The 210,953-nt window shown below is 40.6% G+C and overlaps 4 protein-coding genes across 8 annotated transcripts; 2 read left to right on the top strand and 2 right to left on the bottom strand.

Annotated features, from left to right (window-relative positions):
* Positions 1–7,047: 7,047 nt before the first annotated feature.
* On the bottom strand, positions 7,048–19,373 carry LOC124260709 (glycoprotein-N-acetylgalactosamine 3-beta-galactosyltransferase 1-like). Of its 3 annotated transcripts, none has more exons than XM_046694995.1 (4): positions 19,289–19,373; positions 10,753–10,929; positions 8,889–9,538; positions 7,048–7,590 (listed from the first exon to the last, which is right to left on the bottom strand). In XM_046694995.1, exons 2-4 carry the CDS (start codon positions 10,895–10,897, stop codon positions 7,465–7,467), a joined length of 921 nt encoding a protein of 306 aa, XP_046550951.1. In that variant the 5' UTR covers positions 10,898–10,929; positions 19,289–19,373; the 3' UTR covers positions 7,048–7,464. The 3 variants fall into 3 exon arrangements, with proteins under 3 accessions (XP_046550951.1, XP_046550952.1, XP_046550950.1); XM_046694996.1 differs by having other exon boundaries at positions 19,285–19,337; XM_046694994.1 differs by lacking the exon at positions 19,289–19,373 and adding an exon at positions 18,957–19,047.
* Positions 19,374–78,262: 58,889 nt separating this feature from the next.
* LOC124260717 lies at positions 78,263–90,896 on the top strand. 3 transcript variants are annotated; one of them, XM_046695004.1, is made up of 2 exons: positions 78,263–78,304; positions 89,645–90,896. In XM_046695004.1, exons 1-2 carry the CDS (start codon positions 78,278–78,280, stop codon positions 90,518–90,520), a joined length of 903 nt encoding a protein of 300 aa, XP_046550960.1. In that variant the 5' UTR covers positions 78,263–78,277; the 3' UTR covers positions 90,521–90,896. The 3 variants fall into 3 exon arrangements, with proteins under 3 accessions (XP_046550960.1, XP_046550961.1, XP_046550962.1); XM_046695005.1 differs by lacking the exon at positions 78,263–78,304 and adding an exon at positions 78,311–78,557; XM_046695006.1 differs by lacking the exon at positions 78,263–78,304 and adding an exon at positions 86,903–87,049.
* Positions 90,897–97,834: 6,938 nt separating this feature from the next.
* LOC124260716 lies at positions 97,835–99,055 on the top strand. Its single transcript, XM_046695003.1, has one exon. The coding sequence runs from the start codon at positions 97,835–97,837 to the stop codon at positions 98,822–98,824; it is 990 nt and encodes a 329-aa protein (XP_046550959.1). The 3' UTR covers positions 98,825–99,055.
* A 5,921-nt stretch (positions 99,056–104,976) lies between these two features.
* LOC124260719 (ATP-binding cassette sub-family A member 2-like) lies at positions 104,977–210,734 on the bottom strand. The gene is given in 50 exon segments (XM_046695007.1): positions 104,977–108,835; positions 112,656–112,856; positions 113,312–113,341; positions 113,343–113,459; positions 115,493–115,697; positions 116,698–116,801; positions 117,381–117,515; positions 118,704–118,845; positions 120,405–120,511; positions 121,116–121,187; positions 122,667–122,787; positions 123,257–123,389; positions 123,795–123,918; positions 124,898–125,045; positions 126,263–126,378; positions 126,885–127,059; positions 127,890–127,953; positions 128,921–129,032; positions 130,073–130,178; positions 131,926–132,118; positions 132,370–132,981; positions 133,286–133,451; positions 133,453–133,586; positions 134,497–134,811; positions 135,583–135,768; positions 137,247–137,443; positions 138,596–138,676; positions 139,412–139,653; positions 140,720–140,790; positions 141,639–141,818; positions 142,515–142,719; positions 143,308–143,458; positions 144,208–144,398; positions 146,036–146,150; positions 146,769–146,872; positions 147,642–147,817; positions 148,332–148,593; positions 149,770–149,898; positions 150,674–150,937; positions 151,496–151,660; positions 152,501–152,563; positions 153,674–153,775; positions 156,025–156,120; positions 157,693–157,917; positions 157,919–158,080; positions 160,565–160,686; positions 161,713–161,873; positions 166,227–166,338; positions 191,506–191,599; positions 210,384–210,734. Coding segments are annotated over 50 exon segments (7,581 nt in total). The 5' UTR covers positions 210,450–210,734; the 3' UTR covers positions 104,977–108,808.
* Positions 210,735–210,953: the final 219 nt, after the last annotated feature.

Here is a 210,953-nt window from a genome sequence, read left to right as displayed (position 1 = left end):
TATCCTGATCAGTTGCATGTTTTACCATTTGTGGTTATACTTTTATAATAAATGCACACCTTCCATATCATTTTTGCTTTTAGCCACTTCTTAAGAAATTCTTGGAGTTATTTTACTTATGCTTTAGTAACTATTAAAAACCTTAAAGACCGGGGCGCAAACGCCCCAACCCCCCGTGGGTTACCAAATAGTCTCCCATCTGCTACCCCTCAGCAGTGAAGATGTTATCAGCCCGTGAATGACAAGGCTGTAACGGCTATGGGTATACCTGGCAAGAGCCTGGCGATGTCAAAGGTTAACCTTGGAGTTTACTACTAGAATATACATGTGCCTTATAGTAAATGTCCCTTTCACTTCATATTTTGATGACTAAAGAGATTAATTTGATCATCATATATGAAACATCAATTTTACTTATATTCTGAATATAAAATCTTCACAAAGAGATGTCAGCATCAGATAAATGGACAACCCTAGCCCTACACAGCATGGTGTCAGGGTGTGTGTGTGTGTGTAGGGGGTGGGGTGGTGGTTTGTGCATTTTCCCAGCCTGCCTGAAATATGAAACCCTGAATGAAACATTTCCCCCACTCCAAGGCTTGTTTCTATGGAAACGCACCTCCTCTGGCCACCTGACTGACACAGTGGGAAATTCAAATCTGGATTTAAAAATGAGAAATATATTTTCAAAATGTATGTTTTGTAGACTCTCTGCATCCATACTTTTTGCTGTGAGTCTTCACAACATACTTCTTTATACTATGACTTAATATCAGCCTGAACTGGTAAGTCAGTTTTGTGACATTTAATGGAATGTACTTGAATACTACATTGCTTTGCATCTAAAGACAGCTTTGACAAGGCAAGGAGGCCACACCCCATCTGTGTATCGGTTTGAACCCCGGCCTTTAAAGGCAAGCGTTAACTTGCCTGCAGGGTGGACATACTGTCTATATAATATTATAACGAGTAGTATTATATTATTTGATAACGCCAATGTTTGTGTTATGAAGTTACAGTGTCATTAAGGACTGGACACCACTTACAACAATGTGCAGATATTATGCTGGTCATGTATGTACAGCGCGATGTGTTGATATTCGTCTCTCTCCCGGGAATGGTGAGTGAGTGAGTATGGTTTTACGCCACTTTGAGCAATATTCCAGCAATATCACGGCGGGGACACCAGAAATGGGCTTCACACATTCCCGGTAATACGTTTGTTCAGAATTAGGACACCAAAAAGCCCCAAAGGAATTGTCTGTGGCAGAAGTGAAACAATTACATAGTTTAGTTGGAGTAAAAAGCCCAAACCGTTAGAAACAAAACAACAACAAAAACAACTAAACAAACACATACATGAAAAAAAAAATAATAATGTGTTACTAGTGACGCACATGCACATGCTCCGTAAATTAAAATTTTAGTTTTGAGGTACACAAAAGGCGCATGGTACCGTTTTAATGGCTCTCACAAAACATTTCCTGTTTCCCCAACCTCGGCGAAGGATAAAATGTTGACAGAGTTAGGGGTCATGCTTTGAAAAATATTTGCTTTTCGCAAGATAAATAGACGTTTCAAGTGACCGTTAGGTGTATAGTCTCATAATATAACTTTAGGATGAAACATGTGACGTTAATGCTTTTGTTTTGGACATTCATTGGCTGTCTTGATGTCATCGACCTGTCAACCTAGGTAGCGAAGCACTTGTAAAATTATCCGTGCGCTCTCTGTTCTGATGTCGCAAAATGGAATGCTGCTGCTTTTTCTCTGTATTAATTTGGAAGAAATGTATTCAATATCTTTTTCCCCGATGCACTCTACACCTCTATGCCCTTTTTATTATATCAAACCAGAAGGCAACACTTTTGAGGATTAGGGACCGTTCATGATTTATGGCTAGATTTATGACACCAGAAATGGGCTTCACACATTGTACCCATGTGGAGAATCGAACCCGGGTCTTCGGCGTGACGAGCGAACGCTTAAAACCGATAGGGTACCCCACCGCCCCCTCTTCCTAGCGCAGGTCAAGCAAAGCTTAGCACCGTATCTACATTTCCGAGAAGGGTTCATTACGTTAAATTCATATCCATTTCCATATCCAGTCTCAGGTGGTATTTTAGACCAGCATCTAGTCACTGACATGTACATATTTTACAGAAAACAACTTTTTAAATGAAAATTAAATGGGGTTTGCGGGGGCGGGGTGGGTGCGCGCGCTCCTCCCTCCCCCCGAATTTTTCCCGAGGAGCATTTCCCACTTACAAGATAAACTTCATGTGTTGGCCAATTTCCGTGTGTTTTACGGGAATGAGTCCCCGTGCTTCAAAATACTCAATAACACCCAAAATTTGGCCAACACATGATGTTTACCGACATTGTAAACACTAGAGTAAACCAAAAGGCCCACACGGGTTTAACTGTCCGCGCTCATTGACATCGAGTACGGGTACAGCAGTGAAGTGTCATCAGCTGGCCGTTTCAGCTGGTTCCCATGGTATCATCTGGAACTGCTCATTTGTGACGTCATTCCGACTTTGCTCTGACTTGTTTGACACATGTCATCGTAGATCGATGCTCATGATGTTGATCGCTGGATTGTCTGGTCCAAATTCGATTATTTACAGACAGCCGCCATATAGCTGGAATATTGCTGGGCGTGCCGTAAAACAACAATCAATCAAGTCATGCTGCAGAACTCGCTCCATGTATATTGTAAAACATTGAGCCAATGTATGCAACGAATAGACACAGCCCACAACAGAAATAAATGCTTCACAATGTAAAATCACAATGTAAAAATTATTCATTGTACACATTTCAAACAAGGACAGCGTTCTCTCTGTATACATTTCAAACAAGGACTGTGTTCGCTTTGTACACATTTCAAACAAAGACACAGCGTTCTCTCTGTACACATTTCAAACAAGGACAGTGTTCGCTTTGTACACGTCAAACAAGGACAGTGTTCGCTTTGTACACATGTCAAACAAGGACAGTGTTCGCTTTGTACACATGTCAAACAAGGACAGTGTTCGCTTTGAACATTTCAATCAAGGACAGCGTTCGCTCTGTACACATTTCAAACAAGGACAGTGTTCGCTTTGTACACATGTCAAACAAGGACAGTGTTCGCTTTGTACATGTCAAACAAGGAAGTGTTCGCTTTGTACACGTCAAACAAGGACAGTGTTCGCTTTGTACACATTTCAAAGAAGGACAGTGTTCGCTTTGTACACGTCAAACAAGGACAGTGTTCGCTTTGTACACATTTCACACAAGGACAGCGTTCTCTCTGTACACATTTCAAACAAGGACAGTGTTCGCTTTGTACACGTCAAACAAGGACAGTGTTCGCTTTGTTCACATGTCAAACAAAGACAGTGTTCGCTTTGTACATATGTCAAACAAGGACAGTGTTCGCTTTGTACACATTTCAAACAAGGACAGTGTTCGCTTTGTACACGTCAAACAAGGACACTATTCGCTTTGTACACATGTCAAACAAGGACAGTGTTCGATTTGTACACATTTCAAACAAGGACAGCGTTCGCTCTGTACACATTTCAAACAAGGACAGTGTTTGCTCTGTACACATTTCAAACAATGACAGCGTTCACTCTGTACACATTTCAAAAACAAGGACAGTGTTCGCTTTGTACACATGTCAAACAAGGACAGTGTTCCCTTTGTACACATTTCAAACAAGGACTGCGTTCGATCTGTACACATTTCAAACAAGGACAGCGTTCGCTCTGTACACATTTCAAACGAGGACAGCGTTCGCGCTGTACACATTTCAAACAAGGACAGTGTTCGCTTTGTACATATGTCAAACAAGGACAGTGTTCGCTTTGTACACATTTCAAACAAGGACAGTGTTCGCTTTGTACACGTCAAACAAGGACACTATTCGCTTTGTACACATGTCAAACAAGGACAGTGTTCGATTTGTACACATTTCAAACAAGGACAGCGTTCGCTCTGTACACATTTCAAACAAGGACAGTGTTTGCTCTGTACACATTTCAAACAATGACAGCGTTCACTCTGTACACATTTCAAACAAGGACAGTGTTCGCTTTGTACACATGTCAAACAAGGACAGTGTTCCCTTTGTACACATTTCAAACAAGGACTGCGTTCGCTCTGTACACATTTCAAACAAGGACAGCGTTCGCTCTGTACACATTTCAAACGAGGACAGCGTTCGCTCTGTACACATTTCAAACAAGGACAGTGTTCGCTTTGTACACATTTCAAACAAGGACAGCGTTCGCTCTGTACACATTTCCAACAAGGACAGATTTCGCTCTGTACACATCAAACCGAAACACGAGTCTCATTACCCTATTGAGAAAATGACCTACTTTTCAACCGATCCGAATTTTCCTGTGTGAAAGTGAAAATAGACATCACAAACAACTATGGTTACACTGAATTCCAATTCCTTGTTTCATGAAATAATGGCATTTACCAATGAATTTTAATTTTAAACTTTAATAACATTGTATTTCTATATTTTATGGCGAGCTGTAGCAACATGACCTTAACTAAGACGTCACAGGCGGCTCCAGTTTGATGAGGTCGTAAACTGATTCACAATGCATCTGGCTCTCTGGTTACACCTGTTATGTGTTTTGCGCTTATTCAGTATAGTTCTGTTAGGCACAATGTGATTGATATAATATCAAGTCCGTACCAGACCGCCAAACGTTTCTAGCGGCAGAGCCTCGTTTTGAGATTTTCACGATTTCCAGGTTTCTGTTTGTCAGTGCTCGCTGCACGACATGTTTGCAAGGATCATAAGGAGCATAGCGTCGCAATATACAAGTGCTTAGATGTATCCAATAATACTGATTAATATCTATGAATCCAGCTGAATGAATGGTCTCAAATTCTGGAGTGGTTATTGTACTGAAGTTGCGCAATAGGACGGAACCCAATCAACAGGAAACGAGACTGTTGTGTAATCAATGTTTTGACTTGTTCAAAAAAGCGTAGCGTTCGCTCTTTGTACACTTAAACAAAGTCCAGCGTTGGCTTCGACCCTTGCACTGCTAATACGCAAAATATTTATATGTCTGTAACACACTGTAACACTTAACAATGTAATGAATCACGCGACATGTAGTCATTGGGAAATATAAACAGCTGACGTGATTTCGTTCACTCAAGGCCACTCGCTTCTGTAATTACTAGTACACAATAACAGCCTAGATGCTATGACGATGTGAACCATGCATAGCTTCGTCTAAAAAACGTTAGTGCATTTCTGCCCCCACCCCACCCCATGACATTGGTGAACTATAGATAAAGACGGCGTAAAACCATATTCACTCACGCACTCACTCACTAAAAACGTTAAAAAGCAACAACGTCACTCACAACGTTCAAATTTCACACTGTAAAAGTGCCATCATTAATCCACATTTGTTTTCTGATGGTTAATATACCATTACAGATTCACTTTTAAAATGGAATAGAAAATTAATTGTTTAGCTAAATATTCCACATTTGGGGCCAGCAATCCAAACACAAAAATCGGAGGAATGACAAATTCCACTCTCCTGTAGTTCAACTATATCCTTCTCATCCTATCTATATTTTTTTATTACTAAAACTATTACTAAAAATAATTCTAAGATAATAATGTGAAGATGCGGGTTAGAACTGATCTTCAGTAACCATTCTTGTCGTAAAAGGCGACTAAAGGGATCAGGTGCACGTGGTCAGGCCCGCTGACTTGGTTTACACGTCATCGTATCCCAATTGAGTAGATTGATGGTCATGCTGTTGATCACTGGATTGTCTGGTCCAGGCTCGATTACTTACAGACCGCCGCCACATAGCTGGAGTATTGCTGAGTCTGACGTCAATTAATCAATCAAAATCAATCAATAAATTCAATAAATTAATCAGTACCATGCACTATATATTATCCAGGAACAACAGTCAACTCAGAAAAAGCAGTTTAATTTAAAGTCACATCCGGTGACGTGCGTTCTCTAATATACATATTAAGGTCCAGACATTAATCAACAATTATTTACCATATATATTGCTCCACCGTTCACAGACATCACTCTCATCCAATATGTGGCACTACGATGTCTCTTTAAATGTAGCACGGGTCCAACAAGGTGGCCTTTTCTTTGTAGCACTTGATGGATTTGATGAGTTCCATGTTATCCCTTGCATCAAAGACGGACTGGTTCCAGGGCTGTCTGCATGGACCAAACATCCTCTATAACCCAGGGTGATGTAGCTCACCTTAAACGATAAATACCCTGAACCCCATTACCATCATTTCGTCGCCGCCTTCACAGAATTTCTTTCGTTCACCATGTCCATCTCGAGTAGGTACATTTAACGTCGTGTCACTGTCTTTTGTGATTGATTTGAAATACGTAAGATGCAACAAAAAAAAAAGAATAAGAAAAAAAGGTATGCTAACTTAACTTAATCAATACGTGTAGATCGAATGCTTGTACGTGGAGTTACGGGCAGTATATAATGATCAGTGAATGAGTTTCAGTTTTATGCCGCTTATAGCAATATTCCACCAATATCACGGCGGGGGACACCAGAAATGGGCTCCACACATTGTACCCATGTGGAGAATCGAACCCGGGTCTTCGGCGTGACGAGCGAACGCTTTAACCGCAAGGCTACCCCACCCCCTCTCTTCCTAGCGCAGGTCAAGCAAAGCTTAGCATCGGACCTACATTTCCGAGATGGTTCTTTACGTTAAATGCATATCCATATACAGTCTCAGCTGGTAGTTTAGACCAACACCTAGTCACTGACATGAACATATTTTACAGAAGAAACAACTTTTTAAATGAAAATTAAATACAATAAAAGGAAGCCCAGAGACTTTCTTCATTTTCAGAAGAAACTGTGGCAATGTAGACTGCACACATTCTAGACTTGCATAGGCTGTATTTGGTGCATTTTCCATTCAGTGTCTGTATGACAGACTGCTGGCATATTATTTCAGCATTGTTTTAATGACCGAAGCAAAAACGATAAAATGCCAAATGGGAACAAATGATTTGAACATCGTTTTAATTCTTCGACCGGTTTCTTCTGACTGACGAGCGGACGTTTTAACCGCAAGGCTACCCCACCGCCCTCTCTTCCTAGCGCAGGTCAAGCAAAGCTTAGCATCGGATCTACATTTCCTTTGTTGTTTGTTTACGTGAAATGCATATCCATTTCCATATACAGTCTCAGGTTGTATTTTAGACACACATCTAGTCACTGACATGTACATATTTTACAGAAGAAAAATAAAAATAAAAACATCTTTTTAAATGAAAATTAAATACAATAAAAGGAAGCCCAGAGACTTTCTTCATTTTCAGAAGAAACTGTGGCAATGTAGACTCCACACATAAATATATAATATATATAATTCCCTGGACACGCGAGGATGGAAACCGAGAGATCGCTGCTCTAAGTTAAGACTGTCCCACCATCGCCAACATGGTGAACATGGTATAAGTAGAACTCAACCGCCTTCATGTTACGGCCTTGAATGTAGTGAAACGTCAGGGGAAGATCACTGATGTTCATCGCTCCCTGTAACAGACAACGTATGAGTAAGTGAAATTTGTTTAAAGCCACAGTCGGCAACATTCCCTCAATATCACGGCAATCGCTAAGTAATCGCATTTTGAAGCAGTTACTGACGGCATGGGATCCGGATTAGAATTGATCTTCAGCTTGTCGTAAGAGGCGACTAACGGGATCGGGTGGTCAGGCTCTCTGACGTGGTTGACACATGCCATCGTATCCCAATTGCGTAGATCGATGTTTGATCACTGGATTGTCTGGTCCAGACTGGATTATTTACAGACAGCCGTCATATAGCTGGACTATTGTTGAGTGCGGCGTAAAATTAAACTCACCCACTCACAACCATACACGATTCGTGATGAAAATAATCTTTTCCCCTAAAACAACTAACCAAATAAAGAAATGTTCCTTTTCGACCCAGTACAGACCGATCGAGCTTCTAAGCCAATATGTTCCCCGGTGTAAAAGAATTAATACATACGTGTTTCTCTTAGATCCTGTATCAGTGATACCACATGCCAAATTTCGAAATCTTTTATTGTACCAATGGTATTCCTAATGCATCTTGGTTCTGCTCAATCAACCGTATCCCCTTATTAGGGATATTGCTGGGGCCGCCTTCAACTTCAACCCTTACTGTCTCACTAAGACCCGTGAAGATTTGGTTAGGATCTTGATCTTCAGCAGGTGAGGTGAAATTGGGTTTAACTTCGTACTTGAGAATATTTCGCTCATATGACGTCGTGCATGCGTGTGTATGTGTATGTGTATGTGCGGCTGCTTGTACTAGCCCAGACTGAAGCTGGTTTTATAGTGCTAGCCCACTGAGATACTATGCCGCAGTGAAGCATGAATACCCCACTCAGACACATTATACTGACTCCGAGCTGACCAGTCCTTGTTGTACCCATTAATGCCAAGCGCCAGGCAGGGACCAACAAGTACCATATTTTAACGTCTTTTGGTATGACGCGGTCGGGGACCGAACCCGCGACCTTCTGCTCTCCGGTGATCTTCAGCAACCCATGCTTGTCGAAAGAGGCGGCTAACGTGATCTGCTGATCAGGCTGTCTGACATGGTTGACATGGTTGACACATATCATCGTATCACAGATCGATGCTCTTGATAACTGGATTGTCTGGTCCAAACACGACTATTCACAGACCGTCGCCATATAGCTGGAAAATTGCTGAGTGTGGCGTTAAACAACAAACTAACCAAACGTGTTTATGTATTAGCAATACATAGTGCTAACGGCAAACAACAAACAAACATATTGCTTCACTTGCTCTATACTTACAGTTCTGTAGCCATAGGCAGACACGGAGTTGAGGTATTTGTCCCCAGCTTCCATGTGGGTGAGGGGGTGGTAGGCGTGGAACCGGGTCCTATTCTTCTCATCCAGCGTGTTGACCAGCTTGACCCCCAAGTTGTACATGCAGTGCCCCATAGCCACGTCCTCGATGCCCCTGTGATATGGACACGCCGTCTGATTCCTTCCACGCTCACCAAATCTTTTCAAAGCCTCTTTACTCAACACATAACCGGCACCTCCGCTGTTGTATCCTTGGGGTGTGATTCTCGAAAAAGTAGCTCCGAAATATAGTCCCCGATTCTTATCAAACTTGGACAGGTAATACTTGAGATTGTCAACGATGACATATGTGTCATCGTCCGCCTTTAGAAACCAATCGGCCTGGTTGAAATAATGTTTATAGACGTAGCGGAAAGCACTGAAGGTTTTGTCACTAAGATGGCGCCGTCCTTCTGAAACGTTGAGGCCGATGACGGACAAGGCTTTATTTTCTACCGAGCTGAAGAACAGGAGTACGTCACATCTCTTTCCCCACGTCTCTCTGACGTACCTAGCCTTCTTCTGCAAATTGCTGGGCATCGTCATCACCCAGCATAGAAGACGGACGCTGCTCAGACGTTCCGCCACCGACCTACCTGAAACATGAAGGTCATGGTAACGTCAAGGACGTTTGTTGTTCAACGCCTCGCCTGCCAATCTAGGGCTCGTAAGTAGATCACGGCACTTCCCGAGACCTTAGTACTTCCGGTGACAAACAATGTTTTTAATACCTTTCCGAATGGTCTCATGGTTGTCAGATCCTTCCATGAATACTAAATTTCCGATTTAACCATCCCTTAATTAGCCAAATATTACGACTGTCAACAGCTGTGACGGCCAAGCATGGTTGTACACTTGGTCCGGTCTATTAAAGTCATATCTGGCGGTCGCGCAATTTAGTTCCAGAACTGGTTCTTGAATACACGTTTATCACCGGAATTCTGGTACCCGAAGTAAGCTGGGCCCCGTCTCGAGAGCTGGCGCGCGCAAAATGAGTCGGGAACAAGCTTAGTACCGGAAGTAGCTCCTCGCGAGACTTGCAGGCCTATTTCAGCCATACCACGCCGGCCTGTACAAAATGGAGTCTGGACGAGAAATCCAGGGACTGACATCATGAGCATCGATCTACGCATTTGGGATATAATGACATGCATCGATCAAGTCAGCGAGCCTTGGTAGCCCGATCCCATTAGTGGCCTCTTAGGACAAGCAGGTTGCTGAAGGCTCATTCTAATCCGGATCTTATGCAGTTCTCTACTTTTCATATAGGAAACAACAGTGTCACGATAATGTCGACCTCTTGGGAATTTAAGCGAATGAATGCTACTGAACGACGTGGTAAACAACGATTTCAGTGGCGGGTGTTATATCAATTGCTTACCCCAAAATTTCCCTCATTCCTATTCTTTTGTATATTTTGGAAAATGAGCCCAAGTAAAACAGAAAAAGAGGGTCAACAAACGTTGAGCCCAATAGTTTGACGGGATTCAAACACACTGACTTGCGACCAAGGAGGTCTCCAGCTGGCAGTATTCCAAAACAAGTGTAATTGCACATGTCCCACCCCTCCTCTCTAAATAGACCAGAGAAGATCCGGGTGAGAATTGGTCTTCAGTAACCCTTGCATGTCGTAAGAGGCGAACAACGGGATTGGGTGGTCAGATGGGTGTATGTTTGACACATGTCATCGTAACCAAACTACGTAGATTGATGCTCATGCCGTTGATCACTCGGTCGTGATCAACAAACTCCCCTAAATACCCCCCGCCCCAATTTTATCTTGACATGCACCCCTCTCTCCCACATTTACCTCGCTGACACGCCTGAAAGCCACTCCGATCAAAGCTTGTTAGTAGCGTCATGTTTTTTCGGAGGGGGCTGGACAGTAACACAGCCAGTGACGTCACAATCACCACCAGGCAGATCACCACCCCTTGCATCCATTTCATTGTCATGTTGTACAGTGGGGGAGTGGTACACCATCAACCTGAAACATAGCAGCGTGGCTGTGACTCAGTCAATAATGGCCTCGGAGTGAGTGAGTTAGTACGGTTCTACGCGATATTCGGCAATATCACGGCTGGGGACACTGGAAATGGGCATCACACATTGTATCCAAATAGGGAATCGAACCCGGGTCATCAGCGTGACGAGCGGACGCTTTAACCATTAGGCTACCCCACCGCCCATGCAATACATAATGTGACTGACTGACTGACTGAGTTTGGTTTTACGCCGCTTTTAGCAATATTCCAGCAACATCACGGCGGGGGACACCAGAAATGGGCTTCACACATTGTATCTATGTGGGGATTCGAACCCGGGTCTTCGGCGTGACGAGCGGACATAATGTGAACATCCTCCTTATGCATTATGCATATCCAGACGTATTTAATCATTTTGTTTCAATCCACTGACTTAAGAGGTTGCGGATAGACAAGAGATATAGGTCGTGGTATGGTTGGAATATTGCAAAAAGCGGCGTAAACCCATACTCACTCACTCACTCAAATAATCATTCACTACTCTCTCAAATAATAACGAAAGACGTCTTAACTGAAGATAGTTTGTCTTAGAGTGAGTGAGTATGTTTCTACGCCGCTTTTAGCGATATTCCGGCAATATCACGGCGGGGACTCCAAATATTATCTTCATACATTGTACCCATGTGGGGAGTCGAACCCGGGTCTTCGGCGTGACGACCGAACGCTTTAACCACGAGGCTACCTCATCGCCAAGTTTAATATAGGAGGCATATTACTGATTGTGATGTTAAATATCATTTACAAATTCTAACAACATGTAAAATACTGAACATACATTTTAGCGAGAAAATGAAATGTACAAGGTAACAGGAGTAATCACTCAAGGATGTCATGCAAAGGTACGATGCGTGACTGTCACGTGCTTTCCGTTGGAAGCAAGTCCCATATCTAGAATTGTGATTGCAAGGGTACTTTTCAGCCTCGTCCGACACCACGTCTCAGAAAATATCAAAATTTGCTGAGGATCAGGTTGTTGGTAATATAGGAATATCGCCTAAGAAATACACATTTATACATTCTAGCTCAAAGTGATTGGGTAACAAGGACCCTAAGGACCCCAGTACCTTGATGAGCACACTCGGGCCTGCAGAAGGTGTACACAATAGGATCGGACTTCCTCCTCACGGACGTCGGGTCGTTGATGCCCACTTGCTCCGCGTAGAGTACCCAGCCTCAAGACCTCAACCCTATCGAACACGTCACAATGCCACGTCATTCCGCCAACTTTCAGCAGAGACCATATAATAGACGGACGGCCCTCCCCAACAGTTTATCACTAACCATCAGCGCTACGGCCTGGCATGTAGCCGATACACATCGACAACATATGCGCAGACATTCGCAAATGAGCACTCTGGTAACCACGTAAACCAATCCCCTACCCAGAGCTCCATGCAGCCAACCAATCTCCTACCCGGAGTTCCATGCGGCCAGCCAGCATAGTACCTCTGCCACAGGCCAGAAAGATGTGACGAATCGTCACATCTTGCACCGTCCATTCAATATGATGTACATATTTCTTAACTCTTTTATTTTTGACGAGTCTACACATCTAATTAAACATCTTTGATAGAATGGTTTTGTTTCAATGAGAAAATATCCTAAAATATATATGTGACACTATTTCGATTTGCGTAGCGATCCTTTGTTTACATAGGTTGTACGGCTCCACGTGCTGTCATCGAAGCCGACGGAGAGCAAACGATGCAGCCAGTTTGATATCCAATATGTACTGTCATAAACATTGCTGTCGTAGTTGTGGAAGAATATATATATAACAATGTAAAACGTTATAAAGAGCGCGCCGGAAAGCTTGCGTAAGGCCAGTCTCTTCTTATTATGAATATGCGCGTTTGTTTACAAACAAGAGAAAAGTCCGGTCACGTGATATGCAAATTAGCCTGTGGCAGTGACGTTATGCTAAGTCATCACTGCCCCGGAGTGTCCACGTAAACAATATTGCGTAATATCCGGGCCGAGATTTAATTCCCTTAGCGGGATTTCACCGGCTGCGTTTGACAGTTAAACATTAAATGGACAGCTCCAATAAACTGAGTACAATAATCATAATTTTTATCTTATCTCTCATTTGTACATGACAACATCGCAGAACATGTATCATTCGCGAAATGCGTGTCGTCATAAGCCTGGAATATTTGTTTCAACATTTGGCATGGCCATGGACGACTTAATTCATTCACTGGGATGACTCCGACTTGGACCTCGATACTTTACTTTGAGAATTTACAGACTACGACAGGACACAGAATATAAACCAAAAATACAAAAATCAAACTAACCCAGTCAGGTAAAGGCAGTTTTAACATTACAGTTGCCAATATCCCCGATGCTCGCTACGCGTATCATCACATGGCTAATCTCAAGATTTACTTGCAAGTATTCGTTGGCACAAAACGGGTGTGTGGTCGAAGCAAGCCCTCTGGTTGGTTGATGTTTGTAAAGGAGACATTTACATTAAGCCAAGCAGTCGATGAAAGTAAAGATTCCCGCGAATTTATAAAGAATGTGCAGATTTGCAAGCGTTGGCCAATCAGAGGACTTGCTTCGACCACACCCCTATTGTGTGCGGACATATCGTCATCCATTTGTGTCAAGATCGTTTAGTTGAGAGTCCAAATCGGTTTTCAATCGGCTTGCAGAAATAACAATAAAGAATTGGTAGGTGTCATGAGTGTTGTTCGATAGGCCAATCATCATTACATTACATTAAGTTTTAATCGATTGCATGCGATGGTAGCGTAGCGATCAGCAACGCAGTCGGGTAGGGTGCAACCTAGAAGTGTCCGGCCCAACGAAACACGATTTCACATTATCCAAGAGCGTTAATGTTTTTATAATGCCAGTTTGGGGCTAGCAGTGATTATGCTTTGGGCCGTACGGAGACAATTGTTTGTTTTTTTCAAAGGGAAGCCACTAAATACTAAAATCACTTTCCTCCGAGCCCATGAAATATTCGTGTTAAATTAAACACAACATCACACGTTCTTACATGAACAATGTATTTATTGTAGAATAGGACCATAGATCTATATGGACAATCATGTATTACTAAATTCAACCATTTAGATATTCTTTCATTGAAAACACAGTAAATATGAATTTCAACTGCTGCAAATAAACTCTAAACTGAATTTGAAATTGAGACTTAAGACTAAAGAATATACTAATTCATTAAAATATTAAAACATGATAACTTATAAACTTGGTGCAACACAAACTGCACAGTTATGTTGTCCATTTAGGATTTAGATTGTGAATGAAAAACATAAAATCATACAAATCTGTACGCAGTCTAAAATACATTCGTAAACTGATATTTAAAATATCCATGAAGTGAATTATACATTGGATTTTAATTTCCATAACTTCTTCTCATGTAATTTATTACATATTAAATTTGATCATTTGCGACCCTATGATGGATGCATCTCAGTCAGGTTCAATAGTTGGTCAAGATCTGATCCAAATTGCAAAATATATTGTCCATGCTCTGCTAAAAAGAAGACAAGAAGTGGCCAAAACATCTAGGCTCTAATCGATAGCCTCCATACAAGTACAGAGTTCAAAGAAAGCTACATTCAGACATTTTCCAGATGGACATTTGTGGCTTCTCCCGGGCATAGGGTATCTGTGGGTTCATCTCTAGAGCTGAAAAAAAGGAGATACACAATATTAATATTAAAGAAAAAATAATATGAAGTGTTCTAAATACGTGTTAAAATTATGCAATAGTTGGTTGCCAATGCTCTTTCAAACAAGGTCTATCTACTTACACAAGATGGGAATATTGTACTTAATAGAAGGCTCTTTGAGTAGCCCTTCCGATGAGTGCCGATGAAAACTTTCTTTTTCCTGGGCATCTACAAAACAAATGATAATTTTATGATATAAATATAATGTTGAATAATGAGTTCATTTTTATTGTTGCATAAGACAGGCTGTTGGTACTGTCTAAGCCCAGGTAAACTCATAATCAAACTTCATTAGGAAGAATATTATTTATTGTAGTCATGATAAACTAAGGACCTTTTCTACAAACATATGTTCACAATGAACAATAATGGAAAAAAGTACATTTATTTTCAACCGATTAGGTGAATGAGATTTTTGTAGAATGATTTAAATATATATTCGGGTCATATTAACAAACAAAAGGAATATTATGTCGTCTGCTACAAGGTAATTGAAATGTTCAGTATACGGCGCAAATATGGGTTTACGTCAAAAATCATAAAAAATAGGATACTGATCGTAGCCATATATATTTGGTACCAAGCAAAAGAGGAAATCGCCGTGAATGTTGACATATTTATTTTATAAATGCTAGTAGTAAACTATTCTTGTGAAAGCGTGCGAAAATCAAGTGTTGTGGAGTAAATATTTCGGAAAACATCATACTTCGTCGCAATATGGAATAAGGAATTACGCGACCGCCACAGACTTAAATGCCACTATACCAATCTTTATCTTATCTGCTTTTATTACACCCCGGTAACTAAGGATTTGTATTGAGAATTGTTTCATCAGTAGGTACAGTCCTTTTATACAAAAATCGTACACAGTGACAGGTGACAGTTCTAGTTACAATCATTTTATACAAAAATCATACAATCAAGTTTGTATAATTGTGGATCGTCTAAGCTTGAGCAATTAGGTAAGTCGGTGCTATGGGTAATATTACTTGTTTGGGTTCATTTGGTTTGTTTTCATAATAGCACCATATCATTCTGGGTAACCAATAGGTAGAAACATTCATACATTATTATACAGATGTCATGCCTAATACAAGCTTGTACATGTTGATAGTTCACAACACATCAATCTTCAAACATGAGTAGGTACATTCAAGTATTACTGTACAAAGATTATAGATTGTATACATTGAAGAGCCATAACACATCAGACCATGTTGTGTAATGGGTGCCCGTTTACTCCACATTCGTCTGGCTGGTTTTTCCAAAAAAGCGATGGAGGATTTTAAGGACAAAATTAAATTTCTAATACAGATTATGGATATAAATATGTATATCTTTTCCCGTCCGTGAATCTGCACATATTGTAATTCACTATCTCAAAATTCTACTTTAAGCAAGTTGAAGAGTCATGACACATCAGTCCATATTGTAAGTAGTGGTAGCCATTTGCTCATACATTCATTTATTTGGTTTTTCATTCTAGCAACATATCTCTCAACTTGAGAAATATATTTCAAGGTAGCAATAAAGGATTTGAAAGATAGAGATTCATTTCTAATACAACTTATATATATATATCTTTTTCCGGCCAAAAGAATCTGGTTCACCAGTTTGAAGTTTGCGGTCCCCTGGATACCAAAGAGGATGGATTTAAGATTAAGCTATATCTCATAACACAGATGTTGTCTCAAAAATTGTTCCAGATTGTACCAAAATGACGAACCTGTGGACATTCAAAATATACATGCACGATCGATTCGTTTTCATTGTTACATCTTTGACAAATACTATTTCGATCAACTTCATTTTAAATAATTCCTTTTTGGTGTATATAATGAGATGCAAAAATCTATATTGGAAATCTTGTAGCTTGATATCTCTACAGCATTGTTTAGGAAGGCTAAATATTTCCTTCCAGTTTAAGTCAGTTAAGAACATTTGTTGCCATTTACTACAGATAATAGGAAGATAAGTATTTTGCACAAGTATATCATATATCTTCCGAGATCCCTTTGATGGTTTAGTCCATTCCATAAGAAGTTATTAATCCTAAGATCGTAGACAAATATAGGTTTAGAATTGTCTATGACATTTATCCATTCTTTAGGGAGGTTACTAACAACTCGATGATTGTCCAAATAAGTACCCTTGAGGTTGAATTTTTTTCAAGTCTACAAAGGATAAGACTGACTGACTGACTGAGTTTAGTTTTACGCCGCTTTTAGCAATATTCCAGCAATATCACGGCGGGGCACACCAGAAATGGGCTTCACACATTGTACCCATGTGGGGAATCGAACCCGGGTCTTCGGCGTGACGAGCCAACGCTTTAACCACTAGGCTACCCCACCGCCCACAAAGGATAAGAGCCCGTTCTCGTCACATAGGTCTCTTTATAATGCACTCCTTTACAGAACCAGTTTTCTATAATAGAATTTGAGTCTGTACACTGGTGAGTGAGTGAGTGACTTTAGTTTTACGCCGCTTTTAGCAATATTCCAGCTATATCACGGCCGGGGACACTAGAAATGGGCTTAACATATTGTACCCATGTGGGGAATCGAACCCGGGTCTTTGGCGTGAAGAACGAACGCTTTAACCACTACGCTACCCCACCGCCCCTCTGTACACTGGTGGTTAAACCATATCGGTTCAGCTAGAATAGCCTGAATATCTCTTGCATCTGTCAAATGAGACCTATAGTATTTACTCCAAATATATATCAAATCCTGCCAGTAGGGGTTATCAATTTTACAAAGTCTGTAAGACGGTACATGGGCAACCATTTGAAAAAGGAGTTTTAAAGGAAAGTAGCTATTATAGAGGTTCTTAAACATGCTTTTTTTTAGGATACTGAGCTTTAGCGATGACATAAACACATTTATATCTACCATTCCCAATCCACCATTCTCATAGCTTCTTGTCAAATTCGCCCGTTTAATTTTATCAGGTTTAGAGTTCCAAATAAACTTTATAAAAATTGAACTTAGTTCATCAACAAATTCTTTGGGTGGTTGAGGCAAAGCAGAGAATATGTGAACAAGAGTAGATAATGCTAAAGTTTTTATCACAGTTATTTTTCCAATTAATGTCAATTTACGTTTACGCCAATTTGCTAATAATCTCTTAATGTTTTCTAGTCTTTTTCTGGTGTTGATAACCCATAGTTTTTCTAAATTTGCGTTTAGTTGAATACCAAGAACTTCAAAGTCACCATGAACCCTATCTAGATTAACATCTTCGCACACTTTAATATTCTTTCCAATCATTGACCCAAGCCATATTGCCTTAGTTTTGTCTGAATTCATTCTTAATCCTGAATAATAGTAAAAACTTTCCAATTTGTATTGAGAATTAGTAGCCGTTATTGAAAATCAAAATCGGGACTTTCACCGATTTTACACCTCGGCCATTGTTCTCACAGAACAACGAGCACACATGACAGTATTTATCAAATACAAAGACAAATATATGCTTTAGCACCCCTAATAAACCTCAGATGCACTGTTGCAAAAATAAGTATATACATGAGAATAAATGAAATTTTTTTACATCTTACCTTTGCGAAATCGATGACTGAAGCTTCCGAAGCTGCGCAGTACAAGCCTTAGCGCTGATGGTTTTGCGCATTGGCTTGAGGGCCGTCCCTCTATCATATGGTCTCTGCTTTCAGGAACTCGGGAATGCTATTACTGAAGACGATAACAATCTTCCTTGGCAACCATTCGGACATTTATGAGGAGAATGAAATAAAAGAGCCAGGCTGTCGTCGGATCACGTGGATCTCACACTGAGAACTATTGTGCATTTTTCACGCCAAAGACCCGGGTTCGATACCCCCCATGGGTACAATATGTGAAGCCCATTTCTTGTGTCCCCCTCCGTATTATTGCTGGAATATTGCTAAAAGCGGCGTGGAACCATACTCACTCACTTCTCTTGACAGGTGATCTGACTGATCGTTGGTCAAATATTATTTGTTGGCATTGCGTGACACGTGTCACGTGATCACTTTCACTTTTTAACATGGTGATCCTTAGCAGCTTTTGAGTAGTATATGTTAAAGATGGACGTTTGACAGTCGTAGCGGTAATGAGAAATAGTAGCCCGGGATCCGGTTCCACAAAGCGGTCTTAGCGCTAAGGCAGTCGTTATTCCCACACTTAAACCTAGACCCATGGTCATGGTCAGCCAGACGACAGCTCTTACGTAACTGTCTTCTGCTAAACAAACACAATCAGACAAAGCTGAACCTGAGGAGTTTGCATAGTCCGTGCTGTCGGTGGCAGGTGCTCGGAGGAACGTGGCATGGGTACAGGGACGAGACAGCTGGACCTGACTCGCTGTCGTCTGATCGTTCTGGTATACAGTTTACGGTTCACAGGAATGCCCCATTGTCTTATTGAGCAGTCCCTTCTAAGCATATGGACCCCGTTTTAAGCGACAGACCACCGTGATATACCGCGTTCTCGGCGTGTATTGAATGCACTATTTAACTTTCTGAACCGCCATCATTTTAAAAATAGTGACATTGTTTAAAGGCCACATCGATATACATTCGGCCATGAGTGATATAACTACCTGCCTGGAATTCTTCAACGTTGCATTTTTCTTCAAACGCTTGAGCAGCCCTGTCACCCGTCGTGACGTCAGTCCACAGGACACACATGTATAATCCTCGAGAATTGTCAAGTCCATGCGCGGTCTGTGAATGAGTGAGTGAGTGGGTAATAGTTTTTATGAATACTGATAAAGTATCAAAATACAAAAAACAACAACCCATCTCTAGTCCACCACTGTATTCAGAAGAACTTTTTAGAGAGATGTACATTCAACTATTTGTGAGTGAGTGAGTGAAGGGGGGAGGGAGCGTGCAATTGTTGAAAACCTACACGCTGGGTCGCCTCTCTGGTCAAGCGGACAGGGAGTCTGCCAAGTCAGTGATTTCGATCCCATGGAAGGCTTCAAACAAATCTGCGTTAAAAAGCTGATACTTGTTCTTTCCCTGTCTGGTAGCGGGCATTTAGGGGATTAAACAAGAAGTGGTCGGCCTCATTTAAACTGTGCCTTTGTATGTCATTCGGCTATCACCAAAACCTATGGAAACGTAGAAGGGCATTGTCGTCTTTACAAAACAAGGATACCCGTGAAGGTCCGGGTTAGAATATTGATCTTCAGTAACCCATGCTTGTCGTAAGAGGCGACTAACGGGATCGGGTGGTCAGGCTCACTGACTTGGTTGACACATGTCATCGGTTCCCAATTGCGCAGATCGATGCTCATGCTGTTGATCACTGGATTGTCTGGTCCAGCCTCGAATATTTACAGACCTCCGCCATATGGCTGGAATATTGCTGAGTGCGGCGTAAAACTAAACTCACTCACTCACTACAAAACAAGAATAAAGTGTCAAAATCCGCCAAAGCACGATGATCCGATGGCGCGACATTTTGGCCATTTGTCGCATTGTCGTGCTTTGAAAGATATTTTGGGTTTCACAAAAGGGCGACAATGCGACATCACTGGATTGTTTGATCCAGACCCAATTATTTACCAACTGCCGTCATTTACCTGGATTACCGCTGAGTGCGGCTCCTTTAGCCTGCTGAATTAATTTCAGCATAAGGCGTTGTAAAGAAGATGGGTGATTTCAAACAGTCGGCGTGTCATTAAATTAGGGACAACTAAAAAAATATTTGGCACATTAATACTAAATAGAAAAATGAACATATTATTCAAAAATATCCTGATAATTTCAAACATACAGAGGTTTATGACAAGGCAAATAGAAATAATGTAAATTTTCCTGAATTTACCTGAATTACTTGATTGACAGTGGAATGCGTTTCATATAAGGAACCTGAATAAATCGTTAAATTAGCGCAAACCGATTTCAATATTCTTATTTCCGATATCTCATAATTATCTGACTTAAAATTCGTATATTTGTATCGGCAATCATCAGCGCGAAAACATTTCTGAAAAAAAATAATCGAAAACGTTCATCACATAATTATTCAAGTGGATTACGTTTATTCCAACGTGTAATGAAAACTGCAGAATAAAATATATCATTTATGAATATTCACAAGTCCTTATTTCAGGTGTTATGGTTCATTATTTTCGACACAAGCCCACAGAAAACCAACGTGTTACACGTACGAAAAACAAACATGGCGCGCTTCGTCCAACATAAACTATTTATCTGTTTGATTGGCATTTAGAAACATTTAGGAGATAAACGTACTGTGTTCTGAAATTTATCTCCATTCTACCATACTCGATTTAAAATGGAACTTCTTCGTTCTGCGGAAGACACTACGTTATCCGGCATGGGTCGAGAAGCGATTTGAACTCATCTGTGAAGGGAGTGGTAGGTGCCGTTCGTATTTTGTTTAACACTGCCATTTAAAAATTATTCTGTCCAAAGAAAACAAACTACTGTTTATTCAATGCAATAATGTGATACCTAAGAGCTTGGTTTATAGAATCCCAACTTCACAATACCGAAACCAGCCTATTGTTTTGTGTGCCGTGTTACTCTACCCCCATGCCTACACTATAATGGAATCGTCTGACCTACTTATTTACTTGGAAGTAGCATTCGTGACCAACTCGTGTTATTCCGGGACAAGCCGAATAGCGGCTCGTGCCCCACTGGAAGGATTTCATATTGGCGCATGAACATCAGAACTACTTGAAACAAGAACGATAACTCTATCCCTGTTTGATTCCAATGTTTCTAAAAATCACAGAAGCACATATACATTGTATTGTTGTTGTTTTGGGGTTTTATTTACTTATTTATTTTAAAGAATTAAACCTCTTTGATACAACTAAAAGGAGAAAACATATAAGTTAAAGACATATTCTAATGTAATTATTACCAGCTGTTCACTTTATATTTCCGATTATGTTCATTTTCTAAATAGGGTTTAATCATCACAAATTGGAAATGTTTTATTGAATATACAAAAAACAAAATTTCAGCTACATTAAATCCCAAAGCAGATACTCAAAAATGACTAACATATTTCTCAAACTGAAGATTCGTGTAACCTTGCTGTCACACCCCAGGTGGAATTTCAAATGAAATCGCTGAAAAAAATATGAATGACCAAAAACAGACTAAAATATCCCCAGAGCTATTAAATATAAGCCCAATGTTAAAGATTACGGTTGATTAGTTACATACAAATACGATGTTATTGTTTTGAAACTCGTAGCGATTATAATTACATGTCCTAAAATTGGTTGAAGCGCACGTACAATCTCCATAACAAGCCCCCGCAAGATCGTCAGAAATACACTCAGTTGGACCCATGACAGCAGTTATGTCAACAAACGCACGTGCGTATATTTGAACCTTTCGCCGTCAATCGCATGATTCTTATTAAAAACTTCATGATAGGCAGCAAAATCCTTTTAGCTACGTTCTTTGTACTTTCAATATGACGATATATATTTTTCATGATTCTTTAAACAATGACATAATGCCATAAACGATTTAAGTATTCGGGATTATTTTTATCAAAGCACCGCGCTCATTTACGCGCGTTCTGATTGGTTTGTCGTATTTTCGCACATAATAAGTATCGAGTTGGGGACCATTCGTCACTACTCGCCCCTTTCCGTAAACTCCAAGAAGACTCGTCCCCTACTCGATACTTGTTATGTGCGAAAATACGACAAACCAATCAGAACGCGCGTAAATGAGCGCGGTGCTTTGATAAAAATAATCCCGAGTACTTAAATCGTTTATGGCATTATGTCATTGTTTAAAGGATCATGAAAAATATATATCGTCATATTGAAAGTACAAAGAACGTAGCTAAAAGGATTTTGCTGCCTATCATGAAGTTTTTAATAAGAATCATGCGATTGACGGCGAGACGTTCAAATATACGCACGTGCGTTTGTTGACATAACTGCTGTCATGGGTCCAACTGAGTGTATTTCTGACGATCTTGCGGGGCTTGTTATGGAGATTGTACGTGCGCTTCGACCAATTTTAGGAAATTTATATATAATGGCTACGAGTTTCAAAACAATAATATCGTATTTGTATGTAACTAATCAACCTTAATCTTTAACATTGGGCTTATATTTAATAGCTCTGGGGATATTTTAGTCTGTTTTTGGTCATTCATATTTTTTTCAGCGATTTCATTTGAAATTCCACCTGGGGTGTGACAGCAAGGTTACACGAATCTTCAGTTTGAGAAATATGTTAAAGTCATTTTTGAGTATCTGCTTTGGGATTTAATGTAGCTGAAATTTTGTTTTTTGTATATTCAATAAAACATTTCCAATTTGTGATGATTAAACCCTATTTAGAAAATGAACATAATTGGAAATATAAAGTGAACAGCTGGTAATAATTACATTAGAATATGTCTTTAACTTATATGTTTTCCCCTTTTAGTTGTATCAAAGAGGTTTAATTCTTTAAAATAAATAAGTAAATAAAACCCCAAAACAACAACAATACAATGTATATGTGCTTCTGTGATTTTTAGAAACATTGGAATCAAACAGGGATAGAGTTATCGTTCTTGTTTCAAGTAGTTCTGATGTTCATGCGCCAATATGAAATCCTTCCAGTGGGGCACGAGCCGCTATTCGGCTTGTCCCGGAATAACACGAGTTGGTCACGAATGGTGGGGGACGAGTCTTCTTGAAGTTTACGGAAAGGGGCGACTAGTGACGATGCGACGGAAGAGTGACAGTGCTGCTTTGGATTCCTTGGAATATTGTTTTCATCTCTTCGGACTGGATTATGGCCAAGCTTTTTCAAAGCAGTGACAGCCTTGCGGGGAAGCTAGCAGAGAACAGATTTCTGGTGGTTCAAGTTTTGACATCTATTTTTGAACGATGCAACAGGACATGATGGAGTATGAGTGCCATAAATTTGGTGTTTCGCCCGACCGTTATCTTGTGAATTTCCCATTCTAAACGGAAAGAAATATACCATTTACAAGGTAGGCAAATGTTTACCAACGTTTTGCTGTTATTTTTTTTGTATAGATAGGGATGCATTTTTACAAGGCTTACTGATTTATAAGTTAGATATTGTTTGTTTATGTTTGGGGCTGTGGGTTGAATTGAGTTTGAATATTTTTATAATAGAAGGTAATATTATAGTGAGTTTCACTAATACTTGTGGAGGAAAAATCATATTATTGTATTTTTCGAATTTTAATAAATGGTTTATAAGCATTTACATCACGTCTGTTGTGTTGATATTAGTCATGTTGGTGGTCAAGCTGAAGTAGTGCGGCAGTGTTGTATACGTGCGCAGTGAAGCGCCGTGAAATCAGACGCATTTTCAATCCAAAATAGACCGATCCAGTCCCGGCCGATAAGCCCCGCCCACTTCGTTTTTGACGTTAGGGGGGACAACCACTGGCAAATCACAATGGCGTCACCGCCGGCGAAACGTTACGTGATTGCGAGCGTTGTTGGTGAATTCTGCTTGTGATACTTTGGTATCCGTCGTTTGTGAATGTTATTTAAAGAGGCAAGTTATACGTGTGTGATTTTTAATATATTTTAGCTGGCAGATTACAACTGGCGAGTGAAAATGAGTTACATGCCCGATGAAAAAGCGTCTCGACTAGCTGCTGAGACTGTAGGAAGTGTAATTTCTTTCGAATCAATTAATCTATCTGGCAATTATTCACCTCCGTCACAGATATTAGCAGGGGAAGGATAACTGAATTTTGTTGTTTGGGTTTATAATTTTTAAAAACTCGTGAACACAACCACATGTTCATGTTGCAGATCGTTTCGGTATCTATAAAAAGATTATCAACACTGCGCGTGGCGCCTTTACTTATCCGTTGGCGTTGTTCAAATTTAGTTCAATAATCTGAAAACATGGGTTTCTATCTTTTAATGAATTAAGAGAATGGTAAATAAAAAGCAGAAAATATTTCCCGTCTATTACTTCATGCACCTTATTTGTCTGTACAATTAATGTAAACAAATCAATGACAGCATAACCTATTTGATCTTATTTGGAAATCTGGAAAAGGTAATTGGGCTTGTAAACAATATGTTTCCATGGACGTATCTGGACATACCCAGAAGCAAATATTCAACAGCTGATCTGCAGCAACTCTCAGTAAAGTTTCTCTCTTCAAAATCTGTACACCATGATAAAATGACGCTGAATATAAGGAAATCATTTTTTTAATCATCATTTCCATTTAATTTTTCTATATGTACTTTGTTGTGGAATCCTAATTTACATACAAACTTCCACAATACTGGACTTCATGAACTGCCAGCGTTTATGTTCAGGTATGTCACAGCACCAGAACACAAAAGAAGATCCAAGATACTGTTTGCACCTGTACACTAGCTGACCCATCTTCCAGAAATAGGAAACATGTGATGCAAAATTTTGGAACAGAGAATCCACAGTTATCCGAACAATTAACTAGCATTGAAATAGAATGTTACACAAAATACAAATGTAGATCTATTGTTTTTTCATCAGAGATGTTTAACTGCTAACTACTAAATAAGGTGCAAAGAATATATCCTATGTTCAAAGCCTTCTGTCAATACAATTACATATTGACATTATTGCTTCTTAATTAAACAATGATAATCTTTGTTTTATTAGATCTGAGACCATATCCCTAGAGGACATAACACTGATTTTGATCTATTTCCTTTTCTGAGATACTTACTGGTGTCATAAAAATTATAATAAAGTTGATTCAAAATTTGGTAAAAGTCATAACAAAGGTTTAGGAAAACAGACTTGAAAATGCTCTGAAGCGTTCACCTCCTACAAACCAGTGTGCAATTTAATATGAAGCTCATTTTGCAAATAACCCTCAACAAACCTTGAACAATTTGTCCAAATCCACCATCTTAATAAACACTAGCTTTGGCTCAGTCTTCAAATTTAAGTAACCTCCTAAAAAACTTATGATTTATCAGAAGAATTACATCAAATATGGGTTAAATATATGTTTCAATCTTTATTCCGTTACATGAAAAGTCACCTGAGATTTTTGTAAGTTATTCTGTTCCAGGACTGGATAATGCCTGACCAGGGTTTGACCAAAACGTAGCCTTTGCTTTTTCAAATTTTCTGGATGTTGAAATAACTTTAATGAGTTATGATACTAGCAATCACTTTCAGAATTATCTTATTAGTAAATGTAGTATTTAAAAAAACATCTAAAAGCAGGAGCCAAGAAACTAAGTTAATACCAAGTGATTGTCCTGCCATGATATGTATGGTGTTTGTTTGCCTAGTTCTGCCTTAAAATCTAAAAAATCTGATATGTCAATCAGTTGAATAATTATTTATTATTGATTAGATTATTATTAATTTTATTACCCTTCCATGTTTACTAAAAACAGCAAGATTCTTAAAACACCTTGCTATCATTTCCAGTGAATTAATCAAAATTACAGTTGTAATATTACTCCTAAAATGTACCATTATATGTGAATAATTTATGTGGTAACAAAACTTCAAATAATGTTCTCGTAATTAAGATATACACTTTATTTCACTCCTATACTTCAGAAAGTCACTATTCTTCTCACATAGTTTTCGTATTCGATCTACATGGAGGAAGGTAATTCAGTTCAAAGTCCCATGCAACTCTTTATAAAAAATCTGAAATATTTAAAGCATGGTTTTATAGGCACTCATATGAACTAAATTTGATTCTTGGATATTTAAGAAATATAACGTTAAAGCACTCGGACGCAAGCGTCCTCGTGCTTTAACTATAATAGTTCAGGGCAAAAGTGTGTTTTATTACACTATACATGGTGGTAGAGCGAAGTGTATTTCTTTTCTAAGATGCCAAATTTAATACTTTCTAAAGATAATTACGATTAATTTAAGGCAGAAAACAAACGACGGTGTCGGTGACCTAAATTAAGAATCCTCGCACAGGGCTAACTGGCGCGCTGTTCTATTGATGTGTCTGCCCCCTACGTTAAGACGAACGTTACCAGAAAAAAAACTAATGATAACAGTTTGATGACGGTTTACGTTCGGATTAAATATCTTCTCTGAATTATTTTAATTACATCTGTCATTAACGTAAACCATATGGGGCAATATGAACGTTGCATTTCTACTACCAGCGTAAGTTTAGATCAGTACATCCAGAGGAAGTTGAGTAGTCAAGCGACATTCCACAATTGCATTGTGGGAATGTAAACATTACGAACGTTACCGTGTCGCTGAAAACTTGTGAGTCGAAATGACACACTTTAACCGTCGTAAAACATCAACGTAATGTTTCCGCCAGTGATGTTAGCTGCGTGGAGCAACAGCAAACCAAGAAACTGGATGCAACGGAGTAGTTTACTGTAGGAGGCCGTACGAGGCGATGACAACTGACATGCATCGTGACGTCGCTTACATTGTGACTTAATGTAAAATGGTTCGATTACGAGGGGTCACACTAGAATGGCGCAGTGACGGGATAACGTCATTCAATTGTTACGTCATCAAAAAACTATACCTTTATTGTCCAAGATATTTTTATGGATTAAACTTCTTTTTAATTTCTCTCACAACGTTTCGAGACCATTCCAGGTCCCTTCATCATAAGTTCACCTGATGAAGGGACCTGGAATGGTCTCGAAACGTTGTGAGAGAAATTAAAAAGAAGTTTAATCCATAAAAATATCTTGGACATCAATGTACAACTTCTAAATGCCACTGAAAGACATCAATATACCTTTATTGTCTGATAATGTATTTTTTTTTCGATTGTTCTAACCGCTAGGCATCTTAGAATGCATGATAGGCAACTGCTGACACTGACAATATTTCCGTTTGAATAAAAAATATTACTCCTCGAATATTTTGCTCTGTTAACAAGATACTGTAGGCCTTCAGATTGTGCTTATGAAACTTAAAACATCCTACAATGTGTGACAAATTGAAGAATATCTAAGAGCGAAGGGGACAATATCCGCCACATTGTTCTTTCATGTAACAAGTTTTGCTATTTCGGTTGACCCTAACCGAAATGAAGATTTGTTTACATTGTGTCACGGCTTTCTCGCCTGTCTCATTTGAGCTTTATGGCGTACCAACTCAATGCCTAGTAGTGACTAAAAACGTTTAGCAAAAACAATTTTGTAGGTACAAGAATTGTCCGTGTTTATAACACTTGCAAAGTCTTAAACTGCTATTTGTTGTCATCAATTGGTAATGAATTTGCACATGTGCAAAAGTGTGGAAATTCGTGCAAATTCTCATCAGCAGGCAGACGTAGGTTTCCTGAACGATGGTGCAGACATTTAACTGATCGTTAGGCCTACTGCGTTTCTTGATCCGCCTCCATTTTTGTTGTCTTGGCCGTAATGGTTTTGTTAAGGTACACATCAAATCGCAGCAATATGTAATAAATATAGCGAGTGTAAATGGCATAATTCGAAGCACATCGTTCGGATGCATAAGTCTGACAAATCCACACAGCGCGCCCGGCCTGCTGATTGGCCAAATTTGACGCATGCGCCAGTTTTGATTGACAGACTGGATCGGTCTATTGATACCGTGTCTGATTTTATTGATTGACCAATCAAATTCCAATCTCTCACGTAGCCATGGTAGAATTTAACACGAATCACTATTCAAAATGATTAGCTCATAGGAAAAAAACATTGTGTTTATGACTATATACCGTAATTGGCATATCACGGAACCGGTTTGACCTTGTATTCTCCGGTGACCCGGAAACAGTAGTCGATCAATACACCCATGCACGTTTCACGGTATCTTTTATTTGAACATTTTGTTGATATTAGGACCACCACTTTATTCTACACTGAATATGCAGATAAGAGGCATAATAATTAATATAACTGTGAGGCATGTTGATGCCAGTTTTGTTTGTTTTTTTTTCACTTTGTTCGACGCAACAACGTTTACAAACATCGGCCTCAACAACAGGTGCGCGGAAATGGGCGTGACAAAATTTGTGTTTCAAAATAACATTCATGCTTTTCTTATTGTGACAAAATATGATGCATGACGCATGTGTATTATATTATATACTAAAATATAGTATCGATTATAGTTTCACGTGAAATTAGGGATTATTTAATAAATTGAGTGTTCATATTACGGTGTATATGTCTCACTAAAGAACAATTAGAATTACATATATCAATTTATGCAATAAATTATTATCCTTGGTGAATACTGATTATAGATCTGTAATGCTTAATGTTTCATAGCTAAGATACATAGCGTTCATTGTTCATGTCAGTGAACGCTATGTATCTTAGCTAAATGTTTCACAGCTGGTTACAACTTTAAATATTTCCATAGATTTTCACTTATAGTCTCACTTAAGAACAATTAGAATTACATATTTCAATTTATGCAATAAATTATTATCCTTGGTAAAAACTGTTTGTAGATTTGTAATGCTTAATTATAATGTTTCACAGCTGGTTACAACTTTAAATATTTCCATAGATTTTCACTTATAGTCTCACTTAAGAACTTTGTCAACTTTGTGTGCAGACTCTCTCAGTGTTGTCGACCGCCTCCGTGGTGTAGTGGTTAGAGCGTCCGCCCGGAGAGCGGAAGGTCGCGGGTTCGATCCCCGACCGCGTCATACCAAAAGACGTTAAAATATGGTACTTGTTGGTCCCTGCCTGGCGCTCAGCATTGAAGAGTACAACAAGTACTGGTCGGCTCGGAGTCAGTATAATGTGACTGAGTGGGGTATTTATGCTTCACTGCGGCATGGTATCCCAGTGGGCTAGCACTATAAAACCAGCTTCAGTCTGGGCTAGTGCAAGCAGCCGCACATACACATACACACGCATGACTGAACGTCATCATATGAGCGAAATATTCTCAAGTACGAGGTAAAACCCAATTTCACCTCACCTGGGTGGGGCATTCATACTTCACTGCGGCATGTTATCTTAGAGGGCTAGCACTATAAAACCAGCTTCAGTCTGGGCTAGTACAAGCAGCCGTACATACACATACACACACATGATTGCACGTCATCATATGAGCGAAATATTCTCAAGTACGACGTAAAACCCAATTTCACCTCACTTCCGTGGTGTCACAACCCCTAGTGTACAACACAGGCCCTCGAGTCTTTGCGAGGATTAAGATTTTTAAAAAATATATAGAAATTTGAGATGACCCCCGACTTGAAATGCTTCATTGTAAATGTACTGTGAAACATTTAGAGTCGGGGGTCATCTCAAAAACAATATTTTTTTAATCTTTAATCCTCGCAAAGACACGAGGGCCTGTGGTGTACAGTATACAACCCTGTGCACTTAAAAGAACCCACGAATCTATTGGTATATGACCAGAAGGTGGCCACATGAATACGTGCAAACACCTAGTTGCGGGTACAGCAACGTGCAGTGAACTTGGACGAAGTACTGTGACTATGTGTCCCAGTCCACCCAGCTGTGAATGGGTACCTCGTTAGGATGGGAAAGCCGCAATAACTCAATGCGCCTTGTGGCTGCAACATTTGTATAATCTCCAGGGAGTTTAGATTGATAATACTTTGTGCCGTCTGAGACTGACATCAAATGATCGAGGGAAAAACAAAGCGCCTTTGAGCAGGTGATCTGGATATTGGCGCTATATAGATATTATATAAAGAATAATAATAAAGTATTTGATATTGTCGTTGCCACACATATCGGTTGTCCCCAAAAAGTGAAATCATGTGAGTATTGTCAAATTCAAAACAGCATGTAAAAAAAATGCAGTGCCATGTGGGAAAACTCACTTATTTCAGTCTATGCTCAATGTGGCCTCCATCTTCCTCTACAACTAAACGAAGCTGTTTCTTCCAAGCAGAAATGGTTTAACGTATTTCTTCCACCGATATCTCCTCCCATGACATAATTATCCAGTCCTTTAACGCCTGCTCGGTCAATTTTTCTCTCACTACTCGGTAAACTTTCTCCTTTAGAGAGTCCAATATGGCATTGCATTTTTTACATGCTATTTTGAATTTGACAATACTCGCATATTACAATACGAATCTCTTAGATATTTAGTAGACTTGTTGATGATACCCTAGGGTTACTCTGTGAAAACTTTTAATAAATTCGGTTCATCTATCGCTGAGAAAATACTTGTCAAAAACCGGTTCACTTTTTGGGGGGACACCCGATATATGCTATAAAAAATCCAAATTAAAATCTCAATGAATTAACTCCAAACTGGGCAACAAAAACATTTATTGCAGGGCTCGATTTTGGGAAAGGAAACCTATCTGCCCCTAGTGCCACCTTACATGATTACCTTGATGCCTGAGACAAAAACAGGTTGCACCTCCAGCTCAATATATAATTATCTATTACTTGTGGTTTTGATATTGCTGATTCACAGCATCATATTACAACAAAATTATTCTGGGTCTGGTATGATACTTTTATATTACTTCATAAAATGTCATGACGTGAAAAAAGGGTCATTCACTGTCAGTGTAATCATTGCTCCAAGCCAGTTTGGGACATCAGTCTGTTTCCCTGATGAAGTCTGTTTTTAACAGCAAAATATGAACATGCACAGTGTGCGAGTGAGTATAAATATGAGGTTACATTTTGCAGTTTTAGGTTGCACCAGTGCAAATTCTAAATCGAGCCATGCACTGGGTCACTTGACCAGTAATTATTTTTTTATAAATGGACACACGACAAACAATGTGAAAAACTAGTAGGTAGAATTAAAACTTTGAAAGCTCTGCTTTTTGAGGCAACAGAATTATTTCAATTCTGCTTCTACTTGGAGAACAAAAGATGTGCTGTTTAGGTGTTTTAATGTCTAAATAAATACCGATTTTGAGTGAAATGCATTCACACAGACTATGGCTATATTTTTATCCCGAAATCCATTTGCATTACATTCATACACCTAGATCTGGTTTCATCCGTTTCTGTGAAAGGAAAAAAGAATTCATGCATGACATCTTCAATCACCAGAATTGTCCCTGTGACGATAGACACATAACAATATTATGTTATTGTTATGACATACTGACATTTTATAATATCTCCCGTGTCAGAACATTATTCGAAAATCATCGACCGCGAAATCCACTACGACTTCGAATTTGTGAAAATAACGATTTACGCACCGGCGGCAATATTGGGCGGACAAAATATACAACGCAAGCAAAAAATGACAACTTCTGTTGAAAACAGCGAACAGTAACCTATTGAAGGTGATTAAAAAGTTAATTCAATTATATATTTGGATTTTACGGGAATTTGAATCAATTTGGAACATGTATCGATGGTCGTTTTCCAACTCGTGCATATACCTCCATGAGTGCCATGCCGTGCGTGCTTCCGGTTTCATCAAGGGTGGGTACAATTACAAATATTGTGATAATATTTGATGATCTGCAGTATTTAGGTATTGGGTCGTTTTCTTTGAATGTAATAAGGCGTATTTTCAAACATCCTTCGTGTCTTGTCACCTAAAAATACCGCGAGTTTGGCCACGCCCTGACGCGTCACCTACGGCTGTCAACAATGTCAGTGTCGGAAGGTTTATCAAACAAAATTATTATAAACGCGATAAATAAGATAATTTTGTTACAAAGACAATAATATGTACCTAATCAGACCATTTAATTAATTCCAGCGAAAATAGTTGGATCTATCAAATGGATGGGACAATTTTTCGGCATCACGATGCATGCATGTGGAGTTGTTTGTTTACCGCCGTAGCCATGATCGTTCCTATTCATCCAATCGGTGATGTAACATTTAGATTGTTTTTATTTATAAATAATTAAACCGAAAGTTACTAATTTTTAGAAAATGGTAAACGTAAGTGTTTTCTCTTCACCAAAAAACAAAAATATTGATCAAATTATAACAAATATTTCATTATTATATGATGAAAATATTAGACTGAAGTCAACAATGGCCGTTATTTGCGGCTCTGTGCCGAGAAATTTGGCGAACACATTTTTAATTCGCGGTCGTTTCGTGTTAAGGTACATAAACTAATTGAAGATTATATATTTAAAAAGCTGAGAATTAATTCATTCCATACATAATTCAAAAGACACGTAAATCCGACTTGTTGAATATTTACTGCAAGTCTTATTTGGCGATGTCATTATGCTGCTGTCCTGTCGAATGGGTTAGAGCGTTCGCCCGGAGAGCGGAAAGTCGCGGGTTCGATCCCCGGCCGCGTCATACCAAAAGACGTTAAAATATGGTACTTGTTGGTCCCTGCCTGGCGCTCGGCATAATGGGTACAACAAGGACTGGTCGGCTCGGAGTCAGTATAATGTGTCTGAGTGGGGTATTCATGCTTCACTGCGGCATAGTATCTCAGTGGGCTAGCACTATAAAACCAGCTTAAGTCTGGGCTAGTACAAGCAGCCGCACATACACATACATACGCATGCACGTCGTCATATGAACGAAATATTCTCCAGCGCGACGTTAAACCCAATTTCACCTCACCTCACCCCACCTGTCGAATGGGTTCGACAGTAGCATTGAGAGGATTAAGCAACAAGCAAACAAAATCATTCGCAGTCCAATTTGAATTCTACTTCCTCTAACACTAAACATGATCAATGTCCATCCAGATACAAATACATTTCGTTTTTTGGCTGAGTAGTGCGGACTCACTCGTGAATTGGTCTTCAGTAACCCGTGTTTGTCGTAACAGGCGTAGCGGGATCGGGTGGTCAGACTCGCTGACTTGGTTGACACATGTCAACATTTGCCAGTTGCGTAGATTGCTCATGCTGTTGGTCACTTGATTATTTACAGGCCACCAACATATATCTAAACCATTGCTCACACGATATGATCTAATTACTTTTCCAATAATCAACCCGTGAAGATCCGGGTTAGAACTGATCTTCAGTAGCCTAACCCATGCTTGTCGTAAGAGGCGACTAACGGGATCGGGTGGTTAGGCACACTGACTTGATTGACACACGTCATCGTATCCCAATTGAGTAGATCATGCTGTTGATCACTGGTTTGTCTCCCCTCGTGAAGATCAGGGTTAGAATAAACCCATACTTGTCGTAAGGGGGTAACTATCGGAATCCCGTGGTCAGGCTTGGTTGTGATCGATTCTCATGCTGTTGATCACTGGATTGTTTGGTCCAGACTCGATTATTTACAGACCGCCGCCATATTACTGGAAAATAGCTGGGTGTGGCGTGAAACTTAACTCACTCACTCACTCAGTGGTGCAAACTACAATGTGCAGAATCAAAATTTTGACACAGTTCACTATTTGCTACGAGGGAGGACTTAAAAGAGAGGAACAGCCAGCACAAGTGCAGACAAAGTCATTGATTCATTAACCTGTGCTGTGCCATCTCCATCCTTTCTCGAACACCCCTCTCTTTGCACCCCGCCCTCGTAACAAATAGTGAACTGTGTCAAAATTTTAATGATAGTTTGTTAAACAACTTTTTTATTTTTAGGACATAAATTCTGGAAAAAAATCACACAGTTGGTCTGATGTTTTGATTATCATCAGTGTTTCATTGAGTACTATATGTTTAGTAGTTTTCGAGTTAGATTGCAATTCATCGGTCCGATTTTGAGCCAACGGACTATACTGATATAAACGCTGGGTTGGGCTTCCTTCCAGCGGCATTGTCACTACACAGTTTGTGCAGACGTTTCTGCAGGTCATTGCGGTGAGACCCGTGAAGATCCGGGATAGAAAAGGTCTTCAGCAACCCATGCTTGCCACAAAAGGCGACAATGCTTGTAAGAGGCGACTAACGGGATCGGGTGGTCAGGCTCGCTGACTTGGTTGACACATGTCATCGGTTCCCAATTGCGCAGATCGATGCTGATGCTGTTGATCACTGGATTGTCTGGTCCAGACTCGATTATTTACAGACCGCCGCCATATAGTTGGAATATTGCGGAGTGCGGCGTAAAACTAAACTCACTCATTGCGGTGAGTTTGTGCTGGAGGAGTTCGTGGCTGATTCCGCATGGTTCTGGCAGTAGGGTCCTTACATCTTCAGGAAAGTTCGAGGTCACCCCTTGCACGCCTCTGGATCTGGCAGTAGGGTCCTTACATCTTCAGGAAAGTACGAGGTCACCTCTTGCACGCCTCTGGATCTGGCAGTAGGGTCCTTACATCTTCAGGAAAATACGAGGTCACCTCTTGCACGCCTCTGGATCTGGCAGTAGGGTCCTTACATCTTCAGGAAAGTACGAGGTCACCTCTTGCACGCCTCTGGATCTGGCAGTAGGGTCCTTACATCTTCAGGAAAGTACGAGGTCACCTCTTGCACGCCTCCGGATCTGGCAGTAGGGTCCTTACATCTTCAGGAAAGAGCGAGGTCACCTCTTGCACGCCTCTGGATCTGGCAGTAGGGTCCTTACATCTTCAGGAAAATGCGAGGTCACCTCTTCACGCCTCTTGATCTGGCAGTAGGGTCCTTACATCTTCAGGAAAGTACGAGGTCACCTCTTGCACGCCTCTGGATCTGGCAGTAGGGTCCTTACATCTTCAGGAAAGTTCGAGGTCACCTCTTGCACGCCTCTCGATCTGGCAGTAGGGTCCTTACATCTTCAGGAAAGTACGAGGTCACCTCTTGCACGCCTCTGGATCTGGCAGTAGGGTCCTTACATCTTCAGGAAAATACGAGGTCACCTCTTGCACGCCTCTGGATCTGGCAGTAGGGTCCTTACATCTTCAGGAAAGTACGAGGTCACCTCTTGCACGCCTCTCGATCTGGCAGTAGGGTCCTTACATCTTCAGGAAAGTACGAGGTCACCTCTTGCACGCCTCTGGATCTGGCAGTAGGGTCCTTACATCTTCAGGAAAGTACGAGGTCACCTCTTGCACGCCTCTGGATCTGGCAGTAGGGTCCTTACATCTTCAGGAAAGTACGAGGTCACCTCTTGCACGCCTCTGGATCTGGCAGTAGGGTTCTTACATCTTCAGGAAAGTACGAGGTCACCTCTTGCACGCCTCCGGATCTGGCAGTAGGGTCCTTACATCTTCAGGAAAGTACGAGGTCACCCCTTGCACGCCTCTTGATCTGGCAGTAGGGTCCTTACATCTTCAGGAAAGTACGAGGTCACCCCTTGCACGCCTCTGGATCTGGCAGTAGGGTCCTTACATCTTCAGGAAAGTACGAGGTCACCTCTTGCACGCCTCTGGATCTGGCAGTAGGGTCCTTACATCTTCAGGAAAGTACGAGGTCACCTCTTGCACGCCTCTCGATCTGGCAGTAGGGTCCTTACATCTTCAGGAAAGTACGAGGTCACCTCTTGCACGCCTCTGGATCTGGCAGTAGGGTCCTTACATCTTCAGGAAAGTACGAGGTCACCTCTTGCACGCCTCTTGATCTGGCAGTAGGGCCCTTACATCTTCAGGAAAGTACGAGGTCACCCCTTGCACGCCTCTGGATCTGGCAGTAGGGCCCTTACATCTTCAGGAAAGTACGAGGTCACCTCTTGCACGCCTCTGGATCTAGCAGTAGGGTCCTTACATCTTCAGGAAAGTACGATGTCACCTCTTGCACGCCTCTGGATCTGGCAGTAGGGTCCTTACATCTTCAGGAAAGTACGAGGTCACATCAGCGTAGATTTGGCCAGGTTTGTCTTTTGTCTGAGCTGCTCTTCTCTTCATGGACAGACGCTCCATTGTGATATCTGAGCTTCATCAGGAGAGTGACTGTGAGGCTTTGTCATCTCTGGATTGCCATTTCCTGGGTTAGTCCACAGTTGGAGAGTGCAGGTATCACTAGACTTGCGACTACATTTCCATACAATCTTGGCTTTTCGACTTGCGTGTTTGGTGTACATATGACCATCTAAATCACATGATCATCGGTGATCAGTAAACACACTAAGACACTAACAACTGTTTTTTCTACAGATCAAAGGTCAGTTTAGATATTTAATCCGGGAGTACATCATGATGTCGTTTAAAAGATCAAACATCAATTAAAAAATCAATCACGTGATTTCTTCATGGTTTTTTTCAATCTTTGATCTTGTCAAAAATAACTAAATCAGTTTTTATTACAAAGGGACTTTTTACCCAGGACATCTCTACGGGTCCTTTTTTACCAAGGACCTTTTTACCGAGGAACTATCCACCGATAATCATCTGTTACACGTGTAGGTTCAGCAACAAGTTGTATGAAGTTGTAAAACATTTGCAAATATCCAATTTTGTCGTTGCATCTGTTAAGTATATTAGCATTAAAGTCACCTACTGCTATAATTTCAGTGGCGGATCAGCTCTTTGAGAAAGGGGCGTGTGTGTGTGTGTGTGTGTGTGTGTGTGTGTGTGTGTGTGTGTGTGTGTGTGTGTGTGTGTGTGTGTGTGTGTGTGTGTGTGTGTGTGTGTGTGTGTGTGTGTGTGTGTGTGTGTGTGCCCAGTTCATTTTCACGACAGTTTCAATGCGCACCCTGCATCCCACCCCTCTCTGAATCCGCCTATGCATTTTAGCGTTTTTATCAGCAGCTTTCGCGACTGATGCATCAATTAAGCCCCAATGATAGTTCCTGAGGTCCCCTTGAAGACCAAGTTCTGGGGAAGTTGAGGCGAACCACGGCAGAAGAATGTGGATCCACTTCCACACACAGGGTCCACGTTCGACAGACCATATCGAAGGGTGGCACTTAAAGATTACATCCATACCCACACCCTGTAATACGCGCCGTTGGTGACGTGATTGTTACTGGAGTGTTATGGGGAATACAACGGATTGTTATGGGAACTTCAGTGTTGGGTAGGTATTTACTTTAGCTCAGGAAAAGTTTATTTCACTTTTTTTAGTCGTGAAAATGCACTTTAGTGTAAACATGGTGATACATCTTTACGGAATGGTCGGGTTTTTTTTGCATTAATCATGGCAATTTAATGTTTTAGGCAAAATCGTTGCTGATTTGTTTAGACTCAATGTCTCTTAATGAAAAGAAAACTTAAAATATCCTAATGTGGAGAAAATAATCCATTGAATCTTAAACCATTGAAAACTTTAATCAATATTGTTTGACAATTTCATATCATACTAACACTTATGATTGTTTTAGTTGATGATAATTGATATTGATTAGGGGAGGGTGTGATTGTTTGGTAACGGATTGTTACTAGGTTAAGTTTAACCGTGTTCCGGACTGTGAATGTGCATGTTACGGGCTGTTATCATGGCAAGTAATGTTAAACCATCCAAAAATGTCTTTAGCTCTTAAACATTTAACGTTTTGTCAACAAACAGGTATTGCTTTGTACCAATTATTAGTGATTCAATTATAAGTGAGTGAGTGAGTTTAGTTTTACGCCGCTCTCAGCAATATTCCAGCTATATATGGTGGCGGTTAGTCTCTCGTACAGACCCTGAAGCAAATATATCCAAGAAAGCCCACGCAAGTCTAGAAAATGTGGCAAGTCTAGATTTCCACAGCTTCAGCACTTTCCACTTTTGTAATATAAACAAAAGAATTGCAAAAATAGTGTCAGGCACAGCTTTGTGTAGTCATACACAGTAGTGGTTGTCCGACTAATTGAAATAATCGAAGATTGGTCGCAGTGACTAAACGACCAAGCAATCGATCATGTTTTCTCATAATCGAACACAAACAATTCTGGAATACTTGTTTTCATTAACAGTATTTTTCACAAGGCTGGTTTTGTCTGTTACATTTCATAAGCACTACAAGCTCATTCCAAGTCAAGATTGAATTTATCTTAAAGACTCCAAGAAATTTAGGTTCCTAACATACTAGTCACCCTTTAAAGATGTGAAGTTTTGCCCAAAAAAAAACCCCGAAGAACTACATGTTTTTTCCTTATTTTTTTTTGTGCATTAACAAATTTCATAAATGACGCTAACCAATTATTTTCGATGATTGATCGGTTGTAATGAACCAATCATAAATTATGAGATTTTAACCAATTCCCAACACTAATACACAGTGGACTTTGTAGATGTGTAGGATGCTTCGACAGAATGGCTGATCTCTGGCTGCTGATTAAACTTTGGATCGGGATGTCCATTGTATCCGAGCTTTATGTAGTGACATTGGCCTTTGATATGTCTTGCTGCAATATCTACATGTGATGTGATGTGATGTCTGAATGCCATAACGAGGAAGGTGTGGCACAGAAGGGCTGCCATGGTTTTCGACAAACTGGCAGGCATGTCCAATGATGTACTCCATCATGGTTTCTTTGTCCCCAACTGGACCTTCATATTCTGGTTGAGGTTTAGCATTTATGGATTCCATATGGAAGTGATGAAGGCCACCAGCAATGATGTAGGCAGTTGTAACCTTATCCATAAACTCTGAAGAGGCGTAGTAGTTATCATGGGGATCTGATGGTACATTCCTTGAAATCATTTTATTTCTGGCTGCGTACAATGTTCCAATTGAGTTTGATGAGTATGTATCATTAAGAAGGCTCCAAATTACTTTAAGAAACTCTGCCTGAGTGGAATTCTTCTATTTTGGGAATTAGTCCTTGAAGTGGTTTTGACGGTGTTCTGCCATTTGATTTGCCAGTCTGAGCTTGTTTATGTCTCTTAAACGTAAGGTAGTCCCCACCACTCAGAACCTTCGTGGCTTTTCTGTCAGCTTTCCCCCTCGTGGTGACCAGGAACAAATCTGTGAATAAACTCACAAAAGTCAGTCATTTCATCATTATACTGTTCGTTCTTCTCCAAAACGCCAATATTTAGTCTCTCTGTCTTTTTCCGCACTTCCTTCATGTATTTATGCGATATACATGGTGGCAAAACTGGTTCAAAGACGCGAAAACAGGGAATAAACTCAATCCACTTCTTTGCGACAATATGGGCAAATTCCATGATCAGGATAGACCGTTCCCTTGGGCCAGGCAAAAGTGTGGAAAACTGAATTAATTTTGCGTCTTGTTTGAGCTTTGAATCATCAAAAGTGTTCCCATCAACTCTGTTCTTGTAAGCACATATTTGGAACATGTGCAGACTTTTGTTCTGGTGTTTTGAAGACATAAACCTTACTCTTGTCTAAAAGTCAACATTGTCACCTACGAAACAGTAACCTGGATGCATCCTTCTCCTATGTGCATCAAGTGCCTTTTGCTCCTTGTCAAGATGAAGTAGTGCATTTGCAGAGACCCCATGTTTTGCCACATACCTTTCTGCTTCTGAAACATTTTGTAAGTATTCACGTTCAAGACTGACTGACTGAGTTTAGTTTTACGCCGCTTTTAGCAATATTCCAGCAATATCAGGGCGGGGGACACCAGAAATGGGCTTAACACATTGTGCCCATGTGGGGAATCGAACCCGGGTCTTCGGCGTGACGAGCCAACGCTTTAACCACTAGGCTACCCCACAGCCCCTCACGTTCAAGAGGACCATCAGCTTCACATTGAGTTTTCCACTCATTTATGGTCACATCCCATTTTCCAGATAGATGCTCTATATAAGATATAGCTGTCGAATAACTTGTGCTGTCATTTGTCACACACGGTCTTCTAAATGCAGATTTCTTTGCTCCACCTTTCAGAAGTATAATGCTTGTTAAGTGTTGCAGGCCATTCAGTTCCCGGTTGTAAATAGATAACAGTTTTGAACCAGCTGAAACTATTGCAGGAAGCAGAGAATGTTCGTCCTTTGTCTTATTTCTTTGCAAAGAAGGGTTTGATGCAAATATTTGTAGAAGTGTCCAGTATGCTGGCGCTTTCGTTTTCCATTCGTTTGCAATAGCTTCCCAAGATAGGGAAGATTAGATGCAGTTGTAGTCCTTAGAATCGAAGCTTCTTTCTTGGAAGATAGTGCAGCAATTTCTACCTGAATTACACCACATTCACCTCTTATTATGTCAGGTTTCAATACTTCTGTACCCAATATTAAAGTTGACAGATTTCTGAAGTCGGGAGCAGTAGCCGCAAGTGCCAAAGTACATAGGGGATGAAGTACTGTCCTCTTGAAACCATCAGAAGTAATTGTTACCTGAAATAGAGTACTGTTAAATATATACGGGTACTATAAAATTATATATATTTGTGGTTAGTTTTAATAATTCAAACAAAATGAAATGACATCATATCATAAATAATTGAAAGACATTTCCTATTTGCAGTCATGTATTTGCACTGAAATATTGTTAATATATTTTATACATATACATTCTTTTCCGAATAATTTCCTGTATTCATTGATACTATTGTTCTCAATAAAATGATCTTCAAGTAATTGAACCTTGTTTCAATAATACTGATACCACGATCCTATCTTCAGATCTCGATTATCTCTCTTTTATCAATATATATTTATTTGCTTTGCACTGTCGCAAACCTTGGACTTACATCGTGATGTTAGGAGAAGTGAAAGTATATATAACACTTATTCATGAGGTTGACATGTGTAAAACATACAGTCACTTCCTGGTTACATGGAAAGGTTTTAATCAGTCAGGAATAGGAATAAGCCATGTGACAACAAGCACGTTGTTATTAAAACTAAAGCAATTTACCAAAGCTATTTAATCTTGTAACACCATTTGCCGTATTAATTAAGCACCCTGTTATGTAAATAAAGGAATGGGGCTCATATTTAGACTACAAACAAAGTGTTTGTTTTTGATGTAAGATTCCATTTTTTAGGAGACGAGATTTTCTGTGTTCACTCAAGCTCAGTGAACATATTATTTATAATTCGACACAGTATAATAATTAGCACATTAATAGTCATCATAACTTAGAACTCATTTGAAATGTGTCACAGATAATCCGGATCAGCAATATACAAATGAGTGAGTGAGTGAGGGAGTTTACTTTTACGCCGCACTCAGCAATATTCCAGCTATATGGCGGCGGTCTGTAAATAATCGAGTCTGGACCAGACAATCCAGTGATCAACAGCATCAGCATCGATCTGCGCAATTGGGAACCGATGACATGTGTCAACCAAGTCAGCGAGCCTGACCACCCGATCCCGTTAGTCGCCTCTTACGACAAGCATAGTCGCCTTTGTGGCAAGCGTGGGTTGCTGAAGACCAATTCTACCCCGGATCTTCACGGGCCATATACAAATGAAAACAAGTACAGTCAAAATATACAGGAGATTATACCAAATATAAATATGATGGAGGTGTGTCGGGTATGAGGAATAACCTACATGTTCATATACACTGTAGTGATCAATTTTATATCTTTTTGTCTGTTTAATAAAATCATGAAATTATGCCAGAATCTTTTAATTAATGCTTGCATTTTTCATGAATTTGCATAGAGAAGAGAAGTGAGGTTAAATCCCATGGTATAGAACTATGAATTTCCTCTTATTGTGCTTTAATTTAAATTATTTTGCAATATCCCCCTATAATAAAATAATCATAAAAGCTTCCTATAAGTAATTTCCAGGAGAATAAAAAAATATGTGAGATAATGTTTTCAGTGCAAATGAAATATTTGTCTGACACTCTATGACAGTAAATATGCCATAGTATTGATGGTTCCAAACTTCCATCACAACAAAATGGGTGCAATTTTTACAAGTTTCAAAATACGATAATATACTTACTCTGACTGAGTCAGTATCCCTGGTACAGGTGAAAGAAGGGGAAGTGTCTGTTTCATCCAAGATTTCTGATCTTCTTTCCTGGAATAATGACTTCCTGAGCGAATCCCTTGATTTAGAATCGTCTTCGGATCTCAGTCGTGTTGTGACTTCAGTTCCACAGGACTGGTACAAACCGATGGCAGTCTTTTCAAAGGATTTCACAAGCCGGCACAAAGTATTGTCCATACGAGTGACCTCACGTAAACATAATCTACACACAGTATGTGTGGAACATTCCCTGTTAACTGTTACTTGTACAACCTTTTCAATCAGAAGACATGGCTCTGTCTTAGTACTTCCAATAAACAGTTTTCTCCTGTTCGATGCGACTTCAATCAAACTGCCACATATAGTGCAGACAGATTTCGATTTGGGAGAAATATTAAGAAGAAGAGAGACAAAGTCTAAGAGAATGGCGTTTAGTCGTAAGTTAGAAATATATACGTCGCTTGAGACAGAACACAATAACAGATCAATAAAAAGGGGGAGAGTTACCGAACTGTATTTACCGATACTTTTCCAATCATAATATTCATGAGTGGTGGGATGGATATAGGATTAACGAATCAAAACGATGGGTTGAAACATGTGATCAGGACCGGGCCAGGCTAGAACCATATAGAAAGATAGGTTTGGCACTGAGCGAGTGGTGCGCGCTTTTAAGTGACCGAAGCCAGTCCACGTCACTCAGTTGCCTGTGTGGTACGAGCCTATCCTGTCTGTTGATGAAGTTGTAGTTAGAGATGGACAAAGACAGAGTAAAAACTATGTGAGTATAAACTTGGTGTTGCGTTTATCTATGAATGTATGTGGGCCAGCACATGAATGTTATGTGGCTAGTTGGGAGTCACGGTCGTCCGACCCCTCACTCCTTGACTTAGCATCCGGCAACGGACCAAGCAAGTGGAGCGAACAGAGCTACCATCTCCCCGAACAATGTGGAACGACCATATTTAATAGGTAACTGTGGTAGGGTTTACTGAAGCCCAAACGCCAGTTACGACAGTATCACACCCTGTAATACGCACCGTTGGTAACGTGATTGTTATGGGAATTCCGGAGAGTTATGGGGAATACAACGGATTGTTATGGGAATTCCGGAGAGTTATGGGGAATACAACGGATTGTTATGGGAATTCCAGAGAGTTATGGGGAATACAACGGATTGTTATGGGAATTCCGGAGAGTTATGGGGGATACAACGGATTGTTATGGGAATTCCGGAGAGTTATGGGGAATACAACGGATTGTTATGGGAATTCCGGAGAGTTATTGGGAATACAACAGATTGTTATGGGAATTCTGGAGAGTTATTGGGAATACAACGGATTGTTATGGGAATTCCGGAGAGTTATGGGGAATACAACGGATTGTTACAGGAATTCCGGAGAGTTATTGGGAATACAACGGATTGTTACAGGAATTCCGGAGAGTTATGGGGAATACAACGGATTGTTACAGGAATTCCGGAGAGTTATGGGGAATACAACGGATTGTTATGGGAATTCCGGAGAGTTATGGGGAATACAACGGATTGTTATGGGAATTCCGGAGAGTTATGGGGGATACAACCGATTGTTGTGGGAATTCTGGAGAGTTATTGGGAATACAACGGGTTGTTATGGGAATTCCGGAGAGTTATGGGGAGTACAACGGATTGTTACAGGAATTCCGGAGAGTTATGGGGAATACAACGGATTGTTACAGGAATTCCGGAGAGTTATGGGGAATACAACGGATTGTTACAGGAATTCCGGAGAGTTATGGGGAATACAACGGATTGTTATGGGAATTCCGGAGAGTTATGGGGAATACAATGGATTGTTATGGGAATTCTGGAGAGTTATGGGGAATACAACGGATTGTTATGGGAATTCCGGAGAGTTATTGGGAATACAACGGATTGTTACAGGAATTCCGGAGCGTTATGGTGAATACGGATTGTTACAGGAATTCCGGAGTGTTATGGGAATACAGCGGATTGAATACTACGGCCCTGCAATGCCCTATTGTCCGAGTGAGCAGAATATGGACCCCATTTTGAGCGATATACCACCGTTATACCGCGTGTATTGAAGCCACTATAAACTTCCTGAACCGCCCTTATTTTAAAAATAATGAAATACATGACATTGTTAAAAGACCACATCGATATACATTCGGCCATGAGTGATATAAATACCTGCCTGAAATTCTTCAACGCTGCATTTTTCTTCAAACGCTTGAGCAGCCCTGTCACCCGTCGTGACGTCAGTCCACAGGACACACATGTATAATCCTCGAGAATTGTCAAGTCCATGCACGGTCTGTGAATGAGTGAGTGAGTGGGTTATAGTTATTATGAATACTGATAAAGTATCAAAATACAAAAAAAACCAACCCATCTCTAGTCCACCACTGTATTCAGAAGAACCTTTTAGAGAGATGTACATTCCACTATTGGTGAACTGTTGAGTTAGGGTAATTTTTACTTATGAAACAAGCCCTGAGCACTCTGGTTTTTAATATAATATATCAGAGTATGCATTTGCTATATATTGATAATGTTTGCATGATAACCCTGGTGATATTAGAATAGATGAAATATTTGAAATATGTCAATAATCATAATTTGATATCAGCAATTGTTCAGCCAGATAGCAGTTAACTAGTTTGATTAAATTCTGCCAAGGACTCTTTTTGCTTTACTTTATTATATACTCTTTATAAAGTAGTAAGGGAACCTGAACTTTCAATTTGGATAGGAAGTATAAGCGTTAGCTAGCATTTCAAAGACAGACATCTTATGAACGCGCCACCATTTCTCTTTATTACCACCCCTAAACACAACGCATGAAGGGCACGTGCACAACGCAGTAGCCCCATGCACGTGCATGTGGTGTCATTCTTGATTTTGACGGTTTTCAAGGCCATAAGGAAGTGCAAGTGGTGATGCACTCTCAAAACATTCATTATCATCACATCAACCTTGATTGACTCCGATATATCTCCCATTTTTTTCAATCGTAAATTAGAAATGAAATTCCCCTACTGTTTTTAAAAGTATACATTACAACAGTGCATAAATACATAGTTCAACACATAATCTTGAATTTGGGAGAATTCGCTCAGAATTTGTTGACTAATACTATTTTGATATATTACTAACAGGTTCCAAAACTGATTATCTTACCTCACACATAAATGTCGTTTTCTGATTGGCTGAGCCAATCAATGTACCCCGCTTGCAATCGAGTAACATTTTCTACGTTACCCGCTGGGAATGCCAAACTATGGGAATTTAGTAGTGTTTTGGCTGTTATCGGTATTGGCTAATTGCCTAACTCTGGTACTCCTTATTATGATCCGATACCCGTGCTTCAAACAGTTCAAAATTAACATTGAGGTGTTCGGCAATATAAATACGTTGTTCACCGGTCCCTCGGGGCCCATGGGTTGATGTACCCATCTATGCTTGCTTATGTTCTCCTCGCCCTTCGGGCTCAAAGAGCATAAACAAACATGGAGGGTACATCAACCCATGTCCCCCTCGTGACCAGCGAACAACTAACAATGTACCCCATTTCTCAACCCACACCACCCCCAACCCCAGATAAAAGTACATTTTTCTGACAAAACACCGGTACCCTTTCCTTTTCATGAGTGTAGATAACCGGCCATTGGTGTGATTTGTAATCAACTTCTCGATTGCATCACTCAGATGTGGCCACACCATGACTATTGTTATAGTGAGTGAGTGAGTGAGTTTAGTTTTACGCCGCACTCAGCAATATTCCAGCTATATGGCGGCGGTCTGTAAATAACCGAGTCTGGACCAGACAATCCAGTGATCAACAGCATGAGCATCGATCTGCGCAATTGGGAACCGATGACATGTGTCAACCAAGTCAGCGAGCCTGACCACCCGATCCCGTTAGTCGCCTCTTACGACAAGCATAGCTGGAATACTGAGTGCTAAACAACAAACAATGTTCACAAACACTAATAATACCAATGTATTTCCAATAACAAACTTAAGTTAAACGACAGCAAGACAGAGGTTCTTCTTGTGGGTACAGACACCAAACGAAAATCTATCTCTGAATCTTCGCTTCGTATTGGTGATTCATCAATACCATTTTCTGATGCAGTGAAAGATGTTGGTGTCTTTCTAGACTCTAATATGACAATGGACAACCATATAGAGCACACCTGTAGAATCTGCTTCTACCACCTGAGAAGTATTGGCCAGATTAGACATTTGTTGACTCAGGAAGCCACTAGCCAGTTAGTCAGGTCTCTGATTCTGTCCAGGATTGACTATGGCAACAGTTTGCTTATCAACATAAGGCAAGATCTACTCATGAAGCTTCAGAGAGTACAAAATGCCTCAGCTCGGCTAATTCATCGCTGCAAGAAAACATCCAATGTAACACCAATATTGATGAATCTCCACTGGCTCCCAGTACAAGCTAGAATCGAGTTCAAAGTGTTATCCCTGACCTACAGCTGTTACCATGATGTTGCACCAGGATATCTGAAAGAACTTCTCCAGAAATATACTTCATGCAAAAACCTGAGATCCAATGATCAACTTTTATTTACCATCCCCAGGACCAATCTCAAATCCTTCGGCCAGAGATCATTCTCATTCTGTGCTCCTTCTGTCTGGAACTGTCTTCCTTTTGATATCAAAACCTCCCCATCTTTAGTTGTCTTCAAGTCCAAACTTAAAACCCATCTCTTCTCTAAGTACTATCCTTGATACCTGCGCTTTGAGCAACCGCAACGGATGGAAAATAGCGCAATATAAATGCACTTATTATTATTATTATTATTATTATTAATATATACTGTATATTTTAAACGTACAGAACTCAAGAAATATTTTGGATGATAGACAAACAACCTCAATGTCATTTCATCATGTTTGAAATATGTGTAAAAGCGTAAAAACTTCTGCCATTTCCATCACGTTTGGGGCATGTTTTTTTCTATGTCCACAAGGGGCATTGTGGTAGCCCAGTGGTTAAAGCGTCCGCTTGTCACACCGAAGACCAGCTTTCGATTCCCCACATGGGTACAGTGTGAAGCCAATATCTTGTGTCCCCCTCCGTGATATTGCTAAAGGCGGCATAAATCTAAACTCACTCACAATATTTCCATTAATTTCAATATAAAACGTATCACTTACAATGCATTTATTCAGCTGTTCAAGGACCGTTATGAATACATGGGAATACTTAATGTATTATTAACACTCATTCCTAACGCTGGTCACATGCATATGCCTATGTTCATAGAATCTAACAATGCTAGACTATATTTCAAACCTGGGGAAAACTTGGAAATGCGATATTTAATGCACCAAATGTATATTTAGGATTACGCTTTCTCCGTGCAGTACAGATTCTAGTATTTCTGGGTGGTTGAGTCCCATCAGCGATCTAACCCACTCAGCCACTGCTTTTCCCACTAAAATGGAAGTCTCACAGCTGATAGGCATAGATCACGTAATTTAAGTTGTGTTTCCCACCACACCACGCTACACCACACCAGACGACACTGCACCACACCACGCTACACCACACCAGACGACACCGCACCACTCCACACCAGACGACACCGCACCACACCACGCTACACCACACCAGACGACACCGCACCACACCACGCTACACCACACCAGACGACACCGCACCACACCACACCAGACGACACCGCACCACACCACGCTACACCACACCAGACGACACCGCACCACACCACGCTACACCACACCAGACGACACCGCACTACACCACACCAGACGACACCGTATTTCACACCACGCTACACCACACCAGACGACACTGCACCACACCACGCTTACACCACACCAGACGACACCGCACCACACCACACCAGACGACACTGCACCACACCACGCTGGCACCACACCAGACGACACTGTATTCTCACACCACGCTACACCACACCAGACGACACTGCACTCACACCACACCAGACGACACTGCACCACACCACATGCTACACCACACCAGACGACACTGTACCACACCACGCTACACCACACCAGACGACACCGCACCACACCACGCTACACCACACCAGACGACACCGCACCGCACCACTACCGAGAGGGCACCGCACCATACCACACCGCACTACGCCACACCACACCAGACGACACCGCATCACAACACACCACACTACACTACACCCAACCACACCACACTACTCTACACCCAACCACACCACACCACACTACACCCAACCACACCACACTACTATACACCCAACCACACAACACTACACCACACCACACTACACCCAACCACACCACACTACACTACCACCCAACCACACCACACCACAACACACTACACCACACCACACTACACCAGGCTACACCACATCACAACACAACACACTACACTACACCCAACCACACAACACTACTCTACGCCCAACCACACCACACCTCACTACACCCCACCACACCACACTACACTACACCCAACCACACCACACTACACCACACCACGCCACACTACACCCAACCACACCACACTACACTACACCCAACCACACCATAACACACTACACCACACCACACCACACTACACCAGAGGACACCGCACCACACCACACTACACTACACCACACTACACCACAACACACTACACCCAACCACACCACACTACACCACACAACACACTACACCACACAACAACACACTACACCACAACACACTACACCCAACCACAACACACTACACCACAACACACCACACTACACCACACCACACCAGACTACACCACACCGCACTACACCACACTACACCAGAGGACACCAGAGGACACCACACCACAACACACTACACCACAACACAACACACTACACCACACTACACCCAACCACAACACACTACATCACACCACACCACACCAGGCTACACCACACCGCACCACACCACACCACACCAGAGAACACCGCACCACACCACACCGCACCACACCACACCACCCTACACTACACCCAACCACACTACACCACACCACAACACACTACACCACACCACACCAGGCTACACCACACCGCACCACACCACACCACACCGCACCACACCGCACCACACCACACTACATCCAACCACACCACACTACACTACACCCAACCACACCACACTACACCACACCAGGCTACACCCACACCGCACCACACCACACTACACCAGAGGACACTGCACCACACCACACCACACCACAACACACCACACCACACCACACCAGGCTACACCATACCGCACCACACCACACTACACCAGAGGACACCGCACCACACCAAACTACACCAGAGGACACCGCACCACACCGCACCCGTAATACCACACCGCACCACACCACACCGCACCATACCACATCGCACCACACCATGCCACTCTACACCACACCACACCACACCACACCAGACTACACCACACCGCACTACACCACACTACACCAGAGAACACCAGAAGACACCGCACCACACCACACCGCACCACACCACACTACACTACACCCAACCACACCACACTACACCACACCACACCACAACACACTACACCACACCACAACACACTACACCACACCACACTACACCTAACCACACCACAACACACTACATCACACCACACCACACCATACTACACCACACTGCACCACACCACACTACACCAGACCACACGCACCACACACCACACCACACTGCACCAACCAACACCACACCACACTACACCTACACCACACTACACAAATACACTACACCACACTACACCACACACCACACCAGGCTACACCACACCACACCACACCACACCACACCACACCGCACCACACACACACTCACATCCAAACCACACCACACTACACTACACCACACCACACCACACTACACCACACCCAGGCTACACCACACCACCGCACACACACCACACCACACCAGAGGACACTGCACCACACCACACCACACCACACCACACCCCAACCACACCACACCACACTACACCACAACACAACACACCACACCACACCACACCAGGCTACACCACACTATACCGCACCACACCACACCACACTACACCAGAGGACACCGCACCACACACACAACCACACCAGAGGACACCGCACCACACCCAGCACTGCACACCAATACCACACCGCACTACACCACACCACACCTTACCACATCGCACCACACCATGCCACTTACACCACACCACAACACACTACACCACACAACACACACACTACACACCACACCACACCACACCCAACCACACCACAACACACTACACCACACCACACACACACACCAGGCTACACCACACCACACACCACACCACACCACACCACAGAACACTGCACCACACCACACCACACCACACTACACCACACCACACCACACTACACCACACCACACCACACCACACCACACCACACCACACCACACTACACCAACCACATCACACACCACACTACACCCCACACCACACCACACTACACCACACCAGGCTACACCACACCGCACCACACCACACTACACCAGAGGACACCGCACCACACCACACCACACTACACCCAACCACACCACACCACACCACACCACACCACACCACACCACACCACACCACACCAGGCTACACCATACCGCACCACACCACACTACACCAGAGGACACCGCACCACACCGCACCCGTAAACCACACCGCACCACACCACACCGCACCATACCACATCGCACCACACCATGCCACTCTACACCACACCACAACACACTACACCACACAACAACACACTACACCACACCACACTACACCCAACCACACCACAACACACTACATCACACCACACCACACCAGGCTACACCACACCGCACCACACCACACTACACCAGAGAACACCGCACCACACCGCACCACACCACACTACACTACACCCAACCACACTACACCACACCACAACACACTACACCACACCACACCACGCTACACCACACTGCACCACACCACACCACACCACACCGCACCACACCACACCACACCGCACCACACCACACTACATCCAACCAAACCACACTACACTACACCCAACCACACCACACTACACCACACCAGGCTACACCACACCGCACCACACCACACTACACCAGAGGACACCGCACCACACCAAACTACACCAGAGGACACCGCACAACACCGCACCCGTAATACCACACCGCACCACACCACACCGCACCATACCACATCGCACCACACCATGCCACTCTACACCACACCACACCACACCACACTACACCAGATGACACCACACCACACCACAGCAGATGACATCGCACCACACCACACCGCACCACACCACAGCAGATGACACCGCACCACACCACACCAGACGACACCACACCACACTACGCCAGACGACACCACACCGCACCACACCAGACGACACCACACAACACCACACCACACCACACCAGACGACACCACACCACGCCAGACGACACCACACCACACCAGACGACACCACACCACACCACGCCAGACGACATCACATCACACCACACCACACCACGCCAGACGACACCACACCACACCACGCCAGACGACACCACACCATACCACACCAGGCGACACCATCCACACCACACTACACCGCACCGCATCACACCAGAGGACACACACCACAACACACACCAGACGACACCATGACGACACACATCACACCACACTACACCGCACCGCATCACACCAGAGGACACCACGCCAGACGACACCACACCATACCACACCACACCACGCCAGACGACACCGCACCACACCAGAGGACGCCGCACCACACCACACCACTCCTCAGCACATTACACCACACCACACCGCACCACACCGCAGCACTGCACAGCACCGCACCACACCAGACCACACCACTCCTCAGCACATTACACCACACCGCACCACAGCACAGCACCGCACCACAGCACAGCACAGCACCGCACCACACCAGACCACACCACTCCTCAGCACACCGCACAGCACCACACCGCACCACAGCACAGCACAGCACAGCACACCACAGCACCGCACCACACCCGACCACACCACTCCTCAGCACATTACACCACACCAGACGAAACCACACCACACCAGATGACACCACACCACGCCACACCATGCCACACAACACTACACTACACCACACCACACCAAACCACTCCACACCACACCACACTACACCAGACGACAACACACTACACCGCACCATACCAGACGACACCGCACCGCACCGCACCGCACCGCACCGCACCGCACCGCACCACGTTTAGACTCACTTAAAGCACTCACTATGTGTTATGCATATATATATATATATGTTACATCGAAGATGGATTTTCCACTAATTGGGGGAATCAACAAGGATCATGCATCAAAGTTCTGAAAAGCATGTGCAAATATCGTGCATGTGAACAGCTGCGTTTTGGTGTAAGGTTTTGTTAAGAATTCGCCAATTTTCACCGAGTTTCGACATTTATTGAACTCATGATAATAATCTTTTCAACGTTACGAACTTGTTGTACAATGCATCAGTGTAAACAGTACCTATACACAGTATAGACTATTTTGCAAAATCTAGTTTAGAACAGTTGACTGAAGTAAGTGGCTGCATTTACACCAGTGAGTCTAAACTTTTGATGGGTATTATATATTGATATTTATTTGATACATGTAAACTCATATGTTGGTCTTCTTGAGTAAATAGAGTAAAGTTTATAATAATAATAATAAGAAGAAGAAGAATATCAAAATTACACCGTACCAAACTAGTCAGCGTATTATTTGATTGGGCCATTGATCTCTGTATGCTTGACCATATGTTACTGATCGTGAATTTTATTAAACGGTGTTGTCAAAACGTGCATTTCATGTGTCATGATGTTGTGCATATACGGTGACATGTATTGAATATAAAATTCATCATCGTTATGCACACCCAGAGGCTCTTCATAATAACTGAATTCATATCACAGGACTATAGCATAGCCTTTGTCTTAATACTTTACATCACTGATCATTATATATAGGATATTTATATAGCGCACATATCCACGCACTAGTGCATGCTCAAAGCACTGGTATTTTTTCCCTCGATCATTGGATGTCAATCTCAACGGCACATCGCATTATCAATCTCAACTCCCTGGGGAGTATACAACTCTGCAACTCATTATGGGGCGGTGGGGTAGCCTTGTGGTTAACGCGTTCGCTCGTCACTCCGAAGACTCGGGTTCGATTCCCCGCATGGGTACAATGTGTGAAGCCCATTTCTGGTGTCCCCCGATGTGATATTGCTGGAATATTGCTAAAAGCGGCGTAAAACTAAACTCACTCAGTGATCATTATATACAGTCTGTAACTACACGTACATCTGATCTACACTTATTGATTGAGTTAGCATTTCTAACTTCAGACCGCCTCCGTGTTGCAGTGGTTAGAGCGTCCACCCGGAGAGCGGAAGGTCGCGGGTTCGATCCCCGACCACGTCAGACCAAAAGACGTTAAAATATTGTGCTTGTTGGTCCCTGCCTGGCGCTCGGCATTAAGGGGTACAACAAGGACTGGTCGGCTCGGAGTCAGCATAATGTGTCTGAATGGGGTATTCATGCTTCACTAGCACTGTAAAACCAGCTTCAGTCTGGGCTAGTACAAGCAGCCGCACATACACATACACACGCATGCACGTCGTCATATGAGCGAAATATTCTCAAGCACGACGTTAAACCCAATTTCACCTCACCTTACCTCACATGCATTTGATCTACACGTTAGCATTTCTAGCTTCAGATATCTTTTTTTCTTCTTTTATTTCTTTATTTTCTTCTGCATCTTTAGTAGGAAAAGAGAGGCCTTTAACTGTGTACATCATCATTTGATATTGATGATCCCGTGAAGATCCGGTTTCAGCAACCATGCTTGTAAGAGGCGACTAACGGGGTCAGCGAACCTGACCTGTTTGACACACGTCATCATATCCCAATTACGTAGATCGATGCTCATGATGTTGATCACTGGATTCTCTGGTCCAGTTACAATAAGTTACATGCCGCCGCCATACAGCTGGTATATTGCTGAGTGCGGCGTTTAACAACAAACAAAACGACCAGCCAGCCAATCTGATTTTAATGACCGAAAGACTCAATACAGGCTAGCACACTACCGCCTATCTGTCACCGCTCTGCAAAGTAACCTCCTCGTTTTTCGCAGGTGTACGGACAGCCTGTTTCTCGCAGGTGTACGGACAGCGTGTATGTGCATTCAAGAAAGGCACTGAATACTATCGGCGGATCGAAACATCCAGTGTGTTATATCACAACTACTTGCGCCCACATGAAAATATTTGACGTTGGTCTCTGGAAGGCGTGGTTTACCAACAGTATAAGAGAATATTTGGATATGACACGGGTAAGTACTAGTGACAATATTATTGTGCGTTCCAATTGGTGGTGGTGGTGTAAAACGCAACTCACTCACTCAATTTCCATTTGTGATTGAGTAAGGTTTTTGTCGCTTTTTGCAGTATTCTAGCAACATCTCGACGGGGGACACCAGAAATGGGCTTCTGAACTTGTTCGAGCAGGTCTTTTGTTGTACAATATGCTGTAACACTGTATTGTTGAGAGTCGTGTCCACCAGATATTACAACCTTATACTCTGCAAAAATATGACACGTGTGAAATAGGTGCTTGTGATTGTTGTAAGTTCCGACTAAACACGTTATAATAAACATATCACGTTCCACGACTGCAACATCCCGAAATCTCAACATATTTTGAACGTCATATTAGCAACAAGTGATATTCGTCTTTAAGCACGTTTAAAGTACATTTGTTACAAACTAATTCTTTATATGGGACAAGTATCTTTGAAAAACGTTGTTTTTGTATATTCAAGTTATGTGATTGGCATCGGAATTTGATCAACATTCGCATAAGATCTTTGCTTAATGCGCCACAGGAAATATACAGTTCAGGTTCAAGAAGTGACTTAAATGTACTATAATTTACAAGAAATGATGAATTTCTTATTTTACTATTCCAGTGTTGTATATTAATATCTATACAGCGTTGTTTGAACTCACACATGAAGTGATTTACATCGCCACAATCTTGGGCTAACCAGACATAGGAGAAACCTGTAGTAAATAGAAGCATTCGAACATGTGAAACCCAGTTTAGGCCTCCGTTATAATCATAGGCTTTCATCATCTTATAACAGGCATTCGGGTATCTATTTTGGTCCATACGAATAATTCGGCACCAATATTTAATACTAGTTCTCAATACAATTTGCATAACGAGTTTTATCTGGCTATTCCAAAGTTTCGAACCACAGTTCACAGTTCTTTATCTATGACTGCGCTTATATATGGAATAATCTCTCACCCACAATAAAATGTACCATTTCATTACCATCATTTAAATTTTAATTATCTGAAAAAATGATAAAAGTCCTAAATATTTCCTATTTGGTGAAAGGAAGACTAATATTCTACACATTCATGTAGTTATGTAAATGGTGATCTTATCCGTGTCAGTTTATCTGAAAGTAATTACACCCAGTAAGCGCAAAAAGCGCCGGGCCTCTGATAAGCGCAGCTCACTAACAATTACGGCAATTACACCCAGTAAGCGCAAAAAGCGCCGGGCCAGCTCACTAACAATTACGGTAATTACACCCAGTAAGCGCAAAAAGCGCCGGGCCAGCTCACTAACAATTACGGCAATTACACCCAGTAAGCGCAAAAAGCGCCGGGCCAGCTTCACTAACAATTACGGTAATTACACCCAGTAAGCGCAAAAAGCGCCGGGCCAGCTCACTAACAATTACGGTAATTACACCCAGTAAGCGCAAAAAGCGCCGGGCCAGCTCACTAACAATTACGGCAATTACACCCAGTAAGCGCAAAAAGCGCCGGGCCAGCTCACTAACAATTACGGTAATTACACCCAGTAAGCGCAAAAAGCGCCGGGCCAGCTCACTAACAATTACGGTAATTACACCCAGTAAGCGCAAAAAGCGCCGGGCCAGCTCACTAACAAGTACGGCAATTACACCCAGTAAGCGCAAAAAGCGCCGGGCCAGCTCACTAACAATTACGGTAATTACACCCAGTAAGCGCAAAAAGCGCCGGGCCTCTGATAAGCGCAGCTCACTAACAATTACGGCAATTACACCCAGTAAGCGCAAAAAGCGCCGGGCCAGCTCACTAACAATTACGGTAATTACACCCAGTAAGCGCAAAAAGCGCCGGGCCAGCTCACTAACAATTACGGCAATTACACCCAGTAAGCGCAAAAGCGCCGGGCCAGCTCAATTAACAATTACGGCAATTACACCCAGTAAGCGCAAAAGCACCGGGCCAGCTCCACTAACAATTACGGCAATTACACCCAGTAAGCGCAAAAGCGCCGGGCCAGCTCACTAACAATTACGGCAATTACACCCAGTAAGCGCAAAAGCGCCGGGCCAGCTCACTAACAATTACGGCAATTACACCCAGTAAGCGCAAAAGCACCGGCCAGCTCACTAACAATTACGGTAATTACACCCAGTAAGCGCAAAAGCACCGGGCCAGCTCACTAACAATTACGGTAATTACACCCAGTAAGCTTAAAAAAGCACCGGGCCAGCTCTACTAACAATTACGGCAATTACACCCAGTAAGCGCAAAAAGCGCCGGGCCAGCTCACTAACAATTACGGTAATTACACCCAGTAAGCGCAAAAAGCGCCGGGCCAGCTCACTAACAATTACGGCAATTACACCCAGTAAGCGCAAAAAGCGCCGGGCCAGCTCACTAACAATTACGGCAATTACACCCAGTAAGCGCAAAAAGCACCGGGCCAGCTCACTAACAATTACGGTAATTACACCCAGTAAGCGCAAAAAGCACCGGGCCAGCTCACTAACAATTACGGTAATTACACCCAGTAAGCGCAAAAGCACCGGGCCAGCTCACTAACAATTACGGCAATTACACCCAGTAAGCGCAAAAGCGCCGGGCCAGCTCACTAACAATTACGGTAATTACACCCAGTAAGCGCAAAAGCGCCGGGCCAGCTCACTAACAATTACGGCAATTACACCCAGTAAGCGCAAAAGCGCCGGGCCAGCTCACTAACAATTACGGCAATTACACCCAGTAAGCGCAAAAAGCGCCGGGCCAGCTCACTAACAATTACGGCAATTACACCCAGTAAGCGCAAAAAGCACCGGGCCAGCTCACTAACAATTACGGCAATTACACCCAGTAAGCGCAAAAAGCGCCGGGCCAGCTCACTAACAATTACGGTAATTACACCCAGTAAGCGCAAAAAGCGCCGGCCAGCTCACTAACAATTACGGCAATTACACCCAGTAAGCGCAAAAGCGCCGGGCCAGCTCACTAACAATTACGGCAATTACACCCAGTAAGCGCAAAAGCGCCGGGCCAGCTCACTAACAATTACGGCAATTACACCCAGTAAGCGCAAAAAGCGCCGGGCCAGCTCACTAACAATTACGGTAATTACACCCAGTAAGCGCAAAAAGCGCCGGGCCAGCTCACCAACAATTACGGCAATTACACCCAGTAAGCGCAAAAGCGCCGGGCCAGCTCACTAACAATTACGGCAATTACACCCAGTAAGCGCAAAAGCACCGGCCAGCTCACTAACAATTACGGCAATTACACCCAGTAAGCGCAAAAGCGCCGGGCCAGCTCACTAACAATTACGGTAATTATGACCCAGTAAGCGCAAAAGCGCCGGGCCAGCTCACTAACAATTACGGCAATTACACCCAGTAAGCGCAAAAGCGCCGGGCCAGCTCACTAACAATTACGGCAATTACACCCAGTAAGCGCAAAAGCGCCGGGCCAGCTCACTAACAATTACGGCAATTACACCCAGTAAGCGCAAAAGCACCGGCCAGCTCTACTAACAATTACGGCAATTACACCCAGTAAGCGCAAAAAGCGCCGGGCCAGCTCACTAACAATTACGGCAATTACACCCAGTAAGCGCAAAAAGCGCCGGGCCAGCTCACTAACAATTACGGCAATTACACCCAGTAAGCGCAAAAAGCGCCGGGCCAGCTTACACTAACAATTACGGCAATTACACCCAGTAAGCGCAAAAAGCGCCGGGCCAGCTCACTAACAATTACGGTAATTACACCCAGTAAGCGCAAAAAGCGCCGGGCCAGCTCACTAACAATTACGGCAATTACACCCAGTAAGCGCAAAAACTATAGCATAGCCTTTGTCTATTTACTTTACTGATCATTATGGGGCGGTGGGGTAGCCTTGTAGTTAACGCGTTCGCTCGTCACGCCGAAGACTCGGGTTCGATTCCCCGCATGGGTACAATGTGTGAAGCCCATTTCTGGTGTCCCCCGCCGTGATATTGCTGGAATATTGCTAAAAGCGGCGTAAAACTAAACTCACTCACTCACCTACCTTACAAGAAATTCCAACATGGATGTCGTATTGGCCAGTAGCAAGATTATTAGACAATTCAATTATTTCAATTAAAAGTGGATATTTAAAAGATAAATCTTCCATAGCCTTATAAGGGGGTCTGGAAAGATTACATAATGATTATATTTAGGGTGTTTATTAATATATTTAAGAGCTGTTAATATGGCGGTTGGTTCTGCTGTTAGAATAGAGCTTTTATTTGTTAATCGAGAAGATATTGTTCTGGTACCAGTGACATAGCACCGTCAACCTCTGCCGCCATCCTTGGATCCATCTATGAATATAGATTTGTACGTATCATATGTACTTCTCAGTTTATTAAATTCTTGTCTATACTGTAAATTCATTTGTTTCGGATTTCTTGAATGTGGCCAATGTAAGGTCAACTTGTGGTCTCACTAATTGCCAAGGAGAAGAAGAATGTTGGTAGGAAAGAGATATATTTTGTAGGTCATTGCCAGCATCTGAAAGGAAATGTTTGATTCTTATTCCTGGAGGCGGAATAAGAGAAGACTTCTTGTTATACAGATCTTCATAGGGGGACATTAAAGACACAGTTATATGCAGGGTTGGACTGATTAGAATATAGTTTAGTGATATATTGCAAATATAGTTGGTTGATACGACGTTGGTTAAGAGAAGGCTGCTTCAACTGACAATAGAAGTAGCAGATGCATATATACAAAACGTTGCAACTGTATAGCAGTTGCAAAATGTGTATATTTTTACCTAAAATTATTCAGATATTTCTCAACAAAGTCGATTTTATATCTCTCACACTTTGTTAAAGTATTCACGTTATAAGAGACTGGTTATCGGCAACTTGCGTAACTGACAGCTGTCTATGCCGCCGTTATCGCCCATGCCGCTGAAAGCCTAACTCAATATACCCTCCAGTGTTTGTAGTGACCGCTCCGGCCACAACTTAATGGTCAAATATTCACGCCTGTACACGCTTCATGTACACCCATGGAGTAGCTGTATATCACTCCATATTTTGAACTGGTTTAAGGATATTTATTTGTCAAATATATCATTGCTCATCTGTTACTGTTATGTTACATTTACCGTACATCCGTACAGTACAGTACATGTTAAGGAACACCGTACAGTACATGCTACATGCTAAGGAACACCGTACGGGCGTACCATATTTAATGTAAAGGACGCCCCTATATTGAAACATGGTCGCTGTTCAAGAATGGTGTAATGTTTGATGAGTAAAAGATCACAATAAATGAATACAGATCATGTTAAGTCAGATATTATTAGTACAGACATGCAGTTGTTAACTATAACTATATAAATGTTTGTACACCTTCGTTACGGTAGGACCCGTGAAGATCCGGGGTAGAATAGGTCTTCAGCAACCCATGTGCTTGCCATAAAAAGGAGACTATCTTGTCGTAAGAGGCGACTAACGGGATCGGGTGGTCAGTTTCGCTGACTTGGTTGACACATGTCATCGGTTCCCAATTGCGCAGATCGATGCTCATGCTGTTGATCACTGGATTGTCTGGTCCAGACTCGATTATTTACAGACCGCCGCCATATAGCAGGAATATTGCTGAGTGCGGCGTAAAACTAAACTCACTCACTAACTCGTTACGGTAGAGGTACCTTGCATTGAGTTTAACTTAATTGATAATGATGTATTATATAGTAATGTTTATGTGTTTATTCTACCCTTCTCAAGTGCATCAATGACATTTATATCATTGTGGTTGAATGATTTTGTATGACATTGAATCCATATATTAATAAAAGAGTCTGACCCTGGAATCCTTCTGTTTGTATTAAGGTGTGGAGATCCCTCCCGGCTAATTCCCCAATTCTAGGTACGAAGTAGTTTGGTCATAAGCCAAGCACAACTTCAACTGTTACAAATCTTACAATGTACACGAGTGGGTTTGAGGAGTTGTTAATGTATGGCATGACGATGAAAGTCGATGCAACGTGTTACATATGGCTTCACAAACTGAACTGGCTATTAAATTTACTGATTTTCCTGAGGGAATGTATAATGCTGACCCTGCACCATATGGCACCCCCCTCCGCATGTCATGTACAAAATCAATTACGCCCCCCCTTCCGATAAATTCAAAGCTTAATCTTAAACATATTTTTATGTACAAAATTGCTGACCCCCAAGTACGTGTGTGCACAAAATTGCTGCCCCACCCCACCCTCCCCAGAACAAAATGGGTGACCCCCCTTAAAATCATCATCACCCACCATAGCCATAAATTATGAACGGTACCCTAACTGTGCAGAACTTTTAAATCGTGATCATTTGCTGTTTTGGCGCATCAGCTGAAGAGACGGTCAGAGACAATAGAATACATTAATAAAATGTTATATTTGGACTTTGTTCTAAATAAAACAGTTTACAATTTATACAATTAAGTAAACTGTATTTTGATTTCACAGCCCAGCAGGTTCTTCGAATCAGACCAGGGTATGTATTTTATGTAAGAGGACGGGTTAGGACAAGTACGAGTACATTATGATAGTTTTTATCGATAAAACAGATCTTGTGATGTCACTTTTAGTTCATTTCCACTGGGGATGCATTCCACGTTAGCCATCACGCCGAGGACCCGGGTTCACTTCCCCACACAATGTGTGAAGCCCATTTCTGGTGTCCCCCGCCGAGATATTGCTGGAATATTGCCAAAAGCGGCGAAAAACCATCCTCACTCACGCACACATTCAAACAAACAAATACATAGGAAATAATTTACATTAAACAGACATAATTACCGTATTTACGGTATATTTTTGCAGCAATATCTACGTTAGAATATGTTTTCTTCTAGTTGTTGTGAAGTCCATTTCTGGTGTTCTTCGCCATGATATTGTTGGAATATTGCTACAAGTCAAAACATTACATAACACATTCGTCACTACTCGCCCCTTTCCGTAACCTCTCAAGAAGACTCGTCCCCCACTCGATACTTGTTATGTGCGAAAATACGACAAACCAATCAGAACGTGAGTAAATGAGCGCGGTGCTTTGATAAAAATAATCCCGAGTACTTAAATCGTTTATGGCATTATGTCATTGTTTAAAGAATCATGAAAAATATATATCGTCATATTGAAAGTACAAAGAACGTAGCTAAAAGGATTTTGCTGCCTATCATGAAGTTTTTAATAAGAATCATGCGATTGACGGCGAGAGGTTCAAATATACGCACGTGCGTTTGTTGTCATAACTGCTGTCATGGGTCCAACTGAGTGTATTTCTGACGATCTTGCGGGGCTTGTTATGGAGATTGTACGTGCGCTTCAACCAATTTTAGGAAATGTAATTATAATCGCTACGAGTTTCAAAACAATAATATCGTATTTGTATGTAACTAATCAACCTTAATCTTTAACATTGGGCTTATATTTAATAGCTCTGGGGATATTTTAGTCTGTTTTTGGTCATTCATATTTTTTCCAGCGATTTCATTTGAAATTCCACCTGGGGTGTGACAGCAAGGTAACACGAATCTTCAGTTTGAGAAATATGTTAAAGTCATGTTTGAGTATCTGCTTTGGGATTTAATGTAGCTGAAATTTTGTTTTTTGTATATTCAATAAAACAATTCCAATTTGTGATGATTAAACCCTATTTAGAAAATTAACACAATTGGAAATATAAAGTGAACAGCTGGTAATAATTACATTAGAATATGTCTTTAACAAATATGTTTTTCTCCTTTTAGTTGTTTCAAAGAGGTTTAATTCTTTAAAATAAATAAGTAAATAAAACCCCAAAACCCCAAAATGTGCATTGTTTTTAGAAACATTGGAATCAAACAGGGATAGAGTTATCGTTCTTGTTTCAAGTAGTTCTGATGTTCATGCGCCAATATGAAATCCTTCCAGTGGGGTTCCTTCCGAGTCGCTATTCGGCTTGTCCCGGAATAACACGAGTTGGTCACGAATGGAATGCAGCCTTCCGACACTTAAAATCGTGTCGAGTCAATGTCAACTGAATAGAGCTTGCTAGTGGGAGAGATATGGTAATCCCAGTGGTAATTTAGGTTACTCACGCTTTGAAATTAAATGTAAAGTAGGATTGTTAAATTGAATTTGCATACATTATCTCACACCTTTAGCAGTGTGTTCACATTGGAATGTGTGTCTCGAGGTCAAAAGTTTTCTAATTAGCCTCTAGGCTTCATGAAAGATAAATGATTCTAGCGGGAACAGCATGGTGCAGGATCTAATTAATTACCTCTCTAACGAAAGGGATTAGCAATGCAGCCATGTAGAGTCCGAAGTGACCTCGTTATACGGCGATTAATTTTGGCATTCAAACAGCATAGTATAAGGCCGAGACCAATCTAATTTTTCAGTACATTGTAATTATAATACATTCGTGGAATATTCAGTTTCATCAGAGACCATATAATATGGTCTCTGGTTTCATACTGTGTAGATCACAACTTGATGAAATGTCCTGGCTGAGTGAGTTTAGTTTTACGCCGCACTCAGAAATATTCCAGCTATATGGCGGCGGTCTGTGAATAATTGTGTCTGGACCAGACAATCCAGTGATCAACGAAATGTCATGAAATTATTGGTGATAGTGGTCACCGAGTTGTTCGCTATTTTGAAACGAAAAATAACATTGGGCTTACATGACTGTTTTGATAGTGGTCAATGTGTATTAATCGCTGTTTGGATATGAATAACAGTTACCTATAAATTGTATGGTTTCTGGGTGATGTTGTGTAGCTATCGCTATTTTACATTTTGAAGGTGTTGCTATTTCCGTAACATTAACATTATTGACTGAGAGGAAATGATTAGATTAATTTTATTATTAATTCATTTTACAACAAGGGATTTCTGAATATATTTCTTGAGGTAATGTTGACAGGGGATGATGGCTGTTGATGCCAAACCGGAGGTTTTTTATTTAGTATTTTGAACATATGTCATGAACCGAATAACTCGTGAAGATCCGAGTTAGAATTGATCTTCAGCAACCCATGCTTGTCGTAGAGGACGGATTGTCTTTTTAAAATCTGAAGGGGCGGTGGGGTAGCCTAGTGGTTAAAGCGTCCGCTTGTCACGCCGAAGACCCGGGTTCGATTTCCCACATGGGTACAATGTGTGAAGCCCATTTCTGGTGTCCCCCGCCGCGATATTGCTGGAATATTACTAAAAGCGGCGTAAAACCAAACTAACTCACTCACTCATTAACCTAATGTCAACTTTCAGTAAACAGTTCTTGCAGCTCGATAACTTGGAGAATCAATTGATTTCGTCGTTGGTGAACAAATATGGGACCTCCTCAACTGACAACTGCTCAAACTCTTGCAATGGCCTTCAGTGACTAGTCAGCATTCCGCATGCCAATAACCCGGCTCTGGCAGACATTATATTAATCAACCCGACTAACATGGATTCACTCACATACTGATCTTATTTCATTTCGTTAGTGAAAACATTTTACATTTTGTAGAAAACCCGTGTCTTAATCACTTTATACAACAACACCGTTGTCACAACATCAAAGGATTTTTACCTTGACCCAAAGGTCTAACGTACGGGACCCCGTATATTTGTTATCATCCGTCGACTATCAGCCGATTGGCCAGAAAACGGCATTACCATAATCGTTCCACTAGGGATGATACATACTTCCTCAGAATCAGAAGACTTAATCCGCTCACGTCAAGTGACGGGTTAATAACAGAAGTGCTTCCACGTCGTCGTTTGGCAAACGGAACCGTCCGAAATCGCCTTAAACAGGCTGTTTAGAGAGACAGACGACTCTAGCAGACGTCCGTTGTTATCCCCAGAGCACAAGGCAGCACGACACGCTTCTTGTAACTGGAATGTGACGTCATGGGGAAGGATCCACTGGTTGGACGAACGTCGATTTCTTTTGAATACATGACACGTTTTTATTATTCTCCGCCGCGCGTTAATGTAAGCGCGAAGCGGGGAACATAGTATCAGGCTCCGCCCGTTCGTCTGTCCGTACGAATTGGAACATCTTGACTAGATTCTTTTCATATTTGGTACCTAGGTTCATCACAGTATGAGAAAGGTCCCAGTCAGGTTTGGTGACCTTGATCTTCATTTCAAGGTCACAAGGGGACTTTAACGTCAAGAACCCTTCACTGGATTTTCTTCATATCTGACGCCAAGCCTCATCTAGGGAAGGCGCGGGGCCCAGACGATTGATTTTGGTGACCATCACGTAATTTTCAAGGTCACGGCGACTCTCTGAAGATTTCAGCATGTTAACCTGCATGTTAAGATTGCCAGCAAGATTAAAGCGGTTAAAGCGTCCGCTTGTCACGCCGATGACCCGGGTTCGATTCCCCACATGGGTACAATGTGTGAAGCCCATTTCTGGTGTCCCCCGCCGTGATATTGCTGGAATATTGCTAAAAGCGGCGTAAAACCATACTCACTCACTCACTCACTGCAGTTCGATGACCGTCCTCAGCATATAGGCCAGTCTTCAATGGGCCAGTGCCAATGCTAGGTCACATCGCGCTCGTGCCGTTGGTGATTTCTGACGTCAACAGACGGTTGCAAGTCGACCATGGCCCGTCCATGTTGCATCTTAATCCATGTTGCATCGCAGAAGTATATGGGTCGCAGATACGCAAGAGAGATCCTCCCGTACACAATCTTGATGTGAGGTGAGGTAAGGTGAAATTGGGTTTAACGTCGTGCTCGAGAATATTTCGCTCATATGACGACGTGAATGCGTGTGTATTTGTATGTGCGACTGCTTGTACTAGCCCAGACTGTAGCTGTTTTTTTCAGTGCTACCTCACTGAGATACCATGCCGCAGTGAAGCACGAATACCCCACTCAGACACATTATACTGACTCCGAGCCGACCAGTCCTTGTACCCATTAATGCCGAGCGCCAGGGACCAACAAGTACCATATTTTAACGTCTTTTGGTATGATGCGATCGGGGATCGAACCCGCGACCTTCCGCTCTCCGGGCGGACGCTCTAACCACTACACCACGGAGGCGGTCACAATCTTGATGTATTGGAACAAATCCTCCATCAAGAATCGAACGCATTCGTCTCATACAGTCAATATGGAGACGCGTCAGGGATGATATAGCATTTGGCGGAGGTTGCAATGGAGATATTGGTTATAGATACTTATGTAATTTCTAGAGGAATTTATGCCAGAATCTTGAACATGACTGCACTTGTTAACATCATACGGCCATAGTTATTAGCATTACAAAATGAGTAGATTTTATAGCCATGTTTGTTTCCTTGAATACTATACAGGTTTTCGTTCTTTTTGCGTTTATATGAAAAAAATTATTATCCCCTGAGGGTCAGTTTATCCAGATAGTAAGTTAAATTGAGGTTTGGATAAGTTCCCTTGGCATGATCAATGATTCTATGAAAAATAAGTGGTGTTGCGATACTTTTGTGCATGAGTATAAATAACTGCCAGGATCGACTGCACATTTTCTGTTATCACTAAACAAACAGCGACGACACGAGAAAAATGTCAAGGTCACCTCGCCCCACTGGTGTGTCACGAAGCAAACACATTTAAAGGCAAACCTTCCCCCGCCGCGGCCCCGACCAAACAACCCCCGGGAAAGAGCCACTCGGAATCCTAAGTGATGGTAGTTAATTATAAATAAATAAAATAAATAATTTTACCCAAACCAAAAATTGAGGTGATGTGATCCGAACAAGTTGAGGAGTAAACCGTAATTATTCGTCACGCTGAAGACCCAGGATCGATTCCCCACATGGGTACAATGTGTGAAGCCCTTTTCTGGTGTCCCCCGCCGTAATATTGCTGGGATATTGCTACAAACGGCGTAAAACTAAACTCACTCACTATTTATATGTGATCCATTCGTGATAAAACGGGCAAACCTATACTCTTGATATACATGTAGCTCTTTTTTTAATTCTGAAGGGGCGGTGGGGTAGCCTAGTGGTTAAAGCGTCCGCTTGTCACGACGAAGACCCGGGTTCGATTCCCCACATGGGTACAATGTGTGAAGCCCATTCCTGGTGTCACCCGCCGTGATGTTGCTGGAATAGTGCTAAAATTCACTCACACGATTTGAGGATTTGATCACTTCTAAATCCTGCTAATTACCACAAACTATTAGCAGAGTTAACAATGATGAACCATCCCATATGTTCCATGATATTTGATAGCTAAGTACCCCTAGGGCATCACAAGAGTAATCAGCTATTAGCTCGTCACTCGTGTTTCATGTCAGGTTTAAAGATCACATAAACCCTAGGGGGTACAAATACATAAATCACTAACTGGCATCGTTATAAATGAAACCCCGTCATTAAAACTACTCATTTCGACCTTTAATTGACTTAAATCGACCTTTTTGACAACAGTGCACAATTCTCACCCGCGAACGAAATTTCAACCAATCAGAGCGGCGCGTCTCTGTGACGTCATATGAGGAATAGCTTTGAGGGCCGATGCAGAATTCATCTACATTTTAGGGGGTAAATTATCTTGTTTACAGGCTTGTATAAACCTGAAATCGTGACAATTGATGTGGAAAATGAAAGCTATATGTTCTCACAATCTACTGTCATTTAATTTTGTCTCCTGCTTTGCCTATTTTCCGAGTTAAAACTTGTTTTCATAGACGATTCTGTCAAAATCGATTGAAGTCGTTAGGCCCTATTTGTATAATGACTGATCCAAATTGATCCCATTTCTGTGTTTTTTTACCTCGATATTTAATCATGTCATGTAAAAATCTGTTTGTATTCTCAAAACAGTGTCGGCCCATAAGTTCTCACATGCAATACAGCAATTAATACTCCCTTGTTGTAACCCGTGTTAGGTGGTGTAAACCTACACATGTTATTTGTCATCATTCACTTGATGGTCAGTTAATGAATTTATAACAGGTATAATTAGTGGTAACACACTTAGATTACCCGACAAAGGTTCCCATTTGGCATTTCTTGTGTCTGGAGTAAATATTCAACATTATAAAGATCGATCAAAGGATTAACCGATAAAACGCTGATTGATTAATTACTTTTATCTTACACAGCGGAATTGTCAAAAGGTAGTGTTTATGTATGTAGATTTACTAATCTATACTGAATACACTCTGTCGTGTCGGTGTCTGCGTAAAAACAACGTCCTTCTTTCAAAGGATTAACCGGCAATACATTGATTGATTGCCCATTATTGGCTAACTAAATTACTGTTTTTAAAGAAAGGCGGACATTATGCAATTAGTTGCCAGGTGTGCTATCTTGGGTGACCAATGAGACTATACACCAATACCTGAAAAGATTTATCACTTTTTCGTATATTAAACTGTTAAAAGACGCATCATTTGGAACAGTTTTGTGGATATTAATGGATACTTTCCTCGAACAAGGTAATGGTCTGATATTGTTCCTATAACTTTAATCTGTTTTAATTTAAATATTTGCATTTTGTTTTTATTCATTTGTCGTAACATTCAACAGAATCATTGTTTTCGCCGTGAAGTGTAATGAGACAGACAACACTAGGGTGTGTGTGCGAATTATGATTCACATTGGCAAACTATAAAATGTCTAGATATTACAGTTCTGTTATATATTCACTATAAGTATCACTAGATCGTCTGCTTTTTATTTAGTTTCAAAATGCATACAAGTATGATAATAAACTAATTAGGATTATAAGACCAAATATAAAGACGCACATTGACTAGTATCTACATACTGGTGAGTGGACATTAACCATGTGAATGTAGCAAGAAATTTATCGCGCAGTATTGTGACTTCGACCCCCACCTCGCTTCCGTGGAAGAAATCGTTATGTTATAAGTTGTGTCATGCAAAATCCGTTTGGTTATGATTTCAATACATATTTAACTACGAGTAGAAAGTAGTTTTGATTTTCTAACTTGATGAAAACAAACTATAATCTCATTAATTCTAACAGACTTTACGATTTTCAAAAATGGGGGCGCCCTGTCGGGAACATCCGCCAGTCTGAGGATAAATGCTATTTAGGTTTGTTTTCACCGAGTTACAAAATCACAACTACTTTCTACTGGTAGTAAAATATGTATTTTATTGATGGCCAATGGGATTTTGCATGACATAGCGTATAACATAACAATTTCTCTCGTGGAAGCGAGGTGGATGTCAATATAATACTACTTACAATATTATTGTTACTTCGACCACAACCTCACTTCCGAGGAAGAAATCGTTATGTTACAAGTTGTGTCATGGAAAATCTTTATGGTCATCAATCATATGCATATTTTACTACAACTAGTAAGTAGTTTTGATTCTGTAACTTCCGTGAAGCGATCTGAACACAAGTAAGATATCATTTCAGGCTTCCACAACGCTCGCTTCGCACTCACAAACATAACCCATTTAGCACGAACTGCGGGGTCCTGTGGAAATCTGTGCATGGTGACACCATCGCCCGACCCCTAGGAGCAATTGACGACAAAGCAACGATTCGGCATGTCGTCGTTGATGTCAAGAAATCATCAAAATGATGAGCGTGCTACACACTTTCTATACAACTAACTGAAAATCGTTCCTCATATGACGTCACGGCAGTGCTCTGGCGACAAAGTTACGTAACCTGTCTGTGGTTTCGTTGACGGGCGAGAGGGAAGCAGGCGACTTTGGGGCCACTTTTAATCGCTCGGTATTAATTAACCACAAGTTTTTAAAGAATAAATTTGGTGTTCCGCATGAGACTAACTACAAATCTTTCATATGTAATGGTTAAAAGAGTAACAAAAAACTAAGTTTAGTGGTTCTTTAAGCACTATCATTAATACTTGCCCGATATATTCCGACATGGAACTCCAGATTCATGTAGCACAACAATAGAAACATTCTAGGTTCAGCAAAGTTTTATTGATTACCTTTCTACGCTCCTACTTACAGTGTTTGGGGGCGGTGGGGTATCCCAGCGGTTAAAGCGTTCGCTCGTCACGCCGAAGACCAGGGTTCGATTCACCACAAGGGTACAATGTGTGAAGCCCATTTCGGGTGTCCCCGCCGTGATGTTGCTGGAATATTGCTAAAGGCGGCGTAAAACTCACTCACTCACACTATAACAGTGTTTAACGGTGTGGCCAGGAATGGGTGTGGTTGACTAACGCTTAGTCTCTGAATGTATAATTTTGGCTGTAAGAAGTAAACCCATTTAAATTGAAAAGGAGCCCCAGGGAGACCAGAGATTCAGAACCTGGGGAAATCTAGACTTGCTTCATTTAGGGCTTTAGCATTGCAGGGAGGGCTAAGCTGTAGGGAAAATAATGTAGTTAGACTGTGAGACAGACTATGAGAAAGGCTACGGAATGCCTTGGGTGTTGGCCTAGACTAACTTCCTCTGAATATATATAATTTTGATGTAAAGAAATAATTCCATTTTCATTGAAAAGGAGCCCCAGTGAGATAGGAGATTCAGAACTGAACCTGGAGGAATCTAGACTTGCTCCATCTGGAGCTTTAGCATTGCAGAAAGGGCTGGGCGGAAGGGAAAATAATGTGGCTCAGGGACTGAGACAGACTACACTCATTGAATACCTCCTCGAGATCTGTCATCATGATAGGCTTAAGTAACAGTAATAGCGCACACATATCGTCACAATATTAATAGTCATCAGGAGTGCCAGTCATTTAGACAAACACATAGTCTTGGAATATATATATAATTTTAGTAGAAAGAAACAATTCCTTTTAAACTGAAAAGGAGCCCCAGTGAGAAGGGAGATCCTGAACCTGGGGAAATCTAGACTTGTTTTATTTACAGCTTTAGCATTGCAGACAGGGTTGGACAGAAGGGAAAATAATGCGGTTCAGGGACTGTGAGACAGACTAGAGTTGACATGGTTGGACCGGAGATCTTTATTAATGAAGATACATGGTCAGTTTGATCAACATGCATGTCCTGTTGGTAACGAAAGGACTGGTCAGTTTGATCACCACGCATGTCTTGTTGGTAACGAAAGGACTGGTCAGTTTGATCACCATGCATGTCTTGTTGGTAAGGAAAGGACTGGTCAGTTTGATCACCATGCATGTCTTGTTGGTAACGAAAGGACTGGTCAGTGACATTCGGCACATAACAATCACTTTAATGAAGATACATGGTCAGTTTGATCAACATACATGTCTTGTTGGTAACTAAAGGACTGGTCAGTTACATTCGGCACATAACAATCACTTTAATGAAGATACATGGTCAGTTTGATCAACATACATGTCTTGTTGGTAACTAAAGGACTGGTCAGTTACATTCAGCACATCACAATCACTTTAATGAAGATACATGGTCAGTTTGATCACCATACATGTCTTGTTGGTAACTAAAGGACTGGTCAGTTACATTCAGCACATCAAAATCACTTTAATGAAGATACATGGTCAGTTTGATCACCATACATGTCTTGTTGGTAACTAAATGACTGGTCAGTTACATTCAGCACATCACAATCACTTTATTAATGACGATACATGGTCAGATTGATCACCATATATGTCTTGTTGGTAACTAAAGGACTGGTCAGTTACATTCAGCACATCACAATCACTTTATTAATGACGATACATGGTCAGTTTGATCACCATACATGTCCTGTTGGTAACTAAAGGACTGGTCAGTTACATTCAGCACATCGCAATCACTTTAATGAAGATACATGGTCAGTTTGATCACCATACATGTCTTGTTGGTAACTAAAGGACTGGTCAGTTACATTCAGCACATCGCAATCACTTTATTAATGACGATACATGGTCAGTTTGATCACCATACATGTCTTGTTGGTAACTAAAGGACTGGTCAGTTACATTCAGCACATCGCAATCACTTTATTAATGAAGATACATGGTCAGTTTGATCACCATACATGTCTTGTTGGTAACTAAAGGACTGGTCAGTTACATTCAGCACATCACAATCACTTTATTAAGGACGATACATGGTCAGTTTGATCACCATACATGTCTTGTTGGTAACTAAAGGACTGGTCAGTTACATTCAGCACATCGCAATCACTTTAATGAAGATACATGGTCAGTTTGATCACCATACATGTCTTGTTGGTAACTAAAGGACTGGTCAGTTACATTCAGCACATCGCAATTACTTTATTAATGAAGATACATGGTCAGTTTGATCACCATACATGTCTTGTTGGTAACTAAAGGACTGGTCAGTTACATTCAGCACATTGCAATCACTTTATTAATGAAGATACATGGTCAGTTTGATCACCATACATGTCTTGTTGGTACCTAAAGGACTGGTCAGTTACATTCAGCACATCACAATCACTTTATTAATGACGATACATGGTCAGTTTGATCACCATACATGTCTTGTTGGTAACTAAAGGACTGGTCAGTTACATTCAGCACATCGCAATCACTTTAATGAAGATACATGGTCAGTTTGATCACCATACATGTCTTGTTGGTAACTAAAGGACTGGTCAGTTACATTCAGCACATCGCAATCACTTTATTAATGACGATACATGGTCAGTTTGATCACCATACATGAACTGTTGGTAACTAAAGGACTGGTCAGTTTTCTCAGTTGAGACAAGTGAAGCGGTCGTCTGCCACTTAGACTAACGCTTAGTCTCTGATGATATGTAATGTTGACAGTAACACATCAACCCATTTAAATTGAAAAGGAGCCCCACTGAGAAGGGAGTTCCTGAACCTGGGAAAATCGAGACTTGCTTCATTTACAGCTTTAGCATTGCAGACAGGGTTGGACAGAAGGGAAAATAATGCTGTTCAGGGACTGTGAGACAGACTAGAGTTGACATGGTTGGACCGGAGATCTTTATTAATGAAGATACATGGTCAGTTTGATCACCATACATGTCTTGTTGGTAACTAAAGGACTGGTCAGTTACATTCAGCACATCGCAATCACTTTAATGAAGATACATGGTCAGTTTGATCACCATACATGTCTTGTTGGTAACTAAAGGACTCGTCAATTACATTCAGCACATCGCAATCACTTTAATGGAGATACATGATCAGTTTGATCACCATACATGTCTTGTTGGTAACTAAAGGACTGGTCAGTTACATTCAGCACATCGCAATCACTTTATTAATGAAGATACATGGTCAGTTTGATCACCATACATGTCTTGTTGGTAACTAAAGGACTGGTCAGTTACATTCAGCACATCACAATCACTTTATTAATGACGATACATGGTCAGTTTGATCACCATACATGTCCTGTTGGTAACTAAAGGACTGGTCAGTTTTCTCAGTTGAGACAAGTGAAGCAGATCTCCGTCTGCCACTTAGTCTCTGATGATATGTAATGTTGACAGTAACACATCAACCCATTTAAATTGAAAAGGAGCCCCACTGAGAAGGGAGTTCCTGAACCTGGGAAAATCGAGACTTGCTTCATTTACAGCTTTAGCATTGCAGACAGGGTTGGACAGAAGGGAAAATAATGCTGTTCATGGACTGTGAGACAGACTAGAATTGACATGGTTGGACCGGAGATCTTTATTAATGAAGATACATGGTCAGTTTGATCAACATGCATGTCCTGTTGGTCACTAAAGGGCTGGTCAGTTACATTCAGCACATAACAATCACTTTAGTGATGAAGATACATGGTCAGTTTGATCACCATACATGAACTGTTGGTAGCTAAAGGACTGGTCAGTTACATTCAGCACATAACAATCACTTTAGTGATGAAGATACATGATCAGTTTGATCACCATACATGAACTGTTGGTAGCTAAAGGACTGGTCAGTTTTCTCAGTTGAGACAAGTGAAGCAGATCTGCGTCAGCCACTTAGACTAACGCTTAGTCTCTGATTATATGTAATGTTGACAGTAACACATCAACCCATTTAAATTGAAAAGGAGCCCCACGGAGACCAGACATTCAGAACCGGAGGAAATCTACATTTGACTAGACTACACTAGCGTGGGATATGTAGTAGACTAAAGCTTAGTCCCTATATATGTATAATTTTGAAAGTAACAAATAAACCCATTTTAATTGAAAAGGAGCCCTACTCAGATGGGAAATTCAGAACCGGAGGGAATCTATCAGAAGCTGAGGGAAGCTAGACTTGCTTCATATAGGGCTTTAGCACTGCAGTGAGGGCTAGACGGTAGAGAAATAATGTGGTTCAGGGACTGTGAGACGGACTAAGAAGTAGTCTTTCCCGAGTTAAGCTGTCTGTGTGGTCGTCACTATAGGTTTCTTCAGACTGCTCTTCTGGAACTGCTCGGCTGGTATTGTCCTGGGCTTAGATTTTCGAAGCTCTCTTAGCGCTAAGATAGTCGTAAGTTAATGTATGGCACTTACGACTATCTTAGCGCTAAGAGAGCTTCGAAAATCTAAGCCCTGGTCAGTGTTCAGTGACCTCCTGTGCCTCTCTGCTGACTTTGATGATGATGATGATGATTTGGAGATTTAACGGGCGCTTTCTGACTTAATGCTCATCACGCACGCGGCCTCCAGGCTATCTCGTGTTTGATTGACAGAGGAGTGATTTGACCGAAAGATATGGCAACCTGCCAGGAGCGTTAGGGTTGTGTCATAGCGACTTATACAGGACAGTCATCGTCCAAATATTTCTAAAGACTAAAAACTATGTAGCCAAGTCATGCAAGACTTAATTGTAATTATTTATATGACGCTAATCTGCATTCTTAATCCTTATCACTACCGCAGTGTACATTGTCTTGTCAGCCACCCTGTACCACTCTGTACGATCTGGAAGGTCAGTTTTGATAAGTATGTTTGGCACTTTTAGAAGACATTTTGTCGCTATGGAAATCAAGGGCAGATCATTCAACTCTGGATGACCCAATATATTGCAGAATCTGAACCATATCGCGAGACACTTTCCCGGTATACACCGGTTTACCGGTAATATTGCATAACTCTAGTTGGGGCGTTTCTGTTTCAATGCAGTGTGTGCATTTGTCTGTTTGGTGTTTTTAATTTATTTTATGTAGATGGGGATTTAATTTTGTGTCATCTGTTTTTAATTTGGTTATATCCCAGTCAACGCGTTTGGATATATGGTATTTTAAAAACAGTTTTTGAGTGGTTTTGGAGTAGATATGTTAGTTTAGAATTTGAATTTAGGTATATACTTTGCCACTTTAGGTGGATATTTTGTTTTGATGGGTTTTGGATTTCTTTTTTAGATAATAGTATGTCTGACCTCATTAACGGCGATTTCTTGACTAATTGTGGCAGTTGGGTAGTCTAATGGTAAAAGTTTCGCTCGTCACGCCGAAGACCCGGGTTCGATTCCCCGCATGGGTACAATGTGTGAAGCCCATTTCTGGTGTCCAACGCTGTGATATTGCTGGAATATTGCAAAAGGCGGCGTAAAACCATACTCATTCTCTCACTAGCCTTGCATACAGATCCACGCGAGTCTAGAATATGTGGCGCGTCTACATTACCAGAGTTTCAGGAATGAAGAAAGCCTCAGGGTCCCCTTTCACTTTATATTATGATTATAATTTAGGAACCGTTTTTCTCGGGAAAAATATGTTCACTTCAGAGACTAAATGGTAGGGGGTCTACAAGCCCGTTTGTCAAAAAAGACCACTGAATGCATTCGTGACCAACTCGTGTTATTCCGGGACAAGACGAATACGTCCGGGACAAGCCGAATACCGAGATTACGGAAAGGGGGCGAGTGGTGCCGAATGCACTGAATGGTTCATTCGTCACCACTCGCCTCTTTCCGTAACCTCGCTATTCGGCTTGTCCCGGAATAACACGAGATGGTCACGAATGTGAATGGTTGGTACAGGACCGTTCACAATGACATTTTCTCTGCCGTTTGGAATATGTATAATAAATCCTGATATTCGGATCAATTTGAAACCCGAAATGTTCAATCTCCATTTATGATCACACCTTCAAAACTTATGGTTCATGAAGCCACAGCTGTATGTGCCAATATCATCTTCCATACAAAGCCTAATTGGTACCACCTTTGAAGCATAAAATATTTTTTCATCGAACTATTTTTCTCGTTGCTTTCAACTATTTTTTCGTTGCTTCGAGTATTTTCTCGTTGCTTTGAGTTTCTATAAAACCAACCCTTGAAATGTAGAGCATTTACTCGTTGCTTCAAGTTTTGGTCAACAATTTAATATGAAGGAACGAGAAAATAATTAAAGCAACGAGAATATAGGCTACTCGAAATTAACGAGAACATACCCAAGCAACGAGAAAGTAATGGAAGTAACGAGAAAATATTTGAAATATTGAGAGAATACCCCCAAAGCACCAAAAACCAAAAACCGAAGCTACGAGAATTGTCGCTGAAAAAATATTTTTTGCTACGAAAGTGGTAGCATTAGGCTCTTGTACCTTTAGGCATAGAATCCAACAATTCCAAACACGAGGAAAGGAAACAAAAATGCCTTCTTTTAATGCAGTGGTAAGTAAAGTCAGTGATTGACAGCGTAACGGAAACTGTAAATAATCGGTCCCATGCCAAAGACGTACCCAGATTGGAATGTACATGTATTTCTTCACGTGACCGATACAATTATGAGTGAGTGAGTGAGTATGGTTTTACGCCGCTTTTAGGAATATTCCAGCAATATCACAGCGGGGGATACCAGAAATAGGCTTCACACATGGAACCTATGTGAGGAATCGAACCCGGGTCTTCGGCGTGACGAGCAAACGCTTTAACCACTGTGCTACCCCACTGCCCCGACACGAATTAAGGCTGTTCTCGGACCACGTGGTGAAGTCCCCAACATAGTGCTGTCAAACCTACAAAAATGATCTATTGATTGATTGTTGTTTAACGCCGCACTCAGCAACATTCCAGATAATCCAATGATCAACAGCCTGAGCATCGATCTACGCAACTTGGACACGATGACATGTGTCAGCCAAGCCTGGCCATCCGATCCCGTTAGTCGCCTCTTACGACAAGCATGAGTTTACTGGAGACCAATTCTAACCTGGATCTTCACGAGAGGGAGACAAGCCAGTGATCAACAGCATGAACATCTATCTACGCAACTGGGACACGATGACATGTGTCAACCTAGTCAGCGAGCCTGATCACACGATCCCGTTAGTCACCTCTTACGACAAGCATGGGATGCTGCAGATCAATTCTAACCCGGATCTTCACGGGTACCAAAATGAACGGGGTGAACCGGCATTCGACCCCACAATGATTTCTAGCGTACCAAAGGCACGCACAATTGCGCCTGTTTAAAAACTAAATGAAAATTAAAGTTAAATATCGAATTAATATTAGAATGTGTGGGAGTAATATAAATGCAGTTTACCTCGAAAGGAGGACGTAAGACAGATACCGGGAAGCAGGACAAAGTTACAGATTTATTATGGTGAGAAGGCCCACCTATCTCTCATATCATGTCACGTTGACATTGCAATCATATGCATCTAATCTGGACTTATATAAAGACGGGAACATATACTCATGCCAATAATGGTTGTCAACCCCCTCCCCACCCCCTCTCCAATTAAAAACATTGAAGGGGTGACAACCATTATTGGCATGAGTATATATGGACGTCAACTTCTGTGCTATACGGAGTCTCAACGTTTCAGGGTTAAGTGAGGTAGCCTAGTGGTTAAAGCGTCGCTCGTCACGCCGAAGACCCGGGTTCGATTCTCCACATGGGTACAATGTATGAAGCCTATTTCTGGTGTCCCCGACGTGATATTGTTGGAATTGTGTTATAAGCGTCGTAAAACTAAACTCACTCACTGACTGGCACTGTGTAATCATCACTGACTGACGTTTCGGAGTATATTCTTTATGCAAGAGGCAGTACATAAACTGGCTCCTTTGTCCGCCTGACCATCCCTGAACCACATTATTTTTTCCCTTCTGCCCATGATGATGATTTAGGGTTTTACGTCGGCTTTTGGCTGTAGCCTAGACTAACAACTAGTCTCTGAAATGAACATATTTTACTAAAAAAAGTTCATAGTAAAAAAAAAATATAATGAAAAGGAGCCCTGAGACTTTCTTCATTTTCAGAAGCTGAGGAAATCTAAAAGCTGAGGAAATCTAGACTTGCCACATTTTCTAGACTTGTGTGGGCTTTCTTGGATATATTTTCAGGGTTCAGGGTCTGTACTAGAGACTAGCTGTAGCCCTTCTGCCCTGTTAATAAAGCAGGTCGAGATTTACTCAGGTTCTGAGTCTCCCATCTCTCGATTTCTGAGTCTTCTGTCCAATTTTAATGGACGTATTTGTTTCTGTCAAAATTAATTAGAGACTACGTGTTAATCTAATTGTTTTTTGCAAGTGCGTATTCCGGGAAGAACCAGGTGACACTTCCGTGACACTTCCGTGTCACTACGATTTACGATCTCAGCAGGGAGACCACATGTGTGACTCCTAACGTGGAAATGATGTAATGTCTTTCAGTCACAATGTACTCTGATGAATGCACAGATCTCGATGGCGGTTTAATGTAAGTGTTTCGCTAGGGCTGAGCTGGATTCGTTTACGTCGTCCGGTTGCCCCATCTATCTCGGTGCCTCGCGCTTAGCTTTGCAAACACTGCCAGCCAGTGTGCAGCGTGACCGAGTCGGCGCACAGTGCCCAAATTGGAATAGAATTCAAAATGGCGACGGGGAGCAGACGATAGGAAAAGGAGTACCAGACATTGGTAGTTAGGACTTGTTTCAACTGCAGCTTCGTGGGAATTTCCCCATTCTGGAAAGGTTAGCCCGAATTCTATTACGTTCTGTTACATATGTTACTCATAAAGTGGCCCATGCTATGTTTTTATGCCCGTCAAAACAAGTGTGTACGCTTTCCTGTTTGGAAGCGAGATCGCTGGTGAGAAAGGAGCTCCAACGTGGGGTGATGCTGATGAGGGAAAGTCATCCGATCGAATAGTACACATCACTCCCAGTGGTATAGCTGTTGCTGTCTTTAAAACTCTAATATCCCCGTTGAATGCTATGCCAACAACTGTATTATTTCCAGCGATTACACTTAAATCACGCATAATATTCATAGATATCGTTTTTAACGTTAATTGTCAAATATGTTTAGATACCATACTAGGCACGTCTTTGAATACATTGTACCAGATGTGGGTCTAATATAAATATTATTTTCATCGCCATTACACAATGCATGTCCGTCCGTAACACACTCTGCGTTACAATTGGACAGTATCTTGGCGAATAGTTTATCACACTTCCTCATATACACTCCCTTCCGCTCAGCCCTTTAACAGTGCGTAATCTGTATGAACATAATGTTCCTCAGACACAGGGTGTGTTATCATCAGAACATTCCAGCCTCTTTTTAGGTACCTTTCTTAAAGCTTAAATGAAGTTATTATGTTCAATCGGTGTTATGTTTTCAGAGACTAAGCGTTCGTCTCCCGATCCATGTCAGGCGCCTGCCTCTGCGCTTTTGTTTCACTATAACGCGCCCTTATTAGCCAGCCGTTCAGGTTTGGCAGCATCCTCCCTTCTCGCCGTTCATTTCCCCGAACGCGTTCTTGAATCAATAATGACAGACAGAAATCATCTCTCCTCTCACTTCAACCTTTTCCCCCTCCGAATGCGGAGTCCGGTGCGTTATTAAATGACAGAAATTTGTTTTGCAGGTTTTAAAAACCCACTCCATTAAAATCAACTTGGTGTTGTTTTTCCAATCAGTTAAGCTTATTTTGTCACCCCGCCATTAACGACCCTCGGATCATTAGATAGTCAAAACATGTACCTAGCTTAATCATTAAAACAAAAGGGGTGACGGGGAAGCCTAGTGGTTAAAGCGTCCGCTCGTCACGCCAAAGACCCGGGTTCGATTCCTCACATGGGTACAATCTGTGAAGGCCATTTCTGGTGTCCCCTGCCGTGATATTGCTGGAATATTGCTAACAGCGGCGTAAAACCACACTCACTCCTTAAAACAAAAACTGATATTGCTGTCATATTGCTAAAAGTGGTGTAGAATCAGGGTTATTCCCGCTCACCCAGCCCTAGGTATGTTAATTAATGGATTAGGATAAGCACAATCATCAACCAGATGAGAGCGAGATCTCTGCATGTCCGGTCTTGTCTCTAGTTCGGTTTTGTCCCGATTTTGACAGTCCAATTCTGACAGCGAAATTTCACACCTCTGTAATTGATGTAGCCAGTTTTCCCATTAAAGGTGTGTGCTATAAAATGTTTAAAGAAAATATAAGTTTTGAAAAATACCTTTATCTACCAAAAAACGTCTATTATCCAATCTTGAAATTTAGAACAACAAATCACAACTTACTAGTTGAAACCGGACGCTGGTCTGATACCCCAAGAGTGGAACGTTTGTGCCATCTATGCAATTCCCCGGCGGTTGGTGATGAGTTCCACTACCTGTTCAGGTGTGAAGCCCTTCTCCAGCCGCGGTCTATACACATACGTAAAGATCTCTACGAATGGCCTAATATGTTCAAGCTAAAAAAATGTTTATCTAGCACCAGAGTAAAAATGTGAAAGACCTGTCTAAATTCATTAACATCATCTTCAGACTAGTTGCAGCTGCATGAGAATATTGCTAACTTACTTTGTCATATTTCATTGAAAATTTCACTATATATATATGTATTTACCTTATATTGCTGTCATCTTGATTGATTATATTATCATATGCGAATTTTGTATTGTACTTTTCTCATGTACCACCGTTGGTGGTTTCTCTTGAGAATAAACTGTCTGCCTGTCTGTCTGACAGTGAGCTTACCGGTCGTGCCAATTTTGACAGTCCTCGGCTCACACATGTTAATCAATCCCTGATTAGCCAGTGATTGTGGCACCTACTGTAGGAGAAGGTTCGGATACGACTAAAAACTAAGACTAAAACAATACAGACGGCCGCCATATAGCTGGAATATTGATGAGTGCGGTGTAAAACTAAACTCACTCACTCACTCACCCCTAGTTGCGACCCTGTCGCTGTCTGCCACAGGGCCCGGCGACAGTTGCCAATCAGCAATTGTCCGAATTGTGAACCTGACGTTATTTGGGGGTCAAATCAAACAGTCGGCTTACTAAACCGACGGCACTGCCAATATAACTGTGGCATTAGAGACCCTCAGATAATTAGATGGTCAAAACATGTGCCCAGCTGAATGTCATGCAGTTACATAATATATGATCTAGTCTGTCTCACGGTCGACATGCCTCAACAGCAGTATCACCCTTCTGCCTAGCCCTTTCTGCACCCCTAAAGCCATAAATGAAGCAAATTTCGATTTCTCCTGAATCTCTTATCTGACAGGGGCTCCTTATCATTTTAAAAGAATTGTTTGTTTCTGTCAAAATTATGTATATGGTCCTGCACGCAGTTATCCCTTCAAAGGTAAAGCAGTTTAGCTGGTCGAACCACCACTACGCTGAAAAACATCACCACAGTAGACAAATTCACTGTATATCTTATAGGGATATATTTCGGAATATTCAGCCTGCATCTTTACATGTAACATATTGCAGGATTGGATAACTGTCAGGTTGGAAATGAGAACTGTTATTGTCTGGTAGACTAAGGCTTAGTCTCTGAATATATATAATTTTGATAGTAACAAACAAGCCCATTTATATTGAAAAGGAGCCCTAGGGGGACCAGAGCTTGAACCTGAGGAAATCTAGACTTGCTTTATTTAGGGCTTTAGCACTGCAGAGAGCACTTGGCAGTAGGGAAATTAATGTGGTTCAGGGACTGTGAGACAGACTAATTGTCTGGTTGCACCTACTGCGATACAACGGGATGGTGGTTAAAGCGTTAGCTCGTCACGTCCAAGACCCGGGTTTGATTCCCCACATGGGGACAATGTGTGAAGCCCATTTCTGGTGTTCCCCGCTGTGATATTGCTGGAATATTTTTAAAAGTGGCGTAAAACCATACTCACTCACTGCAACACAATGAAAAAGAAAAATGAAAGTTATAAACGTTTTCCATCCTATTTACTTGTTTATGATGTTGGTTATGTTGAAAAAAATAAGCGTTAGAATTCGATAACATTGGTTCGAATCACTGTTTGGACAATAATATAAAAAACAAAAATCCATTGTTTTTGCGACCGTATATTGTTTTTATATGTTACGGGTAACTTATATTTCAAATTTGAACGAAATTGGTGAAGAAATGGATTTTTTTAGAAAATTCTGCCGCTACACTCATTACATAAATGTTGGAAGTTAAGTGTCCAGTGTTCAATAATCTTTTGTCCAGTGTTAGAGGTTACATATTGGAAGTTACGTTGAATGTTAAGTGTCGGCTGTTGGAAATTACATTGAATGTTACGTGTCGGATGTTGAAAGTTACGTTGAATGTTACGTGTCGGATGTTGAATATTACGTGTCGGATGTTGAAAGTTACGTTGAATGTTACGTGTCGGATGTTGAATATTACGTGTCGGATGTTGAAAGTTACGTTGAATGTTACGTGTCGGATGTTGAAAATGACGTTGAATGTTACTTGTCAGATGTTGAATGTTACGTATGGGATGTTGAAAGTTACGTGGAATGTTACGTGTCGGATGTTGAAAGTTACGTTGAATGTTACGTGTCGGATGTTGAATGTTACGTGTCGGATGTTGAAAGTGACGTTGAATGTTTCTTGTCAGATGTTGATTGTTACGTATGGGATGTTGAAAGTTACGTTGAATGTTACGTGGCGGATGTTGACTGTTACGTGTCGGATGTTGAAAGTTACATGTCGGATGTTGAATGTTATATGTAGGATGTTGGAAATTACGTTGAATGATACGTGTCGGATGTTAAAAGTTACGCTGAATGTCACTTTTCGGATGTTGGAAGGTAATTGCCAGTGTTTAATAATCTTTTGCCAGTGTTAGAGGTTAAATAATTAAGTGTTGAAGGTCTCAAGTCCATTTTGGATAGTCACAAGTCTGGTAAAGACGTCATTCACATTCTTTCCGCCGTTTTTTTACTTGTAAGGCCCGATGAAATCCGCTATGGCTTTTCCGTGGTTTATTGATTTTTGTACTGATTTTTTTCGCCTCCATTTACAAGATAAGGAATAAATACAATCCTACGTTTGCTTTTCAACTGACAAATTCAAGAAGCTAACCCTTTGTGTCACTGATAAGACTAATCTCACTTGATGAAAGCTGTTTTCCGTTAACCTCCTCTTTTTCAATCCAAGTTAACAATGAGGCATGGGAGTGCTGTGCGACAGTCTTGACACTACTGTGCTGATAAAGCTCTCGTTACGTTGTCACCGCGCATTCATTTCCTCACAGTGTGTTCTGAGGCTCAATGTGACTAAGGAGACGGCTGTGCGTGGCCAGTGATGAACAGCATGAACATCGATGTAGTAAGTCAAGCAAGTCAGCCAGCCTGACCACCCCACCCCGTTAGTCGCATTTTATGACAAACATGGGTTGCTGAAGACCAATTCTAATTATCCCGGATCTTCACGGGTCGGTCTCAGGTATGAATACAGGGGTAGTTCGCTACTGTTTTCCTGCTTTGCCTGACATTATTATGCTGATTTAAGAAAAAAATATATCCCAATAATTACTTAAAATGTAATACGTAATCTTGCGCTTTATGTAAAACATGCTGTTATCCTTAGAAGCAATATCTTATCTGAACTGTAATTTCTTTTGTGAAATGTCTGTAACATGTGCTGTATATATAGACGGGCAAGATTTCTGACAGACGGTCTAAATTTACAGCTTGCCAGTCCGACGGGCGGGTAAAAATTGCAGACAACATGTTCCTAGTCTGTCGTACAGACCCAGTCTAAGTAAACTTAGGCTCGGTATTCTTCGTTACACTGTTATACTGAGTCTAACAAAACCTTGTGGAAGGTCGCGTCAGGTAACCTTTCCAATTGACCAATCAGAAAACACAGCTTACCAAATCGCGAAAGTGGACATTCGCACATACCTTTTGAACTTTTACCTCGAAAAAGTTTGTACCCGAACGATTCCGAATGCTATTTTCCGTACGATCGGTTCCTAGTAATGCACACCACAGCAGTGAGTAAACATTCGCTGAAAATAGCGTTTTGTCAGTATTCAAGCATGTCAACTTGCGGAAATATTAGCTAATTATAACCATGTCAACAGAAACCCCAAGTAATCTTTTTGACTATCTGCTTTGGGATTTAATGTAGCTGATTTTTTGTGTGTATATTCACTAAAACAATTCCCATTTGTGATAATTAAACCCTATTAAGAAAATTAACATAGTTGGAAATATAAGGTGAACTGCTGGTAATAAATTTACATTAGAATATGTGTAACAAATATGTTTTTCTCCTTCTTTTAGTTGTATCAAAGAGGTTTAATTATTCAAAATAAATAAGTAAAAAAACCCATCAAAACCAACAACCTAGCAATACAATGTACATGTGCTTCGGTGATATTAAGAAACTTTGGAATCAAACAGGGATAGAGTTATCATTCTTTTTAAAGTAGTTCTGATGTTCATGCGCCAATATGAAATCCTTCCAGAGGGGCACGAGTCGCTATTCGGCTTGTCCCGGAATAACACGAGTTGGTCACGAATGACACTTTGTAAGTCCTTCAGTAAAGGGAATCGTGGATACTTGCAATCTCTCCAAATGGGTATATGGTTTACATTCTGAATTCAACACGTTTAGGTAATCTGTATCAATATCTCGGTCTTGTCATTTGTCATATCGTTTTGTATATAAATTGGAGTATTTTCGGCACCAATATTATCATATACTAGTATATTTGTCTTGACAATGAATTATGAATCTGAATGCTGAAACGATTTAATGAATAATAATGAAATAATGGCCATTTATAAAGCACCTGTTTCCACACACTTGTGCATGCTCAAAACGCTAACACATTATTACCCCTGCTAACCCAAGCAGCCAGTGAGGCGCTAGAAGGTTACAGTCACATGATTTATCCCACCGGGTACCCATTTTCTGCTGGGTTAACAGAGGCAATTTAGAACAAACTCCGTTGCCTAAGGTGAGACCACATGTGTCACATGTGCTTTGTTGTAGGGCCCGAAGTCCTAGAAACACTCAGGATTCAAGCTGCCGAGCATGGTCACCCATCCAAACCAAGACATGAGTCCCATAAACCAATTCAGACAATGACCTACTTTTCAGCCGATCTGAATTTTTCTCGTGTGAAAGTGAAAAGAGACACTACAAACAACTTTGGCTACACGAAATTCCAATTCTTTTTTTTCCGTCTTCTTCTTGTTTTCTTTAAAGAAGGAAAAAAAGAAAGAGGATGGTGAGGGAAAGTGAGAGGTAAGGGTACAGAAGAGAGAAACTTACTATGTTAATCTGAAATTTAGTCGTCTTGAAAGAGACATAACCATATTGTTTTAAAGTCAGAGTGGGGTTCCCCGAAAATATATTTTTCCAAATGGTAGTGGTTTTTTTATTAGGTAGAAGAGTTGTTCAAAATTTAAATCTGCGGAGGAAATTCCAATTCCTTGTTTCATAAGAAAATGGTATTAACAAATGAATTTTAATTTCAAACTTTAAAAAAATCGTATTTCTATATTTTATGACGAGGTTTAGGCAGCGGGACCTTAACAAAGACGTCACAGACTGCCCGTTTGATAAGGTCGTAGAATGATTCACAATTCATCTGGCTGACTGGTTACACCTGTTATGTGTTATTTGCGCTTATCAAGTGTATTTGTAACCAGCCATTGGCATTAATCCGATCTTTTTCTTGTTGAGTCAAAACATAGTATCACAATTAATGGCGTGCACCAATTCTGTGATTCCCAACAGGTGTTCAGATAATACAATTCTACAAGTAATGTATCAATTTAACTACTTTGTATCTGTTATTCATGGACCCAAATGTGAGCCGATTTTACCATATTAAATCTGTTAAATGAACTTAAAGTACATGTATGTTGAATTATGTCATGACACTTGCATGTATCTCCAAATACCGAAAATCTAGATTTGCAAAAGAAAATAATTTCTTCCATTTTGTTTTCGCACAAGTATCAAACTGTCTGGAAGGTTTTGATAGATGTATTAATTAGCTGAAGTGAATTGAAATAAGCGTGTTACGACAATTGCCTGAGTTTTGAGCAATTGAAAATGTTCGCGGCAAAAAGCTCCGTTTCAAGAAATGTTGCATGTTGATTTATCACCCTCACCAATGCCCCGTGGCGCTAACCCGTGACAAATGGCTTGTCAAGGACGTACATCCCTGCTCGCAATAAATCATCTCTCAGACAACCTACATGGCTGTGATCACGCAGTCCTGTAACATCAGAACCGGTGCCTGTCCTTAAATGTATGTTGTCAGTATACGTTGCCTGGATTCAGTTATAATCAAGATGTTGTTAAACTGTTTTTCTGTTTAACGCCGCACTCCGCAACATTCCAGCCGTATGACTGCGGTCTGTATATATTCGAGTCTGCAGGGGCGTAGCCACCATTATAAAAAAAAGCCCGGGCTTACACATGATTGTTGCTAAAAAGGTTGTGCAAGCCGTCAATACTGTCTACATGTACATGAGGGGCAGTCGTGTCAGTCTCCAGTCAAACAAACATCCTGTTTACAGCTCGCTGGCGTCAAGCAGTTGACAATACACTGACAACTGGAGGCCAGCCCTGATAAGTTGTTCATTGTTACATATGCATACATATACATGCATATGGTTGTCATTTGCAGGTTTTATAAATTTGGATAAGTAAAATACCTGATAAGTAAACACTTTTTGGCGAGTCCCTTGACATTTTACTTATCAGGTTTCCACTGTATATGTAAAGCTTTGCAACCTATCGGGCTTACACGAAAAAATTTGGCTTGCTACCCGCCTGGTCTGGACCAGACAATCCAGTTATTCACATCATGAGCATCAATCTTCGCAATTGGGATACGATGACATGTGTCAACCTAGTCAGTTAGCCTGACCACCAGATCCCGTTAGTCGCCTGTTACGAATAGCATCGGATACTGAAGACCAATCCTAACCCGGATTTTCACGGGCACTCCCGACCTATGCATACTTCTCTGCCCGCTGGTATTTTGTCCCGTGTTTTTTAGATGAAGTACGGTTGTTGCTCGCGAGGCTCCGTTTGCGAGAGGGTTGACTTGACACGCTCCAGTGTAAGACACGTGACTGTGAATACAGCGATCTTGAACTTCTCGTGAAAAGCATGTGAGGGTCCTTGTCAAGGACTTACCGCCTCTTTCATTCGTCACTGGACCCACAACTAGGTCAGTAAAATCCAACTGTTCCTTTCCAAACCCATGTTTACCCACAGAATTAAATCCAGAGCATAATTCCAAATGATCTAAAGATTAGGCTGTGTTCACTTCCCTTATGACCCGTGAAGATCCGGGTTAGAATTGATCTTCAGTAACCCATGCTTGTCACTCAACATATTTGTGTCTCCGTCCTCCTTCAATCACTCGGAATAGTATTGAATGAGTGAGTTCAGTTTTACGCCGCTTTTACCAACATTCCAGCAATATCACGTCGGGGGACACCAGATATGGGCTTCACACATTGTACCCATGGTGATAAATATCAATGTAACTCGGAATTACCAACCTACCCGGTTTTGGTATACTCGAATGCACATATGTCATAATCTTATAACAAGTGTTTATTTTAATCAATATTTTAGAGGCGGTGGGGAAGCCTAGTGGTTAAAGCGTTCGCTCGTCACACTGACGGACTGAGTTCGATTCCCCAAATGGGTACAATTTGTGAAGCCCATGGGCTGCTGAAGACCAATTCTAACCCGGATCTTCACGGGTTCAGTAGGGGAGGCAATTAAGCAAGTGCATCTGGTCATGTATAAGAAGACGGTATGTTATTTTACCAGGAGTCATGATTATAACAACCGTGAAGGTCCGGGTTTGAATGAACCTTCAGTAACCCATGCTTGTCGTAAGAGGTAACTAACGGGATCGGGTGGTCAGGCTCGTTGGCCTGGTTGACACATGTCATCGGTTCCCAATTGCGTAGATCGATGCTCATGATGTTGATCACTGGATTGTCTGGTCCAGACTATTATTTACAGACCGCCGCCATATAGCTGGAATATTGCTGAGTGCCGCGTGAAACTAATCTCACTCACTCACTCATGATTTTAACAAAGCAAACATAGTATTACGAGAAATTTATGTACATTAGGGCTAGCTATCGATATATACCACAGAGATCGATAATCGTTAACTAAATATCGATCAATCTATATCGATGAATATCGGAAACGTAACTTTGAGCAAAAATGCCAAAAATATATGAAAGAAATGAATATATTTCACATCACTGATAAGTGATGACATATTTTTGCATGGATGCAATACAGCGTCCTGAACATAATTTAGACGCGTCCTTTAACAAGCTGCGGAGACCGCATGGAAACCGCACGATCTCCATACGAGCTCTGTACGATCTCTGTGCCACCACCATGCAGGTTTGCCTCGTCCCGTCCTCAAGGACAATGTGAACACAAACGTTGAAGCCCGCCTATATGAATCGCTCGGTAAATCGTAGACTATCGTACGGCGCCCGTGGCTCGTATCATCCAGGCCCAGGGAAGATAGCAACCTACTTGAACGAGAAACTGACACAATTAACCATCCACGGTGGCCTCTGACACTCTGGCACGTTGTGGAGAGGTCGGTCCGATTCCGCGAAAATCTCAAATTATAGAGTATCGAAACCGCCATAATAGAATTGTATAAATCCGTTAGGTTGGGACTGATCGCGCGAAACTCTATAATCACTGAACTGTAAAGTTATGCTGAGTTAATCCGGACACCAGCTGATACGGACAACTTTCAAGATGAAGCTTAATTAAATAACAATACAGGTTGTGTTTACACTTAACATTTATCATCAAACGTTCAACTGGAGTAGTGAATGATCCAATTGCGTATACGGACTTTGTGTTTTCATTTCAACATTAAATTAAACGTAGAGTTTGTGTTTTCATTTCATCTGGGAGTAGTAGCCGTTTCTCCACATAGTCCAAGGAGATGAAGCAGAAGAACTAATTTTCATCTTCACAACCGACAAGAACCTAGAACTTTTGAGTGAAGCTGGGAAGATAATAGGAAATCAAAACTTTCGGTTATGTAATTCATGAAGACTTGACTTGTATATATACTGAACAACATTAGAAACGCACCACACTAAAATGCACCGACGATGCTCAGATAATATATCATGGGTACATTTCATATTTCGTATTATATGGGTGGTGCGTTTCTAATGTTGGTCAGTATATGTTACAGGGAATGTGTGTAATGGAACACCCTGAAAATCAGTAATTTCATGAAATCCCATGACATTTTAGGGAATACATGAAATCCCTAGGGGTCACAGTGATTTCACGAAATCACTGACTCTTTTAAAGATTACGTGAAATCCCCGGTTTCACACATTCCCTGTAACATATATACGGCTGTCAGGGAAGGCTCCCTCATTCTGCCTCCGCCGAATAAACGCCGACAACTCATCAGCCTTCTCTAGAACTGATCTTCAGCAACCCATGCTTGTCGCAAGAGGCGACTAACGGGATCGGGTGGTCAGGCTGACTTGGTTGACACATGTCATCGGTTCCCACAATCCAGTGATCAACAGCATGAGCATCGATCTGCGCAATTGGGCTACGATGACATGTGTAGACCAAGTCAGCGAGCCTGACCACCCGACCCCGTTAGTCGCCTCTTACGACAAGCATTGGTTGCTGAAGGTCAATTCTAACCCGGATCTTCAGGAAACAGTGACTCGTTTGATACATGTTAACAAAAAGGAAGTGCCCTGTATGTATAACCTTTGTGTTAATGTTTCAGATGGTGTCCCTAGCTGTCTGCAGGAGAATTGGCCTTGTCTTCCTGGGCATAGCTCTTGGTCTGACATTGGCCGTCTGGCGTGGAGTCATAAAACCACCCGCCACTTTAATGTCAGCAGAATGGAGCCCAGGCACTGTCATCCATGGCACCCAAAGAACCTTTCCAGACATAGACAGCCTCAACATATCACAAGCCGAAAAAGAGACAATACGAATTTCAAGCTGCGTGTCTAACTTTGCCAGTTTCAGGGCAGCCTATAACTCCGTAAATCGACCCAAAATGGAGATAGATCGTGTTGAAAGCCATTCCTATCTTACAACTAACAGTCGAGTGTTGGAAGTTGGAGGATACACTGGAGTAGATGCGGACAAACTAATCAAGAGATACAACCCTTATTATCTGGCTCTCGAACCCGTACCCCGCTATTACAAAATCTTGGAAAAACGCTTCAAAGATAATCCCAAATACAAACTTTTTAAATTTGGACTGGGTAGGGAGAACAAAACCCTGTTTCTGAATATAGATTCGGATGCCACGTCACTGTTTCGGGCCAAACAAGCGTCGAGCAAAACCAAGACGGAGGAAGCACATATTCATGAAATCACGGGCTTCTTTAAACATATTGGTATGTCAGCAAACCCCATAGACCTGATCACAATCAACTGTGAGGGGTGTGAATTCGAGCTGCTTGAACTGATAACAGCATCCGAAATAGTAAAGTATTTGAAAAACATCCAGTTTCAGTTTCACCTTGACCTTCCAGGAATAACCAATCAGGAGGCTCGTTACTGCGGGATCATGACATTGTTGTCCAGGACACACAGACCTACTTTTCAGTATTCCTACATATGGCAGAGCTGGAGACTGAAAATTTGATTTCACGGTTTCAGATTATTAATCGATCTTGGGTTTAGTTTCTTGGTACAGATACATAAAAAGGTGGTGAATATTTAATTTATGATTGAAGTGTGTGTCCACGTATTAATACTGAAAAATCCATTCAGTATGCTGCAATACAAACACTGCAAGTCCATGTCAGCCCAATATTTCAGTTTTCAATTTTTGTTGTAGATTTGTCAAAATACCTAATAATTCAATTCATAGCATAATTATTTCTTCGCCGGGGGCATTTATTTTAAATACGCGTGTGTAAGTTCATATGTCTTAATGGGCATGCGATCATGAGGGATCATTGTATGTATGTGAGGTAATCCTTTCTTTCATTTCTAAAAATAAACAGAAATGAACTGAACTGTCTGCATGGGTTAGTGATTTTACTGGTGCTTCATGGTTTCACAGAAGGGTTGGAAAGTCGTGTTGCTGTGGCTGAAATTTACACCCTGTCTATGATTTATTGGGAGAACAAACTTAATTATGTGTGTATGGTTTACATTTTAGCTCTAAATATTTGTGTTTTGTCTGTCGTGAGCTAATGTTGCTTAAGAACTCCTGTTTGACGCAGGTGCTGATATTAGACAATTTTAATGAGCTTCAGATGGAACCGATTTCTTAATTATTTGATTTTATGTTTTGTTATCGAGTCTCGACCAGACAATCCAGTGATGAACAGTATGAGCATCGATCTGGATACGATGACATGTGTCAACTAAGTCAGCGAGCCCGACCACCCGTTCCGGTTAGTCCGCTCTTGCGACAAACACGTGTTGCTGAAGACTAATTGTAACCCGGATGTTCACAGGTTTTAAGTCTTGAAACTGTTGGATATTAAGATTTTCTATTTGATAAACTATATATGGCATGTATCGAATCAACGGTGGTAGTTTCGGTATAAGACGTCAGCGGTACAGACATGTTATATGACGACGGCTGTACAACCACGGTATAAGACGTCAGCGGTACAGACATGTTATATGACGACGGCTGTACAACCACGGTATAAGACGACGGCGGTACAGACATGTTATATGACGACGGCTGGACAACCACGGTATAAGACGTCAGCGGTACAGACATGTTATATGACGACGGCGGTACAGACATGTTATATGACGACGGCTGTACAACCACGGTATAAGACGTCAGCGGTACAGACATGTTATATGACGACGGCTGTACAACCACGGTATAAGACGACGGCGGTACAGACATGTTATATGACGACGGCTGTACAACCACGGTATAAGACGACGGCGATACAGCCACGTTATCATTATAATAAGAGGTCTGCAATACATAAATGTTATAAGACGACGGCTGCACAGACCATTATATGACGACGGCTGCACAACCACATAAGACGACGACTGCACAGTACGGTAGCACAACCACTACGGTATAAGACGACGGCGGTACAGACATGTTATATGACGACGGCGGTACAGACATGTTATATGACGACGGCTGTACAACCACGGCATAAGACGACGGCGGTACAGACATGTTATAAGACGACGTCTGTACAACCACGGTATAAGACGACGGCGGTACAGACATGTTATATGACGACGTCTGTACAACCACGGTATAAGACGACGGCGATACAGCCACGTTATCATTATAATAAGAGGTCTGCAATACAAAAATGTTATAAGACGACGTCGGTACACAGGGTAAAAGACGACGTCTATATAAGACGACGGATGCACAACCACATAAGACGACGGTAGCACAACCACGGTATAAGACGACGGCGATACAGCCACGTTATCAGTATACAAAAACAATAAGTTTCTGCTTTAAACAGGACATGACTCCAAAAGATTCATGCACTAAGAAACCAGACTACAGGAAACATTTTGTCGGTTTGTCGCTCTTGTATTCCTTGTTTACATCGCCATATTTACACTGCGTTATCCAGCCTTCACCTTCACCAACTCCAAGCCTCGCTTTCAAACCGGAAGTGATGGCGAAGTGTGAAGAAGGCCATATAAACATGGACACGTTTGTGGTGTTGTGTGTGTAGTAGAATAGAAAAAAAAGACTCAATGCTGGTTCAAACCAAACAAGTAAGCCAGTACTACAGAAAGGTGTTGTGTGACAGAGTGAGTGAGTATGTTTCTACGCCGCTTTTAGCAACATCGCGGCGGGGGACACCAAAAAACTCATCGAACCCTGGGTCCCGTTCCTCAAAGCGTACCCATTTGTGTGACAGAACCTGTCAGTAGAATTACAGAAAACTTGAACTATTTTTCGTTCGACGTTCCGACTTGTTTTGTATATCGAGAATCCACTGTTTTGATCCACAAAAAGAGCAAAATTATTTGAAATGTCTGGATTATGGTTCATTGTAGATATACACTGATATATTAAGTAATCACCAGTCACGGTGTTACTTCGTGTTTGTTTCGACATCAGATTTGCCTAGAATGTTTCTGAACTTGCAAGAAATACAGTACATCTGTGATACGTGGATGATTCTGACACGCGGCGGTCCCTGCCTGGCGCTCGGCATTAATGGGTACAACAAGGACTGGTCGGCTCGGAGTCAGTATAATGTGTCTGAGTGGGGTATTCATGCTTCACTACGGCATGGTATCTCAGCGGGCTAGCACTATAAAACCAGCTTTAGTCTGGGCTATTACAAGCAGCCGCACATACACATACACACGCATGCACGTTGTCATATGAGCGAAATATTCTCAAGCACGACGTTAAAACCCAATTTCACCTCACCTGAAACGCGGCCATCAGAATCGTTTGTGAAAGCAAGCAATCTGATATCCAGATTTCCGCCATATTGCTTGTTGTGAGACGCCTAATACATCATATATCTTTCACACTTAGTAGAGCCAAATGCGCAGACATTTTAGCATCTGTCTATTTCACTAATACCAAACGAAATCAATGTTCAGAAAATTGAAATGCATTGACAGAGATCTACCTGCCAACTCTCACGCATTCGGCTTGAGACTGGTGCTGTTATTAGTTATGTCACCACTCACTCCAAATCACACGTGGTCACTAGTGGTGGTCCGATTAATTGAAATAATCGAAGATTGGTCGCAGTGACTAAACGACCAAGCAATCGATCATGTTTTCTCATAATCGAATACAAACAATTCTGGAACACCTTTTGCATTAACAATATTTTTCACAAGGTTGGTTTTGTCTGTTGTGTACATTTCATGAGCACTACCAGCTCGGTCAAAGTCATGATTGAATTTATCTTAAAGACCCCAAGAAAGTCATGTTCCTAACATACTAGTCATCCTTTAAAGATGTGCAATTTGCGAAAAAAACAACCAAAGAAATACAAGTTTTTTCTTTATGCTTTTGTGCAGACAGGAAAATTTCATAAATGACGCTAACCAATTATTTTCGATGATTGATCGGTTGTAATGAACCAATCATCAATTATGAGATTTTAACCAATTCCCAACACTAGTGGTCACAATATTACGTACATTGATGGCGGCCGAGTGCCAAGACTCCTGTCAGCGCGGTTTATTATTATTATTATTAGTGCATGCTCAATGCGCTGGTATTTTTTCCCCTCAATCATTGGATGTCAATCTCAACGGCACATCGTATTATCAGTTTCAACTCCCTGGGGAGTATGCAACTCTTACAGCCACTAGGCGCACCGAGTTATTGTGACTTTCTCATCCTAACGATCGAGGTACCCATTCACAGCTGGGTGGACTGGGATACATAGTCACAGTACTTTGTCCAAGTTCACTGCACGTTGCTGTACCCGTAACTAGTAGTCCAGTGGCCATTCATCAAAAGGCCTATAAAAATAGGAGCAACCCCAACCGATGGTATAATAAGACACAACCTATATTTTATATTATCTACATATATGTATATTCTTCAAGAAAAGTATGGTTGTGGTCATATGAAATAGGTATGTTATATATAATTCTCTGTTTCCATGGTAACAAGAGCAAAATATGTTTCGGACGGGGGTTCACTTAACCATCCACTACAACATTATTTGATGGGGTACAACTCTCATCTTTTTTTTAAAATGATCTGTAATGTTCATCAATTCTTTCAGTACTAATCATAAACTCTATTGAAGCCACCGATGGACACAATTTATGTGACCACCATCTGGTCATATACCAACGGATTCGTGGGTTCTGCACAGGGTTGTGTACTGTAACTAGGGGTTGTGACAACACAGAAAGAGTCTGCACACAAAGTTGACTCCAAGGTTTTTACACCCGTAAATTATTCGATGATTATTCAAATGGTGATAGTGCATGAAATATAGGGTTACTTACCTCAAAACTTGGTCATATGACCCTTGTTCCTCTGAATTTTCACTATTCTCCGTGGAATTGATCTGTACAAGTTCTGTATGTTGTTAACCAGCGTGTTTTGCCAGATATCCCTGATTTCTCTCTCAAGATCAGCTGCCGACTGATCTCAACCAATAATTTTTAATTATATTTGCATCCGGTGATTGTGCAGGTCATACCATGCCATTTAGGTGATTGTTTTGTCTATATCTAATTTTGTACAATTCGGGCCCGATGCACAGGGGCATTGTCGTCTTGGAAGATATAATTATTTCCAGGAAAATGACGTGCTACAACAGGCCAGAGGTGAGAATCAATTATGTCTATATATTTCTGGGCATTTATATTGCCGTTAACAACAGTCAAAGTTCCGACACCATGCCAAGTAATGCAAGTCCATATCATCAAACTCACTCGAGGCTGCCGACCTCGACACAGGCATTCAGATAGGTACTCTTCGCCGGGCTGTCTCCAAAAATAGACACGATTATTTTCTCCAAGAATAACCTTGCATTCATCACTGAAAATTATTCTATTCCAGTAATTATCCACAGTTTTGTATCTTTGCCCTCTTGCCCATGCGAGACGTTTTCTGATGTTGTTCCCTCGAATTCCTATTTTCTTTCTAACGATACGCCTGTGAAATTTATTCTCATGTAAAACCCTTCTAATTGTCCTCTGTGAGACAGGGGAATTCCTATCCCTATTAAAAATGTTGGTAATTTCATGTAAAGGTGCGATGCGATTGTCTTTCACGATCCGAAACAACTGTCTCCTACCTCTCCGTGACACCTTGGCAACACGACCTGTTCGATGGCGATTTTCAATCGAGCCTCTTCGTTGAAAACTGTTTACACAAGAATAAACAGTACTTCTGGGCAACCCCAACTGTCTTGCAATAGCTGAACAATTTTTGCCTTCTTGATATAGTTCTACAATAATAGTTTTAACGGCCGAAGCCAAGTCTTGAAATTTCCCCATGTCGACAGAAATAGCAGACGGAAGCGAGCAGACGACTATTTTCAGTCACGTGAATGCCACGACGATAGGGCGTGTTCGGTTCTACTATTTCGATAAGTTTGGTAACGTTTATACACAGGCGCCTGACTCTGATATATTTGTAAGTATGACCTATATATATAAGATAAGATCTTATATATATAGGTCATGTTTATAAATATATCAGAGTCGGGCGCCTATGCGTTTAGAGTGGTACTATAGTTTTCAAAAGCGATCGTTTCAAAGTAAGATTAATTTCTAAACTTACTAAAAGAACTATTATAACGTTAAAGCACTCGGACGCAAGCGTCCTCGTGCTTTAACTATAATAGTTCAGGGCAAAAGTGTGTTTTATTACACTATACATGGTGGTAGAGCGAAGTGTATTTCTTAAATCTAGAGCACACACACACACACACACACCACACGCTGGATCCGCCTTTGCATGATACACTTATGTATAGACAGTCCCTGCATGAAAAGTAGTCCCGTGGTAACCCTGCCCGCTGCACACTCCGGGGCAGTGATGACTTAGCATAACATCACTGCCACAGGCTAATTTGCATATCACGTGACCGGACTTCTATCTTGTTTGTAAACATACGCGCATGTTCATAATAAGAAGAAACTGGCCTTACGCAAGCTTTTCGGCGCGCTCTACACAATGTTTTACATTGTAACATATTCTTCCACAACTACGACAGTTAGGTCTATGACAGTACATATTTAGATATGAAAATGGCTGCATCGTTTGCTCTCCGTCGGCTTCGATGACAGCACGTGGAGCCGTACAATCTATGTAAACATAGGATCGTCACGCAAATCGAAATAGCGTTACATGTTTTAGGATATTTTCTCAGTGAGACTAAACCATTATATCAAAGATGTTTTATTAGATGTGTAGACTCGTCAAAAATAAAAGAGTTAAGAAATGGGTACATTATATTGAATGGACTGTGCAAGAATCGTCACATCTTTCTGGCCTGTGGCAGAGGTACTATGCTGGCTGGCCGCATGGAACTCTGGGTAGGAGAGTGTGCCCGCTGCTGTCAGTGAAAGGGGCATTTTGTAACAGTCGGTCACCGCTGATGATGTCATACCAGACATTGTTGTACATATCTTTGTCTTTTTGTAGGTGAAGGTCGGATGAATATTTTAAATATACACACAATATTATCATTCTATACAGCTTCAAAGTATGATGTGCAATGCATCATTAATATTGTTTAATAATAAATGATATTTAAGTAAATAGTTCAGTGCGAAAATTCACAGTTGTTATTTGTTATCCGAGTGTCTTTTGATATCAAATATATCACAACGAGTTGATAAAGTAACAAATATCCGAGGCTTGCCGAGGATATTTTTACTTTTATCAACGAATGTTGATATATTTGATATCAGAAGACACGAGGGTGAGATTCTATTTATCATCAAAAATCACTCTTCATTAGTTTTCAATGAAAAATGTACATCTCTGAACACAGTACTGCCATTAGATTTGCAGTGCAGCGATGTCATAGCATTGTGACGTCATCAAGTTCATGACGTCATAGCATTGTCAGGGCATTGTACAAACTCTACTGTCAAAACGTGCGATATCTCCTGTGGAACACGGTTTTGGATGATAAATGAAGCACAGTTACGGTTCGCAGTTATTCATCAAACAAGTCAGGAGGCTGACCGCCCAATTCCGTTAGTCGCCTCTGACGACAAGCATGAGTTGCTGAAGATTACTTCAAAATCTGGCCTTATTATAAAGTGCGTGCGTGCGTGCATTGGTCGGGGAATAGCTAACGCATTTGGTCGTTAAGCTGAAAACCCGGGTTTCATTCCCCATATGAGTAAAATCTTTGAATCCTCGTTTTGGTATTAATGGAACAATGCCCAAGTGATATAAAGCGATATTAACTCATTGGTTGCAAATATTTTGAAAGTGAACAGTGTTATGAGTGAAGGATTGTTTTCATCTTTATAGGGGAATATGGAGTTCCTGGCGGTGTGGCAGAAATTTGGTCTAGTCCTCTTCTGTACAGTTCTTGGTCTGACATTGGCCGTCTGGCATGGAGTCATTGAACCACCCATCATCATCCAGTCAGCAGAATGGAATCCAGTCAAGGTCAAACTCAGCCATGGGGCCCAAAGAACTGTTCCAGACGGTGGTGTCAACGTATCAACAGCCCGAAAACCACCCGTCACTTTAATGTCAGCAGAATGGAGCCCAGGCACTGTCATCCATGGCACCCAAAGAACCTTTCCAGGCAAAGATAGCCTCAACATATCACAAGCCGAAAAAGAGACAATACAAATTTCAAGTTGCGTGTCTAACTTTGCCAGTTTCAGGGCAGCCTATAACTCCGTAGATCGACCCAAGATGGAGATAGATCGTGTTGAAAGCCATTCCTATCTTACAACTAACAGTCGAGTGTTGGAAGTTGGAGGATACACTGGAGTAGATGCGGACAAACTAATCAAGAGATACAACCCTTATTATCTGGCTCTCGAACCCGTACCCCGCTATTACAAAATCTTGGAAAGACGATTCAAAAATAATCCCAAATACAAACTTTTTAAGTTTGGACTGGGAAGGGAGAACAAAACCCTGTTTCTGAATATAGATTGGGATGCCACGTCACTGTTTCGGGCCAAACCAGCGTCGAACAAAATCAAGAGGGAGAAAGCACATATTTATGAAATCACGGGCTTCTTTAAACATATTGGTATGTCAGCAAACCCCATAGACCTGATCACAATCAACTGTGAGGGGTGTGAATTCGAGCTGCTTGAACTGATAACAGCATCCGAAATAGTAAAGTATTTGAAAAACATCCAGTTTCAGTTTCACCTTGACCTTCCAGGAATAACCAATCAGGAGGCTCGTTACTGCGGGATCATGACATTGTTGTCCAGGACACACAGACCTACTTTTCAGTATTCCTACATATGGCAGAGCTGGAGACAAAAGACGGTTTGACTATTGTCAAAGAATTATCTAGTTCTGTGGTTAATATTGTTTTTCTGTCGAAGATAATGAATTAATTCTGTCATTGAATTGTTGGAGTAAGTTTGAAGTTCCCACACAATCGACCAATATATAAGTGACTAATACCTAGTCCTAAATTCAGTTGGATCATTAAGCAACTTCTTGTTGTTTTTTCTAAAATTGTAGCACATTTATGTATTCAAATCATGCACTTATTTTTAAAATTTCAAATGTGATGGTGTTTTAGATTTTATGAGCGCTTCAGGTGTAACAGATTTCTCACTTCCTTTCATTCCCGATCAACCTCCTTTCAGCATCCGGAAGAATTTTTCCGAGCGTTAAAATCGTAGTTTATTAATAGACATTTCTACTTTTAAGAATGATGACAAATTTGTTGATGGATATACAACTTCTATATTCTGTATAGGCGACGTTTCGACATAGATTCTAATGTCGTAGTCAAGCAAGTGATACATGAGAAGTAATTTTGGACCATATATACTTGAGATGTTTGGACAATGGATGAGGTGAAAATGAGTTGTTTGTACAGTAGAAGAGGTTGATAACACAGATGGTATACAGGATTTAGTAGGTTTATTGGAAGCCAGTTGACAAACACCTCATCCCTCACCCATTGTCCCGATCTCTAGTACTAGATACCCCCCTCCCCGATCTCTAGCACTTTCTGTATGTTCATGTGGGAACAACTGAACCATGATTCGGTTTATTTCCCATTGTGTTGATGCAGGGCGCACATGGGTTTTTACAATGAAAAAAGCAAACAAAATTTGTTGATGTACAGGGCGTTCATAAAAACACTTTTGTTTAACGGTAAAAAAACGCCTACGTAAATCCATCACGTGCTAGCTACGGCAGGCACTAATAACCTGTCCAGGCCGGTCGTCCTCGTGACGTCATGTCAATAACACAACCACATTCGGTTGGTGAATCTAAGAAATCGTTTAGTGTCGATATTCCCAATTTGCATTTCCTTCACCATCATGCGCGGCTACAGGTTGGTGTAGACGGCATCGGAGGTTCAGATTGTTTTATCATTAGTTGTTTAGCAGCTGTATGATGGCGGTCTGTAAATAATCGATCCTGGACCAGACAATCCAGTGATCAACGTCCTGAACATCAATCTGCTCAGTTGGGATACGATGACATGAGTCAACCAAGTCAGCGAATCTGAGTGAGTTTAGTTTTACGCCGCTTTTAGCAATATTCCAGCAATATCACGGCAGGGGACACAAGAAATGGGCTTCACACATTGTACCCATGTGGGGAATCGAACCCCGGGTTCTCGGCGTGACGAGCGAACGCTTTCACCATTAGTCTACCCACCGCCCCTTCATCAAGTCTGATTAAAGCGTTGGCTCGTCACGCCGAAGACCCGGGTTCGATTCCCCACATGGGCACAATGTGTTAAGCCCATTTCTGGTGTCCCCCGCCGTGATATTGCTGGAATATTGCTAAAAGCGGCGTAAAACTAAACTCAGTCAGTCAGTCAGTCATCAAGTCTGAACAACTGTTAATCGCCTCTGACGACAAGCATGGGTTGCTGAAGACCAATTCTAACCCGGATCTTAACGGGTTCTGAGGTTCAAAACAAGATTTTGATAGTATACAGTTCACAATGACTCTTAATTCTGAAATTTGAGTTGAGAACGAAACCGAATTTGAGCATTAAATCATACTCAGGAAAGTTTTGAAACCTCGGGCCAGATTAATCTGGTGTGTTCATGTGTCCTGGGATGTTCTAAAGGTTCTAACTCACGGGAGAACACCAAACAGAGTGAGCGAGTTGGGTTTTATGCTTTTAGCAATATTCCACCAATATCACTATGGGGGACACTAGAAATGGGCTTCACACATTGAACTATTGTGGGGAATAGAACCGGACCTTCAGCGTGATGAGCAAACTCTTTAACCACTGGGCTACCCCACTGACCCTGTCAAGATAGGAGTATCTGACCAAAACTAAAACATCAAAAATTAATCAAATCCCTCCAATCATCAGAAGTGAGTATGTGGAAATACAACTCAACAACCATGGATCCTTGTATTGCTAAGGGAGGCAACTTTCCACAGTAACATTTTGAGCCTTTGAAAACACTCCACCCTCAAAGTGAAAAACAAATCCTCCGGAAATCACCAGACATCATCAAATTCAATTTAAATAATGGATTGAGAAAGATTCTTGTATTTATTGTGATGCAATTTATTTCACACAAGCTTATTTACATTATAAGATTTCAAGATAAACAAATTGAATGACAAAACAAGAAAAGATCTGCAAATTTGAAAGACTCATATTGTATATTGTGTTATTAGAAATACATATTTCAATGTAGATGATTAGAAGCATAATTGACAACCTCCATTCACAAAATTTTATCACAAAAACACCTTTCATACTCAGTGCAAAAACATTCTTGAATGGCCACACCTACTTTGCCTGGCATTTCTCTATGACAGATGTGTACACATGTATGCAGTCATTCCAAGTTCAGATACAAATCCACAGCAGCATTCCACAACCATAGATAATCACATTCAGATATTCATCAGAAAAATGCTGGCTATAGGTAAAGTAAAGGACACTGACTCTTGGGTAGTAGTTGTTGAGAGGGAGGCTGGGATTTTGTGAGGAGATTTTAAAAAATCAACTTAAGTTTAATTTTTTCAACAATATGACTGAATAATTTTTCAAGAAAGATATCTTGCAACAACATTAAAAAAAATTGCATACAATTCTACAATCTGAACAGATGTCTTTTTCTGAAACATTTGGGGGACGTTTACATTTATTTACTAAACCCTAGACCGCCTTCCCTACCAGCCAATTATCAAATGGCCAGTTCCAAACATGATATTAGCATTAGAAAAAAGTATATTTCAAAGAGTTCACTGGTAAATGAAAGTGTAAAGAACATGGAGAATATATGAGTGACAGAAAAATCAAAACTTCACTGAATATTATTCATAGTTTCCATATTCCATATCCCAAGATCACCAGAGGCAATAAAACATCTCTTCCATTTTCGACTTCTCTGAAACAGGCCCTATAATATTTGAACAGTTGTATCACAGCTGATTTACACTGTCTAAACTCTCAATAATAGACAAACTTTATGGATAATAACTTTGTTTATTTCGTGATTGCATCGGTACAGATTCTTTTACCGTTGTCAAGCAGAAATGGCTTGACAAGCAGAAATGGCTTGACAATGGTAAAAGAATCAGTATTGAAACATCACACTCACAAAATAAAAGGAGTTGTTATCCTTAAAGTTTGTCTAGTATTGTACTTGCCAACTTCTAAAGTGCCACTCAAGAAGTCTACAAACTCCCTGTTGGAATATAAGTACAACATTTTCAAAGAAATGCAGTTTAGGCCCAACAAATTATATTTCTTGTTTTAAAGATTTTTGTCCTCAGAAAACCTAAAAGTAAGAGGAATTTTTTTTTTAAATAAAAAATCACCAGTCAAAGCAAAAGCCCACATGAGTTTCCATATTAACTCTGTTGGTTTGTTTATTTCAACTAAAAATTTGTTGAGTGAGTTTAGGTTTCACACTAATTTCTAGAGTATTTCACTTATATCACATTCACCTCAGGATTTCATTTTTTGAGCGGGGAAAATTAATTTATATATTTTTTCCTTATTTTTGAAAAAATACGACCGGCCTATCCGTAAAACAAGAAATAAAATTGGTCTGGCCTTACATGGTAATAAAAACACATCTTCATATTGCATCTTATTGCTTTCAACAAACCATCCACACAGTTCACAGTGACAGTCCTACTGACAGTCCTCTAAAAGTATAAATAATATCCTAATCATCCTTATCACAAAGTGCGGGATAACAAATATTCTGTTCCCATCCATGTTCCTTACAACCTACTCATGCTGTTGATCACTGGATTGTCTGGTCAGACTCGATTATTTACAGACCACTGCCATATACATTTTTTGTAGCTGGAATATTGCTGAGTGCGGCATAAAACTAAACTCACTCACTCCTTGAAACATGGATACAGAGGTGGTGAAGTGTTACACACAAGCTCATGTTTCCTGGCCAGACATGTACATGATTCTGAAGGACATCTGGGTAACAGTGAGTGAGTGAGTATAGTTTTACGCCGCACTCAGCAATATTCCAACAATGCCACAGGGAGTAATACCAGAAATGGACTTCACACATCGTATCCATGTGAGGAATCAAACCCGGGTCTTCATGAGCGAGTGAACGTTTTAACCACTGGGCTACCCCACATACAACAATAACTTAAGAAAAGACCTTTAATTGTTTAAAGGATCAATTTCCATTTCATGCAAAACTCTGGTGTCGCAAATATACTGTTAAATTGAAATCCAGATATTTCAAAGAAATTCTTTTTCGTAGTCTTCTCTCTCAAAGCTTTTTTGCAACAAATATTTATTATTTACGAAGTTTCGGACCTTTTTACAAACACCTGATGTCATCAATGACTTATCCATTCATAAAATTTTCACCTGTGTTTTGGTTGCTAATAAAGAGTGATTACTGTTACTGTTGGGGCTTACAATTATTTCAGTTTAAGTAAACTTAGGCTCAGTATTATTCATTACACTGCTATTCTGAGTCTAACAAACCCTAGCAGAAGGTCATGTCTGCTATACCGGTTGGATTGACCAATCAGAACACACCTTAACAAAATTGCAAAAGTTAACATTCGCACATACCGTTTGAACTTTTACCTCGAAAACGTTTGTACTCGAACAAATCTGAATGCTACTTTCCGCATTGTCGCTTCCGAGTGATACACATGGAGGACGCCAGCATTCACAACAGTGAGTAAACAGTCGCTGAAAATAGCGTTTTTGCTAATATTCCAGGATGTCATCTTGCGGAAATATAAGCTAATAGTAACCATGTCTTCCGAAAACCCTAAGCGTAAATACTGCAGGTCAAATATCTGTGCTTTATGTGGATTTTCATTTGAGAGATCAGTGTCAGCGACCAGGGAAGAGAAAATCAAATTTTTTTTAGTAAGTTCTGCCGAACCCTAAATAGTAGTCGTTGGCTTATTGGTTAAATCCGTTCGGAAGTCTCGCATTTGATTGGTCAGTCATAGGTCGCTCAAAGGTTAGCTGACGCGACCTCCTACTGGGGTTTGTTAGACTCAGTATAGCAGTGTAACAAATATTACTGAGCCTAAGTTTACTTAGACTGACAATTATTTAGTACAATAATTACGTTCAGTCAACACTTACAAAATTTGTCTCCTGCATCAATGCATCCTTTTGGATGTCAAACAACAAAACAAATGTGCCGGACCAAATATAATAATAAAATTAATACACTACTATGACAGAACTGACTAAGAGGGCGGAGTGAATGCTTTCCCTTAAAAGACCCAGCTAAGTCGCATTTGACCTCTGAATCTGCAGTAGGCACATGGCAAGAAACGAAAGCAATAATGGCAAAACATAGACCCACTAACCTATTAGAACTACACACGTACTTCAACTATCACGCTTCTACTCTAACACATAAAACGACAATTACCAACACACAATTATCAGCAAGCAAACTTTGTGATAAATAAAACATTTAGGAAACTGGACAAAAAAAAAATTAAATATGAATAATAAGGAATAAATTATGGTAAAGCACTTTATAATTTTGTCATATTGGCACGCTAAATGGGATTTTATGATCCTTCAACATCACAGATGTCGGATAACAATACAATCTATAATTCATAGGAGTGTCATGATTCATGACTACTGCAGGGTTACACACGACCAAGTGAGAGAGAGAGTAAGTTGGAATTTACGCCAGTTATAGCAACACTCCAACAGGGATTGGCTTCACACATTGTACCCAAGTTGGGAAACAAACCCAGACCTTTGGCTACCCCACCATATTGTCTTCAGTATCAGGTTATATGAAAAAAGACTTGGGTTAACACAACTTTCAGATGTATAAAATCACATTTTTACTAGCAAACTATAATTTTACAGGAACAAAAATGATATTGCCATAAACCTAAAGCCAAATCATTGACAAGCTGTAGCAAAATTCCTCGTATCATATATCAGCAGATTTTTCTCCTATGTTGTTGACAAACAGACTTTCCCAAATTTATTTCCCTTTGTCTTCTGAAGAAAACAATGTAAAAGCGAAGCTTCAACCAGAAAATGGTCCTCACTGAGGAATTCATTCATATTTTGCTTCTATTTTCCCCCTTCTCTTTCTAGAAATATTTGTAAAAACATTCCATGATACAATTTAACAAAAAAAGAAGCTTTTTCCCACAAAAATATTATTCCCAGCTCATACTTCTTACATTGACCAAAATAGCCTGTGATTCAAAAACAAAAAATAATGTCCCAAACTAAACAAAACTGAAATAGATGTCAGAAATGTAAGTTTCTTTTCACTTCTATCGCTACACATTGAACCCATAGTTTCTAATACATTGTTTCAATATAAAATCAATCACACACAATCCACATGACACATTTCTGTCAAAGCTGAAATGGAAGGGCGTCTCTAAATCAAAATGAAAGTTTCAAGCATTTTTGTCTGTCACAAAAACCGACACAGAGATGATGAAACCACACATGATAGCACAAGAGATCAGTGTTACATAAAAACAATGAAATGCAGGGCACACATACAAGGCAATTCAAGTATTGTAATAAATGGGTAACTCCCAAGGTAAGAATAATCACATACCACAATTTGAGCATTTTATGATTGAAGTTGTAATTACAATTCAAAGAATGATTGAGATATATACATCAAATTTCAAACACCTTGCATTGATATTTGTCATGAAAGGATGAAAAGTGACAGCGGTATTATGAAATTGCCTCCAGCTTAATCAAAGTCATCTCATATGACCTTTGTCTTCCATTAAACTTCATGTGTCTTAATCAAACATTTAATTTGCCAGAATCAAAATAGTTACAAGGGAGAAAAATCAACATGGGAGATATCAATATCGAAGTGTTCTGTGATGAACCTCCTTGACACATGTCTGTGTTGAATGATATTTAGGTTCTGCTGGGATATCCTGTTTTGCTTAAAAAATCTCAAAACAGGAGTCAAAGATTTGATGAGTCATGTTTCATCGCTAAAGATGAATGTAAAATGTCCAGGAAAAACTGTAAAGTAAGATTTTTGCTGATGATAGTAATCAAAGTAGCACCTTATAAAAGTTGTATATAACTAGATCCATTGATATGGCAAAACCAATCGGTTATTGGTAGTATATAAATATAATTGCAGTAGTGAAACTTGAGGAGAACCAGCCGTTGCTGTTCCCCCAAACAGACTGACAATACATGCTTACTGAGAGATGATTCAACTTCACAAATTCTCTGATATACTGACTGACTGAGTTTGGTTTTACGCCGCTTTTAGCAATATTCCAGCAACATCTTGGCGGGGGACACCAGAAATGGGCTTCACACATTGTACCCATGTGGGGATTCGAACCCGGGTCTTCGGCGTGACGAGCCAACGCTTTAACCATTAGGCTACCCCACTGCCCCTCTCTGATATAAGCGTTAATGTTACTGACAGTCAAAAATGTAACGACTCCTGATTAACTGACTCGAATTTTACAGACACGTACTTGTGACATCCCTAATCCACACCCTCCTGTATGGACAATCAGTTGCCATGTTTATAAGTTGGCAAATGCATAAACAATCTCCCATATTCTCCAGTTGCGTAACTCAAATAACAGTTTTAATACCCAAAGTTGAACAACAGCTTGTATTAAAACATTTTACCACTCCCTCAAAAGGATCAAGATCTGACACCTTGGTAGCACAACTTAAATGCTCAATAAAAACCAAAATGTCACAAGTTGGTTCTGTGTAAATGGTGGACACTGGTATAAGATTTTCACTTTGCTGGACACATACAATGAAATTTGGCATTTTAATGCAACATTTTATTTATTATGGAAAGTGAAATTGTATATTATCGCACACACTAAAAAGTGTTATTCCTCTGTCATAAAGAAACATTCACATATTCCTCAGTGAGAAACATTCTCATATTCCTTGTTTCTTCTTCCATAAGGAGTTCTTATTCCACTGTCGCTAGTGAGTCTGAAGTGGAAATGATGTTTCACTTGAGTATGGAGAAATGTATCTAAATTTTAAATAAAATTCTCTGACACATCTTCCATATTGAAACTTGAATTTTCTTACATCTCATTCCTTTGGCAATATTCCCACATTCCTTGCTGACAAATTCCTACATTCTTCAGTAAGAAACACACTCCTTGTTGATAACCGTTCTCATATTGATAAACGTTTTCTTCTTTCTTCTCCCATAAGTGAATATGTTTCTTTCCATTTGCAAAGATAAACATTCTCACATTCCTTGTAGATAATTATTCTCATATTCCTTGTAGATAATTGTTCTCACATTCCTTGTTTTCTTCTTTCTTCCCCCATAAGTGAATATGTTTCTTTCCATTTGCAAAGATAAACATTCTCATATTCCTTGTAACACACCCACATGTCTCAAATATTTTCCAGATATAATTCCTTTCGAAATATGATGGATCAGCAATAATATGTCCCATATGGCATAGCAACAAGGAGAATAGTCACATATTTTAGTGTCCTGGCAGATAAATTCTTGTTCCAAGGTGAAAAATGTTCTCACATTACACAATGAGATAATCCGTCACTCATGTTCCAAAGTGAAATATATTCTCAGACAGTGAGGTATCTCTCCTACTGGATACACGATTCAGGTAAGACATGGAGATTCTCTCTAAAGTGACTTGATATCACACATCTGCACAAGTCAAGTTTGAACTTTATTGTCGAGTGTTATTATCTTTCAAATCTAAAGACACCAGGGAGAGGTCCCGTTTATCATCTGACATCATTCTAACAATTTCTGTTTGTAGTAATAAGTATTGTCTTGAGTCTAAAACATACTACTAACAGCTTCAGTTGCAGAGAAATTGGTGATGTCATTTGATTATGACATCATGCTGACTGATGACATCACACAAAGGATTGTGATACAATTACACAAAGGATTGTGATGCAATTACACAGCTGCAGTATCTTGGAGGAGAGATTGATTGATCTCATTGGTGTGTTGCAAACAGGCAATCGATTGCAAGCAATTTACAGCAATTCACCTTCCAAAGGAACGTTAACTTTATCTACTAGCTTACAGTTGCACAAATCAGTGGCTGCGTTCACTTCATTCTCAAACCAAAATGGCAGTTGATGAAAATCTGACAGCTGAACAAGAACTTTTTAACTGGATCAGTCGGAACATTGGCAAGGGAACCTTACATCCCAGCATGTTCCGCATCTTCAACGTAGTCATCAATAGTAATAAATGTATTGGATGATCATCAAGACTCTTCTATAACGACGTTCATTAGGGCAAGGCGTGCAAGCGCGCTAAATGCACTGCCATTTTGCAAGAGTGGGCAAACACTTGGAGCTGCTGCAAGCCTTGGATAAATGATTAAGCGATTTATGGCTTGCACTACACCCTAGATGAACGTTATTTCCTATAGATGTTCCATCAAGCAAATGTCCTTTGTTTATTGACATGACACTGCTTAAAGGGGAAGACACAATTTTCAGCTTAAAATATACATGTTTGAAAGTAATGACAAGTTCTCACTTCTAATTCTTTGTTATTGCAAGAAAATATATATACTTTTGCATTGAAAACTTCTGGCACACATAGAAAACAGCTTGGTCAATGTCTTCAGTGATGGTAAATAATGAATGAATATTTTTCTGTTTGCACTGGGGTTCCTACTGTTGCTGTTCCTCTGTCATCATGTCTTTTGTAGAACCTTCAGCTAAAACATTGAGAGTCATCATGACCTCATATAGTAGCTGAAATTCTTCAACAGGAAGCGTTTCACAAGAGACGAAATCACAAAAGGCTTATGTTTGAGATCAGCAGTTGCAGAAGATCAGAGGGTAAGTATAGTCAGACGGGTCTGGAATGAAAAGAACCAAAATATATTAAACAATATATTGCTCACACATACATGGAATGGAAAATATTATTGTGGCAACCTGTAATTAACACCTGGTATTGATTTACGCCAGTCAGCAATATTCCAGCTATATCATGGCAACCTGTAATTAACACCTGGATTGTTTTATGCCAGTCAGCAATATTCCAGCTGTATCATGGCAACCTGTAATTAACACCTGGTATTGATTTACACCAGTCAGCAATATTCTAGCCGTATCATTCATGGCAACCTGTAATTAACACCTAGATTGTTTTATGCCAGTCAGCAATATTCCAGCTGTATCAAGGCAACCTGTAATTAACACCTGGATTGTTTTACACCAGTCAGCAATATTCCAGCTGTATCATGGCAACCTGTAATTAACACCTGGATTGTTTTACACCAGTCAGCAATATTCCAGCTGTATCATGGCAACCTGTAATTAACACCTAGATTGTTTTACACCAGTCAGCAATATTCCAGCTGTATCAAGGCAACCTGTAATTAACACCTGGATTGTTTTACACATGTCAGCAATATTCAGAGCTATAATCATGATCTAATGTTACAAGAAGCCCTGACTGAAAAATGCTGAATATACACATTTCGTTCATATACACTGGTTTACTTACAAATGATATTGAATATAAGCAATGCATGATGCATTGAAAACATGGCATATACTGAATATATATCACAACATTTTTATGACTTATATAACTATGTCTTATGCATATTGTGCACACTGGTTGATAGAAAACAAGGCTTGCAAAATCATTCTTTAAATGCACTGTGGACAAAGTTAAATCAAAAGATTCAGGTTTTGCAATACAACCAGCATGGTGGAGTGAGTGAGGGAGTCAGGATCAAAGCTGCTGTTGCCACTCTTAGTGTCATATTGGAATAGGTAAGTGAGTGAATGTTTAGTGGTGGTTAGCAAACTACAACATATCAGGGTGATCTGTACTAGAGTCTAGACCTGGTAAACGTGGGATTGGCAGCATGTGCAACGGTACATGTCATTGTGACCACCTAATACCCATTTGGCTCTGACTGTACAGAGGGGACATGGGTATAAAGGTTAACATAATCCACCTGATAATTTTGATGATGAAAATAGACAGTGAATTGAAATTGAAATGACACAAGAATCGCTTCAGTCCTTGAATAATATTGGATTTAAACATTGAGTAACATTGGAATTAGGCTTCAAAATAATGGGGAATTGAACTTTAAAATGATCAGTTTAAAAAACACATAAGTAGGAAATAAACTTAAAAAATGATAAGGGAAACTAAACTTTATTATGATGCGGAATTACATTTTTAAGTTTTGAATTAAATGAACTGGAATTTCAATCTTGAAATGACATGGGAAATTTGGGAACCTTCAAAATGGCAAATGCTTTGAAGGACATGAATTATGCTTTGAAGAACATGGGGAATTGTATGTCTGCAGTAACATATGAATTGAACATTGAACTGACATGGGAATATGACCTTTGATAGGGCTTCACATTTGGAATATGATCTTCTTCAAAAGGAAATAGGAATATGATCTTTAAAATAAATGCGAATGGTCTGAAAAATGATCTTTGGAATGACATGGGAATCATCTTTGAAAGGAAATGAATGACATGTGAATATGATCTTTGAAATGACATAGGAATACAATCTTTGAAATGAATCTTGAATACAATGTAAAAATGATCTTTGGAATGACATGGAAAATGATCTTTGAACAAAAATAGGAATGGGAGCAACTGATCCTGAGAAACACAAAACAAACAGTTATCGATGGTGAACATATAACACAACTGCACAATGTCTTAATCAACCAGGGATTACACAAAGTTGTGATGTTCTAATGATTGGAAGATTCACAAGCTGCAAACTTACAAATAAATATGTTCAGAAAGGCAGAAAGCAAGAACTACACCATCTGAAACAAAGGGTAGGGAGTGGGGTTAGGAACAAATACTCGTGAAATGGACCAACATGAATAAAATTAAAAAGCAAGCAAAGCAAAAGTAACAGAATACATGTTACAGAACACGTCAAATTGAAAACATAAGCAAGTTTACAATGTTTAACTCACAGACATTTTTGTTTACTGCTTTGTTAAACAGTCCAGCCAAGATAGAGACTTGTCATCAATTGTCTGGACAAGACAAATTAGAGACTGACCATATGAGAAATGCTCCTAAACATCGATTACATTTCCAATCAGCTCACAAATTGTGATCACCTAATCCACAAGTAAGTTAACTCAATGACAAGCATGGTGTTTTTGTTTTTCTAGCATGCACAAAAAATGGTTGTATATTTATGTTCTTAAACATGTTAGATAAAATGAGAAAAGCATTGTGCAACAGCTTCAGAACTAAACAAACACGCTGTGGGGTAAGGCTGTAGTGGAGACAATCGGCAACAAACCAAAACCTAAAGATCTTACACAGTAGGATATCTAAACCTTAATACCCATGAAACATCTTCCTTTATAATAACTACAAATCTTGTCTGAACATAAATATGTGTATTCTTTGTAAACTAACACTCAGAAATATTAAACTTACATTATATTTAGTTCGAGGATCAATTTCATAAGACCTGATAACAATGTCTATAGAAAATATTTGCTTTTAATTGTTACACATCTAATTGTTTGTGTAATAAAAATTCAGAATCTCAATAAATGTTTGTTGTTTAACACCACACTCTGCAATATTCCAGCTATATGGCGGCAGTCTCTAAATAGACAAGTCTGGACCAGACAATCCATCAACAGTGATCGAACAGCAACTAAGTAAGCATCGACCACCAGATTCAAGAATCTCAGTCTACAAATAGACAACCACTGATGTTTCACGTAAATTCCTGTGTTCATAAAGAATATTTCATCCTATCCTATCCACATACAATGTTTATTAAGACCAGAGCATTGAATAACTTTTTTCAGTAATATCAAACACTTGTCTCCACCCACCAGTTATCTCATAAGTTAAGCAATAGCTGACAAGTTTAGTTCTCTCTGCTTTGCTGATGCAAAGACTTCAACTCACGCGGGAGGAGAGCAAGTGAATGACTGACTGACTGACTGAGTTTGGTTTTACGCTTTTCGCGCAATATTCCAGCAACATCACGGGCGGGGGACACCAGAAATGGGCTTCACACATTGTACCCATGTGGGGATTCAAACTCGGTCTTCGGGCGTGAGGAGCCAACGCTTTAACCACTAGACTACCCCACTGCCCCAGCAAGTGAATGATTACAAACTACTGAAACAACTAGAAACTATGGTATCCATGTCAAAATAAATTTAATCACTGATTTTCAAAATTCAAAGGTGTTTTTACTAAATATTTCCTGGCTTTCTTTTAGATATTTTGGGTAAAAATCTGTAAAACAAGTAATTTAATTTCAAGCCTAAGCAGTAGTATCAAGGCAATGAAGAATCTCATGAAGATCCGGGTTAGAATTGGTCTTCAGCAACCCATGTTTGTCGTAAAAGGCAGCTAACAGGATCGGGTGGTCAGGCTCGCTGACATGGTTGATAGTCATCATATCCCAATTGCATAGATCGATGCTTATGCTGTCAATCATGGGATTGTCTGGACCAGACTTTATTATTTAAAGATCGCTGCCATACAGCTGTAATATAGCTGAGTGCTGCATTAAATAACCAACCAGCCAACCAATCAAGACAATGGCGTTCCAAAATCAACAAAAGCTGAGCATCACCCATAAAGCTCGGAGTCAAACGCAGCAGCAGCCATGCACAAGGAATGCTGGGAACTCACCCCATTGGACTGATCCAGACGTAAAATGAGATCATCATCATCATCATGCAGGAGTCCGCCATCGTCTTCAGACAACAGGAGAGGCTCGACATCTTCTTCTGCTGCAGCTCGTGACCTTGCTCGTGTCCTTGACCTCTGGCGGGTTGTTGTGTCGTCTTCCTGGACAATCTCCATCTGCTGTTTCACAAAGTTGATAAACACCTGAAAGAAAGGTTCGTTGAGACGTAAGAACATGGATGTACTGTGACCCTATCCCCAAAAAGTTTGTAGCTCTGAATGTAAGCTTATGACAAAGTATAGAGTTGCGGAAGGTCGTAGCGTCACATATGGATTGGGTCCCTCACACTATCTCCAAATGATTCACACTAACGCCAACTGACAAACTATCTTCAACGCTTATCAAGGGTGTTACACTATCTCTGACATTATCTTCAACTGACTATCTTCAACTGACTTACACTATCTTCTGAACTGACTTACACTATTCCACTATCTCCAATTGAATTACATTATCTTCAACTGACTCACACTTTCTCCAACTGACTTACACTATCTTCAACTGACTTACACTATCGCAACTGAACTGACACTATCTCCAATTGACTCATACACTATCTCCAACTGGCTCACACTATAACCAACTGACTCATACTTACATTATCCAGGGTGTTCTGGCTGACATCTCCAAGTCCTCTCCAGGGTGTTCTGCAGGTCTTGCTGGGCCAGCTCCAGGGTGGAAAAGAGGTGAGCCAAGGACACACTCTCTGACTGCAGCTCGTACTGAAGCAGGTTAAAGTGCTGCTCCTGAAACAGAGAACATCCAAAATTAAAATGTAGTGCCATGAATGTTAATTGAAGATTGGTCATGCAGTTGAATATTGAACATAAGCCCTCCAATATATGTGGACTTTGTGTCCCAGTTCACCCAGCTGCAAATGGGCACCTTGTGAGGATGAGGCTGTGTGATAACTCGCTGCGCCTAACAGGCTGCATACGTTGAATACTCCCCAGGGAGTTGAGTACCACACTGTACAGGAAGCATGTAATGTACCACACTGTACAGGAAGCATGTAATGTACCACACTGTACAGGAAGCGTGTAATGTACCACACTGTACAGGAAGCATGTAATGTACCACACTGTACAGGAAGCATGTAATGTACCACACTGTACAGGAAGCATGTAATGTACCACACTGTACAGGAAGCATGTAATGTACCACACTGTACAGGAAGCATGTAATGTACCACACTGTACAGGAAGCATGTAATGTACCACACTGTACAAGAAGCATGTAATGTACCACACTGTACAGGAAGCATGTAATGTACCACACTGTACAGGAAGCATGTAATAGTAATGTACCACACTGTACAGGAAGCATGTAATGTACCACACTGTACAGGAAGCATGTAATGTACCACACTGTACAGGAAGCGTGTAATGTACCACACTGTACAGGAAGCATGTAATGTACCACACTGTACAGGAAGCATGTAATGTACCACACTGTACCACACTGTATAGGAAGCATGTAATGTACACACTGTACAGGAAGCATGTAATGTACCACACTGTACAGGAAGCATGTAATGTACCACACTGTACAGGAAGCATGTAATGTACCACACTGTACAGGAAGCGTGTAATGTACCACACTGTACAGGAAGCATGTAATGTACCACACTGTACAGGAAGCATGTAATGTACCACACTGTATACAGGAAGCATGTACCACACTGTACCATGTACACACTGTACAGGAAGCATGTAATGTACCACACTGTATAGGAAGCATGTAATGTACCACACTGTACAGGAAGCATGTAATGTACCACACTGTACAGGAAGCATGTAATGTACCACACTGTACAGGAAGCATGTAATGTACCACACTGTACAGGAAGCATGTAATGTACCACACTGTACAGGAAGCATGTAATGTACCACACTGTACAGGAAGCATGTAATGTACCACACTGTACAGGAAGCATGTAATGTACCACACTGTATAGGAAGCATGTAATGTACCACACTGTACAGGAAGCGTGTAATGTACCACACTGTATAGGAAGCATGTAATGTACCACACTGTACAGGAAGCATGTAATGTACCACACTGTACAGGAAGCATGTAATGTACCACACTGTACAGGAAGCATGTAATGTACCACACTGTACAGGAAGCATGTAATGTACCACACTGTACCACACTGGACAGGAAGCATGTAATGTACCACACTGTACAGGAAGCATGTAATGTACCACACTGTACAGGAAGCATGTAATGTACCACACTGTACAGGAAGCATGTAATGTACCACACTGTACAGGAAGCATGTAATGTACCACACTGTACAGGAAGCATGTAATGTACCACACTGTACAGGAAGCATGTAATGTACCACACTGTACAGGAAGCATGTAATGTACCACACTGTACAGGAAGCATGTAATGTACCACACTGTACAGGAAGCATGTAATGTACCACACTGTACAGGAAGCATGTAATGTACCACACTGTACAGGAAGCATGTAATGTACCACACTGTACAGGAAGCATGTAATGTACCACACTGTACAGGAAGCATGTAATGTACCACACTGTACAGGAAGCATGTAATGTACCACACTGTACAGGAAGCATGTAATGTACCACACTGTACAGGAAGCATGTAATGTACCACACTGTACAGGAAGCATGTAATGTACCACACTGTACAAGGAAGCGTGTAATGTACCACACTGTACAGGAAGCGTGTAATGTACCACACTGTACAGGAAGCGTGTAATGTACCACACTGTACAGGAAGCATGTAATGTTGTATTATCTTACCTTGAGCGTTGCTGCTGGTATATTTCTCTCTACAAATCGTAGAACCCCTCGACTGGCCTGTTCATAATTTGGCCCTTTCAACCGGAAACTGAAGGTATATCCATCCCCGTATTTATTTTTGAGATGCTGGATGCTGCCAAGACACTTGAAGTGACCGTTGACCATGATGGCAAGACGTGTACACAGAACCTCACACTCCTCCATACTGCAACATAGGTATACAGTGTTTGCAATACTTTAATTTGCAAATTGGCCATCAGGGCCTGCTGCTGCCTGCAGGCTTTAAAATCTGCAGGCCCTGAATGAAATCTGCAGGCCCTTTTGTTCAATCAAACCAATAAAATCAAAATAGACTACACTATACACAGTTTCACATGGTTTCTACAAATTCAGTTAGCGAAGCCTATGGCGGAGAGAGAAGGTTTTAATTTACTTGTTAAAGACTGGTGTTGACATTCCTATGCGCAAAGTGCTGAAATACCAGGAAGTGAAACTGTCTGGTTTTCGTAACATGATGGATCATGGATGATTCCCATGAACGTTAATAGAGAAAAACATTACGGGAAAGATTCCAGTTGAAAAAAAAAATTGACAGATAATTTACTTAAGGCCACAAGGGCCTGCAAATATCTGAAACTGCCGGCCCGACACAATAACAACCGCGCTGGGTGTCCGGGCGGGCATTTATATCGAACACTGAGTTACAGTAATGAGCCAAGGCTGTTGGTATATCATAAGAAGGTTTAAATATTTGGGGATCATTTCTTAAATAATCAAAGTTTAAGACATAATTTTATTCACTAAAGTAAATTCAGTAAACTAAAAGTCCCTGAGCAAACTGCTAGGCAGGGCAACAAGTAACATCTAACATAGGTGGGGATCGAACCAGTTACCTTCCACATTCTGGACCAGACTTAAATTTTTAAAGGCCGCCACCATGTAGCTAGAATATTGCTGAGTGCAGCGTTAAACAGCAAGCAAATCATTTAGATATTCCAGCATGGAACAACAAAAATAGGTCCCCAACATGTTGTTCCCTGTGTGGATTAAATGCATGACCTTCAGTGTACCACCTTCAGCTCAGCTGTAAGTGTCAATGTCAGGAATGGTCCTAATTAAAGGTATTTCTATGCCTAGTCCTCATCCTGATACAGTTGACCTACTTCATATAGATGCTAAACAACAAACCAACAAGCTGAACCAACCTGTGTGAGGTTAAGATGACTGAGCGGCCATCTTGGATGAGGCTCAATATGAGGTCCCACAAAAAGCGACGTGAGTGAGGGTCCATACCAGTAGTTGGTTCATCCTGGAACATACAGTTTCTAGTAACACACAGATGGAATTCACAACTGAATGAACAATATTTCTGTCAATACAGAATAAAATGATAAGAAAGCCTCTGGTGGTGCAGGCTGTAGACATTAAAACCAATAAGCTGTGATAATGTTTTGACAGTGCCAAAGGTCTGGTGAATATGACATTAAAAGCAAGTATGATCATTTGATCTTGTGAGAGCAAAGTGATGAAACTCTACACAGCCAGTTTTACATTGTATCTAAAAAGAACCGCCTGATGGGATTTCTAAAAATCTTTAATTTCTTACAATTTGAATAATTCCAAAATATCTGGGTGCCATTGTACAAAACAATCTTAGTGCTATGACTGCCATAAGTTTATGCTTTAGTATCGGCATTGCAATGACTATATCATTAAGATCCTTTTGTACAACGGCACCCTGGAGAATATAAATACATGTTATGAGAACTATACCATTATCTTACATAAGCTGAACTTATCAATATCTGATATGCAAATGTTCAAAATGTTTGGTATGATCTAAGATGTACTTGCATGACCAGGGGCAGTCACAATAGTCACAACTCACCATGAAAATGACTTGAGGATGGCCAATAAGGGCGATTGCTGTGGACAGCTTCCGTTTGTTGCCCCCACTGTATGTGCCAGATAGCTTGTCTGCATATTTGTTCAGCCCCAGCTTGGACAGGGCCCAGTTCACAACCTGTTGGATGAAAGTCAGATGCTGTGAAGCCCTGTTCCCATAAAAAACTGGGATGTGGACCCTGAAGTGTGTGCATTTCGACCATGAGGTGTGCGCTTGTTGACCTTAAACTGTGTGTATTTTGACCTTGAACTGTGGACAGGTTGACCTTGAAGTGTGGACATGCTGACGTGGAAGTGTGGACAGTTTGACCTGGAAGTGTGGACATGCTGACCTTGACGTGTTTGCCGGCTGACTGAGAAGTGTGCATGTTGACCTTGAAGTATGTACAAGTTATCTCATGTGGTATTCAGTTATATTCCAGCTACAATACACCCTGGAGTGTATTAATATAGTGCTGCCCCAAAAGTCAGGGAACTGCAGCATGATGAGTGAGTGAGTGAGTGAGTTTAGTTTTACGCCGCGACTCAGCAATATTCCAGCTATATGGCAGCAGTCTGTAAATAATCGAGTCTGGACCAGACAATCCAGTGATCAACATCATGAGCATCGATCTGCGCAATGGGGAACCGATGGCATGTGTCAACCAAGTCAGCGAGCCTGACCACCCGATCCCGTTAGTCGCCTCTTACGACAAGCATGGGTTACTGAAGATCAATTCTAAGCTGGATCTTCACGGGTGCAGCATGACGACACACAAGGAGACTGAGAAGGAGTGTGGTGTTGAAAGTGCCTGATGCTATAGCTTGCCACTGGGAATGTCCATTCAAATACGACACTGTCAGCTTTCAAGAAAAGTGCTTCAATAGGTCTGGTTCATTTATACAAATGACACTGTATATTTTGGCTTGTTGTCCTTTTTTCCATTATATTTTTTGTTTGTTTGTTTGTTGTTTAACACCGCACTCAGCGATATTCCAGCTATGGTGGTGGTCTGTAAATAATTGAGTCTTGACCTGACAATCCAGTGATCAAAATTATGAGCATCGTTCTAGACAACTGGGACACAAGGACATGTGTCAACCAAATCAGCAAGCCTGACCAACCAATCTTGTTAGTCACCTCTTATGACAAACATGGGTTCCTGAAGATCGATTCTAACCCGTATCTTTACAGGTATTATTGGTCAAAAGAGACCTAAGTTCTACAGCATGAGAGATGGCAGACAGTTGTCATGTGGTCAGTTTCTGGACAGGAGACACAGCAATACATAGAATGACCTTTGTCTCAATACTATAAATGACCAACCTGTTTCTCATCTTTAGGCGAGACCCCTCGGAGCCTGCAGTAGAATTGTAGATGTTCCCTGGCAGTGAGCTCGTCGTAGAGGGAGTCAAACTGGGGACAGTAGCCGATATTCTGCTGCACCTTGTTCAGTTCCTTGATAACACTGTAACACAGGCAACATAGAGAATGGAACAGAGGCAACATGAGTAACAGATGTGAGGTGAGGTGAAATTGGGTTTAACGTCGCTACTGGAGAATACTTCGGCCATATGACGACATGCATGCGTGTGTATGTGTAGAGTGGTGCGGCTGCTTGTACTAGCCCAGACTTAAGCTGGTTTTATAGTGCTAGCCCACTGAGATACCATGCCACAGTGAAGCATGAATACCCCACTCAGACACATTATACTGACTCGAAGCCGACCAGTCCTTGTTGTACCCATTAATGCCGAAGCCAGGCAGGACCAACAAGTACCATATTTTAATGTCTTTGGTATGACGCTGTCGGGTTCGAACCCAGCGACCTTCCTCTCTCGGTAGGACGATTTAACCACTACAATCGCGAGAGGCGGTCATTAGTCACAGATGTGACACAGGATGGTAATGGTGAATTGCAGGTAACGTTGATCTAATGATCATAATGGATTTCAACAAGAACAATGTAGGACATAAGTGTAGGTAGAAGGGGATCACGGAGGTAGTATAAGATTATAACAGAGCTAACAAGTGATCACAACAAAGGTATTATAGGATTATATAGAATTAGACAACCACAGAGGAAACCATGGTAACAGGGGATCATAACAGAGATAACAAAGGATAATAGAGGTAACCATGGCAACAGGGATCATAACAGAGATAACAAGAAGACAAAGTCATCAATATCCCCGCAATGGCAAAATACTCATGATTATGTTTACGAAGTTATGATTATGTCAAATATTTAGGTGTGTACATAGAAAAGTGGAAGGAGAGTATTGAAAGGGTTTAAAGTTCTGCTCCAGAAAGGAGCACTATCACCAATTTCAGTCTAAGTCAAACTTGTTGCCACGGAAATGCCAAAAATATTTTATTCAGAATTCCAAACTACCAAAAGGCACCAGTACACCACCAGATCTATCTATGTGCCAAATTTGGTGACGAAATATTGAATGGTGTTAGAGTTCTGCTCGAAAAGAGCACAACCACCAATTTCAGGCTAAGTCAAACTTGTTGCCATGGAAACGCCAAAAATATTTTATTCAGAATTCCAAAACTACCAAAAGGCACCACTACACCACCAGATCCATGTATGTGCCAAGTTTGGTGAAGAAATATTGAACGGTTTTAGAGTTCTGCTCCGGAAAAGACAAATGTGCACGGACGGACGGATCGGACGGATGAGGACGGACGGACGGACGGATCGACGGACGGACGGACGGATCGGACGGAGTCCATTTTAATACCCCCGCAAACGCCAGCTATGGGGATAACAAAGGATATAGAGGTAACCATGGTAACAGGGGATCATAACAGATAACAAAGGATAATAGAGGTAACCATGGTAACAGGGGATCATAACAGAGATAACAAAGGATAATAGAGGTAACCATGGTAACAGGGGATCATAACAGAGATAACAAAGGATAATAGAGGTAACCATGGTTACAGTGGATCATAACAGAGATAACAAAGGATAATAGAGGTAACTGTTGATGCCTGGGAAAGGAAGTGACTACTTACCTATGACCATTAAGATAGGCACACCCAGATGTAGGTCGAAGGTCACCGGTTAACATCTTGAAGGTCGTTGTCTTTCCTGCGCCATTCACTCCAAGCAGGCCAAAACACTGACGGATAGAAATATGATCCTGTAGCATTAAATCTGATAAAAAGCGGAACACTGCTTCCCTTGTATCACTTCCGAGTGAGTGAGTGAGTTAAAATTTCAAGTCACATCGGCAGTATTTCAGCCATACCGTGACCTGAGCGAGCTTGTGATCCAGCCATATCATGACAGTGGACACTACAAATGGTCTTCACACACTCTACCACTGTGAATACACACCAACCCATGTCTTCAAGCAAACCACTGTGAGATCCCACCACAAGTTCTCAAATACTATACCCGTGAAGGTCCGGGTTAGAATGAATTTTCAGCAACCCATGCTTGTCGTGAAGAGGTGACTAACAGGATCGGGGAGTCGGGGTTGCTGACTTGCTTGACACGTCATCGTATCCCAATTGCGTAGATCGATGCTCATGCTGTTGATCACCAGATTGTCTCGTCCAGACTCAATTATTTACAAGCTGCAGCCATATAGATGGAATATTGCTAAGTGTGGCATAAAACTAAACTCACTCACACACTCAATACATATGTATAATGTCACACATCACAACAAATGTCTTCTATTATTACATGTTTCATTGTCACAGCCTCCAGATACGTACCTCCCCAGGTGGCACTCCAAGACACAGCTTATCGACAGCTAGGTGGCGCCCTAGTTTGGCAGTCTTGTACACCTGAAGCAAACAGTGAAGCTGGCATTAAGTCCGTCTGGTCCACAATGAAATGCAAAAACCTTTTACAAACTTGATATTGGAGTACATATGGTTTCAGGCTGCTTCTCTGTACCAACTATATCATGGTAGGAAAAAACACTGACTTCATGTTGTGCTCATGTTGGAAACGAACCTGGCTCTTCGGTGTCACAAACGAACACTTGAACCACTACACTACCCTACCACCCCCAACAGACTTGAAACTACAGTGAAACCTGCCAACACTGGCACTTGTCTAATCCGGCACACTGTCAAAACTGGCATAAAATTTTGGTCCCGCCATTTTACAACGATATTATGATCATTAAAATCTAATCCGGCAACTGCACCTGTCTATTCCGTATTCCGGCACGACTTTCCGGTCCCAACAAGCAATTTTAACTGTAATTAACACTGTCTAAACCGGCATGGGTATGAGCAGTGCAATCAAGGACCCATAATCCAATACACTATTAATCCTCTTGGCACGCTAGATAATCAGGAAGTAGTGACTGCGCGGTGAATCAAACACTCTAAGCCTGCATGGGATTACCGCGGTTATGCTTTATAAACACTGGGGCATTGCATTAACTGTTTTCAAGTGAGTGACGTCTAAATAGGCATTGGTTTTATTGACTCGTCAGTCACTTTGTGTGGCATTATAGGTGAGGTGAGGTGAGGTGAGGTGAGGTGAGGTGAGGTGAAATGGGTTTAACGTCGTGCTTGAGAATATTGCGCTCATATGACGACGTGCATGCGTGTGTATGTGTATGTGCGGCTGCTTGTACTAGCCCAGACTGAAGCTGGTTTTATAGTGCTAGCCCACTGATATACCATGCCGCAGTGAAGCATGAATACCCCACTCAGAGACACATTATACTGACTCCGAGTCGACCAGTCCTTGTTGTACCCATTAATGCCGAGCGCCAGGCAGGGACCAACAAGTACCATATTTTAACATCTTTTGGTATGACGGCCGGGGATCGAACCCGCGACCTTCCGCTCTCCGGGCGGACGCTCTAACCACTACACCACAGAGGCGGTTGTGTGGCATTATAGAATAAAGAGATTGACAAGTGTAAATGGCAGCCATGTTGGAAAATGACCATCACTGTCTAATCTGGCACCCTGTCTAAACCGTCATTTTATTTCGGTCCTGGGGGGTGCCGGTTTAGACAGGTTTCACTGTACAAGCAGTTATCCCGTACAGTACTTCAGTCGTCTCATGTCTTGCCAACTTAGCGTGAAACGAAAACCTGAGCAAGTCGTACATGTTTACCACTTTGATGAAACCTGCAAGGATGGGTATGGTGCCATCAAACCATGAAACATAACTAACGCAAACATGGACTCGAACCCCAGACCAGTTGCTATGGGATACAACACACATGGGGTTAGCTTTGTCTTGAAATTCCGATGGTGGACACATTAGACAGATCACAGCCAGGCATGAAATGTTACCTTGGTGAGATTCTCCAGTCTCAGCATGTCATAACGGCCTGTCCCCTTCAACACCCGCTTCCTCTCAGCAGCTACATCAACGTCTTCGTCTACATTCGTGGAGTTAGTCACCTTCACATACCTGTAAAACAAGGCCAGTCTCTGAATGGGGTTAACATGCAATATTAACCATAATTGTCAAATGACAGACCCTTTCCGATATCTGAACATGTGCATTTAAGCGATTCACATCACTGTTTGATCCATTGAAGAATTAGATGATGTTAAGGGCTTCATTATCAAGACTGACTGAGTTTGGTTTTACGCTGCTTTTAGCAATATTCCAGCATAACGGCGGGGGACACCAGAAATGGGCTTCACACATTGTGCCCATGTGGGGATTCGAACCCAGGTCTTCGGCGTGACGAGCCAACGCTTTAACCATTAGGCTACCCCGCCGCCCCTCATTATCAAGAACCAGTTTAACATATTGTACAAAATACTAAATAAGTATTGTTTGCTTAAAAGGTATGGCTGTAAGCAGATAATATAATATAGCATAATTCAGTTATCCCACCTTGGAGTGGTTAACATCACATCAAACCACCTACCTGGCAGGTATGAAGAACTTGTATTCACAAAGTATTGTTATGAGGAAGGCTATGAGTCCAATCACTGTCATGGCAACCAGGTGTACTGGAATGATGCTCCACTCCATGGGAGACTTCATCATATCGTACTGACCTGAATAACACATCATCATCATCATCATCATCATCATCATCATCATCATCAGCAGCAGCAGCAAAAGTAATCACTACTACTAATATCATCACTACTGCCAGGATAATAATCCCCGTTATCACTACCACCACAATCATCATCATCATCATCATCATCATCATCATCGCAACTGCATCAGCAACAACAGCATATCTAACACCGCTAACACCATTCCTACTGCCACCAAAATCATTCCCAATATCACTACCAACGCATCAATCATCATCATCATCATCATCATCATCATCATCATCATCATCACTACGAACACATGTTACCAGAAATCCTCAAATGAATTCATGCTACGTTCAATTTCCAACAGGTAAATAAGACAAGATGTAGACGATGTGTTAAGGCTGTAGTTACCAGTTTTAAAGTAGAACTCGTTCTTGTACTCATTGAAGGCCAAGTCCATGAGCCCCCGACCCAGGCAGTAGTTGGGGAACATCATGAAGATAATCTTCAGGATGTCATGCACCTTGTTGAGATCCTGAAATACAGGGGAGACAACCTTGTAAACAAGAGCAACTACTTTTTATAATTGATGTTATTTGATCTGTCAGATAATCTGAGTGAGATCATGAAACACAAGGGAGATAACCTTGTAAACAAGAGCAACTACTTTTATAATTGATGTTATTTGATCTGTCAGATAATCTGAGTGAGATCCTGAAATACAGGGGAGACAACCTTGTAAACAAGAGCAACTACTTTTATAATTGATGTTATTTGATCTGTCAGATAATCTGAGTGAGATCCTGAAATACAGGGGAGACAACCTTGTAAACAAGAGCAACTACTTTTATAATTGATGTTATTTGATCTGTCAGATAATCTTAGGATGTCATGCACCTTGTTGAGATCCTGAAATACAGGGGAGACAACCTTGTAAACAAGACCAACTACTTTTTATAATTGATGTTATTTGATCCGTCAGATAATCTGAGTGAGATCATGAAACACAAGGGAGATAACCCCGTTCAGAAGAGCAAACATTTTTGTTCCAAAATCATTGTACAATGTTGAAAATTAAACAGAAAAATAAGTATACAAATCAAAGACTTGGGTGAGGTGAGGTGAAAATGGGGTTTACGTCGCACTTAAGAATATTTCGCTCAAATCACGACGTGCATGCTGTGTATGTGTGGCAGCAGTTGAGCTGAGCAGTCTGTGTTGTATCCATTAATACCAAGCGCCAGGCAGGGAACAACAAGTACCATATTCTAACGTCTTTTGGTATGATGCAGCCGGGGATCGTACCCGGGACCTTCCACTTTCCAGGCCGGCGCTCTAACAAAGAAAGACTTAAGACTTTTCTGGAATCAACTTCAAATGCCGTTGTGATCCCCTCCATTTAAAAACTGAAGTTATTGAGTGTCAAGTGACCAAAACCAAACTCATTGGCTCATTGCGTCCAAGTTACTTGCCAAATTACAACAGTGCTTTTACAAATGCCTTGCATGTCTTACCTTGTCGTAGGAGAAGAGCTCCAGGAGGAAGCTGGACACGATGCAGGTGATGCCGGTGAAGAGGTTGATGACGATGAGGCAGATGTAGGCAGTACTGGGCTCATTGAACAGGAAGGATGCGGGATACATGACAGGTGTTATGGACCATCTGCACGAAGAGAGCAAGTTACTAGAGTCATTGCCATGGTTACACAGGGCTCCAGATCATTTTTCAACATCAGGAGTACTTACATTTAGAGTACTGAATGGAAGCTAATGGACTATCAGTAATCTTGTGTTTCGTTTCATATATGCACCACAACATTGCTTCTTGTGTAAACAGGTCAAGAAACAATAAAACAATACTTTTTCAGATAAACACGTCTGTAAATGATTCTAAGTCCGTACACCATTGCTGTGGAGCGTATCTGCTATGTTTTCTAAATTATTTCCTACCGTATCCGTACATACGCCGTTACGACCCTTATCTGGAGCCCTGGTTACAGTATTACAAATAATCCTAAATACAGACTATCTACCCACACATACTACTCAAAACAAGTCAAGATTATTGCAGGGTAACTGTACCCAATGAAACAAATCAGGTGTTCCTTAAATTCCTCTGAGAAGTATATCTCCCACTTTGGTGAAATCTGGTTTTGGAGCCAATGAAGAGATAATCCTTAGACAGCTGGGCCATCATGATACATTCAAACAAATATCTCGACCGTGGTTATCTCAAATCTATCTGTATCTGGAACCTATTCTCCGGCCCAGTATGCCTCACAATATATACACATTTATATTTGCCTGTATATCAAATTTGAGATGGAAATATATAGAGCTATCTCTAACATTGGGATGAATTATTAATGATTATCGATAAGAAAACGCTGTCATTGAAAGTATCTTACAGAAGCAAAATTATGTCTTTATTCTTGGGCAGCTTCTAAATTCAGTTGTTTTGTTTGTAATCCTTTCTTATATGCCTCACCACTACTCAGTTACATGAAATATGTTCATTTCCCCAAAAATTTAAATATCACTTCTCTGATATTTATCAATATTTGATCTATATTTCATGAACAATTATTGATCTCTATGGTCTATTTTGATAGCCTGCCCTAAAATTGTATCCATAATATCTATAATTTTTCTGCCTTCAGTTTTGTTCAAAAACTCACTTCTCTGATATTTATCAATATTCAATCTAGATCTATATTTTTTTAATTATTAAAAATCTCCACGATCTGTATTGATAGCGAGCCCTGGCATATATATTAAAAAAATTCAGATTACTTATTTGGCAATTCCAGCAGATGCTGTCAAGTCCAAGGGACATAACTCTAGCTACCACTCCTCAGGTCAGAGATAAAAGTGACTTACCCATACATAAGGAAGAGAGCCACCACGGCAGGCAGGTTGCTGGTTGACACGTACGCAGGTATTTGGAATATCAGTAGCACCATTATACACATGAAGGCAGGAATGGTGTAGTTGGCCTGGAACAGTGAGTGAGTGAGTGAGTGAGTGTGAGAGTGAGAGTGAGTGTGATTGTGAGAGTGAGAGAGTGAGTGAGTGAGAGTGAGTGAGTGTGAGAGTGTGATTGTGAGAGTGAGTGAGAGTGAGAGTGTGAGAGTGAGAGTGAGAGTGAGAGTGAGTGTGAGTGAGTGTGAGAGAGTGAGAGAGAGAGTGAGAGTGAGTGAGAGTGAGTGAGTGTGAGAGAGAGAGAGTGTGAGAGTGAGTGAGAGTGAGAGAGTGAGAAGTGAGTGAGAGTGTGAGAGAGTGAGTGAGTGAGTGTGAGTGTGTGAGTGAGTGAGTCAGTGAAGAAGATTTTATGTCACATCGGCTATATTTCAGTCATTTTGTGACAAAAATGTTATAATTTCATAATAAGAGTGAGTGAGTTGGGTTGAAAACCACTTTGAATTATGTTGCAGATTAAAATCGAAGATGTGCAGGTTGGATTCACACCACTAATTGATGATTATGATTATGATGTACTGACCATATCCCAGACATAGTTCCCGAGCCAGTACATGACAGGGTTGATCCCGGTGACAAACTGGAGATGTTTGGCCTTGGTGGACTTCTCATACACCAGGAACACTACGAAACTGGCTGGCACAAAGGACATGGCCACAATAATGAAGATGGCGATCAGGACGTCAGACCCCTCCATCCTGGAAGATGACAATCATAACAAGCTGAAATTGCAGTGAGTGATGCTTAACATCATTTTAAACAGCAAATCAGTTATAGAATACTGTATCAGACAAATGTGAAAGGACAGCCAGAGGTGCAGTACAGGGACCTTTTCCACAAAGTACTTCAGTTATAGAATACTGTGAGCTGAATTTGGGAGAACAGCCCGAGGTGATGCAGTATGAGACAGTTTTCTCTCTTGTGAAACCCATGAGCACTGGTATTGATATAATCAGAGGAATCTGGGTATCAAACCCCAGATCACAGGCTCCTGGCACGTCTAAGGGAGGTAACTCTGATCCTGAAATAATTGAGTTCACTATGCCACCTGCTGGAAAAATAATCAGGGCAAACAGGGATTTAATAACATGGTGTGTCCAAGGGAGGCAACTCTGCACAGCAAATTGCTGCTCCTTGTATGACTGAGCTGACCATACCCCAAGCCACATAAGTTTAGTTTTACGCTGCTTTTATCAATATTATAGCAAAATCATGGCTGATTTTGAGACACGATAAATGGGCTTCATACAATGTACTCATGTGGGGAATCAAACCCGGGCCTTCGGCATGATGGGCAAATGCTTTAACCACTAGGCTACTCCTTTGCCCCTAAAACACATACTTACATATAGTTGACAGTAGTGAGTTTAGTGTTACGCTGCTTTTAGCAGTATTATAGCAAAGTCATGGCTGATTTTGAGAAAAATGGGCTTTACACATCATACTCATGTGTGGAATCGAACCCGTGTCTTTGGCATGACGAACAAATGATTTAACCACAAGGCTACCCTACATAGAGCCTACTTACATATAGTTGACAGTAGACATCTCGTTATTGGTGTCATTCCAGGGATGGTTTATGGCTGTAATGCCTGAAACAGGAAATAAAAGAGTACATTTCTGGAACTAGTTGTATTTTCAGAGGACATCGGAAACACAAATTTCAAAACTCATTTAATGAAGGTTGGTTGTTTGTATGTTGTTTAATGCGGCACTCAGCTATATGAGGGCAGTGTGCAGATAAACGAGTCTGGACCAGACAATCCAGTGATTGATATCATAAACATAAATCTATGCCATTAGGAAACAGTGACATGCATCCCATTGGAAAATAAATTGAGTCTTTGAAGATCCAGGTTAGAGTAGATCTTCAGTAACCCATGCTTGTCGCAAGAGGCAACAAACTGAATCGGGTGGTCAGGCCTAAAAAACAACAGCTTGTGGTTCCGATTTCCCGACCGACCCTAAATATTCCCGCCGAGCCTAACAATTTTACTCACCACATAATAAATTAAATTTATTTTCTGACACATGAGTAATGTAAAAATATTTTGCAAAAAAACCCCAAACCCCTACCTACCTACCCTAGTTCTGAAATGTAGGAAATCGGAACCACAACATTTATTTTTTTGGCCTCAGGCTCGCTGACTGGGTTGACACATGTCATCATATCTCACTTGCATAGATCGATGCTCATGCAGATCGATGCTCATGCTGTCGATCAGTGGATTGTCTGGTCCAGACTCGATTATTTACAGACCGCTGCCATATAGCTGGAATATTGCTGAGTGCGGCGTAAAACAAAACTCACTCACTGTTGGTGAATGCTGATTTGGAAATGAGATCACTTTCAATCCTCAAAGATTAATATGAAGTTTTATGATAAGCATAAATTTAAAAAAACCCATTTCACTGCATGTCAGTTTATATGACATAACAGTACACAATAACTTGACGTGTAACTGCATGTTCCGTTATTTTTGTCCATCAGTATATGCGTATTTAATTCTAGTTCCAGAACATCTAATCACATCATGATCATCTAATTCTAGATCTCACCAAAAGCTGCAGGGTTGCCTTTGTTATTAGGCAGATTGGCTCTCAGTATAGCATTGTTGATGGTGTTGAGGAAGACGGCCATGGAGTGGTAGCCCTTGTTGTTGAACCACAGCTGTAAGTATACCCAACGACAAATGAGTTAAATGAGAGAGTTAACTTTAACAATGTTTGATCTGCATATGCATGAAAACAGTAAAACAGCATAACTTTAACTTGCCAGTCAGTTATAACCCAGCTTTAAAACTACTTTGTCTCCCTTTGTTGGGATGACAACACTGAGGTTTCAAATTTGCATACAGTATTCAAAGCCCACACCCTAATAAGCCCCCCTTATTAGAAGTATGCATCACGCAGACTGCCCTATCCACAATTTTAACTTTCCATTCCATACTAAATCCTATTGTGATCAACAACTGAATCAATATAGGTCACTGAGTCAAGCATGATGCTTTCCTGGGGAATCTGAAATCTTAATAAGTGCCCTGTTTGGATGCTGATTAGCTAAGCACCCAGGGTACAAATTACATCAGATAAAGACAGTGTGCAAAATAGTTTCCAAATTTTGCTAGTCGTAGGGAATATAAATGGACATTTAAATGCTTATAAGTACCCCAAGGAGGAATATATAAAAAAGAATAACTAGTCCGAAATTTGACTGTAGGCACGGGTTTCATCATTAAGCTGCTAATGTAATTAAGATTTATCCTGCATGATTTAAAAGGCTGTTTAACTTAACAAGTCTGTGAGAGTGATATATTTACAAAATGACCCCATGAAACTTCACTAGCAAGTCATGCCAGTGACTGTGGAGATTTACTGGCTCGACTGGATTTTTACTCAAAACATGGTATTAGAATTATCTGTCCTGTAAGAATGAATGGTGACACCATTTATTCATTAATGGTATATCATCCATAATTCCCCATAGCTTGTGGTTTTCCTTGATCCTTAATATTTCCCTTAGCTAAGCACCCAGGGTGCTAAATACGTTGAATACAGTATATTATTCCTTCAGACAATAAACAACTCAAAACTTGGAATCAGAATTATCTGTCCTGGGAGAATGGAGACAGTGGCTCCTGAGACCATTTTAGCACTCATCATATAACATCAATAATTCCCCATAGCTTTTCCTTGATCCCCAATATTCACCTTGGCTGCACTACGGACTGCCAGTTTCCTGAACAACGTCGGAGCCGATCGGCCAAAGTTCTCTGGTACATAGCGCTGTTCCAGACCAAAAGACAGAACTCCATATCTACAAGAAAAAAGTTAGTTCCAAAAGTGAATTCAGGTAAGGGACCGTTCATAATATATGGCTAGGAGGGTGATGATGATTGTAAGGGGGTCACCCATTTTGTTCTGGGGAGCTGGGTGTGTGTGAGGGGGTGTCATCAATTTTGTACAGACTGGGGTGTGTGTGTGTGTGTGTGTGGGGTGTTCAGCAATTTTGTACATAAAAATGTCTAAAATTATGCTTAGAAATTATGGGAAGTGGGCGGGCATTGATTTTGTACATGACGTGCAGGGGGGTGTCACTTATTTTGTACATAAATTTTAGGAGGGGTGGGGTCATTTACATTGTACATGCTTCTCCATAAAAATCATCATCAACCCTCCAAGCCATAAATTGTGAACGGTCCCTAAATTTAAATATTTTAATAGACAGCAGTAAAATGCTTCCACTGGGTTCAACTAAACAGGTACAGAATTGTGCTGTGTACATTTGTATATTTCACAGTGGTCAGTGGCAGTGAAATATTTCACTATCACAGAAACACTTATTGCAGTAGAGACAAGGCCTGTCACTGATTTACATTTTACAGGTGTACACTGGGTCACGAGCAAGTGATGCAATGTCTTGAAAATTGTCATCTGTTCATCCATTGATATACATGAATCCGCGGTGATTATAGTCCGTTTGGCTCAAAAGCGGACCGATGAATTGCAATCTAACTCGAAAACTAATAAAGATATAATACTCAATGAAACGCTGATCATAATCAAAACATCAGACCAACTCTGTGATTTGTTTGCAGAATTTATGTCCTAAAAATAAAAAAGTTGTTTAACAAACTATCATTAAAATATTGACACAGTTCTCTATTTGTTACGAGGGACGAGTGCAGAGAAAGGGGACAGCCAGGTGTGCGAGAAAGGATGGAGACAACACAGGTTAATGAATCAATAGCTTTGTCGGTTCATGCTTCTCTAACACCTGGCTGTCCCTTTCTCTGCACTCCTCCCTCATAACAAATAGAGAACTGTGTCAAAATTTTAATGATAGTTTGTTAAACAACTTTTTAAATAGTAGGACATACCCGGTAAACTCTGCAAACAAATCACAGAGTTGGTCTGATGTTTTGATTATGATCAGCGTTTCATTGAGTATTATATCTTTATTAGTTTTCGAGTTAGATTGCAATTCATCGGTCCGCTTTTGAGCCAAACGGACTATAGTTAAAGTTCAGGGTCACTATCCACAAAGCATTCATAACGTTACGATCTGTCGTAACTCTACAGTTTGCCATAGACTTACGAATGTCGTAGCGCTACAGACACTTTGTGGATCGTGACCCTTGTTATGAAAGGGCATATGTCAAAGAATTAGGGGAGGTGAATAATTATTTCATTGATCATTTCATTTAAAAATCAACTGAACAAATGTAGCCATATTGACTCATAAGGACATAGCATGCTTGTGTCAATGTGCATCTATTTTCAGTTCATATAGTCCATGCAGTCAACATGTTTTATTGTTCAGCATTTTTACTGTGGTTTTCATGTCCAAAACCTGATATATATATGATATGAACGATAAATAATCAAAATAATTAAATGTCCAATAAACTTTATTCAATATTTGGTGTCTGTGTATCATTTAAGACACCAGGGCCTAGATTTTCTAAGCTCTCTTAACGCTAAGATAGTCGTAAGTGCCTTAACATTAACTTACGACTATCTTAACGCTAAGAGAGCTTCGAAAATCTGGGCCCTGGACTTACCTGTGAAGTCTGTAGTCCTGTGTGGTGTACAGGATGAAGTCCTCTGTTCTCTGTCCTGTGACGTTCTGGAGAATGTCCTGGGTGACGACCCGGAACTTGGGAGCCTCAGCATGGTTCTTGTTGCACTTGAAGCCAGTCTTGTCCGCCCGACACACGCAGTGGGGGTAGAAGTGTGTGGTGGAGTAGCTCGGATCTGCAATGTCAAAGAATTGCATGTGTAAGTTTTACAGTCGGCAATATTCGAGTCACTGCTGATTGTACGATATCAAGTCAAGTCACTGAGCATGAAAACCTGATCCAATATGTCCCCAAATATAGGTTGTTGGGACCTGTTCTTACACAGAAAGCCCATCGGTGTACTGCTCAAAAAGGGATAAAGCCAGTGTATTCACTAATTCTAGTTTGCATTGCATTACCTGAGATCTGAATTTGAATAACACTTACCTATAGGGAAATCTATGGTGGTGTTGTCATCCTCAGCGGTCTGGCCAACCTTCGGCTGTACTGGAGCCTCCGGGGGGATGTAACTGTCGAGATGAATCCCTGGCGCAAACACTCTCCTACACTCAGGCTCGTAGTACCGTGACAGGAGCTCATATGTCTTCTGGGTGTAGTTCAACCTTTTCAGCATGTCCACATCAAAGGAGCTATTAAACGGTTTCTGCAGCACACACGTAGCACCCACTCCGGATGGGAGGAAGAGTGTGCGGATTAATTTCTCAGCGTCTGCGTCCTGGCTCGGTATTTCTGTTCTCCTTACCATACGCTCATTTGTGAAGGGGATGAAGTTGCCTTTGGGTTGAGTGACGTTGAAATACTGAGATGGGCTGAGCACAAGGGGAGGTAAGTCATCCACAGATGGCGCTGCTAGAGCTACTGTCATTGCTATGGCAACAAAGATGGCAGGGAGGATGATCTGTGAGAACAAGCTCCTCCAGTTGCGGGTGATGTAGTGGAATCGTTTAACAATGACGGCACGGAAGTGGTTGAAGAGCAGCAGTTTTTTATTCAGGATATGACTTCCACGACCTTCAAGCAAGATCTTTGGTTCGTCTTCTGCAAGCATTGAAACATTAGAATGACTATATATATGTATGTTGTCTTTGAAACCAAGTACAAAGACCTTATCACAATGCTACTTTTATATATGAAGTAAACGAAAGGTCAGCAATCAGCAATCTACGTTCAGATCACTTGCATCAAATAATGAAAAAACCCATTTTGCGTCATCTACAGGGGTCATTGTAAATGTAGGTCAGGTGTTAATATGGTACGGTCCAGAAATAAAATCTTCAGCTTAGACATGAGCACACAATGTTTGGACAGAAAACAGTGTCAAAGTGAACTTGATGGAACTCACCTGGAGCATTGTAGACGCCAATGTTCCTCACAGATGCATGTTCTTGCCGTCTGCTTTGTCCCGGCTCATGTCCCACACCTGCTGCAATGTCACCAAGTTCAAGGACATCTGCTGCTGGGTTGCTTGATACCAGTGGCCCCCATTGCTGCTTCTGATTGGCTGTCGTTTGCCACGTCCAGCAGGTCAGACAAAGATGCAGCATTTTGACTGGCTAGATTAGACCGGGGGAGATCTTCCTGAGGAAGGCCTGACGGGTCAGAAGACAACGTCTCCAGAGGTTTGGCAGGTTCATCCTCCCGACCTGAATTGTAGAAATGTAAATTGAAAGAACAAGGAAACATTTACTCTTTTGGGCCCAGTTCCTCAAAGTGATCAAAGTCCTAAGATGATCGTTACTACCATATTTAACACAGATTTAAGAGTGTTGTAGAATTACCATTGCTTTGTGGAACAGGGTGCTAAACTCTGTACATAACTGAATTGCCAAAACTTGGCAGCTTTACTTCCCCAAAACATAAATCAATCAAGTTACTTTTTCATAAAGCAATCTAAGTGCTACAAATGTTAAAGTTTGAAAGATGTTGTGGATGAACGGGTTAGACGGCTGACTTTGTGTGCTTGCAATTAGATGCCTGACTCTGACAGTGTGGGTTCAAATCCTGGACGGGACTCAACCCTAAAAGTACTAGACTCTGTACTTAACTGACAAAGTCGAATCCTAAATTCAACAAATGTTAAAGTATGGAAGTTAATACCGTCACAGCCCTAAGATGAGAATCGTGAGGCAGGGTCCAGGCAGATACCAGGTTCAAAGTAAACCATGCAAGTCTGGCGTCATCAAAAGAACATGGTCTAACTCAGTCTTAATGCTGTAATTGGTTTTTGGACCAGTTCCTACATATGTACTATGTTCTTGTTAACAATCAAAGTCGATCACAAAACCTTGATAAATAAAGACAAGAGCCCAGTTTCTGCAAGTGAGTGACGCTTTTAGCAATATTCAAGCAATATCACGGCAGGGGACACCACAAATGGGCTTCACACATTGTACCCACATGGGGAATTGAACCTGGGTCTTCGGCATGACAAGCAAAAGCTTTAACCACTAGGCTACCCCACCGTACCCCTTGGTAAATAAAGACAAGAGCCCAGTCATCACATCCAACTCAGTCATAACACTGAAATAGCCTTGTGACCCACTTCCCACTTACTTTCTTCTTCCTGATACCCAGCTTCTGTGACCTTCAGAAAAACCTCTTCCAAGGTCGTATCCTTCACGCCATAGCTGCTGACGTGGATAGCATCCATTTCAGAATCCATTGCCTGAAACAGCTTCTCAAAGCTCTTCTTCCTGGCTTCTTCAAACGGGAGAATGTAGTGTATTTCCCGCTTGGCCTCGGACACCAAGTACACTGTTGGCACATATTTCTGGATGAATTCTGTGACCTTCACCTCCTTACAGGGGGAGACAAGTTTAGGTGGCTGGCGACGAGTGTTTTCCACTTCGAGTTCATCACATGATGTGTCTGTAGAAATTAAGGATGCATATCAGGTTAGTGAACCTTTGAAAATATACTCCCAATAACATCAAAGATCACTTTCACCAAATTAATTCTGATGAAGGAATATTTTCCCAACCAAACCTACATATTCCACCTCACCTCCAAGCACCTGTGAATGACCAAAAATCTGATAAATACACTTACTGAAAAGGACTTATTGGATTTGAGTGTCTCAAAACAAAATCTCATAGAGGATCACTCTCTCTCTCAACTAAACCTTATCAAGAAAAACTGACTCCTAACTCATACTGATATCCTATTAAGTCACATTTTTGCCAACTGAATGCGATCAAGGAGCATACCAAATCTCATCATCAGGAAACATTTTCTCCCAACTGATTCAAATCAGGAAACATTTTCTCCCAACTGAATCTGATCAGGAAATGAATACAGATAAAGAAGCTTGCAGAATGTGATCAAGGAGCATATTCTCCCTACTGAATCTCAAGGAATATTTTCTCTCAACCTGAATGTGATCAAGGAGCATATTCTCCCTACTGAATCTCAAGGAATATTTTCTCTCAACTGAATGTGATCAAGGAGCATATTCTCCCTACTGAATCTCAAGGAATATTTTCTCTCAACTGAATGTGATCAAGGAGCATATTCTCCCTACTGAATTTCAAGGAATATTTTCTCTCAACTGAATGTGATCAAGGAGCATATTCTCCCTACTGAATTTCAAGGAATATTTTCTCTCAACTGAATGTGATCAAGGAAGCATATTCTCCCTACCTGCATCCTGGTTATCTTCAGTGGGTTCTTCCTTGACGACAGTCAGATGGTAGCCCTCCCCTATGCTGTTCTTCAGGAAGATGGACGAGCCACAGCACTTGAGCTGACCATTGTTGATGATGGCCACCCTGTCCCCAAGGATGTCCGCCTCGTCCATGTGGTGTGTGGACAGGATGATGGTACGTCCTGATCAACAGCCACATGTCACAGGGGGTTAACAAAACACAAGCATACGTATGTTCACAATATCACTACACTGTTGATGACACAAATAATTTCTCAGAATTGTTACTTTATTACAGATGAAGCAGTGTATCACACAAAGGTTATTACATCCTATGCATGCATTGACCCATCATATGGTCGTTAGTATAATATGCATGATTCGATATGCATGATGTGCATCATCCACTGCATCCAGCCAATATACATCACTCATCCTGTTTCCATCCATATTGATATGACTCATCCATCAGTGCATCCACAAATCCCAGATCCATCCTCCAACAAAGGCAATATGCATCTTTCCATATACTGTAAACGCATCCACAAATTTTTGATCCAATCAGTAATTGCTGCCAACCACTAATAGCAGTGAAAACAAACAGAGTAACCTGTCAGGTGGCATATTGCTTACTCACAGGAAATCCTATCTGTGCGATATACTAGTACACAGTAATCCATTTACTCACGATATCAAGACAGAGTTCCTGAATCGAGTACAGAGTCGTTTCATGGTAATCTGTTTTGTATCAAACCATCTGTCACTACGATTGGTCGAAATAGTTGATCCATTGATATACATTGATCCATTGATATACATCCATCCATTTTAAAATGTATCCAAATTGCATCTCTATCTATACCAATATACAACATCACATATGCATTCATTCACCAAAATGCATCCTTCTATATGCATCCACTCATCAATGTCTAGTTTCATATCAATATGCATCATCACATATGCATTGTTCCCACCCAAATGCATCTTTCCACATGCATCCGTTCATACCAATATGCATCATCCCATTTGCATCCTTTCCACAAAAGAACATCCTTCTAAGTACATCTCCTGATCCTATCTCCATCTTTACCAATATGCATTGTCCCATAAGCATCATCCCCACCAATATGCATTGTCCCATATGCATCATCCCACCAATATGCATGATCCCATATGCATCATCCCCACCAATATGCATGATCCCATATGCATCTTCCCCACCAATATGCATGATCCCATATGCATCATCCCCACCAATATGCATGATCCCATATGCATCATCCCAATCAATATGCATGATCCCATATGCATCATCCCACCAATATGCATGATCCCATATGCATCATCCCCACCAATATGCATGATCCCATATGCATCATCCCCACCAATATGCATGATCCCAACCAATATGCATGATCCCATATGCATCATCCCATATGCATCATCCCACCAATATGCATGATCCCATATGCATCATCCCCACCAATATGCATGATCCCATATGCATTCTTCCCCACCAATATGCATGATCCCATATGCATCATCCCCACCAATATGCATGATCCCATATGCATCATCCCCACCAATATGCATGATCCCATATACATCATCCCCACCAATATGCATAATCCCATATGCATCCTTCTCCCCCTCTCACCTTCTTTGTACTGCATCAGCAGTTCCCAGATGGCCCTCCTGGCGTAGGGGTCAATCCCTGCAGTGGGTTCATCCAGTATCACCGTCCTTGACCCTCCCACGAAGGCAATGGCGACCGACAACTTCCTCTGCATTCCTCCCGACAAGGAGTCGACCACTGTGTGCCGCTTGTTGGGCAGGTCAAGGTCCTTAATCATTCTGACAATACAAAGAGCGAAGCATGTAAACTCTACCTTTGTTAATAGGGACATTGTTTAAGACAATCGAACTCCCAAATGTCTGAACAATACTTATTCACACGAGAGTTATATATCAAAGTATAACTGACAGATTGTATAGTGTCCCAACATCTTGTAACAATCTGGGCTTGATGGTGGGGTAGCCTAGTGGTTAAAGTGTTCACTAATCATTCAGAAGACACACATGGGTACAATGTGTAAAGTCCATTTGTGGTGTCCCCGGCTTTAATATTGCATGGTTGTGTGGTGTCTGTCATCCAGTGTGGGATTTGCTTAATCTTCCATTAGGATGCAGTGTGTTACTTTCAGTTTGTTCCAGCTATATGGCATTGATCTGTAAATAATAGAGTCTGGACCAGACAATCCAGTGATCAATATCATGAGCATCAATCTACGCAATTTGGATACGATGACATGTGTCAACCGAGTCAGCAAGCCTGACCACCTGATCCCGTCAGTCGCCTCTGACAACAAGCATGGGTTGCTGAAGATCAATTCTAACAAGGATTTTCAAGGGTTTGTGTTATTTTTCAGTTTTACATATACAGTGGAAACCTGATAAGTAAAATTTCAAGGGACTCGCCAAAAAGTGTTTACTTATCAGGTATTTTACTTATCCAAACTTATAAAACCTGCAAATGACAACCATATGCATGTATATGTATGCATATGTAACAATGAACAACTTATCAGGGCTGGCCTCCAGTTGTCAGTGTATTGTCAACTGCTTGACGCCAGCGAGCTGCAAGTAGGATGTTTGTTTGACTGGAGACTGACACGACTGCCCTTCATGTCGGATTATGTGGTGATCGCTAATTTAGTTATCCAGTCTCTTTTGTTAAGTAATTAACTTCCAGGGACTGTGAGAAGACATTTAGTTAAGTGGTATGGTTTACTTATCCGAGTTTAGTTAACCGGACTCTAATAGTGATAATTAATGAAGAAATTTGCCAGGACCAAAGAAAAGTGTTTACTTATCAGGTCTGTTTAGTTAAGCGGTCTTTACTTAGGCGGTTTCCACTGTATAAAGTAGGCTGTTAATAACACATTATTTTCTACAATATTTCTTATTTTCTGGACAACACAGTAAAATGGGGAAGTCTGGTTTTACCTGTTCATCTCTGTCTTGATATCTGACGACTTCATGCCCTTCAGCTGGGCATAGAACCATAGGTGCTCCTCCACAGTCAGCCTGGAAGTACAAGCAATTCTTGGATATAGAAAATACAAGCATGGCCCTGGCAATGGTTCACATGGCTTGCTGAAGACCAAGTCTAACCTGGATGTTCAAAGTAATAATGGCTGTTCAAAGACTTATTTTGGGGTGTTGATATGTTTATTTTGAGCAGCTACTTGAATAATCAACACTGTCATAGTATACATAGAGAGATCACAGGAAAATTTATACAAACCTGTAGAGGTTATGAATTCTTTGAAGAAAGTCCTCCTTGGGGTACTTATAAGCATTAAAATGTCCATTTTGAAACCTACGACAGTTGTAACTATATTTCAATAAAAAAATATTTACAAAACGAAAAAACGTTAAGCATGTATGAGACCACCCTTACATGTTTACAGATTTTACCTCAAGAGCAGGTAACTCTAGCCGACAACCTCGCACCTCACTTTTCATGCTGTCGTCTTAGAAGAGAGACATGCGTGTCGTTCATTGATGAAAATGAGTGTTAAAGAATCATCGAATGTATGTATGGTTCCTCTTTTGCTTATAAGTACCCCAAGGTAGAGTTTACATGCTTCGCTCGTTGTATTGTCAGAATGATTAAGGACCTTGACCTGCCCAACAAGCGGCACACAGTTTTCATCAGCAGCTTTGAATAGCGCTGTGGTGATATGGAAAATAATATAGGAACACTTGAATTTTCCTGTGATCCTTTATTTGTTTCTCTCAGTATATCTGGTCCCTTACTTGTCAAACAACACATTGTGCTGCGGACACATGCCGAGACTCTGCCTGATGACGTCCATGTCGCTGCGGATGTCAAGGCCATATATCGTAGCGTATCCTGATGTTGGGGGGATGAGGCCGGTCAGGATGGACATGGTGGTGGTCTTCCCTGCACCGTTGTGCCCGAGGAAGGACGTTATCTGGCCTTCGTAGAAGTTCAAGGACAAGTTCTTGATGGCAGTCTTCTTGCCAAGTTTGTATACCTGATGACAAATACACAGGACATTACCACTAATCTACCAGTGAGGAAGTATGGTTTTCTGCTTTTAGCGATATTCCAGCAATATAATGGCCGAGGACACCAGAAATGGGCTTCACACATTGTACCCATGCGGGGAATCGAACACAGGTCTTCATACCATACAGGGGCGGTGGGGTAGCCTAATGGTTAAAAGGTCTGCTCGTCATGCTGAGGACCCGGGTTTGATTTCCCACATGGGTAAAATGTGCAAAGCCCATTTCTTGTCTCCCCCGCCATAATATTGCTCTCATTCATGTCATGGCGGATTCCAAATATTCTTAGAAGAGGGATTAATATGGAAGAAAGCTGGAGCTGTTCAGGTTATAGAAAAACTGCAACTTTTGTGAATCTAAGGAGGAAGGTATGAAGCTGACATTGTGTGAGTGTCTGTTGTTTTATTATCCAGTTGTTTTATTATCCAGTTGTTTTATTATCCAGTTGTTTTATTATCCAGTGATTGAGCAATCAACACCGATATGCCCGAAATACTAGACTGAGGATCAAAATATGAAAATGAGAGAGGAAATTCTTTAAAACATGTTTACCTAAAGTCAGAAGTGCACTCATAACAAGACCATAACATAAAAACGGAACACACTGACATAATTATTTTCAGATTTGTTGACATGCCAGATCTGCTGTTGGATGTATCAGTAAAGATTTGCTTTGCTAAAACACTGTCTGCATCTATAATATACACCCATCTCTTCACATCTATATTTCTACAGGGAAAAGTGTACATTACTCACAAGGAATACTGGCAACAACATCTTTCCAGGCTGAGAACTGAACCCAGTTGTAGGCATGACAAGTGAACACCTTTTCAACAAGTTAGTGAGTAAATGAGTTAAATTTTACGCTGCCTTTAGCAATATTCCAGCAATATCACAACAGGAGACACCAGAAATGGGTGTCACACAATGTACCCAAATCTTCCCATGTCGAACGAAAGTCACCGCCCCTCTTCAACAAGGCTACCCATAATTCCATATAACCATGGCAGCTTGCCTTCTAATACTGATCATTACCTTGGTCAGATTGTCTATACACACTCCTTCAGGCAAGTGGACAGGATCCTGCTCAAACATAATGCTCCGATCTGGAATGACACAAGAGTTCAGAAATAACAAGGTTACAATTCTTTTAACAGCATTTAAAAGTTGTACACATAAAGGCGAGAATTTACGGATTTCAGGGTTTTTTTATTTTGAGGAATACACTTCTGTTATTAAAAAGTAAATATTCCCAATAACTCACCATCAATTCTACATATTTCCTTGATAATGAGGTTTAAAAAGGTATCATGCACAAAGTGTGTTTGAACCTTAAAAGATATCGCTCTAGAAGGGCAATACAGTATTTCCTCTATTAAAGACCCCCATGTCCATTAACTAGGCATGAGCAGCTGATTCAGTGTTTTCTGTTTAATACGGACATTAAATTCTACAGAATCTACAGCGCCCAAGGGAGTAATATGTCAAGGAATACAGTCAAATATTTCATCGAATGACGGATGGTGACCCAAAGTTAAACAGAGGTCAAGCTTCTCATCTGTGGACAGGACATACGATAATTGGTCATTTAGAGTGAGTGAGTGAGGTTAGTTTTATGCTGTTTTAGCAATATTCCAGTACTATCACAGCGGGGGAACCAGAAGTGGGCTTCACACATTGTACCCATGTGGAGAATCGAACCTAAGTCATCGGCGTTACGAGCGAAGGCTTTAACCACTAGGCTACCCCACCGCCCCTGGTCATTTAGAAGCTGGCATGCATTGCTGGTCCTCCATCTTGATAGAGGAAATATGGTCCAAGTAAGTGTCAGCCTACTTTTACTGCTTTGTTAAATAAACCTACTTATCAAGCAGATACATTAATTTGAATTCGGTTCAAAGTAAAGGTAACCAATTTTACTCAAATTGTTTCTAAAGACTGCAAGCTCACTCACCACCACTCTGCTGCGCCATGGCACACGCCTGGTCCTCCTCTGTGACTGACACGTGGCCACCGTTGCCACGACGACACAGGTCTAGGATGCTGGTGCAGTCGTCGCTGTGTTTGACGTGGCTGCCGCACCAGTAGGACTTGGTGAAGGGGAAGTACCAAGGCTTGGAGAGGCCGTACATTCCTGAAGGAAACGGCAGATTATTACGGTCAAGCACAGCAGAATCACTTGTAGAAAGTGATTGTAACTCTGTGATTACTGTGTGTGGAAGACTGACTGGGTTTTAGCAATACATATGATCACGGCGGGGGACACCAGAAATGGGCTTAACATTGTATGTGTTGAAACGAATCCGATTAACAATGGTTTTGTATGTGAGGGCTAGTTACCACCCCTACTGTGTGATGGAGGTGAGGGTTACAGTAGGATACTATGATGATACACCATTGTAAAATGTTGGTGGGAGTAACAATGGTTTTGTATGTGAGGGAGTTACCATGTGTGCGAGTTAAGGTGGCAACTGTGTGTGAACTGTGATAGTTGTGGCATGTTTGGGAGTTAAGATGGTTGTGAAATGTGTGTGAGTTTCGATGGTTGTGAAATGTGTGTGAGTTTCAATGGTTCTGAAATGTGTGTGAGTTTCGATGGTTGTGAAATGTGTGTGAGTTTCAATGGTTGTGAAATGTGTGAGTTTCGATGGTTGTGAAATGTGTGGGAGTTCCAGTGGTTGTGAAATGTATGGGAGTTCCATGGTTGTGAAATGTGTGGGAGTTCCAGTGGTAGTGAATTGTATGGAAACCACAACAGTTGCAGTATGTTTAGGACATGCCATTGGCCAGAAATAATTCCCTGTATGTTATAATGACCATAACCAAGTACCTGGGAAGACATGCTCGATGTACCAGACGAGGAGTCCGTACAGGAAGGAGTCGAGGATGATCATGAGGATGACCATGAAGAGGGTGTACTCGTCGTCCTCCACGGGGGACATGTAGATGTTATCCCACTGTACCCCCACCCCCATCTCTTCATAGTAGGCAAAGTACTTGGCCCCTAGGCCGAACGCTGTGGTGGACGAGAGGGACTGAAACACAAGCAGGGAACTTGTCACACCATTGTACGAGCATGACAGTTGTCTTAAGTGAGTTAGTTCAAAATTGCCTCTGTTCACCAAGCAGAAAATGGGTCATATGACTATTTACCTTCTAGTGCGTCACAGATAGCTTGGGTTATTCAGGGTAATAACATCAATTATGTTGCATGCGCAAGAGCATGCCCCTGTGGTGTGGAGTTCAGCATTATATAAATGGCCGTATTGTAAGCTTTTAGTCTCTCAAAAATGATTTCAAGAATTCAAGGTTACAGATGTAAAGCCTGTTCAAAGATCATGAAGGATCTCTGAATGATTTGGATTGCTTCATTAGAAAGAGCAGACTTTAAGAAACCTAACTATAAAAGGTTTCGTTTTCGAAATGCTGAAATAGTCCCCCTTATGACCTGTAAACAATTGTGTTTGAACCAGACAAACCAGTGACTGCTATGATATCATGCCAAACAACCAACCAAGCCTCCGAACCTGACAACTGATATTTATATTTGCCTCAAATGCCAAGCTATAAGCATGGGGGTACGGCAGGTCTCAGTCAACATTTTCAAGACAGCATGTACCCACCACGAGTGACTTGACATATCCCGGGATGCGGTCACCGGCGATGTCCTCCTTGATGGCGACGTACATGTAGGGGACGTAGGACAGGAAGTAGATGATGCCGGCACATGCTGCAGCCACCTTGGCCTTGGAGTACAACACGCTGATGAGGAAACTGGGGAATAGAGAAACAAAGAATTGAACAACATCCACTGATAGTGGGGCGCGCTCATCACACTGAAGGCCTGGATTCGATTTCCAACATGGGTACAATGCATGAAGCTTATTTCTGGTGTCCCTGTCCTGTTAACGCCGGAATATTGCTAAAAGCGGCACAGAACCTAACTCACCCACTCACCCAATGATAGTTGTCATGAGCCAATAGCATCAAGGGTTGTTTGGATTTCCAGGTTTTACTAAACATCTTCTTTATACAAAATTTTCATTAGACTGATATCACAAATAAAAAATTAAACATGTTAAAATGGATGATAATGTTCAGAAAATGATTCACTTAATCTATAAATTTAAATAAATTGATTCCTTGGGCTTTCAAGTCAGCAGTATTCTGTTGCGTATTGTCATCTTTGATACAAAACAATTTACAGTTTACTAAACTGGAAGCAAACTCATAGAGTCTTAGAGCTCAACTTCCGCTGATCCCCATCTCAACAAGGGAGATAACTGTGTAACAACAGCTCAACACAACAGTAAGATTTTAATATTTTTGCATCAGAATTTTCCATCACCTCAACATTATGAGACTCTATTACTTTCAGATATGGAACTGTCTGTTGACGTCAAATGTGTCAACAATAATCGCTTAAAATTCTTCTGAAACTATTATTATCAGTTGTGTTGCTCTATCTGACATTAAATGACACTGGGGTGAGATTCTCTGTCAGCATATCCCCACATACTTACCATAACGATATGGTAGCAATAACGTAGACCTCGAGCAGCATAAACACGACGAGAGGATCACTGTGGGCGAGAACACGACCATATTTGAACATGGCGGTGAGCACCCCAACCGTGATGCTCATCTGCAGGAATGTCGTCAGGAACCACGCACACCAATGGACAGCATTGTTCATACCCATCATTTTCATCACCTGTAACCATGGCAACAGAGATGTAACCTTACTGTACGGCATTCAAACAAAGAACTTAGGATATGAATTTCTGATTAGATGGATTTTATACGTGACCAGTTCAAAAGTCTGATTCCTTAAGTTTATCAGGGGAGGCGAGGGGTTAGTGGCCTTGCAAATATTCCATCAAACAAAATCACCATACCTTATTCCTCAATATTTTATTTAGAAATTAAAACAAACAAAAACTCCCATCCTTTTTCACCTTCCATGTTTTTAAGAACTTTTCAATACTGTGTCCGTAATACAGAGATGCCAACCCCAAAGTGTTGCAAATAGTAGCTTCAAGGATCAAAATTATTAGTTTAACCATAAAATTAGTAGTCAATTAAATACAGTGAGACCTCGGATACCCGGACCCCAGATATCTGGAAACCTTGCCTTCCGGTCAATTTTTAGTAAAAACCAATCTCTTACGTTATAAAAGTGACTGTCTATAACGGATATTCGGTTTCCGTTTCCGAACGGTACATTTTACAAACAAACCGGCTAAATCAACACAAAATTGACTCACCTATCCGCAGACGAAGCTTTGATCTACCGCTAACCGTGTGAAGGGAAGTGCAAGAGTCCCAAGTGTTTTGACACGAGACATGGTCGGCTAATCCGGATTAATGATAATCAAGGTATTGGTGGTGATTAGAAGGCCTAGCTGACACTGAGTTAACCATTGAGTTCTAACTGTTAAGTTGTTTATTCAGTCAAAGCAATAAAAGTGCAGCAATTCAAGTCAGTCAGTCTTTCAATTGATCACAAATGGCTAGTCAACCTACTAAACGCAAGCGCTATGCAGTGACAGCCAAGGAAAAGAAAGAGATATGTCTTTACAAGAACAAAATCCCAAAGTAAGCTTTAATAATAGTACGAAGGCCTACTCAGCTACTTTGAGAACAATGGCGACCGTGAAAACCTGGACAAAATGTTGTCCGTCGTGTTGCAAAGGAGCGGCACCCAGTGTAAGCAGTCCTCAATGAAAGACTTTTTCAAAACTGAATAATTGTTAAGGTATGATTGTTGTGTTGTGATGCTGTTTTTGAATGTCTTTACATGTACAATAAACGCTTGATGATCATAAACATTTTGGATTTTCCTTGAGGTGTATGAAATCCAAAAATCCAGATATCCGGATATTCAATTATCCGGACGATTTACGTAAAAACGAATGTGTCCGGATATCCGAGGTCTCACTGTACTTCAAATCATGATGGATTCTGAGAAAGATAATATGACACTAATCAACTGCGAAGCTTTAATTTCACATACCTCCAACACCAGATTTCCAAAATATCAGCATCTCTTTTTGGTGAAAATGTATTTAATGGATGAAAATATGTTTTTGTCTATATATCCAAATTTTAATGAATTTTCTTCAAATTTTGTAGAATTTCTAGTGCAATCGTATTACTGTAGTTTGAAGCTAAAATTTGTAGTGACTACAATAAAATCGTAGAGGTTGGCATCCCTGGTAATGATTGTTTTTTACCACTACTGGAAACTTTCTATCAATATCACTACTTTAATAGGCTACTCCACAGCCCTTCACAGCATATGTAAAAGTGTTAACTGCGACAGGTGCTTGCTGTCTTTATGCCACTTACCTCTTTGAGCCGCTGTTCCTTCTCGTACACAATGCTCTGAACCAACATGGCCACGGAGTACACCCACGATATAGTCAGGCACAGGGGCATCACATGCTCGATCATGAAGACAAATCTGCAACAACAAACACATCAGTTGTGTTCTGTCATTCAGACTGCCATGGTTGATAGGTAGAATGTGGTATGGGGAAGGCAGACTGGTAGGTGAAGCCAGGCGGGTGGGCACATTGGTTGGCGCTAAGGTGGGTGGGGATAGGGAGGTTGGGTGGGGTAGGGTAGGCAGTCGGTTCAGGGTAGGTAGGATGATGGGGATATGTAGGCAGGTGGATGTTTTGTTCTTTGTTCAATGCCACACAATATTCAGACTATAAGACAGCAGTCTGTAAACGGGATCTTCGAGTGAGTGAGTGAGTTTAGTTTTACGCCGCACTCAGCAATATTCCAGCTATATAGCGGTGGTCTGTAAATAATCGAGTCTGGACCAGACAATCCAGTGATCAACAGCATGAGCATCGATCTGCGCAATTGGGAACCGATGACATGTGCCAACCAAGTCAGCGAGCCTGACCACCCGATCCCGTTAGTCGCCTTTTACAACAAGCATAGTCGCCTTTTATGACAAGAATGGGTTGCTGAAGACCTATTCTACCCCGGATCTTCACGGGTCGCGGGATCTTCGATGGTGAGATGGTAGTGGATAAGAGAACAAAGACAAGTCTGTAGGCACACTTACTGGTCATACATGAAGCATGGGTAAGGGAACTGTTGAGCATAGGTCCCTGGTTCCACCACGTCACGCTCAACCTGGACATCGATGATGGCTCTCTCCACAATGTCCTGAAGTAGACGCATCACACATTAACAGATTCCCATTTACAGGCATTTGTTTGTTTGTTTGTTGTTTGACATGCACTCAGCCATATGGCGGCGATAGATAAATAATTGAGTGTGGACCTGACAATCCAGTGATCAAATTACAGGTATTTAAACACTCGCAAAGGTAGAAATCCAGTACAAACATTTAAAATTATTTCTCATTGAAGACTATGGGGGTGGTGGGGTAGCCTAGTGGTTAAAGCGTTGGCTCGTCACGCCGAAGACCCGGGTTCGAATCCCCACATGGGTACAATGTGTGAAGCCCATTTCTGGTGTCCCCCGTCGTGATGTTGCTGGAATATTGCTAAAAGCGGCGTAAAACCAAACTCAGTCAGTCAGTCAGACAGTTGAAGACTATGTGATAGATTGTATAGAATTTAAGCACTAATGGCCCTGTTGTCTAACCTGTGTCATTTCACTGTGCACAGTTGGGTCCCTTGGGCATGCAAGAGGCCTGTGATTGTGGGTTCAAATCCCTGTTTGCATCAGTAATGTTTCTGGGTTTGTCAGCACCACACCAATGCTCATGGTTTAACTAAAGTCGTAAACGTCTAAGATTCACTCGCTCACCCAACCACCCATCCTAATCCCTTCCTCCCACACACCCCCGCCTGCCGCCCACTCAGTCACTCACTTTCCCACCCACCCTCTCGCTCCCTCACTCGCTCCCTCACTCGCTCCCTCACTCACTCACTCACATGAACCCCTACAAACAATCCATCAGGGCTACCTGGATCCAGACGAAGCCGAACTCATAGTATGGATGACTGCTGGGACCAGGACCTGGGTACCACGTCTGCTTGCGGACAAACTTTGTAGTCGGGGTGAAGGTCGCATTCTGGCGGATCTTGTAGCGGATGTGAGGAGGAAGGGAACCGTCTGCTCCTATGTTCTCGAATACAACACCTGGGAAAAAAGTTCACCAATTGCTTAAACTATTTTGACAACTTACATAGTTAGTCACATGCCTTTTCTTAAGTACCTGAACGATGATAAAGACTGGAATACTATTGTAAAGAAACTCACTATAATCAGCGAGCATCTTCTTTTCTTGCGTTTGTGTTTTTACACCCTGACATATCAAAGTGCGGTAAATGTACACACAGCTCATCTTTCTAAATGATGTATGAGTTTTTGTGTGTTCAAAACCTAACCAATACTATCTGTTAGTGATTAACAAAATAATGATTACTATCTCCGAGTGAAAAATACAGTATTGATTACCATCTCCTAGTGAATAATAAAGTAATGATTACTATCTCCTAGTGAATAATAAATAATGATTACTATCCCCAGGTGAATAATATAGTAATGATAACTACATCCTTGTGAATAATAAGTAATGACTACCACATCCTAGTGAATAATAAGTAATGATTACTATCTCCTAGTGAATAATAAGTAATAATGTCCTACCCACCTGCCAACACACTGACATTATCATGGTAAGCTTCATTGAGGAAGTACTGGACCATAGCTGTCTCATTGTCGAATCCCTGGAAGACGTTGAGACTGATGCCATCCATCAATGTGAGCCAGCTGTGAGCAGCCTTGTTGATGACCTTGATGGAGTGTAGGTACTCCATGCTGGTGGGCACCGTCTCGTTAAGGAAGGGAGACAACTGCGGGATCTGGAACATCCATCCCAGCAGGCCACGGTGTTCTTTAAGTTCATGCTGCATCTGTTTTCCAAAAAGAAATGAGTGAGCAATTGTGTGTGGTTGAACACAACTTTTAGCAACATCATGAATGGGAGACACCAGAATTGTACCCATGTGAGGAATTAAGCCCAGATCTTCGGTGCGATGAGCAAACATCCTAACCTCTGATGAAGGAGCAAGAATTAGCTCTAAAACGTCAGAGTTAAGCCACCTGGGTGATCAACCATTGCACTAACCATACAGAAAAAATAATATGAAGGAATGCAAACAGACAGAAAACTCAGACATACATCAGACAACCAAATGACAGACAGACAGCAGACACCTTAACTGATAGACAGTCACAGATAGACAGACAGCAGACATCTAAAATGATAGACAGACTGTCACAGATAGACAGACAGAAGACATCTAAAATGATAGACAGACTAACAGACAGACAGCAGACATCTAAAATCACAGACAGACAGCAGACATCTAAAATGATAGACAGACTGTCACAGATAGACAGAAAGACATCTAAAATGATAGACAGACTGACACAGACAGACAGACAGAACACATCTAAAATGATAGACAGACTGACACAGACAGACAGAAAGAAGACATCTAAAATGATAGACAGACTGTCACAGATAGACAGATAGAACACATCTAAAATGATAGACAGACTGACACAGACAGACAGCAGACACCTAAAATCACAGACAGACTGCCAGACAGGCATAAACATACAACAGACTGCCACAGGCAAAACATCAAACAGACGACCAAAATCATAAAAATAGTGACCCACAGACAGCCTTACAGCAGACAGACAGCCTTACAGCAGACAGACAGACACAGACAGCCTTACAGCAGACAGACAGACACAGACAGCCTTACAGCAGACAGACAGACACAACCAGACACAGACAGCCTTACAGCAGACAGACACAGACAGCCTTACAGCAGACAGACAGACACAGACAGCCTTACAGCAGACAGACACAGACAGACACAACCAGACAGACAGCCTTACAGCAGACAGACAGACACAGACAGACAGACTGTCACAGACAGACAGACACAGACAGACACAGACAGCCTTACAGCAGACAGACAGACACAGACAGACAGACTGTCACAGACAGACAGACACAGACAGACAGACTGTCACGGAGGACAGACACAGACAGACACAGACAGACGTCCTACCTCTCTGATGGAGTCCAGGTTGTGGGCAGTCTTAGGCTCCTCCAGGTATTCCTTCAGTTCCACAGACACGTTCAGCCACGTCCTCGCATAATCACTGATCAAGTCAATGAAAGCAAATGAAGCATTTGCCTGAAACAAGAACACATCAGCTGATCTAATGTTTCAAATCATAACATCTAACACAAGCTTCAGTCAACTCTATTATAACAAGAGGACATATTGCCTCAATCTGGAGTGATTCAGAAATGGAGTTTGGTTACTTATTCCCCATTTTTGGTTTCTGGCCATTGGATGCTGTCAGCTGCGTGAAGAAAAAATAATTTTGCTTCATATTTTTCAATATTCCAATCATCAAAGGACACCAGTAAGATCGGTAAAAAGAACAGTTATTCATAACAGACACAGCATTTTTATCAGATGATAATATCAGACTTAAGAGTTATTCCGTGTAGAACTATTTCTAAAATATTGCAAATATACTGTGGCGCATTACATCATTAAAACAAAATATAAAATTGAGGTTGGTATGTTGCAAATGTAATGATAACAGTTTGGCAATAAGAGCAGGGAACATATGAAATGTACCTTACACGTTAGTGGAAAAAAATAATAGTGAGTCGGTGAGTATGGTCTTTCTCCACTTTTAGCAATATTCCAGCAATATCATGGTGGTGGACACCAGAAATGGGCTTCACACATTGTACTCATGTGGGGAATCAAACCCAGGTCTTCGGCATGATGAGTTAATACTTCAACCACTAGGCTACTCTACCACCCCAGAAAAATCATAAAAATTAATCATGCAAGTGCAAGGTAATAGCAATATTTTTACCTCGACAAAGGACCATGGTCCCCACTACAAGGTAAATATGTTGCCATTTAAGAAAATTGAATCATGAATCACCTGAATCATGACGTCGTCAGCGGAGGTGTTGGCCGGAGCATACAGGACCTTGGGATTGCTGTAGAGGACGTGCAGTAAGATTCCTAGCATCCTGTGTTGTCTGGACGACAGACTGAGGGCGTCGAGACCGGACCGGTGTTCTTGGTTGCCATCCGTGTCTGTAGGGGTAGTTGGGGGAGGAGTGCCGCACACAGTCTGCTGCATGAAGGACCACAACTTGAGGAGGCCTTGGGGACGCTGGGACTTGGGTTTCACTGGCGGAAACTGGAAAAAATTGTGAATGGAATAATCTTTTTCCCCTTCCAGTCATCCTGTCTAAACATTTTATTATTTCACAATGGAAAATTACAGTTTTATTTGTCATGGATATATGTCCTCGGCAATAAGTATGGTTAGACTTACCTACACTTGACATTTTTTTCAAATTTTGAAATGACGATTTCATTTGTCATGGAAATATGTCCTCTGTAATAAAAAGAGTTACCTGCCCTTGACAATTCCTCCAATTGTAAAATTACGGTGTCAAGGAAATAAATCGGCTGTATAAGAATGTTTAGAGTTACCCATCCTTGACATTACTGAAATCTTAACAAGACATGTTGACAGAAAGGGAGATAAAAATACAAAATTATCATTTTTTTCTTTTTTCAACAATTATATAACTAAACAAAAAGCAAACATGATTTGGGACAACTTGATTGCCACAAAGTAATTTGGGAAACTCCATCACCAATAACAACAGACCAAATAATGCCCTGTTAGCATAGATATTCCCCCATAGATATGCCCCCATAGATATGCCCCCATAGATATGCCCCCTACCTTGGTCGGAGTTGTGTCAGTGGTGTTGCCTGCAGCCGGTGTTGTTTCGTTACCCCCTTGGTGGGCGTCGGTCGTGTTGTCGATGTCGAAGGCGTCCTGAGGGATCATCTCCACCAGGTTAGCCAGCATCTCCAGCTCTGTGTGGAACTGGACGAACTTGTTCACCTGCAAATCAACGAAAGTCAGTTATGTGAGAGTTTGTTTGTTGTTCATTGTGAGGGAGTGCTTGTTTTGTTTGTTTGTTGTTCATTGTGAGAGAGTGTTTGTTTGTTAAGAGGGAGTGTTTGTTTTCTTTGTTTGTTTGTAGTTCATTGTGAAGGAGTGCTTGTTTTGTTTGTTTAATGTCCATTATGAGGGAGTGTTTGTTCATTATGAGGGAACGTTTGTTCATTAAGAGGGAGTGTTTGTTTTCTTTGTTTGTTTGTAGTTCATTGTGAAGGAGTGCTTGTTTTGTTTGTTTAATGTCCATTATGAGGGAGTGTTTGTTCATTATGAGGGAGTGTTTGTTCATTATGAGTGAGTGTTTGTTTTCTTTGTTTGTTGTTAATTATGAGGGAGTGTTTCTTTTGTTTATTTGTTGTTCATTGTGGGGGAGTGTTTGTTTATAATGCTATTTTTAGGTCATAAGTACATGGTCACATGACCAATATTAATGAGCCTCATTCTGAATTGGCAATCATAACACGCACATGTACAGGCACTCACAGTAAAGACTGAGTTTAACTTATATTTTGAAGTTGCCAATCAGGTACCAGTCTAGAAACAAACTTTTGAAGGGTGTAATGAACAGCATGAACATGGTTCTATGCAATCGGGATATCATGACATGTGTCAACCTCAGTTAGTGAGCCTGACCACCCTATCTGGTTAGTCGCCTTACGACAAGCATGGGTTGCTGAAGACCAATTCTAACCCAGATCTTCACAAACAGTGAGCATTAATCATTACCATAGTTGGAGTGACTAAACCAGGCTTCATACTCAGCTGGGTACTAAATGAACTTACCTTTGTGATGAAATTGGAAATCTTGTATGCTGTGGATGTGATGTTCACAGGTTGCAGGTTTAACTGAAGTCAGAATGAAACTCTCTAACTACTCAACCTACTTCACTATTAACATTTCACCACACACAGTGAGTGAGTTAGTTTTACGCTGCACTCAGCAATATTCCAGCTATATGGCGACGGCCACTAAATAATAGAGTCTGGACCAGACTATCCGGTGATCAACAGCAATAAGAATCAATCTACGCAATTGGGATACAATGACAGGTGTCAACCAAGTCAGTGAGCCTTGCCACCTGATCCCGTTAGTCGCCTCTTACGTCAAGATTGGGTTACTGAAGATCAATTCTAACCTGGATCTTCACGGGTCACATGTGACCTTGAGAAAAGTTCTGTTTTATCTCGAACATAGCTACGGGTGAGACCAGTGGGAAATGTGCTGCATCCTAATGATGTTATAATGTATGTCTCACCATGGTGACGTTACAACATCCCTCTCACCATGGTGACGTTACAACATCCCTCTCACCATGGTGACGTTACAACATCCCTCTCACCATGGTGACGTTACAACATCCCTCTCACCATGGTGACGTTACAACATCCCTCTCACCATGGTGACGTTACAACATACCTCTCACCACGGTGACGTTACAAAATCCCTCTCACCATGGTGATGTTATAACATCCCTCTCACCATGGTGATATTATAACATCCCTCTCACCATGGTGACGTTACAACATCCCTTTCACCATGGTGACGTTACAACATCGCTCTCATCATGGTGACGTTACAACATCCCTTTCACCATGGTGACGTTACAACATCCCTCTCACCATGGTGACGTTACAACATCCCTCTCACCACGGTGGCGTTACAACATCCCTCTCACCATGGTGACGTTACAACATCCCTCTCACCATGGTGACGTTACAACATACCTCTCACCACGGTGACGTTACAACATCCCTCTCACCACGGTGACGTTACAACATCCCTCTCACCATGGTGATGTTATAACATCCCTCTCACCACGGTGACGTTACAACATCCCTCTCACCATGGTGACGTTACAACATCCCTCTCACCATGGTGACGTTACAACATCCCTCTCACCACGGTGACGTTACAACATCCCTCTCACCATGGTGATGTTATAACATCTGTCTTACCATGTTGACAATATCCTGGTCTGTGACAGATCTACGCAGGTACGCCGACAAATCGTCGAACTGAGCGGACGTCATGTTGCACAGGTCCTCCTGGAGATGAATCTGAAAGAAGTGATGAGTGTCAACATCAGATCAACACTGTTTTGTGTTGTGTTGTGTGTTGTGTTGTGTTACCAGGCCGCAGTGAAGTATGAATACCCCACTCAGACACATTATACTGACTCCGAGCCGACCAGTCCTTGTTGTACCCATTAATGCCGCGCGCCAGGCAGGGACCAACAAGTACCATAACCACTACACCACGGATGGCGGTTCTGTGTTGTGGTACAGGCACCAGATATGTTTATGCAAACATCCAGTCTCATCTTGGTTAGTTACTAAACAAGGGAAGGAGTTCTATAAATATAACAAGTTCTTTATTACAATATATGCGATGTTTCGGTGTACATGCTAACACCATTGCCACTTAAAAGAAGTTGGTTATTTACAGCAGTTTCCAACCCTGGAACAGAGGAGGGGACCAGGAGGTTATAGTACATTCTGTCCAGTCCTCTGTGTTCATAAACAATGTTTACATAAAATATAATAACTAACACTCTATTGAAGTGATCCGAAGTGGTATAGGGGAATATGACTCTCCCATAATGTTTGTCATATTTTTGGATGTAATCATGTTATTGTACAATTTTGTTCCAGATGCTCCTCTAAAAGAGAAAAGAGAAAATTACTTTACATTTTACAATGCAATGTTCATTTTGTCATCACTTATCCCCTAGAGATATTTCTGGGTGACCCTACCTAGAATGGGTGCCTCTCCAACATGCATGTCCCCTTCCCTCATATGGATAACAAACCCTGTTACGGGTGACCCTCCTACATGTGGGTGACCCTGCCTCAAATGGGTGACCTTCCCTAATATGGGTGACCCTTCCTAATATGTATGACCTTCCCTACTATGTACGACCTTCCCTTATATGGGTGACCTTTCTGATATGGGAGACCCTTCCTAATACGTATGACCTTTCCTATTATGTATGACCTTCCCTAATAAGTATGACCTTCCCTAATATGTACGACCTTCCCTTATATGGTTGACCTCTCTGATATGGGTGACCCTTCCTAATATGTATGACCTTCCCTAATAAGTATGACCTTCCCTAATATGTACGACCTTCACTTATATGGGTGACCTTCCCTAATATGGGTGACCCTTCCTAATAAGTGACCCTTCCTAATAAGTACGACCTTCCCTTACATGGTTGACCTTTCTGATATGGGTGACCCTTCCTAATATGTATGACCTTCCCTAATATGGGTGACCTTTCTGGTATATGGGTGACCCTCCCCAATATGGGTGACCCTTCCTAATATGTATGACCTTCCCTAATATGTACGACCTTCCCTTATATGTATGACCTTTCTGATATGGGTGACCCTTCCTAATATGTATGACCTTCCCTAATATGTATGACCTTCCCTAATATGTATGACCTTTCTGATATGGGTGACCCTTCCTAATATGTATGACCTTCCCTAATATGTACGACCTTCCCTTATATGTATGACCTTTCTGATATGGGTGACCCTTCCTAATAATATGACCTTTCCTAATATGTATGATGACCTTCCTAATATGTATGACCTTCCTTATATGGGTGACCTTTCTGATATGGGTGACCCTTCCTATATGTGACCCTTCCTTATATGTATGACCTTTCTGATATGGGTGACCCTTCCTAATATGTATGACCTTCCCTAATATGTATGACCTTCCCTAATATGTATGACCTTTCTGATATGGGTGACCCTTTCTAATATGTATGACCTTTCCTAATATGTATGACCTTCCCTTATATGTATGACCTTCCCTTATATGGGTGACCTTTCTGATATGGGTGACCCTTCCTAATATGTATGACCTTTCCTAATATGTATGACCTTCCCTAATATGTATGACCTTCCCTTATATGGGTGACCTTTCTGATATGGGTGACCCTTCCTAATATGTATGACCTTCCCTAATATGTATGACCTTCCCTAATATGGGTGACCTTTCTGATATGGGTGACCTTCCCTAATATGTATGACCTTCCCTAATATGGGTGACCTTTCTGGTATATGGGTGACCCTCCCCAATATGGGTGACCCTCCCTCAAATGGGTGACCCTCCCTAATATGGGTGACCCTCCCTCATTTCCTCTGACCTACCCAACATTACAATAAATGATTGGTCGTTTCCATCCATCCAAGCTGTCAGTTTACAACCCTTGTTTATAGTTTCCCTGCATCAGTGCATCTGAAGTATATCCCAAAACATGTCATTCTGGTTACTGTATCTGGACATCTCTTACCAGTGAATCATTGTGGGTTTGAGGAAAGAAGAGGTTTACAAGCAGCGAAGGGTCACATGACAGTTCTTTCAGGGAAGACGGCGAGAAAACCTCCATCTGAAACATGACAATGTGTTAGTGAGTGAGTTGGGTTTAATATCAAGTGTTTCAGATATATCAGTGATTCTTCACCTTCATCATCATCATCATCAACATCATCATCACCACTGGAGGTGGGGTAGCCCTATGGTTAAAGCATTCGCTCGTCATGCCAAAGGCCCAGGTTTGATTCTCCACATGGGTACAATGTGTGAAGACCATTTCTGGTGTCCCCCGGTGTGATATTGCTGGAATATTGCTAAACGCAGAGTAAATCACAACTCACTCACTCACTCAACACTACCGACACGACCATCATCATCAACAACAACCACCTGTCAGACCGTCAGTTAGCCGAATGTCTGAGAAAAGACCAAGGCCTTTGGTGTGTGACTGGGTCTAATTTTATATCATTTAAGCAATATTCCATCAATATCACGGCGCTGGACAATATTCACACATTGTACTAAGGGACCGTTCATAATGTATGGCTGGGGGGTGATGATGATTTTAAGGGGGGTCACTCATTTTGTTCTGGGGAGTCAGCAATTTTGTACACACGTAATAGGGGGCAGCAATTTTGTACATAAAAAATTATGCTTAGAAATTATGGGAAGGTAGGGGTCTATGATTTTGTACATAAATTTTAGGGGGAGCTGTCATTCACATTGTACATGCGTCTCCATAAAAATCATCATCAACCCCCCTAGCCATAAATTATGAATGGTCCCTAATGTGGGAAATAGAACCTGGGTTTTCACTGTGACAAGCAAACACTTTGACCAGTAGCCTACCCTACCGCCCTTAACTTTGGTGAATCCACAGATGCAGTAATGGTGCTTCTACACCAAGAATCATTATCAGCTGACAGTGCACATTTGTTGTAGATGTGTTGCAGTAGAATGCTTGACAAAAATCTTAACATACAATGACTTGAATGAGCAGTTGAAAGATGGCAGATTAATGGAGCTATAACAAATAACAACCAGGGCTCCAGATAAGGGCCGTATCGGCGTATGGACGGATATAAATTATGCACGATACGGTAGGAAATAATTATAGAAAACGTAGAAGATATGCACTACAGCAATGGTGTACGGTCTTAGTATCATTTACAGACTTATTTTTTTAAAAGTATTGTTGTATTGTTTATTGACCTGTTTAGATAAGAGTAGCAATGTTGTGACGCATATAAGAAACGAAACACAAGATTACTGATACTCCTGTAATTCCAACTAGTACTCTATATGGTTTTCCAGTACTCCTCTGTTGAAAATATAAGCAATACGTACTCCTAATGTTGAAAAATGGCAGGATTATCTTGAGCCCTGAACAACTAATTGTCTAAAGCAGTGGAAGCTGGGCCATCTGATCAGGGCTGACGATGAAAGACGTATTGAGACGTTCAACGATACTGACCAACGCCAGGGCTTCCAGACCGGCAGAAGAGTCGCCACAGAAAGCTGATCGGAGCAGCATCGCATACGTAACCAATTGCTGAAAAATTATCTTGAAAAGAAACACAAGATTATCTGAACAACTAATTGTCTAAAGTGGAATTTTCAACATCCAAAAACAACATAAACTCACCTTCAGCAGCTGGGCCATCTGATCAGGGCTGACGATGAAAGACGTGTTGAGACGTTCGACGATACTGACCAACGCCTCGATCACCACTGCCATGTTTTCATGTTCCAGCAGCCTGGGATTACTAATTATCTTCTGAAATATCTGATTCTCTAGATTATCAATATGGCCACTGGCAGACCTCTCAAGGATGTCTTCAACGATGCCTTCTACAGCCTTCTTGAGTATTCCTTGACCAGTGTCCTTCCAGGGGAAGCTTATGTCGCCCGTTCCCCCTGACAACGACTGGAGTATGTCCTCCATTGGTCCACCGTCGGCGCTCCGTTTCTTTATTGCGGTTCAGGGTTTCTTGCATGTGTATCATGTCGTCTCCAAACAGGTACTTGTACACCTGGGGATGGATACAGGTTCATCATCATCATCATCATCATCATCATCATCATCATTATTATTTGTGGTTCAAAGTGTCCTTTATGTGCACCAGAACACTATTTGTTACCAAATCGTGTTATTAAACCGTAACTAATGCCCCTCGTTAAGACAAAGCACCCCTTTTTTTTAAAGTATTACTTTAATAAACACTAGATCAGTTTCCTGGTGGCAAAACAGTTAGTCCTGTAGACAACCATTTTGAAAACTGAAACATGGAAGGATGTACTGAACAAGATAAAAACTAAAACATATCTTTCCTGTTTACATTAAGTTTATATTCCACCATGTGTGAGTGAGTGAGTGAGTGAGTGAGTGAGTGAGTGAGTGAGTGAGTGAGTGAGTGAGTGAGTGAGTGAGTGAGTGAGTGAGCGAGCGGGGAATCAAACTCGGCTCTTCGGCGTGAGACCGCCTCCGTGGTGTAGTGGTTAGAGCATTCGCCCAGAGAGCGGAAGGTCGCGGGTTCAATCCCCGACCTTGTCATACCAAAACACGTTAAAATATGGTACTTGTTGGTCCCTGCCTGGCGCTCGGCATTAATGGGTACAACAAGGACTGGTCGGCTCAGAGTCAATATAATGTGTCTGCGTGGGGTATTCATGCTTCACTGCGGCATAGTATCTCAGTGGGCTAGCACTATAAAACCAGCTTCAGTCTGGGCTAGTACAAGCAGCCGCACATACACATACACACGCATGCATGTCGTCATATGAGCTAAATATTCTCCAGCTCGACGTTAAACCCAATTTCACCTCTTCGGCGTGAACAGCTAATGCTTGGTCTACCAATCGCCCCTAACAAATTACAATCACAAAAAACAGGTCATCTGCCCTTTAAATTGACAAGACTGGACTGTTCTTTCCTTCAGGAAGCCTATCCTGGCGACAATAGTAGGGGCAGTGGCTTCACTCTCTGTTTCCTTGTTGGGCTCATACCAAACAGAACATTGCCTTACACAAAGACGGAATATATATGGGCTAGTTTCACATGGATGGACATGTGTTGTAGCAACTGTATTTAATCACTGGCTGTGAACTATCAAGGATTGATAGAATATAAGTAACTAGTTTCACAAGTGTCAAAATGTGATGTCGTATGCATATATTGTCTAAGTGAGTGCAGTATAGTGGTGGTCCGATTAATTGAAATAATCGAAGAATGGTCGCAGTGACTAAAGGACCAAGCAATCGAACATGTTTTCTCATAATCGAACTCAACCAATATTGGAACACTTGTTTGCATCAACAATATTTTTCACAAGGTTGCTTTTGTCTGTGTCATTAAATTTACATTTCATAAGCACAAGCTCGTTCCAAGTCATGATTGAATTTATCTTAAAGAATCCAGGAAATCTGTGTTCCTAACATACTAATAATCCTTTAAATATGCAAAATTTGCAAATGGATTATGTTTAATTTGCAAAAAAACAACAAATTACTACATGTTTTTTCTTTATTTTTTACACAGACAACAGGAACATTTGATAAATGACGCTAACCAATTATTTTCAATGATTGATCGGTTGAAATGGACCAATCATCAATTATGAGATTTTAACCAATTCCCAACACTAGTGCAGTACTGTGTTGTTATTGAGCATAATGTTAGTTGAGCAGCATGTCAATACATAACATACAGATAGTATGTTAAAGGAACTAGTTTCAAAAGGGCCGAAGTATGATGTCGTGTTCGTCTGTAGTCTTAAGCATGAACGGTAAGTTCTGAATCATATCTATATTGAGCATCGTGTCGGTGGTGAGCGTCATGTCAAAGTAGAGCATCGTGTCGGTGGTGAGCGTCATGTCAAAGTAGAGCATCGTCAAAGTAGAGCATCGGTGGTGAGCATCATGTCAAAGTAGAGCATCGTGGTCGGTGGTGAGCGTCATGTCAAAGTAGAGCATCGTGTCGGTGGTGAGCGTCATGTCAAAGTAGAGCATCGTGTCGGTGGTGAGCGTCATGTCAAAGTAGAGCATCGTGTCGGTGGTGAGCGTCATGTCAAAGTAGAGCATCGTGTCGGTGGTGAGCGTCATGTCAAAGTAGAGCATCGTGTGTCTGTGGTGAGCGTCATGTCAAAGTAGAGCATCGTGTTGGTGGTGAGCGTCATGTCAAAGTAGAGCATCGTGTTGGTGGTGAGCGTCATGTCAAAGTAGAGCATCGTGTCGGTGGTGAGCGTCATGTCAAAGTAGAGCATCGTGTTGGTGGTGAGCGTGGTGGGCGTCATGTCAAAGTAGAGCATCGTGTTGGTGGTGAGCGTCATGTCAAAGTAGAGCATTGTGTCAATACAGACAACACAGAATATGGAGAACATAGTTTCACAAGGATGGAAGGGGAACATCAGTACTTTCTCCCTTGATGTTATCAAGTTGCAGAATCTCATTGATATTGACAATACAGAGGGGGACCCAGATTCTAACATGTGGTAGAGAGCTGTAGAATCAGTACTTACCCCTTGGACGTGAATGGTCGAATTGAGCAGTGTGTCGATATCCTCTCTTGGCAGAGAGAGGTTATTGTGGAGGAATGATATCAGACCATCAACGCTGGGGAGCACCTGGGAGATCTCAAAATCTAAAAAATTGAAAGCAAAATCCTGTATTTATAGAAAACAGTTCTCCCAACCATATCCCAGCAACCTATAGTCAGCTCTCATTAATCCGACACTCATTAATCTGACAATCACCTTAATCCGACAAAAAATTAGGGAACCATTTAAAACTGTGACAATGACTCTCGTTAATCCGACATTCTCGTATTTTATATGTATGTTATGCCATCTATGAATGTTAATAAATGATATCAAGGATGTATTGTTATATTTTTTATTACTGTGAATGTTTTTACATACGTAGACTATAACCAGATCTACCATTTCTGATATGCATGCAACAGTATGGCGATCATGACATTTAGTAAACATTGATATTTTCACACAAATAAATCCGACATTCTCGGTAATTCGACATATTTCTCTGCAACCACAAGTGTCGGATTAACGAGAGCTGACTGTATTTCAGTTTTCAAGATACTGTGAGAATTTGACATTGCGCAGTTCAATACTCATCATTTCCGTCACGGGATTGTCTAATCCAAAAAGTTATTTACAGACCAGTGTCAAATACCTGGAATATTGCTCAGTTCAGCATTATACAACAAAAAAACCTACAGGATTTACAAACAAAACAAATAAATGTACATCTAAATGCAATGAAGACACAGATTATGCAGAGTTATTTCTCTATGGGAAGCTTGAACCTATGAAGATCCGGGTTAGAATTGGTCTTCAGCAACCCTTGCTGTAAGAAGCGACTAACGGGGATTGGGTGGTCAGGCTCGCTGACTTGGTTGACACATGTCATCGTATCTCAATTGCATAGATCGATGCTCTTGTTGTTGATCACTGGATTGTCTGGTCCACACTCGATTAATTACAGACCGCCGCCATGTAGCTGGAATATTGCTGAGTGCGGCGTTAAAACAACAAACAAACAAACAAAACGTGGGAAGCTTGAACATGGTGAGGTACGTATTTACATTAGTACACAGCAATATGTATCAATAATTTACCAGTAGGGTAAGTAAGTACATATATCGTACCGGAGGTATTTTTAAACTTGTCATGTAGAAAAGCTGGGTCATCTATGATGCTCTTGTACAGGTCTGGGATCTGGTTCATTTCTTCAGGGGTGAAACCTGGGTCGAAGAAATTGCGATTCTCCGCCAACACCTGCAGCCTATTAAGGACGGACGTGGTGGAGCTAGAACAATAATAATAATAATGAAAATTGATATAGCATTAAAGCCAACCACTAAGTGGGTGCTCAAAGAAAGAATAAAGAATCAATTATTATTTCTCAAAATCTTCACACAAAAAATACTTTTATTTGCATAAAACTGTCATCATTAGATTGTATACACTAAAGATCTGTCTTTCAGTATCATGATACATACTGTACCATGACACGTCAAGATGTAACCTGGCTAAGGTGATAAAATATCACCTTATGATGTCATAATAAGCATTTGTATCAAATTGTCACTTGTCTAAAGAGACAAATATCATATCATGACCTTACTAAAGGGATAAGTATAGGAATGTGACCTGACTTTAGTGATATGTATTGTATTATGGCCTCACTATAAAAGTATCATATCACGACCTCTGACTGTAATGATAATTATCATATCACGACCTCACTTTAGTGATAAGTATCCACCTCACAATAGTGATAAGTATCATATCATGACTTCAGTGACTATAGTGAAGTATAATGTCACGACCTCACTATAGTGATAAGTATCATATCACCACCTCACATATGATAAGTATCATATCATGACCTCACTATAGTGATATGCATTATATCAAGACCTCACTATAGTGATAAGTATCATTTCACAACCTCACTATTGTGATAAGTATCGTATCATGACCTCACTATAGTGATATGCATTATATCAAGACCTCACTATAGTGATAAGTATCATATCACAACCTCACTATAGTGATAAGTATCATATCACAACCTCACTATTGTGATAAGTATCATATCACAACCTCACTACAGTGATAAGTTTCATATCACAACCTCACTATTGTGATAAGTATCATATCACAACCTCAATATTGTGATAAGTATCATAACACAACCTCACTATCAAATATCACATCACAACCTCACTATTGTGATAAGTATCATATCACAACCTCACTATTGTGATAAGTATCATAACACAACCTTACTATTATGATAAGTATCGTATCATGACCTCACTATAGTGATAAGTATCATATCACAACCTCACTATTGTGACAAGTATCATATCACAACCTCACTATTGTGACAAGTATCATAACACAACCTCACTATGGTGATAAGTATCATATCATGACCTCACTATAGTGATATGCATTATATCACAGTCTCACTATAGTGATAAGTATCATATCACAACCTTTAACATTTGTGATAAATATCATATCACAACCTCACTATTGTGATAAGTATCATATCACAACCTCACTATTGTGATAAGTATCATGCCACAACCTCACTATAAGTATCGATCACAACCTCACTATAGTGATAAGTATCGTATCATGACCTCACTATAGTGATAAGTATCATGCCACAACCTCACTATAGTGATAAGTATCGTATCACAACCTCACTATAGTGATAAGTATCATATCACAACCTCACTATTGTGATAAGTATCATAACACAACCTCACTATTGTGATAAGTATCATAACACAACCTTACTATTGTGATAAGTATCATATCACAACCTCACTATTGTGATAAGTATCATGCCACAACCTCACTATTATGATAAGTATCGTTTCATGACCTCACTATAGTGATAAGTATCATGCTAAGGTTCATGACCCTCACTATTGTGATAAGTATCGTAACATGACCTCACACTATCATATCATGACCTCACTATAGTATAAGCATTATATCACAACCTCACTATAGTGATAAGTATCGTTTCATGACCTCACTATTGTGATAAGTATCATATCACAACCTCATGACCTCACTCATAGTGATAAGTATCATTTCATGACCTCACTATAGTGATAAGTATCGCTTTCATGACCTCACTATATGATAAGTGATAAGTATCATATCATGACCTCACTATTGTGATAAGTATCATAACACACATGACCTCACTATATCATGATAAGTATCATATCATGACCTCACTATATAAGTATCATATCACAACCTTCATGACCTCACTATATCAGTGATAAGTGACAAGTATCATTTCATGACCTCACTATAGTGATAAGTAAGTATCACTATTCATGACCTCACTATAGTGATAAGTATCGTTTCATGACCTCACTATTGTGATAAGTATCGTGATTTCATGACCTCACTATTGTGATAAGTATCGTTTCATGACCTCACTATAGTGATAAGTATCATATCATGACCTCACTATAGTGATAAGTATCATTTCATGACCTCACTATAGTGATAAGTATCGTTTCATGACCTCACTATAGTGATGAAGTATCATATCACAACCTCACTATTGTGATAAGTATCGTTCATGACCTCACTATAGTGATAAGTATCGTTCATGACCTCACTATTATGATGATAAGTATCGTTCATGACCTCACTATAGTGATAAGTATCGTTTCATGACCTCACTATAGTGATAAGTATCGTTTCATGACCTCACTATAGTGATAAGTATCGTTTCATGACCTCACTATAGTGATAAGTATCGTTTCATGACCTCACTATAGTGATAAGTATCGTTTCATGACCTCACTATAGTGATAAGTATCATATCACAACCTCACTATTGTGATAAGTATCGTTTCATGACCTCACTATAGTGATAAGTATCGTTTCATGACCTCACTATAGTGATAAGTATCGTTTCATGACCTCACTATAGTGATAAGTATCGTTTCATGACCTCACTATAGTGATAAGTATCGTTTCATGACCTCACTATAGTGATAAGTATCGTTTCATGACCTCACTATAGTGATAAGTATCGTTTCATGACCTCACTATAGTGATAAGTATCGTTTCATGACCTCACTATAGTGATAAGTATCGTTTCATGACCTCACTATAGTGATAAGTATCGTTTCATGACCTCACTATAGTGATAAGTATCGTTTCATGACCTCACTATAGTGATAAGTATCGTTTCATGACCTCACTATAGTGATAAGTATCGTTTCATGACCTCACTATAGTGATAAGTATCGTTTCATGACCTCACTATAGTGATAAGTATCGTAGTATCATATCATGACCTCACTATTATGATAAGTATCGCTTCATGACCTCACTATTATGATAAGAAGTATCGTTTCATGACCTCACTATAGTGATAAGTATCATATCACAACCTCACTATTATGATAAGTATCGTTTCATGACCTCACTATAGTGATAAGTATCATATCACAACCTCACTATTATGATAAGTATCGTTTCATGACCTCACTATAGTGATAAGTATCATTCACAACCTCACTATTGTGATAAGTATCGTTCATGACCTCACTATTAGTGATAAGTATCATTTCATGACCTCACTATAGTGATAAGTATCATATCATGACCTCACTATTAGTGATAAGTATCATATCATGACCTCACTATAGTGATAAGTATCATATCATGACCTCACTATAGTGATAAGTATCATTTCATGACCTCACTATAGTGATAAGTATCATATCATGACCTCACTATTGTGATAAGTATCATATCACAACCTCACTATTGTGATAAGTATCGTTTCATGACCTCACTATTGTGATAAGTATCATGCCACAACCTCACTATTGTGATAAGTATCATATCACAACCTCACTATTGTGATAAGTATCGTTTCATGACCTCACTATAGTGATAAGTATCATATCACAACCTCACTATTATGATAAGTATCGTTTCATGACCTCACTATAGTGATAAGTATCATATCATGACTTCACTAAAGTGATCAGTATCAAAATGTGACATGGCTACAATGATAAATATCACATCGAGACATCACTACGGTGATAAATATCATATCATGACCTCATAAAAGTGATATGTATCAAACAGTGACCGTGACATAGCTATAATAGAGGACTGACTGACAGAGATTGGTTTTACGCCGCTTTTAGCAATATTCCAGCAACATCACGGCAGGGGACACCAGAAATGGGCTTCACACATTGTACCCATGTGGGGACTCGAACCCGGGTCTTCGGCGTGACGAGCCAACGCTTTAACCACTAGGCTACCCCACCGCCCCTTCTATAACAGGACTGTCTATCTATATCTATATCTGGACTCACACTAGAGATAAGTATGGTATTTTGACCTCATGTTATCAACCAGTGTTGTATAGAGACCTCCCTATAGGAATAAATATTGCATCATAACATCCTTAAGGGTTAAGTGCCACATCACGACCTCACTGTTATGATATGCCTAAATGTATCGGGGACACTGTTACATGATACATACAACATGACCTCATGGTAATCATATGCAATCATATTCATATCTTGACTATGAGTTAAGCCCTAGTCTTGTTGAAATAACTTGCAACGGAGATTCTCACCTGGAACTGGGGAAGTCCAAGAATCCATGTTCATCTGTATGTCCGTTCTCGCAAAACATCTGCATTATGGAGACCAGGCCGGATGACGGGAGAGGCATCGTGCGGAAGTGAGCTGAAATATACAGGAGTTGATGATGCACATGTCACTTTAATACAGACAGATTCAAGCATTAAAGGCCTACCAATGTGGAGTGTACTACATCTGGGCCTAGATTTTCGAAGCTCTCTTAACGCTAAGTTAGTCATAAGTTAATGTTAATGTATGACTATCCTAACGCTAAGAGTGCTTCGAAAATCTAGGCCCTGGAGGTTATACTCAAGCTGGAGGGAGTGTATGAATTGGTCTCCAGCAACCCATGCTTGTTGTAAGAGGCGACTAACAGGATCAGGTGGTCAGGCCCGCTGACATGGTTGACACATGTCATCGTATCCCTATTGAGTAGATTAGTGCTCATGCTGTTGATCACCAGATTATTTTTACACTGCTTTTAGCAATATTCCAGCAATATCACCTCAGAGGACACCAGAAATGGGCTTCACACACTGTACCCATGTGGGGAATTGAACCTGGGTCTTCGGTGTGACGAGTGAGTGCTTTAACCACTAGGCTACCCCACCACCCCAACACAGACAGACCTACAAATACATTGGGTTTTTTATTTAACCATGTACAAACCACAGTTTGATGTTGATGGTAGTAATGTTATGATTATTTTCTTCAACAATTAACATGTTTATTTGCAATTCCATGTTTTCAAAGGCTTAGAATCTTCACCCTAACAACATGAGCTAAGTTTCACAAAATTCACATCAAAAGCGCAATGGAAAATATTTTTTTTCTTTTGTCAATATATTGATTAATCTGTCAAAATGTCACATCCCACATCTATCAATAGAACTTTTATGCAGCAAAAATAATTTTCTCATATACAATGTTAGCACTCAAATTGGACTGTCATTAGATTTGAGCAGCAGTTACCTACATAGCTTGACCTGGTCGATATGATATTCAATATGTTAACAAGAGTAATTTGTGTGAGGATGATGCAAATCAACACATGTCACAATAATAAATATGGAAAATGCATCTGTGTATGTAGCAGTCATTAAATTTGTTACACAAATAAAAAACACATTGTAAAAATGATAATGTACATTAATAAAGTGTCAAAATGTAATTTTGCTAAGCATATAACATTGAACTAGTTCCTTGCAGCTGTGTAGACCTGGGCACAGTCAGTGTATTGCAGTTACACATCAGAGACTGAAATGTCAATTATTTTAAAATAATTAATTATTAATCATAAATTAATTAAAAAACATTTATGGTTAATGTGAGTGAGTTTTTATGCAAGTTTAGCAATATTCCAGCAATATCATGATAGGGGACACCAGAAATGGGCTTCACACATTGTACCCATGTAGGGAATCGAACTCGGGTCTTCAGCGTGACGAGCGAACACTTTAACCACTAGGCTACCCCACTGCTCCCAAAATGTCATCTTGTTAACATGAAATCTCATCTTTATTATGGTAATTAAGAAATATCTCTTCGTATACATCTTTTATATACCGTATTTCCTCTAGTAACTGCTGGGGGAGGAGAGAGGAATCAGCGGACTAAAAAATAAGTGCCAGGCCTCTAATACGTGCCGGGTACTTGTTTCATAGATGTATTCTCCCTTGATCCCAAAATAGCTTTATTAAGGAATGGTCCCTTTAGTCATAACTTCCTGCGCTCCACATGGCATGGGTTGATGGATATTATGTAATCGTCGAAGCTGCAATCAGGGGTTTCCATGTATATAAACTTGTATGGGATCCGGTGCTAGGTCCCCAACAATTAATTACACCCAGTAAGCACAAGGCCTCTAATAAGCACCGGTCTGGAACTCCTTTAAAAACATAAGCACCCAGGCGCTCATTAGAGAAAATACGGTATATTGCAACACCTGCAGTGCAGATTGAAAGTGTCCCACCTCGGTTATTGACTAAATGTACTTCAAGCAAATGTTGAGAGAAGGTGAAGGTCATCCTGTCTCAGCGATCAACACCCCTGCTCATTGTTGATTTAAGCAGTCAATACACATCACTGTTATAAGTGTGTGGATCTATATGGCGGTGAATCACAAATAACCGGGCAATCAATATAATTACCACATCTTATTCCAATATAAATAACATCAATAACTGGAGGCTCTGTAGTATTTAGGAAACAGAAATATTTGAAACAGCTTGGATATCTGAAATATATTGCCAGATGTTCGTATCTCCTGATGTGTGGATATCGATAATTCTGTATCAACATGATCAGACTTGTGTGTGAGCACTGAATCCGATCTTATGTGCAATATTAGCAATATCCCCCAGGCATGATATAATAGAGTCTATCGATCAGTATTCAAAGTTAAACATGCAAGTCGAGTGGTCCTTGTTATAACCCTAAAAGTTAAAGATTTAGGGGTCTCTTGGTCAAAATACCACTGAAGATGTGGGTAGGGGCTGGGTTACTCCATCCCTACCCTTTTTCTTAAAGGTAATTCATTTGTCCCAAACTACCTATTTACATATATATGAAAATTAAAACCTACTAGTGTTTTACAGGTAGCTTGAGTTGTATGGTCCCAATGGAGCTGAGAATGAATCAAGTGAACATTGACCAACTGAAAAGGGTGTAAGAATGGTATTGTAGAATTACAAAATGTCGAGAAATGATATAACACAATACAAATACATCATGATTATTATTATTATTATAATTATTATTTTACAGTGGAACCCCACTTACCCACACTCCAGATATCAGTAACCTTGTTCATCCAGACCTCAGATAACCAGAAACCTTGTTTATTCAGAGTTCAGATATCCATAAACCTTGTTTATATTGACCTCAGATATCCATAAACCTTGTTTATCATGACCACAGATATCCAGAAACCTTGTTTATCCAGACCCCAGATAACCAGAAACCTTGTTTATCCAGACCTCAGATATACAGAAACCTTGTTTATCCAGATCTAAGATATCCAGAAACCTTGTTTATCCAGATCTAAGATATCAGTAACCTTGTTTATCCAGATCTAAGATATCAGTAACCTTGTTTATCCAGATCTCAGATATCCAGAAACCTTGTTTATCCAGATCTCAGATATCCAGAAACCTTGTTTATCCAGACCTCAGATATCCAGAAACCTTGTTTATCCAGATCTAAGATATCCAGAAACCTTGTTTATCCAGATCTAAGATATCAGTAACCTTGTTTATCCAGATCTAAGATATCAGTGACCTTGTTTATCCAGATCTAAGATATCAGTAACCTTGTTTATCCAGACCTCAGATATCCAGAAACCTTGTTTATCCAGACCTCAGATATCCAGAAACCTTGTTTATCCAGATCTAAGATATCAGTAACCTTGTTTATCCAGTCCCTATGTGTTTGCAATAACTGTAGTTATTCATTGCTAAACAATGTTCATTGCTTATCTCTACTTATATTTGTAATCTATGTTCTTAGTTTTTCTAACAATGTCATTTGATATTGTATACATTCATGGTTACATCTACATGATTACGGTGATTATTATGTTAATTACATGCATATGTAATGAATACCCATAGAGAAACTAAAACAACATTGGAATTATATTATTTGTGATAATAATGTTTACTGATACAATTTATTCTGACAATTGTATAAATATTTTGTGTGTTATAATATTGGGTAGTTTTTAACTGAATCACTGTTAGATTAAGCAAACAGGTGTGCACAGCTGAATGCTATTTCCAGGTGTTTTACAAGAATATGCACATGTACTATTAATTCTTGAATATATAACAAAACCAGCCAGGACAGGAAATACAATTTAAAATCCCATCTAGTGATGTTTAATCTCTAATTTAGAATCACATCTAGTGATGTTTCATCTCAAATTTCACATTTTAAGGAACAATGTCTTTAGGCCATGAGCCAGACAATTTTTCGGTACCAGTCCGAGGGTAGCACTAAGGTAATCCAAACTCTCAAACAGTGGTAGCATTAAGATTATTTGGGGCAAGGTTTGTTATCTCCTGTTCAGCCACTTGAATTTCCTGGAATGCAATTTTTTAATACACATAATACTCGAATGATCTTATACAATTTATACATTATATATCACTCTGGGGTTTTTTGGCCTCAGTAGAATTACCGCAAGGGGTAAGTCATGACAGCTTCAGATATCCAGATATTCATTCAACCAGACAAAATGTGAGAAAAAGCATGTGAGTTTCAACTGTATATATTACTCACTGACATTTCAAGGAGAAAATGAAGAAAGAAAAAAACATGTGAAATGTCAGCCTTGAAATGTCAACCTTGGGGATGAACTTTACTGAAAGCAGGTTATTTTTCAGATGATCAATTATTGTGACAACACGAACAATGGATGACACCATTCATATATTTCCCAACATGCACTGTGACATATGGTTTCTACTGACCAATCAACATTGTCAATTGCTAAAATGTGATTAATTTATTCACGATGATTGACATCTTTAGGAGAATAAAGGGCTGGGTCTGCTGTATTTTAGGGTTGTTAGAATTGAGAGTATTCAGTGAATCAAACCATATCCTTTCAAGAATTCAGTTCATTATTTGCCATCGCTTGAATTGAATATCAATGAATTTTTGAAGCAGTTTTACTGGAATTTAGGTGTTATTTATTGTAGGGAGATAAGAAAAATGGAATACATCCCCGCAAGGCAGAATAACAGACAACACTCATATATATTTAATTTGACAGTAACGTGGACACTGGTCATTATCGTGATAAAATAACACTGTCACCATGGCCGAAAACATGCCAAGAAATTAATTTTGCTACTGCATCACTGAATTTAATGAATAATGCATCAACTGCTGACTGTTACTGCATCTGTTAGCCAATATTTGTATTCGTTACCCAACATGTGATGTGTATCATATTCGCATCATAGTGGATTCATTGCAATCATGCTGTATCTCTAACATTTCAAACAGTAGTTTACATTTATTGTACCCATGAAGATCCGGGTTAGAATTGATCTTCAGTAAATCATGCTTGTCGTAAGAGGAGACTAACGGGATCGGCTGGTCAGGCTCTTTGACACGTCATCGTATCCCAATTCCATAGATTGATGCTCATGCTGTTGATCACTGGATTGTCTGGTCAAACGATTGTATAGCTGGAATATGGCTGAGTGCGGAGTCAAACTAAACTCACTCACTCACTTAATGTGATTGCTTCTATACATCCTAGCTATGGAATTTCTCTGCCTTAGATACATAGTGCCAGACCTCTCCATTGCTCAACTGTGAACAAATTAATGTAAATTCTCCATTAGAAGACGCGACCCAAATACTTGTTCCCACAAGACGCAGGGTAAAATGCTTGCTGTGATAGCTTCAATCAATTACAGGCCAATAGTCACACAGTAATCTAAGAATAACACAAATATTGAACTATCCTTATCTTTGTCTGGGTGAGAATTCGTCCCAAATGAACTGAAAACGATAGCCGACATAGATTCATCATCCCACACGCAAGATTAAAAAAGACACAGCATCCTTTAAAATGGATTCTAAAAATGATTTATGAATTAGTTCTTCTGTGATGTTATACAGCAGTTTTGTATTGTGATGTGTCTGATTTCAGAAAATCTGGGAAGTGTGGTAGGTATTGATCCGTTTAGGCCCAAGACAAGTAACAATTGTACTTCAAGGACAACCTTTCAGCTGCTAACAATTACCAGTGCATATTATCTGCCATGAATTAATATTGTATGTCAAGAGCGATTACCAGTGTCTTAAAACTGTGTCTGTATTCAGGGGTTCTCATGTTTCATAATACTGATTTCTGATAAACTCAGAGAAAAATGTTGGTTTCCTGCTCACAAGTTTTGGTTTTAACATTACGATTTTGTTTATTTGTTGTTTAAAGCTGCAATCAGCAATATTCCAGCCTTGGTGGCAGTCTGTAAATAATTGAGTCTGGGAGAGGCAATCCAGTGATCAACAGCATGAGCTTCAATCGACAGAATTGAGGTACGAATTATGAGCATTTGATGGATGATGTCATCTTGAATAATCTGCAACAATCCAGATGTGTTGTCATGACAACTAACAGCAACTCGCATCAGCAGAAAATATTGTTTCATGACAGTTACTCAAAATAACGGAACAGATGCTCCTTCTTTGTACTGATAATATGCTAAGATATTAAACAATAGTCATCCCTTTATATCATTCTTAAAAACACTACCTTTGTTAGATCATTGCCATAAATTAATTCTTCATGGCTGCAGTCAAACCAAAACTAAACCCCAGATATGCAACAGAAGTTCTCTTCAACATGTTCAATGTCTATCTAACATAATTAGTTGTATCCACAATAGTACCTTCAGCTTATGTTAAGATAATGACTTTAATACTATCACAGGGTTCATACAGCCAAGAGCCCATTAGATTCAAGGGCTTTTCAAGGACTTTTCATGGACATATGATGTGTTTTCAAGCACAACCTTTTCCCAAAGTATCACAGACAAGTTTCACTTTTGGTTTCGACATTGCCGCTTCCAGCATTAACAACAATCTATCAGAACCCAGCGCAAACGCCCGATTCACAGACAGAGCCCAGTTTCTTTTTTGATGATGTAAGGAACCAGGAAATAGATGCAATTTAATGAAAACAATCGATCAATCGTCAGTGGAACCACAACAAATATTTTAATGAAATTTCAAGCACTTTTCAAGGACATGTAAAAATTCCAGCACTTTTAAGTACTTTTGTGGTAAATTTTCAAATTCAAGTACTTTTTATTGAACATAGTTAAATTCAAGCACTTTTCAAATCTGTGCGAACCCTGTATCAAAAACTATTTATTATTTTTTAAAAGCACATTTTATTATTTTTAACAAGATGGTAGTGTAGCCATGTGGTTAAAGCGTCAGACTGTAAACACGGGATCAATTCCTAGCATGGGCCCATTTTCTGGTTTCCACTATCGTTAAAATACCACAAATATTGCTGAAAGCGGCGTAATACCAACTCACTCACTTACTATCTTCAACTGAAATCAATAAATGTACACGGGTATATAGAGACAAATGAATTATGCATCTCCACAGTTTATCTCGTGTTCTCAAGGTTGTCTTGTAGGGATGGTCCTTGGTAATCAGCGGGTCAAGCATGCAGCCCACATATTGTTAGGAGGACAATCCTGCCTGCTGAGCTGATTAGAGAGACATGTGAAAGGCATTAAGCTGAGTCATCAATCCTAGTAACGAACACATTAGCTAAAATGGGATGCTCATGTGTTTGTGTTTGCTTGTGTTTATGTATATAGAAATCGGGACTAATGGAAGTTTTAAAGTGTGGTAACCGACCAGTCTCACAAAAATATCTTCTGTTACAAGATTAACTGTGATTGGCATTTTTGGAAGAGTCACATAATGTTTTCCTGACAACCAGTCACAGACATGGGTAACATTCAATTTGAGAGGCACTCATGGCTTAGTGTTGCAAATGACTTTTAAATATGGTTTATTTCTATATGCATTTCTAATATTCTTGCTTATCAAAACAAAACAAAAGCAGAGAGAGAGAAAAAAGAAAGAAAGAGGGGAGGGAGAGATGGAAGGAGAGAGAGAATAAGAAAAAGAGAGGGAGAGAGAAAGAAAGCGGAGAGAGAGAAAGTGAGGGAGGGAGAAAGATATGGAAGGAGAGAGGGAAAGAGAAAGAGAGGGAAAGAAAAGAAAGAGGGGTAGGAAAGATGGAAGGAGAGGGAATAAGAGAAAGAGAGATAGGGAGAGAGAAAAGAAGACAGAGAAAGAGAGATATGGAAGGAGAGAATGAGAGAAAGAAAGATGGAAAGGGAAAGAGAGAGAAAACACCCTGTCCCTCTTCTTTTTGATCATTTCAGTAGATGATGTCACATATTTTCACACAGAGTAACAAGTAATATTATACTTATAGGTGTGCTGTCCAGCAAGTTTGTATTGATGCATATCATATCTAACAAATTGTAACCTGTGGATGACTATTTCACAACAAGCCTGCATGTGCTTTGATCGACAGAGACACTTGTGTACTATCATGCCCTATCTAACAAGGGTGTAACTTGTACATGGACTGGAGACTAGACACAGCATACCAGCAGCTGATTAGTCAAACAAGATCCCTATGTCAACCCTACAAGGATGTAGTCCAACTATTGGCAAACGAAATATTTTTTTAACATTTCCTGAAATTCGTGGAAATGTTTGCTTGATCCAAGACAAGATTATTACGTCATTACAGACTTCCATCATTATGTCATTCATGGACCCATCAAGTTCCAGGTTCGAATTGGTCTTCACCAACCCATGCTTGTCGTAAGAGGCGACTAATGGGATCGGGTGGTCAGACTCTCTGACTTGGTTGACACTGTCATCGTATCCCAGTTGTGTACATCAAAACTCATGCTGTTCATTGATATTTAAGTGCTTGACACTGAAAGTGTGGGTTCGAATCCTGGACGGGACAAGACCCAAGAAAAGTAGTAGAATCTGTACTTCTACACTGCTTTTAGCAATATTCCAGCAATATTCCAGCAATATTCCAGCAATATCATGGCAGGGGACACATGAAATTGGCTTCACACATTGTAGTTTGTACCTATGTGGGAAATCGAACCCGGGTCTTCAGCGTGATGAGCGAACACTTTAACCACTAGGCTACCCACCGACCCTGTACTTTACTGAGAAAGTGTAATCCCAAATATATCCTAGTTGAGCTTTGTTGAGATACCGGACAAGCCACAGGTTAACAAGACATTATGACTGCCAATAACCGCCACCAAGGCAATCAATACACACTATCGCCCTGATAGTATTACCCAACCACGTCTTGAGTCTCATATAATCCTGTTTGAGAGCTGAAACATGTTCTTTTAGCTTTGACAGAAACTTAATGTCATGATAATGTTGACATATCAACCATCGTGTGTACCTGCGCCAATAACCACCACTATCACGTTCGATAATGGATAAGCTGTTTTCCGCAGACTGGCATATCATGTAATGTGCATTAAGTTATTTTAAGGTCATCAAATAAAGAAATCTATTGTTGGGCTAATATCACTGGTTCATATATTGCCACATACCAAAGAAAGCAAGCATTAACGTTCGCTCAAGTCACATGCAACAGAGATTAAACTGGCCTTACGAATATATACGAGTTATTAAATTACAACATTATTTTGAGGTAAGATCAATTTTCCTCTATTTGTTTTTATGTATTTTCTTGGAATGGGCTTAGATCGATGGGCTTAGATCATGAAAATGAAGGTCGAAAAATAAACACACAGCATGACCTTTTGAAATGCCAGCATTCGTTTCAAGTTGAACATATAAAAGTTTTCCTGAAGTTTAAGCAACATAGATAAAGATGTTAAAACTGTCCAAGAAAAAGATATTTTCACTTTGAAAATAATGAGACACTCGTCAGATAAAATGTAATAGACAAGAATTCTTATTTTAGATTTTGGAAGCAGCTTGATCAGAATGTCAACAAATTGCTTAGAACATTGACAAGACCAAAGATAGAATTAAAAATACTGCTGCCTGTGTTTGTGCTGCTCATAACATTTGCTAGAAAATTGATCAAAGAAGATTTATGTTGTTGTTTAATGCCCAGCTACCCGTGAAGGTCCGGGTAAGATTGAGCCTTCAGTAACCCATGCTTGTCTTAAGAGGCGACTAACAGGATCAGGTGGTCAGGTTTGCTGATTTGGTTGACACATGTCATCATTTCCAAATTGCGCAGATCGATGCTCATGCTGTTGATCACTGGATTGTCTGGTCCATACTCGATTATTTACAGACCGTCGCCATATAGCTGGAATATTGCTGAGTGCGGTGTCAAACTAAACTCACTCACTCACTAATGCCCAGCTCAGCTGTATGAAAGCAAGCAAGCTGTGGTGATTATGCTGGTAATCAATACTGTAAGAACATATATGTCATTGAAAAACAACCAACCAATCCACCAAGCCTGTCCCCCAAATTCATTTACATTTTATAGACATCGAGTTGGGTTTTACACCGATTTTAGCAATATTCCAGCAATATCAGTGTGGGACACCAAAAATGGAATCACACTTAGTAGCATTGTGCATCCTGAGCAAAAACTCTGAAAGATATTTTTTTTTCCAAGAATTTTATAGACTCACTGAAGCCATGTTAGCTTAAAAAACAACCCTGAACATATCAAAAAGAGACAAATAATGTTCTTCATACTCCAAAATAATGATTAGATGTATTACAAAAACAAAACAAGGGCCATATTTACTTGGTATAATCTTCATCAACAAAACTGATAAACAAACTTACAACTACGGTATATAATTCATAATGTCTAGCCAAATCTAAGGCCACATCTCAAAATAATACTCCCCTTTGATTATAAATGATTCAGAAAAAATGGCCGCACCCAAAACAAGTCTGACAGTCCCTCAGCCACATTATCAACCTCAACCTCAACCTCAAACCTTCCGCCCAGTCCTTTCTGTAACGCAAAACTCCACATAAAGCAGGTCCATATTCAGAACCACATTGACCGCCTCCGTGGTGTAGTGGTTAGAGCATCCGCCCGGAGAGCGGAAGGTTCGCGGTTCGATCCCCGACTGCGTCATACCAAAAGACGTTAAAATATGGTACTTGTTGGTCCCTGTCTGGCGCTCGGCATTAATGGGTACAACAAGGACTGGTGGGCTCGGAGTCAGTATAATGTGTCTGAGTGGGGTATTCATGCTTCACTGCAGAATGGTTATCTCAGTGGGCTAGCACTATAAAACCAGCTTCAGTCTGGGCTAGTACAAGCAGCCGCACATACACATACACACGCATGCATGTCGTCATATGAGCGAAATATTCTGAAGCACGACGTTAAACCCAATTTCACCTCACCTCAGAAACACATTATTTTCCCTGCCTGCTCTAACTGACACAAAAGGCAAGAATTTACAGATGTCAATGTTTCAGAGTATTTTCTTACTCCTTTATCAGGTGAATAGATAAAAAAAGAAAGAATATACTCCGAAATGTCGTGTCCCTCAAAATAAAGAAGTTGACATCCATAAATTCTCACTTTTATATATAGCACTTCTAATGCCGTTCAAAGACTCGAACTGAAGCTAGTCTAAATTTCATGATACACAGTTTCAGAATCTCCAAGCTCACTGGGGCACCTTCTGAAGTCAAATGGAGGTATTTGTTTCTAACAATTTCTAGATTTGTTTGTCTAGGCTGCTGATGTCAGTCAGTGCTGTTTCTGTATAATACCACAAGTCAATACCAGCATGCCATTGTCACTGGGTTGGCAACATCTGCAACAAGGTCGATGTGAAGATAAATGCATAGGCGTATGGATCTCAAAGTTCAGGGAATTAACCCATATTGGCATCATTTAATCACAAATTTGACGTTTGAAATATGTAATTTCTTCGTACAAGCTGTTATTAGGATCAGGAGTCCAGGCCCTCAAGGTCCTGAAATAATATTGAGGAGATGTGGGCTGTAATGTTGGATTTAAGATTATTTCCTTGTTAAGCACATGTACGCACGTATAGAAATCAAATACCTTTGTGAGTGAGTGAGTGAGTGAGTGAATATAGTTTTACACCTCTTTTAGCAATATTCCAGCAATATCATGGCTGGGACACCAGAAAAGGGCTTCAAACATTGTACTCATGTGGGGAATCGAAACCCGGGTCTTCGGCGTGACGAGCAAACGCTTTCACCACTAGGCTACGCCATCGCCCCAGTTCACCTTTGTGCTATGACTGATTTGTGAAACAATCTGCCCTGAATGACTGTGTGTGATAAAACCATAACACCCCTGAAGATCTGGGTTAGAATTGGCCTAGTGATAAAGCTCGCTGACTTGGTTGACACATGGCATCGTATCCCAATTGCGTAGATTGATGCTCATGCTGTTGATCACTGGATTGTCTGGTCCAGACTGGATTATTTACAGACTGCTGCCATATACCTGGAATATTGCTGAGTGGCAGCAGAAAACTAAACTTACTCACTCATCAAACAAGTCAGAGGCTGCAGCAAATTCTCATATTGGAATTTAGTTTGTGCCCCGTTAAACAACGAATAAACTAACATACTGGATTGTCTGGTCCAGACTCGATTATTTACAGACCGCCGCCATATAGCTGGAATATTGCTGAGTGTGGCGTTAAACAACAAACCACAACACAGCAATACTGGAAGAGTGTTCCTCATGCAAGACTCGATTATTTACAGACCGCTGCCATATAGCTGGGATATTGCTGAGTGCTGGCGTAAAACAACAAACCACAACACAGCAATACTGGAAGAGTGTTCCTCATGCAAGACTCGATTATTTACAGACCGCTGCCATATAGCTGGAATATTGCTGAGTGCGGCGTAAAACAACAAACCACAACACAGCAATACTGGAAGAGTGTTCCTCATGCAAGACTCGATTATTTACAGACCACTGCCATATAGCTGGAATATTGCTGAGTGCGGCGTTAAAGAACAAACCACAACACAGCAATACTGGAAGAGTGTTCCTCATGCAAGACTCGATTATTTACAGACTGCTGCCATATAGCTGGAATATTGCTGAGTTCGGCGTTAAAACAACAAACCACAACACAGCAATACTGGAAGAGTGTTCCTCATGCAAGACTCGATTATTTACAGACTGCCACCATATAGCTGGAATATTGCTGAGTTCGGCGTTAAACAACAAACCACAACACAGCAATACTGGAAGAGTGTTCCTCATGGAAGACTCGATTATTTACAGACCGCTGCCATATAGCTGGAATATTGCTGAGTGCAGCGTTAAACAACAAACCACAACACAGCAATACTGGAAGAGTGTTCCTCATGCAAGACTCGATAATCAATATTTACAGACCGCCCCCATATAGTTGGAATATTGCTGAGTGTGGCGTTAAACAACAAACCACAACACAGCAATACTGGAAGAGTGTTCCTCATGCAATCAATCAGAGTGGTTTGCGAGGTCATGACGTTCGTCTCTATTTAGTGGGACACCAGAAAGGATCTTCACACATTGTACCCATGTGGGGAATCAAACCCAGGTCAGAGCGTGACGAGCAAACACTTTAACCACTAGGCTACCCTACCGCCCCCTTTCATCACAGGCCACAGACGCACTGCAAGGTAACTGAATGGGGCATAAAACAACATTCACACATTTCCAAGAATAGTCAACGTTAGTCCCATGAGCCATTTCAGGATCAATCAGGGAAGCCGCCATGACACAAGCACAATGCTAGGTCCTCCATATTGCATAATTCAATCCTGCCTTCGGCATGGCATTCATCTGTCTGAACCTACATTGTAAGCAAACACTGGAGCTCTAGACAGTGTTTATACATAGTTCATGATAAATGCCACAACTCAGGCCACAATTTCTATTTCCCATTTAGCTGCATGTGATTCTACATCACTTGCAGATCAATATCAATCAATTCTATGTCTGCAAAAGGTCACAATAATTCTGAAAAACAAGATTCAATTTACAAAAATCTCCATTAATAAAAACATGTTTGAAAACAATTCTTAGGTGTTTCCATTTGAATGCAAATATCATAGGTGAAATTTATTCAAAGAAAAGGTGTCAACAAGATTGATGATTCAGAAAAGTTTATGACATTAAAGGATTCTTGTAACTCCCAAATAACCTAAGCAGATAAAGGGAAGTGGACTGACTGACTGACTGACTGAGTATGGTTTTACGCCGCTTTTAGCAATATTCCAGCTACATCACGGTGGGGGAACACCAGAAATGGGCTTCACACATTGTACCCATGTGGGATTCGAACCCGGGTCTTCAGCGTGACGAGTCAACGCTTTAACCACTAGGCTACCCCACCGCCCCAAAAGGGAAGTGGAACATTGTAAAGGTCTTCAAAATATTGATCTACCAGGTTTCATTAAAATTTACTTATTAGTTTCTTTATTGAATTTAGATTTTGTTTAACTTAGATTCTAGACTATATATTTTCTTATTCTAATAAATAAAAGGCAGTGGGGCAGCCTAGTAGTTAGGAGTGTTCACTCGTCACACCAAAGGCCCAGGTTTGATTCCCTACATGGGTACAATGTGCAAAGCCCATTTCTTACGTCACCTTGTATTATGTCACCATGAATTACGTCACCATTGTACTAGCGTGAGTGAGTGAGTTTAGTTTTACGCAGCACTCAGCAATATTCCAGCTATATGGCGGCGGTCTGTAAACAATCGAGTCTGGACCAGACAATCCAGTGATCAACAGCATGGGCATCGATCTGCGCAATTGGGAACCGATGACATGTGACAACCAAGTCAGCGAGCCTGACCACCTGATCCCGTTAGTCGCCTCTTACGACAGCACAGTCGCCTTTTTGTGGCAAGCATGGGTTGCTGAAGAACTATTCTACCTCGGATCTTCACGGGTCCATTGTATTAGCAGTTTCTGAAGCATATTGATCTTGACTAAGTCTTGTAAGCTTCCTGAAAAGATGAGATTCATTTTTGTATTTTGTTTTGTTATTTGAGAAAATTTGAGAATAGATGGGTCTAAAAAGAAAAACTTGTTGCGTCGCTTCCACTTATCATTGTCAACAGTTGACCTTAAACACACAACAAAGCACTATCATCACGACCAGCTAACCTTTATGGTCAACCATCAAAGCACTATCAATACATTTGGGGCTGACCTGGACAGGTTGTCACACACCAGTACACTGTAATCTCAGCCATTCCAATATGGTCACCCATCAAGGTGAGGTGAGGTGAAATTGGGTTTAACGTCGTGCTTCAGAATATTTCGCTCAAATGACGATGTGCATGCGTGTGTATGTGTATGTGCGGATGCTTGTACTAGCCCAGACTGAAGCTGGTTTTATAGTGCTAGCCCACTGAGATACCATTCTGCAGTGAAGCATGAATACCCCACTCAGACACATTATACTCAGACAATCTCCAAACTGTGTCATACGGAATACCTCCGGCAAACAACAACGTCAATAAGAACATAATAGAGTCCCTGCATCAATACATCTATAAGTCTAAACGATTTGACAAATTATACTAACAATTATATGCAATCAATTAATGAAGTGGAGCTGCAAGCTCAATGTTTATAAGCACCTACAACGCACATATATGATTTAATTTGTCGGTTTTTGTATCCAGTTCTTGTGTATTTGTTTAAATGATATATGTACTGGTGAGGTATTGATCTAAGCAGAGTTCTGCTTGTTTACCAAACCAGATTCTCTAGGAATAAAAATATGTTTAAACCACATTATACTGACTCCGAGCCCACCAGTCCTTGTTGTACCCATTAATGCCGAGCACCAGACAGGGACCAACAAGTACCATATTTTAACTTCTTTTGGTACGACGCGGTCGGGGATCGAACCCGCGACCTTCCGCTCTCCGGGCAGATGCTCTAACCACACCACGGAGGCGGTCTGTCACCCATCAAAGTACTATCATCACAATGAACTAACCTTGAAAGGTTGTCACCCACCAGTGCACTATCATCACAATAAGTTAACCTTTCAAGGTTGTCACACTCACCAAAGCACTTATCAACACATATGGAGTTGACCTTGAACGGTTGTCACACACTAAAGCACTAACAACACATTTCGAGTTAATCTTTTAATGTTGTCACACACCAAAGCACTATCATTCAGCTGACATTACCAGATAGCCACACACAAAGCATTATCATCACTGCTGACCATGAAAGCTGACGACCAATGAGAGCGCTAGGATACAATACTATCCAGCTGTTTGTCTACACACATGCATAGTAGTCCTGGGCCCCTTTCAACAAAACAATCGTAGTGCTGGGTTGATCGTAACTCCCATACTTTAACATAGTCTACGTAGACTTACGACAGTGACATTAAAGGATGACTTTAAAGGATTCTTTTAACTCCCAAATAACCTAAGCAGATAAAGGGAAGTGGACTGACTGACTGACTGAGTATGGTTTTACACGCTTTTAGGCAATATTCCAGCTACATCACGGCGGGGGAACACCAGAAATGGGCTTCACACATTGTACCCATGTGGGGATTCGAACCCAGGTCTTCAGCATGACGAGTCAATGCTTTAACCACTAGGCTACCCCACCGCCCCAAAGGGAAGTGGAACATTGTAAAGGTCTTCAAAATATTGATCTACCAGGTTTCATTAAAATTTACTTATTAGTTTCTTTATTGAATTTAGATTTTGTTTAACTTAGATTCTAGACTATATATTTTCTTATTCTAATAAATAAAAGGCAGTGGGGCAGCCTAGTAGTAAGGAGTGTTCACTCGTCACACCAAAGGCCCAGGTTTGATTCCCTACATGGGTATAATGTGCAATTGCAAAGCCCATTTCTTACGTCACAATGTATTACGACTGTCATAGCACTATGATACAATACTATCTAGGTGTTAGTCCACACACAAGCATAGTAGTCCTGGGCCCCGTTCCACAAAACGATCGTAACGCTGAGATCGTAGCTCCCATAAGGTGATTGTAACTCCCATAATTTAACATAGACTTACCGTTCCACACCATTGTAGCTGTCGTCGTAACTACTTCATGATTCGCTTTTATGATCGCTTTTAGAGGCCCTGGTCACTCATTAATGAATCATGTTCACAGCTACTGACCAACATGCAAAGACCCATTTCCATTTCTTCAGCAATTGACAGAAAGGAGTTTGCGAGCACTTTCAGCATTATCATCTTTTTCAAACATGTTTTGTTTTTGTTTGGTTTGTTGTTGTAAAATATCGCGGCTAGACCAGACAATCCAGTGATCAAAAGCATGAGCATCGGTCTAAGCGATTACGATACAATGACATGTGTTGACTATGTCAACAAGCCAAACCATCCAATCCCATCAGTCGCCTCTTACGACAAGCATGGGTTCCTGAAGACCAATTGTAAGCTGGATCTTCACGGGTTATGTGACATAGTGACATAGTATGGGTTGGGATATGATGACATGTGTCGACTAAGTCAGCGAGCCTGACCACCCAATCCTGCCTGGTGTCCCTCTTACAACAAGCATGGGCTGCTGAAGACCAATTCTAACCCGTGTCTTCATGGGTACTGATAACATGTTCCAATACACGTAGAACATGCACAGTGAACACAAATACAGACCTACATAAATACTTCAAGTTTCCGAGGTTCGACACAACAGTGAAATGGTGTAAAACCAAGCTAATATTTCGAGGCAACCATCACTTCGACACAACTTTACTGACTGTTCATCCCAAACAACAACAAAGAATTATCTGCCTTAGGCCATATGTTGTAGCACAAACTACACCCATATAAACAGGGGCGGTGGGCTAGCCTAGTGGTTAAAGCGTTCACTTGTCACGCCGATGACCCGGGTTTGATTCCCTACATGGGTACAATGTTTAAAGCCCATTTCTGGTGCCGCAATATTGCTGGAATATTGCTAAAAGCGGCGTAAAACCCAACTAACTCATTTAAACAACGCATCCTTCTACATTTTAAACCATCAATGGAATACAAGTATGTTGATTTTGTTTAACAAAAACCATCAAGTCAATTTGATCTATACACTGTACAAGTGCAGAGATTCTAAAAATTATGAGTGAAGAAAACAGAAAATGTTCAGAAATGCACAAAAATATATATCAGGCAATCCAACTCAAAGCCATTTTAAATGTTAATCTGACTATCAGATCACCACCAACAGGATACTATATTCTTGTTTCCCTTCTAAGAAAAGTCAAAGGACCTGTCTTCATAAGATAAAATCAGCACTTGGCAAAGAATCAATACTGCACTTCCACATCAAAAGATTTCTGCTCCTTGGAGGTGAATTTCACACAGCTCAGAACGTTATGCAATATTTATTACAACATCCAATCTCTGGACAAAAGTGTCTCACCATTTACAGGAATACATTTCCCTGAAGCTAGAACAAACATTTATTTAATCATGTTAATCGCAGAACAAACGTCTTGCACTCTTACATGGTGTTGAGCATTTATGGAAAAGATTTAATTTTCAGCTTGCACACTGGATTGTCTGGTCCAGACTCAATTAATTACAGACCATCGCCATGTAGCTGGAATATCACTAAGTGCAGCTTTAAACAACAAACAAATAAATACTGAAAAGGACTTGAACAGGAAGTAAATGAAATTGTTAAAATGTATCTACAGTAGAACACGGATATAACGAACTCCAAGGGACCAAGAAATTTAGTTCGCTATATCCGGTGTTCGTTATTCACATTTGACCGCCATCTTGGATTGTAGAGATGTAGAGACACGTATATGCTGAGGCTACAAATCTTTATTCTTCTACATGTATATTGACATAACATTAAAATTCTGAATTTATCATTCACAGACATTAGCTAGAACATGTTTAACAATCACAACAATCTCAACAATATGTTGATTCAACAACAAGGTTGATGTATACCGCTAAGTGGCTGAGCTGACACTGGCTGAGTTTGCTAATCACGTGGCTAATTGGGCTTGGGGGTAAATCAGTTCGCTATAGCCATTAATTAGCTACTCCGAAGTTCGTTATTCATCGATAATTCTAATGATATCATAAAGGATTGTTGGCGGACTTTTAAATTTGTTAAGCTATATCCGTTTATGCGCTATTGCCGTGTTCGATGTTCATGCTGTTGATCACATGTCATGCTGTTGATCCCTGGATTGTCTGGTCCAGATCCGATTATTTACAGACCGCCGCCATATAGCTGGAATATTGCTGAGTTCGGCGTAAAACTCAACTCACTCACTCACTCTATATCCATGTGTCCTCATTCTTTTTGGTTGATTAGAAATGGACACCTTCAAAGTCCCCCAAATATTAACCATCCAAAATAACAGTGTTGAAAAGAACTCAAAATAAAAGTGTTGAAATAAATGCACTTTTTTGTTTTCTTGCATCAATCTCAAGGTAACCATTTATTAAAGTACAGCAAAAGATTCTAATCCAATGGGACTATGTCACTTGAATGGCATGAAATTCTATTATTTTCCAAGAACATGCTCTAGCTTGTACACTTTGTAGAACTCTGTCACTAGAGCTGTACTTACAATTCCAATTACAGATAGGTCCACTGGGTTAACCCCTCATGCAATTTTCAGATATAGGATGGCTGTCTGTAAATAATCAAGTGTGGACCAGACAATCCAGTGATTAGCATCATGAACATCGATCTCAGCAATACAATGACATGTCTCAACCAAGTCAGCAGGCCAAACCATCTAATCCCTTTAATTGCCTCATGCAGCATGCATGGGTTCCTGAAGACCAGCGCGCTAATCCGTATCTTGATAGGTTTTAACTATTAATGAAAGGGAGTATTTGGATAAAAAAGAAACAATATGACTTCAACTCATCCATATTTTTTGCAGCTGTACCTCCCTGATCACGTCCCTCGTTTTGTGGAATGCAGAGTTACAAAGATATCCCCCTGACTTTTACACGTCAACAAAACGTTTAAAAAATAAACCAGAGCCTTCAACAACCCCAAGGTCAACAATGAGAGATCCTCAAATTATACGGTTTTGAATCCCCCAAGCAACACACACTTAGGAAAAATTTGAAATCTCAAACATGTAAATTAATTGAAACTTTGGTTCAAGACGATGATAATGAACCATCAACAATCCATTCAGAAAATAATGGAGCATGTAAACAGTAGAATGTGGGTGAAGATGTGGTGCACTTACAGTTAACAGTTTCGCAGAACATACATGGAAACACGACAGTAAACCATGAAAGCAAGAAAGCCTTTTATCCTTTAATCAATATTCCCTACAACATAACATGCTTACGTCCTCTTTAATATTTAACTGCACAAAATTAGTTTCATTTTGAACTAGACAGCTCATCCATAAACTGGGGCGGTGGGGTAGCCTAATTGCTAAAGCGTTCGCTCATCAAGCCAAAGACCCAGGTACGATTCCCCACATGGGTACAATGTGTGAAGCCCATTTCTGGTGTCCCCTGACATTGATATTGCTGGAATATTGCTAAAAGCGGTGTAAAACAAAACTCACTCACTCATAAACTGTAAAATATAAGGAGTGTGTCCCAGCATGTTCGCAGTGCTGAGTCTCTCTCCCTGTCAGGAATACGGATGGTCTGGTATGGAATGGCTCACCGATCTCGTCTATGACCACTCTAATTTCTTATAACCATTGAAGCGAGGTGAGGTGAAATTGGGTTTAACGTCGTGCTTCAGAATATTTCGCTCATATGACGACGTGCATGCGTGTGTATGGGTATGTGCGGCTGCTTGTACTAGCCCAGACTTAAGCTGGTTTTATAGTGCTAGCCCACTGAGATACCATGCTGCAGTGAAGCATGAATACCCCACTCAGACACATTATACTGACTCCGAGCCGACCAGTCCTTGTTGTACCCATTAATGCCGAGCGCCAGGCAGGGACCAACAAGTACCATATTTTAACTTCTTTTGGTGGACGCTCTAACCACTACACCACGGAGGCGGTCCTATAACCATTGAGACACCAGTGAAACATGCTTTGTGTCCCATACAAAGGAATGGAGTAATTAATTTCATTATTGATATGTAATGATATGTTTTGATCAACTGGACGATGGAATTTTGAATTGAGCCAGAGATGCCAACCCTGAATCTAAGGAAAACAGAGTCATGACTGGCTGAAAGCCAGGCCTGAGCACCAAAGGTGCGAGTTGGGGGTGATCGCATGGTCGGTTCTGCAATTTTGTTTCACTTTCATACAGACTATTACATGCATTCGGAAAAACTCCGTGCAACTTCATCGTCAATAACACGCAATATACACAATCAACAGCCACAGGATCACATGCTAAGCTTCTGAATGCTTTTACCAGTGTGCACTCAAATAAATCACCGGTGACTTATGAAATTGTATACTGTAAAAATAAATTGAGATTTTTTTCTCAGAAATCGGAGAGCAGATTTTGTATTTGAAAATCAGAGTAACTTCGCCAAAATCAGAGTGGTTGGCATATCTGTTGAGCCCAGGGTTTAGGTGTGACGAGCAAATGCTCTAACCACAAGGCTACCCACGAGATGAAGTTATTATTGAGACTCCTCCATTTCCCCATACAACCTACATGCCTTTAATGGGTATTTCTTCACATAGAATGGATACAGTGTAATTCTTTTCCATCCTTCTAAAGATCCAACAATAACTATTACAGAATCTCTCTATCCAAGTAAACATAACACCCTCCCACCAATAGGCTCACTTCCATGATGTCAACTCAACATTCATGTCATTCAGTATTTATTGGGCAATAAAACCCTTACTGCAAGCTGCCAGTAACAATATGAACGTCCACCACAGGTGATATAAGTAGGCATGGCGAACAAACAAACAAACACGGCCATTGATTGATTTCTTGACGACAGCGAGACACACCAGACTGAGCTGTTGTGTTATCCGAGTTGAGTTTTACGTCGCATCAGCACTATTTCAGCCATATAGTGACTGCATTCATTCATACACATTTTAAGTACAGCTCAACAAAATAAAAAAAATTATTACAAAATTTAAGTACAGTTTAATGAGTTTTTTAAAACCTATTTATTCGTTACATTATTATTTACAAACAAAAAATGTAATAGCACCAGATTAAAAAAACAAGAAATCCGTCCTTCACGTTATATAGTTACAATTTATGATACGGATAATCTCCCTCAAGTAGATTACAATGAGATGCCGCTGACAAGGGAAGTTTTCCCATGAGGTTCCAGAGAAGTCTCAGAGGTCCAGTAATAGGTTGTCTACAAGGTCCAGTTATAGAGTGACATATTGAGATACTGGAATATAGGTCATGAACAATAGGAAACAACTGGAGTATACAGGAAATGGGTCAAGACTATCACAATCATCAGCTGCTATGTCTGACTTCAGTATGCAAGAAACGGGTCAAGTCTATCAAAATCATCAGCTGGTATGTCTGACTTCAGTATGCAAGAAACAGGTCAAGTCTATCAAAATCAGCTGGTATGTCTGACTTCAGTACCTGTATGTAAGAAACGGGTTAAGTCTATCAAAATCAGCTGGTATGTCCAACTTCAGTATGCAAGAAACGGATCATGCCTTGAAAGAAAGACATGTCTTAAGCTGCGTTTACATGACACCTATTTGCACCCGGGGGTATTTTACCCTCGGGGGACTAATTAACCCCCAGGGGCAAAGGGCAAAAGAACTTGAGTTTACATGGGTTTTAAGAGAGGGGTGGGTATTCATCATTCAGTGCACGCATGACTATTGAGAACACATTTGGCCGCTTCAAGGGGCGATGGAGACATTTCTCTAAACGCATTGATGTGGATGTGGAGTTTGTGCCAGAACTTACTGCAGCTTCAGTTGCCGTGTACAACATGTGTGAGAATGAGCACAAATTGTTTGACCCAGACTGGCTGCAGGACAGTTGCCGTGTACAACATGTGTGAGAATGAGCACGAGTGGTTCGACCCCGACTCGCTGCAGGACGTAGATGTTGCAGCAGGAGTGTGTGGACAACAAGTTCATCAAGATCCAGACACTGGATCAGCTCTTCGAGAAGCACTGACTGCACAGTTTGCCAATGATAGACAGTGAAACTTTTCTGATGAACATTTGAGACAGTGATTACTCTATCCTTGTTTATTCAATTAACAAATAATTTGTCTCAAAGTATTTCTTTATTTGAAGCTTTAAGTGAACAAGAGTTTTGTGAACCTGTCCATTACACTCTATAAAGATGCTGGAAAGCGACTTTTTCTTTGTTTTCCCTTCTGCTTTGTTGTTTTAGTTTCAATTATTGCCTCTTCTTTGTTTGTGGTTCAGCATATGATTTAAAATCCTTGTTTTCGGTTCCGGAGACATGTCCAAATCCTCACCCTCAAGCAGAAGTATGACATCCTCCATCTCCTCAGTAGCAGGATCACCACCATCATCCGCAGCAGCATCAGAGTTTTCTGCATCTGATACTGGTGCCTCTTTCTCAAGACTCATCTTTCCAGGGGAGGTGGTTGGCCTTATATCCAGTATTTCAGTCATTTCCTTCTAGAATTTACATGTTCTGTGTGATTGTCCACTTTTCCTCAATGCAATCGACATTGTCTGTACGATTTTTTGAGAATGTTCATCCTCTCCTTACACTGACATCTGGTTCTTTAATAACCCATGTCATATAAAGCATTGCTGATTTTTGTGTATACAGCATTGTCTGTTTTCGAGACACTATCCAGTTGGAATTGTGCTTTCAAGTCACCCCAAATAATGAGGAGGCACTTTGTGCTATAATCGCACCACAAATTACCCCGCGAGCACTTCTTCTTTGGTGGCATTGTCACTTCCTCAAAGTAGACAAGAGTGTTGGTAATGATGCAACCCATTACATAAGTGCTACAAATCGATTTCCAAGAAAAAAAGAGTCCATTATCCTCTTGACCTGGGGCAAATTTTGCCTCAATACCCCCAAGGGGGTAAATATTTACCGCCTGTATGTACCGTTTACATGACAAAATTTGCCCCTAAAGGCAAAGTTGCCCCTGGAGGTATTTTACACCCAGGGGCAAACAGTGAATGTAAACGCGGCTATTATATAATATTTATTTTTGTAAAAGGAAAACAGAAATCCTTTTTCACTTGTCCTGAACAAGTCATCCATATTTTATATTCATCTAGTTGGGGTGGTTGGGTAGCCTAGTGGTTAAAGCGTTCCCTCATCACGCTGAAAACCCGGGTCGATTCCCCACATGGGTACAATGCGTGAAGCCCTTTTCTGGTGTCTCCCGCCATGATATTGCTGGAATATTGCTAAAAGCGGCATAAAACCAAACTCACTCACTATATTCATACAGGCTGCAGCATTCAGTGTAAGGCAAACTTTGAACAATCACTTCAGCTAAAACTATAAGATAATCAGTATGAAATCTCTGTTATCGTGGTTAAGTGAATAGCTGTCCTATCAGACATCGAACGTGACTGACAGCTTCAGGTCATGTGACTAAATGTTGCATAAATCAAGAGGTCATGTGATGTTCATATACTGTTCGTAATGTTGTTTGAGGTCATGTGACATTCCTTACTTTTGTGTTGATTGTTTCAGGTCCTGTGACCTGCATATGCGTTTTGTAAGTGTTGCTTAAGGTCATGTGACCTCCATCTCTGGTTTGTATATTTGTTTGAGGTCATGTGACCTTTATGTGTTTTGTGTTTATTGTTTTAGATCATGAGAACTTCCTGTGCTTTATTTTACAAGTAATGTTATTTAAACAAAAAACAAAAAAACAACAGACTGAGTGAGGTCATGTGACTTCAGAGGCCCAGATAAGCTGCGTATCCAGGTAAAATACGCATATAAAATTTCCAATTACGCATTGAAAAATAATTCTTGCGTACCAATTACACATTTAAAATGTTAGATACGCAAAAAGTTTAAAACAAATGCGTACGGAATATATTTATAAAAATCGCTTGCGTTATGAAAAAGACATCGTTTGCTATCAAGTTGTACTGTTAGTATAGGACAAGTGTTGTACTGTCAGTATAGGACGAGTGATTTTTTATGAAATCATTTCCATTATATTTAAGTTGGTTTTGATTGATACATAATACTTAGGTGAGTAAAATGACTGAAATACGCACATATTTGAAAGCAGTGGGTAACGGAAAATGAAATACCCACTCAACATTCATAATACCCACTCCAAAAAAATACAGTGGGTACAGTACCCAAATGAGCTAAATCTTATCTGGAGCTCTGTGACTTACATGTGCCTATTTCACTGCTCACGTGCTATGAGCGCAGCCCAGCTGTTGAAACCCGTTTTCCCCAGAAAAGTCGGGGGAAAATTAGGGAATCGTTTGAACTCCGATTTCGCGCAGGTTTTTTCATCGCGTTATTTTTCAACTTTATAAGTTGAATTTGCATTTTTGATGATTTGTTTCGGTAAGCCCATACCGAAAGGTATCAGAATCTGCAAAGTTGTGTTTTACGTTGCATGTGACTTTTAAGGTCATGTGACCTCCATCTCTGTTTTGTATATTTGTTTGAGGTCATGTGACCTTTATGTGTTTTGTGTTTATTGTTTTAGATCATGAGAACTTCCAGTGCTTTTTTTTACAAGTGATGTTATTTAAACAAAAACCAAAAAAACAACAGACTGAGTGAGGTCATGTGACTTACATGTGCCTTGTGGATTGGCTGGAAGTTTCTTTCGGATCATGAGAAGGATGACGAACAACACTAAAGGAATGAACAGCTCGAACAGCAGCACAAACTGAAACAGCAAGAATAATATTCAGAATCACCATTTACAAACAGCAACATCATCTGGGCTAAAACAAAATGGTTGTTAATGAAAAGGTTGTTCCTCACTGCAGACAGTAATAGTCAACATGATCGCAATGCCCAGTAAACAAAATGGGTTTGAGATGATGTAAGTAGAGCTGGACCGGTTCCAAATTTTCTACCCAGGTACCCCACCCCTATTAACCTACCCTACCCGGATACCCCTTATGTTAATTCCTGACATCAAATTTGCTAGAAATGGCAATATATTCTTCAGCTCGGAGGGTAAAATTTTGAGTTTTTCAATATCTTAACAATGTATTATATTCAAATGAAGTAACTGTAAATTATGTCTAAATCTTCAAAGACAATACAATGTTTCAATCATGAAAGAATTGTTTAATCTGTTAGTCACATGATCATAACGGGTCCGGGGTACTGAGTAGAAGTGTGACGATATGGAAATGTCACGATACGATACGTATCGCGATATCTTGGAACGATATGATTCGATGCATGTCACGATATGCTATCTTTAGTTATTTTCTTTAAAAAAGTATATTTTGATAGCAAGTAACAGCATAAATTTTTACATAACAGTCAATTTCTAGTGAACATTAACAATTTTAAGGTCAACGATTCATATCACGATAAGAACACAAGTATCAATATATTTATCGTCAGATAAAGTATCACGATTATTGATACTTCAATATATCGTCACTGCTCTAGTATTGAGACGGGTACCCGGGTCCAACTCATTACCCTACCGTCCCGGGGTATCCGGGTTACCCGTCCCAGCCCTAGACATAAGCCAGTGTTTTACCAACAACACTCCACCCCATACTATCCACAATGTCATACAACCCGTGAAGATCTGGGTTGGAATCGGTCTTCAGCAACCCATGCTTGTCATAAGAGAATAAATGGGATTGGATGGTTTGGCTCAATGATTAGGTTGACAAATGTATTCGTATACCAATTGAACAGAACGGTGCTCATGATGTTGATCACTGGATTGTCTGTTCTTGACTCGATTATTTACAGACCGCCACCATATAGCTGGAATAATGTTGGGTGCTGCGTTCCACAACAAACCAAACAAAAAATAAAACATGTTTGAAGCTGCGGAGTTAACAACAAATATGGGTTTTGTAAGACGTAACACGGATCTTTACAGGTTGGTTGATAGTATGAACAAAGGTCGCAGATGACATACAGTCAGTGTGGTCGTACATGATTGCCATTTTAATGGATTTGCTTTCATCCAAATCATATAAGGGTTAAGTTGGTTGTCGAAAACATGGTCCTATCTTATTGTGGTCACATATCATTCATCTGTATGGTGAGTGAGTGAGTTTGTTAGTTTCATGCCGCTTTTAGCTAGTATATTCCAGCAACATCACAGCGGGGTACACCAGACTTGTACCCATGTGGAATCGAACCCGGGTCTTCGGCGTAACGAGCGAACACTTTAATCACTAGGATACCCAACCACCCCATTGATTGAGTGAGTGAGTTTAGTTTTATGCTGCTTTTAGCAATATTCCACCAATATCAAAGCAGGGGACACTGGCTTCCTACATTGTACGCATGTGGAGAATCGAACCTAGGCCGTCAGCATGACAAGCGAATGCTTTAACTGCTTGACTACACCACTGCCCTGATCTAGGACCAGCCCCTGTACTGACTGACTGAGTTTGGTTTTACGCCGCTTTTAGCAATATTCCAGCAACATCACGGCGGGGAACACCAGAAATGGGCTTCACACATTGTGCCCATGTGGGGATTCGAACCCGGGTCTTCGGCGTGACGAGCCAACGCTTTAACCATTAGGCTACCCCACCGCCCCCAGCCCCTGTAAATTGCTCACCGAAACTCGTCTTTAATTCAAGCCAATCCATTACTATTTTCCATCAAACACAGGTGAGTATGAAAACAACATTCACACAACCATGACACCATGTATAACCACTGTAAATGATTTTCACAAAATTCAATTCCATGTAACAACGTGGCCTCCCACCACAGAGATCTAGTTCACTATAAATAATGGCCACATCATCGCCATTTCTGTCTCCATGCAAAATTTGATGACTCACAAGCTCAATATAACTATCCCATCAATCTTCAATCTTTCACGTCTCCATGGCAACCTTTACAAGGAGACAGTAGAGCCAGGCAAGATTTTGGTGCAAGTTTGGGGTGCAAACATTTCAATTTCAGAAGTGCGACATTGGAAAATCTCACCAACACCTCTATAGAACTCCTTGTCGAATCAATAATAAATACTGCTCGTTGAGAAAGTTGAAAACTTGGATTAGATTTCCAAAAGTGGAAGCAAGACTGAGGCTTTGGGTAACAAATATAATTATCATGATTATAGGTAAAATGATCACATGAAAAATTCCTGACGATATAATTGCTAATTCTATAGTCTTTTTACGTGTGTCAGATAACATAAAATTTCATTCAAAATGTTCAAGTGATTTATAACTTCATCTGTTTGCGTGATAACAAGATTAGGTCGTAAAAAAAAAAGAAGTTTTGTTCTGTTCAGTTTTGTTTAAGATTATCAATAATTCTTGCTTTCATCAGGTAGAAATCTGGTTTAAAAATTATTTTTTAATGTCAAGGTTATCTGGATTTGAAGAGCGGAGTTATCTCACAATCACAATTTGCTGTGTAGAATCACCTCCCTTAGGTGTCAGTGAGTTTGGTTTTCGGCACCCTCAGCAAATATATCAGCAATTATGACCGGGGACACTGGAAACGGGCTTCACACATTGTAACCATAAGCAGTAGAGGACATAACGTGTACGCCAGTTACGCATATAAGTAAACTACCTGAGAGGGGGTCACTGATTGCATGACTGCCTGATCACAGATAGCGATATACTACATGTCACACAAAAACGCATCCAAAAGCATTAATTTAAGGGTAATGCTATTTTTGAGGGCATTATCATTTGCAGAAGCCCGAGGTCTTGCATTAACTGCCCGACGAAGGAGGGCAGTTGAAAAAGACAGATGCCGTCAGAAATAGCATCACCGTTATTATTGCTAAAATACATGGAATTTGTGTGAAAAGAAAAAGGAAACAATGAAGGAACTTCTGACGGGGTTGACTGACTGAATGCAATTACGTCATCGAACAATTCACATGACGTCACAACAGAACGTGACGATATTCGACCTTGGCCTTTGACAAGACCATAGTCTGCAACATGTCAAACTATGTCAGACACAACAGTGTTCGGTTTTGGTCCAACAACAACGTTAATAGTGCAATTGTTAAGGTTAGCACCAGCAAAAAGGCAATAATTTGCCCGGGAGAATTTGAGAATCTGGCAGTCCGTGTTGAAAATAACCAATCACGGGCGGTTGGACAGGCAGGTATTTCGAAAGCTGTATACAGTGAATGTGATATGTGAATATTGTGTAACAAATACAAATATTGGGTAACAAAATATAAATACTTGGTAACGAACACAATAACCAGTCATATTATACTCAGTGAAACAGCAACAAGATAGATTCTCTGACACGCTTCGGCCATTTATCATGACAATTGTGTGACTACAGCGCTGTCAAATTGAACGAGTAAGCGTTGATCAAAGTTTTGGATACATTCCGTTTTATATATCTTGATTTGATAAAAAAAATCATACCCAAATTCAAGTAACAATACTCACAAAAATAATCACATACATTCGATTCCAGTGATTGCGAATATGACTGAATTCAGTTATATTTGATATGGTTGGATTCACAAAGTTTTCAAATACCCAAGTTAATAGTAACAGCCTAATTTTTTTAGTGTTCCAATTACGTGATATTTAAAATGAAATAGAAATTGAAATTGTTAAGAGGATGGTTGGGTAGCCTGGTGGTTAAAGCGTTCGCTTGTCACGCAGAAGACCCGGGTTCAATTCCCCACATGGGTACAATGTGTGAAGCCAATTTCTGGTGTCCCCCTCCGTGATATTGTTTCAACATTGTTAAAAACGGCTTAAAACCATACTGATGAATTCACTCAAATTGGCAAAGAAATTATTCAGCTCTGCAAAACGGGTTTTAAACTTGTGAAGAACATGCATTGTGATTCATCACTAGGGGTGAAACGGTACGCTCTTACCACAGTACCGTACGTATTACGGTACACGTACATATTGCGGTACAAGGCCTTCGGTTTCGGTACATCAGAACTTACTTCCGGGAAAATAGCAGCCATCCAGCAAAGAAATGCATAGATTTTGATAAAATTATTCGATTTCTAGACATTGTATAAAAAGTATAAAAAGGTTAATAAAATGACGGTACGGAAACCGAAAATACAGCTTTTTTTTTACTGCATTACAGTATGCCGAATCAAAGGCAAAATACCATGGTTCTCCTGATACCGCGGTATACCGTTTCACACTTATTCATCACCGTTGTAACTATTATTGCGCTTTCAGCACCACATTGACAGTAGTAAATTTTTAACGCCTTCAACACATTGTTTCTCCCTCCCACATACTATCATCTAATTGACAAAAATTCTCAAAGTGGCATCCAACCAGACCAATTTTTCCCCAATGCAGATGTGCCCTTTGCTGCTTAACAACTACAAAGAAAACCTAAAAATAATTCCATCATAGATAAAGAAAATTGGCCTCAGCCACAGGAGGAAGTGGACAAATAATTAGGAAACTTGTGATGAGATCACTGTAGGTTGTTGAAGAGATGGATAAGCTTGAAAAAGTCATCCTTGCTGCCGAATTTTATATATTAAGAAAACCCTAAGAGGGCCCCAGCTGCAAGGAAGACTTTGTAGATATGTTTTATTGTCAATTGCTTCTGTGATTAGGTTATTGGCTTCAAGGTGACCTGGCAAGAACCTCTAGAAACACCCTAAGAGGGCCCCAGCTGCAAGGAAGACTTTGTAGATATGTTTTATTGTTAATTGCTTCTGTGATTAGGTTATTGGCTTCAAGGTGACCTGGCAAGAACCTCTAGAAACCCTTTGTCATCTGTCGTCTTGAAAAACGCTTCTGACATTCAACAATCTGCCACAAAACATTAAGGGAGAATTCTTTAGGATGTTTATACAATTTCGAGTGACGAATTGAAACAATTGTATTTGAACAATTAGTTTAGTTTCTTAAGTGGGCTACTTACTGTGCATACTACAAGTACACACAAGACTGACCAGCACGTGTTACAGCCACTAGGAAGACTGACTGACTGAGTTTGCTTTTATGCCGCTTTTAGCAATATTCCAGCAACATCACGGCGGGGGACTCCAGAAATGAGCTTCACACATTGTACCCATGTGGGGATTCGAACCCGGGTCTTCGGCGTGACGAGCCAACGCTTTAACCACTAGGCTACCCCACAGCCCGCCACTAGGAAGAACGGGATCAGGTGGTCAGGCTCGCTGACTTGGTTGACATTTCATCGGTTCCCGACTGCGTAGATCGATGCTCATGCTGTTGATCACTGCATTGTCTGGTCCAGGTGCAATTATTTACAGACTGCCGCAATATAGCTGGAATATTGCTGAGTGTGGTGTAAAACTAAACACACTCACTCACTCACAACTGCAAATTCAAACCTACTAACCCATGTAGATTTGGGTTAGAATTGGTCTTCACCAACCCATGCCTTAAAAGGCAACAACAGGATCGGGGTCAGCCTCGTTGACTTGGGTGATGCATGTCATCATGTCCCAGTTATGTAGATTGATGCTCATGATGTCAATCACTGGATTGTTTGGTCTAGACACATTAGTTACAGACTGCTATCATATGGCTGCAATATAGCTCAGTCCATCGTTCAACAAACAATCACAACTGATACAAAACCATGCATATATTCAACCATGAAATAAAAGACTGAAGTCGGAATAGAGAAAAAGCTGATCAAGGGACAAGTTGCACCATAGACTACTCTTCATATTTGACTGACTGACTGACTGAGTTTGGTTTACACTGCTTTTAGCAATATTCCAGCAACATCACGGCAGGGGACACCAGAAATGGGCTTCACACATTGTACCCTTGTGGGGATTCGAACCCGGGTCTTCGGATTGACGAGGTAACACTTTAACCACTAGGCTAACCCACTGCCCCAGAAAAGCTCCAGCTATATGATAGCATACCCCACTGATATCTACACCACCGCCCCGCTGGTTACTTAGAGACAGGAGTCATGTTTACTTAGTAAATGACACAGAAGCATTCTGGGTACACAGATAAAAACATGCAACATGCAGGAGGTATTGTCCATGTTTGAACAGTTGAAAACTGAAGAGATTAATTATGTCATTCTTAATCTCAGCCACGATTTTTATCATTTTCATTAATTAACAGATATGTCATTTTTTACCTTAGTTTCGTAGCCACAATTTCAATAATTTTCATCAATAAAAAAATTAGTACTTTGAAAATCGTATTAAAAAGATTAATGATATGTTGTCCTTGACCTCAGCCACTATATTTCGCATTTTCATTAATTAACAGATATGTCATCTTTGACCTTTAAGTTTCATAGCCACAAGTTCAAACATTTTCATCAATGAAAATAAGTATTTGGATAATCAAATTAAAGAGATTCATGATACAATGATATTTATCATTTTAATTAATTACAGACATGCCTGCCATCTTTGACCTTTATTAGTTTTGTGGCCAAAATTTCAATCATTTTCATTAATGAAAATATGTACTTGGAAAATCATAGTAAAAGATGTTTCACAGTGATGTTACCATGGTAAAACTATTTTTTCAAAGCAGTCATACTAATACTTTCTCCACAGGGGAACAGTCAGGGGTCTTTAAACAATGTAAGTTACCATGGTTACAAGTCAACTGGCAACTTAAGAAAAACAGGATATAATTTGACCTTGTTCTAAAATTAAACAAATAATTAAACTTAATCTTCATGATCTCATGACATAGAAACACCCTGTACTTTTTACAATGCATTGTTCATTCACATGCACATAATCCCATTAGTTTCCAGTGTCTATATGATGATCATTAATGATGACTAGACAGGGAAGTATTTTTGAGCATGCTGAACTGCTTGTTGTTGATAACTGTAATAATGAAATACAAGACAAAAAATGTATTAAGCCAGCGTTTAAAATTCCCGCCTGCCCGACCGTCCGGAACGGTCTATTTTCATCTCGGACGGTCAAATATCAAAAGTAGCCTGTCCGGTGGTCTGGCAGATATTTTTACCCCTAAGAGTAAATATTTCATAATATCAGACAGGTTCTCGTGTCGTCAGTTTGAGGTGTTTAAGGTATTATGAAAATTATGTTAAACTATATACAATTGTACAGTTCATGTTACGATAACCAATCATAACACATGTACTTTCAGTTTACCCAAACTCGGTGCATTGCCTGTTAGTGCTGTGTAGTTCGTTGCGATGCCTACAAACATTGAATGGCAGTTACAGTTTTTTATTGTTGAAAACCGGACAGGCAAGCATGTATCCGGACTGGTAATTTTTAAAGTTACCAGTCCGACTGTCTGGCTTGGAATTTTTTTGAGTTTTAAACACTGATTAAGCATATCAACCATGTTACCCAGAGTACAATAACACAATGTGAAATAACATGAGAATACTTCCTGACCAACCATGAACTAAAATATCAACGAGTCTTTGTGTAATAAAGAAGATTTATGGATGTCAACTTCGTTATTGTGAATAATGCTTGCTCTTTCATAAGATGAATGGTGAGATGAGGTTGGGTTTAACGTCACACTTCCGATTATTTAGCTCATATGACGACATGCGCATGTGTGTGTATGTGCGGATGCTAGGGATTATCAGGGGGATATATATATGCATACATTGAAGCACTACAAACAGATCTTGCTTTTCTTATGCATTCCTCTTCTAAATGCCCTTCAAACATTTGAGTCTTTGTTTGACGGTAGAAACAAATGAGAACTAATTACTAACAACTCGGGCAATCTAAACATAGGAAAAAACACAAAAAATTAATAAAATACACCCCCCTTAAGCATGAATGGACAGTTAGTGTATTCTGTGTGTTTTTTAATTGCTTTATGGATCCGACAAAAGGTTTTTATTTAAAACAAATTACATCAGTTTTGTTATTTTTGTTATTTCTGCATATTTAAAACAATAACTCGGTGTTCCCTTAAATAGACTCTCCACAGTTTAACAAAGATATATAAATCTGTTTCTTTTTGAGTAAACACTGCATATTATACATATTACAATCCATTTGTTCCTCTATTTTGTAAAACTTTGTTGCAACCTTAGAAACCAAAGATGGTTCGACCTTGTCAACAAAAGTTCTTAGTCCAGGCACTTAATAATCTTCACTTGAAAGGCACCTAATGTAGACTTTTTTTTCATGTAATAAACACTTCTATCCTTGCAGATGAGTGAGTGAGTTAATATTTAACGTCACATTGGCAATATCTCAGCCATATCGTGACGACCTTGCAGATGAAATAAATACAGTCTGACAATAAGAAAAACTGTTATGCTTTGAGTGAGTGAGTATGGTTTTATGCTGCTTTTATCAATAGTCCAGCAATATCACAGCTGGGGACACCAGAACTGGGCTTCACACATTGTATCCTTGAGGGGAATCGAACCCAGGTCTTCAGTGTGACGAGTGGACGCTTTAACCACTAGGCTACCCCACCGCCCCTGTTATGCCTTGAACAGAACACTTTTCTCATAGTAACAAAATTGTTAAATTAGGATTTTATCCTTTTAACTCACACATCAAAGACTCAATACCTTCACGTGTAGGAAATTGTGTGAATAAAACAAAATATATATGTTCACATGCTTCCCTGAATTGGATTTAAAATATTTAAGCCTCTGATATCCATTGAGTCACGTAATTCCCTGCATGAGGTGAACATTGTAAACGCAGGATGGCGGCTAAAACTGAACGGTTTCAGCTAATCATAGAACATAATCAGCTTACTGGATCACTGACGTGATGCTCCCCCAGAAACATTGCCAACCCCAACCTACTGCTGAGCTGACAAATATCTTGTTAGGTCATCACGTCACGTGTTCTACTGTAAGCGTTGCATCACTGAATTTCATGCTTGTGTTTATCATATGTACTGCAATAACTTCACAGAACCTAATACAACGAATCAGCACTACCATGTGACAGTGATACTATCTCAACTATCCATTTTAAAGTGAAAGGTGTTCGCATGGGAATAAGAAAAACGATACATTGAACGTGATGAAGTGATTAGGCGTGCCTATTACTATTGATTTTGTTTTTTCTTCTTCGCAAAAGAAAAAAAAAATGATATAAAAATGACCAGGTATAATGTAATGTAAAACAAAATTCAAAAAAGTTGTGTCAATGTTAATTTGAGACATGCTAACTAAAACATACTTTCCATCAGTTACACCAAAGACTTTCAAAAAGCTTTTTCATCATACATTAAATTGCTAGTTTATCTTTTTTAGTAAAATCTAGGGTACAAAAACAAAATAGCATGACCTCATCAAACGAATTTTTTCACTTCAACCACATAAACATGTTCCATCACCAGTACTTATTGCTGGCACTTTTTTCATGTTGCCATGGTTACAAACACATTTTTCCTTGCAGATCAAATAAACGGAAACAACATTTCAACATAACAATCAAAGCTATTTTGTACTATACGATCCTTGACAACTTGCTACGGTTTTCGTTATGGGAAGCTTGAAAGAAAGGTCACGTAAAAGTAATTGTTGATTACCAAACAAACATGGCTGGCTTGTTTGATCAGCAGGTCACCAAGTAGCCATCGTGAGGCAGGGAGGGAAGTGCACATTGTCACTCCTTTGACAAACTCACAGGTGCTCCAGTTTACCAGCAAACCTCTTTATGTTCGGGGTGAATCCAGGTCAGTTTCAACATGTGCCAGCCTTGTGGTTGAAGCGTTCGCTTGTCATGCCGAAGACCCGGGTTCAATTCCCCACATTGGTGTCTCCCACCGTGATATTGCTGGAATATTGCTAAAAGTGGCGTAAAAGTACACTCACTCACTCAACATGTCCCATGCATTTAAAACATTAGTCAAGTGAGACTACCATGTAGTCTTCTATGACATTTTAATCGAGGAACATCGCAAACACCCTTGTTCACTTGGCTTAGATATTATACATGGAAATGATGCAGAAAAAAAAATAACATAATAGTTAAATCTGAGATTCAAACTCAGGATCAGCAGATCCTGGTACAACTGAGGGATATAACCAGTGAGCGAGCGAGTGAGTAAGTGAGTTTAGTTCTAAGCCGCTTCTAGCAACATTCCAGCAATATCGGAATGGGGGACATCAGAAATGGGCTTCACACATTGTAGCCATGTGGGGAATCGAACCCCGGTCTCCACCGCCCCAATACAACCAGTGATTTGCAACACCAGAAAACACTAGTCCAACCTAACCATGCTATTTTAAATAATATCTAATAATAGACAAGATTGAGTAATGTCGCTTGCAGGGTCATTAAAGACTTGGCACACAGCCCACAGATATAAACAGCAATAAATTATATCAACCCTATAAGATTGAGTAATGTCTCTTCAAGGCATACAGGTGAATGAGTGAGCGAGTTTAGTTTTAACTTTTACACCGCTTTTAGCAATACTCCAGCAATATCACAGTTGGGGACGCCAGAATGGGCTTCACACATTGTGCACATGTGGGGAATCAAACCCGGGTCTTCGCCGTGACGAGCCAACACCTTAACCACTAGGCTACCTCACAGACACTCATGGCTAGTCTGTCATACAGACCCTGAAGCAAATATATCCAAGAAAGCCCACGCAAGTCTAGAAAATGTGGCAAGTCTAGATTTCTCCTGAAAATGAAGAAAGTCTCAGGGCTCCTTTTCATTATATTATATTTTCTTTTACTATGAACTTTTTTCAGTAAAATATGTTCATTTCAGAGACTAGTTGTTAGTCTACCTCATGGCATACAAGCAGTGGAAAGTGTCGCCCCTAACCAATCGTTAAAACTCATAACCAGGATGCACCATAATGATTGGATGTAAGAGAATATTCTAATACAAACAAGGTAACCATGGATACTTAAAACAAATCATAAACGCTTCAAGGCTATAAAGCCAATGTGTTTTAACTTAGAGGTATGTATTTCATGATTTGATACCTTAAATTGATCAGAAACTATTATTGGTACATGCATTAGCTGCTAAAAAAAACATGGCCATCAGACAGACTCTGCACAAAGTCGTTCAGTGGTAGGGGGGAAATGATAACAATCTCAATTTTTAATGCACTGGGTCAGGAGATATGACATCCGGTCTAAACATGCTGGAAATTTATTCAGGAAGTATGTTTTTGCCCATGGCGATATGAACATGGGGACTCACTCAGGTTAAATTATGCATTTGATAAAAACAAAATGGATTCCCATGAAACATGAGTATTTGGAACATACGAGAAAATATCAGTTTTTTGACTGACAATTAGTCCTAGAGATAAAATGATTGTATTTAAAAATATGCATATATATCTATAAACAAATCCAGCAGAGCCCAAGACAATCCTGAATTTCCTACAGCAATCTAAAATCGCTACATCATTGAATGAGTAGGCCTTCTTAGGTGTGTATTCTCTAAGGTCCCGACTACATACAACATAGTGTCCTTCATTACGTGCTGGGTCCTTTTTATAATTAATTGGGAGATTTTCATTCCTAAGGGGTCAGGATTTTGCTCCCCCTAAACAGTCCCCTAAATATGCACTGGTTAAACAGTGGTTAATAGCACAAGCATCTAACAATTGGTACTGGGGAAGTTGCCATGAGGAGGATTTGTTTTGGTGATGAATTTTGGTGATGCATTATTCTAACTATAGAATGGTCTTGTTTGCTTGTTTGTTTAACGCCACACTCAGCAATATTAGAGCTATATCAGTCTGGACCATACTATCCCGTGATCAACAGCATGAGTTACGTTGAAATGAGAGAGTGAGTGAGAGAGTTTAGTTTTACGCCACACTCAGCAATATTAGAGCTATATCACTCTGGACCATACTATCCCGTGATCAACAGCATGAGTTATGTTGAAATGAGAGAGTGAGTGAGTGAGTTTAGTTTTACGCTGCACTCAGCAATATTAGAGCTATATCACTCTGGACCATACTATCCCGTGATCAACAGCATGAGTTATGTTGAAATGAGAGAGTGAGTGAGTGAGTTTAGTTTTACGCTGCACTCAGCAATATTAGAGCTATATCAGGATGTGATTTGTAAATAAGTCTGGACCATACTATCCCGTGATCAACAGCTTGAGTTACGTTGAAATGAGAGAGTGAGTGAGTGAGTTTAGTTTTACGCCACACTCAGCAATATTAGAGCTATATCAGGCTGTGGTTTGTAAATAAGTCTGGACCATACTATCCCGTGATCAACAGCATGAGTTATGTTGAAATGAGAAAGTGAGTGAGTGAGTTTAGTTTTACGCTGCACTCAGCAATATTAGAGCTATATCAGGCTGTGGTTTGTAAATAAGTCTGGACCATACTATCCCGTGATCAACAGCATGAGTTATGCTAAAATGAGAGAGTGAGTGAGTGAGTTTAGTTTAACACTAACTTAGGTTTGGCTGAATCGTTGCAGCCCTAATTTTGTGCATCATCATGATTGAGTAATCATGACAGAACGTGGATCCCTGTTCATAATATCGATCACTGCGTCTGCCCCAGACAGAGTTGTGAGGCAACCTTCTGGTCAAAGAATTCATTTGTCATTATGTCAAGCCGAAGACCCGGTAGACTAGCCCAGTTTATACCCCTGGTGTATATTCTGGATCAGACCAAAGTATACCCCTCCAGCCCAGATTATACCCCTAAAAAATTATGTTGACAATTCACTCAATATGAGTGTGTGACTCGGGCAATGGTCTTGGTGTCATTTAAAGGAATTTGCAGGTGCATTTCACTTACATTACTGCATAATGCAAAATATATTAAGTATTTGTTGAGTGCCTCTCTGCAATATGATATTTTTGACTTTGCTTAACCCAGCCATGCTGATATATCAAGGTTAGTAGTTAGTTATTTGCTTTATTTAGCGTCGCACACACAACTAAGGTATTTCGGCAGCGGGGTAGTACAACATGAACAGATTAACTATGGGCACATCTACTGGAGACTGATCTCAGTGATCGGAAGATCAACAGACTTGACAGCACCCCGACGGACATACAGAACCAAAGGCGAGAACCAAAGGCGATGGCAACTGCTACTTCCGCTGCATCAGTTACAGCCTGACAGGATCCGAAGACAGTCACAGCACTATCCGAGATCGAGTGGTTCAGCATATGAACAATGACATTGATGATGAACCAAAATGTCAATGAGTTCATCACTAATTCGGGAATTTCACGAGATGGAGTGTGGGCAACAGATGCTGAAGTTATGTCAACAGCCAGTCTGTTAAAATGTGACATTTATATTTACAGTGCAGTTGGTCAGTCAATGCAATGGCTGATGTACCCTGCCAGCTTCAGCTTGAAAACTCACACTGATTATGCTTTGTATCTGGAAAATGAATCGGACCATTTCAATGTTGTAACCAGTGTTTAATTGTGTGAGAAGTACAATAAAATTATAGTAGTATCCTTAATCATCCGTTTTCTGTAGGGGTATAATCTGGGCTAGGGGGGTATACTATGGCCTAGTCCAGAATATAACCCGGGGTATAAACTAGGCTAGCCCCGGGTATAGTCTGGGACAGGGGTATACTCTGGCCTGTTACACCGGGTTCCATTGCCCACATGGGTACAAATGTGTGATGCCAATTTCTGGCGTCCCCTGCAGTGATATTTCTGGAATATTGCTAAAAGCGTCATAAAACCCAACTCACTCCCCCCAGACTAGATTATCTACAAGTCTCCTTCATCAAACCAACATATAAACACAGGTCAACTGTCATGGTAACACAGTCACTGGTCAAGATATTTCAATTCAGTCCAGGTAACCAAGGTAACCATAGTAACCATCCAAGCCTTAAATGAATCCTTGTTCCATTACATTGATCCTAAAATATGTAGCATATCAAAAACATTGTTAGTTTTCATCTTTGCCGCCAACTCAAATTGTTCATTAGCTATTCGCATGGTTGGTGTTTGAGTCAAACAAAACAAACCAACCCGTAAACCATGAATACATCAGGAAAAATACTTGGCTCTTCAATCGGTCAAGTAAAACATGAACAAAGCATGACCTGGTCAACTATTCTTTCGGTTTATGGTATAAGTGGTGACCATCAAACATTTCAAGTTTATGCATGTAGAGAATTGACGGTCCTGTCGCACGTGATTAATCAAGCAGGCATGGTGGTAGCCATACAGATATAGCATGTCTTACTGTGGTATTTATAGCCGTGTCTATTGTCGAATACTGTCCATCTGCACTACACATGCCTCAGCTAGCCAGCACACTCGGTGACTGATGCCTCATCCATCACCCCCAATATCCAGTCACTAGCATGTTGGGATGTGGCATCGTTCTACGTATTTGGGATACAATGACATGTGTCAACTAAGTCAGAGAGCCCGATCCCGTTAGTCACCTCTTGCGACAAGTATGGGTTACTTGAAGACCAATTCTAACCTGGATCTTCATTGGCAATTTATTTTTATTTTCAGGAGCCAAAGCAGAAGCATACATGTAGTATGAAAACAATGGGCTATTGTTCTGGGCTCGATTTAAGGACATGAAACCTACTTGCACCTTGTGCAACCTTCAGAAATAACCATGTTGCACCAAAAGCAGGTTCCACCTACTGTTCAATATAAAATCATATATGCTGCTTGAGTAGTGATGATTTAGAACACTATAACAAAATTATTCGGGGTCGTATAAGATTATTTTATTTTACTTTATAAAATTTTCATGAAATAAACAGTAACAGTCGATAATAATTTTATTAACATTTCACTTTGAAATTATCAACACAAATGTCAGCAGCTATCAAAATATTACATCTGGACCAGACAAACCAGTGATTGATATGGTGAGCACCTTATCATGATCATGCATGTGTGGAATCAAACACAAGAATTATGTGAGACTGGCAAACACACTGACCACTACACTAACAATCATCCACAACTTTTGTATCCCTTATCACGATAACGCCACTGTGGAATCAAACCCAAGAATTATGTCTGACTGGCAAACACACAGGCTGCTACGTAATCAAGAACATAACCATTGGTATACATCTCATGTACAGAATCAAACCCTAGAATTATGTGTGACTGGCAAGCACACTGTCCACTATACTAACACCCAAAACATTGTACACATCTCATTTGTGGAATCAAACCAAGGCCTTTCTATGTCAGGACAAGCAAACTAACCACTGACCTAATCATAGCAAACAACAAAACAGTCCTGACATTCAGGTAGATAAAAGGGGTTCAAAAGTTCAAGGTCAATGTTCCACCCAGATCTGAACTGCAAACATACCAACACATCTTAATCCTTGATCATCTAGCAATGTCCTCAATTGGACAGTTATGATGATGCTAATTATTCAGCTCAACAACAGTGCTCCGATGCATCAAGCATTCCAGATAAGTTCCACCTGCCATCCCAAACATGTCCTCTGGGATTAATGTCAACGGGTCGTCCATTTTTGTTTATAGTCCTTCAGATCATATTAATTCAGCATCTGTTTTGGATAATCTGTCACAAAATAGTGTGTCCTACACACATACAAATTGAGAATGGCTAAAAATTATTTTGAAAAATCTGTCATCATTATTCATGAGTCCAGTACAATGCAAAAAGGCAACAGGCATTCGAACTCTTCAAATGCATCAAAGTCTAGACATGATATATTGTGTGTTAGTACACTGTTACACATTGTAGAAAATTTCTATTCTGAAAAAGAGCGGGTGGGGAAGAAAGAAATGGAGAAAGAAAAGAAAGTGAGAGAGAAAGAGAGAGAGAGGTGGATGCAAAATTGTTACCTATATATGTATCTATTTGCCTGCTTGTCTGAGAGAGGGTGGTGGGGGAGTGGGGGAGAGGGAAGGAAAAAGAGATGGATGCAAAACTGATACCTACATATGTAACTATCTGCTTGTTTCTCAGACAGGGAAAGAGAGAGGGGGGAAGGAGGAAGAGAAAGATACGGAAGGAAACAGGGAGAAAGGAAGAAGAGAGAGAGAGAGAGAAATGGGTTTAACAGTATACCAGTCATATTTGGCATGTCAGCTGGAGGTGGGACTGGGAGGAAAGTGAGTGAGTGAGTATGGTTTTACACCGCTTTTAGCAATATTCCAGCAATATCACGGTGGGGGACACCAGAAATGGGCTTCACACATTATGCCCATATGGGGATCCGAACCCGGGTCTTCGGCCTGACGAGTGGACGCTTTAACCACCAGGCTACCCCTGGTGACTGCCCCTGTGGGATGAAAGCCCACAGCTAAAGTCATGCAGGTGTCACTTAGCTTCTTAGCAAAATTAATGAACACCTGGTGTCATCATTAAATTGAAAGACCCATTTATATCTTTGTCACCATTATTTTCACTTTTACATCTAGAGAAATATGTTTCGGTAGATTATTCTCTGAATCTCTTACAGATTTAGCAGAAGGCGTAGCAGGGGCATAGGATAATTTGGATATCCAACAAATTAAAATGACACTGAAAACTCTGTGAATAATACTATCATCCAGGCCGTTCTTTATCATGTTGGGGAAACTGCTGGAAAAGGGCATCCATTGAACCAACCTGTGAGTCATGGGTTCGGATGTTGAGACAGTTGCCATCTAATTTCATCTGACTCACACCCTATCAGCTCTAAATAGGGATCAGATTTAATTCTTCAATTTTCAAATCAATTCCTTGCCATATTTAGTAATTATTCAGCAGCTGTTCAGTGAAACAAAATGATTTGAAAACTAATTGTGGAAACACAATTAAAATGATCAATGTCATTGTCAACAAAGACAGTATTACATAAATAAGTTCCTTTCTTTCAGGTGGAATTGTTAATTTTGTGTGATTAAATTGTATTTCATATTTGCAAAAACAATAAAGATAAAAATAATGACTCGAAAGAACTGAGGTTAATAGGGATTGACTTTTCCATTTCTAGGTTTACAGAAAATTTGGACTATCAATATTAATACTTTTAGTTCATCATGAACAAATGTGCCATGTTAGCTTGTCTCAAGCCATTAGCTTTATCTTTTCAATGTTTCTGTTGTTAACAGATATAAAGGGCATTATACGATAAGAAAGATTGGTTAAGCCAAACTGAAATTTAATAATTGAATTTTCCTCGGAATACAATTCTTAATGTGCAATAAATATGGATGAAAAGGTCATTGATGGCACAGAAATCACAGATGTGTACCTTACTTTCGTTACTGTATAAGAAATAAACCCCAAACAATTATCAGAATACAGATCATGGTATTGGTCCATTGAGCAGTGTGCCTAACCAGTTCCTTCACTCTGAACACTTTTCAGGGTCCGGTTGCATGAAGCGTTTCAGTGCTAAGGTGACCGCAACTCCCATGGCATAACATAGACTTACACTGGTTGTAGTCCCATGGTATAACATAGACTTACACTGGTTGTAGTCCCATGGTATAACATAGACTTACACTGGTTGTAGTCCCATGGTATAACAGACTTACACTGGTTGTAGTCCCATGGTATAACATAGACATACACTGGTTGTAGTCTCATGGTATAACATAGACATACACTGGTTGTAGTCCCATGGTATAACATAGACTTACACTGGTTGTAGTCCCATGATATAACATAGACTTACACTGGTTGCAATCCCATGGTATAACATAGACTTACACTGGTTGTAGTCCCATGGCATAACATAGACTTACACTGGTTGTAGTCCCATGGTATAACATAGACATACACTGGTTGTAGTCCCATGACATAACATAGACTTACACTGGTTGTAGCCACTTATCCAACGATCCCTTTGTGGATTGGAAAGTCTTAAATTCTGTACAATGTAAAGTATGATACAGTGTAAATTCATAGCCTGTGAACTGGAATGACAACAAGAACTAGTTTTGGCTTCTGGTAGCGGAATATAGCCTTATCTTCCAGTCAGACAACAATAAGATAATGCTCTGACTTCTGTTTTTGACATATCTGTATTACCGGTGCTGATAACAACCCTTTCGTCATGATAAAGTTCATAATTTTTCACTGAAATTAGAATTCCTCATACTATTTTCACAGCAGGTAGTGAATGTGTCTTATGGTACTGACAGAAAACATGTCTTAAATATCAGATTTAGTGAACTTGTATGTAAGTACATCTTAACCAAATAACCCAGTAGTCGATGGCATGAGCAAATAAGGTGCATTGGTTATATATTTGAACCTAAATCTGTATTCTACTGTTTTAAAGTTCTATTCTGTCATAATATTATCATTCGCCATAACACTGAATAGCTGTGTCATTTCAACCAGCTGATAATGCCTAATTATAACGGAGTCTATTTACATGATTATCGTAAAACGTCACAATTATCGACTCATCGACGACCTAGAGCTCATCAGTTCCCAGAACCCTGATCAATGAGTTCGATATGTAGGTATATCATTCCTATGACTTCGGTTAACCTTCGCTGGAGCTCGTTCGATGTGACTAAACCTCGATATAAGGCTACCAATGTCAACAGCTCTGAGCAATTTTAATACTCGTGACATACTGATAACACCACTGTCAACCTTACTCACCGGCCTCCGAATCTTCAGAGTGAAATTCTTCCATAATAATAGTTTCAGTTGGTGAAAAAATCCCATGTTGAGCAGCTTAATTGCTTAATCACCGTTGAAGATATATCTTCTCGCGAAGCAGATTGCAAGATACAGTATACACGGACTACGTGTATCTGAATGTACGAGTTCACCTATGTCTGTTCCGCCGTATGGCTCGCCATACGTTCTCACATGGCGGTATATTGTCTGTAAACTCTGGTCGCAGCTTCAGAAGACATCCATTGTATTAATATCTAGCCACAGTCGACTGTATCACCTTTTCAGTTTCTGCAGTTCTGTTCCAATTGACATGTAGGCATCGCGCACCATTGTTGTTCATCGGTGTCACATGACCTGTTTCGAGAGATTTGATTGGTGTGAGTAGCATCCTAAAAATAGAAACAGATACCACGTGAATTTGTTTATTTCCCGCAGCTGATCGCCAGTAACTAGGTCAGATCAACGGGATCGCGCCACCAAAGAGACAAAAGGCTGGACTAAAAAATACCTATAACAAAGAGTTATGTGAGGCATGTCTAGACAAATACG

This window comes from Haliotis rubra, unplaced genomic scaffold (assembly GCF_003918875.1).
Source record: "Haliotis rubra isolate DU_JTF1 unplaced genomic scaffold, ASM391887v1 Scf771, whole genome shotgun sequence".
In the NCBI taxonomy this organism is placed as follows: domain Eukaryota; kingdom Metazoa; phylum Mollusca; class Gastropoda; order Lepetellida; family Haliotidae; genus Haliotis; species Haliotis rubra.
Note: the sequence above shows the minus strand (reverse complement) of the source record. Positions and strands in the feature narration are given on the sequence as shown.

Excerpts from the sequence above, each read along its gene's own strand:
- LOC124260709 (XM_046694995.1), bottom strand. The coding sequence starts at position 10,897 with ATGACAATGAAATGGATGCAAGGGGTGGTGATCTGCCTGGTGGTGATT. Across the intron at positions 9,539-10,752 it reads CTTTCAGGCGTGTCAGCGAG|GTAGGTCGGTGGCGGAACGT; the intron begins GTAAATGTGGGA and ends TTCATGTTTCAG. Across the intron at positions 7,591-8,888 it reads CTGCCTATGGCTACAGAACT|GGAGCGATGAACATCAGTGA; the intron begins GTAAGTATAGAG and ends TGTCTGTTACAG.
- LOC124260717 (XM_046695004.1), top strand. The coding sequence starts at position 78,278 with ATGCACAGATCTCGATGGCGGTTTAAT. Across the intron at positions 78,305-89,644 it reads GATCTCGATGGCGGTTTAAT|ATGGTGTCCCTAGCTGTCTG; the intron begins GTAAGTGTTTCG and ends TTAATGTTTCAG.
- LOC124260716 (XM_046695003.1), top strand. The coding sequence starts at position 97,835 with ATGGAGTTCCTGGCGGTGTGGCAGAAATTTGGTCTAGTCCTCTTCTGT.